Source organism: Geotrypetes seraphini, chromosome 8, assembly GCF_902459505.1.
Source record: "Geotrypetes seraphini chromosome 8, aGeoSer1.1, whole genome shotgun sequence".
In the NCBI taxonomy this organism is placed as follows: Eukaryota; Metazoa; Chordata; class Amphibia; order Gymnophiona; family Dermophiidae; genus Geotrypetes; species Geotrypetes seraphini.
In genome coordinates this window covers 125260303-125548660 of record NC_047091.1, presented here as the reverse complement: position 1 = coordinate 125548660, position 288358 = coordinate 125260303, and the positions used below count along the sequence as shown (strand labels likewise).

Here is a 288358-nt window from a genome sequence, read left to right as displayed (position 1 = left end):
TTGTTGGTTTAGATATAACAGACCGCAAATAAATATATTTTGACCAGTTTAAGTAAGTGATATATAGACATTAATAGTAGCTGTGATACTATTATTTGGTTAATAGATATAAACATTTACCTAATTTAGTGGCAATGTTTTCTACTTGTGATTTGTCCAAGGGCCTGGTATCTGCACACTTCACCTTGATCCTGCAAAAAGAACCAGAAAACCAGATCTAGCAGCTAGTTAATGCTATGAAAACATCTATTTTCAGAGTCTTCTGGTGTACTTCAGTGTTTAACAATTATTACATATGTTACACTTTTTCAAAATCTTTAAATGGATTGCTGCCCATCTTTGCTTTTACAGCCTAGCTGTCCCTGGCTCCTTCACCATGCACACAAGTAAAGAAGAACTTCCCAGACCTGTACTGAGGACCCACAGCCAACGTGATTCCAAAATATCCACATTGAACACATTTATTTTATTTATTGGGTCTTATTAACCATCTTTTCATGTAGATTCACCCAAAGCAGTTTTACAATACATTGAATAGTAAATCAGGTAATCTTAAGTATTTTCCCTATCCGTCATTGTTCATCCTTTCCCCAACCTTTTTATTTTTATTGTAATCCCCGATTTCCTCTTTCTCCATGTTCCCAATTGTTTTCCTTTACATTTTGTCTTTTTGTTCTTACCCTATTTAATTTGTGTGTTTTTCTTTTGTTTAAAATTTTTAATTGTAAACTGCTTAGATTTGCCTTCTGGCTTTATATTTGCGGTATATTAAATAAATTGAACTTGCATTTAACTGTAGTCCCTGGGGGTTAAGAGACTTGCCCAGGGTCACAAGTAGCAGTGCTAGGATTGAACTCACAACCTCAGGGTGCTAAGGCAGCAGCTCTATTCACTAGGCTACTCCTCCACTCCTACCAGTTGGTTATAGTCTTAACTATCTGAGTGAGTTTGTTGTTTTTCTTGAATCTATACAGTTGATCTGATCAATGGCCACAAAACATTTTGCATGTTCCAACAGTAAAAGTAACTAATGCTGCTGCTCCTTCTATAGTCACATTTGATGTAGAACTTGGTCCCCTCTGTCATGCAACCTCCTGGTTAATTTGGCAGCTCTTGTAAAAAAACATTGACATCAACAAACCTCACCACGCTAAGTGGCGGCACTTCTAAACACAAGTTATCTATGGATCGCAACATGCGAGATGGCTGGTAGAGATGAAGTAAAGAGCGCAAAACAGGACAATCATATTTCAACAGCTTAAAAATAATGCAAAGAACTTTAAATTCAACATGAACACCGACAGAATAGGTGTAATATGTTCAAATCTGGATGCCCGCACAATCGCACATGTGGCAGCATCTTGAACCAGTTGGAGGGCCTATACCACATAGTTAAGCTCTAGAACTCGTTGCCTGAGGATGTGGTAACAGCGGTTAATGTAGATGGGTTTAAAAAAGTTTGGACAAGTTTCTGGAAGAAAGATCCATAGTCTGCTTTTGAGACAGACATGGGGGAAGCCCCTGCTTGCACTGGGATCAGTAGCATGGAATGTTGCTATTGTTTGGGTTTCTGCCAGATGCTTGTGATCTGAATAGCCACTGTGGAAACAGGATACTGGACTAGATGGATCACTGGTCTGACCCAGTATGGCTATTCTTATGTTCACCATCTATCTTCCCTCTATCTGTCCATCTCCCCTCTGTGTATCCATCCCCTATCCTCCCCCATATTCAGCATCTTCCCTGTGTCTCTATTCCCCCCCCCTGTGATCAGCATTGCCACTTGGTATCCCTATCCCACCCCTTTCCAACACTTCTCTGTGACACCATCCCTATGTTCATTTAATGCTCAGCATCTTTCTTTGTCTCTCTCACACCCCTCTTTTCCCTTCTACCTACACTCCCCACTCTGGAGCTACTTTCCCTCTCAGTCCAGCAGCATTTCTCTTTCACGGCCTATCCTTACTTGCCCAATTGTTGTCAGTAGCAGCAACAAAACAACTGAAACAGGCAGCTTTACAACTTGCTAGTTCATGCCCCACCTCTGTAAAACAGGAAGTTGAATTCAAGGAAGCAGGATACAGCCTAGCAAAGGCCTCAAAAATGCCTGTTTCAATTGCTGCACTGCCACTACTGTCGGTGATTAAGCAAGTGAGGATGGACCATGGGGAGGGAAACAGAAAGGGATTGCAGATGGATTGGAGGGGGGGAGGAGAGGTGCATACCTCCTAAGGTCTCACATACCCCTTGGAATATGCATACCATTGTTGGAACCTCTAGTGTAGGTTAAAGTGAGGCATTTTAAAATCAACGTAGTAATGATAAATAAAGAATGTTAGACCAAAACTATGAACTATACTACAAACTGAAGACAACACTTCTGCCGTTTCTTCTTAAGATTAAACTCAAAAAACATATTTCTTCCATGAAGCATGTGGTTTGAAGTGGCACTGTGCTGTCTGGTTGCACGCAGAATTTTAGCTTATTGGCTGTGTATGCTCTTTCTTCTTCTTTGTCTCTTCCCTTTGCAACTGTAGTTCTTTTTTGGATATATGTACCTTTGAATTGTAAACCACTTTGATAAGATACTGCTTTGGAGAAAACTAAGTCTGAAATAAACTTGGAAATTCAAAAGACAAAGTCAAGATTTTAATGTAAATCTATTCCAAATATCCTTAAACATGCAGACTTTGAACACACTGTGAGGAGATAACAAGAAGTAAGACCCCACAACTCAAAGACAAAGTACCACTTGCTTCCAGAAGAAAGTTATAGAACGAGCACACATTCTTTCAATGGAAAGCACAACCCCCTAGAATTCCTTAGTCTGGATACTCCTTCCTCAATAAACAAGCCCAAGAAAAAGAAGTTTATTATTGCTGAGGGAGTCTGAGATTTAGAAAGGTTATGAATATGGAAAAGAAGGATGGAGCAAGGGAGAGAGGTCAACCGGAAGCAGACACACAAAAATCTGTGCTTAACTACTTTATGTGCCAATGCCACCTATGGTAAATAAGAAACATACTAAAATGACTTCTAGTTGAAAGAAGAAACCAATTCATCCTAATTTAGGTTGACATTCCTACCATGTCTTGAAGAATGCTAGGCAAACTCCGTATGTCTAAGAGCTGTCAAAGAAAGAAGCTATGGTTTGAGCAAAAGGCAGGCAGGAGTAGCTGTTCGATCTTCTAACATGGGTCTTCCTGTTGAAGCTTGACACAGGATGAACAAGAAGCAAGATTTGCTATTTTGATCAAGCAGCAAAGAATCCGATGAACAGAGCTCTTGGCATACAACCCAAGCTTTAGGTACAGCTGGAGAAAAATATCGCCTTCTAATACAGAATAAGTCGCCATTTTCACTTGGTACAGTACCATAAAACAACAGTATAGTCTGGTGAAAACTGGTGCAGTAAAAAGAAAAAGCCCCATTTCTTTTGAGTTTGGAACAAGAGTCAGCAGATAATAAAACTGCCATTTAAACTTTTAAGAAAGCAGCAGCGAAGACCAAGCAGAATGTAAAAGGTAGGAGAAGAACTCAGACTCCTTCAAGTATCACCCCAGCTTCAAGACAATTTTGTTGTGCAAATCTCCAAGGAAAACCTCCTGCTTTATTGATACAGTTGTCCAACTGGATCAGCAGCTGCCTCAGAAAATAGCCCATGTGCTGCACTGTTGGATTATCACCATTTACTGGAGACAGAGAAAAATACAGTATGTATATGTCTGCACAGTGCCCCTTAAGAGCCAAATCAAACTGAAAAATTTATATCTCCATTCACTGGCTAATGCACACAGCACCCACAGGTTGTAGACCGGTATGGCAAGATGTGAGGAATTATGGTTTATATACTTTTCTTCTATGAATTTGTCCAAACCTTTTAAAACTCTGCTATGCCATTAGCTTTTACCAAATTCTCTGGCTAGATAGGGGAGACAAAGTGTGTTATCTCCCAATGGCCGCGTGCCATATGCAGAAGGAATCCACTCCGGATTTTTTCTATGACTCTCCTCTACTGCATTGGGAGCTCTAGTACCACCTGCAATTAGTACCCAAGCACCAAGAGCTCTAACACAGACTGTGAAGTAGGAATACCAACAGGAACATTCCCCCAAAAAACAATTGTTCTGCTCAAAGAAGCAACAAGCAAAACTCAAATAACGAACAAGAGCATTAAAAGGAGCTCAGGAAATACCCCTGCATGCATTAGAAACAAATATACAGAATTCTTCCCAGCCCAAGGGACTGACTGGCATCCAAGAACAACTTGGAGAAGCATAAACGGAGTAAGACAGTAGGCAGGCGCAGGAAGGACATGGCGGGAATCTAGAATGTCTCATCTATCTACTGGAAAAGATATTATCGAGATAAGTACATAATCTCTTTTTCTAGTGCAATTAGAGAAAACATTCTAGACAAGTGGGAAGTACAAAAGCAGTCCCAAAAAGCAGGATTACTGTGCCAATCCTCAAGAACAAGGATCTAAAAGTAAAGTCATATCTTGCTGCCACATCACACTAAGTTTTGGCAAACGTGAGCAGAGTAGACCAAGGAGATGCTCAATAAATCTTCTCAGGGTAGATCACCTTAGCCTCAGCCCACAAGGAGGCCATACGCCTAGTAAAATGCACCTTAATAGAAACAGGAGACCGTTTACTACAAAGAATGCAGGCTGATGAAATGGCTTATGAATTCATCTGGAAATAGTGGCCTTGGAAGCGGAAACACAGCACAAAAAGATGGTCAGAGAGGTGAAACTCATTTGTGACCTCTAGATAGTGCAGAAGATCTCTGTAGACATTCAATCACTGCAAAATAGGGTCCTGTTTCTTAGAACTAGTAGACTGAAAAACAGGCAAACACACCGTCTGAGTAACATGGAATGCTGACACTACCATCGACTGAAACAAAGGAAATGTGCGGAAAGAGATCCCCCACCTCTGAAATCCTCAGGAAAGGCTCTCTACAAGACAGAGCCTGGAGTTCTGAGACACGTCTCGCTGAGGTAATAGCAATCAGAAAAACCGCCTTTAGTGACAGGTCCAAGAGAGAAGCAGCTTGCTGAGGCTCAAACGGAACCGTGAGAAGGCCAGACAAAAAAAAAATAAAAAAAATTAAGGTCCCACGAATGGAACGGTTGTTTGATTGAAGGTCTAATGCAAAGAGCATCTTTCAAAAATCTGGTCATGTCAGGGAAGACACAAGCGAAGGACTACGATCCCAGGTCTTGAAACAAGACAGCCCAGCAAAGTGGACCCAAAAGGAAGTCATGGCAAGGCCCATATAAAGGCCTGCCTGGAGAAAGGCTAGTGCCACTAAAACTGGAGCAGAAAATGGCTCCACACTTGTCTGGTCGCACCAAAGTTGAAAAGCATTCCACTCCTAAACATAGGCAGACAGAGTCATATGCCACTGCTGTTGCATTGTCAGAGAATACATGGACCGCTTGGCCTTCCAGAGACATCTGCAATTTCACCAGAGCCAAGCAAATGGCCCACAGATCCAAGAGGTTGAGTGACCATTTCCTCCGATAGGGTGTCCAATGCCCCTGAACGGAATGACGGTTGCCATGGGCTCCCCAACAATGGAGACTTCTTAGACTTCAGAAGAGTAGAAACGACTACATCAGAATATCCTTTGTGCTGCAACGCTTCGCGCACAAGAACCATGCCATAAGAGCAAAGTGATATGGATCCTCCATGCAGAGTGAATCCTGAGATAGAAGGTCTGAACAGCTCATAACCGAAGGATGCAACCTATGCGAAGACGCAGTTCTGTGTAGCACGGTCTGCAAAACCAGTCCGGAGCCACCAGAATGGCCCTTCCCTGATGAGTCGCAATCCGGTGTAGGACCCAAACTATCATGAGCCAGCGAGAAAAAAAAAAATGTACAGTAGAACTTCTTGCAACCACAGCTGTACTAGGGCATCTAGGCCCTCATTTCTAGGCTCCGAGTCATGACCAAGAACAAAGCAGCTTTCGAGGTCTCTGCCATTGACAGTAGGTTAACGTGAGGCAGACCCCAGCGCTGCACAATGGCTTGAAACGCCACCAAGGACAGCGCCCACTCGCTCGGATCCAATATTTCCTGCTGAGGAAGTCTGCTTGAACAATATCAACTCCCATCACATGAGCTGATGCTCTGCCTAGAGAAAGAGCAGGCGAGCTTCCTGAGCCAAAGAAACACTCTTTGTTCCTTCCTGGTGATTGACATATGCCACCGCTGTCAATTGTCAGAGAATACTCAGATCGCTTGGCCTTCCAGAGTCATCTACAATTTCACCAGAGCTAAGCGAATGGCCCACAGATCCAAGTGGTTGAGTGACCATTTCCTCTGATAGGGCGTCCAATACCCCTGAATGGGACGATGGTTGCAATGGGCTCCTCAACAGCAGAGACTGGTATCTCAACTGGCATCTCCCCAACAGCAGATACTGTCATCACAATCACCCAAGACGCAATCTGCAGTGGCATGCCCCTGGAGAGGACTGCGGAAGGGGCCACCAATTCATGCTGGCTCGGGCCTCCAGAGTCCAACGAAGAGCTGCCTGCAATGCTTCCATCTGCAGAGCCCAGTGTGATTGCAGTACACATACTGCAGAGGACGCATATGCACCCTTGCCCAAGGGACCACATCTATAGAAGCCAACATGGACCCCAGGACCTGGAGATAGTCCCACGGAGCTGCTTTTTCCAGAAGACAAGAGAGCCGAGAGAACAGCTGCTGTCTGTGTGCCTCTGAAAGATAAACTCAGCCAGTTGCTGTGTCGAACAAGACTCCCAGATACTCCAGGGACTGCGACAGGGTCAAAAGCTTTTCCTGTAATTCACAATCCAACCCAGGCCTTCCAGGACTTGGACCATCTGATCCACCATGTGTCGACCCTTGGCCAACGAGGAGTTCTAATCAGCCAATCATCCAAATATGGGAACACCTGCAGCCTCATCTTCCTCAAGTGAGCTGCCACAAACATCATCACCTTGGTAAAGGAACGGGGTGTCGTAGCCAGGCCAAAAAGTAGAAAACTGAGCAGAGCTGAAAACTGGTAATGATCCTCCAGAACATAAAACCTGAAGAATTTCCAGTGTGCCTGATAAATGGAAATATGTAAGGAAGCCGGTGATATCCAGAGAGGCAAGGACAAAAACACCAAATAAAATAAGAAAAAGCGGAGAGCAGAACAGAAACACTCCTTCAGAAACACTCCTTCAGAATTGCTAGGCTAAAAGATGCTGGGAACAAATATGTGGAGAGTGATGAGGAGAAAGCAAATGTGCTAAACAAATACTTCTGTTCTGTGTTTACAGAAGAAAATCCTGGAGAAGGACCGAGATTGTCTGGCAAAGTTACACGAGAAAATGGAGTAGATTCTGCGCCGTTCACGGAGGAGGGTGTTTATGAGCAACTTGAAAAACTGAAGGTGAACAAAGCGATGGGACCAGACGGGATCCATCCCAGGATACTAAGGGAGCTCAGAGAGGTTCTGGCGAGTCCTATTAAAGACTTGTTCAACAAATCTCTGGAGACGGGAGTGATTCCTGGGGATTGGAGGAGAGCGGATGTGGTCCCTATTCATAAAAGTGGTCACAGGGATGAAGCAGGAAACTACAGGCCGGTGAGCCTCACTTCAGTTGTTGGAAAAATAATGGAAGTGTTGCTGAAAGAAAGGATAGTGTACTTCCTTGAATCTAATGGGTTACAGGATCCGAGGCAACATGGCTTTACAAAAGGTAAATCGTGCCAAACGAACCTGATTGAATTTTTTGATTGGGTGACCAGAGAGCTGGATCGAGGACATATGCTAGATGTAATTTACTTGGATTTCAGCAAAGCCTTTGATACAGTTCCTCATAGGAGGCTGTTGAACAAACTGGAAGGGCTGAAGTTAGGACCCAAAGTGGTGAACTGGGTCAGAAACTGGCTGTCGGACAGACGCCAGAGGGTGGTGGTTAATGGAAGTCGCTCGAAGGAAGGAAAGGTGACTAGTGGAGTCCCTCAGGGTTCGGTGTTGGGGCCAATCCTGTTCAATATGTATGTGAGTGATATTGCTAAAGGGTTAGAAGGAAAAATGTGCCTTTTTGCAGATGATACCAAGATTTGTAACAGAGTAGACACCGAAGAGGGAGTGGAAAATATGAAAAAGGATCTGCAAAAGTTAGAGGAATGGTCTAATGCCTGGCAACTAAAATTCAATGCAAAGAAATGCAGAGTAATGCATTTGGGGATTAATAATAGGAAGGAACCGTATATGCTGGGAGGAGAGAAGCTGATATGCACGGACGGGGAGAGGGACCTTGGGGTGATAGTGTCCGAAGATCTAAAGGCAAAAAACAGTGTGACAAGGCAGTGGCTGCTGCCAGAAGGATGCTGGGCTGTATAAAGAGAGGCGTAGTCAGTAGAAGGAAGAAGGTGTTGATGCCCCTGTACAGGTCATTGGTGAGGCCCCACTTGGAGTATTGTGTTCAGTTTTGGAGACCGTATCTGGCGAAAGACGTAAGAAGACTTGAGGCGGTCCAGAGGAGGGCGACGAAAATGATAGGAGGCTTGCGCCAGAAGACGTATGAGGAGAGACTGGAAGCCCTGAATATGTATACCCTAGAGGAAAGGAGAGACAGGGGAGATATGATTCAGACGTTCAAATACTTGAAGGGTATTAACGTAGAACAAAATCTTTTCCAGAGAAAGGAAAATGGTAAAACCAGAGGACATAATTTGAGGTTGAGGGGTGGTAGATTCAGGGGCAATGTTAGGAAATTCTACTTTACGGAGAGGGTAGTGGATGACTGGAATGCGCTCCCGAGAGAGGTGGTGGAGAGTAAAACTGTGACTGAGTTCAAAGAAGCGTGGGATGAACACAGAAGATTTAGAATCAGAAAATAATATCAAATATTGAACTAGGCCAGTTACTGGGCAGACTTGCACGGTCTGTGTCTGTGTATGGCCGTTTGGTGGAGGATGGGCAGGGGAGGGCTTCAATGGCTGGGAGGGTGTAGATGGGCTGGCGTAAGTCTTAACAGAGATTTTGGCAGTTGGAACCCAAGCACAGTACTGGGCAAAGCTTTGGATTCTTGCCCAGAAATAGCTAAGAAGAAAAATTAAAAAAAATTAAATTAAAAAAAATTAAAAAAATTTTTAAATTGAATCAGGTTGGGCAGACTGGATGGACCATTCGAGTCTTTATCTACCGTCATCTACTATGTTACTATGTTAAGTGCAGAAAGGAAAAACTGCAAGTGGTGCTAGAGCTCCCAGTGAAGTAAAGTCACAGAAAAAAATCTGGATGGGCTCCTTCTGCATATGGAAACAAATAGGAGAAACTGCCTTCACACCAGTAAACAGCAAACAAAACAACAAAGGTGACCAATTGGTGCTTAGTCTCTTTTATTATGATGGACTCGACAATTGTGTTTCGGCCCACAAGGGCCTGCCTCAGGAATCTAAAATGTAACAAAAATATACAATTATATCAGCATCCTCTTTATTAGAAAAGAATCATAAAAACGTTGATAAATCATATATGATATACAACACATAACAAAATAAAAAATATCATAAATGATAATTCCTAAAACATAAAAATGAACATGAATATATCATATATAGACCATGTATATCACAATAAACATTTAAAACTTCATATTACAATTATAACCCCCCTCCAATTTTTAATAATGTCCAAAATAAATATTTATAAACACAAAGTTTATGATTAAAAACAGAGAATTATATATGGCTAAGTGAAAACCATAAATAAAATAAAATATATTGACTCACAAAACCCAGTGGGTATAAGATATCACTCATGTTATCATACCTTGTGGTAATCAGATCGTTCAAAATCCACAAAATTTTAAAAACATTCTATAAAACACCGAGATATGAGAGAAAAGAAAGAAGAAATGAAGAGGAAAAGGAAACAAATGTATAATTTACCCGTTGTAGAAAAAATAAATATACAGATTTAACATTATCTGCAATCAAATATCAAGAAACAAATTAAACATATTATGGTAGGAAAACAACTCCTCAAATTCTCATAGGGCCATCTTTTGTCACACTTTTATATAAGAGCTAACCAAATAAATAGTAAGAAAAAAAAATCAATAATAAATAGTAATAAATAGTAAAGAACATGCCTGCAGGTATCACATGATAAGAACTGGTATCATAAAATATGGAATGCGGCCATTGGGAGATAACCCACCTGTCTAGAATGTCACCTCTTGCACTGGAGATGCACTTAACTTAATTGCATGCCCGCTAGATACCTGTTCTACTTTATTGATTCTATAGACTTCTTATATATCTCCCTTCAGCCATTTTTTCTTTAAGTTCTAACCTCTTTAGGAACCTCTAACCAGGAACAGTTCCATGAGGAGTATAAAAGGAATTAAGAGCATACTCTAGGAAATACCTTATATACTTGAATATAAACCGGGATTCTGGGGCCCAAAAATGGGGGTCCCAGTTTATATTCGGGCCAATGCCCCTTCCCAGAATTATTGTAGGCCCTGCCGGGCTCTGCACCCTGCTCCCCTCCTCGCACAGCTCTGCACCCTGCTCCCCTCCTCGCACAGCTTCATCGGACGTATCAGCACAATGAGGCTCCCTGGTGGCCACTGGCTCTCCATAGCCACAGCGATATCACTCCAGGGCGGGAAACGAGCAGGAACCCCGGAAGAAAAGCCAAGGGAATGCTTCTGCCCTGCCCCACACAACCAGCTAAATATACGGCCCACCAATGGCCAAAGCCTTCGATTGGTAACCGAAGAGGAAATGTTGATCGCATCTCTCACCGTCCGCCTCTCCTATTGGTCAGCACTAATTGCATGAGGTTTCCAGAGAACAAGCCCCTCTAGCCCCTTCTTGCTTCCACCCCCCTCCATTCGCTATCAGACAAAAAACAAGCCGCACCGCCCCCAGCCCCATGCCATTGGACAGAGGCCGAGACTCTTCACCCAGGCCCCCTGCCAACTGGACAGATTAATTGGGAAAGCAAGAGGACAGTAACCCCTCCCTTCACACACAGATTCATGTAACTTTATTGATATGATGGATTTACATGCCTGAACGAGCTAACTTTTCCGGACAGATAGAAGCGCTGGATGCTGGCCTTGTCATAGTGGGGGAGCTCACGGACTCCCACTCATACATCAGAGACACACTCCTTCTTCTCCTCCCCCTCCCCCAAAAGCAGCAGTTTCATTGGATGGACCCAGTTCCAGGAGGGAGATTCCTTGGCCAGTCATCCCAAAGCATTCTGGGATTTGTAGTCCCTGCTTCTACCCATTCAGAAATCAGTGCTGAAGGTCCCATGTCAGAAAGCCATGTGTGACCTATCCTTCCATTCATAACCGTGCTCCCCACTGCTCATCATCCCAAGTGTATCCCCCACCCTGCCAGGTTGGGCAGGCAACCTGTTTGTGTCTTTGTTTAAATTGTAAGCTTTTTCAAGCAATGACTGTCTCTTTTGTGACTCTGTACAGCCTTGCGTACATCTGCTTAACGTTCTAGAAGTAAGGAAGCTGCTTAGCGGGAGGGAGGTACAGTGGGTACAGTGTCTGATAGGAAGGGAGCTGGATGCAGAGCTTAGCGTGGAGGTGGCTGGGTGCAGAGCCTGACAGGGCAAGGAACTTGAATATTAAGCCGCCTGACATTCGAGTCAACCACTTTTCCTCCTTTTTGGGGGGAAAAAGGGGGTCTCAACTTATATTCAAGTATATACGGTACATTACACAGTTTATCATGTAAAGCTTAAAAGATTATTGAACACATACTTTTTTCAGAAATATGTACAGTGCTCCCCCGGTCATTTGCAGTCGGCGATTCGCAGTCCCAGTCATTCGTGGTATTTTCCGACCGCGAATGACCGGGCAGGAGAGGGCAGCCGGAGAGGCAGGAGAGAGCAGCTGGAGCGCCGGCGAGTGAAAGAACTCATTCATGGTATGCTCCAACTGCCTCTTCCTGCACTAAAGTCGGGCCTCACTAATCAGGAGCTGCATGTCAAAGCAGTTCCTGATTGATGAGGCCTGACTTTAGTGCAGGAAGAGGCGGTCGGAACATACCGTGAGTGATTTCCTTCACTCACCGGCGCTCCGACTGCTCTCCCCCGCTAAAAACCATATTCGCGGTTTTTCAAGATTCACGTGGGTTCCTGGAACAGAATATCGGGGGAGTACTGTAATCTCCTAAATTGGAAATCATGATTTGTTAACCTAATAGATGCTGGTAGGGAATTCCGACTGATGCAGCCTGATAAAACTAAGAAGGACTGATAGAATTTAACAAAGGTTGTCCCAATCACCTCTGGAAAACTGAGTTAACATTTGATTTCTAGTGATATGTACTCTATTACTACATGCATCACTTTATACTTGTTCAAGTTAAATTAAATCTGCCATTTAAGAACATAAGAATAACCTTACTAGGTAAGACCAGTGATCCATCTAACCCAGTATTCCATCTTCACGGTGGCCAATCCAGGTCACAAGTTCCTGACAAAAAGTCAAAGAGTAGCAACATTTCATGCTACTGATCCAGGGCAAGCAGAAGCTTCCACCATGTTTGCCTCAATAGCAGACTAAGGACTTTTCCTCCAGGAACTTGTCCAAAACTGCTCTTACCACATCCTCTGGCAATGTATTCCAGAGGTTTAACTATTTTCTAAGTGAAAAAATATTATCTCCTATTGGTTTTAAAAGTACTTCCCTGTAACTTCAGAAAGTATTCCCTAGTCTTTATAATTTTTGATGGAGTAAAAAAAAAAATTGATCTACTTGTACCTCAGGATTTTCTAGACTTCAAACCTATCTCCTCTCAGCTGTCGCTTTTTCAAAGCTGAAGAGCCCTAACCTTAGTCTTTTCTCATACGAGAGGAGCTCCATCCCCTTTATCATCTTGGTTGCTCTTCTTTGAACCCTTTCTAGTCCTTTTTTGAGATAAGGCAGCCATAACTGAACACAAACTGAAAGTGAGGTTGCACCATGGAGCGATACAGAGGTACACCCAATCTCCATCTCGTAAGGTCTTCCTGCAATTTTTTACATTCTTCTTGTGATTTAAGAGCTCTGAATGTAATCAATACATTTGATCACGTCCTTCACGCATTATTCCTATTTCCTAGTCAATTATAGTTCAAGAGGCAAAAGTCCCAACATAGTTCCGTCGATAACCCAACTATTCACACTTCTCCATTGAAAATACTGACAACTGTGTGTTTACATTTACATCTGCTCTAAATCATGCAGATTTTCTGGGTTAATATACATAAATACAAACGCCATCCGTTCCTAAAATGTTTCCACTCAATTCAGATAAAATTGCACATTTATAGTAATACATATATAACATTCTGCACATACTAAATAGGCAATTTTATAAAATGTAAATGTCCATGTATAAAACATATGGCCTTTAAAATTACCCTCTCTGGGGGTAATTTAATAAGTGACAAGCATGTAGAACAGCAATTTATACAATGAGCTGCTTATAATCCTGCCTTAGCATACACATGCATAAAAGCAGAAACTAGGAAAACTGCATCTATACTGCAGAAACATACAAGTTATGGGGGAACAGGGGACAAGATCAGCACAAGTGCAAGATATATGCAGAATTGCCAATTCTTACTGGTACACACACATGCAAAGTTTCTCCTGCCTTGGAAAAGGTGTAACTTGGTTAAGGAGCTTTTGAGGAGACAATTTTATAAAAATGTATATAGGAACATATCTTTATAAAATAGGCACAATATATACTCCCTATTTAACTTCACAGCCAGGTGACCAGTTACAAAATTACTTATTGTGGATAATCTGAAAGCCTAACTGGCTCTGAAGTCCCTGGACAGGTTTGGGAAGCCCTCAGGTCAAGTTCCTCTTTCATGGTCCACAGAGCTGGCTTTTTTCAGGACCACAGCCAAGTTTCTTCCCAAATAGCCAGTAGTCTGGGTTTTTAAGTTTCCTAGCTGGTCTCACCCTGCTATCATCCTTTTCCCTTTCCTAGAGCCCCACATTCATTGGCTGGTTTCCACTTGCATTTTATTTTATTTATTTTTTTCTTTTAGCACTTTCCACTGTAGCTCTATCCTCATTTTAGTGCAGAAACTTCATGTGCTATGAAAGAAAGATTAGGTTCTTACCTTTCTTGTAGATGTGTCTAGTGGTCCTGAAACGATAGGGTGCTGTATCCCAACTCGCAAGTTATTTGCAGAAAACTGTCAATCATATTTTCAACTTTGCCTCCTTCCCAGGGAGATGCTCCTGCTCCCTCAGTTCGTACAAAAGCAATCAAGTAGCACTGTAATAAGACATATAACTGGAAGGAGAGAAATGGGGAAAAAATCCCTACAGTTCTGTTCTGCTCTGTAACAAACATAGTACTCAACATCAGGAATACTGCCTTGACTGTTAAGATCCAAAAAGAAAACCTCCCATAAGGGCTCATACAGAGCTATACAGAGACCTTGCAAGATGATGTTAAGGGTCTAGGAAGGGAAAGGGTCCAGGAAGGAAAGGGTAAAGGACAGAAGGGCACAACCGCAGAGCCCCTTTAATGAACTGGGCGATATCTGGGAAAGAGGCCAATGAGCTCCTCTCCTTCCCCCTCCCACTCAAGGGCAGAATCTTTGAGAGCCTCAAAAATTGCCCTGTCCCGAACTCTGGGCCATCCAGTCTGCTGTTTGGTAAGGCCTTGGGGTGATGGTTCTCAACACTGGCTATCAGATCATCTAGGTCCTTGCTAAAGAGCATCTGCCCCTGAAAAGGAAGCCTGCTTAATATAGCTTTAGAGGCAGAGTCACCTGCCCACTGTCTGATCCAGAGCATCCATCAGATGAAGATAGCATAGGCCGAGACCTTGCTCATGACTCCGATATCTTACATTGAATCCACTATATAATTCACCCCAGATTTGGGGGGGGATCGTCGTCAACCTAAGAGTTTGAGGTTCAAGATAAGCAGGTGTAGCAAGCACTTGCCATAAAGAGACACAGTGGCTGCTTTAATTCCTAGAGCCAAAGCTTCAAATTGCTGCTTGAGGAACAAGTCCACTTTGCAGTCCTGAGCATCTTTCAACATCACCCCTCCTTCACTAGGCATGGAAGTTTATTTAGTGTAAATCTTCAGTTGAACAAAGAGCCGCTGAAAATCTAGCACCATCGGATAAAGCTTGGCCATAGTCTTAGCCACTCACAATGACCCTTTTGGTGACTCCCAGTGGTCTATGACTAGCTTGGTGATGTCTGGATGCGAGGGACAGAGCTGCTCATAACTGAGCACTGAGATGAAGAAATTGAAGGGACTTCCAGCTTTAATTTTCACAGTGAGGTGGAAATAATGCCCGAGAGAGTAAAGGCTTTGAACAGTCTGCACCACCACTACTACTACTACTACTACTACCACCACCATCACCACCACCATGGGACTACCCCTGATCCAGGGCCACCACTGTTTCTTGACCACCGTTCTCATTCAAAGAAGTAGACTCTGCCAGAGAAACTTCATCCTGAGACAAACTGGTATGGAATTTGACTTTACAATCTATAACAGACTGAATCTCCTGATCCAGGTCTGCATCCTCATCTGGTCGGGGTGCATGTTGAGGGGAGTTCCCCTGCACTACTACCCCTGGTGCACTGCAAACAGATGCTGATAACTCTCGGCAGTTCAAACAGGTATTCCACATAAGGCCCACAAAATCTGGAGTAAAGCCTTGTACTGGGGTTCTTGAAGACCCCAGCAGGGACCTCCTGCTAGTCCTCCTGGGCTTCGAGGCACCCATGTGACTACACTTGGCCAAATCACCTTTGGAAGGGCCCGGAAAGGGTCTCTTCTCCTCGGAATGCACCTCTTGCAGATCCCCAGCCCTGGATGACTTGGAAGACTGAGCCCAAAGCTCCTGCCCTGTCCCCGTGAACTCCGTCACTTACAGGACATGGACACTCCCCAGCTGGCCATCAAGTGCAAATCTGGCATGATATAAGGGTAAGAAGGCCTGAGAAGTCCATCCCTGTTGATTTTAGGCAATGGGGTTTGAGGCAGATGGAGGCTTCAGAAAAAAAACATCATTTAAAATCCAAGATGGCTGCAACCAGTAAAATTACACCAAAACGGCCCATGGGGACATCCCTGAAAGTCAGAATATGCAGGGAAAGGTGTTTTAGAGGTGGGGCTCCCTAGGCTCTGGTTGCAGAAACCTTTAAAAATTAGTTTTGGAAACGCCCTCCTCCCTCCTCCGATTTTCCCCATAGGCTATAATAGCTTTATTCACCATGCCATACAGTACCCACCTGCCTCAGCAGAGGATTTCAGCAGGAAAAATGGAGAAGAATTCTACCTCACAAATTTGCTGGACAAACCTGGTCTTCTGGTTGCCGGTCAGACTGAGCCTCAACACCCAGAAAACTGCACCGCGAAGGGGGAGGAAGACCACACAGCTGGGCCACTGTTAGTCCCAGTCAAGCTGGGAAGGAGCCAAACAGCCTGAGTTCAAGCTCCAGAATAAATCAGGGATGCAAGCAGCTACGCAGGGACAGCCCCTGAGCTCATAAAATATAAAACAGGTTGACTAGCTAGGTGACCCCAAGGACTGTTCCTGCTAGCAGCAGATCTCCGTGGCACAGGTCTGCGTCTTCTCCAAGGTAGAAGTCCCAACAGCAGGAACCTCTGGGTACCGAGCCTCCAAACAAACACTGAGAAAAACCTCCCCAAAAATAATAAAACTGCAGAGCAGATCAGAAGCACTTCTGAGCAACTTGCTTGCAGAAAACAAACTGAGGGAGCAGGAGCAGCTCCCTGAGAAGGAGGCAGAGTTAAAAACTGTAGCCGGCAAGCTCCAGGCCGAGTGCCTGGGATCACTGGCAACAAGTAAACTCTTGTGAGTCGCTGCGGGCTTCACAAGGATATGTTATTTTAGCGTTCAATGAAAGGGACATCATCCAAAAAGTAATAGGCCCAGTGTCAAAGGACCTCTCCTCCTGCTGTTCCTCTCTCTTCTGATTTTCTAGGAGCCTAGTTTTCAGGGATAGCAGCTTGCAGCCCCGCCCCCAACCCTCAGGTGGAAAGGATTTCCGGTGATTCACTTTAGGACACAGAGGGGGATGGGAATCTACCACTGCTGCTCTCTTACTCCCTCTACAGGCCCTAGAAGGAAATTCAGTCTGAGAGACAGAAATTGGTGTATAAGGCAGATTATGGGCAGGGTCTGGATTAGCACTGGGACCTGCACTAGGGACACTCATAGCAGGCATAGTCTGCTTATCACAGAACACAACTGACAGTTTTCTGCAAGCAACTTGCAAGTTGGGATACAGAACTCTATTATTTCAGGACCACTAGACACATTGCACAAGAACTACTTTTAGCAAAAGGATAATTCAGAGATGTTTATAAGTAGGTTATACAATGAAATTTCAGAAATCATTAATTCTGAATATTTAATCATGGAAAAGTAGGATTGATCTGTTTGCTAAAATATGGATAAATTACATATATAATGGTGATGGGACAATGAAGGCAGTGCTTATCTCATTCTCAACCTTTTAAGAGGGAATTTACCAATACAGTCCTAATTTCTTACAGAACATATCCACCAAATATGTCATCACTGCCCTTTTCCAAGAATGCTAATGTGTTATTAATGGCTAAATTCTACTGTCATAAAAGCATCAGAAACACTGTTTTCTCTTTAAAAAGATTATAGTTTTAGAATGAACACAACTTACTGTTCTTCCACAACAAGAATCTCCACATTCAGGTTGTCCAATTCCAAGGTTCTCCTGGATACTCCAGTTCTGCACAAGATCTGATTTAGAAAGTATAAAATGTGCCTTGAGTGTACATCTGCTGAATAGGAAGACCTTTCAGTTGGTAAGGTGTGTTCACTAAGTGTCATAATATATATTTAATTTCTTATAAACTGCTAATCATGGTATTCAGGCAGTATGTCTATCAATTAGTCCTGTTCACACCAATTATGTACAAGTGCTTAATTTTTTTAAAAAATTTAAAGGATATGGTAAGAACATAAGAAGTTGCCTCCACTGGGTCAGACCAAAGGTCCATCGCGCCCAGCGGTCCGCTCCTGCGGCGGCCCATCAGGTCTATGACCTGTGAAGTAGTTCCTGACCATTTCTATAACCTACCTCTGCTTCTATCTGTACCCCTCAATCCCCTTATCCTTTAGGAACCTATCTAAACCTTCCTTGAACCCCTGTACTGTGCTCTGGCCTATCACAACCTCTGGAAGTGCGTTCCATGTATCCACCACTCTCTGGGTAAAAAAGAACTTCCTAGCATTTGTTCTAAACCTGTCCCCTTTCAATTTCTCCGAGTGACCCCTAGTACTTGTGGTTCCCCACAGTCTGAAGAATCTGTCCCTGTCTACTTTCTCTATGCCCTTCAGGATTTTGAAGGTTTCTATCATGTTTCCTCTAAGTCTCCTCTTCTCTAGGGAGAACAGCCCCAGCATTTTCAACCTGTCAGCGTATGAAAAGTTTTCCATACCTTTTATCAGTTTAGTTGCTCTTCTCTGGACCCCCTCAAGTACTGCCATGTCCTTCTTGAGGTATGGCGACTAGTACTGGACACAGTACTCCAGGTGCGGGCGCACCATTGCATGATATAGCGGCATGATGACTTTCTTCGTCCTGGTTGTGATACCCTTTTTAATGATACCCAACATTCTGTTCGCTTTCTTTGAGGCTATCGCACACTGTGCCAATGCTTTCAATGTTGTGTCCACCATCACCCCCAGGTCTCTTTCAATATCAGAAAACACCTTAAACCAGGGGTGTCCAACCTTTTGGCTTCATTGGGCCGCATTGGCAGAAAATAATGTTTCTGGGGCCGCACAAACTTTCAAATGCTGCAACAAGACACAGGAGGGAGCCAGCAAGATGGTAAACACCCGGGGGCAGCAGAGGAAAACACTGCATCACCCTCAACCGGGGCCGCACAAAATACTTCACGGGGCCGCAGGTTGGACACCCCTGCCTTAAACATTCTTATCCCAAACTCAGGTATCATGGGCAAACTCAGGTATCATGGGCAAACTCAGGTATCAGGTATCATGGGCAAACTCAGGTATCAGGGGCAAACATGACAATAGTTAACAATCCTGCAAATCTTGTACAGAATCTTTACACAGGAACTCCCAATATGTTCATCTTTCTTTAATCATAAATGCAATACATTTGCCATCAATTTAAATTATAGCTTCTTATCAGTGTCAATGACTTGCCATTGAACAGATCTCTGGTCAGAGTTAAGAGGCTCCAAAATCACTTAACTTGAAAGTCCAGACTTGTTTTCAACCCATATCTCTTATAGTAGCATCCATGTGAACTCTAAGGTAGAGAATGACACGAGGACAAATTTGTCCCCGTCTCTATGGGATCTATCTCCATTCCCGCTCTATCCTCATCTGCACAAGCCTCGAACACTTTAAAGTCATAAATGTCCGAGGCTTGTGCAGATGAGGACTATGCTTGCAGGAAAAAGATGAGATGAAGGGTGTCATACCTAATGTAGGAATGAGCCAGGACTTATGAAGGGATGAAGCACAAAAAAATATTACAAATAAACACATACAAAAAATAAATATTCTGTGCAAAAATCTTGACAATTGTGCATACAACTCCCATACTGTACACAACTGTATCTAGGGGCTGTGAAACAGGTCTCCTGGGCTGGCTTAAGATATCAAGATTTCTTATATGGACATTCCCAATGGAAGACAACTACAGAAATTGTATATATTGCACACCAGCAGAAAAATCATCATTGTGCAAAACCTGAGAAATATTAATGGGCCACAGTTTGAGCTCTGGCCCAAGCATTCATGCTCACCTTGGCTGGCCAAAATCGTTTCCGCCATTTGCACAGAATATACTCTGGATCAGCCATTCTCATTTCATGGAGGAACAAGACTTGGTCCTCCTGTAGAAACCTACTGAGACCAGCCGTTTCCTATAGTACAAGAAAATGATGTATATTGAGTAAAAATATGTAAAATACAAGCCCACAGGGAACTTCTGTATATTGAAACTAATCTATGGTAGAACATGTATCCAAGAAGGTGAAATACTCAAATTGCAAGCTGAACTAAGAAAGGGTATGAAGCTGAGAACTGCTGGATGTGCTTTTTCCATCCAAGACTTCACACACCTTTCCAACGACAGCAGTCAAGCACCTAGATCCCTCTGCAATAGAAACTAATATATATGCAAACCAGCCACTCCTGAGCCATAGATCATAATCTGAGCAGTACTTCCTATATCTGAAAGCAGCAACCATCACAGGAAATAAAACTCTCAACCTAGGAAACAACACATGGATGACTCGAACCCCCCACCCCCCAACATAGTCCTTACCAGAGGCACTGCCCAAGGGAGGAAGCAGAAGGGAAGAGGAAGGCCCCTCCGCACTTGCTCGACATCCGCTTCTCCAGAGCTCTTAGCCACGATGACTTGCTCACAGCAAGCAGAGGAGCCAACTGGTAGGGTACCACCAAGAATCTCCCCAAATTACAAGCGACTGTTGCCATTTTATTGGATTTATGACATCACTTAATTCATTATTAAACATACATGGTTAAAAACATCTTCCAATTAAATTACAATTGCATCATTAAGGTTCAATGATAAATTGCATACTCCAGCAATATTCTTTTGATCACATGATTTCTTCCCAATCTTATTTCATTAGTAATTTCCCCCAGCAACAATAATGACTTAGTTATCACATGCTGGGGGTGTTCTATTTCAGTGCATTGCACATTTTATAACATGCACATTTAGGTCACATTGACCTTGTTCACATGCTCTAGGATTTAGGCACTTCCTCTGTTCTGATAATGGAACAGGATGTAGCTGGGTCAAACATCTAACCAAGCAATATTCGTTTTACTGTAACTCTGAAGCATTTCTATATCCTTTAACTATATCTATATCTATATCACATATATACACACACACATATACTGGTGTCTTTTCTCAGGTTTCCCAGGCAAGGGGTGTCTCAAACATATTGGGTAATGGGCCCACCCCTTATATCCTGCTTAAGTCAATGCAGTCCTCAAGATCCCCCCGCTCAGACTTCCCTGTCATCCGGGACCTTTCGCAAGGCCCAATTGCCAAGGAAGAAACAGACCACTTTGGTTTTATAGCTTGGTTCTTGAGCACAAAGCCTTACTGCACAAAGGTTATTCAGACTGGCTGATTTATTTATTTCAATATTTATAAACCACTTATAATGTAAATAGTTTATATTCAGGTACTCAAGCATTTGTCCCAACCTGTCCTGGTAGGCTCACAATCTATCTAATATACCTGGGGCAATGGGGATTAAGTGACTTGCCCAGGATCACAAGGAGCAGCGTGGGATTTGAACCCACAACCTCGGGGTGCTGAGGCTGTAGCTCTAACCATTGCGTCACACACTTCCCACTTGATGATAACCACCCTACTAAGATCTAAAAAGCAGTCCACTTTGGCAGCCTATCTGGTAAAGCTGCAGACTTAAATAAATGAGGAACTGTGGGATAATCCTCAGGTTCCAAACCCCAGAGGGATCCGCAGATCCAGCACACAGTTCCTAATCTCCCATCCCAGGAAGCGCTGCATCTGTAAAATAAGGGGTCAGCAAGCTGGTCATCCGCATCAGGATCCCCCAGATCAGGATGCTAAGAACACTGGCAGGTTGAGCTGAGGACATGTCCAAAGGTGCAACGCTACTGAGAGATGCCTCAGAGGTGGATTGGGACTGTGCAGGGGGAGAACACCGGCTTTGGAACTTGTTCCACCAAAATTTCATAAAGTCGGAGAAAGTGTCCGGCTCCTGGGGCTTAGAGTCACCCTCAGATGACTTAACTTTGTGTTTCTTTGGCTGCGGAGAGTCTGCAGCCAGGGACTCAGAACTAGCAGCTGTGCCAAGCCCCGAAAGTAAAGAAGGCCACCCCACCAGGCTAGCTGAGCGTTTAAGTCACCTGCTTCAGCAGGGGAAGAGGCTGAGCCTGACACTGCCACCTCCCCCAGCTGCGCCACATGGCACAAGGACACTGAAAGCACTAAATTTGTGCAATCCTGGCATGAATCCAGATGAGGAGAGCCCAAGGACTCCATCCCAACAGGTTTTGAGGCAAAAATTGCAGTTTTAGAGAAGAAGGGAACTTTAGAAATAAAAAAAGGATTGCTAAAGATCCAAGATGGCCACCATCAAGAAATTTGCACCAAAATCAGGATTTTTTTTTTTTTTTTTTTTTACAGTTACCAAAGACAAAAACCAGGGATTTTATGATTTTTCAGGTGAGGGGATATAGGGGAACACACAGAAACTCTGAAATCTCCACTTTTCAAACCTTCCCCAATTCACCTCACAGGCTGAAACGCACTGTAACCTGATTGTGGATCTGTGCTGCAGCCTGCCTCAGCTCTCTAACAGCAGCCGGATGACAGAATCACTGCCTCATGCTGGGAATACCTCTGCAAAGCTGATCTTCGGTCTGCCAGTCAGACCCTAAGCCTGACTGCACCTCTACCCCTGCGGACCAACGAATGTGCACTTAGATGGGCAAAGGGGAGAAGACTCCGCCAAGTTTCCTAAGGGCACCCAATAGCCTGCACTTGACCCCTGCTTAACAGTAGGCGAGACCACTTCAGGGACGGCTCTGAGCTAACAGGTACCCAATTGGGATTGACCTGTCAGCTACAGACTGAAGTCTGTGTGTTCTCAAAGCAGGCAGAGTTGAAAAATGCTCCCAGCACCAGAAACCCCGAGAAAGGGATGAAAAATACTACGAATAAAATTATAAAATGTGGAGGCATGACAAACACTCCTGCAGAAGGGAAGAACTGCAGCTGGAACTAAGAAGCCCTGTGAAGAACAGCAGAGGCAAAACGAAAAATCTGGAATGGATTCCTTCTGCAGATGGCACGCAGCCATGGGGACCCTCCTCAACTGTCTAAAATGTCTCACCTAATGCACTGGAACTAGAATTATTGAGATGTAAGGAAACCTATGCACAGCTGTATAAAAATGGGGGGAAATGCGACATCTGGAAAGCCATGTATATTAACACCCATAGTATGGAAAATAAAGTTCCAGATCTCAAGGTGATAATGAATAAATGCCAATTTGGATTTAGTGGCAGCCTTGGAGTTGTGTTGCATAAAGTACTGTAAATGATATACAAGACTACAGTCCATTCAGGAAGAATGGGCTAGAAAGTAAGTAGCACCACATATAAAAAATATTAGACCAGAACTGCAGGGCTTATATGGTGAGGAGAAGGCCATGTGGGTTAATTTATAAAGAGTAAATGGAACATCTATTTATATTGGTTAAATGTTAGCGCCAGCAGCCTGGGATCCATCCTGGTTAAGGTGGAGTCCGTCCTTTCGGAACAAGCTCCCCCTTTCCCAGAAGGTTGCCTAGTTCCTAACAAATCTAAATCCCTCATCCCTGCACCATCATTGCTCTACCTGCCTCTTGGGTCCTGCGCATGGAACTGGGAGCATGTCTGAAAATGCAACCCTGGAGGATCTGGATTTCAGCTTTCTACCTAAGAGCTCCTTTTATCAAGCCGCGCTAGCGGGGTTAACGTGCACGACTTTTCATCACGCGCTAACCCCTGCACTGGCTAAAAACTACCGCCTGCTCAAGAGGAGGCGGTAGCGGCTAGCGGTTTAACGCACACTATTACACGCGTTAAACCGCTAGTGCGGCTTGATAAAAGGAGCCCTAAATTTGGCTTCCAGAACCTCCCTCCCGCATTTTCCTACATCATTGGTACCTACGTGTACCAGGACAGTTGGCTCCTCCCCAGCACTATCCGCCACCTTTGTGCAGGCAAGTGAACAAGTGATCCTCACGTCCACCAGCCACCCAGCTATCTACATGCTTAATAAGCAAATCTCCAACTACACTTCTCTCTCTGTATTCACTGTGATAGGGGATTAAAAGAACCGCAAATACAGAAAAAAACACAAATAACTTTTTCTTATGTTATTCACTGTTTTCCATTAAAAACCTTCGTGAATATAGTGAAACCGTGAATAATATGGTGGGAGACCTAGCCTGTTCCTGAAGGAGAGGCAAAACACAGTGACGAAAGTGCTGGGAATCAGTGATTTTCTCTGTAAACGCTTGGAATTAGCTATTTCTCTATGCAAGCTGATGTAATTTGGGGGGGAGGAGCCAGCAAGCTAAAAACCGTGAATAATCGAACCCGTGAATGCTGAAACTGCGAATACGGAGGGAGAAGTGTACAACAGCTGTCCTAACTTTTCCCTCTTAGGCAGAAGCCCCTGGAGACACATCCTCGGTGCGAGAGGATATTGCATCACCTGGTGGGCGGGTCCTAGCTACAGGATTATTTCCTACTTCACCAGGGTGATGCTCTCCTTCTAGGACAGTGTTTTTTCAACCTTTTTACACCTATGGACCGGCAGAAATAAAATAATTATTCTGTGGACCGGTGGTTGAAGAACACTGGGCTAAGTTGTGGGCCAGGCCCCGCCCATCTCTACCCAATCTCCACCCCAGACCCCGCCTCCTTAATAGTACTAATTGCACCTTGCGCGTCCTGTGCCTCATCTGGAAGCCTTCCCACTGACATTGCAACGTCAGAGAGAAGGCTTCCGGTACAGGCGCAGGACGCCCGTAGGAGCCACTGCCCGTGGCTTTGTGCACTGAATCAGTGAGGAAGAGGGAGCTGGCTCGAAGATAACGCCACATCGATCGCATCATGGACCGGCGGTTGAAGAACACTGTTTTGGGCCTGATGCATGTGCTGGCCCTGTGGACCGGCAGGAAATTTCTGTGGACCGGCACTGGTCCATGGACCGGTGGTTGAAGAACACTGTTCTAGGAGACCTCTCGCCTCCAAAGAGAAGCTCTATTTATCACAATGATGAATGTTAGCAGACTGAGATCATGCTCCACATACACTGGCTTAGGAATCTATGGTCATGGTCTATGAAAAATTTCACTTTTTTTTTTTTTTTTTAACTAATACAGTATGTTTTTTGGTGTGAAACTGACTACTACCAAGCCAGCCTTCTTTTTCTCACTATCTTCTAATGATATGTGTGCCAGTATCTTGCTGTCTTCAAGCTCTCCAACTCTACCTGTCAGTTTTTATCTTTTTCTATTAATTTACACTAAACAGCTGAATAAATTTCACAAACTAAGACAGAGAGAGAAAGCTGTTCGAGTCCAGGACCAGAAAATTCTAATACATTCCGTTTCATGCCATTCAAACAAGCTCACTAAAAATGCAGAGCATTTTTTCTGCATTATTATTTTAAAAGACTGACAATTTTATGCATAAATTGCAGACTTTAACAGACCTGCCAAAGCAATGAATTCAGAAAACTGAATGCTCCCCAAATCCCTCTAAACTCTGTAATGAAATTCTCCTTAAATCGAAGTGGCATTCTGGAAAACTTCAAAGGCAACGAAATGAGGTCAGGGCTATGCTGACAAAGAGGGAGAGAAGTCAAACAAAAGCACAAAGACATGCAGCTGTGTGACAGGTGTACCTGGTGTACTTAACATTCATCCCATGAATTTACTTAAGTTTCTGTAACAAAGCAACCTGGATTCGTCCCTCTTCCTGTACTTTTTTTCCCTTCAATACATACTTGTACAGTTAGAGGCCAGAGAGCGTCAGGATAACAAATCCTACTCCTGGCGGAATCTCAGGCAGAATTTCGGTCCTCCGCCTCTGCGGCCCGAATCGCAGCCGGGAACATCTCTCTTCAAGAGTCCCTCTACCGCGGTTTTTCGCCTGAAGAAAGAGGAAGTGACATCATCGAGGGCGGGACCGCGATAGAGGGAAGCTTGCCTAGGCAGGTTGCCTAAATCAGTGTCCCTGAGGTATACAGGACGGATTGGGGACAATGAGGAGAGATTGAGAAGTGCTGGCTGGGGAGGATAGGGTGATAGATGTTGACTCGGGGTAGTGGGCATAGGGGTGAGAGAGATGCGGTCTGGGTGGAGACAGGGGTGAGGAACATGTTAATTGGGGAGGGCAGGGGGAGGGAGATGTTGGCTAGGGGGAGGGTGAATAACATTTTGGCTAGGGGGACAGGGGTGGGGAGATGTTGGCGGTGGGGGGGGGGGGCAGGCGTAAGGGAGATGGCTATGGGAGATTTGGCTGGTGGGACAGGAGAGGTGGAGTTGTTGGCTGGTGTGGGGCAGGGGAGGGGGAGATGTTGGTTGGAGGGGACAAGCTCTTTGTTTTCTCTACTATAATGGATTGTACTGAATTTCTACACTGTGAACCAAAACTAAAACCCAAATCCCTGCAATGGTTAGTATAACATCTGCAAAACTAGTCAAATATCAATCATTTTTGGCACACAGAAATCTACCGTGTTTCCCCGAAAATAAGACTACTACTACTATTAATTTTTTCTATAGCGCTACCAGATACACACATAGCTGTGCAAAATCACAAAGAGTAAGAAAACATTGTGACAGTGTCTTATATTAATTTTAGGCCCAAAAACACTTTAGGTCTTATTTTCGGGGTATGTACATGATCATCTCTCCCTTCCTCTCCACCCCAATTCTTCCTCTTTCCTTTCTCTCCCCCACATGTGCAGTATTTTTCCTCCCCTCCCTCCCATCCCCCTGTGCAGCAGAACTCTTGTCCAACTTCTATCCTTCCTTCCCTCCCTCCCAACCCTTGTGCAGCAGAACCCTTGAGCACCCACCCCCCTGTGCATCCTTCCCTCCCATCCGAACCCTGCCGACCGCGAGTGAGCCCTACATACCTTCATCCAAAGTAGCATCAGACCAGCAGTACTCTAAACAGGCTACTTCGGCCTTGTCCGCCGGGGAATTCACTCTACCGCGTTACTGATGATGTCATGTTCGGAAGAAAAGAAGAAACAGTACGACACATCACCACGGAGTCCACAAACCACACAGGAAGGGATCCTTGCAGGAAAGAGCCTGAACTCCGAAACTCTGGGCTGAAGTGATAGCCACAAGGAAGACCTTCTTGACCGTGAGAGCCATCAAAGATGCTGCTCCAAAGGCTTATATGGTGGATGAGCCAGAGAGCACAAATCCAGATTTAGACTCCACATCGGATAGGGAAGGCGCAAAGAAGGCCTCAGCTGAATCGCGCCCCGCAGAAAGTGGACCACTTCCGTATGAACAGCTAATGAGCCTCTCAATGCAAGAAGACCCATACACAAAAGACATGCAATCTGAACCCAGAGCGAAGCCACTGCAAGGCCCTTCAGGTCATCCTGCAGAAACTCCAGGATCTGAGAAATCGCCAGAAGAGAAAGGTCCTTCTCTCGTAGTGTGCACCACCCTTGGTAGCACCGCCCAGCCTTCTCATAGGCTGCCACCGTGGACTTCCATTTACGGTGAAGTAGTGAGGCAATCCCCACCAAAGACTAGCCCCGGCCCAACAAGGCCACATGCTCAAGAGCCAGCCATAAGACCAAAGCAGTTCAGATCCTGCAGAGCTATTGGCCCCTGCATGAGGAGGCGAGAGTGACTGGGCAACTGGAGCCCCTCCCCCCGATCCCGCTGGAGACAAACCAGGTTGGCATACTACGGCCGCTTCGGCCAATCAGGAGCCATGAGGAACACTGGCCCCACGTGATCTGTTATCTGTCCCAACAGATGCCCTATCATGGGCCATGGAGGGAAGACATCAAGAAGACCCTCCCAGGGCCAGGGCTGAACCAGAATATCAATGCCTTCGCTTACGGCCTTTCAACGACAACTGAAGAACTGATTGGCCTTCTTGTTTGCTGCAGCCGCCTGAGATTGAACATGGGGTACCCCCACCAGTTCACCATGCACTCAAATGCTCTTTGAGAGAGAGGCCACTCTCCAGGATCCAGTGTTTGCTGACCGAGAAAGACTGCCTGAACATTGTCCATACCTGCCATGTGCGCCGCAGATAGCTCTACAAGGTGCCATTCTGCCTGCCAAAAGAGCAGTCGAGCAGACTCCTTTTGCCCCCCTGATGATTGACATAACCCACCACCGTGGCATTGTCCGAGAATACTCATACGGTTCAATGATATAGACAACCTTGGAAATGGAGAAGGGCCAGCCAGATTGTCTGCAGTTACAGGCGATTTATCGACCACTGGCGCTGCGAGGGCACCCACTGGCCCTGAACTGGGACAGCCATGCACACTGCTCCCCAGCCTGTGAAACTCACAGCTGTCGACAGGATCACCCCACTTCAGACTGTTGCGAGCCACCGCTGTCCATGATAGGGGTGCAAACTCCCAGGTACTCCAAATCCTGGGTAGGCTCGATGTGACTTCTGGAAGTTGATCACCCAGCCCAGACATTTCAGCAACTGTACCACATGCCATACTGCCTGATGCTCCTTGTACAGAGAGAGCGCGCTGATCAAGCAGCCATCCAGATACGGGTAAACCAGGACACCCAGGGAGCGAAGATGGGCCACCAATATCACTTTGGTGAAGGTCTGGGGTGCCATCGCCAATCCAAAGGGGAAAGCTGCAAACTGAAAATGCTGCCCCAAAACATGGAACCGCAGAAACTTCTGGTGGTCCAGGAAAATGGGAATGTGAAATTATGCTTCCAACAGATCTAGGGAGGCTAGAAGCTCCCCTAGTGCTATTGATACTGTTACTGAGCGCACTGTCTCCATTTGGAAGCGGGGCACTTTCAGAGTCACATTGACCAACTTGAGGTCCAGAATCGGTCCCCAGTCTTCAGATCCTTTCTTTGGAACGACAAAGTATATTGAGTATCTCTCAAAGCCCAAGTTTCGCTCTGGCACGGGTTCGATAGCCGCAAGATCCCACAGTCTATGGACCATGGCCTGCATTAAAACCACCTTCTCGGGGTGGTCCATAGGGGAAGCTAGAAATACTCGGTCAGAGGACAGAGAAATTCCAATTAATGGCCATAGCGGAGGACCTCCTACAGAAAGGCCAACAACCTTCCCCGATGCACATAGAAGACAGCGGCCCAGCGTTAGAACTGTTTCTTAGCGGAAGCTGCCAGCCGTCTTGTGCAAACTGACTGCTGATGGTTAGTTCTATTGAAGCATGGACTGGCAGACGAAGGAACCTGAGGAAGAACCTGAGTACAGACAGGAATGCCGAAAGGGATGAAAATTAGAACGCCCTGAACTCCTAGAAGGGTGGGACCGGCTCCCAGGCAACGCTTTGGGTTTACAATCCTGAACACTGGCCACAAGGTCATCAAGACCCTGGTCAAAAAGGAGCTGACCCTCTAAGGGCAACCTGCTCAATGGAGCCTTAGAAGAGCAATCCCCAGACCATTGCCAGATCCAGAGCATTCTGCAAGCTGAAACAGAATAGGTGCCCATCTTGGCAAAAACTTTCAAGATGTCATAAAATGCATCAGCCATGCAATCCACTTTGAGAAATCCAAATCAAGAAGCACCACGGTGTCAGGATCATGGCGCAGCTTGGAATGACACGCCCAGGCCACAAAGGAGGAGGCCGTTGCCACTTTAACACCAGTCACGGCCAAAGCAAATAGATGCTGAAGGATGAAATCCATACGTCGGTCATGGACATCCTTCAGGACCACCACCCCCATCGCTGGGAAGAGATGTGCGCCACTGAAGAATCCACTTTCAGGGAAATAAAGTGCTTGTTAAGGACAACTGCCATGGGATAAAACCGCGCCATGGCATGAGAACATTTCAAGGGACCCACTGGATTATCCCAGAAATCAGTAAGAATTCGAACAATGGCAGGATTATCCGGAACAGAGGCAGATTATGGCCTATGGACACTCATGAGGGAACATTCAGTAGTGACCAGCTGTTCCAACTGCAGCTTCAATTCCCGCAGAGATTCAGATATTAAATTCACAAGGTGCATGGGCTTAAAGAATCTGCATACTGTGGGGTTAACCCCCAAAACACGGGCTCCACACAGGTCCGGAGCCTGGATATACATCTGTTTCGCCACATCCATGGCCATCGCAGTGCTGCCTGGCGAAATCAGAGGAATGGAAAGTGTGTTTGGTGCAACTGCAAGCACAGCCAGCATATACCCTGGTACCTCTGCAGGAAGGCAAGAAGATAAACCCTGGTCCCTTGGAGCAGAGATCCCTGTGACCAGCACCGAGGCCGGTGGAAGAGAAACTGGCAGAGACTTTTAACTAAGTATAAAGCATATTCATAAATTGGGGGGAGGGGGAGAAGGAAACCATCCTCCATGGCAGGAGCCGACTTGTGTGCCTCAAATTTGGAATGCTTAGAAGATGTATGAGGTTTATCGCCAGTGCCACACTTGCAGTTTGCCGAAACGCCGCCAGCGTACTCCCCAGGGCCTCCTGATGCCAATTTTGCAGGAGTTGGGGCATAAGGCACTTGAAGATCCTCTCCAGAGGTCAAAGGCACTGCATTCAAGCAAATCTCCCCGCCCCCCCCCCCCAAGTAGGCCGCAGTGCATGTGGAACACGGCTGCGCAATCGACAGCTATTCACCGCAAATGAGGCATGAATCCATCCCATCCTGTCATGGGGAGGACATCTATGTGGGTTTCTTTTAAAAATTAAGCTGGGAAGTATAAAAAATAACTTTAAAATGAAATCTGGAAAAATCAAAAATGGCCACTGAGGCCCTGTTTTGACTAAAAATAGCCCGGGAAAACCACAGAGAACCCTCAAAAACAGAGATTTTAGGGGTGAGGAGACATAGGGCATGCAGGGAAACCACCTAAAAACCCCTCTTTAAAGACTCCCCAAATTCTAATTCAAGCTGTTAGCTAGTTCTCACATAAACATGTGCTGACAGCAAATTGCAACATTTACTCACAGATCTGAAACTGCAGGCAGAGAGCTGAACACAGTTTACAGGGAGATTATTTTTCCTCAGTGAACTGGAAATCTGGGTTTCAAGTCTTCTGACTGCCACACCGGCCTGACCACAGCCAGAGACCTCTGCCACCGTGAACACGTCACGCAAAAGCCTGGTGGAGGAACACAGTCTGGCTCCGATCCCTTTTGCGCCTCCACAGAACCGCTGCGCTACATCCAACTAGCAGACGAACCTGGGGTGAGCCAGCTCCCAAGGGAAATGTCCCGGACCCCGATCTGATGTGCAGGCTGTCCAGGGGGCTTACTGCCGAGCAGGGAACCCCCCCAGAAGCAGATGTTCTCCAATAGTCTGTGATCTCCCGCAGTCAAGGATGTCCCCGCAGGGAACCTCCATAGAACAAGGGTGAAACCACAAATGAAAATTACTGAAATGACTGTAAAATCACTAGAAGAAAACGAGCAGAAAAAAAGCTCCTACAGCCTGGCCTGAAGGAAGTTACGACCGGGAGCTGCAGGGGAGTGAGTGTTCAGTGGTAAGCTGTGAGGGGGAGGGGTGAAAGCTTCAAATGTTTGAGGCTTCCTATAGTCCCTGGTGGGAGGAGGTAAACAACCCACTGGTTCCGGAATAAAGTGGAATTGTACAAGAAGCGGTGGTAGAGGTTTCTACCACAGCCCGGAGCGCTAAGTTCTCCGACGCTCAAATAATTCCTATGAGCGTTGGAGCAGCATTGGAGCATTTAGCACCCCGGGCCACGGTAGAAGCTTAGTAAAAGAGGTCCTAAGCGAAAAATATTTGAAGGCTCTTTTTCTCTAATATAATTTAATTAAAATACTGAATTGTACTTAAATTTTGGATAATTAGCAAAAATATTGTTTAAATGTCAAATAAACTTGCAGAATCTGGACTTTTTTTTTTGCACAGAATTTTGAATTTTTTTGCACAGAATTCTGCCAGAAGTAGGCAACATCTGCAGAAGAGTAATTTCTAGGGCAGGCTTTCTTATTTCCCTATCAGCAGTCGGTGAGATATGAAAAATACCCATAATCTACAATTAGTACAAATACTGTACAGAAATCCTTTATTTTTCATGCAATGTGTAAAATAGATAAACATAATAAACCAAATAAAAATTAAATATAAACTAAAGGGAAGGGGTGACATATGGAAGCAGGTTAATTTAGGAAGTCACCCCCAAGAAAAGTTTGACAGCAGTAGGAAAGATATAATAATCCAGTCGATATTCAGCCCATTGCGGTCAGCAAATTTTTAAATGCTGAGAAGAAAATGTGATTTGACCGCTGCAGGGAGAATTAGCACTGGATATTCAGTGCTGGGACATGTTTGGGCACTAGCACTGAATATCTGGGGCCAACTACAACTCTATTGGTCTCTGGAGCTCATGCAGGTCCCAGCTGATATTCAGCTGGGACCTAGATAAGACACTTACGCTGGCCCTGGCTGAATATCAGCTAGGACCTGCATAAGTATATGCAGAAGCCTCTCTGAAAAACCTCTGGTCTTAATAAGCCCTCCCTATCCCCTCCTTGAAGATGGTCCAGATCTCCAACCTTCACAGACCCCCTGGAAAGTCTCTGGTGGTCTAGTGAAGGGCTCCTATGGGCTGGAGCAACTCACATATCAATGTCAAAGTAGAAGGGGAGACAAAGGAAAGACCTATATAGAAGATGAGACTGCCAATAAAATATAGCTGGAAAGCAATGAGCACAAATGCTTGCCATTAGAGAATGACATGGGAACAAATTTGTCCCCGTCCCTGCAGGATCTGTCTCTATCCCCATCCCATCAAGTTCTGTCCCTGTTCCTTTCCTTGCCCTGCAAGCTCTCCTCATCTGTACAAGCCTTGAACACTTTAAAATCATAAGCATTTGAGGTGGGGATGGGGATGGAGATAGATCCTGTGGGGACAGGGACAAATTTGTCCCTGTGTCATTTTCTACTTGCAGTCTAAGCAACAAAATTCATGATATGCAAGCCCTAGTGTTAGAGGGGTCTTAGATTTGTAGTTCTCAGAGATTCATGAATGGGATGCGGTTGTATCAGGCTATAATATTTTAAGGAAGGCTAGAAACAGTAAAAAAAAATATATATGAAAACCAATATGGCCATTCCTAATAGAACAGCAAACAAGTCTAAGGAGTAGCCTAGTGGTCAGTGCAATGGACTTTGAACATGGCCCAGGTGTAACTCCCATTTTAACTCTAATTTCTGTACAAATATGTGAGCCCTCTTGGAACATAGAAATACCTACTATACCTGAATTTATACGACACCTGCAAGTGTGATGGCTATAGTAGTGGTGTGCCTTTTGGTACTGTAGGTTTTTCTCGGTTCCTGGAGGGTTCTCAATAACATATGAATGAATTAAGGTGGGATTAGAACCCAAGTCCTTTTTAAAGTCCACTGCATTGATCACTAGCCTGCCCCTCTGCTCTGCAGAGACATATTTATGGCCATTTTTGTACAAATTATGCCGGACAGATATTTGGGTTTTTTTTAAAGATGCCCCCTAGCAGTAGTATCGTAAGGAGGGTCATAGCAGCCATTTTGGAGCCAGGCTTAGGTCTGGTGGGATTAGAGAGGCAGCTCTCCTTCCCAGCTACCACTGACTACCATGGATACTCTCAGGTAGATCATGGGGAGTGTCAAGCTCAGGGAAGAGGAGATTTTCTTTAGGAGTGGTGTCTTTTTGGATTGGGTAGGGTGTATGTACAGAGGTGGCATCGGAGATTCGAGGAGGCCTTCAGGTGTTTGGGGAGGGGGTTCAATTGCATGCCGAGGGGGAATCAAGGGGAAATCAGAGGTGCAAAGGGGGAGTACATCTTTGGATATTGTTTGGATATCAACTGTGCTACTGGTCTTTAGGTAGCTTGGCAGCACTTAGCTCCTCCTTTTGAAGTGATAGAAAGTGCAGCTACACTATCAGCAGTCTTGACAGCTAGCATACAGTAATGACCCATGTACTAACTCTCACTGCCAGCCACTCTCCCATCCTGCTCCTGTCAAACTGAGTTCTCACCCCATTCTGCATTAATGATATGAGAATTAATGGGTGCCAGCCTCATTAACAACACACTGAATGCGAAGAAGCCCATTCAATTCCCCTGGGCTTCTTAGCATTCAGTGGATGATAATCAGTAACGCTGCTTTGTAAAAGGAGCCCTAGGTTTGTATCTGAGGTAATGGGAGGCTAAGTAACTTGGCCAAGATCACAAGGTAAGGCAGCAGGATTAATTTTGGCTCCCTTTTACTAAAATGCAGTAGAGGTTTCTACCACGACCTGGGGTGCTAAATGCTCTGACATTGCTTTGATGCTCATAGGAATTCTATGTTGGAGCATTGAGTGTTCTGGGCTGTGGTAGAAACCTCTACCATGGCTTAGTAAAAGGGGTGGGGTGGTATTTTAGAAATATGAATAACACAACGGAACAAGCACAGATCAATATAAAAGATCAATCAAAATTGTACCAGATCCAAATAATGCACCATGTTTCTTCAGTGCACAATGAGAAATAACAGAATGCAATAAAGCTGACATCATCAAACTAAAATCCAAATTAACTAAACCAAACCCATGAGGAACTCCTGCAGAAAAAATGTGGATTTTCAAATGGAATTGTTGCTTTTACATACCAATGTGGTACAGTTTCTACAATCGGAGGTCAAATTTAGAGAATGGCACGGGGACAAATTTTTCCCTGTCCCCGCAGGATCTCATTTTTCCCATCCCTTTCCGGTGTGTTCTTTTCCTGTCCCTGCCCCATTCCTGCAAGCTCTGTCCTCAGAGAATGACACGGTGACAAAATTCATCACCGTTCCCGTCCCCGCGGATAACCGCGGGAAACCATCTTCATGTCATTCTTTAAGGAAAGAGGGAAGAATCAGAGTATGAATGGCCACAACCACTGACCCGCAAGCTTTGCTTTGAAGAATGCTGGTGTAGAAGGACAGAGGATGAAATAAGACACTAGACAATGACATGGGTTTATTTCCCGCGGTTATCCGCGGGGACGGGAACGGTGATGAATTTTGTCACCGTGTCATTCTCTAGTCCTCATCTGCACAAGTCTCAAACACTTTTAAATCATAAGGCTGAGCTTACAGGAATGGGTCAGGGACAGGGATAGCGACAAAACTTGAGGAGACGGGAAAATTGAGTTCCTGCAGGGAGGGGGAAAAATTTGTCCCCGTGCCATTCTCTACTCAAATTATTAACTAGCATTTCTGATTTAAACCATGGCTTCCCTGTTCTCAGCTCACTGCTCTGACCACTAGGGTACTCCTCCACTCCAAAGTTGTTTCCTTCGTATTTTATAAAGCATTTGTAAGGGAATCCCCTCCAGCTGAAAGCGCCCTTTGTCAGCACAAGGAATTTTCACCTATTAGTTTGTATAACATTGGAAATATCTTTATATGTCCTTGGTCAGCCTGGCGTGTTCCAGTGGCAAATGCTGTGTACAGCCATTTGGAAATCCTAGGCTTGATTTCTATGTTGAGCCTTCTGCTTTGTAAGCTGACTGAAGGTGAGGAAGCTGCAGTGACAGCATTTACTGTTTAGCCCCAGGGGGAGGGAGTCATGTTTGTTGCTTAAAGGTGACACAGAGGCCTCAGAGTCATGGTGAAATTCAGCCTTTTTTTAAAAAAAAAAAAATTATTTATTGATTTTTCAGACTACAAATGCGCAATAAATGATTCATATATTTACGCCTTACATAAGCGCAATAAACCTTACAAATATTAATGCACAATGAAATTTCCCCTACCCTCCCAATTAATAAACAAATATAATAAAACCTTCCTGAAACTATTCATAAAATCTTTGAATCAATTCCAATTCTATTCCCTTCCCACCCCCCACCCCCCTCCCAGGATGTGTATGTTTACTTATCTATCAAATTAAATTAATTATTCCTCTTTACAGTATTCAGCCATTTTAAAATATAACTTCATAGGTATAACTGCCACATAGAAATAGCAGTTATAACCTTGAACATCTGATCTGTGGCCAGGACTGGCCATTGTGACTATCGTGAAAATATCACTATAAATAAAGGCAATCAATGTTGACTAAAACTTTCAAAAATAGGATTGAACAAAACAGTCTCTGCCTGGGAAAGCTAATCCTATACTGTACAGTTCTTACCTTTCTGGTACAAGGAGGAGAGTCCCATTTCTAACTAACAAGCTCATTATAGTAGGAAAACCAAGCAGCTCAGCATGCTGGAGGGCACCCATCCTTCAAAGCCACATGTTAGCTGCTGGCAGGGAAAGAGGAATATGGAGTAGGAAAAAATAACCCCCAAAAGACGCCCAGAGGATTCACAGCTGCCATGAGGTTTAAGGCAGAAGGCATTTGAAAAAAATAAAAGAGGTCAAATGTGATGAACTCCTGATTTATTTATGTTGCACCTACATGAAGAGGACATGCACTTGTGTCAAGAGGCCTCTTGCTGACAGATGCCAGCGGCAGAGCATGTACAGTAATTAATAATCAATAAGCCCAGGCCTGGTGTACATGACTGCTTATCTAATACCATACCCTCAATAAGTCTGGAAGTGGCTGAAGGAACTGAATAATTTTAGTAAGCAGCAGCTGGTATAAAAACAGATTTTTAACTGAAAAAGAAATATTCAGCACATAGTACTGCCCAAACGACCTGCATCTCAGATATATCAACACCACTAATGTCCACAGATGCCCATACACATACACACCTTTTAATCAATTTCCAAAGCCCTCATAAATTTACATTCCCTCGTCTGAGGTTGCAATTCCTAGCCACGGAGATTCTATTGCAATCAGCTCATGTTAGTTTCTACAGTAACACTGTTCATTCTCTGGAAATATCTTTGTGCTGATAAAGTTAATGCCACAAATTACCTCAGTGTACTCTCTCTTATAACACTCCCAGAAAAAAATAACCAAAGTTAGCTTAATTTTTTTTTTTTAAATCATCTTTATTCAGTTCCATCACAAAACGTCACAGAAACAATCAAACAAAACAACAATACATCCATGTAGCGCAATAACATAGGAACTAGGTCTTCTACCAACAAACAATGAAAATAGATCTGGTATTTTAAGAAAACAGAATCCAGAAAAAACTATGCACCACATAAACCCGAACCTTTCCCCTCTGTCTGATTCCCCCCCACCCGCCCAATACTATACCTTCCCACCCTTTCCACCCGTGCCAGGGGAGCACCACATACAGAGGAAATACAAAACAATAAGCAAGCAAAATCCCACAACAGAACATCACAAATTCAAGAGACGACTATGTGCCACAGGTGTTAGTGTATTCCAGAACGGTTCCCATGTTGTAGTGAAGCGGCGTCCCTGAGGGGAGTCTATGTCTTTTATAAATCTCCACTCCATAGCAGCTTGCGTGATCATCAGGGAGCACCATTGAGCCAAAGTGGGCGAAGCTGCAGAGATCCAATGTTGCAGAATACATCGCTTACCCAGGACGGTTACACGATAAACAAACTCTTGCAGACCCCCAGGTCGAGAAGGCACTATACGGTAATGTCCAAAAAGCAAAAGAGGCGAACAACGCCAGGTATAAGTCCAGTATTGGGACATTGCAGAAATAATAGCCTGCCAAAAGGCATAGATCCGAGGGCATGCCCAAAACATATGTCCCAGGGAGGCAGCAGGCTGTGAATAGACATCAGAGGTACCAAAAGTAGCCAGAAATACTCTAGGAGGAGAGATATACAGACAGAGCAAAAACTTATAATGTTGCTCCTGTAATGAAGCATTCATAAATTTTACTCTAGTAGAGCTCAGACAAGCTTTAAACTGATCGACAGTTACATGACATGCTAAATCTCTATTCCACTGTGTCACATAATGGTCTCAGGGTATCTCAGGCAATTTCTCTATAATAATTTTGTGGTAACATTTCAGTGGGACCAGTAAGTGCGCATCTTACCAATAGGCGTCATTTAATAGATTCTGGATAGGGCACTACAGTGATGCAGCCAGAAGAGAAGCCACATAATGGGAAAGTTGATAATCGCTAAACTGGTCTCTAGCCTCCAATCCCAATTCTGACATAACATAGGAAAAGACTGAAGACAGCCCTGATCAGTCAGCACCTGAGATAAATAATAGACCCTCCCCCTTCTGTTCCCAGTGCAAAAAGGCCTGCTACGAAAAGCCAGGTAAACATTTCTTATTGCCCCATATGGACAACAGAGGGGAGGAGACTGGGGTATACCCCTCCAATTTACCCACCCTATGCCAAACCTTATAAAGGGGGATACAAAAAAAGAAAGGCAGGGTACGATTCCTAGTTAACCTAATTTTAAAGATAACAAATTTTGTGTTGAAAAATGTCAGGGTTTTTCCACTTTCTGTTGAAAAAAAGTCTTTGCATAGGAGATGACAATGGAAACACTTTAAAAATTTTTAATTTAATCCAACATTTTTATACTATTTATTGCAGGCTATACAATTTTCTCAAAGCAAATTATGTTTACCTTTATTTGGTGTTATTATACCACATTTCTTTACCAAAATGTCAAAATTGTGTGCAAATTAAAATTAAGGAAGAAAGGAAAAGAGCTGCAAACATCCAAATAGAAAATTAAAAGGTGAGAAAATAAATGAAGAGGGGTAAGAGAAGGAAAATACATAGGCAGCCTACTTCATGTCAGGGAAAGTAAGGAGAAAGAAGTGTGTTTCAAGCCCCTTGTGGGATTTCTTGTAGAAACTCTGGTAAATAATACACATTAATGCATGTTAGTGTGCAGTGAAATAGCAGCAGCTTTTATTAAATCTAAGCCTACGGGGTCTTTACAGTGGTGGTATGCTGATACGTAGGGTTTGTCCATGCCTGCTCGCAAGCCTTCTGCATAAAATGTCACTCACAGCTTTTCAACTCCTCCTCCTTCTCCCTGGTCTCTGCTGCCCCATTAAGTTCTTCCTTGTGCAGGTGAGCATGAAGGTGTCGTTCTGATATGCTCCCTTTAATTTTTAATATTTTACGGGGTTTTGGGGTTTTTTCCAGCTGTTTGTGGTTTTTACACAGCTACAGGACCTGCTGTGCCTGCTTGGAGAGGAGCAGACTTTGTCTGCAGCTAGCAGGTGAATCCTTCAGGGACCTGTACAGCCAGCCTCCTGAATATTTGTGGAGCTCAGGGTTCTGGGCTCTCAACATTTGCTTGCTTCCTTGACTTAGTCAGGAGCTTGAGCGCAGACTGTTAGGCATCAATAGTGTCCTTTGGGGCGCTCACAGTGCCGGCTACAGTTTCATCTCCCCCCCTCCTCCTTTCAGCATTTGTTGAGGCCAAAGGGAGAAGAGGTAGAAGTTCAGTCTGAGTAAGGTCCAACTGGAAGCCCGAAGATCTCAGTGTGAAAGCTGACCAGTGGATTGAGGCAGAGAATCTCATTAGATGCAGCTATTCTCTCAAGGAGCTGAAGCAGACTGCAGCACTCTTTCCCCTACACATGGTCTGTGAGTACAGGCTGTGACAGCCTATGGGGAAAATCAGAAAAGGGAGGGAGGGGGTCTGAAAAGCTGTGCTTTGACTGTTTCTGCAGCTAGGATTTTGTTCCTCCCCTCCCCCCTCCACACACACACTAATATCCTATTTTTGGTTGTTTTTGGTCAACCCTGGCACATTTTTAATCGGACCTGAGAGTACCTCGGTTTTGAATGGAGACCAATCTGTCCATCATCACAGCGGTGGAACCAGAAGAGTTTTTGGTTGCTTTAGATTTGATGGAAACTTACCTTCATATCCCCATCTTCCTGGAACATAGGAAGTTCCTCAGATTCCATGTGTTGGAATATCACTATCAATTCTCAGCACTTCCCTTTGAGCCAGATTCTGTATAGGACAACTATATTAGGTGTCTTAATCGAGGATGCTTAGCGACGCCTAACTTCAGAATCCAAGCTCAATTTTTTAAAATTGGTTTAATTGGTGTAATAATTGACCGCACCAGTTTTCAGTCAATCAAAAAAAAAAAAAATGTAAATGAGCAATTAAGAGTTCAGCACCAAATTCTTAAGGCTCTTAGGGACGCCTAAGTGGAGGCACCCTCCGATGCTTAACAATACCTACCTGAAAAGTAGGCATGGTTAGGGGCGAAGAATAGATGTGGTTGACTTAGGTGTCGCAAGTGCTGTAGTTAGGCACCGTTGGTTGTCATTTATAGAATCCGGCCCTTAGTGCCTCCAAAGTGTATCAATACAATTAGGATCTGATATTCAGCAGCTGGTGGTCAGTGTTTTGCTAAACCTGGAAATTCAAAGCTGAGCTACGTCCAGGCACTGGCATTGAATTTCCAGGTTTGTGGAGCTGGCTAACAGATTGCCGCGTAAAGATAGGACTGACTTTTATGTATTTAACTTGGCCAGTTAAATTCTGAATATCAGCCCTTAATTGGCCAAGTGCTGACTCTGCCCCCAGAACGCCCCCCAAATAGCCGGTTTTGAGTTTGTTGCTAACCAATTAAGTGCTACTGAAAATGAGTGGTTACCCCTGAACAGGTGATTTAACCAGCCAGAAGCTATTTCTGGTCAGTTAAATCGTGTTGACTATTGATCCCTTAGGACAGTGGTTCTCAACCCTGTCCTAGGAGACCCCCCCCAGTCAGTCGGGTTTTCAAGATATCCCTAATGAATATGCATGAGAGAGATTTGCATACCTGTCACTTCCATTATATTCAAATCTCTCTCATGCATATTCATTAGGGATATCTTGAAAACCCGACTGGCTGGGGGGTCCCCTAGGACAGGGTTGAGAACCACTGCCTTAGGAGGTCAATCTCTAAGTCAAGAGGTGCCTTCATAAAGGTTCCCCAGTGTCGTGCAATGAAAGCCTATTTTATAATGGTATCTGGGTGCTTGGATGCTGTTCTAGAATACTAGCATACCCAGTATCGGCACAACTTACCTTTATGTGCCCACAGTCACACCAGCCATAGGCCTCTTCTTTAAGCTATGTGCTTAAGTAGGATCCCCCCTATGTTTGCACTCCCCTTGCATTTATGCACTTTGCCACTTATGTGCATCTTTACACTACCAGCATGATTCTATAAATGGTGCCTAACTGTGCCAAACTTCTAGGTGCAGTTCTCAAGCAACCACAAGGGGGAGAGTGTGGCACAGTGGTTAAAGCTACAGCCTCAGCACCCTGAGGTTGTGGGTTCAAACCCACGCTGCTCCTTGTGACCCTGGGCAATTCACCTATTGCCTCAAGTACATTAGACAGATTGTGAGCCCACCAGGACAGACAGGGAAAAATACTTGAGTACCTGAATAAATTCATGTAAGCCATTCTGAGCTCCTCTTGAACAACAGTATAAAAAATTGAATAAATAAATAAATAGGCACTATTTACAGAATCACACCTAGCAGCACCTATCTTGATTTAGGTGTCCTAATGGTAGGGTTTTCCTGGTCTAATTTACTGGTGCTTACCACAGTCGCCTAGCAACACCAAGTCATACCACACCTATTCTCCGCCCCTAACCATGCCTACTTTTCAGGTAGGTGTCATTAGGTGCCGCTAGGCCAGGGGTGTCCAATGTCGGTCCTCGAGGGCCGCAGTCCAGTCGGGTTTTCAGGATTTCCCCAATGAATATGCATGAGATCTATGTGCATGCACTGCTTTCAATGCATATTCATTAGGGAAATCCTGAAAACCCGACTGGACTGCGGCCCTCGAGGACCGACATTGGACACCCCTGCGCTAGGCACTGCTTTGATTTCCATGTTGAACTCTTAATTGATCATTTTAAAAATTAGTTTTCAACTAATGGTCAATTACCATGGTCAATTAAACTAATTAAGAAAAATTATGTTCTGCACAAATTTCAGCTAGGTGTCACTAGGAATCCCTGATTAGGGCACATTTATAGAATGTCCCTCTCTGTGCATAAGTACACACCCACAAGTGCTAGTATTCTTTTATATTATGTATCCAAGGACCATGGAAATGTTGGTTCCCTGTTATAGAATTGCCTTTTATTGCACAGTGAAGATTTTCTGTGTAGTAAGTGGGTGACAGGTCAAATGCACGCAAGACAATAGCGCGCTGACAAAAACACGAAGACAACTCAGCGCAAAGACAATAGGGCAAGAGACAATTGAGCGCAAGTATAATTCAGCGCAAGACAATTGAGCGCAAGCATAACTCAGCGCAAGACAATTGAGCGCAACGATAACTCAGCGCAATGGCAATTCAGCGCACTTCAACATGGCGCCTGGCGAACGAAGGGCACGCGCAGGTTCAAAACGTTAACACGTCATCATGTCACCAGTTATCAGTATAACTGTATGGTAAGATGTCGAGAATATCTTCAATAGTTACTGCAGGACTTTGCACTTATTGCCTGTAAATTTGGGTATGTACCACTTTATCACACTTTAGTAAAAGGGCACTTATATTTCAGTCTGTAAAAGCACTTATCCTAACAAGCTAGGGCATCATTAATCTTCATATGCTGTTTCCCAGGGTTTCTCCTCCTCCCCATTTTTATAACCCGCCCATCAGCTCAAACATCATAGCTGAGAAGCATGGATAACAGCTCCTTTCTGGTACAAACACGCTCTGTAAATAGATGAGGACAGAAAGAGTAACCTTCTGAAAAGTTGAACTAGTAAAGTCAGTTTGGAGATAGTTTCAGTTGTGCCTCTCTTGTCACACCCATGCAATCTACTTGTTCCCAATGACTGCAGACAAAAGAATCATTATTTAATGAGATGCACATTGTTTTACAGTCTTATAAAAATTTAAGACTCAAAATAAGCATTTATATATGTAAATTGTATGCATACAATGTGGATTTTCATTAGCCTTAAAATATGCATGGGATTGCACTATCCCCTAAATTCTATATAGGTTGCCCTAAGGTGGGTGTCCAAATTTGGGCACCCAGGGCAGATGCATGTGCAAAGTAATTAGTTAATGAGGCAACAACAATCACTAATTGATATTCTAGACATGTGGGTTGTATCCCAATGGCCGCATGCCAAATGCAGAAGGAATCCACTCCGGATTTTTTCTGTGACCTTCCTCTACTTCACTGGGAGATCTAGCTCCGCCTGCACGCATGCCTGAAGGAGTGTTTCTGTTCTGCTCTCCCCTTTTTCTTTTTTAGTATTTTAGTCCCTTTTGGGGGGTTTCTTTGTGGTTAGAGCATCTCTTCAGCTCTGCCTGTGTAGAGAAGACAGATGTATATAAGTCTTATGAATATAAACTTATATATAAGGACTCTTCATACAAGAACTCTTAAGGACCTCAGCGGTACCTTCTGTATGTATCAAACTTTTAGCATACAGCTTTTTTATCCAGCTACTTTAAGAGAGCTGATGCAGGCTGCAGCACATTTCCAGCACAGGTCACAGTGAGTAAGGCTGTCACAACCTGTGAGGTGGATGGGGGAGAGGGGTCTGAATTTTGCTATTTTGTGAGTTTCTGCATGTCCCCATGTGTTCACCTACAAAATCCTAAAACTTCCATTTTTGGACTTTGCTAAAGTGTGAAAAAATAATGATTTTGCCGTGATTTTCTTAGTTGCGGCCATCTTGGATTTTTAGCAATCTTTTCTTTAAAAGCTCCCTGATCTTTCAAAACTGCAATTTTTGCCTCAGATCTTTTTGGGATGGAGTCCTTGGGCTCTCCCCATGTGAATTCTTGCCAGTATCATGCACTTTTAATGCCTCAGGAGCGTTCTTGCACCACTTGCTGCATGGTGCAGCCAGGAGAAGTAGCAGCACAAAGCTTACCCTCTCCCCTAAGTAGGTGTTAAATCGCTCGGCTAGCACTTTGGGGGCAGCTTTCTTTGTTTTCAGGGCTCAGCACAGCTGATGTTTCTGTGCACCATGCTACAGATTCTCTGCAACTCAGGAAGCGCAAGGAGAAGTCATCAAATGGTGACTCTATGCCCCAGAGTCCATAGGCCCTTGCAGAATTTATAAAATGTCTATGGAATACATTTTAGACCAGTCATTCTTTCTCTGTGCAGTCCCGCTCCGCTTCGGACGTTTCTCTCAGTGGCATTGTTTCTTTGGGTATCATCCTCTGATTTCTAGTGAAGCGCTTCTTGTAACGAGGGACCCAGGACTGTACGCTGGATCTTCATATCCTTTGGGAACTTTGGAAACAGGGTATGTTCCCTCAGTTCTGTGTTTAAGTCTGCGGTTTTACCGAATCTCCTCTTGGTGTCTTTTCAGGAGTTGAATTTGGTCACTCAACAGGCTTCGTCCACGTCCTCTTATTGGCTATGAGGTGTGCACGCTCAATCTTCCTCCTTTCCCTGGCATCCTGTTTTGGGCATTCTGATCTCAGAACAATGGGACTCCATAGGGATCCCTTAGGATAGCGAGAGCCATGTCTCATCTGTTTCCTATGGCATTAGAGTGCTAGCAGCTTCCCTTCCTAATGAGGGTGATGTGGTCCTCAAGGATGTGCAGGACTGCTGGATGGCTGTGGTCCTAAGGAGGCCTTCTGAGGCGGCAGCTTTGGGCATAAAGGTTGCTTCAGCGGCGACCTTTGTCACATGCACTTGTCTCACTTGGCTGCATACTCTGGAGAGATAGGCTGTTGTGTCTCCTCAGCTTCTTTTAGCTGGAGGAGATTATGTGGCTAATGCCTTAAATGAGATTATATGACTCTTGGGTAACGTCTCAATGTATTCAATTTCTGCATGCAGAATGCTCTGGATCAGGCAGTGGGCCCATGATTCTTCCTCTAAAGCAACTTTTGTAAGGCTCCTTTTTCAGGAGCAGTTGTTAGTTGGCAAAGGCATGGACGTCCTCATGGTTCCTGTGGTTGATTGTCACCGTAAGACCCTGCTGACAGTAGACCCTGATCCTCTAGAGCAGTGTATTTCAAATTGTGTGCCGAGGCACACTAGTGTGCATCCTGAGATTCCAAGTGTGCCATGGCACACTGAGGAGGAAGAGAGGCGCCTGCCAGCTGACTTCCTTAAGTGGTACAGCGCCAGCACTGCCCGATTCGCCGAAGGCCTGCATGTTTTCTCAATCTCTCTAGCGTGCTCCAACTTCCCCCCTGGCCTCCTGGTCTCACCTTTAAAGCTAATTACAGCAGCTTGCAGAGGATCGCTGGTAGGTAAAATGATTTTATTTTCAATATAGTGATTGAAATGGGTCAGTTTAGAGAATTTATATCTGCTGTGTATATGAAAATGAATGGAAAAATTTGCATTACAATTAGTAAAGGGAATGGGATCTTGGGCAGAGCTTGGGTGGGCCTAGGGAGGTCTGTGGTTGGGGTACTCAGTTGATATTTGTTAGACTTAGGGGGTACTTAGCTTGAAGTAGTTGAGAAACACTGCTGTAGGCAATCAGCTGGCGCCAGTACCTCTCCTTCTCTCCGGCCCTCTTCCCTGCTAGCACCCCCTACTGGTTTCTCAGGGCCCATCTGGAGGGCCTTTGCACATGTGCAGATGTCAACATGATGATGTCACGCATTTGTGTGATGTCATTACGGCAACCACCACGCACTTCTGGGTGCCTCAAGCCATGGCCACTACCTTTAATGTGCCCTGGCTCGAGAAAGTTTGAGAGACACTGCTCTAGAGGTTTGAGATGCTCTAATTTTTGTGGCTGTATTTGTTCCCACCCTTATTCGAATTCTTTGTTTCAGAGAGTTTCCCAGGGTTACAGACAGAAGTTCTCTGGCTCCAGGTGTGGTCAGCCCTTTGCCCCCCATGTGGCTCCCTCTTATCATTGGCCGCTATGCAGAGAGGAGTGGGAAGTAAAAAAAACTCCAAGTACAAGTGGGGAGAAAAACCATTCACGCCTCTAAACTCTCATGCAATTAAATATCAAAAAGATATATAATCCATACTACCTATGGAGAATTCAGGAAACGTCTGAAAACGCAACTATTCCTGAAATACTTAGGAAACCAACCTATTCAATCTTAGTCCTTAACAACCGAGCGCAAGAACCACCTGTCGCTAAATCTGTACTTTGTTCACTCAATCTGTAACATTTCTAATCATTGTAAACCGCATAGAACTTCACAGTCCTGCGGTATATAAACTGTTATTATTATTATTATATGTAATGAACCGGACAAAAAACATTAGTTGCAAGAAGAATGAATTGAAAACCAAGGTTACTTAGCTCCAAGCAGTTCCAAAAACATCCACGTCCACAATTTTCAACTCAATCGATGACTGTAATCCACAAAAGGAAGACTAAGCATAATGTCTCAAAATCTCAAATCTCAGCAAGAGATCCTGCAGGCCTTGTTTTGCGGGTTGCTGTGTCAGGAGACAACCCTCTCTGAAAAATTTTAAAAAAACTGCAGGCAGCTAAGTAACTTTGTTTTTCAATTCAACCCTCTAAATTGAGCACATGAACAATCACTGATACATTTTTGGAGCGTTGTTCCAGATTTGACATGATCGCTCACTTCTAGTCTTGTGATAGCCATTGTTGGTAATGTAACAGAAATTGTTGCTCATGTCGACTAAGCTCTTTGCTCAAGACGAAAAACTGTTTGCTCATATCAAGTCAGTCCTTAGAAGGAGCATTAGTTCTACTCTTTGGCTTACCCATATGAAGGGTCTGATCAAATAGGAAAAGCCCCCGCCCATGACCAATAGATTACAAAGAAATGTATATTGATACAAGATCCTCGATATGTGTCGCATTAGGATTTTAACTTGTATTGAAAAATCTTGCACTGTAACTATGACTAATTTAACCTGTAAACTGTTTATTTTGGATACTGGTATTAGATCCCTAGTATGTGTTGAGTTTGGATAAAAACTTGTACCTGAAGAAACTTGTACTGTAACTATGGCAATTGTAACATGTTAACCCTTTCAGGACCAAGGGACATATTTGTCCCATAACTTTAAAATCCTATAAATTTTGATTGGGATAGTCTACAGTTCTAAATTTGATATGTACGGATTCCATATGATACTGCCTTTATGTAAACAAATTGGTTCCGACATTCATTCATTAGCGTCGTTGCCAGATTGACGAGAAGATTCACTTGCCACACTGTCCATAAGCCAGAAGTTTGATTTTTTTTAAAAAAAATAATGATATTTCACAAAAAAAATCAATTTTTTGGCATCTGCAAGCCCTTTTTACCATAAAAATGTCGTCAAAACCACAAAAATTGGCCTACGATCCTTATGGTCCTGAAAGGGTTAACTGTATATTGGGTAAGAGTTGACCTGTAACCCATCAAGGCTCTTTGGGGAGGACAAGATAGAAAATGAATTAAATAAATAAAGTCATGTGCATATATCTTAGAGGGAAATAAATCTGGGATTCAAAGACAGTTTGTACATTTAGGGCTCCTGTTACGAAGCCACGGTAGCGGCTTTAACACGCGTGACGTTTAATTACGCGCTAACCCCGCACTAGCCGAAAAATTACCACCTGCTCGAGGAGGCGGTAGCGGCTAGCGCAGCCGGAGGTTTAGCGTGCGTTATTACGTGCGTTAAACTGCCACCGCGCCTTTGTAAAAGGAGCCCTTAACTCATGCTTGAAAATCAAAGGACATTTTTTTTTTGGTGCATGCTTGAAAGCACATTGTTAATCTGCATTGTCATAGAGAAAAAAAATATTCTATTAGGAAGGGTCTGAAAATTCTGAGCCATAACATCATTTCACAAAGGTTAGTTGCATGTGCTGTATAAGTTGTTATACTGCTCGCAGCTGTCAAATTTGTTAACCCCTTTCCCTAGTGGTTAAGGGCTGCAACCTCAGCACCCTGAGGTTGCAGGTTCAAACCCAGCACTGCTCCTTGTGACCCTGAGCAAGTCCCTTAGCATTCCATTGCCCCAGGAACATTAGTCAGATCGTGAGCCCTCCGGGTCAGATAGGAAGAAATGCTTGAGTTCCTGAATGTACACCAATTAGGTATACGCTGTGTATAAATACTAAAAATAAATATCATATACAGTATATGAAACCTGCTTGATACATTATACAGTACTTTTATAAGTCCTCAGATATTGTTGCCTGCATTGTATTCACAATATTTCTCATAACATGTATATACGCATTTTTAATGTTAAAATAAATGTTATTAATACAGCATGGAATAAAATGAAAAAATGTAAGCATCATATGTTATTGTGATCTCAGAAAAGGTAACATTTTTTTGCTCTTTGAAATGCACCAAAATAATGTTTCCTGAAATGGTTGAATGGCCACAAAGTACAAAGAGGGGGGGGTGTTAAAAAAAAAAAACTTGTATTGGGACCATACAGCTGGGATATAAAGCATTAAAGAAAAAAAAAAAGGGCAAGGAGAATTAACACAATAGCAGACTGCACTCATGGGGACTTCCTGAAAGGTTTTAGAAATTCAAAGTAGAACGCAGAGCCTCAAAGCTGTGTCAGTCAGAGCTCTAGGACAGGGATCACTAAGACTGTGGACAAACAATGCAGGATTGTCTAAGAAAGGTGGGAAAAGAGGATCTCTGTGTTTTTCTCACAGCAGCTGTTCCGCTAGTCAAACACACGTTCCACATGAATCATTTCTGGACAGAGCTTCCGCATAATCCCCTCCATGCTTGCTATGACAACTTGAAGGAAAATTCAGCCTTGAGTGACAGGAGGCAGAGGATTGACAGGGCAGAAAGAATTTCTGATTTTGCTTGATGTATATGACAACTGCCACAAATTAATGTGAAGAACCTGAAAGTAAAAAAAGAAAAGGGGGGAGGGAAATCCCTCTTCCTGATGACGAGTATGGGCGTCTTGCAAACATGTTTTGTTCTGTGATGTGAGATGTCTGAAATGTTGAAAGTTAGTTTTACATACTATAACTTCAGAAATGATCAACAGCTCGGCAAATAAAAAAAGGCCCTCTTTTACTAAGCCGCGGTAGAGGATTCTACCGTGGCTTGGACTGCTAAATGCTCTGATGGTCATAGAGTTCCTATGAGTGTCAGAGCAGCGTCAGAGCATTTAGCGTTCCGGGTCACAGTAGAAACCTCTATCGTGGCTTAGTAAAAGTGGGAAAGTTAGAGAAGTGTTCTTGGTCTCAATATAGATAAACATTTCCATTAATCTTAGCCTGGAATGCATTTGGGCATCGGGGATTAACGGGTATCGAGGTTGGTCTGTGGAGAATGCAGAGGGATGTGGGACCATGTACATTGTGCAAACCAAAAATAAGGAAACAAAACAGAAATAAAAAAAGTGGGGATGGAACTGCACACGTCGACCAGACATAAGTAAATAAATAAATATTTTTTTAAATCAATAAAATAGTCTCTATTATATATTAAGTCCAGTCTGTATTGTAGACTGACACGGCTCGTGTTTCGACAGTGAAGCCTTCCTCAGGGGTACAATTGACATCCAGTAGATGGCGGTCTTGTAATGTCGATGAATGAACTTATTTCAGCTGTCCAAACATAAATCAAAAATAAATATCCCTCTAGGAAATCTTACAACGATTCAAAACTCTCCATTGAAGTGTTTGAAATATATAACAGAGAATATTTATTTACTTATCTCTGGTTGACTTATACAATTCCATCCCCACTTTTTTATTTTTCTCATACCATGTTCATAGTCTCACTGCGGGACCTCATTTGCATTAGTCAGTAGAAGCTAAAAAGTGGGACCTTGTGCAATAACACAGTCACTCGGTTGAGCTGGCTCTGGTATGTATGGAGGCATAACTCCATTCTAAGAAAAGTAAATTCAGCAGTTTTAAGACAATTGCCATATTTGGGACCAGAATGGATTTTTTGTTTCACTGCTTTGAAATCAGATACAGTTCCCTGGATTGTCATAGAGAAGGCTGTTAAGCAATTGGAGACTTGATGGGCCTCAGGTCTTTTTTCAACCCAACCAAGTATATAACATGATGGATGTCAAATAGTCTTGTTTATTGGAGAGACAGGAGAAAAATACATTCACAGCATCAGGCCAGGAAAGAGAGAACTCTGCATGCTGTATTTCCTGAACTAGGTGGTGAACTGCACATTGATTACTACACTTGGAATCAAAGAACCTCTGAGACCAAGATGTGTTAAAAAGAAAAAAAAAATGCTTGGTAAAATATGAAGCACAACAGATCTTTCAAAAAGAGGTTTTTACTACTCGTTTGTAGGAAATTGTGCCTTTCTATCACGAATCGCTGCGCCAGCTTGCAGTGTCAATTGTTACGTCTCAAATAGTGAGACATGATTTTCATAAGAAGATAGTAGGCATTACCTCATCCTGCTAATAGACTCCTGAGGCAGGCCCAGTTGGGGCCGAAACACGGTCGTGTCGAGTCACGTCATATCAATAAAAGACATTTGAGCACCAGAGTCTTCTTTCGCTGTTTGTTTGGCGCTTCATATTTTACCAAGCTTTTTTTTTTTTTTTATTTATTTAACACATCTCAGTTTTTGAAAGCAATCTCCTAGATTCTATATCTGGCACCCAAAATTGTTAACATTTTTGGCCATTTTAAATGGCATTTCTCGATTAACTTAGGCACCGGTAAGGCGCCTATCGGCCCCTAAGTTTCAGCACTGTTTACAGAATAACTCCTTACTGCCTCCTACTTAGGAAGTGGTAAGCTCTGTGTTAGGCAGTTACAGCCTAAGGTCCGGATTCTATAAAAGATGATGACAGGCACATAGGTCAGCATGCCTAGAAGATCTAGGTGCCTAACTTAATTTTTTAAATTGGCTTAATCAGTGCTGATAATTGAAATTGCCTTTAAAAAACAATTAAAATCTATTAAAAAATGAATTGGCTGGTAAGCGCCTAATTCGATGTAGGTATCTACACCGAGACACCTACCGGCGTTTATTGACAAGTTGTAGGGATGGAGATCTGATAAGTTCTGATCCAGGGCATCAGAACACTGGCGGGGTCCGCACGCAGGCAGTTCTGAGCGCAGGCCAGGTCGGCACACCGACCTAGGCCCTGTGTGCAGATCTGTGCCTGTGTGTGGATCTAGGCCTGGGTTTGGTTCTGAGGCCCTGTTTCTCATTTCCTCTCCCTCTCCCTCCTGCCACGTATACATTCTAAGCAAGGACAAGGATTGCACCTTGAGCAGAAGGCTGAGGCATTCCCTCCTCCCTTGCCATATATTAACCTGACCATACATTACCCTTTTTCTCTTATCTTGTTTAAGCATCCCTTATATGGGCAACAATCAGACTTTGCCTGAGCAAGGCTAATCAAGAGAGCTTAAGAAGCATGCATTATAACCTTTGGACTGTCACATGCCATAGTAAGATTTGAGACATATCAGAAATGTACACATTGGGATTCACTTTATTGTAACTGTTATTATGTATTCATATGTCATGTGAGATAGTAGCCTTAAGACACATGATATAGATAAACAATGGTTTAATCCTCACTGTAAATGCATTATGACATCATAACCTTGTAGAGCATTAACTAAGTAATTAATGGAGATATGATTCTCAATAAAAAGAGGGAGAGACCATTCATTTGAAGCGTCTCCTCCTCACTCTAAGATTGCGTGTGTGTTTATTGTGGGGCATTCCTACAAGTAGGTTTGGGCAGATTTGGAGCAGAGATTGGGTGTGGATTGAGTTAGGTACCTACCATGGTTGCACCCATTTAGGCCAAGAAAACTCTGGCCTTAATAGAGTGCGCCTAAGGATTTGGGGCCAGATTCTATAATGGGTGCCTACAAATGATAGGTGCCTAAAGGTAGGCGCCCATTACAGAATTACATGTAACAAAACTTAGGCACCTGTAATGTAGGCCAGGGTTTTAAAGGCCTACATTATAGATGCCTAAGTTCTTTAGAGCAGTGGTTCCCAACCCTGTCCTGGAGGACCACCAGGCCAATCGGGTTTTCAGGATAGCCCTCATGAATATGCATGAGAGAGATTTGCACATAATGGAAGTGAGAGGCATGCAAATCTGCTTCATGCATATTCATTAGAGCTAGCCTGAAAACCCGATTGGCCTGGTGGTCCTCCAGGATAGGGTTGGGAACCATTGCTTTAGAGAATCGCACCTAGCAGTGCCTAAGTCTTTCTCCACCCCTAAACACACCTACTATGGTGTTAGGCACTGATAGGTGCCTATCTTTTATAGAATCATGCCTAAGATGATAGGCGCCTATCTGCCAATTAAAATATTTTTTCCAATTATGAAGCCAATTTACTAATTGTTATGCATCTATATCTATTTAGGCACCTAAACAACACCTAGTGGTTGATTGACAATTACGTTAAGCAGCGCCTAGGAGTTAGACACCGTTTGAAGAATCAGGGCTTAATTCTCTATGTGGCGCTCAAAACTGTGGCAGAAATTTGGGCACGTGCCCAATTTCTGTGTGCAATTTAATTGAATAACACTACTACTACTACTATTTATCATTTCTACACCACTGAAAGGCATATGCAGTGCTGTACATTTAACATTCAATATTTATTCATTTATTCAATTTTCTACACCGTTCTCCCAGGGGATCTCAAAGTCCCTCCTTGAAGGCTGCAATCCAGTCGGGTTTTCAGGATTTCCCCAATGAATATGCATTGAAAGCAGTGCATGCACATAGATCTCATGCATATTCACTGGGGATATCCAGAAAACCTGACTGGATTGTGGCCCTCAAGGAGGGACTTTGAGACCCCTGGTTTTACATGAATTTATTCCTGTACTCAAGCACGTTTCCCTGTCTGTCCCGGTGGGCTCATAGTCTATCTAATGTACCTGGGGCAATAGGGGGAATAAGTGACTTGTCAAGGGTCACAAGGAGCAGCTTGGATTTGAACCCACTACCTCAGGGTGCTGAGGCTGTAGCTTTAACCACTGCACCACACTCTCCTCCTGCTCAAAAGAGCTTGCAATCTAATTTGGAGAGACAGGTCATTTCAGGTTGGGGAGTTTCTGGCAGAAGGAATAATACAATAGGTATCTGACAGTGATTGGGAGTTAAGAGTTGAAAGCAGGTTCAAAAAAGTGGGCTTTTAGCTTGGATTTTAATACTGATATAGACGGGGCATGGCGTCTTGACTCTGACAGCTTGTTCCAAGCATATGGCGTGGCATGAAAGGAGTCTGGAGTAGAGGTCTGCACGGGAACGGGGATCGCGGGGATCCCGCGGGTCCCGCGGGGATCCCGCGGGTTCCCCCCCTGGCCCACGGGACTCCCACGGGGACGCCCCCTGGCCCACGGGACTCCCACGGGGATGCCCCCCTGACCCACGGGACTCCCACGGGGACGCCCCCTTGCCCACGGGACTCCCACGGGGATGAAAACAACCTACCTAAATTCTGGCGATGCAAGTCTGGCGATGCAAGTCTGGCGTCGGGTCGGGAAATAGCCATGTTGAGCAGTGAGCTCAGCACGTACACAGATGAAAGCCTTGCTTGCTGATTGGTCCGGCGGCCCCGCCCCACCGTGCCGCCGGACCAATCAGCAAGCAAGGCTTTCATCTGTGTACGTGCTGAGCTCACTGCTCAGCATGGCTATTTCCCGACGCGGGCATTAGGCTGTTTTTTTGTCATTTCGGGTGGGGGATGGCAGCGGTAGCGGCAGCAGCAGCAGCAGCCTGAAAAAGAAATCATCCTGGCCGGGTTCGGTGTCATGCTCCGGAGCTTCTACAGCCTTCCTATCTCCCTCTCCCTTCTACCTGCGGCTCTCTTCGGCAACAACGATCGACACAAGCTTCTGGCGTCGGGGCCTACCCTCTGCGAGTCCCGCTTGTTTCAACTTCCTTTTTCCACAAAGGTGGGACTCGTAGAGGGAAGGCCTCGATGTCGGCAGCTTGTCTTGATCACCGCTGCTGACGAGTTGCTTAAGAGAGCCGCGGAGCAGGGGGGTGTTGCCAGGTGCAGGTAGAAGGGAGAGGGCCAGATGCAGGACTCGTGGGTGAGGGAGGAGAAGAGAGAGGGGAGAGAAACAAAAGGAAATATTTCATACTGGGCTGGGCCGGAGTGGAGGGAGGGTGGAAAGATTCTGGCTACAGGGTGCATTAACAATGGAAAAGGGGGGAAAGCTGAAAATGGAGATAGTGACACAAAGAAGAGAAAGGGTAAGCAGGACCTTCTGAATAAGGATAGAGATACAGAGGGGACATGAAGAGGAGGTGAAATAGAGACATAGAAGTAATGCTGAAAAAGTGTGTGTGGGGGGGGGGAGATAAAGACATTGAAAGGGCAAATGGTGAATATGGGGTAAAGACAAGGACAGAGACAAATGAAGATTCTGAAAAAGTGGTGAGATACGGATATAGGTGAGATGGACACAAAGAAGGGTGATGCTGGAAAATAGGTGGAATGGTAATTCTGACAGACACAGAAGGGAAATGCTGGATCAAGGAGAGATGGGGCTCAGGCTGGATGGAATGAGGAGAAATGCCTTGTTGGCCCGGAACTTCCTCTCCTACGTCAGAATTGACGTCAGGGAGCGGAATGCTGGTCAGCGCGACGCTTCTGCAGGGAAAGCTTGGGACAGCGGTGGCTTGGGGACTATTCCCCGATGGCGGTGGCAGCAAACCGAGTGGCTTGGGGGAGGGCAAGGAGAAAGAAAGAAAGGGGGCAGACAGAGAGACAGAAAGAAGGGGGAACAGGGAGACAGAAAGAAAAAGTTGGGGGAGAGAATGAGGTCTGGAGGAGAGGAAACATACAGGAGGCTGAAAGAAAGGAAGAAAGATTGGATGCACAGTCAGAAGAAGAAAGTGCAACCAGAGACTCATGAAATCACCAAACAGCAAAGATAGGAAAAATGATTTTATTTTCAATTTAGTGATCAAAATGTGTCTGTTTTGAGAATTTATATCTGCTGTCTATATTTTGCACTATGGCTCCCTTTTACTAAACCGCAATATTGTTTTTTAGCGCAGGGAGCCTATGAGCATTGAGAGCAGCGCGAGGCATTCAGCGTAACTCCCTGTGCTAAAACCTACTATTGTGGTTTAGTAAAAAGGGAGGGGGTGTATTTGTCTATTTTTGTATTTTGTTACCGAGGTGACATTGCATAGAGTCATCTGCCTTGGGAAATGTATATGGCAGATATCTTTGTTTTGTGTTCAAAAGAAAAGGAAATGCATTTCTGGTTTTATTTCTACAGTGTTGAAGTACTTGTTGGCCCTTGCTGTGACTGGTGGGGATCCCCAAGCACCGCCAGCAGAGGACCTCCTCTAGAGATGGTCAGAACTCCCCTCCACCAAGCGCAGCAGTTGCTGGCAGCATCCATGAGCCACTGAGGTGCCAGCATCTGTGACTCAGGGACGCTACTGCTGCCTGCCAAGCTTGGCAAAAGGGACCCCAGGCCAACTGCAAAGGAAGTCCTCAGCTGACAGTTTGTGGGTTCTCATCAGCTGAGTATTTATATTTTATATTTACATTAGAGGTTCTGGTAGAAACCCATTTACAAAGTATGTATTCTTCCCAATTAATATTTCCAAATTAATAGTCTCTTTGCTTATTTGTAAATGGGTCTCTACCAGAGCCTTTAATTCAGTAGCATAATTAAATAAAATAACTATTTCTGAAGTTTATAGGGAAGGATGGTGACGGAGGGGATTCCTCGCGGGAACGGGTGGGGACGGAGGGGATTCCTCGCGGGGACGGGTGGGGACGGAGGGGATTCCTCGCGGGGACGGGTGGGGACGGAGGGATTCCTCACGGGGACGGGTGGGGACGGAGGGATTCCTCACGGGGACGGGTGGGGATGGGTGGGATTTTGGCGGGGACGGGTGGGGACGGGTGGGATTTCTGTCCCCGCGCAACTCTCTAGTCTGGAGTTAGCGGTGGAGGAGACGGGTACAGATAAAAGGGACTTATCCGATGAACCGAGTCCACGGTAGGAAGCATAGGGGGAGGTAAGCCAATTAGTGCTGATAATTGGACACTAATAATTACCAGTGCTAATTGCCATTAATTAAAATGGGCACATATAGTTTTTGTCACTGTATAAGCATGGGTCCAAAAAGGGGGCCTAGTGATGGGAGGGGGGTATTCCTAAAATTTACATTCTACTCCTTGGGTTTTGGCCAGGTATTAGTGACCTGGATTGGTCACTGTGAGAACGGACTACTGGGCTTGATGGACCATTGGTCTGACCCAGTAAGGCTCTTCTTATGTTCTTATCTGTATGAAATTTAGATGCAAGAATTTGCACCAGGTTTTATGTGGCATAAATCCTCGCGTCTAAAGTTGGACACAGATCCTGGTGCCAAATGCTATTCTAAGAAACGGTGCTCAACGCTGTTTATAAAATAGCTTAGCATGAAATTATATCAGCATTGATTTTTCAATGCCATGTATAGAGTTTGACCTTAGTGCGTTAACTGCCAAATGCCTTCCATGCCCACTTCCCACCCATGCCGCACTTTCTAACAGGGAAATTCTCAAAAATCTAGCTTGCGAATAGCATATTTTTCATCTTTATAAGGAAATAGTAAGCACCTATATAAATATTTAATTATTCAAAACCCAAACCAATCCAACCCACCCTATCAATCAATAAAAAAATTCAAAAATTAAATTCAAATAAAAATCCACCCCCCCCTCCCCCTGGATGTGCTATTTGCACTTTTTGAAGGATATGAATATATTTCATTAATAACTATATAATAATTTTTGATGGGAAAATGTGTTGATCTATTTATATATTTTAAGGATTTTAAGTGATGTATAAAGTGTAAAATGAATTTTTCTTGTATTCACTTAATGAAAGTGTTAAAAATGAATAAAGATTATAGCCTCGCCCAAACCCAGGGGAATATCAGCATTTATCTCCAGAGCCCTTTTGATGGGAAAAAAAGCCATCCTCACCAACTGGCTCTCCCCTGATCCCCCATCATATGCACAATGGAGATCCCTAATGATAGTGCACACAACACTGGAGAGACGCATGGTGGGAGACTTGACTCTTGGCCCGGGTCGCAAATTTTGTCAGGTGTGGGAGCACTTCTAGCAGGACCTCACACCGCGTGCTCGCAGTAGACTTTTGAATCTTTAAGATTTTATTCCCACTCTCAGCTGTTGGACTGGCCATGGATTCTTGGGGAGGGGAGGAGGGGAGGGGAGGGGAACTGATTATATTGTTGAAAATGTTATTTCCTGAATGGTACTACTGTTTGTATTGCTTCTTACTGCTGGAATAATAAAAATCATCATTTAAACATAAAAATGAATAAAGATATTAAAAAAAAAAAAAAAATCTAGCTTGCGGTAAGAAGCAAACTACTGCAAAACCCATTAATATGGTCATGCAGAAGCCTGTTTCCATGCTTTAACCATGGGAAGTTTAGTAGAAGAGCCCCTGTCTTTCTTAATTGGGAAATAATCCTTCTTGTTACATAAAAAGTATAAGAAGAATTTTGGGTGGTAACAAGATGGGCCTCTTTTATGACATGCTGTGATTGGATTTAGATTTTAGATGTGCATTACCCACTTTTTTTTCCCAAATCTGAGTTCAAGGCGAGTTGCAAGGAGGTCTACAAGTCATTTTCCGTCCAAGTGGATTGGAGGCTATGGGAAGGTGAAGCAACTTGTTCAAGGTCAGTGGAAGAAGCAAGAATGTAAATCTGTCTTCCATGGTTCTTAGTTTGCTGCTCTAACCACAAAGCTACCCCTCCACTCCAGAGCATAAAGCACAAGTAGAATTATAAGGCATGAAAATCAAAGTCAGGCTGTCAGAGTTCAAAGGTGCAACACCACAACTAATCTAAAGAATTTTAAGCTTCTGAAGACTCAATGTCAATTCACTCTGAACTATCCAGAAACAGATCCTGCAAATGTGAAATTAAAGTGACAGTTGAGGTAATGATGGGGCTGCTTGGCAGGATCAACTAGATATCAACACCGATCTTGTGTTCAATCCTTATTTCAGACAATAATGAAATGAATGACTTCAAGTAGAGATTGAATAATATGGCCAACAATGCCTATCCCTGTAGTATTCCCTAAGGGAGTGAATTCCAGAGTTACTTATCATTATTTGTCTGGAATCATTGTACCCTATCCAACAAAAAGGAAACAAACCATTTTAAAACACTGCCTATGCCAACTGTCTGTCTGTATTTATTTCATTTGCTTCCTACCCCATTTTTCTCCACAGAGCTCAGAATGGGTTACAGGTTGACATACATAATATACAGTTAACAGATTACAATTTGTCATAGTTACAGTATAAATTTTTTTAATACAAGTTTTTATCCTAATTCGGCATATGCTAGGGATCTGATACCAATATACGTGGAGAGGCATAATCGAAAGGGACGTCTAAGTCCATTTACGTCCATCTCGCTAGTCATCCAAAGTTAAAAAGAGCCTAAGACACATTTTCGAAAGAGATGTCCAACTTTTTCTTACTTTCGAAAATTGTCTAATTATAAGTCCTGCCAATCTGATCGTCCAAGCCACTAAATCGTCCATCTTTATACCACATTACCATCCAACTTTCCGTCCAAGTCCAAAACGCCTAGAACAAGCCTTGTTGGGCGTGGGAGGGGGCTGCAAAGTGATGAATTGAATACCCAGACATGCCACCTAAACAGTGGGGTACCTTACAGTGCACTGCTGTGAACTTCACAAAAAGGGTGCCATAGCTTCTCCTCCCTACAGCTCCCTTATAGGTTACGGTGAGCCCCCCAAACCACCTCCAGAATCCCCTAGACCCACTTCTCTATAGCCCTTATGGCTTCAGGAGCCACTTATATGCCAGTAAAAAAGGGTTTTGGGGTGTATAGGGGAGTGCACATGTTTACGTATCAATGCAGTGATTACAGGGGCTTATGGGCATGGGTCCTCCTCTCTATGGGTCCCTAACCCACCCCCAAGATGACTTAAGCTGCCTCTGGGCTGGACGACTAGGCTTTCCTATGCCAGGTGGCCAGGTGATGATGGTCTGGAGGCTGAAATTTAAAATTGTGAATAAAATTTTTATGGGGGGGGGGGTTGGTGATCACTGGGGTAGTGTGGGGGTCTGTGTTATGTGTTTGCAGTGCTTATCTGGTGAGTTTAGGTGGGATTTTGTTACTTAGACCATGTTATACATGGTCTAAGTCACAACATCCAAGTTCCGTCTAGACTCTTGTAAAACTTTCGGTTATAAATGCTGTACGACTAAGTCTAAGCCGGCCCACGTCCCGCCCAACTCCCGCCCTTGACACGCCTCCCGAAACGCCCCGTTTAGCTTTGGACGTTGAGCGGCACTATGAAGGCCTAGGTCATTTTTAAATACGTCCAAAACCGGTTTTATTCTTGGCGCTTGGACGTTTTTGAGAAATGTGTGTCCAAGTGCCGACTTAGGCCGGTTTTTGGACGTTTTTCTCTTTCGATGAGCCCCATAATATATAGTTTACAGATTACAATTTGCCATAGTTCCAGTGCAAGGTTGTTCAATACAAGTTTTATCTTACTTGACCCTTACTAGGGATTTAATACCAATATACATAAAATGTAGTTTTAAATGATTTGTTAACATTTCATCATATAACATATTGTATCCTCTATAATAAAACCCTAAGCGCGCATGCGCACTTAGGAGGCCGTGATCCCTGCCATTGTGATGTGTGCCTCTGTGCTGAATACCATTTGCGATGCGTGGGGTGGCTAACAGCGCGTGCACCGGGTTGGGGCGTGGATTGAGCGGTGATTTGTCTCTACAACGGCAGGAGGGTGTCGTGCGGGTGCTGCGAGGTGTCCTATGCTGGTAAGAAGTGTAGGGGGAGAGGGAAAGGGGGTTGCTTTGGGGGTAGGGATGTGCTGGGGGGCAGACAACATAGATGGAAGAAAAGGGCCATTGGCCCAACAAGTCTACCCACTCGAATAACCCACCCCCCTAAGCACTTCCTTGAAGTGTACCCACATGTTTATCCCATTTATTCTTAAAATCGAGCACGTTGTTGGCCTCTACTACCAGAAGTGGAAGATCATTCCATCGATCAACCACCCTTTCGGTGAAGAAATACTTCCTAGTGTCACCATGAAATCTCCCACCTCTGATTTTTAGAGGATGCCCTCTTGTCGCCGTAGGTCCTGTAAGGAAAAAGATGTCTTCTTCCACCTCAATATGGCCAGTAACATATTTGACCATATCTATCATGTCTCCCCTCTCTCTGCGTTCCTCGAGTGTGTGTAGCTGCAACTTACCTAGGCTTTCTTCATATGGGAAATCCTTGAGTCCTGAGACCATCCTAGTGGCCATTCGCTGAACCGATTCCATTCTTAGCACATCCTTTTGATAATGTGGCCTCCAAAACTGAACACAATATTTCAGATGTGGTCTCACCATGGACCTGTACAGCGGCATTACCACTTCGGGCTTTCGGCTGACGAAACTTCTCCAGATGCAACCCAGCATTTGTCTAGCCTTGGATGAAGCTTTCTCCACTTGCTTGGCCATCTTCATATCTTCACTAATGATTACTCCCAGGTCTCGTTCTGTAACAGTTCTAGTTAAGGTCTCACTGTTCAGAGTGTAAGTTCTGCATAGGTTTCCGCTACCAAGGTGTATAACTTTACACTTCTTGGCATTAAAACTCAGTTGCCAAATAGTAGACCATTGTTCCAGTAAAAGTAGGTCCTGTGTCATAGTGTCGGGCACGGTACCTCCGCCCACTGCATTGCATAATTTAGCATCATCGGCAAATAATGCACTTTTACCCTGAAGTCCCTGAGGCAGATCCCGTACGAAGATATTAAATAGGATTGGACCCAGGACCGATCCCTGCGGTACTCCACTAAACACCTCCGACGTTTCGGAGGGAGTACCATTTACCACTACCCTTTGAAGTCTGCCACTGAGCCAGTTTTTAACCCATGCAGTTAATGTTTCTCCTAGTCCCAGCGAGCTCATCTTGTTCAATAATCTACGGTGTGGGACACTATCAAAAGCCTTACTGAAGTCCAGATACACTACATCCAGGGACTCTCCCTTATCTAGTTTTTTTGTTACCCAGTCAAAGAAGCTGATTAGATTGGATTGGCAGGACTTTCCCTTTGTAAATCCATGCTAATGGGGGTCCCTCAGCCCCTCATTGTCCAAAACCGTATCTAATTTGTGTTTAATCAACGTTTCCATAAGTTTACACACTATTGATGTAAGACTTACCGGCCTGTAATTTGCAGTCTCTGACCTGCATCCCTTTTTGTGAAGCGGAATGACATTAGCTGTTTTCCGGTCTAATGGGACTTTTCCCGTGCTCAGGGAAAGATTGAAGAGCTTGGCTAACAGTTCTGCTAGGACATCTCTCAATTCCCTAAGCACTCTGGGGTGCAACTTATCCGGTCCCATGGCTTTATTCACTTTGAGCCTTGACAATTCTTGGTAGATGCTACTGGTGGAAAATTCAAAATTCCTGAACGGATCTTCTGAGCTCTCCCTTGTTTGCAGCTGTGGACTGGATCCCGGCATCTCACAGGTAAATACTGAGCAGAAGTATTTGTTCAGTAGTTCGGCTTTATCGGAATCCGATTCTGCAAAGTTGCCGTCGAGTTTCCTCAGGCGCACTATCCTGTCAGTATTCCTCTTTCTATCACTAACATACCTCTGGGGGTTGAACAGAAGGGGGCCACGGAGAGACAGGCAGGCATGGCACAACAGAGAAATACAGGCAGGCAGGGGGTCAGGGAGAGAGACAGACAGAAAGAAAGACAGACAGACAGGGGGCCAGGTTAAACGAAGGGAGAAGGGCTGCTGCTGGTCAGAGGGAGCAGGGAAGGGGTGCTGTTGGACAGGTATTGATGGACAGGGGGAGCAGGGGAAGAGGTGCTGCAGGACAGGGGGGAGGTAAAACAAAGGGAGAAGGGCTGCTGCTGGACATGGGGAGCAGGCAAGGGGTAGTGGTGGACAGCCGAGAAAAGAGAAAGAAAGAAAGACAGACAGACAGTGGTCAAGGAGCAAAAGAGAAAGAAAGAAAGACGGACACACATCTATTCTAGCACTCGTTAATGTAACGGGCTTAAAGACTAGTATAATATATAATAATATATTATACGATGATTTGTTAACATTTAAAGCAGAATGACAATTCCGCTCCGTCAAGTATGAAGGGAGCAAGATTTATTGGGCGGAATTGTAACTGTGTTGGGGGGATTAGCAGCAACCGAACGTGTTGGCATGGGCCTGAAGGAGGGTGCGATTGTAGTGGGAGGGATTTCCCCACACCCCTCCCCTTAGAGCGGAAGAGCAGAAAAGAGAAGTTTTCGCAAGGAGAGCGGGAGTTTTACTGTAGTGGGGGGAGTTCCCCCTGCACCCCCTCAATGGGAGCACAAGTATGTTGGGGGGGTTCCCCCCAAGTCCCCCTCAGAGCGCAAATGGGCAGGCCTGGAAGTGGGTATAACGGCGACGCGCATTTGACCTGCGCAGAAATGTCAGCGCATGATTGTGGGTGTGCCATTGTTCGGTAAGCTTTTGACTGGTCACCTTGATAAGGTGTTAGGCTAGTCCTGGTTCCTTGCAAACGTGTGCTTTATTTTTTTCAAGTGAATGCATTTTGTTAATATAGGCATGTGAAAGTCAACTCTATAAACTAAGTGCTAGCATTTACACACTAACCCCTAAATTCTATATATAGTGCCGTAAGTTGCATGTGCAAATTGGTGTGCACAGCCAATTTGTGTATGCAACTTAATCTCAAAGATAAGAAAAAGAAATCCCTGAAGGGTATATACCACAGAACAATACTATAATATCAGAGCAATGTACTCAAATTACAAAGTTAGAAATATTATACATAAATAGTAACACGTTTTTACAAAGTTGTACCACTACAGACATCTCATTCTATAAAACTAGAGCTGCAACTGAGAAGCAGGATTTGCCGGTATTGACATAGAATTTGATCCCATTTGTGCATATCAGTGTATAGATCACTAGTATATACACACATACATATGCACTATTGCAAGTATATACTAGTCAGCGTTATTCTGCAAATACCCTCAGAGATGCTTATTTTAGAAGCTCTATTTCAGTTTTAAATGTGTGTAAACTGACATATAGGTCTTTATGAAGGGCCGCTGAAACGTCTTTAGCCCAACCAACAAAGATGGGGCAGTCTCCATCAACGGCCATACACTTATTCCAGCAATTTTCTGCTTTTTCCATTCTGCATTTTTCCGATGGAATAAAAAAATTCTTGATGGAGACTGCCCCAGCTTTGTTGGCTGGGCTGAGAACTTCTCTGGAGCCCTTCATATATTGCACACGTGTCTAAATCCCAATTTTACAAAGCCATGATATCAATGTTTAATATTCAAAAATGTGCAAGGGACATTGTCTAGGTATGTTTTAAGTGGGTCCAGGCCCCAAAATAGATGCATTTCCCATTTCAGGAGAGGATTGCATGCCAATGTAAAAAAGATTGATTTGGGGATTTATACCTGCTACCCAGGATGCCTATAGACTGATAAGTGATTTAAGAGGACAGGAAAGGCTACTGCCTACTTAAATCACCTGGGGCTGTCCAATCACCAATATTTGGTGGCACTTAACCAGGCAGCACTGCTGAATATTGGCCCAAAGAAAAGCAGGTCAGGGTCAGTACAGGGAGGAACTGGGAATTATGTGGGTGCCAGCAATTTTCAGTGCCAGAACTCATTTAGCTAGCCTGGTCAAGATAGGTTAGCAAAAATAATACTGCAAGGCTGCCATGAGAGGTCACAGCAGCCATATTGAGGAAGCTGCCACTAGGGGCAGGAGTAAGTGAAGTTCACTTGTACCACTGTTGCCCCCACTAGACCACCAGGGATTGAAGGTAGGCCTGGGAGGGCCTACTGAGATGGGAGGTGTTTGGTGTGGGAGTGGATGGAAGGGAGGTACTTAAAGTTGTGAGCTGTGGGAAGGGGAAAAGAAGGAGGAGGTCCTGAAGGGGCTTGGAAGGTCTTATAAAGTTATGTGATCTCTGGCCGATATTCATCCAGGGCCCACATGATTGTCTTATGTGGCTTTCAACTGAATATCCAAGTTTCCAAGTTTATTTAGAATTTGTTATCCTGCACATCATGTAGCAATTTGAGTGGCTTCCAATTTTAATGGATAGCATGACGAGAGAAAAGAAGAGGGAGAGGGAGGTATGGCAGCAGAGGGGAGGTGAGAGTCTGGAACTACATAATTTAATAAGAAAGAATAGAGAAAAGAGGCTCAGCCGAGGGAAGGTGGGATGCGTCTCCAAGTTGCTTAGCAGGCCCGTTGAAGCTGGGGAAGAAAAATAAGGATCAATTAAGAAGGAAAACATCTTCAAAGAGAAATGTTTTAAAGTCGGATTTAAATTAGTCCCAGATATTCAGTGTTGGTGCCTGCACATGAACTAATTTTGCCAGTGACTGTCAAGAGTTTAAATAAACGCTAACTACTGCCTACTGAATAGCTACACCCTAGGTTTCAGAAAAGTGCTACTATTAAGTCAAGGAGGCTGTTAGCCTTGTAAAGGACTACTACACCACCATTCAGACTCTATCCTCTGAGAGCACCAACACCCCTTTTACCTCCTCCAGGAAGTCTTATCCTTTTAGCAACAGAGATCATTACAGCCAGTGGTGCTTCCAGCCCTATAATTACAATCACAGTGCACATCATTGCCTAAGACAGCAATCGCAGCATATGTGACTTAAGCCCAGGGAATGAAAGCAACAAATATCATCCAACTCATCTGCATCGAAAATTAGCTCCAGTTTTTTTATTACACCCACGCCCCCATAGGAGGCCAACTCTGTTGGGTCCATGAGGCCTAAGACAGAATCACCACTGACAACTGGATTTGCTGGGCAATCCAAGGAAGAGCAACTTAAAATGTTTCTTTTTAAAGATGCCTTTGATCTTTAACTTGGTTAGTCAGGCCACCGTCTCTACATTTGATGTTTCGTCTTCTTGCAGAGATAGTCTTCTTTCTATTCTCTTCATTCTCTTGGGTTTCTCCTTACCCTTCCTGTTGTTCTTCCCCTATTCGTCTTCTTGCAGAGGTCGTCTTCCTTCTATTTTCTCCATTCTCTTAAGTTTCTCCTTACTCTTCCTGCTGTTCTTCCCCTATTCGTCTTCTTGCAGAGGTCGTCTTCCTTCTAGTCTCTCCATTCTCTTGGGTTTCTCCTTACTCTTCCTGCTGTTCTTCCCCTATTCGTCTTCTTGCAGAGGTCGTTTTCCTTTTATTCGCTCCATTCTCTTGGGTTTCTCCTTACCCTTCCTGCTGTTCTTCTCCTTTTCATCTTCTTTCCTATCTAATATTGCATTTCTTCCCCTTCTTTTCTTTTTGGTTCTGTAAGGCCAGTGTGTCTTTTGCACATTAGATATATGGTCCTCCTGTATTGCCTTTGTTATTTTACTGCTGTATTTGCTTGTTTGGGCTGTTTGCCATTATCAATAAAGATATGTTTAAAAAAATAAATAAATAAATTTTTAAATCACTTTGAAATGTGATTAAGCAATTTATCAAATTTTAAATAAAACTTGAAACTTGATTTATTAACTTGATATACCACTTAATACAGTGAAGTTTTAAAGCACTATAGAAAAAACAAAATACAGCCTCAGCACCCTGGTGTTGTGGGTTCAAACCCACGCTGCTCCTTGTGACCCTGGGCAAGTAACTTAATCCCCCCATTGCCCCAGGTACATTAGATAGATTGTGAGCCCACTGGAACAGAGGGGGGGGGGCTGGGGCGGGGCTAGAGTAGGATTGAGGACGGGACTGGGGTATAACAGAGCGGGCCTGGGGAATTCCAGATTTTATTAAAGTAAAATCTGGTAAACCTAAGTATGGCTCATTTCAATTTCCCTGTGAGTGTTTATGTATATGTGTGTATTCTATTGTATTTATTATATTTGATATACTGCTTCTATATGAGCTTTAAGCAGTTTACAAAGCTAAATACATTTGGACTTTACTCTCTGTCCAGAACAGGCTCACAATCTAAACTAAAGCGCCTAAGACAGACATGTCAAACTCTGGCCCGTGTCCTAAAATTTGGCCCGCCAGACAATTATCAATTTGCACTGAAGCTGGCCCACTGGAACCGCTGCTGGGAGTTGTGGTCGCACACTACCGTGAGTCGATGCTGGAGTTATTTTCCCACTGGGAAAAATGCTTGAGTAGCTGAATAAATTTATGTAAACTATTCTGAGCTCCCTTGGGAGAATGGTATAGAAAATTAAATGAATGAATAAATAAATAATATAGCAAATTAGAGCATTAAATGTAAATTTTGTAATAATGTTTTACTGATATAGATGCCCAAGCTTGTCCATCCTACCATCCATCACCCTCACCATGTACACAGAACCAAGAGTTCATCCTCCATAAAGAGATTCAGTCCCTCCAAAACCATCACAACATTTTCTCCTTGTATTTTCAGACTTTTCTAAGCTCTGGAGGAACCAGTTTAAGTTGGATGTATGGATTCAGAAGTGTGTTTTATAAACTACACATGTTTACCCCCTTTTTTTAGCATATCAGATATACACTTAATATTATTCCTACCTTGGAACAAGTATAATTTTGGGTAGGCTATTTTATAATGCCATGTAGGCACACTGTTGCTTTTATAAATAGACACTTCCCTATCTAGGCATCCTGTAACTCTAGAACAAAATTACATTTATCATTCTGAAAAACGCCTGTGAGCATAAATACCAATTTTATTCCAGCTGGGAAAAAGAGGAGTCCTTGAATATAAATATTTCTTTTGGTATTCTTCTGATATACTGTATAAAGCATAGCATGTGCTATGAGAATCCTGTGAAAAAAAACCCCAACTTGTTTGTTATACAGAAAAATGTTGCTCCTGAGATATCACATCCTTCGTTTTATAATTAGAGATCCTCTATTTTTATCCTACGCTTTTTTGAATTCCATCACCATTTTCCTCTCCACCACTTCCCTCGAGAGGGCATTCCAGGCATTTACCACCCTTCTTCTGTAATGTGAGGAAAGTCAAGGCAAAGAGGCCCTTTGATGGGTCCTAGGACAAGGCTACTCAATTCCAGTCCTCAAGGTCCACAGGCAGACCAAGTTTTTCAGGATATCCACAATGAATATTCATGAAATAGATTTTCATGCACTGTCTCCTTGTTATTCAAATATCTCTCCTGCATATTCATTGTGGATATCCGGAAAACCCAGCCTACCTGTGGACCTCGACCAGAATTAAGTAGCCCTGGATTAGGAGATGGCTTGATTAAGTTTGAAGCAAAACAAAACAAAGGCAAAGCCGATGTCACAATACAACGCAAGAGATTTTATTGAAAGTTCTTATGGGAAGTCTCCACTAGGATCTTGGTTTTGGCAGAACACTGCCTTTCTCAGGGGACATACCAAACTGATAATACAACACAAGGGATTTTATTGAAAGTTCCTACGGGAAGTCCCTAAAATCCCTTGTGTTGTATTGTGACATCGGCTTTGCCTATCTTTTGTTTTGCTTCTTGTGCTGGGCAAAGGAAGACTCCTCTGTTTCTGTCAAGTTGATTAAGTTTGAAAAATAAATAGCTTTGGCTTGCTTAAGGTGGCAATTGTACAACTGAAATTCAACCTTACAGAGTTTGTGGGCATCAATTGTACAATGCTTTCACCAAAGATACTCGGCCCATTGGAGTTGATATCTACCGTATGTAACTGAAGACTATAATTGACTGACGTCAATGAACATCTCATGAATAAACATGTATGAAATAGGAGAGACAGTTAATGTGGTATATCTCAGTATTCAGAAAGCTTTCGACAAAGTTCTTCATGAAAGACTCCTGAGGAAATTAAAAATCAACGGGATAAGTGGCAATGTCATGTTCAAGTTCAATTTATTTGATATACCGCAAATATAAAACAAAAGTTAAAATCTAAGGGCTCCTTTTACGAAGCCGCGTTAGCAGCTTTATCGCACGCACATTTTTAGCGCGCGCTAACCCCCGCGCTAGCCGAAAAACTACAGCCTGCTCAAGAGGAGGTGGTAGCGGCTAGCGCGGCCGGCAAATTAGCGTGCGCTATTACGAACGTTAAACTGCTAATGCGGCTTCGTAAAAGGATCCCTACGTGGTTTACAATATAATAAAAAATATAAAAGGGGAGGGGGAGGACCAAACAAAGACAATAAACTAATAAAACCACTATAAACATCTCTGAAACATAAGGAAAATAAGTATGGATTAATTACAATAAAGTCTAGGTTGAGGGAAAGAGGAAACTATGAGCAAAATGTGGATTAGGAGCTGGTTAAAAGACAGAAAGCAGAGTGGAAGAAGATAAATAGTGAAGTGGCACAAGGATCTGTACTGGGACTGGTGCTTTTTATTTACTGACTAGTCTTTAAGCCCATTACATTAACGGGTGCTAGAGCAGATGTCTGTCTCTCTGGGGTTTTTTCTTTGTCTCTCTCTCCCTGGCCCCCTGCCTACCTTTATTTCTCTGTTGCGCCATGCCTGCCTGTCTTTCCTTGGCCCCTTCTGTCTTCCCCCCCTCCCAGAGCAAAGCATGATTGTTTTCTGCCCCCCAGAACACCCCTCCCTCCCAGCAGCCCCCTATCCCTCTCCCTCTCCCCCTGTTGTGCCATGCCTGCGTGCTCCGTGGCCCCCTTTTGTTCCCCCTGATGATTGCTGTCTGGCCCCTCCCCCCAAAGCAGCCCCCTTTCCCTCTCCCCCTGGTCCCCTGTTTTGCAATGCCTGCCTGCCCCGTGGCCCCCTTCCGTTTCCACCCCCCCTCCCATTCTTATCCTCCCTCCATCCCTCCAACTGGAGCTGGTGTCGGTCTAGGACAGGGGCCGCATCGTTCACCTCTCGGCCCAGATCGTCGAGCAGGTTCTCCTGTTTAATGGCGGTGGGCGGGGCTGCAGGAAGACTGCGAGCGTGGCGGCAGTGGCAACCCTGGCTCCTTCTTCAGCTCCATGTCGGGAAGGTGGAGAGCGGCCTGAGAGGTTCGCTACAGCGGCTGGAGAACCTCAGCAGGCCTCTTTGAAGAGGAGCGGCAGTGGGAGGTAGGAGTCACTGGCATGTTCTGCACACTCACGTGCCTCCAGCTAGCGCAGGCGCCATGAGGCTTGGCACAGAAGCACACCTCACGCCACCAGGAATCACAATCTTTCAACAGCGCTTGCGCGCTTAGCCTTTTATTATAGTTGATATTCCGCCCATTAATAGAGATTGTCTAAGCAGCTTACCATGAGTGAAATGATCAAAGCTGCAGATATTCAAAGTTAAACTGTGTGTATGCTGTGAGAAATTGCAGGAGGCCCTTGAAATACAGATCTGAAGACTGGGCATCCAAATGGCAGATGAAATTTAAAATGGACAAGTGCAAAGAGATGCACATAGGGGAGAACGACCCAAATTATAAAGCCACAATATTGCAAAAGGTGAAGTGGGAAAATATCAATAAAGTAGTGCAAAAAAACCCTCCCCTTACAGGTAGCTGAAAGTCTGCTCAAATGGAAGAAAAAGCATCAGGTTTTATTGGCAGAGCTCAAGCTCAAACCACCACCTCCACATCATTGGCTAAAATACTTCCATAGAGTGACAACTCGCTGTTGAGGTTTAAAATAATTGAGGACTGAGATATTTTGCAACTGAAACCACTGTAAGTGTTTAAAGCAGTCTGTTAAAATGCCAAGGTTTCACAGGAGTAAGCCGTTTCTTCAGGGCTAATATGACCTTGCTTGAATCTTCACAGAGTGAGTGTTGTGCTCACGATCTCACCAGTAACACTGGCATTTTAACAGAGGGTTACAAAATTTAAAATTTATAGACAGAGCTGTGTTTAAAATAAAGTTTCCACAAATTCCTGAAGCAAAAGCCCATAAGCCATTAAAGCAGATTTGTGGAAAGCCGCTTCTTATTCCTGGGGGTAAATATTAAGGAATCTTGCTACTTTTGGGATGCTGTCAGACACATTTGACCTGGATTGGCCACTGTTGCAAATCTTATGTTCTTAATCTGTAAAGAAGATCTCCGCTCAAAACATTCCAGTTTTCCTTATAAAGCCTGAAATGCTAAAACAATTTACAAGACATTACTCTCAAAATCAAAGGTTGCTTCATAGATACGAGTAGTATTCAAATCTAGGCTAGAAGTCCACTTTTTCGAGGCCGCCTTTTCCACTTACTTGTAAAGTACCCGTGTTTGTTTTATTATTCCCTGTGAGAAATTCCCTAACCTATTCTTCTCCTGTTTGTCTGTTTTAATTAGATTGCTAAATTGGCTCTATTGAGCTCTATTGAGCAGGGATTGTCTCTTACATGTTTAATGTACAGCATGGCAAACGTCTAACCCAGGGATCTCAAAGTCCCTCCTCGAGGGCCGCAATCCAGTCGGGTTTTCAGGATTTCCCCCATGAATATGCATTGAAAGCAGTGCATGCACATAGATCTCATGCATATTCACTGGGGAAATCCTGAAAACCCGACTGGATTGCGGCCCTCGAGGGACTTTGAGACCCCTGGTCTAACAGCACTATAGAAATGAAAAGTAGTAATATATGTAGACTGCAGGCGGAACAAAATGCAGTGGGAAGAATTATTTTATGAAGGCCAAGGTAGGTTTCTGCTTCCCCACAGTGGCAGGGGTGGCGAGTCAAATGCGCGCAAGACAAAAGCACACTGACAATTGCGCGAAGACAATTCAGCGCAACCACAATTGCGTGCAAACCGTGGCAGGAGTTGCATTGATTGCCAATTTAGCAATATAGAAGAGCCCGAGAGTTTCAAGTTTAATCCAGATTTGATATACTGCCTATCATATTTCTAGGTGGTTTTACATTATAAAATAATTAAACAAGAAAATCAATACAAAAAAAAAAGGTGACAAACATGAGCCTAACAGGATTAACTGGGACAAAAGGATTGAAGGTAGGAAATCCATTTTAAAATAGTAAAGTAATCCAAGAAAGGGAAAATACAAGAGGAAGGGGGATCTCATTTGAAGGCCGGAGTAAGAAGGAGTCAAGCTGATGAGACAGGAAAGATTAAAAGATTAAAGGCATCTTTAAAGAGGAATGCTTTAAGTTTTCCTTTACATTTTTCTCGAGAGTTTTCATTGCATAGTTTGGTGAGTAATGAATTCCAAAGGGTCAGTGCAGTAACTGCAAAATTCGATGTACATGTGGTGCTCAGGATGTGAAGCGATGGAATGGTAAGTAGATTTTGTGACCGGGATCCCAGTATTCTGGATGTAATATATGGAATTAATATATTATTTAGGAAATCCGGTTGATTGTTATGAATCACTTTGAAAGTTAAGAGTGTGATTTTATAGGAGCTGCGGCTATTTCACTTAAGAGAGTTGTGTAGTAAATTAGGTAACATTGAAGGTCAGTGGCGTACCAAGGGGGGGACGGGGGGGGGGACGCTTCAAGGGGGTGTACAGCCGGCTGGGTCGCAGCAGAAGGAAAGCTTCGGGACAGCGGAGACAGCAGGGCTGTGGCTAATCCACGGCAGGAAGTGGAGACAGCAGGGCAGCGGACAATCCACGGCAGGAAGCGGAGACAGCAGGGCTGCGGCTAATCAGGAGGAGAGGTGGGCGTGGGCAGCAGTCCATGCCAATTGGTGGGCTTCGGCGGGGCTCAGTGACTCCAGAAGTGAAGATCGGCAGGAAAAACCATCCTGATCTCGCCGCCAGCCACCGAGGGACAGTGCGCACGCGACAGCTGGGCTTTACACACTCACACACACAGAGCAAGGGGCAGGATGTGATGTCACTCACCCAATGAGTCCCTCATATTGGGGCGCGAGCTGCACTGGGATCGAGATGAGGAACGGCATGGTGACCACCATGGTGACCCCTACCTTGAACATGTGGAGACATCATGCCTTGCCTTTTTCACCCTTGAGTACATTCTGCGCCTGCTCTCCACACCCGACCTGCGCTGCTTTGCCTGCAGTACACTCAAATAGACCTCGTGGCCATCTTGCCTCGTGGTGGGCAGTCGTAAGTGTCTCCTTTCTCCTTGTAACCCTTCCTTGGGTTTTAGCTCTATCTACTTTCACAAAATTTTACTAATCTGTATCTCTTTTTGGCCCTTATCTCTCTCTTCCTCTGCCTCATTCTGTCTTCTTTTTCCTTATCTCTCTGTCTCTATTTTTGATCAGTTATTTATCTTATGATATTTGATGTTTTATTGCATTTTTATATGTATTCTGTTGTATTTGCTGTTTCCAATGCATGTTTTTTATGATATAATATTATAAGCCATCCTGGATACTTTAGTGGGGGAAGGGTAACATATATACAAATGAAAAATATATATTATCTCTGATTTTGCTTTTCTACATAAATTACATCTTTTTTGCCTCCCTTTGTCCTTATCTAATTTTCCCTGTCTTTATCTATTTTAGACCATTTAATGCCACTTCTGATTTTGCCAATTTATTGGGTCTTTCTCTTTGATTTTTTTAAAATCTCTATTTATGAATTTCTTTTCTGTATAGATTTTTCATCTATCTTATATTGTATTGTGTTTATTTATTTTTCACCAGACCAAGGGAAAAGGAAGGGGGAAAGGAAGGAGGAGATGTCAAAGCATGGATCGGGAGGGAGAGATGGAAGAAAAGGAAAGGAGAGAGATGCCAGGGAATCAGGGAAGGAGACAGAGATGCCAGACTGTGGAGTGGGATGGAAAGAGAGAGATGCCAGAGCATAGGGGAGGAGGTGGCGACAGAGAGAGAAAAATGAAGAAGTGGCAGAGCTGAAATGAATCATGTACAAAGGAGAGAAGGGGCACAAGATAGACAGTTTATGGAAGGAGTATAGAAAGAGGGAAGATGCCATATGGAATGGGGAGAGGGTGGGCAGTGGATGTAAGGGGCTGATGCTGCATGGAAGACAGAGAGAGGACAGATGCTGGCTAAAAAGAAGAGAGTGAAGACAAGATGATTAAAGCAGAAACAAGAAAAGGTAGAAAAATATATTTTGTTGCTTTAGAATAAAATAGTATTGTAGTTGTATTGATAAAACTTTTATAAACAAAAAATAAGGTAATCTTTTTATGAGACTAATTTTAATACATATTTTACTAACTTTTAGAGACCAAAACTCCCTTTCTCAGGTCAGGATAGTATATAATGTAGCAGCAGTATACTATATTGACCTAATGAAGGAGGCTAGGGCCTCTGAAAGTTAATTGAAAAATGGATATTAGTCCAATAAAATGGTATATTCTTATTTTCAATTTTTGTTTTATTTCTTTTTAATTTGTAAAGTGGTGATTGTGTGCAGGTTTCTTCAAATGTACATCTACTATATTTATATTTTGCAGAATATTAGGGGGTTATATGTCATTGTTTCTGTGGTTTTTCACTTGTTTGGCTTCCTTGTGGTTCCGTTTAAACTTTATCTACATATTTCTATTTTTAGTTTGTGATTACTTATTCTATACTAGGTGAGGGTGTGTCTATGTTCTGTGTGTATGAAAGACATGGTTTTCTGTTAGGATTGACAGAGTAGGATTGATCTGTACTAATCTGGCTTGTTTAGTTTTACAATGGGTGTATTGATGTACTGCTCACTGCAGTTTGTAAGATGCTGCCTTTTCCTAGGTACTCATGTGTGACGTGTAGCTTATTACTAAAAATTATGTTTTTCATACAGATGGGAGGTGTCAAAAAATGAAGGGCCCTGGGTGTCACATATGCTAGGTACGCCACTGTTGAAGGTGTGTGTAAGATGAGGTGGGGGCAATGGGTAGAACCAAACCTATCCAGATCCCACTGTTAATTATCTGGCAGGTAAATTGATATATACCAAGGAGATTACTGTAGTCTTGTTAGCAATCATTCCTGGCATTACTCTGAGTGAAACTTTTAAAACATGAAAGGTCACATTCTAGAGCAGTGTATCGCAAATTGTGTGCCATGGCTTTCTGGGTGTGCTGTGAGACGCCAAGGAGGAGGAGAGGTGCCAGTTCTCATGGCGAGAGGCACATTCTGTAGGCAGTCAGCTGGTGCCAGCGCCTCTCCTCTCCACATCTCTTCTCTTGCAGCACCCCCTGCTGGTGGCTCAGGGCCCTGTCTGGAGGGCCTTTGCGCATGCTTGAACATCAACGTGATAAGTTTCAAGTTTATTTAAAATTTCTTATACCACCCAATCAAATCTTCTAGGCGGTGTACAAAAATGTTAAAAACCACATACTGACTAAAATACAGTTAAAAAAAAACACAATAACACTAGGACAAATACTAGCTTTTAAGAAATAATAAACTAACAAAAAATTAACGAACAGAGACAAGCGGGAAAGGAGGGCTGGATCTACAATATGTAAAGAAAAAGAGAACATGTAAAGGAGAAGAACAATAGGAAGAGGAACAGGTATTAAGATTTCTTCTAAATACTGGGTAGTCCTTAAAAGGACAATTAGATGTCAAACGTGTTGAGAATGAGAGGTCTTTAGTTTTGACTTAAAGTCTGTAAGTGTGAGTTTTTCGCGTAAGTAGTTTGGAATACTGTTCCAAAGAGAAGGGGCGCTAACAGAAAAAAATTGTGGTCCTTAATGTATTTATATGTTTCAATGATGGGATTACAAGAAGGTTTTGAGCTGTAGATCGCAAAGTCTTTGTAACGTTGTAAGGGATAAGTAGGTTATTATTTTCTCTGGTTTTAAAAGTTAATAAAATAATTTTATAAGTAATTCTGTGTTGTATAGGCAGCCAGTGAGCTTTATATAAAAATGGGGTGACATGATCATATTTTTTTCTCATTAAATAAAATTTTTACTGCAGTGTTTTGTACCAGTTGGAGATTCTTATTTCTTTTTTTGTTGTGCCTTTAAAAGAGGGCATTACAATAATCGATACATGAGATCACAAGAGAGTGAATCAATATGTTCAGAGAAGCAAGTTCTAAGTTTAGAGTTTTCTTTTCTCCCTTGACATTTCGGCTGCCTTCGATACCATAGATCACGATTTACTTTTATTTAGACTTGAGGAAAAAGGAATAAATGAACAAGTACTACAATGGTTCAAATCTTATCTTACAAATCGAACTTCCACAGTCAGATTTAATAATGTAAATTCGAATTCATTTAACACATCATTTGGTATACCACAGGGTTCTATCTTGTCCCCTTTATTATTCAACATCTTCCTCTCTCCGTTATTAGAAATTAGTCAGGCCTTAGGTTTTATACCATTTTCCTATGCAGACGATATACAACTTATACATCCCTTGGATCCCGAAAACTATTCAGAAATTTCAGCTATAAATCAAAAATTGGAACAAATTCAAAACTGGTTAGATACAAATAAACTTGCATTAAATATAAACAAAACAAAATCTATTCTGTTTACTTGGAAGAAAGAAATAACACTCATTAAACCTTTTTATTTTAACAACATTCAAATTAATTTGGTCCCCTCTGTTAAAATCCTTGGTATACTGCTTGACGCGAATCTATCATACCATGACCATATCTCCCTCATAGTTAAAAACTGTTTCTATAAACTTCGCCAAATTAGGTCAATCTCTAAATTCCTTACCACATCATCTTTGAAAATATTAATCCATTCTTTCATAATATCAAAAATCGACTATTGTAACGCTTTATTTCTAAATATTACTAATAAGGAGAAAAGGAGACTACAAATCATCCAGAATACAGCCGTAAAATTAATTTATAATGCAAAAAAGTTTGACCATGTTTCCCCTCTCTTGAAAGACGCGCATTGGTTACCCATTGGTCATAGGATCATGTTTAAAATAATGTTTCTTATTTTTAAAACATTAGCATCTAATGAACCTCAATTCATATCCAAACTATTAATTCCTTATAAGCCAAAACGCTCACTGCGATCATCGGAACAAAATCTACTTTCCGTACCCTCATTAAAGATTATTGGGACTAGAAGACTGGATATTTTTACAGTTATGGGCCCTCAATGGTGGAATACTTTACCACAGTATATTCGATCTGAACTAGATATTGTAAAATTTAAAACACTTTTAAAGACTTATTTATTTAAAGATGCCTACGACTTTTCTTAAATATTTTGAAATTTTTTCTCTTATATGGTGCTCTGGTTTTATAATACCCTTCCCATTGTTCTCTCCTTTTTTTAACTATACCCAAATATTGTAACTTTTATCCCCATTCCTTAATCTCATGTGTGTGTTCTTTTAATTTTGTAATTTGAATTATTTTGTAAGTTTCTTCTATTTAAATTGTAATATGTACATCGCCTAGAATCTGTAATAGGCGATTCATCAAATACTGAATAAACTTGAAACTTGAAACTTGATAGAGATCTTATCATACGCAATCGATAGAAACAACATTGTAGATTTTTTATTTTAATTTTTTTATTTATTTATTCAATTTTCTATACTGTTCTCCCAAGAGAGCTCAGAATAGTTTACATGAATTTATTCAGCTACTCAAACATTTTTCCCTCTCTGTCCTGGTGGGCTCACAATCTATCTAATGTACCTGGGGCAATGGGGGGATTAAGTGACTTGCCCAGGGTCACAAGGAGCAACGTGGGTTTGAACCCACAACCTCAGGGTGCTGAGGTAGATGGAAGATGGTATAATAGTTTACTATCAACTGTGATTCCTAGTAACTTTAATGAAGATACTACTTTGATAGCTTGAGTTTTGAACATTCATGTGCCACCACATTAGTGTGCTGTGGCAAAGTCTGTGAGACACCGTGCTAGGGCTTTCTCTACTGGAATTCTATGGTTGTGGAATGCCTTACCTTAGGACTTTCCTTTCCTCCTTTGTCTTTTTATCCTCCTTTTACTGCCCTTACTCACCCTTAGATCCAAGAGACTTGTATTTTCTATATAGTACCCTTCGACACTGTTGCACTTATCATAAGAACATAAGAACATAAGCAGTGCCTCCGCCGGGTCAGACCATAGGTCCATCCTGCCCGGCAGTCCGCTCCCGCGGCGGCCCAAACAGGTCACGACCTGTCTGCATCACCAGAAGGGGCTCCCTTGCCACCTTGGTTTCTCATTTAAGTCCTATCTTCCCATCGTAGTCCTAACCCTCCGGTCTTGCACATGCACGACCTGTTGGCTTTCTATACCTGTGTTACATCCCAGCACCTCTCTCAGTATCCCACGATCCCTTTATCCCTCAGGAATCCGTCCAATCCCTGTTTGAATCCCTGTACCGTACTCTTCCTGATCACTTCCTCCGGTAGCGCATTCCAAGTGTCCATATGACACCAAATATTCTGAATATATATTCTTGAGTATTGTGTTTCTTGTGTATCATTTTCCCTTTTGTATATTGTATTTTACAAAATTTTCAATAAACTTTCAAGGGAAAAAAAAAAAGATGAGTTAAGGAACACTCATGGGCTCGTTAAACTGGCCGAGCACACATGAGCAGAGGTTTAAGTGGGAGGTGGGAAGGGGAGGGGGAGCCATTTGGTTACTGGGTTGGGTAGGTATAATTGGTGGATAGGGAAGGTGGGGGTGGAGATGGTAGTGTTAGAGAGAGGATTTTGGTGGGCTTTTATCGTGAGGGAGGATGGGCTGGGAGGAAGGGTGTTAGGGTTGGAGTAAAAAGTACATCAAACATGAAAAATAACTAGTAATAAAATATAGCATCTAAGACACGCCCTACAAATTAAAGCAAATGGGGGGAAAACACAAAATATATGATACTATTTTCTTTAGGTAGAGACCACCCCATTGTACTGTATATCAACATCTGTGTCTCTATTCAAAGTTGAATCCCATCTTTTTAGCATTGAAATCACTATAGAGAAAACAGAAAAATGGGAAGGGCTTTCTGCAGCATTTGGTATTTACTTATTTATTCCATTTTCTGTACTGTTCTCTCCAGGCAGCTCAGAACAGTTTACATGAATTTTTCCCTGTCTGTCCTATCTAATGTACCTGGGGCAATGGGGAGCTAAAGTGACTTGCCCAGGTCACAGGTAGCAGTGTGGATTTGAACCGACTTCCTCAGGGTGGTAGGACTGTAGCTTTAACCACTGTACCACACCACACACTTGCTCAGATATAGCAAAGACTGAGGGCTCCTTTTACGAAGACGCGGTAGCGGTTTAACGTGTGTAATAGTTTTGGGATTTCAGACCTTATATTATTTAAACAAGCAGCAACTCATTGAACTGAATTGAAGTTGAAGAAATAGCTATAGAGGAGGCTTTTTATGACTAATGATAGCTCTATAGCAGGGGTGTCCAACCTTTTGGCTTCCCTGGGCTGCATTGGCCGAAAAAAATGTTTCTGGGGCCGCGCAAAAGCTGCAGCAAGACAGAGGAGGGAGCCGGCAAGATAGTAAACACCCGGGGGCAGCAGAGGAAAACTCTGTATCGCCCTTGACTGGGGCCGCACAAAATACTTCATGGGGCCGCATGGGGCCCTCGGGCTGCAGGTTGGACGCCCCTGCTCTATAGAATGCAATAGGGTGAGAAATATTATATGCCTTATTTTTAGAGCACTTGAAGTCTTTTCCTCCTTCTATTATAAATTCATTCTATCAGCTGGAAACAGAAAAGAGAGAGTCTGAATTTGAATAGTTTAGTCACAAGTGCTGAAACTATACACATTCTTCTGAAACTTTCTGCTGCAAAAAGTTGCTGAATGAATGGCCAGGAGAATGGCCTTCTCAAAGGCACAATGGGAACATATTAAAACGGAACCATTAATGCATCAACACAGTTTCCTGAAAATGATTCTTTGAAGCAAATACGGTTTCATTTGGGGTGCACAATATTTTATTATTGATGCTTCATTCAATTGTTGCTGTTTTTTTTTCTTTTCCCGGCTCTATTCCAGTAATTTAATGTTTGTTTCTTTTTAGCCTGATGCCGTCATTAATTTGTGAAAAGATTCTGAATAAATATTGGCTGTAACTGGGTCCAGAATACAGAGTGAACTCTTTCCCCTGCTACTGTGCACAAAAAAATTATTTTTATGTGATATGGTGCATGGAATATATATTTTATTCTCTTTTGGTCTTTATAGTTAATAGGAGTAGCTTCATATATATTTAAGCTTGCTTCTTTTAATTGAAATCTGTGAATCATATGCAAGGCACTTGCAAGCATGCGCTTCTTTCTGACTTTTCCCAGAAGAGAATCCTTTACAAGATGTACATTTTGGTTCATTTAGGACATATTGTGCCTATAGGGAAAGACCGTGATCACGAATCAGGTCCCTAGAGCAGAAGCTGACAATAAGACCTGGTTTCTGATATTTGCAAAATAACAAAGCCAACCCTCCTCCATTCATATTTTTCATACCTTATTTAGAAACCACTTTAAATGTCAATCCTAATCTCTCCTTGTCATTTAAAGCCATATGGTTGCTGCTATTAGTCTACTTGAATATGTGGAGAAAAAAAAAAGATTAACAAATAAAACCAAAATAAAATACAAGGTGAGAGATCTTTTTTATTTAACTAACTAACCTAATATATTATTTGCTGCTTTTAAGGAGCTAATACCCTTTTTCTCTGCTCAAAACAGAATGAGCAAAAAAAGTGAAATGACCAGAAAGTAGGTGAACCATAAAACCTTTGTAGTTTGAATTCAACATTCCAGTGGGTTATTTTCTTTCCTTGTTAAGTTTAGGTACTCTTAATAATATTTAAAAGGACATGACTCTCATGGTTTTTTCTTTGTCATCCTTGGAAGTCCAATGTGAAAAGATAATACAAGAGCAAAGCCAGGTTAATAATCCCTTAAGAAATACCAAATCAAGAAGGTTCACTGGTTGCCAGCTCTGAGGATCTTCAGCCACATGAGAAATGGACCTTAATTTGCCAGTGGTTAAAGCCACAGCCTCAGTACCGTGAGGTGGTGGGTTCAAACCCACGCTGCTCTTTGTGACCCTGGGCAAGTCACTTAATCCCCCCATTGCCCAGGTCAGCCCACCGGGACAGACAGGAAAAAATGCTTGAGTGCCTGAATAAATTCATGTAAACCGTATAGAAAATTGAATAAATAAAAAATAAATGCTTCAACGTTGCCAGTGCTTCCTGTGAACTTTTAACGCCTGTATATGTAAATGATTCCATTTTATTCCAAGAAAACTATAATTTTGGAGAAAAGGGAATGATGGTTTGGAGTATTTTAAAATACATTATCTTTTATTGACCTTATTAATGGCAATATACAGTAAACAAGGCAACAAGAAATGTCAAATATCACATCTGCATTATTAATTTTTTGATTTATACGATTCAGTCCTGTATATTACCGATACAAAGACATTTATAGATGTAACAAAAAATGTTAACCAGAGTTGTCATTTTGGATTCATTATCACTGCCTCTAGAAAAATAAGTTGTTTTAAAAAGGGGAGAATCTATGAAGAATGATAACCAATGTTCTTTAGACCTTTTAAGAGCAAAGATCAACCAAAGATAAATGGCCAGGCATCCTATCTCCATGCCCAGTACATTTCCAAATAGACACATTTGCAGGATCTATAACCTCTTTCCATTGCTGTTATTTATTGTATAGTTGTAATGAAATCAAGTCAAAAATGTAGGTCCATTTCTGTTTCATTATCATTATTAATAAGCGACAATTCTGTCAAGACATAATTTACCAAGATTATTTCTAAACTGTTAGAGTTGCAGAAAGAGAACCCCCCCCCCCAAACCAAACTCAGTGGAAGGGATATTACATTCTCTTGTGTAGTGTTTCCAGTGGTTATAACCATTGAAGCCGATGACTAAATTTAATTCTAGTTGTTTTAAACATATGAGGGGGTGTTGAAAAGTTCTCAGCCCAACCAACTTCCTAAATTCTGAGTGTTATTTCGCCACAGTTACCCAAAAAAAGTATACTGAAGGGAATAGACTTAGTAGATAAAGACAGGTTGTCCACCCTCTCCAAGGTAGGGAGAACGAGAGGGCACTCTAAAATTGAACGGAGATAGATTCTATACGAACGTAAGGAAGTTCTTCTTCAACCAGAGAGTGGTAGAAAACTGGAACTCTATGTCACAGGGTAAAACACCTTCCAGGAATTCAAGATAAAATTAGACAAGTTCTTGCTGAACCAGAACATACACAGGTAGGGCTAGTCTCAGTTAGGGCTCTGGTCTTTGACCAGAGGGCCGCCACATGAGCAGACTGCTGGGCACGATGGACCCAGCAGCGGCAATTCTTATGTTCAATTTGAAGAAAGGAAATTCTCTGGGGGTTTTTTTTTTTCCATTGTTTCAGATCATCGACTGAACCATCCACGTCATTCTCGTCTTGGTTGGGCTGAGAACTTTTCAGCGCCCCCCCTCGTAAGAGCACCGTTTTCTGTAGACGATTCGCAAAAACGGGTTCACTTTATTTGCATGTTGATTGCTGCAGTTGAAGCACGACACGGCCATTGGTATCTGGAACGCAGCTGTTATACAAGGCGGCAGCCAAGATTATGCTATACAAATCGAGATATGACAGGGTCACCCACTTCGGAAATAAATCTTTGCACTGTTTGCCTGTTGAGGCTGGAATCTGGAATCGCTGACTTCTGCCGTACTGAAGCTGCAGGAGGAGGGGGGAAGGGTGGCACTGTATTTTTTTTGGCTGCCGGGGTTTCAGCATCACTGCCAGCAAGGGTATGTTTAGCTTGCATGTGGGGGTTGGGGGGGGGGAAGAGAAGAAAAGAGAAATGTTTTGCCCCACAGTCCACTCTGGATACTCCCAAAATTGGAGGGCTGGCTATAATCCTGTTGACCATTTACAGAAGGGGTGTCCAACCTTTTGGCTTCACTGGGCCGCATTGGTCTAAAAAAATGTTTCTGGGGCTGCACAAACATGCAAACTCTGCAGCAAGACAGAGGAGGGAGCCGGCAAGGCGGTAAACACCAGGGGGCAGCAGAGGAAAACAATGCATCATCCTCGACCGGGGCCGCACAAAATACTTCACTGGGCCGCATGCGAACATCGGGCCGCAGGTTGGACACCCCTGATTTACAGCCTTTCCAGATGGAGTAAATACTCTAAAATGAGACACTGGTTACTTATTCCCCATAGAATTACTTCTAACCTTGAAAATTCGACAGTCAAAATTATCAGTATTCTTGGATAAGCTTCTCATTCCATACGCCACTCCAAGGGACACTAAGGGCTCCTTTTACAAAGATACGTTAGGGCTTTAACGCGCAGAATAGCGCACACTATATTGCCGTGCACACTAGACCTTAAAGCCAGCATTGAGCTGGCGTTAGTTCTAGAAGCATAGCGCGCGGTAATTTCCTGCATGCGCTGAAAACGCTAACGCACCTTAGTAAAAGGAGCCCTAAGATTTACAAACCAACATCTCCTTCCAATCCCTTCACTAAAGGCCATTAATACAAGGCGAGCAGATATCTTTTCAGTTACCGCTCCCCAACTATGGAATTGCTTACCAACCCATCTTAGAGAAGAAACTATCCACCCTCCCCCCCCCCTTATAGTAAACTGCAATAGCGGTTATTAGCGCAAGGAGCCACGCTGAATGTTTCATGTTGCACCCGACACTCATAGAGTTCCTATGTAAACCGGGGGTAAAAGGGGGTATTAGAGAGATTTAAAGGCTCCCTTAAAAGCTTCCTCTACATAGACGCTTTTGATTAATAATAATATTTTTTTTTAAAACCCCAACAACCCAGTTAAACTTTGCATAGGCAGTGGAACGCTTTTTTGTTTGGGGGGCCCGCAAACTCCACCCCAGACCCGCCCAATCTCTGCCCCAGACCCCACCTCCATAATAGTACTAATTGTAATACCATTTTTTCCATTCATTTTTCATATGTATATATGAATCTTATTAACAATACATAATGGTTAACCACAAAATTAAAATACGCAAAGCACACTGTATGTTTCTCAACATTCATTCCTACCAGAACACCTGGCCTTGGTCACACATGCAGAACACAGATAACCCCTATACAAATACAGGACCACAAACTAAAAGTACTAATATACGAGTATACAAACAAAACCCTAAGATGCAAGACTCTGCATTCAGTACAACCCCTAGAGAAATACAGCTCTCCCTCTTTATTCATGGGAGTTAGGTGCAGAGCTGGCCTGCGAATAGCAAAAAATCGTGAATAAGTTTTTGGGCCAGCTCTGACTCACCCCCGCCTCCCTCCTACATCTCCAGACCTCACCTGGTGGTCCAGTGGAGATCTTCCTATGCTCCTGCCCTGTGCAGAGCAGTCATCAAAATGGCTGCCGTGAGTTCCCGTTCACTGCTAGACCACCAGGTAAGGTTCCGGGAGGTTCAGACAGCTTAAAAATAGAATAAAAATTAGATGAAAAAAAAATCACGAATAATCGAATTCGCAAATATGGAAACCGTGAATCCGGAGGGAGAGCTGTAGAAACAAATGCATTTCTTCCTGAACAGTGCAAAATATAGACAGCAGATGTAATTTCTCAGAATTGACACAATTCAATCATTAAATTGAAAACAAAATCATTTCACCTTTGTTGCCTGGTGATTTTGGTTTTCAAACCACCTTTCCCAGTCTCTGGCTGCACTTCCTTCTGTCTGTGCTCTTAACTGTGTAACCAGGGCCACGGTATTCAATTGCTGTTTTTCTCTCCTTCATTTTCTGCCATACATCCGTCTTTAGCATTAACTTTTAATATTCAACTTTCTTCCATTTTTCTGCTTATCAAAATCTACTTTCCGTGGCTTCCCTTCTCATCTATCCATGTGTACCATCTCCTCCCTCTTTCTTCTTCCCTACTCCCATCTATCCATAAGAAGAATTTCTTCTTATCTCTTCCTTGTCGCACCCATCACTGTGCACCATCTCCTCCCTCTGTCTCCCCTTTCCCTCCATCCCACCATCTCATCCCTCTCCCATGGTCAGACATATCTGTCTTCCCCCTTCCCCCTCATAAGGACTGTCATCTTTCTCCTCTCCTTCCCATAGCCTGGAATCTCTCTCCTCTCCCATGGTCTGGCATCTCTCTCTCCTTCCCTCCCTCTTCCCGAGTTCTAACATCTCTCTCCTCTCCTTTCTGTGGTCTGGCATCTCTCTCTCCCCTCCTTCCCTTCCATTTTGTGGTCTGGCATCAATCTCTCTCTCTCTCCTTCCCATTACAGTGGTCTGACATATCTCCCATCTTTGGGTCATCTCTCCTTCCTCCCAGTGCAACATTTCTCCCTCCTTACTCTCCACCACTATCATGTCTACCAATTCTCCCTCTTTCTTCCTTTCCCCATATAAATCATCTCTCTTTCCCTCTCACGCCACACACCTATGTCCAACAATTCTCCAATCCTTTTCCCTCCCCCACTGGCAGCATTTATTTCTCTCCCTTCCCACTACTCTACCTGTGTAGCATCTCTCTTTTCCTCCTTTCCTATCCCCCCAGCCCATGCATTTGTCCTTCACAACCCCATGAGCATCTGTCCTCTGCCTTCCCAACTCCATACCCTCTGCACCTAGCCTCTCTCTGCCAGGCTCTGCACCCAGCCCCCTCCCTCCCCTGTCAGGCCCTGCACTCAACCCCCTCCTTCCCCTGTCAGACTCTTCACCCAGCCCCTTTTCTTCTTTCCTTCCTTCCCTCCCTCCTTCCCCTGTCAGCCTCTGCACCCAGCCCCATTCCCTCCCAACCCCTGTCAGGCTCTTCACCCAGCCCCCTTCCTTCCTTCCTTTCCTCCCGTTAGGCTCTTCACCCAGCTTCCTTCCTTCCTTTCCTCCCTTCCCTGTCAGACTCTGCACCCAGGCCCCTTAAGAACATAAGAATTGCTGCTGCTGGGTTAGATCAGTGGTCCATTGTGCCCAGCAGTCCGCTCACGCGGCAGCCCCCAGGTCAAACACCAGTGCTGTAAATGAGTCCAGCCTCACCTGCGTATGTTCCATTTTAGCAGGAACTTGTCCAACTTTATCTTGAATCCCTGGAGGGTGTTTTCCCCTATAACAAACTCCAGAAGAGCATTCCAGTTTTCTACCACTCTCTGGGTGAAGAACTTCCTTACGTTTGTACGGAATCTATCCCCTTTCAACTTTAAAGAGTGCCCTCTTGTTCTTCCTACCTTGGAGAGGGTGAACAATCTGTCTTTATCTACTAAGTCTATTCCCTTCAGTATTTTGAATGTTTCGATCATGTCCCCTCTCAGTCTCCTCTTTTCAAGGGAGGCCCGGTTTCTCCGGTCTCTCACTGTAGGGCAACTCTTCCAGCCCCTTAACCATTTTAGTTGTTCTTCTCTGGACCCTTTCGAGTAGTACCATGTCCTTTTAACTGTATGACGACTTTCCTTCCCTCCCTTGTCAGACTCTGCACCCAGCCCCCCTCGCTCCCAGGCTCTGGAGTGCACCCTGCCCCATCCTCCTACCTCCTCCTGGTCGGTGGCAGCTGATTTCTTCTGCCGCTGAGCGGCAACCAGCAGGAGTGTGCTTTAGCACTGCCTGCTCGGCGCTCAGCGGCTTCTTTGACTGGCTCCTGTGAATTCTTGTGATTAGTGAGAATTTGCAGGAGCCAGTCAAAGAAGCCGCTGAGCGCCATGCAGGCAGTGCCAAAGCGTGCTCCGATTGGGTTAGCAGCGGGCAGGAACACGGAAAGTTCGCTCCTGCCCACTATTCCCCTGGACCACCAGGGATCAAATATTGGGGAAGGCCACGGCCCCTGTGGCTCCCCCCTGTTCCGGCACCTATGAAACTTTATACAACACAATCATTGCTCTGCTATGCTCAAATACAGCCTTATTTTAGGCAGTTCTTATCCCTTCCCTGATGTTTTTTTTTCCTATATTTGTTCTTCTTTTTTAATCAAATTATAGTTCTACTCTTTATTTTAGATTCTAGTTAGTCATGGTTTCTGTCTTTTATACTGTATGTCTTTAGATGCCTATTTTTTTTTTTAATTAATGTTTATTTTTAATAAAACTTGAAAAAACTCACGAGCATGCCCATGTAAACTCTATTCTATAACAGCAATTTGTTCACAATTCTGGTTACAGAATTGGCTCTTTGCACCCTTATTTTTCATGTCTAACTGTTGACACTTTGCTTGAATGTATCCTATGGGGCTCATAATCGAAAGAGAAATACGTCCAAAAACTGGCCTAAGTCAGCACTTGGACGAACATTTCTCAAATACGTCCAAGAGCCGATACTAAAAATGGGTTTTGGACGTATTTCTGAATGACCTAGGCCTTCATAGTGCCGCTGAACGACCAAAGCTAAATGGGGCGTTTCGGGAGGAGTGTCAAGGGTGGGAGTTGGGCGGGACATGAGCCGGCTTAGACTTATACAGCCCAAGATCGACGGGACTTGGACATTGTGACTTAGACCATGTAAAACATGACATTCTGATTAGTTGCCTCGACTCCATTGGCATTTCCGGACAAGTACTAACCTGGCTCACAGGCTTCCTAAAAAACCGAACCTACCAAGTCCATAACGACAGAACCTTCTCCCATACCTGGAGCAACCCCTGTGGAGTTCCCCAAGGCTCCCCCCTATCCCCGTCACTATTCAACGTCTATATGGCATCACTGGGACACTTGTTTATCGAACCATAACCTGAAATCCTATATCTACGCAGATGACATTACAATCATCATACCTATCACCTCACTGTCACATGAGACAGAACAATACATCTCAACCGTCCTCACCATGGTAGAAAACTGGACCACACGCTTCAAATTGAAACTAAACCCAGAAAAAACCAAGTTCTTCCTTGCAAGTCCCAACCACAAACTAACGACCACCACCCTACATCTCAATGGTTTAACTTATCCAATCAATTCCACTATAAAAATTATTGGAGTCATCTTGGACCGATGCCTCACTTTGGAAGATCACACCAATGCCCAGGTCAAAAAATGCTTTTCCACCCTTTGGAAACTCCGTTCTATCAAACATTACTTTGATTTCCCCACCTTCAGTTTGCTGGTCCAATCCCTAATCCTAAATACCCTAGACTACTGTAACATCATATACCTGGGCTCCTACAAGAAAACCATTAAACGACTAAGATTCATCCAGAACACCGCCGTCCGCCTCATCTATGGGCTTAAAAAGTCAGACCACATCAGCCCCTTCTACAGAAAACTTCATTGGCTACCGTTTGAAGCAAGGGTCATCTTCAAATTTGCCTGCCTCTGCTTCAAAACCCTATCTGGCTCAGCCCCGATATACCTGTCACACCACTTCGTCTTCCCAGGATCTAACCGAACACTCAATGTCCACCTGTTTGCCTATCCCTCCCCAAAAGGATGCATCTACAAAAGATTCTTGGATAAAACCCTCTCTTTCCAAGCAGGCAAATGGAATGACTGCTTGACCATCCTCATCTCTCTTGCCCCAACCTACCTATCCTTCAGGAAATCTCTCAAATCATACCTCTTTGATAAATTCCTCTAACTCCCGCCCTCCCAACCAAACTACTAATCTCAACCTCGCCTCCCTCCCTACCCTTCCCCCCTCTTCCACGGTTATTGTTCGCACCCCCCCGTGCAACAATTATCGGATCATTTTGTAATTGGCCACTGGTTTATACCATACACTTGATAACTAATTCTCTGTACCTTCATTGCATAATTACAGCTCTTATCTCCTGTAAACTACTCTGAACTGTTTTTCTGATACTCTGTAACTTCGCTGTATATGTATAGTCTCTTCTCCTGTAAACCGCTCTGAACTGTTTTGTGGTATTGCGATATACAAAAATAAAGTTATTATTATTATTAAGTCACAAAAACCCACCTAAAGTCACCAGATAAACACTGCAAACACATAAAAGACCCCCATACACTACCCCAGTGATCACCGACCCTCCCCACTCCCATAAAAATATTAATCCCACCTTTAAAATTCAGCCTCCAGATCATCATCACCTGGCTGCCTGGCATAGGAAAGCTTAGTCATCCAGCACAGAGGCAGCTTAAGTCTTCTTGGGGGTGGGTTAGGGACTCATGGAGAGGAGGACCCATGCCCATAAGCCCCTGTAATCACTGCATTGACACTTAAACATGTGCACTCCCCTATACACCCCCCAAACCCTTTTGTACTGGCATATAAGTGGCTCCTGCAGTCATAAGGACTATTGGGGTGGTAGATAGGTGGGTCTAGGGGATTTTAGAGGTAGTTTGGGGGGCTCACCATTATCTATAAGGGAGCTGTAGTGAGATGAAGACATGGCACCATTTTTGTGAAGTTCACAGCAGTGCCAGGTAAGGTACCCCACTATTTAGGTGGCATGTCTGGGTGTTCAGTCCATCACTTTGCAGATCCCTTCCACGTCCAACAGGGCTTGTTCTAGGCATTTTGGACTTGGATGAAAAGTTGGACGGAAATGTGGTATAAAGATGGACAATTTAGTGACTTGGACGATCAGATCGGCAGAACGTATACTTAGACGATTTTCGAAACAAAAAAAAATTTGTATGTATTTTTCGAAAATGTGTCCTAGGCTGTTTTTTACTTTGGCCGACTTGCGAGTTGGACGTAAACGGACTTAGACGACTCTTTCGATTATGCCCCTCCACGTGTCTACTTTGCATGTGACTATGCAATTTTATAAGAATCCTTTCTTGCATTAAATTCAGGCTTTTAAGATTAACACCCCCAAAGAGTCTCATACTTAGGACCTCAGTAGTGATGCTGCTGTGGTAAATGCACCAAAGGCCTTAGGGATTGAATGGGCTTTGGTGCATTAAAGGTGGCAGCATGGCTACTGAGGCTTTGTAAAAGAAGCCCTTAATGAGGGGGGGGGGGGGGGAAAAAAAGCTCAAAAGAACTAGAAAATAGAGAATGACATGGGGACAATTTTTTCCCCGTCCCCAAAGAAACTCATTTTCCCTTCCCGTCCCCGCAAGTTCTTTTCCTGTCCCTGTCCCGTTCCTGCAAGCTCTGTCCTCATCTGCACAAGTCTCAAACACTTTAAAATTGTAAGTATTCGAGGCTTGTGCGGTTAAGGCAGAGCTTAGAGAAGGGGTGCCCAATATGTCGATTGTGATTAACCGGTAGATCAGGAAGGCAACGTGAGTCGATCGCAGAGCCAATCCCGGGCTCTGTGATAGACTCATGTTGCCGTCCCAATCTACCAAGCCGATCAGCCTTCCTTGCCCTGACATCTCTCACCACCGCCCCAAGCTCTCCCTGCAGAAACGTCGAACCGACCAGCATTCCTCTCCCCGACATCAATTCTAACGTCAGAGAGGAAGTTCTGGGCCAGCCAATCGCTGCCTGGCTAGTCCGGAACTTCCTCTCCAATGTCAGAATTGATGTCAGGGAGCGGAATGCTGGTCAGTGCGATACTTCTGCAGGGAGAGCTTGGGGTGGCGGTGGCTTGGGGGGCCTGTTCCCCGATGGCAGCGGCGGCAAACCTATTGGCTAGGAGGAGGGCAGGGAGAAAGAAAGAAAGGGGCAGGCAGGGAAACAGAAAGAAGGGGGCAGGGAGACAAAGAAAGAAAGGATAAGAGAAAGAAAGGGGAAACAGGGAGACAGAAAGAAAGAGGGCATGGAGAGAGAGAGAAAGAAAGGGAGGCAGGGAGACAAAAAAAAAAAGAAGAGGCAGGGAGAAAGAAAGAAAAAGTTGGGGGAGAGAATGAGGTCTGGAGGAGAGGAAGCATACAGAAGGCTGAAAGAAGGGAAGAAATATTGGATGCACATTCAGAAGAAGAAAGTGCAACCAGAGACTCATGAAATCACCAGATAACAAAGGTAGGAAAAATGATTTTATTTTCAATTTAGTGATCAAAATGTGTCTGATGTGAGAATTTATATCTGCTGTCTATATTTTGCACTATGGCTCCCTTTTACTAAACCACAATAGAGGTTTTTAGCGCAGGGAACCTATGAGTGTCGAGAGCAGCGCGGGGCATTCAGCGCTGCTCCCTGCGCTAAAAACTGCTATTGCAGTTTAGTAAAAAGGGAGGGGGTATATTTGTCTATTTTTGTATGGTTGTTACTGAGGTGACATTGCATAGAGCAGTGGTTCCCAACCCTGTCCTGGAGGAACACCAGGCCAATCGGGTTTTCAGGCTAGCCCTAATGAATATGCATGAAGCAAATTTGCATGCCTATCACTTCCATCATATGCAAATCTCTCTCATGCATATTCATTAGGGCTAGCCTGAAAACCCGATTGGCCTGGTGTTCCTCCAGGACAGGGTTGGGAATCACTGGCATAGAGTCATCTGCCTTGACCTCTTTGAAAAAACCCCAGAATATGAATGATAATTAACATTTTCTCTGCCTTTCAGTGTGCTTTGTGTGTTTTAAAAAATTTTTATTGTTAGAAGATCATTTTGACTTGGTCATTTTAAAAGTAGCTCGCAAGCCCAAAAAGTGTGGGCACCCCTGGCTTAGAGGAATGGGACAGGGACAAAACTCACAGGGACGGGACGAGAACAAAATTGTTCCCGTGTCATTCTCTGCTAGAAAACACCAAAATTGTCTTACTTAACTAGTTCTTAAAAGAAAAAGAACTATATAAAAAGAATTCTGGATCCACATTTTCAATGCAGCTTCTAATCATCACTTCAGTATTTAATTGCACATTTATCAGTTCTAGCAGAAAATTACAGTAACAGAAAAAGAGAAGTCTAAAGATTAATTGTATTGTTTTGTTTCTTAAGAAGTCATTGCTTTTCAGAAGTCACGACAAAGAAAGAAGTAAACTAGAAACGCCCCAAACAGTTGCAGTGATCAACATTAGTATTCAGAGACGTTCTCTGGTACCCTTCCCCCCCACTGCCACTCTCCCTGTCCACACACCAGCAATCTGACCATCTCTACTACAATTAAAACATAACATAACAAAATTTCTTATATACCGCAGCTACACTGCGGTTCTGTGCGGTTAACAAAAATTGAAATGGAGGTGTACATGGTATAAACACAGTTAATTAATCAAAATATTTTCCACATAAAACAGTCTTCATAGATTTTCTAAATGCCAGGTAAGAAGTAGGGAAAGAAAAATACATACTAAAGACACGTTTATACACACATCCTTTTACAGAAGGAAAATCAAAGAGTCGAAGATCACGTAGATGCAACAGTAATACTGGTTTTCCACAGATTCTTTCAATCACGTTTCCTCTTTGACATTCTTGAGACGCAGAGAATGAAGGTGGCATCTGAGCCCAATGAATGCAGTTTTACATCTAGTTTGCTTCCATTGGGGGAAGGGGTAAAACAGAGACCTCACGGATCATAACTGCATTTCCTTAAAAATCTGAGGTCCGGGCCACTTTTAGTCTCAGCATAGGTTATGACTCTGACAGACCTCTATGACACTTTAGCTCTGATGGATCCTAATGCTTTTCCCTCCCTATGCTGAGACTAATAGTGGCACGGACCTCAGATTTTTAAGGACGTGCAGTTAAGATCCATGAGGTCCGCATTTTACCCTTTTCCCACGTCCATGTGACTGGTCGCAAATCCCTTGGGGTGGCTGGTGGGGTGGAGTGTTGGAGGAATCCTGACTGTACTAGCAAACGTCTAATTGAGCAGCCACTGACTTGTGCCATAATGGGACCCAGGACCATCTGTGCAAATAATCCCCACTTCCCTTTTCACTTCCCCCCTTTCCTACTTTAATCTATCTTCAACCCCCTAATGCCCTTCTACATTTAATTTTCTCCCTCATTTACTTATATTGTACATCACTTAGACATTGTGACAATATGCGGTATACCAAGCTATTATTAAACTTGAAACTCAAGATTATTAGTGCAAGTGGTGTCTACATCTATTTATATCAGACATGCTTTAATACAAATTGTCACCCCTAGTGACCTCTTTGAGGTCATTCAACTTATGCCAGCATCAGCGGCTTAAGGTGCTGTGCTGACTGCCACATTTTAGTTGACTCGGCGTGGGCTTTGGATTTCTTCAGCTGGCAGGTCTTGGAGTTCCCTCATCAGCTACGAGATGGTGCACCCGGATCTGCCATGGCTGGGCCCCTGATGGCTAACTTCAGTTTGAAAATCCAGCCCATTCTGCACAGTGATGACTGTGTACATACTTTTCATGCACAAAAGCAGTTATAAAATTACTTCCAGAGCGATGAAATGACATTAGCAATGCCATGAGAGAAAGGAGAAGAAATGTGATTGAATAGTGCAGTGTCTCTCAAAATGTGTGCCACGGCACAGTGGTGTGCCCCAAAGAGATGCTGGGTGTGCCACGAGAGATTACAGAATTTTACTTTATTTTTAAAAATTCCCTTCACAAGTATACACTAGAATAGATGACTTATACATCGCGTACGCAAGAGTCTGTCAAAATTATGGGCGACTACATCATTCTTTGACGTGGTTGGTCCTTGAAAACTAACAGCAAATAATTTTAGTTTTTATGTAGTAGTTATCCTAACTTGAGCAACAAAGTAATCAAGGCCTTGTTATGGTTTGGATCTTCTTATCTTTGCAAACTTGGATATTCAGCTCTGGCAGAAATTAAATCGAGAAAAAAACTGACTGCAGATGGTAAAAGGTAAAATGCGTGTTTTCTTGCCGACTATTGAGCCCCATTTTGAATTAATTTGCATTCAGAAATAAGCACATCCGTTGCATTGTTTAGCAATTCTATTCTATCTACTTTAGTTTCACCATTGTTACAATTACCCATACGTAGCTTAAAGAACTTTAAATAAATAACTGAAGTTTATATTTTGTTTCATTTTGTAATTTTATCATTTCAATTAAAATGTGCCATGAAAAACATTTGCTCCATTTAGTGTGATGGGGTGGAAAAAGTTTGAGAGGCACTGGAATAGTGCATAATGGAACATAAGAACAGCCGCTGCTGGGTCAGACCAGTGGTCCATCGCGCCCAGCAGTCCGCTCACGCGGCGGCCCCCAGGTCAAAGACCAGTGCCCTAACTGAGACCAGCCCTACCTGCATTCATTCTGATTCAGCAGGAACTTGTCCAACCTTGTCTTGAATCCCTGGAGGGTGCTGGCAGTGTTTAGCTTTGAAATATAGGAATCTGGAGAACTATATAAGGGAATATAATGATTGACAAAAGAAAGGGAGGATCCAAAAAAACATAACAGAGGAACAAGTTCAACCACTGCTTTATTGGTGGGTGAGAGTAGGAAATACTCTCAGACTGGTTTAGTCTAAAATCAGGCATCCTTCAAAGTTCACCTTTATTGACTGTATTAGCTAATATTTATCTCTGTCCGGTTTGTGAGATTTTGAAAATATACACGTGTTCCCATTCAAGATGCAACCCCCAGCACCTAAAAGAATTACTGCTCAGTTTTCAGACTGCCCAAAACACCCCCCCAGAACCTGCTTCTTTGAATTTGTGTGTCCTGTAGCAATTACATGTGTAAATACTGGTATGGTAAAATGGACATGTACACATTTATCCATCCAGACAATTAGGGAAGTAGAAAGAATAATAGCTGCCAACTTCAAAAGAGGTAACCATAAATCAGATAACAACAAAGTGGCAAAAAAGTTAATTGTAATAGAAACAGTGCTCAGAGTTGTTCTTCAATATCAGACCAAACACTGGGACAAACCCGAATGTTTAAATGGCTCTAATTTGACTTTCAATCATTGCACATATTTCATGCTTTGTAAATTTTAAACATCAGATCAGTGATTCCTAGTGAAACAGTGATTTCTGATAAGTTGTATAAAGTAGCCAGCGAAGGGCTCAGACACTAGATAAGTACACCTCTGGGTGCTGGCTGTTCATAAGCACATCCATTCCTGATTTAGCAGTCTTTTCTTGCTGCCTTTTTAAAGAAATTCATCCAAGGTGGTATACAGTACGAATAAGCTGGACCTAGTGCAGGGATGGGCAACTTCGGTCCTCGAGGGCCGGAATCCAGTCGGATTGTCAGGATTTCCCCAATGAATATGCTTGAGATCTATTTGCATGCACTGCTTTCAATGCATATTCATTGGGGAAATCCTGAAAATCCGACTGGATTCCGGCCCTCAAGGACCGGAGTTGTCCACCCATGACCCAGTGAATAGATAATTACAGTGGCGTAATGAGGGTAGGTAATTGATGCTGATAATTGAAAGCGTTAAAAACTAATTAAAAAATACATTAAAAAAATTAATTAGCTGGTAGGTGCTTAACTCAGTAGGTGCCTACCCCTTCAAGGTAGGCATCTACACTCACTGGCGTAGTAACCCCCTGGGTGCGGTCTTTGTAAAGGGCATAGGCATCCGTCCTCCTCTCCGCCCCCCTGCTGTGCATGTGCGCCCCTTCTCTTCCCTCATCCCTCTTCAATATTTCCCATGCGAGTAGCATTGTGAACTTGCTGCCCGTGTTGGTGTCGTCTCTGACATTACTTCCAGGCCCTGCACCTAGGAAGTGACGTCAGAAGGATAGCCGACATGACACGGGCAGCAAGTTTGTGCTGTTGTTCTCACCTGGAAAATTAATAAGGTATGGGGGAAGGGAAGGGGAGACAGGAGGGAGGGGCGCCACATACCCTCGCTACCCCATTGTCTACACTGAAGCTCCTACTGGCAAGTAGGCATCCTTATGGGTAGATTCGGGGCAGATTTTGGGCATGATTTCACTTAGGTATCGGTTGGCGCCTACCATAGGCACACTCAGGCCAAGAAAACCATGCGTCTACCAGCACCTAAGCATGCTTAGATCCCACTAGGCCTGATTCCATAAACGGTGCCTGTGGATGGGAAGACTAGATGGGCCATTTGGCCTTCATCTGCTGTTATGTTTCTATGTTTCTAAGTGCTCCTGTGTTAATTTTTTTTCTGTCTTGTGCATTAATACAAATATTTAAAAACTCCAGCCTATAAATGTACCGTGTTAAATCTGAGCTTAGTGGACTGGAAAGTCCTACTTTACAATGCCTTAAGCCCAGATGTCAGGGCACTTTAGTAAAAGGGACCCATACAGATGTAGGCAACGTGAGTTTACCCATATAATCAGGAAGAAAATGTCATAAAAGCCAATGTCTGTACATAAAACACTGTTTTACTCATGCAAATGCCTTTTAAAATTCTCTTCTTTGTGATGAGAATAAAATATATTTAGCATGTGAAATGAAAACGAGAGTGCTGAAGGCATCTCTTAGTCTGTCCCTGTGATCTCTTCCACGTTTCATCACTCTGAGACGATGGGAGCGATTTCCAGTGTCTGCACTGGATAAAGACCAGCACTCATTAACTACAGGCTTTACATTCATTCTTAAAGTGAAATTAATGTGTGGGTGTGAGATCCTGTAGGGTCACTTTACACCTAACTTTTCTGAGGTTGAGAGTTTACTGGAAAAATAAACATGAAGATTTTAAAAGCAAACTACGCATATATCTTTTCCTCTACTGATCTAAACACAGCTCTAAAAATATTGGCTCTCATAAAGAGGATTCTGTGAGACTATTAGATTTATTTTCTCAGTAAAATTTTTTTTTTTTTTTAAACCCCAGGATCTCAGAATACATTGATATAGAATGCAAATAACACAGAACCCCAAAATGTTCTGTAGTTTATGGATTTATCATGTTTGTCCATGCTGCTTGTCAACACACAGAATAATATCTTAAAAAAAAAATACACTGCAAGGTTCACATGCCTTTTTTATTATAAACAAAAATACAGAATCAAGTGTAGGTTGCAATTGGGTTACCATTTGCCACAATTTTCAAGCAAAATCAGCAAGCTTAAGGGTTCCAATTAAGCAGAATTTAAAACAAGAAAACAGTTTTGGCTGGTTTGATTTCTGTAAGTAGGGATAATGAAGAAGTGCAAGAAATAAAAAAGTTCATGAATCTTGCTCGACATAAAACACCTTTTGTGATACCGAGGAGACCCCGGAAAAACATCCTGTGAGTTGCTAGCACATTCTGGTGAAGTGTTGATGCCTTTGCCAAGGCAGTGGGAGTAGATGGTGTTCATGGAGCTGCTTTTGCGACTTTTCACCAAGTTCTATAAATGCATACATTTTAGGAAAGAAGGCAGAAGTATTGAATTTTTAGGAACTTTTCATAACGATGACCAGTGTATTAGTTTTTTATCCCCCTCTTCAGAAACATTATTGTTCTACATACAAAATATGCTTTATTTCAAACTTTAGACACCCAGGGGCCCTTTTATTAAGGTGCACTAAACGCTATGATGCCCAGAGGAATATAATGGATGTCTTAGCATTTAGCGCGCTTGCTAAATCGGTTAGTGCACCTTAATAAAAGGACCCCCCCAGTCTTCAAAAAATGTCTGTAAAATTAATTTTCAGCAATACATAAAAAATTACAGCATACCTATGACTATTTACATATATGTGAGGACTTACAAATATGTAGGAACATAAAATGGAGAAACATGGATGTAATACTTCATTGTAAACAGACAATTTTAAATGCCTTTATTTTGTCAAGAATGTAAAAAGAAGCACAATTTCAGTGTGCAAATGAGATGACAGTTTTTCATGCTACTGTATAAAACAGAACGAGATTAAAATGAAGGTTGTTTAAATTGGATTTCTTCTGCACAGAGTCAAAAATAAGTTATGGACACAGAGTCCCCAAAATTCCTCAGAAATATATTTCAGTGGAGGGCTGAATGCAATAGGGCAGGGCTTTCCCAACTGTGCTGCATTTGGGGTCATAACCTGGCCCGGACGTATATTGGCACATCATTATAACACGCCTCAGCGAATATTGGCGAGCACTGCAAAAGAGAGCAGTAATTACTTATTTGCTTGACATTACTAAGTCTGAACTTAAATAAATCATGTTTATTTAAAGAACCAGGTTTCAAATCCTACTTCACCCACTGACACTTCTGAACTTGGGCATGTCATCCTCCATTACCATTGACCATCCTCCATTTAGTACAGCAGTAACTATATATAACTCGCCTTGAGCCCAGATTTGAAAAAGGCGAATAATTAAATCTAAAATTCAAAATTACCCATTCCAGGGGGTAAAGAAAACCAGTTCAGATTTTTTTAAAATCTCCATTTCCCTCATAGAGGTAGAAACTGATATATGAGGGGCCGCTGAAAAGTTCCACATTTGTTACATACTTTTGCAATAACGTCTGTTTGTCTCGTTTGCACTGTCAACCTCAACGGCAGCTCAGAGCCCCATCTGGAGGAGCTTCGCGCATGCGCACAATGTCATTGCATCAAAGTTTACACACTTCCGGGTGCCCTTGAGCCGTGGCCGCCAGTTTAATGTGTCACGGCTTGCAAAGTTTGTGAGACACTGCTCTATAGTAACTCTGTTTCAGTGGAGTTCGATTGCTTTGGTACGAACTGAAGAGGGAGATACGTATGTCCATCTGCTCATTCTCTCTGCAAGAAACTCCCCAACCCCTATATGTCCTGTCTCTCTGTCCAAATTAGATTGTAAGCTCTTCTGAGCAGGGACATCTATTGAATAGCGTTGCGTACGCTATTCAGTGCTATAGAAATGATAAATAGTAGTAGCAGCCCAATCAAGAAGAGAATGATGTGGAGCCACGAAACTTCCAAGTAATTCCACACTTTTTTTGACTCTTTGTTTCATTTCATATAATTGAAATGAAAAGTGTGGAATAACTTGGAAGTTTTGTGGCACCACATCATTCTTTTCTTGGTTGGGCTGAGAACTTTTCAGCAGCTCCTCGTACAGTGCTGCATACATCTAGTATTGCTCTATAAATTTATTACTAGAAGTAGGCGTAGATATATAAGAACACATTATCTCTGCTAAAAATCTGCCTGAGACCTTAGTAGCTAGAAGGCTTCCTTCTCTTCACCACTACAAAATATCAGAAGAGGAATGGGGTCATCATTGTTTAAAAATGGAAAACAGCCACAATACCAACAGACAAATCATGATTCTATATAGTCAACAGAAGTAGAAATATGGAACAAATATTTGTAGAAGATGGCTCCCAATTGATTTTTACTCTCTACCATCTTATCACACAAACTGTTCTCTGTTTATACTGTTGTTTAGCTGTCAGTCAGTACAAAAAAGGGGTAACAGTAATAACAACATTTCTCTTTCTCACCTCTGCAGTCCACAGTGAGCTGTGCATGGTTCGTAGTTGTCACACGTTTCAATGGCAGGTCCTAAACCGGGTGAGGCTTCCAGCACCACCCCTGGCCATGGAAGGTTAAGTGGATTGCCCAAGGCAATATCATTATTACAGTATTATTATTATGTCTTTATACGGGGAATATTACAGCTAATGTTGACTGGTTTTAATTGCACTAATTCAGGTCCTGTCCAGAATAAAACGGTGTGATAGCCATGTTAGTCCTTTTAAAGGTAATACTGTATATAGAAATAAAACAAAAAATTAAATATGGTGATATCTTGTTTTTATTGGACTAACAATGCCTTTTTAGATTTGTTTTTGAAGGTAACCCTTCTTCTTCAGATAAGAAGTAGTTTTATCCAAGAACCTGTGAATCATACAGATAGCAGAATAGAATGCATGCAGTTTTGGGCATGATAGAGTTTTACAGAACTGATGGGATATTTTGGGAGTCCAAGAATTCCAATCACAGTTGATATTACCATTGATTTTTTTTTTCTCCAAAGTCTTTCCATTTTGGTTTGTAAATCCAGGTATTTTGTTACTTTGTCCAGCTGGTTTTCATCAATTCAATTATCACAATTTATTGCCACATCTATAAATCATATACAGTATTTTTCTTCTCTGTGCCCATGTTGTCAGGAGTGTCGCACTCCAAATGCCTGTCCATATGTATTTTAAAATCCCACAAGATTGTGACCTGCTTATTTTCTGTAACCTTTTCAAAGGTATGATCTGAATAGCTGCTTGCTACAGTAAAACCACTCCCTTGATGAGATTAATTTAACCAGTCAATTATGATGCTAATTATAGTCCCTTTTGGCTATTCTGCTACAGGCACTGATTATGGTCTACAGTTTCATCGTTGGTTTTGTATAATCGGCATTTGCTGTCATTTGAAATTTTTTCAAAGTTAGCGTTCCAAAGATTTGTTTGTAATGCTTGTTCTTGGGCTACGATCATTCTTTCAATTTCTTTTTTTAAGTGCTCCAATTTTCAGCTATTGCCATGATAGGTTTTTGTCACATTTTCTATCAATAGATGGATCGTTATAAATGCCAGCTTTTTCTGATTATGACTGGAATAGCCATACAGATAACTCGAAATTGGAAAAACTGTGATCATCTTAATTTTTCTTTTTGGTGGGAAGCATATGTTTAACTTATAGGTATGATAAAAATATTGCCAACATACTAAGGCATCCTAAGATATTTAATTTAGTTTAGAGTCCATTAATGTCTTTTGTACAATTGTTATAGTTCTTTTATCCTTCTTTTTGTTGGTATAATTCAGACACATCCAGGGGGGAAGGGAGGGGAGGGATATATCTTTAGTGTGATTCCTTGATGTAATTGTGGGGTGGGGGGCTTATATTGTTGCATTGCTACTGATTGAATTTAAGTGCTTATTTGTTATTGTTACTGATATGAATATTGTGTTGCACTTTTTGTTAGTAATGGAATATCAATAAAGATTTATTTAAAAAAATATATATTTTATGAATTTTGCCATACAGTGTCTTTCTTGTTGTTGAACTTGTATTCTACTTTTTGCTCTTTATATTCTATTTTTGATTGTGCTGTTCTCAGTCATGTTTCTTTGGAAACTCTGATGAACATGGGTTCTTTGCTTTTTGAAATATAGTTACTCATGCCATGCTTTTCTTCTTCCACTGTTTGCTTCACTTATGACAGGTCTCTGTTTGCGCTGATTCTTGGGGTATGTGGAGGCAGATTTTAAACATGAAGTACATATTCGAATTGAGATGTCCAGGTTGGGCCGTCCCAAGTTCTGCTAGTATTTTAGAACAGTGCCTGACAATTTAGAGTAGCGTATTGCAAACTGTGTGCCATGGCACAGTACTGTACAATGGCGAGATTCCGGGTGTGCCGCGAGAAGCATGTCGTGTAGGTGAGTCAGCCAGCACCGGTGCCTCGCCTCCTTGCTAGCACCTGTCCTCACAGGCACCTCTCCTGCTCTCTGCATCTCCCCACTGGCATAATAATTTTAGGATTAACAAGCTCAGGGCCCTGTATGGAGGGCCTACACGCATGCACGGACATCAATGTAATGACATCACACATATGCATGACATCATTGCGTCAACATCTGCGCATGTGCAGAGAATGTCCACCCGAGTTTAGTGTGCCGTGGGCTTGGCAAAGTTTGCGAGACATCTAGAGTTTATGTTCTGAATATGTGGTGAAATGGTTATGTGTGGCAGGAGCATTCATTTTAGAATAGCCACAAAACATTTATGTGCCAGAACATAAACGTTTGTTATTTATGCCCTCCCCCCCTTGGCTTAGTAAGGTGAGGCGAGGGGGTGGTACCATGTTGGTAGGGATGCTGGTACTCCTCCTCCTCTCTGCTTCTTCCCATTCCTCCCCTCCGTGCGCGTGCCCCCTTCCCTTCCCCCATATCTCTAGCTGAAGTTGTTGCTCGCGGCGTCAACAACGTGCTCATCGCAACCCCATCGGCTCTCCCACTGATGTCACTTCTGGGTGCCGCGCATAGGAAGTGATGTCAGAGGGAGAGCCGACGGGCTTGCGAGGAGCACTTTGTTGACCTCCGTGAGCAACAACTTCAAATAGAGGTACAAGAGAAGAGAAGGGAATGGGGGGAACACGCAGCAGGCGGGATTGGGAAAGGAGCAGGGGGTGGAGATGAGGGTGGGGGAGGGGTGCCACTACTCCAGGTGCCTCTCACCCTCACTACGCCACTGAAGCTCACCATTTTAGAAACATAAACATTTTGAGAGAAATTCTATAAAAGGCGCCTAAAGACAGGTACAAAATAGATGCCTAAACAAATAGGTGCCTAAGTTAGGCACCTAACTTAATTAGTATATTGGCTTTAATAAGCTCATAATTGAAAAAAAATTAATGAATTGGCTCATAGATGCCTATCTTCTTAGACATGATTCCAAAGTAGCCATATTTAGGGACAAAGTACTTAAGCGCCTATAATGTAGGCTTTTAAAACCTTGTCCTACATTGTAGGTGCTTACGTTTTAGTTAGGTGCCCCTTACAGAATCGTGCCTAAGTGTGATTGACATGAAATAGGTGCCTAACTTCAGCCGCCTATCTTTTTAGGCACCCAATTACAGAATCTGTCCCTTTGTCTTTCATGAAGCAGTCACAGAGCCTGGTATCTCCTGCTTGTTTCACTCTAAGGGGACATCAACGGCTGGGGAATTTGGCCAGTACAAGGTCCTTCACTATGGAATTCACTCCCTCTGTCTATTAGACTTCAATCATCTTTAGACAGATTCGAGGACTTTTCTCTTTAATGATGCTTATGTCTGATTGGAAGACGTGTAGTTGCTCCTTTTGTGTTTCCTTCCTCCTCTCTTTTCTATTTTAAATGCGCTGGACAATTGTTTAAATTGTAAGCCACATAGCTGGCTATAGGACTTGATTCTGTTAATTTGAACTACTGTTTTATTCTTTTATTATTTTTTATAGACTTTTTAAAGTGATTGCATTTTTAATAAGTTTTTATTATTATACACCACTTATTGTCAATAGCAGTAAATCAAATTATAAATCCAATCCAATCCTATTGTGGGATATCAAATTTTAAATAAACTTGGTAACTTGGAAGACCTCTCCTAAGTGATATTCAATAGGAGGACTTTTCTGAAACCTAAGCTTCTCAGGTAGCAGGTATAAATCCCATCTATCTTCTTGGGTGTAGATGTGCAATATTTATTTTTTAGGCCCACCCTTTTCCCGCCCAGACCACACCCCTTTGCTATACGCACACCTTAAAATTTTAGAAAGGTACAGGCTGCTGGCTTTTTAAAATCGGGATTCAGATATTTATGCAATACAGATATATAAATGCTAGTTTATCATGTCTAATATCCAAATAGCGCTTCTAAAATAAACACCATAATCTGTCAGTCACCTCATGGATGTAGGGCATAATTTATTGTTATTAATTCCCTGGTTCCTTGATCAAGCTTTTCTAAAGCATGCAACTATCCTACAATTCCAGAAGTATATTTGTTGACTGGAATTGTTCAAGTATTATTGTTATTATTAGGTTTTTATTCTGGCAAAGTAGTCTTTTTTACTTAGAAACTCACTGAAATGATTTCTTGTTTTTTTTTTTAAACAGTCAAACATTCCACCACTACAATTTTTTTTTTAAATAAATCAAAGGCTGAATTCTCCCAAAGAGAGAATAGAATCACCGAGTCTTAGATCTATGGCTCAAATCTTTGAGCCTCAGATCTGGCTTGATTGTAAGTCTAAGATCTCTAACTCCTGTAAGGTTCTGGTGGTATTCAACATTGCCATGTGCCTGAGATTTCCCTCTCTCCCTCATGGTTCACAATTTACTAACAAGCTAGATATTCTTTTAACAAAAACCTACCTCCTACAATTACTCCCCTCCCAAATGTCATATCCATAATCAGATTTAGATTATGAGGGGAGGGGGGGTGCTGAAAAGTTCTCAGCCCAACCAAGAAGAGAATGACGTGGATATGTTTCAATCAATGATCTGAAACAATGTCCAAACACAGAATTTTGGTTTTGCACATTGGCACTTAACAAAATAAGATAACACTCTTTTCAGATACAGTGGCAAAACGACGCTCAGAATTTAGGAAGTTGGTGGGTTGGGCTAAGAACTTTTCAGCATCTCCTCGTACACTTTATCTCCTCTTTCCTTAGCAACAAAAATGAATGAAAACGTTGTTTACAAGATGCAGATGCACATGAATTGAATCAATCTTCAGAGGCTTTATAGTAGCCATGTTTGTCCTGGAAAAATCTTTGTAGGAGGTGATACATTTAAAAGGACCAACAAAAAAAAGATGATGGGAAAATACTTGAGTACCTGACTGTAAAACCGCTTAGATAAACCTTGATAGGCGGTATATAAATAACTAATAAAAATATCGCACTTAACTATGCTATAGCTCAGGGGTAGGGAACTCCAGTCCTCGAGAGCCGTATTCCAGTCAGGTTTTCCCCAATGAATATGCATTGAAAGCAGTGCATACAAATAGATCTCATGCATATTCATTGGGGAAATCCTGAAAACCCGACTAGAATACGGCTCTCGAGGACCGGAGTTCCCTACCCCTGCTATAGCTAGTTCTGCAATTCCAAAAATTCAGTGCCGAAGCCTGGACATGGCCTGACATTGAGTTTCCATGCATAATGCCAGCTGCGGTCAGCAGAACACCCAGATTTTCCTTTCTCTTGCAACCCCAGACGTAAAATGGAATGCTAGTCTGAAGCCACTTTGGTAGCTGAAGTCTGTAAGCGATGGAAAATAATATCTGCGTTCCTTTGAATTCAATTTACAGTCCCCCAAATACGCCAAAGGCGAAAAAGAGGTTTAATATGGAAGGAGTATTATCTGATACTCAGTGTCTTGGGAGCTTCCCACATTTGTTACATACTTTTGCAATAACGTCTGTTTGTCTCATTTGCACTGTCAACCTCAACGGGATTTTTGAGGCGCTCCATTAGGTATGGCTGAATCATTTTATCTTTACTTTTATTTTTGAGAGCCTTTTGCGTGTGTCTAATGTTTAAAGACTGAAGTATGTATATTTAACTTCCGATAGCGTCTCTTGGAAATTCATTTACATTGTGATAGTAACAGCGGCCCTTTAAATAAGTTTGCAGCTTGTTTTTATGAATCAGTTTCTTTTTGTGTATAAATATCACTTTTAACAGCCCCTCCCCCCTTTTACTAAACCGCAAGAGCAGTTATTAGCGTAGGGAGCCACGTTGAATGCTCTGCACTGCTCCCGAAGCTCATAGGAGCTCTATGAGCATCGGAAGCAGCGCGGAGCATTCAGCGTGGCTCCCTGCACTAATAATCGCTATTGCGGTTTAGTAAAAAGGGGGGGGGGAGGGAGGTTAATTCATTCTACGTTTTTAATCTTTTGGTTCATAGACAACCCTGTGAAAGACAAAGGCGCGCGCCGACAACTGAGCACAAGACGGAGGCGCGCGCCGAAGAAAATTACAGTTTTTAGGGGCTCCGACGGGGGGTTTTGTTGGGGAGCCCCCCCACTTTACTTAATAGAGATCGCGCTGGCGTTGTGGGGGTTTTGGGGGATTGTAACCCTCCACATTTTACTGTAAACTTAACTTTTTCCCTAAAAACAGGGAAAAAGTGAAGTTTTCAGTAAAATGTGGGGGGTTACAACCCCCCGAACCCACCACAACGCGGCGAGATCTCTATTAAGTAAAGTGGGGGGGTTCCCCCCACGCCCCCCCCCGTCAGAGCCCTAAAAACAGTAATTTTCTGCAGCACGCGCCTCCGCGCTGTGCTCAATTGTCTGCGCGCGCCTTTGTCCCGGCGCGCTTTTGACCTGACACCAATCTTTTATTGGCAAAATCCCATTTTTTCTCAGAATGTTTAATCCTTAGCCATGGTTTTATCTCTCTATTTGTTTTACTATAAATTTCTATTACCCTTTCGTATGTAAGATCAAATGATACTCTTTTGCTGTTGGGCTTTCATTTCAAGTGTATTTTAATCTTTGCATGTTTTGTACTTATTATTGCATTTTTATGTATTCTTTTAATGTACAAAAATTATTTCATACAAGTGTGTCATGGTGGTTATCTATGCTTATTCTGTGTTATATAACTTGGCTTTGCTGTAATTTATTGTTTCTCCTTTTTCAGTACAATTTGTGGTCTGACATTATATCTGAATCATTGGCTAACACTTTGTTTATTCTATCTATTATGTTATGTTTTTATGTTAATGATTTCTATTAAGATTTTATTTATGATGTATGTTTTAGGACTCTTGATGAAGGCATAGTTGCCAAAACACAGCCCATGTTGAGTCCACCGCATGCTTAGATGATATTTTGCAACACAACAAAAGAAAAAAGAAGACCCAAAAATCCACAGAAGAATCAATCCAACAACAAAAACAGCATCCACAGGTTTTTGTTTTTTGTTGTTAGATGATATTTTGTTCATGCTATTTTGGTTGCCATTAAAGTGTGGTTCATTTGAAGACCTGGCTCGTTCTTTGGATTCACCTGGGACTTGTGCAGTGTATTTTCTCTGATATTTGGTCGGGTGTGAATACAGAGAACATCTGCTCTCTTCTTTTTTCTCCTTGGGCAAGTTACTTATCTCCTTCAGGTTACCCAAATGTAATTGGTAATGATTCCCTTCTTTTTAGAAATGTTCACAAGTCGAACTGCTAGAATTGTGCCATGAGTCCATCTGTGTCAGGCATAACAGGATATCTGTTTCATATGTTTTACCCTGTAAAGCACTTTAGGGCCTCGTTTGGATAAAATCATCATTATTCTGCATTTGAACTACAAATTTGCAAAGCAAATCCTCAGCACAGGATAACAAAAAAATATTCTCTGAAAGCCCGAGAAACCAATTAATCAGTTTGTCTTACCCATCCTTGGATATTTATCGTACTGAAGGTTTCCTGTACACTTGAAAACATCTTATAAAAGTCATCCTCTTTCAAAGGACGGAGACCTCAGGAAAGACAAAGGCCCATTTGATCAGGGACATCTTCAGTACATCCCCCACAGTGTACATTTTGACAAAAGCAGTTCAGAGGGCTCCTTCAAACTTTAAATGAAGTCAGCTGACTGTTGAGTCCATTTCTCTTGCATTCTCTCTCTCTCTCTCACTGTCTCTTTCTGGCTTTGTTGCTGATCCTTCTGATCACAGAGGTCTATGAACTGAAAATAGTCCAAAGGAGCAAAAGAGAGAGGCAGAGTCGAGAAGCCCTGAAGCTGCAGGGGGAGTTATTGCTGGTGAAAATTGGCTCTGGAGATTCATACAGTGACTCATCTGTGAGCAAAAGAAACTGAAGTTAAGAGCATGTTTCTTCTCACCTCTGCATACCTATAAATGTGAAGTCTACTTTTTTCATGTGCATTTATATACATGCTAGGTGGAGCAGATGGTCCTTATCGGGAATGTTTTCTTTGTGCTACTTTCTGTGTCTCTGCTTTAAATATGAGCACGTTGATGTGTATATATGGAAATGATGAAATACAATGAGGCGGATAGTCAGACTGCGGGAGGTAGGCCAGCTAACTCCTGTAGTCGGCGCTGACTGCAGATATTCAGTGCTGGGCCATTTCCAGTGACCAGCATTGAATATCTGGTTTATTTTTGATTGGCCTAAACGTAGCCAGCTAAGTCAATATTCAGTACTGGCCAATGAAGTTTTGAAAAAGACATCTAAGTCCGATTTGGGCATTTCCCGCAAGATGTCTAAATTTGGAGGCTCAGAAACGTCCATTTTCGAAAGACAAACTAGACGTCCAAAAAAGAATTTTTTTAAAAAAATTGCCTAGTTGGATGTCTTGGCCAACAGGGTGTCCAAAGGACGTCCGACTTTAGGGTGCCTAACTTTATACCCCATTTTCGACCACAGAAATGTCGAAGTCCAAAATGTCCAAATCCAGACCGTTTAGACGTGGAAGGAGCCAGCATTGTAATGGACCAGCTACATAGACATCCTAACAGAGCAGTGGGGCGTTAAAGGACACTGCTGTGAACTTCATATAAAGGGTGCCAGATGTACATTTCACCATATACCCCTTATAATTTATGCTGAGCCCTCCAAAACTTCCCCGAAACCTACTATATCTACCTGTCTACCACCCCAACAGCCCTTAAGGCAGGCACCTATATGACAGTATAGTAGGGCTCATACTTAACACCATAGATGTTGTGGTTAGAGTGCCTTATGGGTCTGGCTCCTCTTTTCTATGGTTTACTAGTCCACCCACCTGGCTACTTAAGACACCTGGGTGTTGCTCTACTAGGCTTTTCCATAGCAAGTGCTACTGTTCTAGAGACAGGTATGCCCAAATGACTCGGGTATGTGAAAACCATAATCAACAATACACTTTCACAAGAATGGATAATCAAAAGGGTACTGTAATAGTATTGGAACGTGAGCACATAGACCAATCTTAATGGAGGAAAAAAGGCCTCTGACATTGTGGAGGTGGGCAGGCCCCTGTCTGAGGCCTTTTTTCCTCCATTAAGATTGGTCTATGTGCTCACGTTCCAATACTATTACAGTACCCTTTTGATTATCCATTTTAGAGACAGGTATGTACAGTTTCAATCAGATTTTTGGGAGGTGGGAGGGGGTTAGTGACCATGGGGGGGGAGACACTGTGGGGGGTCATTACTTAATCCCTCCAGTGGTCATCCGGTAAGTTAGTATCTTTGTGGCACTTAAATGCTTCTAAAACAGATCTAGCCCAAAATGTCTGTTTCATCTAGGATGTCCTGGGAAATGTTCGATTATCGTCACAAGATGTCCAAGTCTAACCCGCCCAAAGCCCATCTATAACACACCCATAACATGCCTCCCAAGACTTCTCCTAGACCTTAAGACGCACAGTGGGCAAAACACCTTGCTAGACATCCAGAAAGTTGGCTTTGAAAATTGGCACTTGGACATCCCAGTGATTAGGATGTCTAAGTGCCAACTTACGATGGTTTTTGGACATCTTTATTTTTTGATTATAAGTTCCATAGTGTCCAAAGATGGACCTATTTGTGCAGTACAATTTGGCCACTAAACTTGGCCAGTCAGCACACAATATTGATGGCTATTGTATTCAGTGTCTAGGTCCTGAGCACCAGGACATTCGTTGTGATCTCTTTTGCATTTTTCAAAAAAGGACAATTAAAGCCCAACAACTTCAGTTTGAAAGACTTTTTGGTTCATCGACATTGAGCATGGTGAGAGATTCAGGACCTGATGCACAGCTTGCATTGACTCCGGCATCGGTATCGACACCACGTGTACCAATGCCGCATAGAGAGTGTTGAGCATTGGGTTCTCTCCAAAGACAGAACTCGATGTTGCCTTCCTCCATGCCTCACCCATTGGGGGATTCAGTATGTAAGAAACCTAAACAGAATAAACTTTCTTTCCTTTCTAGGCGTGGCACAGCATCGTCCCAGGCACCCACCTCCTTGAAGCATAAGAGCATAACAATTGAGGGAAGGAAGTGACGTCATCTTGCCGAATGGCAGTGTGAAGCAGAAGCTCCGTCGGGCTTTTGTTACTTTTGAGCTTGGCGCTTCCAAAGTGCGTCTTTTTTGCCACGAAATACGACAGCCCGGACCCCCTCTTTCATGGCGACCCGAAAGCGCCTAGACAAATTTAAATTCTTTGGCGATCCGCCAGAGAAATCGGGACCGGAGGCGGCAGGCAGCATGGGGGAGAAAAAGAAAATGGCGGCCGGACAGGCGACTCAATCGGAGTCGGAGGACGAGGGGATCCCCGATCAGCGGGGGGAGGTTGGTGATGCGCCCCAGAAGTCCATCACGGACTGGTTTAAAGAGCTGAAGGCGGAAATTGTTGGGGTGCGAGGTGACGTGCGGGCGGCGATTGCGGAGCTGCGTTCAGAGGTTGGCGAGCTGGGAGTCCGAGTATCAGCGTCGGAAGACCATGTGGCTACCCTCCACACGGTGGTGACCTCTAATTCTGAGACCTCGGCCCGCCTGTCGTCCGAACTCCGGGACCTTCAAACCCAAGTTGAGGACCTAGAGAATTGGTCTAGGCGCTGCAACCTGCGCTTTAAGGGCATCCCTGAAACAGAGGAGTACAGGGATTGCAAGGCAGTGGTACGGGACTTTTGTGAGCATTTGCTGAGAGCTGATGGAGCTGACCTGCCTGATACTATAATGCTGGTGCGTGCCCACCACAGTCTGGGAGCTGCACGAGCCCAGAGCACTCGTGATATCATTGCTTGCTTTGGGGAGTTTACATTGAAGGAGCGGATCTTATTGGCTGGTCGACGACAAGCTACACTCCGGTGGAAGGATTTGGCGGTGGGAGTATTCCAGGATCTGGCGTGGTCTACCTTGCAGAAGCGCAGAACGTTTAAAGATATCACCTCCGCCTTGCGCTCTGGGGGCCATAAATACCGTTGGCTCTTTCCCTTTGGGATGTGGCTGACCGTTAATGGGACATCTCGGAAGGTGAGCACAGTGTCGGAGGCCTGGGCGGAAATGCGAGCCCTGGGCTGTGGGACCTTGCGGGAGGAAGAACGGCCTCCAGCTGTGGCATCCACATCAGCGCAGAGTGCATCTTGGAATACGGCATTGCGCTCTGGCAAGAAACCGGCAAAACCCCAAACCTGACTGGGTTCGGATACTGTACTACTTTTAAGGAGCCGGATTTGATCTTTTGGCTGTGGTGGAGCCTCTATGAGTAGGCTTGGCTGCGCTGGGGACTCTGGTTGATACTGGCACCCCCAAAGATGTGTGACTTTCCTTAACACCCAGTTCTTTATTTCAAGATGTGATGTTGGGTTATATTGTTACTTGCTTATTTGGCTTTGAGGGGCAAGGGGAGTTTTTTGCTGGTCTGAATGGGGCTTGGGAGTTGGTGGAATGCTTGAGGGTTGAGTGCAGTTGGGGGGAGAAGGTGTGGCACGTTGAGTAAGATCTGCACTTTGGTTGTTTCAATGTTTTTGAGAGGGGTCATAAATGCCTTTGGGAGAGGATTGCACTTTCTGTAAGCTGGCGAATCCTAATGTACAGAGTTCGATGCAGCGTAGGGGTGGGGGGGAGGGGGTGGGGACTGGGGGGGGTTCAGGTGGGGGAGGGGAGGGCAAGGGTAGATGAGAAGCTTCTTACTGTAGGTTCGTGGAATGTTAATGGACTTAATAGTCCCAGTAAGCGTAGTATTGTGTATAAGGAATTGGCACGCATGCAATGGGATGTTTGTATACTTCAGGAAACACATTTGAGGCCTCGTGATGTGGCGGTTTTACGTTCCAACACTTATGACCAGATCTGGACACACCAGGGGTTGACACCAGGGAAGAAAGTGGGGGGCTTGGCCATATTGATACGAAAGGGAATAGGGCTTGTAGTTGATCAAGTTTATCGTGATGGTGCAGGGAGATGTTTGGCTCTTGTGGCTACTTTACAGGGCCGTACCATCACCCTTATCAATTTGTATGGCCCCAATATAGGACAAGCCAGTTATTTTGGGTCTATTAAAGAAGACCTGGTTGGTTTTGTGCAGGGGTCAGTGTATCTTGGTGGGGATTTTAATGTTACACCTGATGTTACTTTGGATCACTCTGTGGGTGGGACTCGGTCTCCGTCAAAGGCTGCTAGACGGGCTTTACTGTCTTTATTTTCTTCTCTGGGCTTGGTAGACTGCTGGAGGTTGTTGCACCCCACGCAGCGTACCTATACTCACTATTCACATGCACATAGATCGTATGCACGTATAGATGGGCTGTGGGTCCATCGTAATTTGTGGGGAGGGATTCGCCGGGCGGAAATTGGAGTTATTCAAGTCTCTGATCACGCGCCGGTGTGGGTAACTTGTGCGGGTTATTGGGCCGGGGAGGGACGCCGTTTTTGGAGACTTAATGAGTCTTTATTGAAGGATCCTGTTGTGGTTCGGGAGGTGAGTGAGACAGTAGATCAGTACCTCCAGATTAATGATAATGATACGGTCAATGATGCGATCTTATGGGATGCCCTGAAGGTGGTAGTTCGGGGTATTTTTATAAAATGGGGTGCTCATTATAAGCGTCGGCGGGCTCAGCGCTCATTGGCGCTTCATGAACGACTGGAGCGGTTAGGGAGGCTACATCAGAGTCACCAGGACCCCTTAGTATATGAGCAACTTGTTAAGGTACGGGCAGAGCTTTCTTTACTACAGACGGAGGAGTATGAGTTTTTGAGGACCCGCTTGAGGCAAACGGTTTATGAGTATAATAATACACCTGGATCTCGTCTGGCTAGGTTAATTAAACTGAAACAGGCGAGAGCGGCAATCACGATAATACGAGATGCGGGGGGGACGGTGCATCGTACTGACTCGGCTATTAGATCGGTTTTCCTTAAATTTTATTCTGATTTGTATGGGACTTCGCAGGGAAGAGATCCCATGGCTACTGAGGGGTACCTCTCGCAGTTGCGACTTCCTCGACTTTCCGACGAGGATAGGGAGTTGCTTAATGAGCCTATTGAGTTAGGAGAAGTCATGGGAGTCATTGCTAATTTGCAGTTGGGGAAATTGCCCGGCCTGGATGGGTATACTAATCAGTTTTATAAACTATTTCGCGAGGTTCTTGCTCCGTTGTTGGTTCGGGTTGCAAATGGGGTGCGGGAAGGTTCCCCGTTGCCCTCCACTATGGGGGAGGCCGGGATTTCGATCCTGCTTAAGCCTAACAGAGATCCGCTGGGGTGTGGGGCATATCGGCCGATTTTGTTGCTGAATACTGATGCAAAAATTCTAGCTAAAGTTTTAGCTCTTCGTCTGGGTCGGATACTGCCTTCTTTGGTGCATTTGGATCAATCTGGTTTTGTTCAAAAATGACAAGTTTGTGATAATATTAGACGCACGTTACACCTTATGTGGGCTGCACAGAGGACATCTGCTAAAGTTGCCTTATTGGCGATTGATGCCGAGAAGACTTTCGATCAGGTTGATTGGGAATTTTTATGGCAGGTGATGACGCGGATGGGGTTGGGAGCTTTCTTTTTGACCTGGGTGCAGGCCTTTTATGCGGCTCCAAGAGCCACTGTGTGTATTAATGGGGTTTATAGTGATTTTTTTTCCATAGAGAGAGGCACCCGACAGGGTTGCCCTTTGTCTCCTCTGTTGTTTGCTCTCTATATGGAACCTTTGGCCATTCGTATTCGGGAACATGGTGACTTATTGGGGGTGACGGTGGGGGATATTGAACATCGTTTGGCACTCTTTGCTGATGACGTGTTATTGTATGTCCGGGATCCGGAGGACTCGTTACCGATTTTAGTTGATCTTTTTTTGGAGTACGGGCAGGTTTCGGGATTTACGGTAAATATGGATAAATCTGAATTGTTGAGTGTTACCTTAGGGGCGGAGGATCAACGTCGGTTAGCTGTCCGGTTTCCTTTTCGCTGGGCTCCTGGGATTATTCGCTATCTGGGGATCCGTATACCTACTGATTTATCCCAATTGTATACAGCTAACTATGCGAGGATTATTCACCAAGTCCGAACTGATATTCAACGCTGGAACGGGTTTTGGTTGTCTTGGTGGGGTCGCATTGCAGTTTTAAAAATGAATGTCTTACCCCACTTGCTCTTTCTCTTTCAAACGCTGCCGGTTGCAGTCCCATATTTGGTGCTGAAACAGTTACATGCTTTGTTTTTTCGTTTTATTTGGCAGGGGAAACCTCCTCGTATTTCTAGAGCTGCTTTGTGGGCGGCCAGGGATAGAGGGGGGCGTGCGGTGCCAAATTTGTTGTGGTACTACCGGGCCGCTCAGCTGCGGCTCTTATTAGATTGGGAGATCACTGACTTTAAGTTGGCGGTGCGCCTGGAACAACATTTTGTGGGACGCCCCTGTTTGAAACATTGGCTTTGGTCCTCCTCGATGGGTATTAGGAAATTGGCGGTTCCAGGGAACCCGTTTTTGGAACATCTTTTGAAAATGTGGTGTGTTACTAGAAGGCGCTGGGGGGCTGGGGTAGTCCCATCGATTCTTGGTGCGATGCGTGAAGAGCCCATGTTCCCGGCCGGTGGGGAAAACTCTGTTTTTGTGTGGTGGGCACGATTGGGGTTATCTACCTTTCGCGATGTGCTTCAGAAGGGGGTCCTGGTGTCTTTTGAAACCTTCCGGATTAGTGCTGCCTTGCCCAGGGGAGATTTTCTGGCCTATTCTCAGATACGTCATTTTCTTAACTCTCAGAAGTGGGATAGGGGGCCCATTCAATCTCTCGATCCTTTTGCTCACATGTGGGTCACTCTTAGGAACATGCCTAAACCCATCTCTGTTCTTTACCAATATATTCGGGGCTCCTTTTCTTTTCCGGCTCTCTATCAGCGGGCTTGGGAGGTGGACTTGCAATGTAATTTTTCTGATGTAGAGTGGTCTAGAATTCACATGGAAGTGGGCAAGGCCTCTTCTTGTGCACTTATTAAGGAAAATGCCTATAAAGTAGTCCTCCACTGGTACTATATGCCTGACCGTCTCCATCGCATGTTTCCTACTGTTTCTGCCTTGTGTTGGAGATGTGGACTGGGTATGGGGACCTTTTTGCATATATGGTGGGACTGTCCAGTTTTGAAGCCCTTTTGGAGGAAAGTTGTGGAATGTTTATCACACTTGTTACAGATTTTATTGCATTTTTCTCCACAAGGATGTTTGTTAGGCCTTTACAATGTTAGTCTATATTCCTGGCAAACTAAGCTTCGGCGCTGGGGTTTGGCGGCCGCTAAATGCTTGATTGCAGCTCATTGGAAACAGGGTCTGGCACCTACTCATTTGGATTGGACTTTAAAGCTTCAGTTTATTTTTCAAATGGAACTGTCTATTGCAAAACGTCATGGGTACTTTTATACTTACACCCGGACTTGGACACGAATATTAGAAAAAAATCGAATCTTTAACTTGAGCTTCTTTCTGGGGGGGGATGGTGCTTGGGGGGGGGACTTACCTGAAGAAACAACAGGGAGTCCCTCCTGAAGGGTGCTGATGCTGGAGGGGTGGGGGGGTACTGTGGAGTTCTGGTTACTGATAAATATTGGGGGCTGTTACTAATGTTGGGAGCCATTTTTACTAATGTTGGGAGCCATTTTTGATATTTGTACTGATGGGGGAGCATTATGTGAATTGGTGTGCTTGTTATGTGCTTGCTTCACATTTGTTGTCCCTGATATTTATATTCTGGTTTGTATATTTTCACACTACAAAACTTTCAATAAACATTTATTGATAAAAAAAAAAAAGAGCATAACAATTGAATAAATTTAACTAGATAAAAACGGGGCCAGAAATCCAGTACTAACCAAACTAAGGTTTAGCTAGATAATACAGTTGCAGGCCAAAATCTACCCACTCATATTTTGAATAGGTAAGTTTAGCTGAATATTCAGTCACACAACTGACTAAGTGTGGCTGAGTGTCTGTGTAATGATTATTGTGTAAATTTTATCTGTTTATCTTAGTTGCTTGGTGGGTTTTTGAATACCTGTCTATTATTACACACCCTGCCTTATGTATGATAGCTGTGTACTAAAACTCTACAAACACAGGAAGGATGGCAGGTTATATGAATAAAACAAATGCATTACTTACTTGTTGGTCGAACATAAACTTTCAGCTTTAAGCAAGGTTTATCGACCACATTGGGCGGAGAGGAAGCTGAAAAGAAAAATATAATTGTTAGAAAATAAAAAGTACAAATTACTTTTTGAAAAGTCAACTTACCCCCCCTCTTCTATGAAACTGCACTAGCAGTTTTTAGCACGGTGAGCCATGCTGCTCCCGACACTCATAGAGTTCCTATGAGCGTCGGGAGCAGCGCGGGCCATTCAGTGCGGCTCTCTGCGCTACAAACTGCAAGTGCAGTTTCATAGAAGAGGGGGTAAGTTTGATAGTGTATGGCACAAGCTGACATTGGGGGATGGATGTGCTTATTGCAGGGTAGTGTGGCAAGGATGGACACTTTTTTATTAGGATTTTTGAAGAAATTCAATCAAGGCACTGTACAGCAAGAATAAGCTGGAGAAATCCCACCCGTCCTCGCGAGGAATCCCTCCGTCCCTATAAACTACAGAAATAGTTATTTCATTTAATTATGCTACTGAATTAAAAGCTCTGGTAGAAACCCATTTACAAATAAGCAAAAAGACTTTATTAATTTGGAAATATTAATTGGGAAGAATACATACTTTGTAAACAGGTTTCTACCAGAGCCTCTAATGTTTATAAATTTTTATCAACACAACTAATATACTACTTTATCCTAAAGCAAAAAAAAAAAAAAAAAAAAGAAATATAATTTTTTTCCTACCTTTGTTGCCTGGTTTCTGCTTTCCTCATGTTCTCATTCAATTCCTTCCATCCACTATCTCTCTTCTCTCTGCGTCTTCCATTTGCTCTGTTACTGTGCCTCTCCCTTTTTCCCCCCTTCCAAATTGGTCTGGCACCCATCTTCTTCTCTCCACTCCCCCCATAGTCTGGCATCTCTGTCTTCTTCCCTACCAGTGTCTTCTCCCCACTCTCTCTTCCCCATTTCCTTTCAGCGTCCTTCTCCCCCCCCATCTTCCCCATGTCCTGTCAGCGTCCTTCTTCCCCCTCTGTCTTCCCCATGTGCTTTCAGTGTCCTTCTCCCCCCTCTGTCTTCCCCATGTCCTTTCAGCGTCCTTCTCCCCCCCATCTTCCCCATGTCCTGTCAGCGTCCTTCTTCTCCTTCTGTCTTCCCCATGTCCTTTCAGAGTCCTTCTCCACCCCTTTGTCTTCCCCAGTGCTTTCAGCGTCCTTCTCCCCCCTCAGTTTTACCTTAAGCGTCTTTTCCTCTCCACTCCACCTTTCTTCCCTTTCACCCTCCCTGCCCCTTACCTTTGTGGCGCTTCCCCGCCCGACTAGCAACAGAACAGGCCCGGTCCGACAAACCTCCCTGCCCTGTAGCCACGAATCTAAATTACCTTTTTACAGTAGCTGGAGTATTGAAGCTGCTGTAAGAAAGTAATTTAGATTCGCGACTACAGGGCAGGGAGGTTTGTCGGACCGGGCCTGTTGTCGGTCGGTCGGAGGAGGCGCCACAAAGGTAAGGGGACCTGGCCGGCTGTGCACCCTCCCACCCTATGGCTGCACCCGGGGCAGACCGCCCTCCTTGGTACACCACTGCCGATCACAGCACACAGCCGATCGGAACGGAAGTCTTCCCGATGTCAGCGCTGACGTCGGAGGGAATTGCTTAAGCCCTCCCTCTGACGTCGCACTGACATCGTGGAAGACTTCCGTTCCGATCGGCTGTGTGCTGCGGCAGGGCAAGTAGGGAGAAGACGAGCCTCGCATCCAACCCGAAGGAACCCCGCGACCCTAGGGGGCGTCCCCACGGGATCCCCGTTCCCGTGCAGCTCTGTAGAATAAGCCAGACATAGGCAATAGACAATTATAGCAGAACAAAATATTGAACAAGAGGACACATTATGACATAGTAAGATATTAACAATGTAAACACAATAAATGCATAACATCTATATATATATATAAAATCAGAGGTATGTATGTGTGTGTGTATGTGCCGCGATCACGCAAAAACGGCTTGACCGATTTGAACGAAACTTGGTATGCAGATCCCTCACTACCTGGGATGATATGTTCTGGGGGTCTCGCGGCCCACCTGTACACGTGGGCGGAGCTACAAACATAAAATCCGATTTCACCCATTCATGTCAATGGAAAAAATGTAAAAAGCTGCCATTCTCACAGTAATTCAAAAACGGCTTGACCGATTTGAACAAAACTTGGTATGCAGATCCCTCACTACCTGGGGTGATATGTTCTGGGGGTCTCGCGGCCCACCTGCACACATGGGCGGAGCTATAAACAGAAAATCCGATTTCACCCATTCATGTCAATGGAAAATATGTAAAAAGCTGCCATTCTCACAGTAATTCAAAAACGGCTTGACCGATTTGAACGAAACTTGGTATGCAAATCCCTCACTACCTGGGGTGATATGTTCTGGGGGTCTCGCGGCCCACCTGCACACGTGGGCGGAGCTACAAACATTAAATCAGATATCACCCATTCATGTCAATGGAAAAAATGTAAAAAGCTGCCATTCTCACTGTAATTCAAAAACGGCTTGACCGATTTGAACGAAACTTGGTATGCAGATCCCTCACTACCTGGGGTGATATGTTCTGGGGGTCTCGCGTCCCATCTGCACACGTGGGCGGAGCTACAAACAGAAAATCAGATTTCACCCATTCATGTCAATGGAAAAAATGTAAAAAGCTGCCATTCTCACAGTAATTCAAAAACGGCTTGACCCATTTGAACGAAACTTGGTATGCAGATCCCTCACTACCTGGGGTGATATGTTCTGGGGGTCTCGCGGCCCACCTGCCCACGTGGGCGGAGCTACAAACAGAAAATCAGATTTCACCCATTCATGTCAATGGAAAAAATGTAAAAAGCTGCCTTTCTCCCTGTAATTCAAAAACGGCTTGACCGATTTGAATGAAACTTGGTATGCGGATCCCTCACTACCTGGGGTGATATGTTCTGGGGGTCTCGCGGCCCACCTGCACACGTGGGCGGAGCTACAAACAGAAAATCAGATTTCACCCATTCATGTCAATGGAAAAAATGTAAAAAGCTGCCATTCTCACTGTAATTCAAAAACGGCTTGACCGATTTTAACAAAACTTGGTATGCAGATCCCTCACTACCTGGGGTGATATGTTCTAGGGGCTCGCGTCCCACCTGCACACGTGGGCGGAGCTACAAACAGAACATCAGATTTCACCCATTCATGTCAATGGAAAAAATGTAAAAAGCTGCCATTCTCACAGTAATTCAAAAACGGCTTGATCGATTTGAACGAAACTTGGTATGCAGATCCCTCACTACCTGGGGTGATATGTTCTGGGGGTCTCGCGGCCCATCTGCACACGTGGGCGGAGCTACAAACAGAAAATCAGATTTCACCCATTCATATCAATGGAAAAAATGTAAAAAGCTGCCTTTCTCCCTGTAATTCAAAAACGGCTTGACCGATTTGAACGAAACTTGGTATGCGGATCCCTCACTACCTGGGGTGATATGTTCTGGGGGTCTCGCGGCCCACAACTCTATGTTGCTTGCTCAAGGGTGGGTTCACCCAAGAATTTATATGTTCTTGCTCCAGGAGGTGAAACTAAAATTGTTGTTTATAATCACGTTTTGCGTTAGTTGTATTGTATTCATTTTGTCAAATATTTAACATTATAATTTGAATATTGTACTTTTTATTAAGCTGTAAAAAAATAATTTCATTCACCACTATAAAGTATCTTTATTTGAATCCATTTACAGTGTTATTGCTATAATTAAATACCCGTGCAACGCCGAGGCATCAGCTAGTAACATTATACTTATAGACCACGTTACCAAAAAGTTCTACACGGTTTACAAAAGATTATAAACATTAAGCATAATAGTATATTTGAATGAGTCAGCTGGTCAGGTATTTGGAAAAAAGATAGGTTTTAGCTGTTTTCTAAAAGGTCTGTAAGAAACAGCTGTGAGCAACAATGATCGAAATTCTTTTTCATGAGAAGCTGCCTGAGATGCTAAAGAGTGATTTAGGAAATTCTTGCTTTTACAACCTTAGTAGACATCAGTGGTGATAAGGGTGGGGGAGGGGGGTTCGTACCAGGTGCCATGTTGGTGGGCGTGCTGACACCTCTCCTCCTCTCACCACGTGTGGCCCCCTTCCCTTTCCCTGTATTTCTAGTGAGCAACAACTTTAACACGCATCTCGCGACCGCGTCGTCTCTCCCGCCGATGTCGCTTCTGGGTGCCCCTCATAGGAAGTGACGTCAGCAGGAGAGACAATGGGGTCGCAAGGAGCACATTGAAGTTCTTGTTGCTCGCGGCGGTGACCACCTAGAGGTACGGGGAAAGGGAAGGGGGCATGCATGCAGCAAGGGGGAATCAGGGAAGGAGTGGGGGAGGGCAGAGACGAGGGCAGGGGAGGAGCGTCACTGCCCTGGGCGCCTCTCACCCTCGCTACGCCATTGGTAGACATCATAAGGTGTAAGTGGGATGGAACATATAGATAATGAGAGAGAGTAATAGGAATTAGAAAATAAGGGTGAGTTTATGTTTAGATTACAAATACGAAAAGATGAATGCTGATATGTTGGGGCATAGTCAATTATTTAATTGGTTTGGGGCCCGTTGACATCCTTTGTTACTTCAACATAGTTGTCTTTGTTTAAATTTTTTGTTTATTTTTATACATATCCAGGACAGGGTGGTTGGGTGGGTGGGGATTTCTTTCTGGTTTATTTCTTGATTAAATTGTTGGATGGGAGGGGAGGGATAGTTTTTCGGCATCGTTACTGATGGAATTTAAGTGCTTAAGTTGATTATTAATGTCTGTATAATTTTTGGCACTTTGTATTAGTTTTGAAAATTAATAAAGATTAAAAAAAAAAAATAATAAGGGTGAGTAACTTAAGCCAGTCAGAAAAGATACATGAAAATGATCTGAATAATAATAATAATAACTTTATTTTTATATATCGCCATACCACAAACAGTTCTAAGCAGTTTATGGGGGAAGAGACTGTATACAGACAGCGACATTACAGAGAACTTTTGAAATTACATTGGCATGTTAAGTTTAGTCAATTTTATCTGGAATTATTTTGGAAGTACATCAAGGTTGAAGTGGGGTCAGAGAAATTTGTCAAAGAGATAAGTTTTGATTGACATCCTAAACGTTTGGTATGAAAATGCATTTGAGATGAAGTTGGTTAAACATTTGTTCCATTTGCCTGTTTAGAATGATAATGTTCTATCAAGGTATCTCTTGTAGGTAAAGCCCTTTAGGAATGGAAAAGCAAACAAGTAGGCACTGCGTGTATTAGCTGTGCCTGGGATTTCGAATTGGCGAGACAGATAGGTTGGGGATGAACCTGTCGTGGTTTTGAAGCAAAGGCAAGCAAACGTAAAAATGACCCTTGCTTCAATAGGGAGCCAATGTAGTTTTTTGTAATACAGGCTTACATGGCCTGAATAAATGTCTGGATGAGTCTCAATGGAAACTAGTTTGGAAATCAATTACTACTTAATTACACTCAGCAAGTTTAATGCAATCTTCCTTCTTCTGAATACATAAGGTGCTAGGGACTCTGATTAAATGATCAAAAATAGATACTTCCAAAGGAAACTTCTGTTGGTTGTGTAAGGATGCAATTGGGACAATGGAACCATATGCTTTTTAAATGTCCTTATGTAGCTTCTAATTGGAGTAAAGTTTGGTCAACAATTGAACTATAATTTTTGGTGGAACTCGTTATGCCATATATATAAAATGGAAAGAGCAATATCTACACAGAAGGGGTATTTAAGGAAGTTTCAAGATGTATGGGAGCCATTAACAAAATATTGTACTAAATAGATATCATTTTTCCCTTAAATTTACAAGTTCAATACTGGGGGAGGGGGGTAAATTTTAGTTTATTATTTAACAATATAAGAATGAGAGAGGGAAATTTTATCATATGATACATATGTTTTATATTTGCTATGGAAGGGTGGGGAGGGAGGGAGATAAGTTATATGATTTGGATTATTGTTGATTATTAAGTGTTCTATTTAATGTTAAAATGTTTTAACTCACTGTCACACTTATTGTAAGTTTTAAAACGAATAAAGATTTTATAAAAAAAAAAAAATAAATTTCAACCTTGCTTTCTATATCGGAACCATTAACTTACCCGATAATTATATTGGGGGGTTTCGGGTTAAAGTCTACATTAAATTCTAATAAAACAAAATATTGAAGAACTTAATAATGATAACAATAAAAACAATTTTATCTAATTGGAAGGATTTTTCTACATTGGAATATAATATGTGGTGGAATATGTTATGTTCATACAGTAAATATGAAAAAAATTTATGCAATTAAGTGTGATAATCTGAGAAAATTTAGGAAAGTATGGGATTGCTTACTTAATTTCAAGGATTAAATGTTATTATAGTTGGTATGGATTATGGGCTCCTTTTACGAAGCCGCGTTAGCGGCTTTAGTGCACGCGACTTTTAATCACGTGCTATCCCCGTGCTAGCCGAGAAACTACCAACTTCTCAAGAAGAGGTGGTAGCAGCTATCACGTCTGGCGGTTTAGCGCACGCTATTAAGCGCATTACACTGCTAACGCGCCTTCGTAAAAGGAGCCCTATATGTAACGACACCCTATGACTTATTTTTCTCTTTCTAATAGCGGGGTCCTTTTATTAAGGTGCGCTAACCAATATAGCGTGCGCTAAATTTAGATTCCTATGGGCATTTTAGCATTTAGCGTGCGCTAAATTGGTTAGCGCACCTTAATAAAAGGACCCCATTGTGTTAGTATTTTTTGTTTGTGATGTTTTCTTTAAAATTTCAATAAAATATTTATGGAAAAAAGAAAAGAAAATGATCTCAGAGCAGGAATAGATAAACAGGTCTTGCTACAGTATGTGCAGTTGTGTGTGTGTGTGAGACTATCTAGTTAGCTGCAGCTTCCATTATAGGCTTGGGTGAAGAGCCAAGCTTTCCCCTGCTTCCTGAAGTAGAGACAGTCATGCATTAGTCTCCCGACCTCCCTTAGAGCACAAAAAGGGAAGGCCTCAAAGCGGCGGCGTGCTTTTCTCCTGTGCTCAAATGTCGGTGCAGGATTGTCAGCACATCATTGTCCTCTGCGGTTTTGACACGTTACCCCCCTCTCAGTCATCTCTTTTTCAAGCTGAAGAGCCCTAACCTATTTAAGACCATAACAAAATAGGGATAGACCAAAAGGTCTATCAAGCCCAGTATCCTGTTTCCAACAGTGGCCAATCCGGGTCCCAAGTACCTGGCAAGATCCCAAAAGATAATTTATGTGACAAAATGGTATGGGGTTTGTGCCACAAGATGTAAGAGGACAGACTTGATGACCTGAAGATGTATACCCTGGAGGAAAGGAGAGACAGGGGTGAAAAGATACAGACATTCAAATATTTGAGAAGTATTAATCTACAAACCTTTTCCAGAGATGGGAAGGTGGTAGAACTAGAGGGCATGAATTTAAGTTGCAGGGGGGCCAACTCATAAATAACATCAGGAAGTACTTTTTCACAGAGAGGGTAATAGATACCTGGAATGCTCTCTTGCGGGAGGTGATGGAGATGAAAACAGTAACGAAATTAAAAAATACGTGGGATAATCAGTATTTTATTGTAAATCGCTTAGAACTGTAATATGTTTAAGCGGTATATCAAATGTTAATAAAACAAACATAAAGGAATCCTGTATGGAAAGAATGGAACCAAACTAATTTAGTGGATAGGCTATTGATCAAATGTTAATAAAAACTTGAAACTTGGTGCTTGGATGGCAACTGCAGTCATTGGAAAGAAGGCCAGTGCCAGACAGACTTCTTTGGTCTGTGCCTGAAAATAGCAAAGACAAATCAAGATCAAGTATACATATGCAATATGCATCATACTTCATGCTATGCGTTTATCTTGTTGGGCAGACTGAATGGAACATACAGATCTTCATTTGCCGTCATTTACTATATTTCTTTTCCCAAATTCTCTTGCATCACCGCCCCTCCCCTCCTCTCCCCACCCACACATGTTCTACAGGCAGTCTCCGATTTAAGAACGCTCAACTTAAGTTAAACCGGGATACTGCCTCTCCCTTCTTGTGCCCCTTCTTCCTCCCTTCCTGTCCTCCTCCCTTCCGTGTCCCAACGCGCCCCTAGTCGTCATCCTGCCATTCCAAATCCATGCCTCCTGCAGGTGTTTACCTCCTCTGGCCGGCTCCCTCCTCCCAGTCACACTTTTCTTGGCAACCGGCGGTTCCTGCACACGGTCCAATGGCATTCGCAAAGCTGTGATCAGTGGCTCGTGCATGCGGTCCGCTGACCTGGAACCTTCCCTCTGACCCAGGCCCATATTCCACTCTAACTACTACACTTGTGGTGGAGAATGGGAGCCTACCAAAACCCACCCAAAACCTACTGATCCATTGTATAGGTGATACCTGTACATATATGGGCTATTGTTGTGGTGTACAGTTGGGTCGAGTAGATTTTGAGTGGATTTTGGAGGGCTCACCATACAATATAAGGGGGTTATAAGTGAGATGTATACCTGGGACTTTTTATGTGAAGTTCACTGCAGTGCTCCCTGAGGTGCCCCACTGCTCTGCTGGGTTGTCTGTGACCAGTCTACTACAAATGCTGGCCACTCCTACATCTCAATGGCTTGTTTTGTACATTTTCCTTTTGGATATGGGGTTTTTTTTTTTCTTCTTTTCATAAATGGTTGTAAAAGATAGATGAACATCTGAAAAATGGGCATTTTTGAAAAAAAGATAGCTGTTTTGCAGTTTTGAAAATCGGTATGTTTGGTACTGGATTTTTGTGCATCTTCCACAGAACATTTAAACTCAGATTTGTATGTCATATTAAAATGACCCTCCACATCTCTTTTGAAGTGGATTATTTACTGTTCAAGGCAGAAAAAGACTCAAATGGCCCACTTAGTTTGCTTGTGCAAACATGTGTACAATTAGCAATTAGGAAGTCCCAAATACAGCAAAATTTCCCTTTATACCAATTAATTCTCACAGAAGAGGTAGGTCACCATACATAATCTCAGCTCAGACATCACAACTAAAATAATTAGCCCCAGTAAATTAAAGCAGCAGGAGTGGCCAAATAATTAGCTAATTCAGCTACTAATTATAACAATCAAAATTATAAAGATCACTTTTTTACGCTCTAATTTTTATTTAATTCCCAAGCGGCATTAGTAAGAAAAGCAGTTACTAGAACACTAATCTTTATTGGGGTAAATGAACACAGCACAAATAAATAAATAGGACATTTGAAAGGAAGTGTTTCAAAATACAGAATTAAAGGTGCATATTTGTTGCTTCAAAAGATGTACCAATGTAAGGAAGAGGAAGTGGCATCACCACTTGATAGATTTCCAATTTTATGCAAGCCAGGATCAGCGTGAAGTGGTGACTTTGTTTGAGTAATCGTCTTAGGGAACTGAACTTTGGATACCGATAACAGCTGGAGACATTTTTTCAATCAGAAGTCACTGACAACAGATGTCACAGAAAACATGATCTCAGGGTTACCAGATCTCCAGGAAAACCTGGACATGTCCTCTTTTTTAGAGGACTGCCTGGATGGGTCACACTGATTTTCAAAACCTGGCAGTTTGTCCAGGTTTTGGAAGGACCTGAGCTTGGGGCTGAGTCTGTAGAGCCTCTGAGCATGTGCAGACACGACGCGATGGTGTGATGTCTTCACGTCGCATCTGCGCATGCTCGGAGACCTCTAGACATGGTCTGGACTTGGGGAAGATGTGATGTTTGTGTGGGGGTGGGGCTGGGGCAGAATGGGACAGGGCCACATGTCCTCTTTTTTTCATAAAGAAACCTGGTAACCCTAATCTCAGTCCTAGAAGTTTAGTTCCTTCTATAACTCATAGCAGTTAGATTAGCACTTTGGCACTACTGCACAATACTACAGGACAAGGCAATCAGAGTTTTCTCTGACAGCAGGACAACACTCATTTTCATCATCTAACAGGAGATGACCAAAAATATGGCAGTAGCCCAAGAAGTAAATGTGGCTCATTTTTTTCATTAACATGAATTGTCAGACTGAGGGCATCCAAGGGAATTTTCTCAGCAGACATTTGAAAGTTCCAGGACAGTAGACTCTTTCTCACATAACCTTGGTGCTGATAACAAAACCTTCTGTCACATCGATGCACATGCCTGACCTTCTAAAATCATTAGGTACTCCCAGAAGTACATGATTTGTGGCCTTCCTTTATTGTAAGGGGATTAGCCATTGTGTCTTTTCCAAGAAAAGACAATTCTATTCTTCAGGGTCCCTGAATCATGGAGCATTTGACTTCCTTCACTCTTCTGGCTTAATTCTTGACTGATCTGATAGGTTTTGAGTCTTGGTGGGCTGACAGAGCACTCTGTCTCTTAAACCAAGAATGGCGAACATCTCGTTCTTTCAAGATGGACTTCATAGGAAATTAGCCTTCAATCCTTGTTGCTTCCAGTGGCAGTGCTTTTCAGTTTCCAAGGACGTTTGGAGAGGTACTCATCAGCTGCCCATCTGCTTTATCAAAGCTGTCATCCATGCTTTTTCCTCTTTTAGTTATGTTTCTCCTAAATGAAATTCAATCCAGTACTTAAACATTGGGACGTCTTTTGGGGCTGTAAGAGGGAATGGGATAACTGCTGTAGGAGAGTCCTGTCTAGGGTTACCAGATTTTCCATCTGGCAAAAGAGCAAGCGTGGCCCCACTACACCCCTGGGCCCGCCCTGCTCTGTCTCCCCAACCCGGCCCCACACAAACCTCGTCTCTTTGGGCCGGGGCCCAGATTTTCAAAACCCAGACAAATTGCTGAGTTTTGAAAAGCCGTCTGGAAACCCTCTAAAAGAGGACATGTCCAGGGAAATTCAGACGTCCTACCAAATAACTCTTAACAAGTAAACAGAAAATGTTTATTGTCATACAAGCCCTGCCTGTTTCCCTCACAGGTATATATGTTTTAACTAACAGAAAATAGAACTAAGGTTTCCTTTGATTAGCAGCTGCCCCGCCCCAAACACACGGTTAGCAGTCCTACTTCATCTCTTTCAGTCAGGGCTGTTTCTAGCCAGACCCTGGGAACTAAGTTTATAATTCCACACAAAGTGGTTTACCTCAGTCTGCAGGGTGTGGGAACAATTTAGAATATCAATTCAGAACCTTCTTTTCCTATGGGTTCTCTACTCCCTCTCTTGAACCTCTCTTTCAAGAATCCAACTTGGGGCAGAAATATTCGGTTCATAGACAAAAGCGCGCGCCGACAAAGGCGCGCCGACAACTGAGTGCAAGGCGGAAGCGCGCCGAAGAAAAACAGTATTTTAAGGGGCTCCGACGGGGGGTGCTGGTGGGGAAACCCCCCCCCCCCCACTTTACTTAATAGAGATTGCGCCAGCGTTGTGGGGGGTTTGGGGGGTTGTAACCCCCCTCATTTACTGGAAACTTTACTTTTTCCCTCTTTTTTAGGGAAAAAGTGAAGTTTTCAGTATAATGTGGTGGGTTACAACCCCCCAAACCCTCCACAATGCAGGCGCGATCTCTATTAAGTAAAGTGTGTGGGGGGGTTCCCCACCAATACCCCCTGTCGGAGCCCCTTAAAATGCTGTTTTTCTTCGGTGCGCTTCCGCCTTGCACTTAGTTGTCTGCGCTGGGTTGTCGGCGTGCCTTTGTCGTCGCGCGGTTTTGGCCTGTCACCAAATATTCCTCTCTGTGAGTCCTACCCCTCTGACTCAGCACTCCAGAGCTCAGGACACTCTGGGACATGTAGTTCCCAGAGATTATGCAGCCAGACAAAGGCAGCCTTAGGTAAATCCTGAATCTTTTACAGGGGCTTATAGGAAAAGAGTTATAGGATCCATCACTATCATGGCATTTTCCTTCCCAACTGTGACATTGCCAAAGACAGGTTTTGTCTTGTATGGATCCTTTTCCCCACTCTACTGAAATTGGGATTTCCTGTTACAACATGTCCTCCTTTCTCTCAGAAGTACTATAATTCCTCATTTTAGAGAAATCAGGCCTTCTTCTTCCATCTTTTACAGAAAGAGGTGTGGAGAGGAAGTTTAAATTGTTATTTTTGCTTGATGTTCTTCTTAAACAGGAGTACCTAATAATTTTAGAAGGTTCAGCATGTAGTTCATTCTTTTCACTGTTAAAAAAAAAAATACATATAGCCCCTAAAGCTGCTTTAGTTTGTTGGCTCAAGAAGGTGACTTCATCAGCCTACTTTCTTAAGGAATACAGCCTTCTTTTTATTATTTTAGGTATTTATATACCGCCTTTCAAGGTTATCTAAGTGGTTTACAATCAGGTCCTCAAGCATTTTCCCTATCTGTTCTGGTAGGCTCACTATCTAATGTACCTGGGGCAATGGAGGATTGAGTGACTTGCTCAGGGTCACAAGGCCAGCGCGGGATATGAACCCACAGCCTCAGGGTGTTGAGGTAGTAGTTCTAACCATTAGGCCACACCTTCTCTTGATTTTCAGGTATATAAACCATGTTTTACCAGAGGAATTGCTCCTCCTGAGCAAAGTTTTATGCAGCGTCTTCAGTGGTCACTTGTAAGGCTGCTCCTAGGTTCCCTTTGCTAATCTTCATAGGTTAGATGTTTGACAGCTAGCAGAGGCTGTAGTAGCAGCTGTAGTTCTTTTTGCAGGAATTAGTTTTTCACTCACCTCAGACATCCCACAGATCCTGGACTGGTTTGGTAAAGACAGCAAGGAAGGAGAAATTATGTCTTACATGTTAATTTATTTTCCTTTAGTCCCACCAGACCAGTCCACAGTCTCACCTGATGGCTATGCAGTTATCCTTTGGTGATTTCATTGATATTTATTTAAGAATATAATTTCTTCTCTTGCTACAAGTTTCTATTTATTGGTAGGTCCTTCCTGCATGAGATTTCCTTTCAACTAAGATTGCATATATATTAACCTGCAATCTAATTGAGGAAGTAATGCACTCTTAGGGGGGAAATTCTATTAGAAGCGCCTAAAGTGTGATTGACCAAAGATAGAAACATGATGGCAGATAAAGGCCAAATGGCCAATCCAGTTTGCTCATTCGCAGTAACAATGATCTCTTCCTCCCTCTAAGAGATCCCACGTGCCTATCCCAAGCTTTCTTGAATTCAGGCACAGTTTCTGTCTCCACCACCTCTTCCAGGAGACTGTTCCATGCATCCACCAACCTTCCTGTAAAAAAGTATTTCCTTAGATTACTCCTGAGGCTATCACCTCTCGACTTCATCCTATGCTCTCTCATTCCAGAGCATCCTTTCAAATGAAAGAGACTTGACTCATTCTCATTTATATCATGTAGGTATTTAAATGTTTCTCAAGAATCAAAATTGCAATAACAAAATATAAATACAATAAACTACAAAACTGTTATTAGCCTAGTGGTGGAAATACCCCATGAAAAACCATTTATAGTCAGTGGAGAAAAAGCCTCAACTTCTCAACAATATACGGACGGGAACCCAATGAGTGGGGTATTTCCACCACTAGGCTAATAACAGTTTTGTAGTTTATTCTATTTAAATGTTTCTATCATATCTCCCTTTTCCTGCCTTTCCTCCAAAGTATACAGATTGAGACCTTTAAGTCTCTCCCCATACGTCTTATGACCAAGACCACGCATCATTTTAGTAGACTTCTTCTGGACCAACTCCATCCTTTTTATATCTTTTTGAAGGTGCGGCCTCCAGAATTGCACACAATATTCTAAATGATGTCTCACCAGAGTCTTATACAGGGGTATCAATGCTTCCTTTTTCTTACTGGCCATACCTCTTCCTATGCAGGAGCCTATCTTTTTAGACGCCACATACAGAATTTCCCCCTTACTCTCCATTACTTTGCCATTCAAAATAATGAAGACCTGAAGCTGCATGGTGTCCTTATAGGGCAGTGCTCACTAGTGCTGCCCGATTCACGATTCGAATCGATTCACCGATTCATTTCAGGTGAATCGGTTCAAATTGATTCAAAAACAGAACAAAACAAAAAAAAATTGGCCTCCCGATTCGGCACTGACCCTCCCCCCTTACCCCCTAGAGCAGGATCGGCAGCGCTGCCTCTTGCTGGCCAGCCGCTGCCGCTCCTGATTTAAAGGGTGAGTGGGAGCATCAGTGCTTCTGTCCAGCTTCCCCCCTGGCCTCCCGGCCTCAATTTACCTCAGTTCATCAGCCTGCATAAGATCACTAGTGTTAGCGATCTTTACAAGCTGCCATCGGGTCTTCGAGCTGCCTTCTCTGCCTCGGTCCCGCCCCTCCTCTGACGTCAGAGGAGGGGCGGGACCGAAGCAGAGAAGGCAACTCGAAGACCCAATGGCAGCTTGCAAAGATCGCTAACACTAGCGATCTTATGCAGGCTGATGAACTGAGGTACATTGAGGCCAGGGGGAACACACAGGCCTTCCAGGGGGGGGGGGAGGAAGGTTGTACAAGCCTTCAGTGGGGACAGGCAGGCCTTGGATGCAGGCCTTCAGGGGGATACAGGCAGGCCTTCAGGGGTGGGATGCAGGCCTTCAGGGGGGATAGGCAAGCCTTGGGTGCAGGTCTTCGGGGGGGGGGCAGGCAGGCCTTCAGGAGGGAGACAGACCTTCGGAGGGGGCAGACCTTCAGGGGAATGGGCCCTGGTGTAGAAGTACACGGAGGGAGGGAAGGTTCAAAGAGACGTGCATATGCCGGACTTGGAGGGGGGGGAAGAAATAATGGGTCTAAAAATAGAGGAGAGGGAGAGAGATGATGGGCAATGGGATTTAGGGAGGGAAGGAACAGAAAGGGAGAGAAGTTGGACACAAGGGATGGTGTGGATGGAGGATAGAGATACTGGATAGGAGGGTAGTTGGGAAAAGAAAGGGAGAGATGGTGAACCCTGGGGTGGTAGGGAAGGAGGGAGAGATGCTAGATGAAAGGGTAGTTGAGAAAAGGTGGATCTGTGGATGGAAACGAAAAAAAGGAAAGATGCCAGACCTCCGGGGGAAGGAAGGGAAACAGAAGGGGAGGACAGAGATAGAAGATGGATGGTTAGCACGAAGAAAGAAGGAGATCCTGGCAAGCAAACCAGAGCCTGGGAACAACAAGATTTGAATAAGGACCAGACAACAAAAGGTAGAAAAAATCATTTTATTTTCTGTTTTGTGATTACATTATGTCAGATTTGAAACGTGTATCCTGCCAGAGCTGGTGTTAGACTGCAAATGTGAGCTAGGATTTAACAGAGAGAGGAAAAGTCTTTTTTTTTTTGTTTTGTTTACACCAAAGTGCCAGTGTGGTTAGGAGAAGGCAAAGTGGGTGAAGAGGTTATAAAATAAACCCACCAGGACGTTTAAAAAAACAAAACAAAACACCCAATTGGGCAGGAAAATCGAATTGAATCAAAAAATCGATTCAATAGGCTGAAACGAATCAAAATTTTTTTCCTGAATCGGGCAGCTCACAAGTGCTCACAAGTCTTTGGTCTCCATTTACTTGTTAGCAGGCAAAACGCACAGGTCCTGGACTGGTAAAAGAAAATTAACAAATCAAAGACATCATTTGATGTTCTGCTGTATTTAGGTACAAAGCCTGATTTACTTAATGAATCTGTACAAGTTTCCCTTTTATTTTTATATTGGTTTATACTAATAGTAATTTTTTTATTCCATTTGTGGAGTTATACTTTATATTCAGAAAATGTCTCTTTTTATTTTACTTTTATATTCAGCTTCTCTTTAAAACTTTTGAGAACCTCATAGCAATGCCAATACTATACTGCTATGCTGCACATTATAGGGGTGTCTCATTATGAGTACATATTGGTTGCCTATTGAATACTGCATTGAGTATAAGATCTTGACAGTTATACATCATGTACTTTATGGGGAAACACTACAATACTGGTTAGCGTCGTCGTCGATGGTGTGGCAGACTCCATGGCAGATCCGGTGCCAAAAAGAATGTTCTGCTGGATCTGCCTATTCTTTAACGTACGTTTTTTAAGAGTAGCACAGCGGGTGCAGGTGTCAGCCCGATGCTCTGGACCCAGGCACTGTAAGCACCAATTGTGCGGGTCAGTGAGAGAGATCGGGCGTGCACACCGCTGGCACTTCTTAAAACCCGGCTGAGGGGGCATGAATGGAAACACGGCCTCCGCAAAATCAAACCCGGAGGCCTGTATGTTGGCAACAGGCCCCGCCGGGGCCGGCCAGAAAAATAAAGGAAAAGACAAATTAAAGAATTTTTTTTTTTTTTAGACGAAAAAGAAACCCGAAGGGAAAAAAGCAAAAAAAGGAAGAAAATTACGCGAGCGGGAAGGCAAAGTAGAAAATTTCAACAGCCGTTGAAAGCACATGCGTCTTCTTCGCTCCGCGGAAACGAAGAAACTGGGGACCACGCTCTCCTCCGTCGAGCGGGAAGGCACCCGCGCATACGCGGTGCGGTCAACTAGAACTTTCTAGTTAAAAGTGTCCGTACCGGGGCTCCATCGATGACGTCACCCATACGTTAAGAATATGCTGCCTGCTTGTCCTGGGATAATACTGGATTCAGGCCTTGAAAAAATATGTTCCAACCTGTATGTTGCGTTCACAATCGGCCATGAAACTGTCACTCTAATATGTCCGGGATGTGCATTATAAAAAGGCCTGGATGTCAGCTAATTCTTTAGCTGGCCCAAAATCGTGGAATTCTTTGAATGGGCCATTAAGATTACGTTCTAACTTTGTATCATGCAAAAAACTATTGAAAACTCACTTATTTGTAAAAGCCTTCTATGAATAAGGAATTCCTGCTTTGTTGTACTTTTCTTAGGATCATTTTATTTTTATTTTTTCTGAGTTTGTATTTTAGAATGCTTTTATTTGAATTTTTATTTTTTTGTAGGTCTCATTTTATATACGTTTATTTGTAATCCGCATAGTTGAAAGGTGGAATAGAAATTTTTAAAATAAATAAATATTACACCCATATCTGCAGAACCAAAGAGGATAATGGTGGTCTTCTTTGAAGGCAATACTCACAGATATAGTAGTATTCATGGCCTGGTCGAAATTCAAACCCCAATGAGAAGGGAGTGAAGAGCTGAAACTTCTCAGAGAACTTTAGTGGGCCACTGGGGGAGTCAGGCCGGTTGCATTCCCATCGTTTGAATCCCCTCTGTCTGTGGTCACAGGATATATGACCATCATAACTGACCATGTATAGGATGTAGCGCTCCATTATGTCCAAGGGCAGTGGATGCTCATAGTGAGGGCAGTAAATGTCCAAGTAATCATTGATACTCACATCCACCGTGTAGTCGCCTTGGTAGAACCTGAAAGAAGGAAATGGTAATGTTTAATTGGAAGTTTTGTTGTTAAAGCTAACTTTTTGTTTTAAAGTTATTTTTTTCTTTAACTATTATACAATGTACATACAAAGGCCTACATTCTATAAATGGTGCCTGAAGTTAGGTGCCTAAATTGGCCCGCCTAGCCGATTTAGGTGCCTGACTTAATTAATTAGCTTAATCGATGCTGATAACAAGCTTAATTGGCTCAATAACTAGCTTAAATTAAAATTAATTACTAGTTAGGCACCTAAATTGATAGGTGTTTACCAGAAAGTGGGCGTGGTTAAGGGTGGATAGTGGGTGAATCTTGGGTATGTTTTCCATGTAGGGCCTATCTTAGATGCTATTATTTAGGCCAGTGGTTCCCAAACCTGTCCTGGGGGACCCCCAGCCAGTCAGGTTTACAAGACATCCCTAATGAATATGCATGAGAAAGATTTGCATACATGCCACTTCCATTATATGCAAATCTCTCTCATGCATATTCATTAGGGATATCTTGAAAACCTGACTGGCTGGGGGTCCCCCAGGACAGGTTTGGGAACCACTGATTTAGGCCATGAAAACCCTGGCATAAATAGGGAGCACTTAAGATTTTGACGCCTACTGGCACCCAAGTCCAATTTAGGTGCCACTAGGCGTGATTCTTTAAGCAGCGCCTGAGGATTGACAGTCACTAGGCGTCGCATTCCTCAGCACCTATTTTTTAGGTGACATTTATAGAACCAGGGCCAAATAGCCTATTTGTATGCAAAATGCTTTATGCTTCATCTTTCTTTGGCAAAACAATCTCTTTCATTTAAAGATTGGGGTGAGCACTAGTGGCCTAAAAAAAAAATTGAAAATTGGGACCTTGGGGGTCTAGTTTCAGCTTTAACTTTAACCACGGCATGTAGAACTTCAACAAGTCATGTGCTTCAGTTCTAATCCTTCCTCCTGAAATTTTAGGTGACCCTGATCAAGTCACATTTTCCATGTTCTTCACTTCTAACTTTGGCTCTTTTACAGCTTTTCTGTACGTCTTTGAGAGACTTTATACAGCTATTAACTAGGCATGAATAAATTGGCTTCTTGTATGATTCAAAAGTAGTCTTGTAATTTACAATCGGTGCAGATATACATTTATCTCCTATTGTTTTCTAACTATAATGCCTATCAGCAGTGGCGTAGTAAGGGTAAACGGTGCACGGGGTAGTGGCCCACCCTCCCCTTTCCCTTTCTAACCTCTCCAGAATGAACAGCATGCCCACGTTGGTGTCAGCTCACCCTCTGATGTCATTTCCTAGGTGTGGATCCCGGAAGTGACATCAGAGAGAGTGCCAATGCCGATGCGAGCAGCGGCCTCGTACTAGGGAAGCCAAAAAGGTAAGGGGGAAGGCAAGGGGCGCATCTGCGCAACAAGGAGAGGAACAGGGGGGGTGGAGAGGAGTGGCCCTTAGGAATGCCAAGCCCTTAGGAAGACGGCACCCTGGGCTAACCGCCCCCTAGCCCCCTTACTATGCCACTGCCCATCAGTGCCTCAACTGATAAAAAGACTTGAAAGTTTTTGTGTGTGAATAATTATTATGATGCTAAAAAATTTGAAAAACTGGGCTACTAAAAAACAGTATTTTGGAACAACTTTTTGCAGGATGATTGAATGCCTCATAAGAACATAAGAAATGCCTTCACCGGATCAGACCTTAGGTCCATCTTGTCCGGTGACCCGCACACACGGAGGCTAAGCTAGGTGTTCCCTAAAGGACACCTTGTTCACCCGTATCCTTCAATGTGATTTGCAAGAAGGTGTGCATCCAACTTGTCCTTGAATCCCAGAATGGTGATCTCTGTCACAACCTCCTCCGGGAGATCATTCCAAGCGTCCACCACTCGCTGTGTGAAGCAGAACTTCCTGACATTAGTCCTGAGTCTGCCGCCCCTCAGTTTCAGTCCATGACCTCTTGTTCGAGTCACTTTTGACAATGTGAATAACAAGTTTCAAGTTTCAAGTTTGTTAGGATTTTATATACCGCCTATCAAGGTTATCTAAGCGGTTTTTACAATCAGGTACTCAAGCATTTTCCCTATCTGTCCCGGTGGGTTCACAATCTATCTAACGTACCTGGAGCTATGGAGGATTAAGTGACTTGCCCAGGGTCACAAGGAGCAGCGCGGGGTTTGAACCCACAACCCCAGGGTGCTGAGGCTGTAGCTCCAACCACTGCACCACACACTCCTCCGAAGTTTCTTGCTCTATTTTGTCGAAACCTTTTAGTATTTTAAAAGTCTCTATCATATCCCCTCGCAGCCTTCTCTTCTGGAATCACTAGGGCAGATCAAATTATTCCATTCAGTTGTTAGCCACCATTATCCTATGCATCTATGTATGTGTGAGGGTAAATCAAAAAGTAAAGGCAAAATTCATTTAATGATTTTAATAGAAGTAACTGTGAGCAATTGAACATATCACTTTTCTACATAGTCCCCAAGCAAGACGATGCATTTGTTGTATCGTTCAACTAGCTTCTTTATTCCTGCAGAGAAATTTTTCGGCTGCTCCCAAAGCCAGATGAGCACCGCTTCCCTTTACTTACTTCCTTTGTCTTTTGCTCTCCGGGTTGCAGTGACAATTCTCTCCAGAATACTCGGATCTTCTTCATACCATTTTCAGGAACTGGGTCACAACCTCCACATGCTGTTGCTTGTGTAGATCAGTAAGCTGTTTGGGAACCCATTGTATGCAGAATTTCCTGTATCCCAAGTCATCATGCATTATGGCAAAAGCAGATTCATAGCTGCTATCCAAATTTGAAGTCAACTGAGACACCGTTATCCGTTGGTCTTCTCTAATCAAGGCATCTGCCCTGTCAATGTGCTCCTGTGTGCGCGATGTTGATGGGTGACCAGAATGATGTCAATTACACCTGTTCTTCCCACTGTAAACCTTTTTACCCACTCATAATAAACCTTTTGTTGATTCATGGCGCTATATCCATATATCCAACGGTGAATTTCCACAGGTTTCATTCCTCTGCCCAAAGAAAGTGCACTACTGCACATTGTTCTTCGATGGTGCAATTTTGCAATGGAGCGTTGATGTTTCTGACCTCATGGCCACCACATGACTAAAGGCTAAGCGCTACACTATGCGTAAACAGGCAATGCACAAGGACATACGTTGCATTTCGCTAGTTCTGTTCCAATTATCGTGTAATGTAACAATCGCCTTTAATCTTTGTTTCGCCCTCATACCACAAAATGATATTTTTGTGAAATTTACAATGACGTACCCTGAGGAAGTCCAGCATAAACAGAATAGGTCAGTAATCTATTAGACATTCATTTGACTCACTTTACAACCCTCCTGTATCACAAAAAGATATCACAGAAAAGATAGTGAAAATTGATATTTATTTATTACAATTCAAAACATTAAATACAAAAGAACAACAAACAACAGTCGGGAAAGAAACAAAAAGAAATACAACAAAAGTTAAAAAAAAAAATCTGCAGAATTCCCAAACTAATAAGTTAAAAACAGAAGAATTAACTGGCTAGCAGCAGGAGACTAATCCAACTTCAAAAGCCTGACTTGAAAGAAAAGCTTTTAATTTTTTTTTCCAAAGAGTCAGGTAATTGGTCTCCTGCTGCAGGAATAACGGCAAAGAATTCCGCAGGGTAGGATCCACCATGAAAAATACACAAGCGCAGGCTTCTGCGAGGCAAAATGGTTTACGTGAAGCAAAACAAAGCCCAAAAAGGGACGCATTTGTTCAAGGCTGGCATGAATGGCCCTAAAAAACCAGGATGAGGACTTTAAATGTAATTCTCTGAAGGACAGGCAACCAGTGAAATGTAGCCAAAATAAGAATTATGTAGTCCTAATGAGGCGCACAAGTAATCACATTCTGAATAAGCTGAAGCGTATAACGATGAAATGCTAGCATGAAACATGACAAATGCCTGAACAACTGTGTGCAAATCTGTCTCTACTGAAGCGACAACTTTGCAGGGCCTGAAGACACACATAAAATCAAAACTAAAGACTCATTGCTTCAGTGTAGACAGGAACTTTGTTCAGACAACACTTACACCCCTATTTTACAAAACCGCGATAGTGGTTTTTAGCAGAAGCCGGCGCCCTGAATGCTCCACGCTGCTTCCGATGCTCACAGAGTTGCTACAAATGGAGTTCCAAAGTTAGATGCCATTTATAAAATAGTGCTCAGCACTGGGAACCCCACCTAACTTTATAACAACTGAAACACGCTGCAAATCCTCATGCCTAAGCCTCCCTTTTATGAAGCCGCATTAGGCTTTTTATCGTGGTGGTTAACGCTCCGACGCTCATAGAATTCCTACGGGCATCAGATCTAATACTGCCGCGGCTGGTGATAAAAAAAAAAAGCCTAATGCGGCTTCATAAATGGAGGCCTAAATTAGGTGAGGATCCCTCCCCCCTCCCTTATTCTATAACCTTTGCAGGTAAATTACAGAAGCACCTCCCGATCCACCCATGACCCTCCTATAACTGTGCCCCATTTTTGCGACTGTGCATAAAATTTATGCATGGATCCCACGTCTAAATTTGGGCCCCTTTTAAAAAGCTGCGGTAGCAATTCCCTTACGGCAAAATGCCTCGCAGCCTATTCAATTCCTATGGACTGTCGCATTTGCTGCACTGAGACTCACTACTGCGGCTTTTTAAAGGGGTCCCTTTATGCGTGTAAATTTACATTAATTCTAGTTAGCACCAATAATTGCTTGTTAAGATCCCAATTATCTGCACTAATTGGCTTGTTATTCAATTAAATTGTGCACACACAATTTTTAGCGCTTTTTATAGAATTTGGGGGTGAAAGTCATTTACTCAGAGAAAATGGTAGATAAAATTTGAGGTTGACATTCAAAAGGTTCTTTGAAAATGTATTAAAAGCCTGAATTTATACTCCTAGCTTCACTAGGGAAATTTAGAGACGAGTTAAAAATTAGAGGGTCAATATCAAAGTGATTTAAGCAGGCAGAAATGGTCAGATAACAGTTCACAAGCATGAGACACAGACCTGAAGATCACAACCTTGGAATCAGCATTACTGATGTGATGTCAAGAGAAAAAGGTTTAAAATACAATCCCTTTCACTGTCTAGGTCCGGTTGCCTGAAGGGAATCCGATACTGAAGGCAACAATGTCTCTGTGCTACGTTCTTTGTAATCCAAACTGAAACATACCAAGACGACCAGGATCTACAACGGTCTCTAGCCACTGGGTTAAAACCACTTAATCATTTTACCCAGATGCAGAAAGGCTGGATCTGATAATATCAATAGCTACCTGCATCAGGTCATTTCAAGAAGGTTTCTTTCTTTTTTTTTCCTTTTTTTAACTTAAAGGAGATGCAAATAACAAAAATGCCAGTACATCTCCCCTTTACAACAAACTTTACACAGCATCCAGTAACCTTGAAAAAATATAACCGATAAAAAGAACAAGTTTTACAGCACTCAACAAAGTGGCAACCTACTGATTAAACAATCTATATGTTTCCTTAGCCACGATAACCTCCATTGTTAACATTATTATATAAAATTTAATCCTCCCTCCCTTAAACAAACATATCAGAGACCCACAATCAAACTCTATAAAGTCCCCCTTCCCCCCTCTCCCCCCATTATCATGTCAGTTCTACAGAAAAACAACACAGGCCTCTATTTCTGTAAATTTGGAAGAGTTATTATGGGGAATGACTTAATTCTTTTCTCTTCTGCTTCTCTCCTAAACTAAACTAAACCTTAGGTTTGTATACCGCGCCATCTCCGCAAGCGCAGAGCTCGGCACGGTTTACAGAAGTTAAGAGAAAAGGAACTACAATGAAGGGATATAGGAGAGGGACTAAGAAGATAGAGAGGGACCGGGTGCTAGAGAACGGGAGGTGATTAGATTTTTGAAAAGAGCCAAGTTTTCAAGTGTTTGCGGAAGGATTGGAAGGAACTTGAATTTCTGAGCGGGGATGAGAGCTTGTTCCAGAGTTCTGTGGTTCTAAAGGGGCGGGATGTTCCAAGTTTTCCTACGCGGGATATACCTTTTATAGAGGGGAAAGATAGTTTCAGTTTTTGGGAGGGTCTAGTGGAGTGTGGGTTTGAGGAGTTCCAAAAGAGTGGGATAACGGGAGGAAGGACGCCATGTAGGATCTTGAAAGCTAAGCAGGCACATTTATAGAGGACTCTGGAGTATACTGGGAGCCAGTGAAGCTTAGAGAGGAGTGGGGAGACCTGATCGAACTTGCCTTTTGCGAAAATAAGCTTGGCCGCGGCGTTCTGAATTAGCTGAAGTCTATGGAGGTTTTTCTTAGTTAGGCTTATATAGATGGAGTTACAGTAGTCCAGTCTAGAGAGGATGGTAGATTGAACAAGGACGGCGAAGTGAGAATGGTGTTCTTCCCAAATGTCCCTGTCCCATTCGTGCAAGCTCTCTCTTCGTCTGCACAAGCCTTGAACACTTTAAAATCATAAAGTGTTTGAGGCTTGCGCAGTTAAGGCAGAGCTTGCAGGAATGGGGCAGAGATAAGGACAAAACTCTCAGGAACGGGTCAGGAATACTGAGATCCCATGGAGACGAGGACAAATTTGTCCCTGTGTCATCCTCTAGTTTGGTCCTTAGGTCTGCACTGAAGATGAGTGGCGTGAGGTGGGGAAATCTTTAATTTAGATTGTAAACAATTTTTATTGACTGAAAAAAAAGGCGGAACCATAAGAAAACAGCAAAATACAAAAGACAGCGAACAGTGGCAGGAAATCCACTAGAACAAGGCATAACAATACAAAGTCATGTGCCATTTATATCCACCCACTAACCTCAGGAATCCCAGAAATTCCCTCCAATCCCCCCCCCCAAGCATGGAGGGGGTTGTGAGGGTGTCTCTCTGGCGCATGGGAATCCGAGGACCCCCTGAGCACAGAAAGCCCAAGGAAGGACCAGGCAAGCCAGTCCTACGAAAAAGGAAAGAAACATGCTCCTCCCAGGGTCTGGACTCTGATGACCCTAGGGCATTCACCAGTTCTGGGCACTCCTTCCAAAAGACAAGCCCCTCCCCCCATCCCCCCCCACCTCTCCAGAGCAGAGATATGAAGATCCAGAACAAACTAAGGGACACCCAACAATTAAGCAAGAGTGCTGAGTATAAGACTGCACCCCCTAGGAGACAAGGAGCGCAAATATGGGTCCCAGAGAAGCAGAAAATAACAGCGGTGTTTAAGAGAGCCCCCCACCTCCCGCACCTCCCAAAGAACCAATGCATGGAGGTGGGCTTTCCGCTGCCAAAAAGAAGGGGGGCTCGGAGAGGTCCACTGTTGCAGAATACATCTGTAGGCCAGGAGACACACCTTACAACACAGCCAGCGATCCCCCTTGGGCAAGGTCCCAAAAGCACCCGGAACATCCAGCACCACTTGGTCAATGGTGCCAGCAGCAGAGCTGGGAAATCTTTCATTTAAAAGCCAACTGGCAAGAAAATAAGATAACTCATCCCCCCTTTTATCAAGCTGCGCTAGAGATTTTTAGGGCGGGCCAGTGAGGAAAGTGCTCCGACGCTCATAGGAATTCTATGAGCATCAGAGCATTTCCTTTGCCAGCTGGCACTAAAAACCTCTAATGCAGCTTGATAAAAGGGGCTCTCAACTTGTAATTTTCTATCTTTTTACATTCTTGAAAAATTGATAGTAATTTAAACCATGAACATGGAGGCACATCAAGCTCAAAAGATGATATGTATATTATATTTATCTGTGGGGGAGTCTATAGGACATTGCCACTTTCCTTTAAGGATACTCCCTCACAGTATCAGAACCACATTATGATCCACAGTCCCGCCTAAGAGGGAAGTGACAAGGGAGGGGTAGGACCAGGAGAGCAGGAAAACCATTGAAAACCTTTCTTTTCTCTAAATTCTGACCAATTAGACCTTCTGTATATTATATCATTCCTGTATTTTCTTATAGCATAATCTGTTGTTAACCGCATTGAACTTATGGCTATGCGGTCTAGAAATCTGTTATGATGTTATGTTAACTAGGAAGTATAAAAGCTCAGTGCACAGCTAGGTTAAGGAGGTCCACCAATATATTCCTGCAATCACTACAGTCAGGTAGGCCAAGTTTGACTTGGAACCTTGTACTGTACTTTAACTTGGCTGGTTGCAGGCCAGCCTCAGTGAACTGCTCACATTAGAAACATAGAAAAATGACGGCAGAAAAGGGCCATAGCCCATCTAGTCTGCCCACACTAAAGATCCCCTTCCCTAAATTTATTCTCCCAGATATCCTATATCTCATCGAGTCTGCCTATTCCGATGACTCTCCCCCCCACTATTACCCTCTTAGAGATCCCACATGCGCATCCCATTTATTCTTAAAATCTGGCACGCTGCTGGCCTGGACAACCTGCACAGGAAGTCTATTCCAATGATCAACCACTCTTTCGGTGAAGAAATACTTCCTGAGGTCGCCATGAAATTTCCCGCCTCTGATTTTTAGCGGATGCCCTCTTGTGGCCAAGGGTCCTTTAAGAAAGAAAATATCATCTTCCTCCTCGATACGACCGGTGATATACTTAAATGTCTCAATCATGTCTCCTCTCTCCCTGCGTTCCTCGAGAGAGTACAGCCGCAATTGGTGCTGGTAACTCTGGGGAGCCAGACCAGAGCCCAGACACATATGTTGCATGTTGTGGTCCTGCGGGAGCAGACTCTTGTATAGAAGGACTTGTTTTGTGTTCCTTGTGAGTTGAACACCTGACATCTTCAATAAAATATTATTTTGTTCATCTTAATCCACTGTGTGGCTTCAGTTTATGCTGGCTCCGGGCAGGGCCTACCCTCGTTCACAAGGACAAGGTGAATAAAGTTCCCAGAAATAAAAAATGATGTTTTAATGAATTCTGTTAGAACAAACAATTTGCAAAACAACGGTCCAAACCCCATCCTTTTATGTGAAAAAATAAGAGTTATAGAAGTTCAATGCGTTGCCAGAGGATGTGGTGAGAGCGGTAATGCAGCTGGTTTTAAAAAAAGGTTTGGACAAGTTCCTGGAGGAAAAGTCTATAGTCTGCTGTTGAGCCAGACCAGGGGAAAGCCACTGCTTGCCCTGGATCGGTGGCATGGAATGCTGGTATTATTTGGGTTTTTGCCAGGTACTTGTGACTTGGATTGGCCTCCGTGAAGATGGGATACTGAGCTAGCTGGACCATTGGTCTGACCCAGCAAGGCTATTCTTATGTTATTATGTAACATTTGCAGATGCTTACAGAACCATGACATGAAAATCAGCCATTCTCAACATTTTGAATCCAGTACTTTAGTCACCTTTTCCCAGAGATGGTCATATATACATAAGAAGAAAACATGGTATCAGAACAAAACTGCTGGGTTTAATAAGTGTTAATTAGTATCACTGGAGTAGTCAGACAGCCAATTTTGGGCAGGCCTGATCCCAAAGTGGGCAGACCTCTCTTTTCCCCTCCCTTGCCACCCCCAGCCCGTTCAGCCTCTTTCTTTCCCACTCTTTCCGCCCCCACTCCATGCAGCCTCTCTCTTCCTCGTCAGGCCACTGGCAGTGGGTCCTTTACAATGCCGGCAGCTGACCCAGAAGCCTTTCATTTGATGCAAACTGCAAGCACATATAAACAGTACGGCTACTAAAATAGTCTGTGGTCTTTGTAATAAAGCATATGGGAAAAGACTTACAGATCTCAATATGTATACATAAGAACATAAGAACTACCATCACCGGATCAGACCCTGGGTCCATCAAGTCCGGTGATCCGCTCACGCGGAGGCCCAGCCAGGTGCGACCTGGCGAAAACTTAGTCACCGGTATCCCTCTATTTGCCTTCCGAGGAGATGTGCATCTAACTTGCCCTTAAATCCTAGAATGGTAAGTTCCGCAGCAATCTCCACCGGGAGAAAAGAAGGAGAGGGGAGAGATGAGAGTGACATTTAGGGGGGGGGGGGGGGAAGTTATTAATGTGGGCTACTGTCTAGACAGCTTATTGTACCATAGCTTGTGCTGTTTTAGCATAGGTCTTAGTTTATGCAATGAGGCCTAATTACTAACAACCTGGCTTAACATTAAAATAGTGATTCACTACTACAAAGTAATGGTTTCAAGTCCCTAGATACAGACAGTAAGCAAACACCGGACTTGTGTGTACTTGGTTGTGGAAAGGAGCCCTCAGATACCTGTGCTGCTTAATAAGAATTAAAGCAGTTCTTTACAGGTCGGCACTTTCTCTTTCATTGGGCTACAGTCCACTTTTTTTTTTTTTTTTTTAATTTTTTAAATATTTCTACTTGCATTTAAAACTTATTGCATGTTTGTAATTTTTAAATTTCATGCAAACAAAACAAAGCGACACTTATCTTATTTTGTGGTCGCTTGTCAGTTAGGCTCGAAATATTGGCCCGACGGGACCCGTTTCGCCACTAAGGCTTCTTCTGGGGTCGGTGGGTTCGAGCTGCAACAATGATACATATAAATTATATGAGTTTATGTGATTAAACTGATTTAAAAAGTACATTTAACCAAGTTTTAAACTTAACAACGGTACTCACCGCTCACAGCGTGACCTGTACTAGCAGATCGGAAAATGGAGTCAGCGGGCACCCGGAGGTGCGCATGCTCTTTATTCAAACTGACTATGACATCATCACTCCTCTCATTTAGTCATTAAATATTTTATACCATTGAAAAAGTTTTATACCATTGGAAAAGCTTTTAAAGGAATTTTTTAAAGGAAAGCATACCAGTCTATAGAGCTGTTCAAGCCATTTGGCTTTAATGTGTTGAGAGAGAAAATCCATTCACATTCTTTTTGATGGAGTTTCTTTTGTCTGTTGCCTTCCCTGGACGTTTGTACAATGGTGTCAAAACAGAAACATTTCAGATCTTTAAAATGGTGTCCTTTGTCCAAGCAATGTTCAACTAGAGGAGCAGATATTTTGGCGTGTTTTAAATTCGATTTGTGTTCTGCAAGTCTCTGTTTAAAGGCTCGGGTTGACATGCCGATATACCACAGATTACATGGGCAAATAATTGCGTAAATAATGTGGTCAGAAGAACAGGTAAAAAAATGTCCTATAGTAAATTTTTTCCCGCTCTTTGGATTAACAAAAAACTTAGTCGGAACGGCCACTTCACAAAACGAACACTTGCCACATTTAAAAAAAACCCTCGGGAGTAAGCTAGAAGTATTCAGCCAGAGGTAATGTTCCTGCAAACATAATCAAAGAAAATTGGAAGATTATGAAAACACATCCTCTATTTCAGGAAGATCAACTTAGAATAGCCTTTTCTCGTGAAAAGGATTTAAAAGATTTACTTAGTCCAGCACAAACTCCTATGAATACTTCTAGCTTACTCCCGAGGGTTTTTTTTAAATGTGGCAAGTGTTCGTTTTGTGAAGTGGCCGTTCCGACTAAGTTTTTTGTTAATCCAAAGAGAGGGAAAAAATTTACTATAGGACATCAAAAAGAATGTGAATGGATTTTCTCTCTCAACACATTAAAGCCAAATGGCTTGAACAGCTCTATAGACTGGTATGCTTTCCTTTAAAAAATTCCTTTAAAAGCTTTTCCAATGGTATAAAACTTTTTCAATGGTATAAAATATTTAATGACTAAATGAGAGGAGTGATGATGTCATAGTCAGTTTGAATAAAGAGCATGCGCACCTCCGGGTGCCCGCTGACTCCATTTTCCGATCTGCTAGTACAGGTCACGCTGTGAGCGGTGAGTTCCGTTGTTAAGTTTAAAACTTGGTTAAATGTACTTTTTAAATCAGTTTAATCACATAAACTCATATCATTTATATGTATCATTGTTGCAGCTCGAACCCACCGACCCCAGAAGAAGCCTTAGTGGCGAAACGGGTCCCGTCGGGCCAATATTTCGAGCCTAACTGACAAGCGACCACAAAATAAGATAAGTGTCGCTTTGTTTTGTTTGCATGAAATTTAAAAATTACAAACATGCAATAAGTTTTAAATGCAAGTAGAAATATTTAAAAAAAAAAAGTGGACTGTAGCCCAATGAAAGAGAAAGTGCCGACCTGTAAAGAACTGCTTTAATTCTTATTAAGCAGCACAGGTATCTGAGGGCTCCTTTCCACAACCAAGTACACACAAGTCCGGTGTTTGCTTACTTAACATTAAAATAGCCCATCTTAACTGTAGTCCATGTTGATAACTACCCTCTTAAATACTTCTGTGGAATAAATGGTTTATGGCTTATTTATGTTTATGCTTTATTTCAGTGGTTCCCAATCCTGTCCTGGAGGACCATCAGGCCAGTCGGGTTTTTGGGATAGCCCTAATGAATATGCATGAGACAGATTTACATATAATGGAGGTGACAGGCATGCAAATCTGCCCTATGCATACTCATTAGGGCTATCCCAAAAACCAGACTGGCCTGGTGGTCCTCCAGGACAGGGTTGGGAACTACTGCTTTATTTGATATCCCGCAATTACAGAAGGTCAAAGTGGCTTATAGAATGTGAGAGACTAGCTTGGTTTGGCTGGCTAGACTGGCTTACCCAGAGAGGTCAGCACATTAACAGCTAAGACACAATTGCATATAAAGAGAATTTGTATTTGCTATCATTTGCCTCACACAAAATAGAATGAATTTGGCTTACCTCAGCCAAACTGCAGGCACCAGTCTGTTTTCCCAAAGCCTGCCTCCTGCCTATGTCTAGGGCAGTGTATCACAAACTGTGTGCCACCCAAGATTTCAGGTGTGCCATGAGACACTGAGGAGGAGGAGAGGCGCCGACACTAACATCCTGTAGGTAATCAGCCGGTGCCAGCCCCTATCCTTCTCTCTGCACGTCGTCCCTTCCAGCACCCCCTACTGGAGGCTCAGGGCCCATCTGGAGGGCCTTTGCGCAATTCGATGTGATGATGTCACCATGTGTGTGACATCATCACATCGACATTCGCACACTTCCGGATGCTCCGAGCCGCAGCCACTACTTTTAGTGTACCACGTCTTGACAAAGTTTGCAAGACACTGGTCTAGGGAAAACTTAAGAGTTCCTCTTTCTCCCTTGGGGACCACCCTAGAATGAACCCAGTCTGGGTAGAAATACCTCTCTCTTGTGAGTCCTGCCTCCGAGACTCAACACTGAGCTCCATAGCCCAGTGCACGCTGGGACAGCACAGTTACTTACCGTAACAGGTGTTATCCAGGGACAGCAGGCATATATTCTCACATGTGGGTGACGTCATCTACGGAGCCCCGGCGCGGACAGCTTTTCAAGCAAACTTGCTAGAAGTTTCAAGTTTGCACACTGCACCACGCATGTGCGTGCCTTCTGCCCACTAGAGGGCGCATCCCACCTCGTGGTCCTCAGTTCCATAACTAGCTTAGAAGCCATCCCCGGGGAGGTGGGCGGGTTGTGAGAATATATGCCTGCTGTCCCTGGATAACACCTGTTACGGTAAGTAACTGTGCTTTATCCCAGGACAAGCAGGCATGATATTCTCACATGTGGGTGACCTCCAAGCCAAACCAAAAAGGGCAGGTGGGAGGATGGCAATTTTAAGAAAACAGATTTTGTAAAACTGACTGGCCAAACCGGCCGTCACTCCTGGACAGAGTGTCCAGACAGTAGTGAGAGGTGAATGTATGAACCGAAGACCAAGTGGCAGCCTTACATATGTCTTCCATCGGGGTGGAACGGAGGAAGGCTATCGAAGCTGCCATTGCTCGGACCTTGTGCCCCGTGACTCGACCCGGGGGAGGAAGGCCAGCCTGAGTATAGCAAAGGGAGATGCACGCCGCCAACCAGTTAGACAGAGTGCGCTTGGAAACTGGGTGCCCTAATCGATTGGGATCGAAGGACAAGAATAATTGCGGGACCTTCCGATGGGACTTGGTGCGTTGAAGGTAAAATGCCAACGCCCTCTTACAGTCAAGCGTGTGAAGCGCCGTCTCGCCAGGATGGGAGTGGGGCTTAGGGAAGAACACAGGAAGGACAATGGACTGATTGAGGTGGAAATCAGAAACAACCTTCGGGACAAACTTAGGATGGGTGCGGAGGACCACCTTGTCATGATGGAATACGGTGAAGGGTGGGTCCGCAACCAAGGCTTGTAGTTCCCCAATCCGCCTAGCGGAGGTGAGGGCAATCAGAAACACCACCTTCCAAGTCAGAAATTTCAAGAGGGACTTGTTGAGTGGCTCAAAGGGTGGTTTCATCAGTTGAGCTAAAACCACATTCAAATTCCATACGACTGGGGGAGGTTTGAGCGGGGGACAAACCCTGAGTAATCCTTTCATGAAGCGTGTCACCAAGGGATGGAGAGACAGAGGGCGTCCATCCAGGTGTTGGTGGAAGGCGGAAATCGCACTAAGATGGACACGCACCGAAGTGGTTTTCAGGCCAGAGCGCGACAAATGGAATAAGTAGTCCAGAACCGAGGGTACCGGGGCCGATACCGGGTCCAGGAGGAAAGAAGAGCACCAGGTGGAAAACCTGGTCCATTTCTGCGAATAGCAAAGCCTCGTCGAGATCTTGCGGGAGGCTTCCAGCACTTCCCTCACTGATTGAGACAGGTCCGGAGGGGTCAGGGAACAAGAAACCAAGCTGTCAGGTGCAATGACTGCAGATTGGGATGTAACATGGATCCTTGATTCTGAGATAGCAGAGAAGGACCGACAGGCAGAAGAAGGGGTTCCCTGGCGCTGAGTTGGAGCAGTAGGGAGAACCAGTTCTGACGCGGCCACCGAGGAGCTATGAGAATCATCGTGGCCGTGGACGATCTGAGGTGTACCAACGTTCGCATGATCAGAGGGAAAGGAGGGAATGCATAGAGGAACTTCCCGTCCCAATCGAGAAGGAAGGCATCCGCCTCCAGACGATCCCGCGAGTACATCCGAGAACAATATAGTGGTAGTTTGTGTGCCTCCGGAGAGGCGAACAGATCTACCTGTGGCGTTCCCCAGCGAGCGAAGACCTCGTGCAGAACTGCTGAGTGTAGAGTCCACTCGTGGGGTTGCAGGAGTCGACTGAGTTTGTCCGCCAGACAATTCAGTTCCCCCTGGATGTAGACCGCCCGGAGGAAGATGTTCCGGGAGGCCGCCCACTCCCAGAGGCGAAGGGCCTCGGAGCAGAGGGGCCACGACCCCGTTCCCCCCTGTTTGTTCACATAGTACATTGCTACTTGGTTGTCCGTGCGGACGAGGACCACCTGGTCCTGTACTACGTGAACGAAGGCTCGAAGTGCTAGGAAGATGGCCCGAAGCTCTAGCACGTTGATGTGACAGCGACGGTCCTCCGCCGACCACAGGCCCTGTGTGCGAAGACCGTCGAGGTGGGCTCCCCACGCGTAGTCCGAGGAGTCCGTGGTCAGAACCTTGCGAAATGGGGGAGTGCGAAACATTAGTCCCGTGGACAGATTTGAAGAGTCTGTCCACCAACTTAGCGATTTCCGCAAAAGCGGAGTCACCGAAATGAGGCGCGACTCCGGATCGCACTCCTGGCGCCATTGTGATGCGAGTGTATACTGAGGGATCCTCAGATGCAGCCTCGCAAATGGCGTGACGTGTACCGTTGAGGCCATATGGCCGAGCAGCATCATCATGCGCTTGGCCGACACCCTTGGTAGTTGAGAGACCTGGCGGCTCATCCGTACCAAGACTTCCAACCGTTGGGTCGGAAGGTAGGAGCGCAGGCGCACCGTGTCCAGCACCGCACCTATGAATTGAAGAGACTGAGCCGGCCTCAACTGAGACTTTGGAAAGTTTATCTCGAATCCGAGGGTTTGCAGGAAGGCAATAGACTGTCGGGTCGCTGAGATAACCTCCTCCCTGGTCGGGGCTTTGATGAGCCAGTCGTCCAGGTAAGGGAACACGTGGAGCCCGCGAGACCTCAGGGCTGCCGCCACTACTACCATGCACTTCGTGAATACTCGTGGGGACGCGGCCAGGCCGAAGGGCAGGACTCTGTACTGGAGGTGTAGGTCTCCCACCTGGAATCGTAAGAATTTTCGGCAGGTGGGGTGCACCGGGACATGGGTATATGCTTCCTTCAAGTCGAGGGAGCACATCCAGTCCCCTTCCTCCAAGAGAGGATACAAGACCGGGAGAGATAGCATTCGAAATTTCTCCCTGGCCAGGCATTTGTTGAGCTTCCTGAGGTCGAGTATGGGGCGCATGTCCCCGGTCTTTTTTGGGACCAAAAAGTAACGGGAGTAAAATCCCGTCCCCCACTGGTCCTTGGGGACCGGCTCGACCGCCCGAAGCTTCAGGAGAGCTTTGGCTTCGGTCAGAAGGGTCGGTAGTTGCGACCGGTTGCACCAGGCTAAACTTGGGGGACTGTCCGGTGGTGAGGACACAAAATTGAGCGAGTAGCCTTCGGAGACGATCCGGAGCACCCAAGCGTCTGAGGTAATCGCGGTCCATGCCTTCCGGAAGGACCGAAGACGCCCCCCGATAGGAAGGGGTTCTGGTGAAGGTGCGGAGGGGAACCCGCCCCGTCCGCTCAGCCCGTCAAAAGGAAGGCGCGGGCTTAGAAGGGCCCTGCGCCGGGGCTTGGGTTTGTCCCCCTCTGCCTCGTTGAGACGAACGTCTCGGAGGCGGTCTTGAGAAGGACGGGGTCGACTTCTGGGGGTACCGGCGCGGCGGAGGCCGGAAAGGTTTCTGTGGCGGGGGCCTAGGTTTGGGGCGGACCAGGGATGCTAAAGAGCGTTCCTGTTCCGACAACCGTTTGGTCGCCGCCTCCAAAGACTCGTCAAATAACTCGGACCCCACACAGGGCAGGTCTGCAAGACGTTCCTGCAGGTTTGGGTCCATGTCGAGGGTGCGAAGCCAGGCCAAGCGGCGCATGGCCACTGCGAGGGCCGACACCCTCGAAACCAGCTCAAAGGTGTCGTACACTGAATGGAAAAGGTACAACCGCAATTGAGACAGGTTGGACATAAACTTATCGAATCCTGCTCTTTTGGAGTCCGGTAACGAGTTCCGATATTGAGGAAGGTCCTTCACCATCCCACGCAAGTAGGAGGAAAAGGTGAAGGAGTAATTTAGAACTCTGGTGGCCATCAGAGTGTTTGAATAGAGGCGACGGCCAAACTTGTCCAGGGTCCGCCCCTCCCTGCCGGGTGGAACCGCCGCAGAAACCCGTGAGGGCTGTGATTTTTTAAGGGCAGATTCCACCAGGAGGGACTGGTGGGAGAGCTGCGCCTTATCAAACCCTTTCGGGGGAATCGTCCTATACTTTGATTCCATTTTTGACGGGACAGACGTGCCTGTAAGAGGGCTCGACAAGTTCTTCAGCCAGGTCTGCAGGAGGACACTGTTGAGAGGGAGTCTAGGTACCTCTCTAGGGGGAGTGGGAAGGTCCTGTTCCTCTAGAAATTCCTTGGAATATTTGGAACCTACCATCAGGTCAATCCCCAGGGCTTGGGCCATGTCCTGGACAAAAGATGAGAAGGAGGACGGCCTAGCCTGGGGGGACGGGGTTCTCGACCGTCCCACCGAGGAGCGGGGGGAGGCCTCATGGGAATACTGAGGATTCCTAACCGATCCTGAATCCCAGGATCCTCTCTCCACGGCCCTCGAGGGGGAGGGTGAAATCATCCTCCTAGGGGAGTCCCTGGGGGAGGATCCCGGGGTCCGTGGGGTCCTCTCCCGTTTCCTCGGCGAGGCGGCGCGGGAAGACTTTCCCCGAGGTGAGCGGAGGAGCCTCGGATTATCGAGGCGCAACTCCGACACCTGCAGCGCCTCGCCCCCGAACGACGAGGAACGATCGCGCCGAGGCGAGCCCCGGGGTCGCTTAGGCTTCCTCGATCGGCGCCTCGTCCGAGGTCGCCTCGAGGGCGAGGCGTCCGGGGAAGATCCCGAAGCCGAGGAGGAAAGTCGGCGCACTCTGCGGAACTTTTCTTTTGGGCGGACACTGCGCTCAGGAGGCTCCCCCGAGGTCGAGGTCCGGGGCGGGGCCGAGACCGAGGTGGACGGGGCCGCAATACCCGAGACCGAGGTCGCCGAGGCCGGGGCTCCCGAGGTCGAGGGAGCCGAGACCGGGGCCTCCGAGGCCGAGGGCGCCCCGGCCGAGGTCGACGTCGCCGGGCCCGCAGCACGCTGCAGCACTTCCAGGGCTCCCGACAGCTCCGATGAGATCAAGGCTCGAAGGAGATCCTGGAAGGCCGGAATCCCCACGAAGGTGGGGAGTTCCGAGTCCGGGGCACACTCCCTGGAGGGCGACCTCGGTCTCGAGTATTCCCTCGGGGTGTGCGGAGTCGAGGTCCGATGCGGGGCCGGGGTCGACCCACCCGCTTTGGCCTGACTCGAGGATGGCTTCTTTGCTGAAGGGGATGGAACAGAGGACTTACCCGAAGCTGGCTTCGATGACGACGGCTTCGAAGATGAGGGCCGAGGCGACGCCGAGGCCCCCGAGGACGCCGAGGCCGAGGTCAAGGCCGGGGCCGAAGCCGGGGCCGACGTCGAGGCCTTGGGCGGCGCGTCGACGGCGAACAATTCCGCCATTCTGGCCTTACGGCGACGGAGGGCCCTGTTCTGGAAGGTAGCACAGCGATCACACGAGGCTGTTGGATGTTCGGGCCCAAGACAGACAATGCACCACCGGTGAGGGTCGGTGATGGAGAGTAGTCTCTCACACCGGCTGCATTTCTTGAATCCCGTAACAGGACGGGACATCGACGAGAAAAAGAAGAAGGCCGGGAACGACCGACGTTCCCCGGCTCAGGCTTCCGGGAGCCCCCGGAGCCCAACGAAAAACAATTATTATTTTTTTTTTTTTTTTTTTTTTTTAAGACGGACGAAAAATAAAGCAGCACCGCGATTAATCCGATCAATAAACAAACTAAACGCGGCAGCTAGAAGGCAAAAACACTGGAGCTCAGATCCACAGGGCTTTCTTGCTCCGCGGAAAAATTTGAACTGAGGACCACGAGGTGGGATGCGCCCTCTAGTGGGCAGAAGGCACGCACATGCGTGGTGCAGTGTGCAAACTTGAAACTTCTAGCAAGTTTGCTTGAAAAGCTGTCCGCGCCGGGGCTCCGTAGATGACGTCACCCACATGTGAGAATATCATGCCTGCTTGTCCTGGGATAACTGTAGTTCCACATTTGATTAGCATCTCCTGCTGCCCAGTGGCATTTTTTGCTGTATTGTTGAGGGAAAATCCCTTACTCTTTCACACAGAATAAATATAAAAACGAAGTATAGAAAGGAACACCAGTTTTAAAAGATAGGACAGGGTTTACTTCACTCACACAACAGAAACACTTATCAAAAATTCAAGCACTGTATCGCATATGATGGTCCTCTCACTGCCTCCCGGTTCAAAAAAAGTAAAAAAAATTGTTATGATAACGTAACATTAAATGCTAGCTGAGAAAAATGTGCCTTCAATGATGATTTAAACTTTGGAAAGGCTTATTCACGGATACATATATATGGTAGGAGATTATTCCATAACCATAAGGATAGAAAAAAAAAAAAAAATGCTGCAGCATAAGTAGAACATAATAGGCAGATTGGGGGAAAGGTATACTGTCTTTCTTCAAGACATAACAAGGTGGCTTACTGGAGACATTCCTCTTAATATTGAAAGAAAGCAGATAGATTCAGGAAGGAAATAAAGAAATATTTTGTCATCTTTACAGAAAGGATGATGGACGCATGGAGTAGCCATCCAATGGAGGTGGTATCTGGATTTAAGAAGCATGAGGCAACCACAAAAGACTTCTGCTGAGGAAGGGATTATAGAACTTAGTAGTTGGTGTGGATGGGCAATCTCGATAGGCCATTTATCTGCCATCTTTTTCTCTGTTTCTATGAACAATTATTTATTTTAAACAGTTGAAATATTCATCCAAAGCAGTGAATAAAAGTTATACAAAAATACAATATTAATGCAAATGTATCCTGTTCTGAGAGATCTGTGGACTGCCTTCTAACCTGAAATCTTCCATATTGAAACCTTGATCGCTCTAATATAGCACTTTCAGAAAGAGAGACCCAAGGCTTTCTCATACTGGTGACTGACATCCTCAATAGTGAAGTGTCAAGAAAGGTTTCGATGTTCTCTTTAGTTTGCTTTTTGATTTATTGTTAGGAGGTGCTTTTTCTTTAACTCCTCGGTGACAGAGGAGGGTTTTGACAGAGATTATTGGAAGGAGTGGATGTATGCTAGATGGGTTTAATGCTTTAATGGATTGTTAGCATTCTCTACACATATCCTTAATGCTGCTGCTAAACAAAAATATTTCTTATAACACCGCCAAATTCAGTCTCTTCTTGAGCCATACTGCCAGAACTCTGATCCATTCTCTTATCACCTCCTACTGCTATTATTTATCACTTATATAGCGCTGAAAGGCATACGCCGTGCTGTATATTTTGACATTTAATAGATGGTCCCTGCTCAGAAGAGTTTACAATCTCACTTGGACAGACAGACATGACACTGTTGGGGGGATGCAGAATCCAAGGTGAGAGGAGTTAGGAGTCGAAATCACTCTCAAAGAGGTGGGCTTTTAACTGGGCCTTTAACACTGCCAGAGAGGGAGCCCGCCATAGGGATTCGGGCAGCTTGTTCCAAGCATACGCCGCTGCAAGGTAGAAGGGATGGAGTCTGGAGTTGGCAGAGGAAGAGAAGGACACAGACAGGAGGGACTTACCAGCTGAGCGGAGCTCACCGATGGGGGGAGGGACAACATAAGGGAAGAGAGATAGTGAGGGGCAGCTGAGTGAGTGCATTTGTAGGTCAGTAAGAGGAGTTTGAATTGTATTTGGAAATGGATAGGAAGCCAGTGAAGTGACTTTAGGAGGGGGGTAACACGAGTATAGTGGCTCTCACGGAATATGAGTCGTGCAGCCGAATTCTGGATGGATTGGTAGTGTGCTCAGAGAAGAAGGGTTGGATTTTAGTAATATTACAGAAGAAGAAGTGGCATGTTTTAGCGATATGTTGTGCTCCTCAAAGGTCTCCCGTTAAGACATCACTCACTATTTCAACTTATGTAAATTCATTTGTGTGACTTATCTTTTGTTAGTGTCGCTACATCCACAGAATCCCTCTTTTCAAATTGCTCCTTTGGCCCTTATATTATAAGCCCTCTGAGGGACAGAGAAATACTAACTACGGTATGTCTGAGTTTAACTAACCTTGAGTTTTTACTATAAAGGTCTGAGCCAAATCCAGATAAATAAAATAAATGGTTACTTGATTATCCATAAAGACTATTCTACAATGAACTTGACTGCATGGAATCTTAATTTCCTTTGTGAAAGGGGCGATTACAGCACCAAGCAATGAAACGAATCTATGATGTGGATTCTAGAAGTGAAGATTTGGAACTAACAAATGCCAGGAATATGAAAGAGTGAAAACACAATAGCACTGTGAGAGATGCCGCTGCTGTTCACTTTTGCATTTGTCCCTTGGGGCTCAGGGAAGCAGATGTTAGCATCTTGATCAGCTGCTGTCCTGACACAAACCCTCATTTATCTCGGTCTAGTAGGATCTGATCTCTATCTTGCAGACCCTAGAGTGTCTTCTCACACAAGAGCAATCAGTTGATTTGACCACTGTGTATGTGTCTGTCTCAGAGCGCACGGCTAGGAAGTATTATCATAGAAGCACCAAATGGCATCCAAGCAGCCTTCAATTGATTAATTGAGGCTTTAAATGTCCCCCCCCAAATCAGGTGCAACATGAGGTGAAGTAATGAGCTAAGGCTCTTGTAATCTTAGTCAAAGTAGCTCATTAATAAGTAAAAAGGTGAGTGCAACTTGCATCTGGGGTATTTATGTAAGCAAGAAAACTTTCAAGGGTAGAAACTGCCTTGAAGAAGTTCCTTAGCAGATAGCAAGTCATTCCTTAATAAAAGCTTTGGGTTTCCGAAAAAGGAGTTCCCTTCCTCTTCCCCATATTTCTGTCTTGGTAGACAGATATCTTCCGTCTCCTTTCAGCCAGCAGCTTTGCAGCCATCTCTGCTACTCTCATCTCTGCACAGATTCAAAATAGAACTGGATCTCCGTTCTGGGCACACACAGACAACCAGGAAGAGGGAGGGGGAGGTCTTTCACTCTCCCTACCCAATTACCTCTGCATAGATCCTGTCCCAGCATGTCATTATCCTCTCACCTTCTACTGTGCAGTTCATAGGTCAATTAAATTCTTATATCTAAGCAGTTAACAATCAAAAAGGAGAGGGAAGGTTTTAAGGAGGGACTTAAGTTACATAAAGTATCTCAATAAAACAAAATAAGAAGGAGACAGAGGTTGCTTAACAAAAGATTCTACAAACTGCACACAACTTGGACCGCTGTTTATAGAGCTGCGCTTAGCACTTATTTATTTTGGTGCCCAAACATCACTGACTGAATTTAGCCCTCAATGTAGGTACAATTGCTGCAGACTTTGTGCTAGTATTTTATCAGGATACATAAGTGCCTTGTTATAAAATTACCGTCAAGCACTATTCATTCCAAGCAGAGCAGGAGTCCTCCACCTACAGTCCTGCCATTTGGGGGTGCTGTTTCACTATCATATTTTCAATAATGTGGGCAAGCTCTGCAGGACTCTAGGGATCCTGACTGTCTCTAGTGATTGAAAACACGAAGCACCACCCCCTCCTGGCAGCAGTGCAGTTGGAGGACTTCCGCTCAGTTTAGAGCAGTGGTCTCAAATTCAAACCCTTTGCAGGTCCACATTTGGATTTGTAGGTACTTGGGAGGGCCTCAGAAAAAATAGTTAATGTCTTATTAAAGAAATGACAATTTTACATGAGGTACAACTCTTTATAGTTTATAAATCTTTCCTTTTGGCTAAGTCTTAATAATAATATTGTAATTTATAGCTAAAGAGACATGTGATCAAGAAACTGTTTTATTTTACTTTTGTGATTATGATAAACATACCGAGGGCCTCAAAATAGTACCTGGCGGGTCGCATGTGGCCCCCGGGCCACATGTTTGAGACCACTGGTTTAGAGGGAACTGATTTCTCTCATAGCGCACATTATCCTTTGGAACAGGTATACATTAGTGCATTACCGGAGGTCACTGTAGAAGCCTATTTTATAAAACCACATAGGCAGCTATATTGTATTTTTAAAATAATAAATAAAAAGGATCTAATATAGCAATGAGCAGTGCCAAACATCAATCAATAATCGAAAACAGCTCAATAAACATAACTAAAATAGCAGCTGACACCTCGTTTCAATACTGTTTTTTTTAACATAAATATGCATAAGTGCAACAGGCAGTTATAATCGCTAAGACTAACTCTACTGTTTAATCTATTCATTGGTTCAAAACTTTTGTGTGGTTATGTAATTTATCTCATTTAGACAATAAATCATTACAAAACCATGGATATAAATCAATTTCAAATAATTACCAAAGTTTATCTAGTCAGTCATTACTGATGAATGACTTCAGTCATTTGTAATTGCTTCAAAATTATTCCATTGACAATAGACATTTATTTGCAGCTCCTGAAGGCAATATGGACATGTCACTTGACTCCTAGAGGTGCCATTTTGAACCCTGTGCCAGCAAGGGCAGGATCAACTAGAATAACCTGAATCACAGTTACCAAATGCTAGGGTCCACCTTGGGGGTTAGCACCCAAGAAAAGGATCTGGGTGTCATTGTAGACAATACGATGAAACCTTCCATCCAATGTGCGGTGGCGGCCAAAAAAGCAAACAGGATGCTAGGAATTATTTTTAAAAAGGGATGGTTAACAAGACTAAGAATGTTATAATGTCCAGTATTGCTCCATGGTGTGTCCTTATCTGGAGCATTGCATTCAATTCTGGTCTCCTTATCTCAAGAAAGATATAGTGGTGCTAGAAAAGGTTCAAAGAAGAGCGACCAAGATGATAAAGGGGATGGAACTCCTTTTGTATGAGGAAAGACTAAAAAGGTTAGGGCTCTTCAGCTTGGAAAAGAGACGGCTGAGGGGAGATATGATTGAAGTCTACAAAATCTTGAGCGGGGTAGAACAGGTACAAGTGGATCGATTTTTCACTCCATCAAAAATTACAAAGACTAGGGACACTCAATGAAGTTACATGGAAATACTTTTAAAACCAATAGGAGGAAATATTTTTTCACTCAGAGAATAGTTAAGCTCTGGAACTTGTTGCCAGAGGATGTGGTAAGAGTGGATAGCGTAGCTGGTTTTAAGTAAGGTTTGGACAATTTCCTGGAGGAAAAGTCCATATGTTATTGAGAAAGACATGGGGGAAGCCACTGCTTGCCCTGGATCAGTAGCATGGAATGTTGCTACTCCTTGGGTTTTGGCCAGGTACCAGTGACCTGGATTGGCCACCGTGAGAACGGGCTACTGGGCTTGAAGGACCATTGGTCTGACCCAGTAAGGCTACTTTTGTGTTCTTTTGCGATCACTCCTGCCTGACTGCACTAAATTCCAGGGATATTTTAAGGTTGTCTTGGGGGGGGGGGGGGGCGGGGGTGGTATAGGAAATGGTGGAACTAGCTAATTTGTGGAGGGCTTCCAGAGGGGATTGGCTTCTGCTTTTCAACTTGATGATCCCACATTGGAAAAATAACTCCTATAGAAAATGTGGCTTGCAGTGAAAAACTACAATGCAAGTTATATTACCGTAATGCTTGATACAGTATTTTCAGTTACTGCATTTTACATACTAATGAGCTGCAAAGCAGCTTATTAGTATATAAATTCAGAAACACGGATTAGTGCTCTTTAACTTGCCTTATGAAGGAAATAATGCATTCTATAGCCATAATGCAGCTTAATAACTATCCCCCCTTAGGAATACAAACATTTATTTTGTCTGAAGCGATCACAGAGCCTAGTATCCCTTGCCAGTTTTGCTTTCAGGGGACGATATCCGCCATAGGGAGATTAAGAGGAAGAGCTTTCCCAATCCCTCCAGTGAAGCGCTTTTCTGAAAATGTCCTAGATTGTGGTTGCAAATCTGAAGTGATCTGTTAGGGATGTAGGTGTTCATTCCTCTTCTGAAACGGGAAATGCACATTTATTTTAGGCCTGCCCTAGTTCACCCAAAACATCCCCAGACCACGCCCCCTTGTCATTTGCAGGTTCTTCAGTTTTAGATGAAATTAATGAAGAAAGCTCCAACAAAACACTGCAGCAAAACTCATACTACAAATCAAGATTTGACCGTCACACCACTGCTTATAGAACTACACTAGTTACCAATAGAAAACAGAATAGAATTCCAACTATATACTATGTAGAATTTAAAACGCTATACGGTGATGTCCCTAATAGCTTCCCCATATTTACTGAACTATTAGGTAGATCTGCGAAGCAACTAGGGTTACCATATGGCTCCAGAGAAAGGAGGACGGAATTGAGACATCCAGGTTTTACTTCTGTTGAAAGCAATGGAAATAAAACCTGGATGTCTCAGTCCGTCCTTTCTCTGGAGCTATATGGTAACCCTAGGAATGCAATTAACAACCTGACCCTATCATGCCCCACTCTGAAAGATATAAAATACAAGACATCGCACAGCAAATCATTCAACTGCCTAATAGCACAAGTGTGGAACTCACTTCCCATTGAAATTCGCACAAGCACAAACAATACACACACAGTTTCGCAAAAATCTAAATACATTAGAAATCCCTACCAGGTCACCTGAAACAAATACAGTGTTAATGATCAGCTGCTATTTCAGACTGTATGTATAATTTGATAACAATTTGCTAACTTTATGTAGAATGTATAATTCTTTGTAACATATCTATACAAAATTCTATGTAACAATATGTTGCCTGTAACCTGCCTAGAACTCTAATTAATGAGGATTCAGTGGGATATAAGATTGCACATAATATAATAATAATAATTTATTTTTATATACCGCTATACCTAAGAGTACATCCAATCTCAAAAAATATAACAATGTTATTAGCCTAGTGGTGAAGATACCCTCAACTGCATTCTGCCATCTGATATTGAAAGCATTTTTTAATGCAGTTGAGGCTTTTTCTCCACTATTAGTAAATGTGCTTCAGTTGGTAACTTCACCACTAGGCTAATAACATTGATATTTTTTTGAGATTGGATTTTTTGTTATTATATTATTTTTCTTGTGTGACATAATATAACATATCATATCCCAGATTTATATAATTGGAACTTGCTGTTTAAGTGATATAAACATCTGAGTGTCAATTTGTGCAAGTGGAGCTTCTCAGATAAGCACTAGAATTACATAGGTTGATTGATGTCCATATATACATATAGTACTAACTGGATTTCTAGCAATTGCTCTCTGTGGTAGAACCTCTGTGGTAGAAAGACTGTAGTATACAGGCTGTGGATACTGAAGACTACTTATGGATTAAAAATACTATGGGCTCCTTTTATCAAGGTGCACTACGGGGGTTAGCGAGTCGGACATTTCATCACGCGCTAACCCCCGTGCCAGCCTAAAATCCTAACGCCTCGTCAATGGAGGCATTAGGTACTAGCGCGGCAGGCGGTTTAACGCATGGTATTCCGCGCGTTAAACCGCTACCGCACCTTTGTAAAAAGACCCCCTATATCACATGGATTATTGTTTTATGATTTTGATTTTTTGATTTTGAGTTTGAACTTGATTTTGGACCAACACACACAATTGGGGAGCAGGTTAAGCATGTTGAGGATTTGGAGTATTGTGAGTGACGGACGGAGTAGACTCAGCTGTTAAAGATAAGTAACCCTTCACTATAGATACTTTTTTGCTTATGTTTAAAAAAAAAAAATATCAGGCTAATGGCAGACAGGAAGGGTGCTGTGATGTTATAAAACAGGGGTGTCAAAGTCCCTCCTCGAGGGCCGCAATCCAATTGGGTTTTCAGGATTTCCCCAATGAATATGCACGAGATCTATTAGCATACAATGAAAGCAGAGCATGCAAATAGATCTCATGCATATTCATTGGGGAAATCCTGAAAACCTGACTGGATTGCAACCCTCGAGGAGGGACTTTGACACCCCTGTTTTAAAGCCTGAGCTGGTAGAGTCCATGGTTCTTATATCAGAAGCTTTTTGGCTTACACTGAGCACTTTCATTTATTTAGATATATTTTTAATGCTATATTTAATAATGCATACGTTACTATTAATTCTCTACAGTGAAGAAAATAGAACCTACTTATTACACATTTCTATTGGAAGATGACAAATCCTCGTATTTCACTGCTCTTAAAATGTGTCCTTCTCATCCCTAATCTTTCTTCCTAGCACTCCCAAAACAAAGGTCTGATGGTAGGAACAAGGTTAAGATTTCAGTCTCTTTTCCTGACAGAGATGAATGGAGCAGCTGCAGCGTTTCACCCAAAGGAATGTTGAACTTGACAAGTGACTATGCAGAGCTTTCAGCCCCATCAGCTGCTATTTAGTCTCCACATCTGGTTAATTGGGTCCTTCATTACCAGCATGTGTTGCTCTAAGCTCTATCCCTCTCATTCTATTTAGTGCCTAAATGTAAGTGACATTTGCACACTAAGAATACTAGCACTTATGTGTGTAAGCGCTGTGTATGTGTTCAGCAATATTTAATAAATCAGGGGTAGGGAACTCCGGTCCTCGAGAGCCGTATTCCAGTCGGGTTTTCAGGATTTCCCCAATGAATATGCATTGAAAGCAGTGCATACAAATAGATCTCATGCATATTCATTGGGGAAATCCTAAAAACCCGACTGGAATACGTCTCTCAAGGATTGGAGTTCCCTACCCCTGCTATAAATAATCTGGCTGATTTTCAAAGCCCGCTTAAATTGCCTACGGTCACCTACACCTCCCTATTCAGCGGCACCAAACCAGCCAGTGCTGCTGAATTTCACCTCAGGGCACATTTGGGAGGAGCTGACAGTTATGTGGGTGTTGGCGATATTTATTGTTGGCTTCTACATAGTTAAGCTGGTGGGTAACCTGGCCACCCTGTTACTTTGATTTATGAAACTCTTTTTCCAAATAGAGAATGACACAGGGACACAGGATCTAAATGTCACCATCCTGTCCCTATGAGTTATGTTGCTGTCCTTGTCCCTCTCCCATTCCTATCAGCTCTGCTTTAACGGTGTCAGGTCAAGAGCACGCCAGGACAAAGGCCGCGCGCAGACAACTGAGCACAGTGCGGAGGCACGTGCCGAACAAAATTAATATTTTTAAGGTCTCCGATGGGGGTGTTGAGGGGGGAAAACCCCCCACTTTACTTTATACAGATTGCGCCACGTTGTGGGGGCATTGTGGGGGGTTTGGGAGAATGTAACTCTACACATTTTACTGAAAACTTCACTTTTTCCCTAAAAAAAAGAGAAACAGTTAAGTTTCCAATATAATGAGGGAGGTTACAACCCTCCAACACCCCACAAAGCCGCTGCGATCTGTATTAAGTAAACTATGGGGGTTCCCCAACAAAAACCCCTTTTTCTTTGGCGCGTGCTTCCGCCTTGCGCTCAGTTGCTGGCGCTGAGTTGTCTTGCGCTGAGTTGCTGGCTCTGAGTTGTCTTGCGCTCAGTTGCTGGCGCTGAGTTGTCTTGCGCTCAGTTGCTGGCGCTGAGTTGTCTTGCGCTCAGTTGTCCCACTCATGCACATTTCGGAAAATAATTTGCGCTCAATTGTCTTGCGCTCAAATGTCTTACGCTCGGTTGTCTTTGCGCTCACTTGTCTTAACGCTCAATTGTCTTCCCCTCATTTGTCTCGCGCTAAGTTGTCTGCGCGATTTTGTCCGCGCGCAATTGTCTATGAACCATATAGGACAGCTCACAAGCTGTGGTTCTAGTGGGAATGTTGGAACAGGGGTGGATTTATAGAGGCCAGATGCCTCCGCCAGGGACCTCTTAGACTTGGAGGGGGGCACTGTGGATGGGGGGGATTCGTTCTGGGGGGGAGGGTTTTGATTCTCACAGGCCGGGGGGAGAAAGTAGGAAGGAAGGGGCTTTGAAGGCCAGAAGGGGGATCAGGGCTTCTTTACAATTAAAATATAGATTATCAGCCAGGACTTGCATAGGCTCCAATGGCCATCCCCACCAAATTTAACCCCCAAATCTAGCTGACGAATAGTAAAAGTTTAAAAAACACTGACAGCTGGCTGAATATCAGCCAGAATGAGCATAATTTGCTTAGCACAGAAATGCAAGGGGTATACATGTAAGCAGGGTATGGGTAGAGTATAGGCGGGGCCCCAACTCAGGGCTGGTGTTAGACATGCTAGGGTCCAGGGCAGAAATTAAGGAGGGGGCCCCTGATTTCCCCATCAGCCATCACTACCACGCATGACTTCTTCACACATAAAACACAAACAGACTTTCAATAAATATGACACAAAGGATCACAAATTAGAAATATGAACACCAAAACTGACATGAGAAGTAAAAACAGAAATGCACTTCATTTTGTACTGAACACTATCAGTGGCATAATTATTTCATTTTAGGCATTTATATAATGCATATATGCCCTAAAGGGATCCTAAGAGGTTTACATTATATAGTGGTCAGGTACTCTAAGGGGGAAATTCTAAACCCCTAAAGACGCCTATATTAATTGGAAAATGCCATTAGAAATGGCAAGGTTGGAGAAGAGAAGAGTGGCATACGATCCAAGATGGCGACTGAGAGCAGGACGCGCTGAGTTGCTCGTCCCAGAACAGTGTCGGTTTTGAATAATTCTAGCGGTACTTTGCTTACCGCGATGCCTAAGAGACGGGGCCGGAGTGCCGCTTCTGCCTCGCGGCGTCCTGGAGCCCCCGGTCTTAGTAATATCCAAGATCTTCTGCGGCGTATGCAGGAGGTCACTGCAACATCGGACAGCGGCCTGCTGAGGACACAGGGAGGCGAACCCACGGTGAACACTCCTGGGCCCGACACTACTCTAAGCCCCGATGTTAGGGCACCGCCCCCGCAGCCTCAGATTACCAGCTCTCCCAGGGGTGGAGAAACCCCGGATTCTGAGGTTTTCTCCTCTCCAGAGGCAAGGAAGGATCTTCAGGAGAGCTAGGAGGCTAGGGCTCACACTGCAAGGGTCCCCATGGAGATATCTGGGGCAGTAACATCTCAATATGAGGGGGAAGGACAGAAGACAAGCCCCGAAGGAAATCTTCAGAACGGTGAGCACTTCACATTCACACAAACTCCAATTGTATTGATTAAACCTGCTGAAGTGACTTTAGATTCCATTTGGGACTTAATGGCTGGTTTTGTTAAAATTATAACTCCTACTTTTCAACAAATCGAAGGGAAAATTAAGGAACATAATAAAGAATTGAAGGACTTAAGAAAAGAAATGAATACCTCTAACTCATCCATTCAGAAAATAGAAAAGGAAATTATAACATCAAAACAATTGCAAGAGACTCTAGTTAAAGATAATATTAACCTAAGGAAGAAGATTGAAATGCTTGAGAACAATTCACGTAGTAACAATTTAAGGTTAATTAATTTTCCAAGACTTGATCTGGTAACACCCAGAGATATGCTTAAAGAGTTTTCTTTTTAAAGAAGCCTTTAACTAAAAGTTTATTTTCCGGTTGATTCCTAATTTCATCGTCTTGTATTAAATTTAGATTATCTACCCCCTCTCTTTAGATTTTCCTGTTTTCAAATTCTTTTCCTCACACCATCCCTATGTTCTAACCTAATCTGATTAACACTTTTTTTTTATTTTTTTTTTTATTGTATTTTTTCTTTTTTCCCTCCTTTCCTACTGTTTCATGTGTTTGTTACCCCAGTTCTTTTTTTTTAATTTTAAAGTAATTATTTTTATTTACGATGTATTTGTGATTTAAGAAATCCAATTTTATTTCTTTGTAAAACGCTTTGTATCCTGAAAAGCGTTTAATCAAATAATATAATAAACTTGAAACTTGAATATCTAGTGGAAACTTTGGAGATACCTAAAGAATCATTATCACCATTCTCACGGGTTTATTATTTGCCTGATAAAGAACAAAACCAACAACAAAAAGTAAAATCTTCAGACCGAGAACCCTTAAATATCTCACAAATCTTAGAGACATTTGAGAAGGACTTAACATCATCAGCCACTATGATTATTACCTTAGGTTTGCCAATTGATAAAACATGGTTGTTAAAACTTTACTTTAAAAATAGACAGAAAAGTTTCCTTGGTCACAAAATACAAATGTTTGCAGACTTGGCACGGGAGACGCAAAGGCGCCGCCGTGAATTTCTTCTTTTGAAACCTGGGGTTTTATCTTTGGGGGCGACTTTTTATTTGAGACATCCGTGTAAATGTATTGTGTGTTACCGTACTCTCAAATATGTGTTTTTTGAACCATCCCAATTGACAAACTTTGTGGCAATGTCTCGTCTGAATGCAAACAACCTTTGAGCCCTATAATTTGATTATTGATGACCTCATTTCAGTGCTATAGCTTTCAGTTTCTTATGTATTATTATTAATTTCTTCTATTTTTCGCCAATTTTCTTTGACTCTTGGATCCTAAGTTGAGGACTTGAGCATAAATAGTAAAATTTGTTAATTTGTGAGTTATATTTACTGTGTAATTGATATCTATTCTATTATTGCTTTCTGTACAAGTGTAATACTTGAAATTTAAATTGAAAAATCAATAAAAGATTTAAGCATAGAAATGGCAAGGTTGAGGCGTCTATCTGTGCCTAAAATGAAAGATGCTGGATTCGCACCTATGTAGGCTCTTTAGGTCACTGTAAACCAAAGTAGGTATGGACAACGCCAGAAGTGGTGTTAGACGGCCTAAAGTGCCTATGTAGGCATGATTTACACAAAGATAGGTGCCAGAAATGTAGGTCTGGAAAACCCTAACATAAATTTTTGGTGCCTATCTTTGTTGGGGGATCGCAACAATAGTCTACAGCCTACCATCAGCTAATCGCAGCAGAGGAATCCCCGCCCAACTGAGCAGGCAGGACTCTTCGAAACCCCAGCTTTGTGGAGTCCTGCCGGCTCAGCTGATTGGGGATTCCCCTACTGCAATCAACTGAACCGGCAGGAGATCCCCGATTCTTCTCTCTCTCCCTCCCACCCACTGATCGACCGATTTTGGATGAGGGGAATCTAAGGGATCCTAGTCAACATGGATTCACTAGGGGTAGGTCATGCCAATCCAATCTTATCAGCTTCTTTGATTGGGTAACAGGAAAGCTGGACTCGGGAGAGTCTCTGGACATAGTGTACTTGGACTTCAGTAAAGCTTTCGACAGCGTCCCACACCGTAGACTATTAAACAAGATGAAATCAATGGGGTTAGGTGAGATACTAATTGCATGGGTCAAGGATTGGCTGAGTGGAAGACATCAGAGGGTGGTGGTCAACGGCACCCTCTCTGAGACATCGGAGGTGACCAGCGGAGTGCCACAGGGCTCGGTCCTGGGTCCACTCCTTTTTAACATATTCATAAGAGACTTGACCCAAGGGCTTCAGGGTAAAGTAACTCTGTTCGCTGATGACGCCAAACTATGTAATATAGTAAGTGAAAGCAATCTGCAGGATAGTATGACGCAGGATCTGCTTACGTTGGAAAACTGGTCCTCGACATGGCAGCTGGGCTTCAACGCTAAGAAATGTAAGGTTATGCATCTCGGTAGCAGAAATCCATGTAAACCTTACACCTTAAATGGAGAAACACTAGCTAGGACTTCAGAAGAAAGAGACTTGGGAATAATCATCAGTGCAGACATGAAGGCCGCCAAACAAGTGGAGAAGGCCTCATCCAAAGCAAGGCAACTTATGGGATGTATCAATAGAAGCTTCGTTAGCCGCAAATCTGAAGTCATAATGCCACTGTACAGAACCATGGTGAGACCTCATCTGGAGTACTGTGTGCAATTCTGGAGGCCACATTACCGTAAAGACGTGCTTAGAGTTGAGTCGGTTCAGCGGATGGCCACCAGGATGATCTCGGGGCTCAAGGGTCTCTCGTACGAAGAAAGACTGAACAAATTGCAGCTCTACACTCTAGAGGAGCGCAGGGAGAGGGGGGACATGATTGAGACATTTAAATACATCACGGGACGTGTCGAGATGGAAGAAGACATCTTCTTTCTCAGGGGACCCTCGGTCACAAGGGGGCATGCATTCAAACTCAGAGGAGGGAAATTCGATAGTGACATAAGGAAGTATTTCTTCACAGAAAGGGTGGTAGATCACTGGAACAAGCTTCCAGAGCAGGTGATCAAGGCCACCAGCGTTATTGACTTTAAGAATAAATGGGATGCCCTAGTAGGATCCTTACGAGGGTCAAGTTAAGGAACTAGGTCATTAGTACTCAGACTTAATGGGGTGGGTCAGTAGAGTGGGCAGACTTGATGGGCTATAGCCCTTTTCTGCCGTCATCTTTCTATGTTTCTATGATCTCCCTTACCACTTCAAGGAGAGGCCCCTTTCCCTTTCCTCCTCCCCAACATCCCCACCCCCCTTGTACCTTTGCCGAAACATTGGCAGGAGGGATGCCCACTCCCTCCTGCCTGAGGACACCCCTGATACCCCTCCACAGCCAAAAATGGCAGAAGGGATGTTCACTCCCTCTTGCCTGAACAACCCTCCCCTCCACCGACAAGTCTTCTCTACAGAGACAGGGGAACATGGAGGAGCATGTACTACACATTAACCTTTCCTGTGTCTGTAATACACACACTGCCATTTTGACATGCTAAACTCCCAAACCTGCTGGCTATTGCCCGTTTTATCTTTTTTCACAGAGCAGACCAAGCTTCAAACCATTAAGGGGGACGTTATCAACATGATCTACTGTTAAAATTAACCCCAGTTGTTGCTAACTAGGTCTAAAATAGGCTGGGTTAGTCATAAAATAACAGGTCTACATTTATAACTACACCCTTTAACCATGGTGTTTCTCCTTCCTTCCTTTATTTCCTGTTCTTGTGATCAAAAGTCTCCAGAACAGTCTTGCAGTTTGTCTTTTCTTTTGCTAAGCTCAGCCTCAAGAATTTATCAATACCAATGTTGTCTTGGATGTTTTTAAGTTTGGCTTTCGTCTTAACATGGTACAGAAACCCTTTTACTTATAGTTCTCAATGTCATTCATCAGGAATTTGAACTGGGTACCAGTGGCGTACCAAGAAGGGGCAGTTCACCCTGGATGCAAGCACTAAGGGGGTACACAGCTGGCACATGGAGACCTCCCACCTTACTCTACTACTGCCACTTTCCCGAACTATCAGCAGTGGCAGTAAACTTTAAATGCAGACATCGTGGGACCTTTGTGCATCTCCCTGCAGCTGCTGGTCCACCCTTTGCAACATCACTTCCTTGTTCTGGAGCACAGCCAGTAGCCACAGAAAAGTGCAAAAAGGTCCCGCAATGGTTGCATTTAAGTTTACAGCCACTGCTGCTGATTCAGGAAAGCAGCAGCAGCAATAGGGAGTTGAGGGGACAGGATTCTGGATGGAACTGCAGTGGAGGGAGAGAGTGAAAGAAGGGGGAAGGATACTGGATGGAACTGGGGTGGAGGGAGAGAGAGGAGCAGATACTGGATGGAAGTGAGGAAGAGAGGGGTGCAGACGCTGGATGGAAGTGGGGAAGGGAGAGAGATGGGAGCAGAAGCTGGATGAAAGTGGGGAGGGGAGAGAGAGGGGAAGATGCCAGATGGAAGGGGTAGAGAAAGAGGGCACATACTGGATGGAAGGAGGGGATACAGAAAAAAGAGCACATGCTGGATGGGGAAAGAGAACAGAGCTAGTGACCTTCTGGAGGAGGTGAGGGAAAGAGGTGGCAAGCTGTAGGTAGACACAGTGAAAAGAGGGAAATTGAGGACTGGATAGTAAAAAAGAATTTAATCTACAAAGAGGCAGAAAATAAATTAAGAAGGAAGACCAGGGAAGAAAATGAAAGGGAAGGGAGAGGAGAGAGAGATGCCAGACCACAGGGAGGGGGAAGGAGGGAAGGGAAAGAGAGGTGAGAGATGCCAGAGCATGGGGGAGGGGGAGGAGACAGATACCAGATCTGGAGGGAGGAAAGGGGGAAGTAGACAGAGATACCAGATCTGAGGGGAGGAAAGGTGAAGAGAGAGATGCTACAAACCATGAGGGGAGGGGGAAGAGATAGAAGGGAAGGAGACAGAGATGTCATAACATGGGGAGGAAGGGAAGAAGATGGATTCCAGACCAATAGGGGGAGAAAGATGGAAGGGGCATAGAAAGAGGGCAGATGCCATAAGGAAGGGCAGAGAGAGAAGGCAGATAGTGGATGGAAGGAAGAGAGTGACAAGAAGATGAGGAAAACAGAAACCAGACACGACAAAAGTAGAAACAAATTATATTTATTTTATGTATTTATTTATTTCTTTGTTTGCTTTAGGATAAAGCAGTATTGTAGCTGTGTTGATAAACGTTTATAAATAGAAAATGAAAATAAGGTGATCCTTTTATTGGACTAATTTTAATACATTTTTTACTAACTTTCAGAGACCAAAACCCCCTTCCTCTGACACTTAGGTCAGGACAGGATATCATAACAGCAATATATTTTACTGGCCTGAGGAAAAAGGTTTTGGCCTCTGAAAGTTAATTGGAAAATGTATTAGTCCAATAAAATGATATTATCTTATTTTCCATTTTTGTTTTATTTTTATTTGTTAATCTGTAAAGTGATGATTGTTATTTCTCAGAGGTTTTTTTTCAACTGCTGTCTTCATATTTTGCAGAATATTAGGGGACAAGTATCATTGTTTCTATTTCTGTGGTGTTGCATTGTATGCAGAATCTGGCTTCTTGGTGGTTCAGTTTAAATTTTGTCAACATATTTCTAGTTTTAATTTGTGATTGCTTATTCCATATTGTGCAGGATCGATCTGTACTGACCTGGCTTGTTTAGTTTTAAAATGGGTAAATTAATGTTCTAGTGCTCAGTGCAATGTGTAAGATACTACCTTATCCTAGGTACACTCTTGTGCGACTTGTGGATTATTCCTAAAAATCGTGTTTTACATAGAGAGGAGGGAGGTGTTCAAAAATGATGGACCCCGGGTTTCACTCATGCTAGGTATGCCACTGCTGGGTACATTTTTGATTTAGTTCTTCTGGATATTTTAGCAGCTTTTGATACAGTCAATCACAATATTATGATGCAGTGTCTGGTTGAAAGAACAATTAAAATCAGATAGCTTGATATTAAATCATGAAACAGAACAAATAAAACAGGTAATGAAAGCCAAACAGTTACCTCCAGTTGCTGTAATGGGAATGCCTGGCTCACCCAAAAGCAGCCTTGAAGAAAAATGTTTTAGCTCCTGCTTAAATTTGTGACAGAATATTTCACAGAGGAAAGAGATTTCCATAATGATGTAGCCAAAAAGAAAAAGCATGTGAGCATCTAGTGGATTAAAGCTTAGGCTGAAAAACTGACGGAATAACCAGAAAATTGGCATTCAATGAATGAGGAGCATGAGAGGACATGTGTAGAATTAATAAGGAGGATAAATACTGGGGCAAACCAATATCAAAAGCTTTGTAAGCCAAAATCAAAATTTTAAATCTAATCCTGTAGGAGATTGGAAGCCAATGTTTATCCCCGAGGAGTAGTGTGACGTAATCGTATTTCCTAGCACTATATAGGAGTTTAATTACAGAGTTTTGTGTATTCTGAGACCTTTTCATAAGTAAGTCCATAGGCCATGTGGACTGAATTGCAATAATCTTATCATGATATGACTAAAGAACAAATTAATATTTAAGGCTGATGAACGGAAATAATTCCTAACAGAATAAGCGTGTTTGAGTGCAAAAAAGTGGATTGTACAGTAGATGAAATCTGAATCAAAGGTAATGTGTTGGTCTATAATGCATCCTAGGCTCTTAATAGATTCAGCTAGTGCAATGAATTTGGAAGAACAACCTGTTACTCACATCACTACTGACTTTATTGGATTCAGGGCCGGTGCAAGGTGTAAGGTTTAACCCCCTCCCCCCCAAATGTAAGGTTTGGAGGGGTAATGTTGAGGCAGCCTTACAATCTGCCAGGTCCCGGGTTCAATACCCTCGCAGAAGATTCAGTAGGAAGTAAAATTACTGACAAAGACCACTAAGAGTGCTTGCATAAAGAATATATATATTGTGCAGAAATATGCTTAATATTACAGAAAAGCAAGATTCATAAAGATTACAATTAAGCATTACACATAATGAGAGAGAAAGCGAAATTACTTACCTGTAACGGGAGTTCTCCGTGGACAGCAGGATAAGTCAGCCACACTTTTGGTGACGTCATCTATGTTCCCAATTCGGATTTGCTCTCCCAGAGCTCAGGTGAGGCTTTAGGAGCCTCATCTGAGCATGTGCAGGTAGCCCTATATATACCTGTGCTGTCCCTCACTAATCCAGTGATTCCCCTAGCTTGAGTCTTATTGCAGTGTCACCCAAGGGGAGGAGGGAGGATCAGTGTGGCTGACTTATCCTGCTGTCCACGGAGAACTCCCGTTACAGGTAAGTAACTTCGCTTTCTCCATGGACAAGCAGTATAAGTCAGCCCCACTTTTGGTGACTCTCCAGCTGCGGGGTGCGGAGGGTGTAAGAGGACGGGGTCCCCATCGGGGATGGTCCCCTCTGCGTCCCCGCTACCTCGCTGTGGTAGGGTGAGGCTGCATAAATGTCAGGTGAGGGACAGAGACAAAGCCCCAGTTACTGAGACCAGTCAGAGGTTATGCGTTGTAAACAATAGGAACTTTATGTTGGTCCTTAGAACTGGACCAACACTCCCTTTCTTTTCATTTTTTTTTTTTTTTTTTTTTAATCTACCAACATGGTAGAGTATGTATCTCAATAACAGATAGCGATTATAACAAATATATATCACCAACGTGGTGTTTGAGTAACACTTTTTTTTTTTTTTTTTTTTTGATTGTGCAAATTGTGCCAACATAGCAGAATATAAGCTGTCTAACAATCTCTTCTGTCTGATTCAGACAGATCAGATAGTCCTGTTCATCTAGTCCAGGTATTGGTGTCTTTTGCTGTGTCTGTTTTGGTCACCATTCGAAGTATGTTGAGACCAAAGTCATTGGAGGTCTGTTTTCAGGCGATCCAGGCAATAGTGTCTGGTGAGGGTGTGTGGGGTAGACCATGTGGTTGCTCTGCAAATGTTCTGAAGTGGCGTGTTGCTGAGGTTTGCCAATGTTGCGGCCATGGCTCTTAGTTGGTGTGCTGTGGTCTTTCTCTCAAGGGACACTCCCTCTTGCTCGTAGCAGGAGGCAATGCAGTTTGAGATCCAGTTGGATATAGTGCGTTTCCCCACTGGTGTTCCTGGCTTGTTGAGGTCAAAGGAGACAAATAGTTGTACTGCCTTTCGCCAGTGTTGTGTTCGTTAAATGTATAGGCGAAGTGCATGGGTGCAGTCCAAGATGTGTAGGAGTTGTTCCGTGCTGTTGATATGTGGTTCCGGGCAGAAGGAGGGGAGCACTATCAATTTGGTTTACATGGAAAGATGAGACTACCTTAGATAGGAACTTTGGATGAGTTCTCAGCACTGCGTGATCATGAAGGATCTGTGTGTCTGGTGGGTATGTCACCAGGGCCTGTAGCTCGCTGATACGCCTTGCTGATGTGATGGCAATGAGCAAGACTACTTTCCAGGTGATGAATTTGATTGGCGCATCCTCCAATGGCTCGAAGGGGTGCGCTGTTATCCTGCGGAGGATGATGCCCAGGTCCCACGCTGGCAGTGGGTGCAGGTTTATAAGCCCTTTCATGAATTTGGACACTAGTGGGTGTGTGGCTAGGGTCCTGTCCTCAATGCTGTTGCAGAACGCTGATATAGCGCTCAAGTGGACTCTTATGGAGGATGTTTTCAGGCCTGTTGTGGCCTGTCAAGTAAGTATGTGGATAAGTCAAGTAAGTATTGGAATACTACTGGGACCTGGCAGGTGAGTGAATCTTCACCTTTCGAGACACACCATATGTGGAATCTTTTCCACTTGAGCCTGTATGATTTCCTGGTTGCCGAGCGTCTGGCTGCTCGCAGTACCTCGGTCACCCTGGTTGACATGTGGAAAGGGTCCAGGATTAGCTTTTCAACATCCATGCTGTCAGTGTTAGTGCTTTCAATCTGGGATGCAGAGTTTGTCCCTGGTCCTGGGTGATGAGGTCCGGTTGCAGCGGTAGACTGATTGGCGGCTGTGCCGACATCTGGTATAGGCAGGGGAACCACACCTGTCTCGGCCAGTGGGGCGCAATGAAGATCAGTGTGGCTGCCTCCTGCCTGATCTTCTGTAGCACTCTGTGGATGAGTGGTATGGGGGGAAAAGCATAGAGCAGGCGTTCCCCCCAATGTATGGAGAAAAGCGTCCCTGGTTTGACTGTATTGTGCCGGTCTTTTGGAGCAGAATTGAGGGCACTTCTTGTTGTCCTCTGCGGCGAGGAGGTCCCTTGTTGGGAGGCCCCATTTGTGGAAGAGATCCTGGGCTACCTCCGGATGGAGGGACCATTCGTGGGGGTCCAGCTTTCTGCTGAGGCTGTCCGCCAGGGCGTTGTTCAGGCTCGGGAGGTAGGTGGCATGGATGAGAATATCGATTGATAAAGCAAATATCCAGATTTTTTGGGGCTTCCCTGCAGAGGGTGAGTGAGCCCGTGCCTCCCTGCTTGTTGATATAGAACATTGCCACCTGATTGTCTGTCTGGATCAGTAAGATCTTGTTGGAGATCCAGGGAGCAAAGGCTTGTAGGGCATTCCCAATTGCCCTGAGTTCTAGCGGGTTGATGTGTTGTTTGGCCTCGGAAGGTGACCAGGGGTTCTCAGATGGAGGAGGTGGGCTCCCCACCCCTGTTTTGAGGCATCTGTGGTGAGTGTCAGTTGGTGTTGTGGCTGCTGGAAAAGCTTGAACGTGTACAAATTCTGTTGTTGTGCCCACCACTTGAGGTTGTTGCAAATTTTCTGATCCATTGGGCTCTGAGACAGAGGCTGTGTGTGTTGGTTCCAATTCTTTCTGAGGAACCACTGAAGGGGTCGCATGTGGAGTTTGGTGCTTGGGACAACATGCATGGAGGCTGCTTGATGGCCCAGGAGGCGTAGTATTGTTCTTGCTGTGAATGTGTGTGTCTCTGATATTTGCTGAACCAGTTTTTTGTATTGCTTGTCCCCTTGAGTGGGGCAGAAAAGCTGCATTCAGGGGCGTGCAGATCCTTGCCCCAATGAATTCTATTGATTATGCTGGTTGTAGCACGGATTTTTTGGTGTTTGCCCCTGGGATTGCAGGAATGACATCGTTGTATTGACTGCTGTTGTCGTTTTCCAGGCTGATGGACCCCCCAGCAGCCAGTGGTCCAGGTAAGGGAACACGCATATGGCGCTCTTGCGGAGGTGTGCCGCTGCTACCATGACATACTTTGTGAAGACTCTCGGTGCAGAGGAGAGTCCAAAGGGGCAGGACCCTGTATTGGAAGTACTGGGTTTGGGTCCTGAACTGCAGAAACATTCCTTGGGAGGAGTGCATAGGGATGTGTGAATACGCATCTTGGAGGACCAGTGAAGCCAGCCAGTCGTCCTTTTGAATTAGTGGTAGGATTGTTCTTAAGGAGTGCATACGAAATTTCTCCTTGGTTACATACTTGTTTAGGCCTCGTAGGTCTAGGATGGGTCTGAACCCTCCTGTCTTTTTGGGGATGAGAAAATAGTGGGAGTAGAACCCTTGGTTGTGCTGTGACTTGGATACTGGTTCTATTGCTCTTGCTTGAACGAGAGTTTTGATTTCTCTGAGGATGAGTTCTTTGGTGGGTTGGCTGGCGGGTGTGTAGCACCCATTTTTCTGTTGTTATCTTCTCCCAGGCTTTGTTGAATGCAGAGAGGCGGCCCCCAACAGGGGTGGAGGGCCTTGTTGATGAGTCAAAAGCTAGGCCCGGCTTTTGCGGTGGTGGAAGTAGCTGGCTTCTGCTGTTTTCCCTCCCTCTGGCGCTGCCTTTGCTAGTAAGGGGCGCTGCAGGGTTGTGCTTTCTGTCTGTGGAACGGCCCTCTTGTCAGGTTGTTGAAACGCCTTACGGTGTTATTTTGTCGGCAATAGTGGTTGGTGTTATGCCGCCTTGGTGCCGGGGTTTTTACGAAGCCATCTGAGGAGAGGGTTTGGAGAGTTGTGCAATTGGCTTTCATTATGTCCACTGTTTCCGTGACTTTGTCTCCGAATAAGTTCTCCCCTGAGCAGGGTGCATCTGCGATACGCTCATGGGTGTCCTCGCATAGGCCCAATGCCTGCAGCCATGCCAGGCGTCTGGATGCTATGGCCACTCCGGCCGTGCGGGCAGATGTTTCAAATGCATCAAAAGTCGCTTTTATCATGTGTTTTTCGCATTCCTCCATATCCTGTAATATGGGGACTATGCAGGCTTTTCCCTCGGGGTGTAGCGTGTCTAGGGTTTCCTCTATTTTCCTCCGGAGGGCATCATTGTACAGGGTAAGGTGGAACAGGTGAGAGTCAATTTTGGCATTCAGTATGGAGCCATGGTGGACCTTTTTGGCGGTAGCGTCCAGGGTTCTGTGTTCTTTGCCCGGAAGGTCATTGGCCTGCAGGTGGTTGCTCTTAGCTTTCTTAAGGGCACTTTCTACTATGATGGACTGGTGAGGGAGCTGTGGTTTGTAAAGCCCAGTGCCTCGCTGATCTGGTATTTTTTGGTCTAGCCTCCTGGACACGGCCGGGCCTGACCGTGGGGTTTTCCGGATCTGGTCCTGGCAATCTAGTAGCATTCTGTGAGCTGGTAGTGCGGCTATGGCCTTTTGCAACTTTAGGTATTTCAGCAGTCCCGGTGCTTCTTCTGTCGCCTCTAGCTCCTGTACTGGGGTGAGTGCCAGCTTGGAAACTACCTTCTGGAGGAACTTTGGATAAGTGAGGTCCTCCGCCGGCATGTCGGACTGTGTTGTCCCAGACGTGTGCTCTGTGTCTGGGGTGTCTTGAGTTGTTGATGTGTGTGGGCTGCCCCGTGTTGAAGCCTAGCTTTGCTGGTAGCGCCCACTGCGTTCGGAGGCATAGCCGTCTGTGGCTGGAGAGTGTGATGCGGCTGTCTCTGCTCCCTGCCTCCATGTTGCCGGTGGTTGCAGTGTCTGCTCTGCATTCGGTGCTGAGCTCTTGCTCTGCGCCCTTTGCCCGGAGAGTCGCTGTGCGATGAATCTGTTGAAAAAGTCAAACAATTGTCTGTAAGCGGTAGGAGTGGTCACTTGGCGTGGCTGGATGTTGGGATCTGCGGCCGATGCACGTGGGTGGTCAGCCGGCTGATGGGGTCTGCCCCTGCTCCTGCGATCTTTCAACCTTCTGCGCCTCTGCCGTCTTGGTGAGGCTGCTGCTGATGATGATGAAGAGGAGGGGGAGGAAGATGTTCTGTCTCCTTCATGTTCCCTCCTTGCAGGTTCTGGTGTGTTGGCTCCTGTGAGGCACATTGTCCTGTCCCTTTAGGTGTGCAGAGTTCTTTTCCATGCTTGCAAAGGCACTGTCTGTATCCAGGCTTGCCTTTTTGCTGTGTCTGTGCCTTTAAGGGGGCGGGGCCCAGTGCACTGATATCATCCTGGAATGAGATCGAGGCAGTTTGAATCTCGGGGCTGCAAAGCTGCAGCATGGATTCAATGGCCGCATGGCTTCTATTTTGAAATCGGAGCAGTCCCGAGTTGGTGTAGCTGGAATGGCCGGCGGAGGGGATAGGAGACCCTCGGCCGTTTTTGCCACTGTCTGCACTTCTATGCTCTACCCTAGGCCATGGAGCAGCCTTCGGGGAGCTATCCTATAGTTGGAAAGTTTCAGGAGCAGTCTACTCTGTTTTGCTGGGCTTCCTGAGGCAGCAGGTAAGCAGGGGCTGCCTTTTGGCTGCATTTTTTTTTTTTTTCTCTTCCTTCGCTGGTCTTCCCCCATGGTGTGCAGCTTTTGGAGCCAATTTCTTCTAGCCCTCTGAGACATTTTTAGGCACTGAGGGCAGGCTGCCATGAGGTGTGCTTCTCCTAGGCAATGGACACACACCTCATGGGGGTCCAAGGAGCTCCTTTTTCGTTTGCAGTCCAGGCACTTCTTGAAACCTGGTTTTCCTGCAGGCTTTTCGTTGTTTGTTTGTTTTTTTGCCATTCTTCTTCTTTTCTTTCTTTCTGGGTTTTTTGTTGTTGGTTTTTTTTGTTTTTTTTTTTAATGGAGAGCTGTGATCCATCCGTTTGGGAAGGGCGGATTAACTAAACTGGATTAGTGAGGGACAACACAGGTATATATAGGGCTACCTGCACATGCTCAGATGAGGCTCCTAAAGCCTCACCTCAGCTTTGGGAGAGCAAATCCGAATTGGGAACGTAGATGACGTCACCAAAAGTGGGGCTGACTTATACTGCTTGTCCATGGAGAAAAGACAGTTTCCCTGCCTTACAGAGCCCAGAGGAAAGACAGAGAAGGCGGTGGTGATGTTCCAGACAGAGAGAGATGTTGCAGAGAAAGAGAGAGCGATATTCCAGGGAAATCCCCCGGGGGGGGGGGGGTGATGCAGAGAGGGGGCTTTTATAGATTGGAGTCTTATTCTAAAAACAGAATCTATTGAACTTCAATAGAATCTATTGAACTTAAGTACCCCTATCTTTTGTAAACTGTTTGAAACAATGGTTAGTTTCATTGATAAGGAAGGTGAGTGAGGTGTGAGACTGGAGAAGAAGAGGACAGACCTGTCCCTTACAGACTGGAGTCAAATGTAATTTCCAGTATGCCTTCGAGAATGGTTTCTGATTAATCTCAGCTATCTGTGTCTAAGTACCAGACATTAACATGTCTTAACACCTCTTCGCACCTCTTAGCTGTCTTTTGTTACCTAACCCTAATTTGTTAATCTGTTAGGCTATTTGCAATGACATGCCCTAAGATCAGACATGAATGATATGAAACAGCCTTATATGGCAAACCATGATTGTGTCGGCAACAATATTCCCTCCCTTTGCTAACATTGGTTAGGCCAACCGATAATGCTGAGGCTGACACAAGGGTTTCTGGTGTTCCACTACAACCTAGAAATCTGCATCCTCTTCCTTTATAGGATACTAGTCTTTAAGCCCGTTACATTAACGGGTGCTAGAATATATGTCTGTCTGTCTTTCTTTCTTTCTGTCTCTCTCTCTCTCCCGCTGTCTCTCTCTCTCTCCTTGGCTCCCTTTTTCTGTCTGTCTTTCTGTCCCTCTCCCTGCCCCTGTGTCTTTCTTCCTTATTTCCACCCCACTTCCCTGCAACAGCATTTCCCTCCCCCCCACTGACTTCCCTGTGCAGCAGCAGCGGTATTTGTCTTCCCCTCCAGGTCCCTGTGCAGCAATTGCAGCATTTCCCCCACCCCTTCCCTTCTCTTACCGTGATCTTGTCTGCTCCGTTCGGCCCCTCCCCCGCGTTCTGGCCTGTTGCAATCTGGCTGCTCTGTTCGGCTCCTCGCGGCTGGAGTCCTCTTCTTTGTCGGCTCCCCCTTCCCTTCCCGCGGTCTTGAGTTTCGGTCTGGTCTGGCCTGCTCGCCTTACCGTATTTTTTTTTTTTGTTGAAAGACGCGGCGGTGGCTCCTCTCATGATCCCCACCTGCGTTGGAAGTCTGACGCAGGCGGGGATCGTGAGAGGAGCCACCGCTGCGTCTTTCAACTAAAAAATGCAATATGGCAGGGAGCAGGCCAGACCAAAAAACAGAACCGTAAGCCGCGCATGCGCACTTCCTATGGGTCGCTACAGCTCACAGAAAACCGGCACACGCATAGGAAGTGCGCATGCGCGGCTTACTGTTTTATTATATTCGATTGAGAGCAGTTGTTTTAGAATTATAAACAAAATATTTTGTTTGCAGAACTATATTTTAACTGTTTTTAGTGTTCGTTAAAATGATATTATGTCATATACCCCCTTCCCTTTAACAAATCCGCAAAAGCGGTTTTTAGCACCACCTGGCGCGCTGAATGCGCTTTGCTGCTCCCAGCGCTTATAGGAACTTTATGAGCAGTGAAGCAGCGCAGAGCATTCAACGCGCCGGTCAGCACTAAAAACCGCTTTTGCAGTTTTGTAAAAGGAGGAGATACTGTATTATCTATGTAAGTAAATATAGCTTTTGACATGCAGTCTACTTGAATGGGGGGCACACACCTTGAAACAGCCTTATATGGCAAACCATGATTGTGTCGGCAACAATATTCCCTCCCCTACGCGAATACAGATAACCCTGAGGGTTCATAGTCTAAAGCGCGTGAGGACAAAGGCGCACAGACAACTGAGCGCAGGACTTAATCGCGGTGAAGAAAACCCGTATTTTAAAGGGCTCCGACGGTGAGTGTTGGTGGGGAATCCCCCCCACTTTACTTAATAGAGATCGCGCTGGCGTTGTGGGGGGTTGTAACCCCCCTCATTATACTGGAAACTTAACTTTTTCCCTGTTTTTTAGGGAAAAAGTTAAGTTTTCAGTATAATGTGGGGGGTTACACCCCCCACACCCCCGTCAGAGCCCTTTAAAATAGGGGTTTTCTTCGGTGCGATCAAACTCTGCACTCAGTTGTCTGCGCGCCTTTGTCCTCGCTCGCTTTTGACCCGTCACCCTGAGATATATTGCTACATTGTTACACTGTTTAAGCTATATAGCTAGAAAGAATTGTACAACCATTCAGCACTTTAAGCACTCTAATAGAGAATGACACGGTGACAAAATTCATCACCGTTCCCGTCCCCGCGGATAACCGCGGGAAATAATCCCATGTCATTTTATAGTGTCTATTTCAACCTCAGTCCTTCTACACCAGCATTCTTCAAAGCAAAGCTTGCGGGTCAGTGGTTGTGCCCAATTGTACTCTGATTCTTCCCTCTCTCCTTAAAGAATGACATGAAGATGGTTTCCTGCGGTTATCCGCGGGGACAGGAATGGTGATGAATTTTGTCACCGTGTCATTAATTATTTATGAAAATATATAAAAAATATTTGGACTAGTGAAAAGATATGGTGAATGTTCACTCTAATGACATAGTCCTGTGAGTGTCTCTTCTGAAATCCTTAAGAAGTAAAAAAAACTTTTTCTCTCGACAATTAGAGATGGTGTCCTAATTTTATTGAACAAGTTTCCCAATACATTTGAGAGAAACAGGAGACTGGAAATCAGACAATAATGGTCTAAAGTAAACAGTGGAATTTAATGCTGGTTTTGGGGGGCGTGGGTTGTCTTAGAAGAATAAGAACTTACCTCAGATAATCTGGAAAATCATCCCTAGCTAAACAAGAGTTGATTATAGTTATAATATATACGGCTAGATCTGTACAGATGGTATTGATGTATTGGGCAGCATTAGCCTAGGCCCTGGAGCAGTGAGTTTGGATACTAAAGAAAAAAGTTTCTGAAGAGGAATCCAAGATGGCGGCCTATGACTCGTGCTCCTGAGTCGACCTAACAGCGTTCCTTTTTTCTTACCTCTTTTGCAATGCCACATACCAAGCGCAAGGGGATAGTTCGGGTTGATCCCTCAACGCCATGAACTTCCTCCCCGATGCAGCATGGTTGATTCGGGAGTACGCGTCAGTTCTGAATCCCGCGGAGTTCCCTGGGGGGTGATGATGGCGCTTTCCCCTGCTCGAGGAGAAGTGGAGGACTCTGCTTGTGAAACATCTCTGTCTCCCCCCCTTTGCTGTTCCACCACCGCGCCCTGCTTCACACGCAGCGATGTCTGAGGAGCCCTGCCGAATGGAGAGTGCAGGGGGAACCCCAGTTCGAGGGGCGGAAGCCACGAGAGCAACAAAGGAGCAGGGAGAGTCAGGAGCTGACAAGGAAGTCAGCACTCTTCTGGTTAAACCTCCGGTGGTCACAATGGAGAGTATTTGGGACGCTCTCTCCGTTTTGAACGCCACTGTAGCCAAGTCATCATGAGAAGTAGCAGCTTTAGTAAGTACAGTTGATTCTTTGGGACATAAATTAGAAGGGACTAAGGAAGATTTCTCCAGTAATTTAAAACAAGTTAATGAAAAGGTGGAAAAGCTTCAAGACTTAACTGTTGGATTAATTAAGGACAAAAATCAATTAAATAGCAAGGTTGAACAATTAGAAAATTTCAATCTTCGTTTAAATATACGCCTTTTGAACTTTCCCAAATCCCTGGGGGTTTCTCCAATCGAGATGTTTAAAAAATATCTATTTGAATGTTTAAAATTCTCCCCTGAATGTATGCCACCTGTTAACAAGATATACTATTTACCATCAAAGAAAGAGGCGGGGGTAAACCCAGAGGCTGAACAGATCTTAAATGCTGAAGATATATTAAATGTTACAGATCTTTTAGAGTCAACTGTATCTGAAACTTCTGAAAGAATGACAATGTTAGCTGCGTTGGTTTTTGAACAAGACGTAAATGCAATTTTTCGTTCATATTTTCGATTTCCACAAGTATTGTTCTATGGGCCCTCAATGGTGGAATTCTTTGCCACAATACATTAGAAATGAAAAAGATCTTACATCTTTCAAAAAATCCTTAAAATCTTATTTTTTTAAAGATGCTTTTAACATTTAAACTTTTAAATATAAATTTCTAAATACATCAAAGTTTTATTTACCCCCACTCCCTTTTGTTTTTTTTCTTCTCGTTCTTTTCTTATAAGATAAAAATTGTAACTTTTCCTCTTTCCCCCCCTACTCATGTTTGCATTATATGAAAGAATTTTGTTAATTTGTTTGTCTTTAAGTATTATACTTTATTTTTGATTCTGTTCATCGCTTAGTGTTTCTAATAAGCGATTCATCAAATGTTAATAAAACTTGAAACTTGGAAAAAAGTTTTCTTGTACCCTGATGCTGCTAGACAGACACAGGAACGTAGGAAATTGTTTCTTGTAATGAGGCCTGAAATAGTCTCTTTGGGAGCTACATTTTTATTAGCCTACCCCTGTAAATGTCAAGTTAAATATTTAGGGGTTAAATATGTGTTTTATTCTCCTGAACAACTGCAAGCCTTCTTAGATGTGAAGAAATTGGCTATAGGGATTGTTTAATTGTGAACAGCATTTAGTTAAAATGGGATTCATTGCTGTTAAGCCTATTCCTTGATTGATTACTTGTAATTATAAGTTTCTCTTCACTTATTCAGAATTCCTCCTCTAATGTTTTGTGGTCTAAGGAGCTTTAAATAATTTTTCTTTCAATATTGTGTTGATATTATATGACACTTTCTTGTACACTTCAAGCTGTATTACTGTAACAAGAGTTTGTTCTTGTAAATATAATTTGAAATTTGAGAAATAAAAAAAAAAAGTTTCTTAGGATGAGTCCAAGCATTGTCAATTAAATTGGAATAGTATAGTTTCTTGGCAGAGTTTACATTGCCCCTTTAGAACTTTTGAAGTTCTTTATTGTGCAGCTTTTGACTACCAAGTTGTCTTGTCTCCATTTCCTGTCTGCCTTCCATAATTGTCTCCCAAGTAGTGGAAGATCCTAATGGTGTTAAGGCAGTCCTACTTAAATGAACAGTGCTGAATATAGGTGCTTCCCAGTTAAATTTTGGCCCTGCCCACCTTTTTCTCCCTCTCTCCTACGCATGATGATGCCTCCTGGCTCTCTTGAACGGTAATATTTATTAATTTATTTATACCCCCAGCAAAGTCTAGGCTGTTCACAGTCCATTTCATCTAAATGCATATAATAAAAACACTTCTCAGATATCCCACATGCAACAAAAACAGAAGTATTGACAGTCAAAAGTACACAATAACATGTATCTGCTTCTCCACCCTACCCCATTAGATAATGCACCATCAAAAAACCTGCTTTCTATAGACAATTACAGATCTCACAAAAAGGGTTTCAACCCCAGAGGGCACTCCATAAGCCCTTACTAACAAATGTTTTCAAAACAACTTCCTAAGGAAGTGGTATATTCCATCAGTCTCAACTATATTGGGCACTCATGACTTGGCCCCAGGGTTGACCTTAAAACAGAAGCAAAAGGGGCAGTTGCACAGGGCCCTACGCTCCTAGGGGTTCCGCACTTAACTGAGTCAACTTTGCAATTGGCAGGTGACCAACAGTTCAAGCTTCTTGTCCCTGCATCTTGGTAATAGTGGTCCTCAGCACTGACACTGCTAGCCAGTCGTTACATCTCTTCCCTCTTACTCACCCCTCACCCTTTGGTTTTGTATTTCTCAGAAGGATAACACTGTTTTATTGCCTTTTCAGCTTTACCTCCTCATATGTGTTATGTGGGTGGACCCTACAATAATGCCATCTTAAATAAATCTCTGATACCTCATTTGAAATCATAAATCCTAGCAAGGCACAAAACTGGTCCACACAGAGTCCCACAATGCTAAGGCTGGCCCTGCTTGTCCCTGCTACATTTTAGCCAGATGTTTAGATGTCTGGCCAAACATTTTGTGGAAGGCTACCTCAGATTTTTAATATTAATGATGTATGCAACTAACTCAGTGTGACAAGATGTACATCCCATCAACAGAAACTACGAACTTGAGAAGAAACGCCTCACTGAGAAAGCACTACCAGAAGACAACATAGGTCTACGGAAAAGGGAAGCAGTGTGTGGTGCAGTGGTTAAAACTACAACCTCAGCACCCTGGGGTTGTGAGTTCAAATCCACGCTGCCCCTTGTGACCCTGGGCAAGTCACTTAATCCCCCCATTGCCCCAGGTACATTAGATAGATTGTGAGCCCACTGGGACAGACAAGGAAAAATGCTTGAGTACCTGAATAAATTAATGTAAACCGTTCTGAACTTCCTTGGTAGAACGGTATAGAAAATTGAATAAAGAAAGAAAGAGATGACAACTCATTTGTATATAGATTTAACTACTAGTGAATTGCCTGTAGTTTCACCCTGATATTAAAAGGAACCCAGAGGGGGAGCTTGTCAGGAGCTCTCAGGTGATCCTTGAGGCGATGAATGCTGGAACCTTGGTTTATAAGCATAATTCGTTCCAGAAGCATGCTCGTAAATCAAGTTACTCGTATATCAAAGCGAGTTTCCCCATAGGAATGAATAGAAACTCGCTTTGATTTGTTCCACCAACCCCCCCCCACCCGAGGCTACCGGTGCTGCTCCATCACTCCCTCCCCCGCTCTAACTGGCATCGCAATCCCCCCCCCCGCAAACCCCCTCCCCGTGAGAACTGCATCGCCCCCCCCCCCCCCGTGAGAACCGCATCGCACCCCCATGCTGAAAGCGTCATCCGCCCGCCCTTCCTCTCAAACACGCTCCTTACCCCTTCTGCTGGTATGAGAGTGAAAGAGACTTGCGCGACCCCCCTGGCCGACCCCCACAACACCCCCCACCCCGTACCTTTCTGTAGTTGGCCGGACAGACGGGAGCCAAACCCGCCTGTCCGGCAGGCAGCCAACGCCGGAATGAGGCCGGATTGGCCCATCCGTCCCAAAGCTCCGCCTACTGGTGGGGCCTAAGGCGCCAATCAGAATAGGCCCGGGAGCCTTAGGTCCCTCCTGGGGGCGGGGCCTGAGGCACATGGTCGGGTTGGGCCTGGGATCCCTCCTGCCCGTAATGTAGTGTGGGGTGGGGGTAGGGGGTCGCCGTGGCCAGGAGGATTTGGGCTCCCTCCTGGCCCGAACAACTAGGGGGGGGTCGCCAGGGCCAGGAGGACTTGGGCTCCCTCCTGGCCCGATATTGTCGGGGAGTTGGGGAGTCGGCGGGGCAAGAGGGCTTGGGCTCCCTTTTGCCCCGATCGTGTCGGGGAGTCGGGGGAGGGCAAGAGGGCTTGAGCTCCCTCTTGCCCCGATCGTGTCGGGGGTGCCACGGTTGGCTGGGGCAAGAGGGCTTGAGCTCCCTCTTGCCCCGATTGTGTCGGGGAGTCGGCGGGGCAAGAGGGGAAGCAGCAGGACACCGGTAGGAGCTTCTACATGATGGGGAGGGATCGGGAGGCTGTGGGGGTGCGAGCGGTCCTTCAGGGTGGGGGTGCGTGCGAGCGGTCCTTCGGGGTGGGGGTGCGAGCGGTCCTGCGGGGGAGGATGAATCGGACATCGGGGGGGGGGGGGCATCAGGCTTTCAGGGTGGGGACAGGACTTCAAGGGGGAGAGGAGAGTCGGGGCAGGCGAAAGAAGAGTCGGGGTGGCCAGAGGAGAGTCGGGGCGGGCGACTGGAGAGTCGGGCAGCTTGCGCGGTATACGGGTGTGTGCGGTATACAAAAATTTCTGTACATAAATTTGTGTTTCCGCGCGCTATACCCGTGTGCGCGTTTTACACGGGTGCGCGTTATCTACGTGAAAATACGGTAACCCTATGACTCCAGAAAAAGGAGAATGGATTGAGACATCCGGGTTTTATTTCTATTGCTTCCAGTGGGAGTAAAACCTGGATGTCTTGATCCGTCCTTCTTTTTCTGGAGCCAAAGGGTAACCCTACTTTTTACTATCTTCAGGAAAATAAGCATGTCACAGAGTAAGTACGGCTGCTGCCATCTTGGTTCCCCCCACCCCAGGCCAGTTCTCAACACAGGGATAATTCAATCCTTTTTCTAGTTTATCAGCCATGTGAAGCAAGAGATGAGAGGTAGAAGACAGTGACCAAGGGAATTACCAAAGTGGATTTACTGAGAAAATGAGATTATTTAATGACTTGAAACACTGAGGGAACAGTTGCTCTACTAATTGAGACCCCATGAGCAGAAAATACAGCAGAAGGAAGGAAACAGAAGAATGCAAAAGAGACCTATGCCTGAATTTTGAAGTAGGCCCGTAATCGGATCCCTCAGGACCACATATATTATTTAGCTTCACCAAAATACTGTTTTCCTCCATCCGTAATATCCCTTTTTGATCTCTACAAATGTGTTTCTGGAGTGAAGGAGTTAGATTGTGAACTTGCTAATCATCTACCAAGACAAATAAAGAATGAAAAGGAACGATAAATGAGCTTTCCTAATGAAAAAGTAGAATCTGTATTAAAAAGAAATCAAAATGTAAGTAATGCATTTTGGAGGTAATATTAGAAAAGGTATCTATAACATTTATTTCACCTCAAAACTTGTTTTCTAGTCCCAGTTCTGCAAAGAGAGTTTTCCCAGTGATCTGTAATGACTAACATGACCATTTATTTTTTTCCTCAAAACGGGACAGGACCCCCCACTAGACACACACACCCCTGACCCCAGACACACACCCCCACCCCGAGACCCTCCTCCTCCCGGTTCCTTATTTTAATCCTGGCGGCTGCCTCTTGTCCTGATGTCTTCCGGCAGCAGCAGAGCGGCGCACAAGGCAGGCATGAGCTTTTCGCGTGCCTGCCTGGTCCCGCGCTGCTCACTGAACGGCTGCCGTCAGTTCTCACGGGACTCATGAGAACTGATGGCAGCCATTCAGTGAGCGGCGTGGGACCAGGCAGGTGTGCCGCTCTGCCGCTGCCGGAAGACATCAGGTCAGGAGGCAGCCGCCGGGATTAAAAAAAAAAGGTACTGGGGCGAGGGGCTATATTCACTATGGTACTTGTTTCTTCAGCGGGCCCCTGAAAACGGGATGTTTCGGCATCACGAGCTTTGCTTGGGGACAACGGGACAGGCTACCTAAAAATGAGATGGTCTCATTCAAAACGGGATGTATGGTCACATTAGGAATGATTGACTTGCAGCTCCAGTACTGTTTGATATGAGATCTCCTATTTTGGCAGGAGCATGCCCAGAAAGAAATGTAGGCAGGCATAAAAATTCATTACAATATCGCATATTAATATGAGCCTATATGTCCCAAGCTCAATTATTTCATATAGGAGGGATTCCTTCAGCCACAAGAAATTAAGTGACACTTCTTTGTTAACACACTAGCTCATGCATTATGGCACTGTCCGGTAATAGCAGGTTTCTGGGGCTACATCTATGATTTTTTTAAATAGGATACTAAAGATTCAGTTAAGCCATACACCTTTGGAAGTTATCTTTGGCCAGCTTTCAGATGTGGGTAAACGTGCTAAAGCAAGAGGTCCCCTCATCTTAAAAGCCTGCTCAATAGGTAAGAAATGTATCATGTAGTATTGGGTGCAATCTGCTCCTCCCACGTTTTGGCAATGGAAAACACAGAAGCACCAACTATTGGTTTGTGAGGCCAAAGCTGCGGGGCTCACTTATAAATGGAAAAAGAGATTCTGGGCCATTTGGGAACCGTATATTATGGCTCAGGTTAGGAATTATGTCCTTACTCAAGCTAATATGTAGATGCAGTTTTTTTCAGACCTTTTTTTATGGACTTAGGACTTCACCACACTTATCTGACACTTTGTGATAGCAACTGGGAGGGGACATCTGGGATGACTGTGGGTCTCTAGTTAATGATGGATATGACATTCAATGTTTTTATTGTCTCTGTCTCGTTGTTATTAGGTTTAGGGGTTTGTAGGGCGGGGTTAATAGGTTTTTTATTCTTCCCAGGGCTCATCAGAATCCAGGGCCCTGGCATGTTTTCTTCATTGCTCTGTGTGGTTTCTGGTTTTGAGGGTGGGGATGGGGGATAGGTTGATGTTTTTGTGTATTTCTATTTCTCAAATGATAATACTGATATTGTGTGGACCGGACTGTTATATTTGGCATTCTTTTTTCAATTTTGTCATAGTCATTGGTATTGGTCCTATGTTTTATTTGCATTTTCATCAATAAAATTGTTTGAAAGTAAAAATTCATTACAAGAAAGACAACTATCTGCCCATTTAGTTATGCAGTCATCAGGACTGAACATTGTTGGCACACACAAACTGCTGGCACCTCCTCAGCTCCACCCCTCTAGAGTTACCAAATTTTACTTTTGTAAAATCCGGAACCCCCCCAGACCTGCCCCCAGGCCTGCCTAGTTCCACCAATTCCCTTCCCAATCCTGCCTTAGCCCCGCCACCTGCTGCCTGCTCTCATCGGGCAGGAGGGTATCTGCATATGCCATCCTGCCCAACGCAATTTCAAGGAAGCTTTTCAAAACCTGGACAAAATGCTGGGTTTAGAAAAACCAACCGGACACTAGAGAGTTGCGCGGGGACAGAAATCCCACCCATCCCTGCCAGGATCCTCTCCGTCCCCACCCGTCCTCGCCAGGATCCTCTCTGTCCCCACCCGTCCCCATCAGGATCCTCTCCGTCCCCACCCATCCCCGCAAGTAATTACCTCCATCCCTGCCCGTCCCAATATAAAGCAGCAATTACTTCTGACAGGATCATTAATTCCACAGTTTCTTTTGCTGTTTTCCTTGTGGAATCTCTTTGGTGTAACTCTTTTTTTTGTTTTCTGTTCAGGTAATTAACTTATAAACCCCCTCTTTTACTAAGGCTGATGTGTCCATTATATTATATGGACGAACCCTGCTTCCAAAGCCTTCCATCCCCTTGGGAGTCCCGTGGGCCAGAGGGGGTTCCCCGTGGGAGTCCCTGTGGGCCAGAGGGGGGTCCCCGTGGGACCCCCGTAATCTCCGTTCCCGTGCAGACCTCTACCGGACACTTGGACCTGTCCTCAAAACAGAGGACATGTCCAGGGAAATCCGGACATCTGGTAACCCTACACCCCTCTAATGATTCTCTCCTGCTCAGTTTCAAGATGGCTGGTTACTGCTGATATTCAGTGGCACTGCTTGTTTAGGTGATGCTGAATATCCGCAGCCCACTCAGTGAAATTTAAGTGGTCAGGAGTAGGGTTACCAGATTTGTTCAAGAAAAAAAATGAGGTCACATGGCCCCGCCCCATTCTGCCCCCAGCCCCACCACCACACAAACCTTGTTTCTTCTTCTAGGGTTACCAGATGTCTGGATTTCTCCAGACATGTCCTCCCTCTCAAGGGCAAGTCCGGGGGTTCGGACGGCATTTCAAAACCCAGCACTTTGTCCAGGTTTTGAAAAGCTTCCTGTCAAAATTGCGTCAGGAAGGGGCATCCTCCGGGACTTGTGAGAACTGATGGCAGCCATTCAGGGAGCAGTGCAGGGCCAGACTGAAGCCCGAAAAGCTCGCACCTGCCTTGTGCGCCACTGGCCACAAGATATGAGGAGGCAACCATCCAGTGAGGGAGGGGCAGGAGCGTGGAAAGCTTGCTCCTGCCAATACACCGCTGGACCACCAGAATTTAAAAAGGTACCGGGGGGCTGGGACTGCCTACCACTAGACTGCCCTGTACCACTAGACCTGCCCTGTACCCTGGCTCAGCCTACCACTAGACCACCAGAGGGGGGACAGGGTGCAGAGCCTGGCAAGTAGAGGGGCTGGCTGCATAGCCTGGTAGGGCAGGGAGGGAAGGGGGCTGGGTGCAGAGCTTGGTAGGGAGGGGGGATGGGTACAGAGCCTTGTAGGGAGGAGGGGACAGGGTACAGAGCCTGGTAGGGAGTGTGGGGTTGGGTACAGAGCCTGGTATATTTTATTAAATATATTAGTACACAATTTGGCTCAGAATATTTTTTTTCTTGTTTTCCTCCTCTAAACCTAGGTGCATCTTATGGTCAGTTGTGTCTTATAGTGTGAAAAATATCTCTTTCTATGAAATACTAAGGAGATCTTTTTTAGAAGCATTTACATATGCAGATTGAATACATACATGTGCAAATGGTGACTTCCCCCCCAAATTTGCTATTTACATGTGTAGTTCGCTGGGACATAGAGATTTCAAGTGGGCTGTTTTGGGTGTGGCTACAGTGGTCCAAAAATGTGTATTTATATTTCACATTTTATGATGGGCATACACATTTTTTTTATAAGTTTAATACATTTATAATATCAAATGATATCAAAGAAAAAAAAGGTTACAATAAAAAATTTGAACAATCAATACAAAAGAAACAATCCTTTACAAGCCCACTAAATGGGGAGACACATTTGAATTTTAACTAACTTAATCTTAAGGAAAACAAAGAAATGGGCTGAATTCTAAAAGAACCCAAATCATTCTCTACTAAATTAGGACTCTGACAGCCAACCAAATTTCTCATCAAATGAATAAAGAAAACAAGGTAAAAAATAAAATAAGATCTCACTTCTGTTCACGAGCTAATAAAAACTGCTGCAATTGAATGGGGTCCCAGAAAACAAATTCGGTGTAAATTTAAGGTAAAATGAAGCCCCCACTGCCAAAACAGAGGGCTTAATTTGAAGAAATTTTTTCCTCCTGTATTGCGTCTATTTACAGACATCTGGAAAAACATTTTATTGTTGTCCACAAAAGAAAGCATTTTTATTTGCGAAATATAGGGCTCCTTTTACGAAGCTGCGATAGCGGTTTAACACGCGTAATAGCGCGCGCTAGCCGCTATCGCCTCCTCTTGAGCAGACGGTAGTTTTTCGGCTAGCGCAGGGGTTAGCGCGTGATTAGAAGTCGCACGTGTTAAAACCGCTACCGCGGCTTCGTAAAAGGAGCCCATAGTTTAAGAATATCTTATTTTTCCAATATAGTTCTAAAGGTTACCAACAATGTTGCTCTCTTGGATATATAATCTTTAGAAGATTCAAGAAATTAGGATATGTTTAAACTATCTGGCGACGCTACTTGATCTATTCCCCCCTCTTCAGATAGAACTTTAGATCCAGCTGGAATATGTCATCTGATATTCTTATTGATATCTTTGTAAAGCATATTTGAACATCATGCTTGCCATTTTACAACCTTTGATAGAAGCTGCACAGGAAGGTTTGAATTGGCTCCAAAGCGGCAGTTCTTGTCCCGCAAAGAAAGCCTTACCTCAGAGGATGTGGATATTTGTGGGGAGAAGTGCTGAGATATCGCAAATGTCATCTTGTTGTGGCAGGGCAAAGGCTCAGAGCCTACAGCACACATGAGGCATGGGATGGGATCTGCCATGGAGATGGAGGACTTTTCTAGTGCCTCAGACAGTACAAGGGACTGAGGGCAGAATGATGAACATTTTGAGAACCAGACAGGATCACAGAAAGGACCTGCTACACCCTGGAAGGGGACAGGCAGTGGCGTAGCGAGGCTAGGAGGCACCTGGGGTGGTGGCACCCCCTGCACCCTCCTCTCCACTCCCCTACTTTTTCCATGCCCCTCACAGCGCACTTGCACCCCCCCTCTTTAAATCTTTGCCAGCAGGAGCAGCTTCTCTGGCCTGCTGCTCGTGCCGGTATTGGCTTTCCCTCTGACATCACTTCCTGGTCCTGCGACCCGGAAGTGATTTCAGAGAGGAGGCAGGCCGGCGCGAGCGGCAGACCGGAGAAATTGCTCACGCTGGTGAAGATTTAAAGAGGTACGGGGAGGGAGAGCGTGGCATGGTGGTGGAGAGGTGCCAGCACCCAGGGCGGTCCACCCTCCCCCTTTACTATGCCACTGGGGACAGGTGAGGAGCAAGAGGTATTTGGCATGGTATTGGAAGGGTGAGGAATGTAGCAGGTGTGGAGAGGAGCGTTTCAGATAACAGACCTGAGTAGACAGAAACATCAATCAGGCTCATAAACTCTCTCTTGGCTCTCTCAGAGTTAGCACCAATTCAAACAGTCACAAGGACATGGTGCGGTAGAACTTATTCATGATTTATAGGTGGCCTAAGTCCGAACAAAGACCTCGCATTTGCTAAGTATGTCAATATGCTATCTGGAATTGGGGATGGATATAGGAAATACCGCACCACTCATGACACACCCTGTATTGCCCCCGATGTGCCTCCGCCAGCCCTAGATGTTATAGTAGTTCATACATTTTCTCCTGTCCTTTGCTAAAATACCGGCTTACATGTTTTAGCCACAAAAATGTACTAGATCTGGGATGTTTAAAGCGTGAATGGTACTTGTAAAATGACCGCCAATGTGTTGCGAGATAAGGCCACTATACAAATAAGTGCTGGTACTTATACATTGACGGCTTGCTTCTCCTGGTGTTAGTTTTTTCAAGAACCAGGACTGCTAAAAAAGATAAGTTTATTCTAAGCTGAAATATTTATTACTATTTATTGATGAAACAAGACAAAAAAGTATAAAATTACTAAAGGCTCCTTTTATCAAGCCAAGCTAGCGGAGTTAGCACGCATGACGTTTCATCATGTGCTAACCACCGCACAGGCCAAAATCTACCGCCTGCTCAAGAAGGAGGCGGAAGTGGCTAGCGCGGCCGGCGGTTTAACGCACTCTATTACGCACGTTAAACCACTAGCGCAGCTTGATAAAAGGAGCCCTAAATTATAAAAACTTTATATCTATATAATAAAACCGTAGGCGGCGCATGCGCACTCTAATCCGCGTGCTTCCGTGATCCGTATGTCCGTGGCCGGCAAGAGTGCACATGCAAACTTACAACAGCTCGCACTCACGGTCTGGCTGGCTCTTTAAAGTTTTTTTCGGTGCCGGCTCACCTGCTCCGCCTTCCTCTTCCTGCCAGTCTCAGCCGGACTCACTCCTCCCCCCCTGGCAGCCCTGAACCTGTTCCTCCGTTCCCCGCCCGACGGGCCGGTGAGTGCCAGGGGCAATGCAGGTGGAGACTATCGGCGGCGGAGCCGGAGGGAAGGGGGGGTGGGAGGCACGCGAAGCTGCAAGTCGCCGACTCCACCCCCCCCCTCTCTCGAACCGCACAAGGACTGCCGTTGACGAAATTTGCCCCACCGTTCCTTCCCTTCCTCCATCAGGTACAGTTCAGCTACGCCTATGTTAAAAGCAGCTGCTTTGAAATTGGAGTCCTGCCGCCACCGTAACACGTTCCCTCTGCCGCGGTCCCATATGTCAGAGAAGGGGCGGGACCAAGGCAGAGGGGAACGTGCTACGGCAGTGGCAGGCCTCTGATTTCGATGCGGCTGCTTTTAACATTGGTGGAGCTGCACTGCACCTGATGGAGGGAGGGAAGGAAAGGTGGTTGTGCGCTGTTGAGCCCCTCTGCACGCGCCCAAACCAAAAAAGGAGCCAGGACTCTTCCCCACCCGGCGCCGGCAGACCCGAAAAAACGGCCCTACCGAACAGACCCGCGAGCAGGGTTGCCATGGAAACCTAACCGGAATTACATGCAGTCGGCAAGGGTCAGTGAGAGGGGATCAGGAGCTAAAGAGAGATTGAAAAAAACAAACAAACAGTGCACAAGTAGAGAGAGACACACAGACAGTCACAGAAGGACAGGGGGCTAGAGCAGAGATGCTTGCAGGGAGAAAAAGCTAAGCAGTAATGTTACAGCTTGAGAGTGCAGACTGAGGAAGAAAGCAGAGACAGCGCTACACAGGGAAATGGAGGGAGGAAAGAGACAGAAAGAAAAATACAGACAGACATAAATTCTAGCACCCGTTAATGTAACGGGCTTAACGACTAGTAATACTATAATAGTACAGGAGCTGATGAGGAAGCACTAGCGGCATTTCAGCCCCTTGAATGAATACTTGATGTATTTGGGGTGCCACTTCTGATGGCTCACGATCTACCACTTTAAAAACGCTTCTGAAAAACCTTTATAACATATTGGGGAAAATTTGCATTTTAGATGATTCTTGGTTTGATTGCAAATCTATAATAAAAAAATCTCAGCTAGTGTAATTGATTGGTACTTCTGTGTGGACATTGCAAAATCACCCTTTCTCTGTGCAAGTGCCAGGCCAGCACTTCTATATGAAAGCTGTGGAGCGTTTACATATACTTTTGCAAAGTTGATGCTTTCCCTATACGTGGTGGATGCCTGGAATGCGCTTCCAGAGGAGGTGGTAGGACAGAATACGATTTTGGGTTTCAAAAAGGGATTGGATGATTTCCTGAAGGAAAAGGGGATTGAAGGGTATAGTTAGATGGTTACTATACAGGATATTAAATGAATAGGGAATAAAATGTTTTAGGTAAAAGATCACTTACAGGTCATGGACCTGGGGGGCCGCCGCGGGTGCGGACTGCTGGGCGAGATGGACCCATGGCCTGACGCAGCAGAGGCAACGCTTATGTTCTTATGATAAACACTCCTCTATCAATAGGACATATTTTTTTCACTCAAAAAATAGATAAGCTCTGGAACTCGAGATGTCTAAAATATCTGTTTCGAAAATCGTCGCTTGGACATTTTGCCGAGGTAAACATCCAAGTGCCGATTTAGACTTTTTTAAAAAAAGAACGTTTTTCTATTTTGAAAATGCCCCTAATCCTTTTACTAAGGTGTACTAACAGATTTAGCACACACTCAGGGCTCCTTTTACAAAGGTGCGTTACGCATTTTAGCGCATGCTAAACATTAGCATGCGCTAAACGCTAACACGTGCATGTTAGTCTATGTTAGCGGTTAGCGCACGCAAATATTTAGCGCACACTAAAACGCATAGCGCACCTTAGTAAAACAGTGGTCTTCTTAGCATTTAGCATGCAGTAGAACTATTAAGAAGCAAATGCAAAATAATAATAATTCTTCCCATCATCAAGCTGCTGTGAGATTTTTTTTTCTTGAGGATTTATTATCTTAGATTTCAAGAAAGAAAAAAGATGACAAGGAAACCTGTGTCCCAGCATTATCCAAAAAGCTCCCTGCAATTGCATCAGCTGCTGTTTACTTCTAATTAGCAAGAATGCTCATTAGCTGGGCTCAACGTTGCCATTAATGAGCTATCCCAAATTAATGGATTTTAATCTATCAAACCTGTTGTCTTTTCTGCTTTTTTATTTTGGTTTGTTTGGGGTTTTGCCTAGACAGAAAGAATGGGAATATTTTTATCCGTGTTTATTACTGATAATATGGTAAATATATTAGATAAAAAAATTTTATAAACTGAGTTTTGTTTCTTTCTTTCTTTGAAACAATCCCACTTTCATCTTCTACAACTCAGGTACAGCCCTGTTCACCCCACCCCTTACACATATACTGTAATACCTCCTCTGTTGAAGTTGATGCTAATTAATTCCCCTACCTAGTTGACCCCACTGCAATCGTTGATTCTTACACCCCGATTCTTCATTTCTCAAAGCCTTCAAGACCAAGCATAAGGACCCTTTTACTAAGCTGCGTCAGGCTCTAACACGTTTCCTAACACAACAAAAATGCCCTAACGCAGGACGCGCTACAGCATCCTATATCACTTTTGGCATTTACATACCTTAAGCACATAGGGCCTGATATACAGACTGTGGGCGGTAGCTTGGGTATTTCCCACAGTCATGAGTGAACCCAGAAATTCAATGCTGAGCCATATCCAGCACAGAATTCCCAGGGTCTTTCTTTTTTAGCCATTTATGATGTAGCCAGTTAAGCTGATGCTCATTGGCTGTTCAGCTAAGTTCTAACAGCCAAAGACAGACCTGCTTTTTATGCAGGTCTATCTAGCTGCTTAACTTAGCCGGTCAGCCAATGAATACTGGAGTTAATCAGCTATGTTGCGTGACACAGCCAGTGTCTGGGTTAGAATCTAAGGCTCGGATTCTCTAACCGGCACCAATTTTTTTAGGCACCAGTAGGCATCCAAGCTCAGTAAATAACACCCGTTCAGATGATGTTTTTAACTGAGTTTCAAGGCACCTAAAATATTGGCACCGGAATTGCACCTCCGTAAGCGCTTTAGACCACCTAACGCCATTATGGGTGTTGCCAATGATGGTGTTGTTAGGCGGTCTAAAGAGCCCACATAGGCGTGATTTAAGACAAAGATAGGCGCCAGAAATGTAGGCCTGGAAACCCTGGCCTACATTTCCGGTGCCTATCTTTTGTGGAGGCATGATTCTCTTTACGGTGCCGTCACACGATTGACACATGATCAGCGGCCACCAATATTGGCACCCTACAGAGAATCCAGGCCGAAGTGCTAATATTCAGCAGCCATCACACGCTGGCTAAGTGCTATTTAACCAGCCAGAAGCCATTCCTGGCTAGTTAAATAGTGCTGAATATCGGGCGGAGGATTCGGTCACCTTGGAGCGCCAGATTACAGCTGAAGAAGTTGAATGGGCCATCCGCAGTAGCCCCCTGGGCAGGGCGCCAGGCCCTGACGGGTATCGTGGGGTATCGTGGGGAATTCTACAAATTGTTAGTAACTGAGATCTCCCCCTTGTTGGCAGAAGTCTTTTCCTTGGGGGTGGCTAAGGGGTTTCATCCCTTGACATTTGAATATGGCTACTGTTGTTCTGCTTCCGAAGCCAGGGAGGGACTCGATGCTGCTGGAGTCCTAGAGACCCATTTCTCTTTTAAATTATGAGACTAAGCTTTTTGCAAAAATCTTGGCAAATCGTTTGGCTCGCGTGTTGCCCTCCCTGGTTTCGGAGCAGCAGGTGGACTTTATTCAGATGAGTCTGGTTTCCAAGAATATCCGTCATATTTTGCTGGCCTTGGAAAAGGGGCAGGCGGACGGTACCCCCTCCATGCTCTTCAGCTTTGATGCTGAAAAAGCTTTTGATCGGATGTGGTGGGGGTACCTGTTTGCGGTCTTGTGGGCTTATGGGTTGGGACCCTTCTTTTTGAGACTGGAAGCCCTGAAAGCACAGTTACTTACCGTAACAGGTGTTATCCAGGGACAGCAGGCAGATATTCTTTACGCATGGGTGACGTCACCGACGGAGCCCCCGGTACGGACCTTTTTACTAGAAAGTTCTAGTTGGCCGCACCGCGCGTGCGCGAGTGCCTTCCCGCCCGACGGAGGAGTGCGTGGTCCCCAGTTAGTATAAGCCAGCTAAGAAGCCAACCCGGGGAGGTGGGTGGGACGTAAGAATATCTGCCTGCTGTCCCTGGATAACACCTGTTACGGTAAGTAACTGTGCTTTATCCCAGGACAAGCAGGCAGCATATTCTTTACGCATGGGTGACCTCCAAGCTAACAAAGAGGGAGGAGGGATGGTTGGCCATTAGGAAAATAAATTCTGAAGTACAGATTGGCCGAAGTGCCCATCCCGTCTGGAGAAAGCATCCAGACAGTAGTGAGTAGTGAATGTGTGAACTGAGGACCAGGTGGCCGCCTTGCAGATTTCCTCTATGGGTGTGGAACGGAGGAAAGCAACAGAAGCGGCCATAGCTCTCACCCTGTGGGCCGTGACAGCACCGTCCAGTGACAGACCGGCCCGAGCATAACAGAACGCGATGCAAGCTGCAAGCCAGTTGGATAGCGTCCGTTTAGAGACCGGTCGACCCAAACGATTCGGGTCGAAGGTCAGGAAGAGCTGAGGGGACAAGCGGTGAGCCCTTGTACGATCAAGATAGTAAGCCAGGGCACGCTTGCAATCAAGACTGTGCAATGCCTGTTCCCCGGGATGTGAATGAGGTTTAGGGAAGAAAACAGGCAACACAATGGACTGGTTGAGGTGAAAAGCTGAGACCACCTTGGGGAGGAACTTTGGATGGGTGCGCAGAACCACCTTGTCATGATGAAAAATAGTGAACGGTGGATCGGCAACTAGTGCATGAAGCTCACTAACCCTCCTGGCAGAGGTGATGGCAATGAGGAAAAGCACCTTCCATGTCAGAAATTTGAGTGAAGTTGTGGCAAGTGGCTCAAAAGGAGGTTTCATGAGGGCAGACAACACCACATTCAGGTCCCAGACGACCGGAGGAGGCTTCAGAGGTGGTTTGATGTTGAAGAGGCCCCTCATGAATCGGGAAACCAGAGGGTGAGCCGTGAGAGGTTTTCCGAGGACAGGCTCATGAAATGCCGTGATGGCACTGAGATGGACTCTGATTGAGGTAGACTTGAGGCCTGCGTTGGACAGGGAGAGCAAGTAGTCCAGAACAGTTTCCACCGCTAAAGAGGTGGGATTGTGATGATGACGGAGGCACCAAGAGGAGAACCTGGTCCACTTCTGATGGTAACATTGGAGAGTGGCCGGTTTCCTGGAGGCGTCCAAAATGAGACGGACAGGCTGAGATAGATTTCCTGGAGAGGTCAGCCCGAGAGAAACCAAGCTGTCAGGTGGAGCGAAGACAGATTGGGATGTAGTAGAGACTGATGCTGCTGTGTAAGTAGAGTAGGAAACACAGGTAGAGGAATGGGCTCCCTGGAGCTGAGTTGAAGCAGGAGGGAGAACCAGTGTTGACGAGGCCACCGGGGAGCTATGAGGATCATGGTGGCTCCGTCCCTGCGGAGTTTGGATAAAGTCCGCAACATCAGAGGTAGAGGAGGAAAGGCATAGAGGAACCGATCCGTCCAATCGAGAAGGAATGCATCCGGGGCCAGACGGTGAGGAGAGAAGAGTCTGGAGCAGAACTGGGGCAACTGATGGTTGTGAGGGGCTGCAAATAGGTCCACTTGCGGAGTGCCCCAGCGAGCAAAAATGGAGAGGAGCGTGGGAGGATCCAAAGTCCACTCGTGAGGTTGCAGGATGCGACTGAGATTGTCGGCCAGGGAGTTCTGTTCGCCCTGGATATAGACAGCCTTGAGGAAGAGACTGCGGGCCGTGGCCCAGGTCCAAATGCGAAGAGCCTCCTGACAAAGGAGGCGAGATCCGGTGCCGCCCTGTTTGTTTATGTAGTACATGGCGACTTGGTTGTCCGTGCACAGGAGCAGAACCTGAGGACAAAGAAGGTGCTGGAAGGCCTTGAGAGCGTAGAACATGGCTCGTAGTTCTAGGAAATTGATGTGATGTAGACGCTCCTGTGGGGTCCAAAGACCTTGGGTGCGTAGGTCTCCCAGGTGAGCTCCCCATGCATAAGGGGAGGCATCCGTGGTGATGATCATGGAATGCGGGGGCAGATGAAAAAGAAGGCCCCTGGAAAGATTTGAGGAGTTCAACCACCATTGTAGAGATCGCTGAAGAGACGATGTCACAGAGATGGGATGAGAAAGAAGGTTCGAGGTCTGTGACCACTGGTTGGCCAGAGTCCATTGAGGTGTCCTGAGGTGGAGTCGTGCCAGGGGAAGCACATGCACCGTCGAGGCCATGTGGCCCAGGAGGACCATCATCTGTCTGGCAGAAATGGAGTAATGAAGGAGCACCTGACGACACAGGCGGAGCAGATTCCGCTGACGGTCGGAGGGGAGAAACGCCCTCATTAGTGTGGTGTCGAGAACTGCTCCAATGAATTGAAGGCGCTGTGTGGGAAACAGGTGCGACTTGGGGTAGTTGATCTCGAACCCCAGAAGATGGAGGAGAGAGATGGTATGATGAGTGGCTTGTAGCACAAGCGGAGACGTAGGTGCTTTCACCAACCAATCGTCCAAGTAGGGAAACACCTGAAGGTTGTGAGACCTGAGGAAGGCCGCCGCCACAATGAGGCATTTGGTGAACACCCTGGGTGATGAAGCGAGGCCAAAAGGTAGCACTTTGTACTGATAATGGCGATGGTGCACCTGGAATCGGAGGTAGCGCCGTGAAGTTGGATTGATTGGGATGTGAGTGTAGGCCTCTTTGAGGTCCAGGGAACATAGCCAGTCGTTCTGAGAGAGATGAGGGTAAAGCGTGGCAAGGGAGAGCATTCTGAACTTCTCCTTGACTAGACACTTGTTGAGGTCCCTGAGATCGAGAATGGGACGTAGGTCTCCTGTCTTCTTTGGAACTAGAAAGTAACGGGAGTAGAATCCCCGGCCTCTTTGTTCCGGAGGTACTTCTTCGATGGCATTGAGAAGAAGGAGGGATTGGACCTCCCTCAGAAGGAGGGGGGTTTGAGTTGAAAGAGAAGCAGACTCTACGGGAGGATTGTCTGGTGGAAGAGTCTGGAAGTTGAGAGAGTAGCCGTGGCGGATGATGTTGAGGACCCACTGGTCCGATGTGATGACCTCCCAACGGCTGATGAAAATGTGTAGCCTGCCTCCGATTGGCTGAGGAAGAGGCAATGAGGGTGGAAGACTGGCTAAGCCCTGGAGAGAGAAGTCAAAAGGGCTGAGAAGGTTTGGCAGGAGGAAGAGGCTTGGCAGGTTGATTAGACTGTGCACGAGCCTGGGTGTGTTGGTGTTGGCGGGCCCGCCTAGGTTGCTGCGAAGGTGGGTTGAGCGGCCTAGCGGAGAACCTGCGCTGATAAGAAGTCTGCGGTCGGTAAGGACGAGCAGGAGGCGCCTTCTTTTTTGGTTTAATGAGAGTATCCCATCTGGTCTCATGGGCGGAGAGTTTCTGTGTGGTGGTATCCAGGGACTCTCCGAATAATTCGTCTCCCAGACATGGGGCGTTGGCTAGTCTGTCCTGATGGTTGACGTCCAGATCAGAGACCCTGAGCCAGGCCAAGCGGCGCATAGCCACAGCGATGGCAGATGCACGGGAGGTGAGCTCAAAAGAGTCATAGATAGAGCGCACCATAAATTTTCTCAGTTGAAGCAGGCTGGAGATGTGCTGCTGGAATAGTGGAACCTTGTGCTCCGGCATGTACTTTTGCATGGCGGAGAGTTGCATTACCAGATGTTTCAGGTAGAAAGAAAAATGGAAAGAGTAGTTGTTTGCCCTGTTGGCAAGCATGGCATTCTGGTAGAGCCGCTTGCCAAACTTGTCCATAGTTTTGCCCTCTCTGCCAGGAGGGGTGGAGGCATAAACACTAGAGCCCTGAGTCTTTTTTAAAGTGGACTCTACCAGGAGAGACTCATGGGGCAGCTGGGGTTTATCAAATCCCGGGATTGGAATAACCCTGTAAAGGCTATCCAGTTTACGGGGCGCCCCAGGGACAGTCAGTGGATTCTCCCAATTTTTATAAAAAGTTTCCCGTAGGATGTCATGCACGGGCAACTTTAGGAACTCTTTAGGGGGTTGATCGAAATCTAATGCCTCCAGGAAAGCCTGTGACTTCTTAGAGTCAGATTCCAGAGGCAAGGATAAGGCCCCCGATAACTCCCTGAGAAATTTAGAAAAGGAAGATTGCTCAGGTTTAGATGTGGTATCGGGGGCCGAAGGCTCTTCGTCCGACGACGATGCATCCTCCTCGGTACCGAAGGGGGATTCTTCCCAGAGGTCCGGGTCTCTGACATCGGTGTGCGTGTGTCGAGAGACTGGAGTGGAAGGCTCGGTATGGTGAGTTTTAGACCGAGACTTGCCTGAGCGTACCGAGACGGTACCGGGGGATGAAGACCTGTGTCTGTCTCGGTCCCGGGAAGAACGGTGCCGGTCAGGTTCGTGGGAAGACCGGTGTTCCGTTCGGTCCCGAGGAGGATCGGTCGTCGTCAAGGCGACAGCCTCGGCATGGGCCTGGAGATGTGGCGCCGAGAGAATGGGCATGGAGGAGTCCATAGGTACCGATGGCGTGGATACCGGTTGGACGGTGCGGGGCTCGGGCCGGTCTGGTACCGAAAGTAGCGGTGCCAGGATAGAGGGCAAGAGCTGTTTAAGTTGCTGTTGGAGTTGTTCCTGCAACTTATCCTGGAGGATGGCCGCAATGCGGTCATCCAGGGGTGGCACCGGAACCACTTTTTTCTGCTTTGGTTCCATGGGTGCCGCTCTACGCTCCGGCGATGAGGAGGCCGATGACGAGGCACTCACCGATATCGGAGCGGAGCGCTTTTTGGTTCGGCGTGGAGCCGAAAGAGCTGGTGTCGCCACCGAGGTGGGAGGGCGCTCAAGGGTGGAAGGCTTCTTAGCCGGCTTACCTGGCGCCGGTGGCGCCGATGTAGTTTCAGGCGGTGTCGAAGTGGTCGGTGCCGATTTCGACGGTGCCGCAGTTGAAGAAGTCGAGTCCATAGTCGGGCCGGTGCCGAACAGTAGACTTTGCTGGATTTGACGATTCTTCAAAGTGCGTTTTTTAAGAGTGGCACCACGGGTGCAGGAGTCCGCCCGATGCTCAGGTCCCAAGCACTGTAAACACCAATTGTGTGGGTCAGTGAGGGAGATCGGGCATGCACACCGCTGGCACTTCTTAAAACCGGGCTGCGGGGGCATGAATGGAAACACGGCCTCCGCAAAATCAAACCCCGAGGCCTGGATCGTGACAACAGGCCCCGCCGGGGCAAGAACGAAAAACGAAGTCAAAAGAAATATTTTTTTTTTTTTTTTTAAATGAAAGAAAAAAGCACCCGAAGGTGAATAAAAATGAAAAAGAACGCGAGCGGGAAGGCAAAAAGAGGATTTCAATCGGAGTTGAAAAACGCACGTCTTCTTTGCTCCGCGGAAACGAAGAAACTGGGGACCACGCACTCCTCCGTCGGGCGGGAAGGCACTCGCGCACGCGCGGTGCGGCCAACTAGAACTTTCTAGTAAAAAGGTCCGTACCGGGGGCTCCGTCGGTGACGTCACCCATGCGTAAAGAATATGCTGCCTGCTTGTCCTGGGATAATATGTATACCTAGAGGAAAGGAGAGAGAGAGAGGAGAGATACGATTCAGACGTTCAAATACTTGAAGGGTATTAACGTAGAACAAAATCTTTTCCAGAGAAAGGAAAAATGGTAAAACCAGAGGACATACTTTGAGGTTGAGGGGTGGTAGATTCAGGGGCAATGTTAGGAAATTCTACTTTACAGAGAGGGTATTGGATGCCTGGAATGCGCTCCCGAGAGCGGTGGTGGAGAGTAAAACTGTGACTGAGTTCAAAGAAGCGTGGGATGAACACAGAGGATTTAGAATCAGAAAATAATATTAAATATTGAACTAAGGCCAGTACTGGGCAGACTTGCACGGTCTGTGTCTGTATATGGCCGTTTGGTGGAGGATGGGCTGGGGAGGGCTTCAATGGCTGGGAGGCTGTAGATGGGCTGGAGTAAGTCTTAACAGAGATTTCGGCAGTTGGAACCCAAGCACAGTACCGGGTAAAGCTTTGGATTCTTGCTCAGAAATAGCTAAGAAGAAAAAATTAAAAAATTTAAATTGAATCAGGTTGGGCAGACTGGATGGACCATTCGGGTCTTTATCTGCCGTCATCTTCTATGTTACTATGTTTATATTGTGACCCAGGGACACGGCTTTTGATGAATGGAGATCTTTCAGAGCCCTTTCAGATTGTGCTTTCTCTGGACCCCTTGATTCGTGAGATACAAGCTAACATAGATATCAGTGGGATGGTTCTGGGAGCGGCCCACTTTAAGATCACTGCATTTGCTGACGACCTGTTGGTCTATCTTACTAATCCCCTCCGCTCTTTGCCGTTTTTATTGGAAAGTATTAGAGAATATGGGGATTTCTCGGGGTTCCAGTTGAACTTGGGTAAATCTGAGGCTTTGGCCTCTTCGGCTACCCTGAGGGCTGCTTGGGGGTGGCTTTCCCTCTTAAATGGGCGGACACTTCTTTTCGGTATCTGGGCATCTGCCTGTCTATGGATGTTAGACAGCTTTATCGTTTGAATGTGGATGGTCTGCTCTCAGATACCCACTCTATCTTGGCCTGTTGGCAGGGTCTACCGTTGTCTTTGATGGGGAGAATCAGTCTCTTTCGTATGGTACTTTTCCCCCGATGGCTGTATGCCCTTCAAATGCTTCCGTTCTGTTTACTGAAAAAGGATGTTCAGCTCCTCTATTCTCAGTTGTCGCATTTTTGTTGGAATGGGTGCAGACTGAAGTTGCATTGGGGTTATCTTTTAGGTCTTTGGGAACGGGGGGGGGGAGGGGTGTCTCGGGGTGCAGGATGTCCTTTTGTACAATCAGGCTAGCCTCCTGCGTCACTTGAGGGATTGGGTGCTGGATTCTACTCATTTTACCGAAGTTGCTTTAGAACGGGACTATTTTTTCCTACGAGTCTGCTTTCCCTCTTACATGCCTGGGTAGCGGACCTGCCTCGACCCTTTTGACAGTGTCTTACTTTCACCCCTGTGGAAGCTGTGGCGTGCAGTCCTGCCACTGTGGCATCAGGATCCCATGGTCAGTGTATTATTGCCTCTGGTGGGGAATGGGTCTTTTTTGCTGGGGATGATACCTTCTATTTTTCATCGGTGGCGGACCGGAGGAGTGCGCCAGTTGCAATGTGTTTTGAATGAAGAGGGCACTCTTCTTCCAGCGGCCGAGTTGTTGCGGCAGGGGGTTCCCACCTTTGGGACTTTTTTTGTGCGCTGTCAGCTGGGTCACTACGTAGGGGTCTCTCCCTTTGATGACCTTTGGGAACCGGTTTCTTTCCTTTTTGGAGGCGGAGTTGGAAGGGGAGCCCTCGGTGTCTTATTTTTACAAACAGTTAACCGCTTTGCGGGCTCCTCATGATTTTGCTTCTATTTTGCTGTTGTGGCAGAGAGATCTAGGACGGGCGGTGTCGGCCGACTTGTTTTATTTGAGCACAGGGGGGTGCCTGGTTTGGTGTACAACGCAGAGCTTCGGGAATGTCACTATCGCACCATGTTGAGAGCCAACGCTTCCCAAAGTCAAGCTTATTAGATGGGCTGTATGCTACCCAGTTATGTCACAAATGCTCCACGATTGGAAATTCCTATTTTCATGGGCTCTTAGAGAGCTTTGGCCACCTTTTTTGGGCGGATTTTGCAGTCACCGCTTTCGGTGACTGCCATTTCTATGTTATTTTCTCAATTCTCTGTGTGGTCTATGTTTGGTTCTTCTTAGCAGAAGTTCATGGGTAAATGTTTTATATTGAGGAAGAGGGGAAGCACCTACAGTTTGGTATTGGCGGAACAAATTACATGAGTTGATGGGCTGGGAGGTTCATATGGCATCCTATTCCCGTCGGAAGAGCCATACTTTTGTACAGATTTGGACTCCCTATTTGCAGATTTTGCCTCCGTAAGCCCAGAGCCGCATTTTGAACAAACTTTTACTGAGCGCACATCCACCTGGGGTGGGTTAATTTTGGGGTGGGGGAGGGTGGAGGGCTTCTGTGTGTGGGGGGGCTTGGTTTTACCATGGGGCACTAAGAATGAACGTGCCTTATGGCTTCTCTTTCTTTTTCTTGGGATTGGGTTGTTGTTGGTTTTGGGATTGCTGAGGGAAAACTGGGTAGAAAACTTGATGACTGCCTGTTTGATCTTCTTCTTCTTTTGGTTTTATGCTTTGTACTGCGATGTTCCTCTGTTCTGGTTGTTTCCAATGTTTTGTCATCAATAAAAATTGTTTCAACCTAAATGGCCACTTGCTAATGGAACAAATTTTTAAAAAGCTTTTTCATATATGTGCAAGAAATAGGCTTAGCGCATGGGAAAGACGTGAGGGCATGCTAAGCCCATTTCCTACTATCTTAAATGAATTTGGTATTCTATTAGCTTATGTGTACATATTTTTATTCTCCGAGGACATTATTCAATGGAGCCTGGTGCGGAAAAAAAAAGAGACACATGAGAATACTTGGCCTGCTGTCCTTGGAGAAAGCAAAGTTACTCACCTGTAGCAGGTGTTCTCCGAGGACAGCAGGCCAAGCATTCTCACATATATCTATAGCTGATGTCATCCCATGGAGCCTGGTGCAGTAAAGAGATACACATGTGAGAAAACTTGGCCTTCTATCCTCGGAGAACACCTGCTACAGGTGAGTAACTTTAATTTCTCTTTAGACAAGTAGGCCAAAGGTATTCTCACATGTCTTTTCCACACCAGACCTCATCAGTTGACATCACCCACAGACATATGTGAGAATACTTGGCTTGCTGTCCTTGGAGAACATCTGCTACAGGTGAGTAATTTCACTTTATGTGCACACTCTGCACACATTTTTAAAAAAAAGGCAAAATTGGCTTATACATATAACATCATTTTAAAAATTTATGCGACAAATTTTTTGAAATGGTAAAGTTGCACATCCATATTTGTCATGTCTAATCTAGTCTGTAAAGCCAGCTTGAGCATTTATCTGAGCTTGAAAAATCGAGTGGTTTTTTCTATGTGTTTGAGAATATGGATATGACATAGCAGTTACCCCGGCACTGAAAATATTGGTCTAACATTGGACTAAAATGGACTAAATTTGGTCTAAAGCTTCCATGTAATTTTGAATACCACATTTCCATTGCTTCTGAAGGTTCAAACTGTGTTCCCTCAAAGTGCTGTTGATTAATCATATATCTGACAATATATAACTTTGCCTTTCCCATTCCTCTGCTGTCTCTAGCTGCCTCTAGCTAAACAAAGATCAGAAATGTTAGATCCTTCTTAGTATCTCCTGCCAGCACTGTCAATTCCTCTCTCCAGAGAACCAACATACTCTCTTCTGTAAACATGGCACACACTATCTAAGATTTAAACAGGCTAATTTCCACATAAAATCATGTTGAGAATTTTTAAACTAAACTTAGCTAGAAAAGCAGAATAAGAAGAGAGAAATATCTTTTAATAATCCCCAATGTTCAGCCTTCAAACAATTATGAACCCCTGCCCCCCACCACCTATTTTTAAACAAAAACCTTAACGTTTAAAAGTTTTTCATAGGTTCATTCATGCTCTCATAATAAACAATAATTCACAAATATCCATTCAGCACTCTATTCATCATGCTTTTCATGGGTTGAAATTCACCACACATAGAGAAATTTTTAAGGGCCTAGAAAAAAAAAAATCTAAAATCTCCAGCATCTTTCCCATCAATAAATAACAAAGAAGCTGTAAAAATTCTATAAGGGAATCTTCTGGAAAAGAGAACAACTATCCATTTGCAGTTGCCAGAGAAAAACAGCAGATCAAATGAAGAATATAGACAGAAAGAACATAGAAACAGAAATACACAAGCAAATAAGTACCGAAAACAAGGGCAAAAATCATAGGGGGAAGTAGAGAGATGCCGGTACCCCCCCCCCCCCCCAAGACAATTCCCAGGGTGGTCCACCCCCCCTTACTATGTCACTGATCAGAGCTAATATTTAGCAGCTCTACTCAGCTAAGTGCAGCTGAATATCAATGATTGGGTGGTTCCAAGTGATTTAAGTGGGCAGGAGCAAATTATTGTCCCCTGTATGAAATTTCCAGCATATAGGTGTATCTATTCTCTCTGCTTTATAAGCTTGCATTTCCCAGAGGTCTGTACTCTGTACTTATGAGATCTCTTGTACATGCCATTCATATTTTCTAGCATTGATAACCACCAAAGGGGACCACAGGTCTTTCATCAATGATCCTGTAACTTAGTATAATCTTTATTTGTCCCTCCAGTTTGTAATGTTCAGAGATGGATTCTGCCACAAAAAATATCTTGCAATTTATCCCCAGAGAATAATTGCAGACTTTCCATATTCAAAGATTTAATATACCGTATTTTCCCATATATAGGCCGGGGCTGGTTTTATTGAATGTTAGTAGCTAGTTTAAAATGACTCCTAAAAATATGGTTCTTGAAAAGAAATTTGGCTCTCAAAAGAAATCTTAATCGTTGTACTGCTGATCTTTGGCTCTTTTGACTAATGAGTTTGCCTACCACTGTCCTATGGAATGCTCTCTGCAAATTCTGTCCCTGTCCCATTTCTGTAAGCTCTGCTTCGAACACTTATGATTTGAAAGTGTTTGAAGCTTGTGCATATAAGGACAGAGGTTGCAGGAATGGGGCAGAGACAGGGACGGAGATATTGAGATCCCGTGGGGATGGGGACAAATTTGTCCCTGTGTCATACTCTACGTGAACCCATACAGGCATGCAATAATCAGACAGGCCAATTTATCCAGGGACACGAGGAACTGTTTACCCATGTAAACGGCTAAAAATTTGCCCTGCATATGTCTATGCTTTTCATAGGGTATTGAATTAAAAGTTCAGCAGTAATAGAATCCTATTAGACATTTTCCATTATTCTAAATACATTTTTTATTTAATTTGATCAAGCACAAATGCAGAAAGAGATAAAAATGAATAATGTGTTGCAAAGACTAGAAAACACTAACTTCAAGGCATATCACTATCAACTTTCCACCAATATCTGCCCTAAATTTGTTAATACTTAAGATATATTTAATTTGTGTTGATAGCAATCTGAGCATGTCAGCAGTCTTGTTGGGGAAAAGTGTCACTAGGTAAGATACAGCTTCCCAAATTTGTTCTGGGGTCCTTACAGCCAGTCTGGTTTAGAAAACATCCACAATGAATACGCATGATATAAATCTCCATGCACTGCCTCCACTGTATGTAAATTTATCTCATGCATATTTAATTGTGGATATCTTGAAAACCTGTTTGGTTGCCCCCAGGACAGATTTGGGAGGCTCAAGACTAAGAGATACAGGCGTTGTAATGTTAGCTACTTGATATGCATCCAGAAAAAGCCAGTATCACTTCTTAAACATCAGAATTCAACCAAAGGCAAGAAATTCTTCCACATACACACACACACATATCTTGTCTTTCTGTTTACTTCTGCAAATTGGTGGTAAAGTCTGGTTAAGCCTTAATAACATTTCACAAGTTATAAGAACTAACCTATTACTTTCCATATTGATGTGTTTTCCCCTGCTTGCTGTTGCCTTAGCCCAGCCCTGCTCCAAAGCAACCCATTAAGCTCATCCCATCAATAGCGGTTCTATTTTTCATTACTCCCTGGAAATGTGGCTGCTGGAGGCTCATCCGTCATTCAATTATGCCTGATTCAGTCTTATCATATACGTGTCAGAAAGTTCCTCAGATCTGAACTGCTGTTAATTTTCTGCCATCCCTGGGGGCCCCTACGTGTCTAGAAAAATATTAGAGCAAGCAGAGAGTACGCTGGGTACAGAGAATTTCATCAGACAGTTAAAAAAAAATGCTGGATCTGGTGGGATTGGTAGGATTATCCCATGCAAACCAGAGTACTTGAAACGGCATCTTTCAGTGCAAATGAAGAGCTGTGCAAACCGATTTGAGGCAGGGAACTGGATAGGGCGGTAAGAGATCTTTCAGTTTAGATCACCAAGTCATATCTGACTCCGATTAGTAATAATCTCAAAACTTGTCACATCCCAAAAGGAGTTTGGCCCCCTACGTCATGAGACAGTAGGCTTGGCACAATTTGCGCCTCACTACAGCAAAGCAAATTTCCCAGATGTTCTCGGAGACTTTTTGGATTATCTTCTTTGTCTCCTCTTCTCCCCGTTTCCCTGTTGGGTCTTTCAGCTCAGATTCTTGGCAGCTGAGGCACCAACACATTAAGGACTAAATTGCTTTTCCAATTTTTAGTTTTTGGCTGACAGCAAGACCGAACACAGTTTTTGCATTATTTTTACATTTTTACACTTGTGGCCCATAGTCAGACCGGACCCCGGAAGAAGGTTGTTTGTTATGACCGAAACAAGGCCTGTGTTGGGTCTATGCCACTATTATACTGTGTATTTTGTGTCATTGTATATTTTATTGTATTTTCTCTGCTCCATTTTTGAAATAAATCATATAACGGGACACTAGTTCCACTTTCTTCTTTCCATTTTTGCTCTGCTGCTGGGTTTTGTGGAACTACTAAGGTGGACCTTTTTGTGCCGCCCATGCCCTTCCCATGACCATGCCCCCTGTTCAGTTGCATGCCAAAGGATTTACACATGCATATTTATAGAATAGGGCTTATCAAGATGCTAATTGTTGATTGTTAGCTTCCAATTATTGGTGCTAACAGGCTTGTTTATAGGCAATGGAACGCTTTTTTCATTTGGGGGGGCCGAAAGGCCTTTTGTCCTAGCCCCAGCAGGATCCTGTGGTGTAACCTCTCTCTTCAGCTTCCGACTCCCCTGCCTACCTTCCCTGGTCGCTGCAATTTTAAATCTTCCAGCAGGCGCTGCGCAGCGTCAACGAGCAGGCCTGCCTCAGACATTTCCATTCTGCGGCAACGCCGCATGGCAGCTGCCAGATTTAAAATTACAGCGGCTGGGAGGAGGTGGGTGGAGGAGTAGAGCCATAACTGACTCTGACCGCCAATTTTGGGGGAGGCCATGGCCCCTGAGGCCTCCCCCATTCCGACGCCTATGGGCTTATTGCTTAAATTACGCATGCAATTTTTAGTGTCATTTATAAAATTCCACTGTAAAAGCTGATTGTAGAATTTGTGTCTTGATGTGCTCTAAGTCAATGTTCTTCAACCACCGGTCCATGGACCAGTGACGGTCCACAGAAATTTCCTGCCAGTCCACAGGGCCAGCATGTGCATCAGGCCTAAAACAGTGTTCTTCAACCGCCGGTCCACGGTGCGATCGATGCGGCGTTATCTTCGAGCATGCTCCCTCTTCCTAACTGATTAAGTGCACAAAGCCACGGGCAGTGGCTCCTACGGGCATCCTGCGCCTGAACCGGAAGCCTTCTCTCTGACGTTGCAACATCAGAGGGAAGGCTTCCAGATGAGGCACGGGACGTGCAAGGTGCAATTAGTACTATAATGGGGGCGGGGTCTAGCCTACAACTTAGCCCAGTGTTCTTCAACTGCTGGTCCATGGACCGAGGCCAATCCACAGAAAGCACAGTTACTTACCGTAACAGGTGTTATCCAGGGATAGCAGGCAGATATTCTTGACTGATGGGTGACGGCACCGACGGAGCCCCGGTACAGACAATTTTAGAGTGATTGCACTCTAAGAACTTAGAAAGTTCTGGTAGGCCGCACCGCGCACGCGCGAGTGCCTTCCCGCCCGACAGAGGCGCGCGGTCCCCAGTTAGGATAAGCCAGCTAAGAAGCCAACCCGGGGAGGAGGGAGGGACGCAAGAATATCTGCCTGCTGTCCCTGGATAACACCTGTTACGGTAAGTAACTGTGCTTTATCCCAGGACAAGCAGGCAGCATATTCTTGACTGATGGGTGACCTCCAAGCTAACAAAAAGAGGGATGGTGGGAAGGTTGGCCATTAGGAAAACAAATTTTGCAAAACAGATTGGCCGAAGTGTCCATCCCGTCTGGAGAAAGTGTCCAAACAATAATGAGATGTAAAAGTATGAACTGAGGACCAAGTAGCAGCCTTGCAGATTTCCTCAATAGGAGTGGAACGGAGGAAAGCTACAGATGCTGCCATGGCTCGGACTCTATGGGCCGTGACAGAACCATCCAGTGTCAGTCCGGTCTGAGCATAACAGAAAGAAATGCACGCTGCCAGCCAATTAGACAACGTACGTTTAGAGACAGGATGCCCCAATTTATTCGGATCAAAGGACAGAAAGAGTTGGGGAGATGATCTGTGGGGCTTAGTACGGTCTAAATAGTAAGCCAGAGCCCTCTTACAGTCCAAAGTATGTAGAGCCTGTTCTCCAGAATGAGAGTGAGGTTTCGGAAAGAAGACAGGCAGAACAATGGATTGGTTGAGATGGAATTCAGAGACAACCTTAGGGAGAAACTTTGGATGTGTACGCAGAACCACCTTATCATGATGAAAGACCGTAAAAGGTGGATCCGACACTAGTGCATGAAGCTCACTGACCCTCCTGGCAGAGGTAAGAGCAATAAGGAAAAGTACCTTCCAAGTGAGGAACTTGAAAGAAGCAGTAGCCAAGGGTTCAAATGGAGGCTTCATTAAAGCGGAAAGAACTACATTGAGATCCCAGATAACAGGAGGGGCTTTAAGAGGTGGTTTCAGATTAAAAAGACCCCGCATGAACCTGGATACCAAGGGGTGAGCTGAGAGGAGTTTTCCATGGACTGGCTCATGAAAAGCCGCTATAGCACTGAGATGGACTCTGATTGAAGTGGACTTGAGGCCAGAGTCTGACAAAGAAAGGAGATAATCCAACAAGGTCTCCACTGCAAGGGAAGTGGGATCATAATGATGAAGAAGACACCATGAAGAAAACCGTGTCCACTTCTGATGGTAACATTGAAGAGTGGCCGGTTTCCTGGAGGCATCCAGAATTGAACGAACAGGCTGAGACAAGAGCGTATCATGAGAAGTCAGCCCGAGAGATACCAAGCTGTCAGGTGCAGAGACTGTAGGTTGGGATGTAGAAGGGTTTCCTGATGTTGAGTAAGCAGAGAAGGATACAGAGGCAGAAGAAAAGGTTCCCTGGAACTGAGTTGAAGTAGAAGGGAGAACCAATGTTGCCTGGGCCACCTCGGAGCAATCAGAATCATGGTTGCTTGATCCCTCTTGAGCTTGAACAAGGTTCTCAACATGAGAGGCAGAGGAGGGAAAGCGTACAGAAACAGATTGGACCAATCGAGGAGAAATGCATCCGCTGCCAGACGGTGAGGAGAGGAGAGTCTGGAGCAGAATAGGGGCAGCTGATGATTGTGAGGAGCTGCAAAGAGGTCTATCTGAGGAGTGCCCCATTGTGCGAAGATGGATTGTAGAGTTACAGGATCGAGTGTCCACTCGTGAGGCTGGAGAATTCTGCTGAGCTTGTCCGCTAAGGAATTCTCCTCTCCCTGAATGTAAATAGCTTTCAGGAATAGATGGTGATTTATGGCCCAAGTCCAGATCTTCTGGGCTTCCTGGCATAAGAGGCGGGAGCCTGTCCCACCCTGTTTGTTGATGTAGTACATCGCAACTTGATTGTCTGTGCACAACAGGACAACTTGAGGAAAGAGAAGATGCTGGAAGGCCTTGAGGGCATAAAACATCGCTCTGAGTTCCAGGAAATTGATGTGATGCTTCTTTTCCTGGGCTGTCCAAAGGCCTTGAGTTTGGAACTCGTTCAAATGAGCTCCCCATGCATAAGGGGAGGCATCGGTGGTGATGACTAGTTGATGAGGAGGTTGATGGAACAGAAGACCTCTGGATAGATTTGAGGATACCAACCACCATTGTAGAGACTGACGAAGAGATGACGTCACAGATATGTGACGTGAGCAAGGATCCATCGCTTGGGACCATTGAGTAGCAAGAATCCATTGAGGAGTGCGCAGGTGAAGACGTGCGAGGGGTGTGGCATGAACTGTGGACGCCATGTGACCCAAGAGAATCATCATTCGCTTTGCTGAGATGGAACGCTGTGGAAGCACCTGCTGACATAGAGATTGAAGCGTTTGAAGATGGTTGGACGGCAGGAACGCTCTCATGAGGACTGTGTCCAAGACAGCTCCTATGAATTGAAGCCTCTGAGTGGGGATGAGATGAGATTTGGGTAGATTGATCTCGAACCCCAGAAGTTGAAGAAACCTGATGGTTTGGTTGGTGGCCAGGAGAACAGTCTGAGATGTATTGGCCTTGATTAACCAGTCATCCAGGTAAGGAAAGACCTGAAGGTGGTGAGATCGTAGAAAGGCAGCCACTACAATCAGACATTTGGTGAATACTCTCGGAGAGGAGGCAAGACCGAAGGGCAGCACCTTGTATTGGTAATGACAACGATTGATCATGAAGCGTAGGTATTGTCTGGAGGCCAGATTGACCGGTATATGAGTGTATGCTTCTTTGAGATCGAGGGAACATAGCCAGTCGCCTTGATTTAGAAGAGGATAAAGAGTGGCCAGAGAAAGCATTTTGAACTTTTCTTTGACCAAACATTTGTTGAGATCGCGGAGATCTAGAATGGGTCTGAGATCTCCTGTTTTTTTGGGGACTAAAAAGTAACGGGAGTAGAATCCCTGTCCCTTTTGATCTAGAGGAACCTCCTCTATGGCGTTCAGAAGGAGGAGGGATTGAACCTCCTGGAGAAGAAAGAAAGACTGAGGAGTGTGCGAAGCAGACTCTTTTGGTTGACTTGGAGGAGGTAGAGTCTGAAAGTTGAGAGAGTAGCCATGGTGGATGATGTTCAGGACCCACTGATCTGACGTGATAAGTTCCCAACGGCTTATGAAATAAGAAAGGCGTCCTCCTATAGGCTGTGGAAGTGGGGTAGAAGGAACAAGACTGGCTATGTTCTGGAGAACCAAGTCAAAAGGGTTGGGTAGACTTTTGTGCAGGTGTAGGTTTTACCTGCTGCTGTTGCTGAGGTTGTCTAGCAGCTGGTCGCTGTTGCCTCTGACGTCTAGGCTGTTGTGCAGTTTGGGGCAGAGGACGAGCCACAAATCTACGTTGGTAGGTTGATTGTGGACGAAAGGGCCTGGTTGGTGGAGGCTTCTTAGTTTTAAGAAGCGTGTCCCATCTGGTCTCATGAGCCGATAGCTTTTGAGTAGTGGAGTCCATGGAATCTCCAAACAGCTCATCCCCTAAGCAAGGTGCATTGGCTAGCCGATCCTGGTGATTAACGTCCAGTTCTGAAACACGAAGCCAGGCTAGCCGTCGCATGGCCACTGACATGGCTGTGGCTCTGGAGGTCAGCTCGAAAGTATCATAAATGGATCTTACCATGAATTTTCGGAGCTGTAAAAGAGATGAACAAGTGTGGTGAAAAGCAGACTTTTTCCGATCAGGAAGATATTTCTCAAAAGCAGTGAGATTTTGAATCAGCTGCTTAAGGTAGAAAGAGAAATGGAATGCATAATTTCCTGATCGATTGGCTAACATAGCATTTTGGTATAGCCTTTAACCAAACTTGTCCATAGATTTGCCCTCTCTGCCAGGAGGGACTGAGGCATATACACTAGCCCCTTTGGACTTTTTTAAAGTGGACTCAACTAAAAGGGACTCATGAGGTAGTTGGGGCTTGTCAAACCCAGGGATAGGAATGACCTTATACAAGGAATCCAATTTTCTGGGAGCTCCAGGAATAGTTAAAGGAGATTCCAGATTCTTATAAAACGTCTCTCTCAAAATATCATGGAGAGGTAACTTAAGGTATTCCTTTGGAGGCTGGTCAAAGTCCAAGGCATCTAGAAAAGCTTTGGATTTCTTTGACTCAGCCTCCAAAGGAATGGAGAGAGAGTCACACATTTCCTTTAAAAATGAGGAAAAAGAAGACACTTCTGGTCTAGAGGAGGCTCCTAAAGCAGACGGGTCCTCATCACCAGAAGAGCATTCTCCCTCCGAAAGAATAGGATCCTCTGAGTCACCCCATAAGTCAGGGTCCCGAACCTGAAAACTCCGGTCCCGAGACTCTGGAGTGGAAGGCTCTAAATGGCGGGATTTGCGAAGAGACTTCCTTGATCTGCCTGATTCGGTACCGGGAGATGTCACTGTACGCACCGGAGCCGAAGTCTGTACAGCTTGATGGTGAGCTCTCGGCTCCGGTGCCAGAATCGGCATGGAGACAGAGGAAACCGACTGTACCGGTACCGACAAAGTGGACGTCGATAAAATAGGACGGTCCACTATCGGTACCGGTGGCTCAGACTGGACTGGTACCGGTAAATTCGATGCCAGGACTGAAGGCAGGAGGTGCTGTAACTGTTCTTTAAGTTGCGCCTTCAGAACAGCAGCTATACGCTCCTCAAGGGAAGGCACCGGTACCGTCTTTTTCTTTAATGGTACCTGCGGTGCCGCTCTACGCTCCGAGGATGAGGACCCCGATGTAGAGGGGCTCACCTCTATTGGAGCGGAGCGCTTCCGTGGGCGCCTCGAGGTCGGCAGGATTGGGCTCGCTGTCATCGAGACCGGAGGACGCTCCAACGGGGAAGGCTTCTTAGCCGGCTTACCTGGAGTCGACACCGCCGCGGTATCGCGTGGTGTCGATGATGTGGGTGCCGACTGCGTCGGTGCCGATGTCGGTGCCGGTGTAGAATCAGACATTTCGGCACCAAACAATAATTTCTGTTGAATTTCTCGATTTTTAAGAGTTCTCTTTTTTAAAGTTGCACAGCGGGTGCAGGTTGACGCTCGATGGTCGGGACCAAGACACTGGAGACACCAATTATGAGGATCAGTTAGTGAAATTGGTCGTGCACACAGCTGGCACTTTTTGAAGCCGGGTTGGGGGGGCATGAATGTAAAAACGGCTTCAGCCAAATCGAAGGCCGAGGCCTCGATGGTGGCTAAAGGCCCCGCCGGGGCAAAACCGAAAAGAAGGAAAAAACAAAAATGTTTTTTGGTTTTTTTTTTTTAAAGAAAGAAAATAAAGAAAAAAGGAAAGGAAATAATATTTCCTCAACAAGTTTTCGCGAGCGGGAAGTTTCACAAAAATTCTCTCACAACGGCCGTTGAGAGAGACGCGTCTTCTTAGCTCCGCGGAAACTAAGAAACTGGGGACCGCGCGCCTCTGTCGGGCGGGAAGGCACTCGCGCGTGCGCGGTGCGGCCTACCAGAACTTTCTAAGTTCTTAGAGTGCAATCACTCTAAAATTGTCCGTACCGGGGCTCCGTCGGTGCCGTCACCCATCAGTCAAGAATATGCTGCCTGCTTGTCCTGGGATAATAATTCTTTTATTTCTGCCGGTCCATAGGTGTAAAAAGGTTGAAAAACACTGCTCTAAGTCATCATATAATTTAGTCTTCCTCTAACTGTTTGATAAAGGTTCAAAGCAAATGGCAACAGGCAGTTAATGATCCTAAAACAAATCTATTTAGCAAAATATAATGAAATAAAATATGTTTTTCTATGATTTAACGCTGGCTTTTACAAAGCTGTGGTAGAGGTTTCTACTGCGGGCCAGTGAGGTAAACGCTCCCACGCTGATACAATTCCTATGAGCGTCGGAGCAATTATCTCGCCAGCCTGCGGTAGAAACCTCTATTGTAGCAATGTAAAAGAAACCCTAAATGTATTTGCTGGTGACGAAGGACCAGGACCCTGGAGAAGACCTATAAAGGATTGAGCTCTACTTATCAGTCTCTGAGATGCACTAGACCAGTGTTTCTCAACTCGGTCCTGGAGAACCCCCTTGCCAGTCAGGTTTTCAAGATATCCACAATGAATATGCATGAAAGTCATTTGCATATAATGGAGGCAGTATATGCAAATCGAGTTTATGCAAATTCAATGTGGATATCCTGAAAATTTGACTGGCAAGGGGGTATTCCAGGACCAAGTTGAGAAATACTGCACTGGACACTGTTTTAAATCACAGAGTCAGAAGAACCCACAAGAGTGACTGTAACACACCTATATTAATTGTGTTACACCGAGATCTAAAACTCTGCCCACACTGAAAGATCATGAAAATTACATTACAAAGCTTTTTATATTCCACCATATTTTTCTCAGTTAGTTTCGCATAAATTAGAAAATGTGGATTCCAATTTAAATTGTTTGGATAAACGATTAAATGTTATGAAAACTCAATGTAATACACTTCAAGCTGTCTCGGTATCTGCTGTTAAAGATTCTACAGTGATACATTCTAAAATAGAATCTATGGAAAATTTGAATAGAGCGAAAAATCTCCGCTTAGTCAATTTCCCAGTAACTCATTTATTATCACCTGAAATTTTATTAAGAAAATTTTTTAAAGAAGTACTGGGATTGGCTAACGTGGAGAATTTTCCAATAAATAATTACTTATTACATTCCTCAAAAAAAAAATAAAAAATAGAATCTGCCCAGGAGGTGGACCATTTGGTCACGACTGAAGTAAATTTGATTGAATTTTTGGAAGATACTCAGGATGTGATCCAGAGTCGGTCCACCCTGATGATAACATGCATGAGTGAGATAGATAAGATGTTAATAATGAGATTTTATTTTAAAAACAGGTTAATGAAATTTTGTGGGGATCTGGTTAGGATTTTTCCGGATGTCTCTAGAGCCACTCAATTAAGAAGGAAAGAGTTTCTGAAGTTAAAGGTTATAGAGTTTTGGCTCTAGAGGCATCTTTTTACCTGAAATTTCCTTGTAAATGTTTGGTAAAGTTGCAGGATATTGAGTATGTTTTTTGGGACCCCATTCAATTACAACAATTTTTAGTTGCGAGAGAACAGAAATGGGTTGTTTCATTTGCGGAGAAAAAAGAGGAGAAATTTATATCCCAATTAAGTAAGGAATGATTCAAGGTTCTTTAGGATGAACTGAGAATTATTGTCCTTTATCTTTTCCTGAAAATTTTTCTGTTTAGAATTTGTAACATGTCTTCCCATAAATGTGGGCTTAAAAAGGAATTATGTATGTATGATTATGTATTGTTTATGAGATTTTCTTTTTTTCCTTTGAATTATTGGATATTGTAAGTATTCAAAATTATAATTAAAAAAAAAAAAAATTCCACCATAGCTCTTATGAGTTCCAGGTGGATTACAATAAAGCAGATGACCGGAAACAAACTCGGTTAAACAGGCAATATTTTAAAAATCATAAAAACAATCAGTTCAAAAATGTCTTGAATAAAAGGGAAGAAACATGTTTCTTCAGTATGTACTATATATGCTGTTCAACTAAACCTGAGCTAGTTCAGGGTAAGAGAGCAAGGTCTCTACAGAGTACTGAGTTGTCTGGATCAGCTTAATGAAAGGTCCCGAGCTTTACAAGTGAGAAAGGGTTTGTCCTTTCCTCTTCCCTAGGAGGTTTGGATGCTAGTCACATACAGACACCAAATTGGGAACATTCTCCCCCACCCCACCCCACCCCACCCCTATACACTGCCTGTGATCTTGTCCCCTCCCCCCTCCCCCCCCACACACACACTGCTTTTTATGCTGTCTGGGATTTGAACTTTTATCTTTCAGAAGCAGCCTAATATTAAAGCATTACTGAGCAATCCAGACTGCCAGAGCATGCACATAGACCAGTGGTCTCAAACTCAAACCCTTTGCAGGGCCACATTTTGGATTTGTAGTTATTTGGAGAGCCAGAAAAAAAGAGTTAATGTCTTATTAAAGAAACTAATCTTATAGCCCGTTACATTAACGGATGCTAGAATATATGTGTCTGTCTTTATTTCTTTCTCTCTCTCTCCTTAGCCGCTTTCTTTCTTTCTGTCTTCCTTTTTCCTTGGCTGTCCATCACCACCCCTTGCCTGCTCCCCCTGGCCATTCTCCCTTCCTTTTACCTCCCCTGTGTCCACCACCACCCCTTCACTGCTCTCCTTATGCAGAAGCAGCCCTTCTCCCTTTGTTTTACCTCCCCCCTGTCCAGCAGCACCTCTTTCCTTCTCCCCCTGTCCAACATTAGGCCTCCGTTCCTTTTTTTTCAGCCCCCCCTGTCCATCAGCACCTCTTTCCTTCTCCCCCTGTCCAGCAGTAGGCGACCCTTCCTTTTTCTCCCCCCCCTCCTTCTTATCCCTATGATACACTTACCTTGCTCTGCCCCTGATCAGAGGTTCCCGACAGCCGCCCAGTTGCACCCATTGGAAAAGTTCCCTCTGCCGCATCCCGCACCCTTCCTGACGTGACTCCCGCTGTCTTTCTTTCTGTCTGTCTCTGTCCCTGGTCCCCTTTGTCTTTCTGTGTATCTCCCTGCCCCTGTGTCTTTCTTCTTTTCTTTCTATCTCCCTTCCTCCCTCTGTCTGTCTGTCCGAAGCAGCATTCCCTCCCCCCACACCAGTTCCCTGTGCACCTGCCCCTGTGTCTTTCTTCTTTTCTTTCTGTCTCCCTTCATCCCTCTGTCTGTCTGTCCGAACCAGCATTCCCTCCCCCCACACCAGTTCCCTGTACAGCAGCATTAGCATTTCCTCTACACCCATTTCCCTTCCCGCGGGCCCGACTACACATGGCGATTCAAGCAGTGTGTGCAGCAATCTTCACACACTGCTTCGGGTCCTTCTATTGCCCTGATTTACTCTGGCGGAAAGTTGCTGGGCTCCTCGGTGGGGGCGCTGAGCGGCGGCGATCCCTCTCCTCCGAGACACCCCCCCCCCGCCCGCCCGCTCGCTCGCCCACCCGCTAGAGGAACAGAGATCGGCGGCTGGCTGCGGTCCCGGCTTGTGGAGGCATCAGCGGCTGCTGACGTAAGCGCATATGCGCACTCCTACCTGCGGGTCGCTACATCTCACGGAAAACGGACGCACGCAGATGGGAGTGCTCATGCGCGGCCAAGCATTTTATTATATTAGATGACAATTTTGCATGAGGTAAAACTCTTTATAGTTTATAAATCTTTCTTTTTGGCTAAGTCTTAATAATAATATTGTCATTTATAGCTAAAGAGACATATGATCAAGAAACTGTTTTTATTTTACTTTTGTGATTATGATAAACATACTGAGGGCCTCAAAATAGTACCTGGCGGGCCGCATGTGGCCCCCGGGCTGCGTGTTTGAGACCACTGACATAGACATTCAAACACAAATCTTAAAATATGAGGGAGTGCAGAAAAGTTCTCAGCTCAACCAAGAAGAGAATGACGTGGATATCATTCAATCAATGATCTGAAACAATGTCAATACAGAGAATTTTGTTTCTGAAAATTGTTACCTAACAAAATAACACTTTTCAGCTACAGTGGCAAAATAATACTCAGATTTAGGAAGGGCTGAGAACTTTTCAGCACCTCCTCTTAAGGTCCTGTCTTTCCCCAAACATAGCACTCTCCTTTCACACTCCTCAGCAAGTTGCAAGAAAAGAATCATGGCATTTACAAAACTTTCCCATCTAATTTAAATATTGTGAATACATCTTAACCAAATCTTTCAACAGAGAAATTAATAGCACAACTGCAGTCAGCCAAATAAGAAAGGTGACACATACCCAAATGAAATAAAAAATTCAGGTGACGGTGGAAGTCTAGATGTTTGGGAATACTGCTCACAAGTTTCAAACGCCTTCCTGGGAAGAGGAAGTGATGTAGGATGGTGCGTGTGGCAGGTAAGAGATGTTGCTCACTAACGGAGATCATTTGAAGAGGTACACTGGAAGAGCTTGCGTGGTGGGGGAGAGGCAGCTGTGGCAAGGAAAGAGTGTAGGAGCATACAGCATGGTGATTCTAGATGCCACCACCACGGGCGCCTCCTTTCCTTGCTATGCTGCTGCATGCACTAACCAGTTAGCCTGTAATAATGTAGATGTGTTAACTGGTTAGCACAAGAATGACAGGAATGGCAATGCAGATGATTGCATGCAATTGGAAGAGTTATGATAAACTTAATTATACTTTTTGGTGGGCGAACTTATGTTGCAGTTACAAATATGAAAGAATGAATGCTGAATTTTTGGGATATAGTAATGCACTTAGAAGGGTGTGGAGCCCGTTGACATCATTTGTTGAATCACATTAGTTGTCATGTACCTTTTCTTTTTAGTTAATTTCCTTACACATCCAGGATGGGAAGGCATCATTATTGTATTTAGTTTATTGAAATTCTATATGTGGTTATACTTTTAAGAACATAACGTAAGAATATAAGAACTGCCATCTCCGGATCAGACCTTCGGTCCATCAAGTCCGGCGATCCGCACACATGGAGGCTCAGCCAGGTGTACACCTGGCATAATTTTAGTCACCCATATCCCTCTATGCCTCTCGTAAGGAGATGTGCATCTAGTTTGCTTTTAAATCCTAGAACGGTGGATTCCACAATAACCTCCTCTGGGAGGGCATTCCAGGTGTCCACCACTCGTTGCGTGAAGCAGAACTTCCTGATATTTGTCCTGGACTTGTCCTCCCTTAGCTTCAATCCATGTCTTCTTGTCCGTGTCACATTGGACATTGTAAATAATTTTTTTTCCTGCTCTATTTTGTCGATTCCTTTCAGTATTTTGAAAGTCTCGATCATATCCCCTCGCGGTCTCCTTTTCTCAAGGGAGAACAATCCCAGTTTCTTAAGTCGTTCCTTGTATTCCAAGTTCTCCATACCTTTTATTAGCTTTGTTGCTCGTTTCTGCACCCTCTCCAGCAGTTTTATATCCTTCTTTAGGTTGGGAGATCAATGTTGGACACAGTATTCCAAGTGTGGTCTGATCATTGCTCTATAAAGCGGCATTATAACTTTCTCCGATCTACTCATGATTCCTTTCTCTATCATGCCTAACATTCTATTTGCTTTCTTTGCTGCTGCCGCACATTGTGCCGACGGTTTCAGGGTCCTATCTATCAGTACACTCAGGTCCTTTTCTTGTTCGCTCTTACCCAGAATTGCACCTGACATTCTATACTCGTGTTCCTTGTTCTTTCTGCCTAAATGCATTACTTTTCCACATTAAACTTCATCTGCCATTTCTCCGCCCATTTCTCTAAGTGACACAAGTCATTTTAGAGTTCCTCGCTATCCTCCTGCGATCTGATTGCCCGGCATAGCTTTGTGTCTTCTGCAAACTTGATGATTTCACTGGATGTTCCTTCTTCTAGGTCACTGATGAAAATATTAAATAAGATGAGCCCAAGTACCGAGCCCTGGGACACACCGCTAATCACTTTCTCCCAGTCTGAGAACTTACCGGGACACACCGCTAGTCACTTTCTCCCAGTCTGAGAACTTACCATTTATGCCCACTCTCTTCTTTCTGTTCTCCAGCCATTTGCCTATCCATCTTAGTATATCTCCCTCTATTCCTTGACTTTGTAGTTTCCTGAGAAGTCTTTCATGCGGAACCTTGTCAAACACTTTCTGGAAGTCCAAGTATATTATGTCCACTGGTTCTCCACTATCAATTTGTTTGTTCACGGTCTCAAAAAATTGAAGTAAATTTGTCAAACATGATTTCCCTTTCCTGAAGCCATGTTGACTGGCTCTCATCAGGTCGTGTATATCCAAATGCTGGACTATGCTATCTTTAATCAGTGCTTCAACCATCTTTCCAGAGACAGATGTAAGACTCACAGGTCTGTAGTTGCCTGGTTCTCCTCTTGATCCTTTTTTGAAAATTGGTGTGATGTTCGCTATCTTCCAATCGTCCGGTATCATAGAAACATAGAAATAGACGGCAGATAAGGGCCACGACCCATCTAGTCTGCCCACCACAATGACCCTCCCCCACCTAACTCAGTGAATAGATCCCACGTCTATCCCATTTGGCCTTAAAATCAGGCACGCTGCTGGCCTCAGTGACCTGAAGTGGAAGACTATTCCAGCGGTCAACCACTCTTTCAGTGAAAAAGAATTTCCTGGTGTCACTGTGCAGTTTCCCTCCCCTGATTTTCCACAGGTGCCCCCTGGTTGCCGTGGGACCCTTGAAAAGGAAGATATCTTAGAAACATAGAAAGACGACGGCAGAAAAGGGCCACAGCCCATCAAGTCTGCCCACTCTATTGACCCACCCCATTGAGTCTGAGTGCTAGTGATCTAGTTCCTTAACTTGACCCTCGTAGGGATCCCACGTGGATGTCCCATTTATTCTTAAAATCGAGCACGCTGGTGGCCTTGATCACCTGCACCGGAAGTTTGTTCCAGTGATCTACCACCCTTTCCGTGAAGAAATACTTCCTGGTGTCATCACTAAATTTCCCCCCTCTGAGTTTGAGCGGGTGCCCCCTTGTGACCGAGGGTCCCTTGGGAAAGAATATATCGTTTTCCACCTCGACACGACCAGTGAAGTATTTAAATGTCTCAATCATGTCACCCCTTTCTCTGCGCTCCTCCAGGGTATAGAGCTGCAGTTTGCCCAGTTTTTCTTCGTATGAGAGACCCTTGAGTCCGGCGACCATCCTAGTGGCCATCCGCTGGACCGATTCAGCTTGAAGCACATCTTTCCGGTAATGTGGCCTCCAGAATTACACACAGTATTCCAGATGAGGTCTCACCATGGTTCTGTAGAGTGGCATTATGACTTCAGGTTTGCGGCTGACGAAGCTTCTATTGATACATCCCATCTTTTGCCTTGCCTTAGATGAGGCCTTCTCTACTTGTTTGGCAGCCTTCATGTCTGCACTGATGATTACCCCCAAGTCCCGTTCCTCTGAAGTCCTAGCTAGCGTTTCTCCATTCAAGGAGTATGTTCTGCATGGATTTCTGCTCTGACCCAACCGGAAACAGGAAGTTGCAGCAGAGCAGAAGATTGAACTTTGAGCAGCTGCGCATGCGTGGCTCTTTGAAAGCGTGCCGGTCGCCGAAAAAGAAAGCCAGCAAACTAAGGTGAGGTGGAGAGAGGAAGCTGGTTAAACGATCGAGCCAGCGTGCGGGTGGGGGCTGCAGGGACCGCGTGTTCCCGGCTCACACAAGGAAGGAGGGAGTGAAAGGGGAAAAGTTTCTCTTCCTTGGAAATAGATTCTGAAGTGACCTCATCAAAGAAGACCAGCACCAAATGTACAAGAAATCCCTTAAACAATGTCAAAAGAGCCCAAAAGAGAAAACTGCTACTGCCGTGAGACTCCATTATTGAAGGAATCAACTTGAAATCACAGTTCAAGAGACAGGAAAAGGTTAAATGCCTCATGGAATCCTCAGCAACAACACAAACCAAATTGTGAATGAAATCAGAGCAGACAATAAGAATTATAAAATTGATGTCTAATGCTGAAGCATTAGAAATAATGCCTCAGCAATACAATTTTCAGAAGTTCTATTTGCTCATGGTAAGGGAGAAGAGAGACTGCTAATGATGGTGGGGGGACTGATAGAAGATATGAAAGAAGGGTGGTAGAAAGGAACAGATGGTAAAGGAGGGAGGGAAGGGTGGTGGTGGAAAGGAATAGAACAGACATTGAAAGAGGGTAGAGAGGAACAGACCCTGAAGGGAAATGTGGAAGGCAGAGTGGGGAGAAGATGCTGGAAGGGAAGAAGACAGATGCCAGACTATGGGGGAGCGGAGGGAAGAAGATGAGTGCTAGACCAATTGTGGGAGGGGGGTGAAAGGAGAGGCACAGTAACAGCAAATGGAAGACGCAGAGAGAAGACACACAGTGGATTTATTTTTTTTTATTTATTTATTTATTTAGATTTATATCCCGTTCTCCCAGTAGCTCAGAACGGTCTACAAGTAAACATACACAGTAGAAGTAATTAGGCAAATAAGATGTACAATAGGTTTAGGTGCTTGGACATACAAAATTGTGCAATATTTATCAGGGTACAAACAATTTTTCAGAGTACAGACAATTTATCAGAGTACAGACTAAGAGAGGACTATACTGAAATTTAGGAGAAGTTAAAGGGGAGAGAAGAGAGAGGTGGGGTTTAAGGGGGGGTGTAGACTGAGGGAGATCTTTAGTTGAAGAGGAGGGTCTTTACCATTTTACGGAATGTCAATAAAGAGTTCTGTTGCCTGAGTTGGGGGGGGAGTTTATTCCAGAGATGTGGGATGAAGTGGCTGTAGGATCGTTTGCGGGCAGTTTCTGAGAGGAGGGACCTTCCAGGGGGAATGCATAGGCGTATTTCTGATTTTGAGCGGAGGGAGCGAGTGGGGGTGTAGATGGGAAGCTTAGATTGAAGGAATTGAATGAGAAGATGTGGAAAGCAGAAACCAGACAACAAAGGTAGAAAAAAAAAATTATATTTATTTATTTATTTTTTGCTTTAGGATAAAGTAGTATATTAGTTGTGTTGATAAAAATTTATAAACAAAGCCCTGCCAGCTGAACATCTCTTTCTCTAGTTCAGCAGCCAGAACTTTGATTTATAAGAAAGGAATAAGCTAAATATTGCAGTACTAAGGCTTATATGGATGCTGCGGGGACGGTGATGGGGCGGTGAATGGGATGGCAGTGGCGGTGACTGGGCGGTGAAAGGGATGGCGGCGACAGTGACGGGGCGGTGAAGAGGATGGTGGGCTGGGGACGGTGCAGTGACGGGGACAGATTTTTTCCTCGTGCCATTCTCTACTTTCAATTGAAAGGAAACTCCAGAGAGGACATGGGATTTAGTATTTAGAATATTTATAGTCCACATTATCCCACTGTTCTAAGTGGGGTAGAAATTACTAATACATGAACAATAAAACAGCACAGAAGACAAACCATACAGAGGTGATATGCTCAGGAGTAATCTAAGAAAATACATTTTTACAGAAAGGGTGGTAGATGCATGGAATAATCTCCTGGTAGATGTGATAGAGACAAAGACTGTCTAAATTCAAAAACATGTGGGATAGGCACAAGGGATCTCTTAGGGAGAGGAGGAGATAGTGGATACTGCAAATAGGCAGACCAAATGAGCCATTTGGCCTTTATCTGCCATCAAGTCAATGAAGCCGTCCGCGCAATGCGCGACAGTGGAAAAGGGGCAAACAGAATGCTAGGAATGATTAAGAAGGGGATCACAAATATATTGGAGAAGGTTCTCATGCTGCTGTACAGTGCCATGGTACAGCCTCACCTGGAATACTGCATCCAGCACTGGTCACTGTACTTGAAGAAGGACATGGTACTACTCGAAAGGTCCAGAGGTTAAAGGGCTGGAGGAGTTGCCGTACAGTGAGAGATTAGAGAAACTGGGCCTCTTCTCCCTTGAAAGAGGAGACTGGGAGGGGACATGATCGAAACATTCAAGATAATGAAGGGAATAGACTTAGTAGATAAAGACAGGTTGTTCACCCTCTTCAAGGTAGGGAGAACGAGAGGGCACTCTCTAAAGTTAAAATGGGGTAGATTCCGTACAAACGTAAGGCAGTTCTTCACCCAGAGAGTGGTGGCAAACTGGAACGCTCTTCCGGAATTTGTCATAGGGGAAAACACCCTCCATGGATTCAAGACAAAGTTAGACAAGTTCCTGCTGAACCAGAACGTACGCAGGTAAGGCTAGACTCAGTTAGGGCACTGGTCTTTGGCCTAAAGGCCGCCATAGGAGCGGACTGCTGGGCATGATGGACCTCTGGTCTGACCCGGCAGTGGCAATTCTTATGTTTCTAACTAGGGAGGGCCTGAATTCCAAATGTCCAACAGCGATTAACGAAGGGTTAAACAACCATGTCTAAAAAGAATGAGGTTTTTATTTAGATCTGTTTCAGGCATGTACAGGGTACAGAAAGGTGCTCTGACTGAGCAGCTGCCCACTGGAGGGATTAAAATATGACACCTCCTTAATCTCACAGTGGTTGCTCTCCGCCTCCCTCTTCTCTGAAAGTGAAATCAGAAGAGGGTACACCAGGCTTCATTCCAGCTTCAGGTAATATGGGCATTCTCAGCAGAGCAGGAGTCTCTAGTCTAGTGCAGCGGACTGTAAACTAAGGAGCCAGATTCAGATCCCAATTCAACTTATTTTTTTGTTTGTTTTAAATTGTGAACCCTCCAGAAACATAAAAATACCTACTGCACCTAAATATATAAGCTGCAAGCCTGAAGGTTTTGAAGTACTGTACAATGAGGTAGGGTTACTAGACGTCTAGGAAAACCTGGACATGTCCTCTATTTAAAGGACTGTCTAGGCTCCAGGATGGTCTTTTCAAAACCTGACATTTGTCCGGGTTTTGGAAAGCCCCAATGAAGTCCAGCCACATATGGAGGGCCTCCGAGCATGCACGGATGACATCACGCACATCTGCACATGCTCCAGGCCCTCCAGATGCGACTGGAGGTCGGGGGCCGGAGGCAGAACTGGGCAGGGCTGGAGATGGAATCGAGTACAACTGAGGTGGAATGGGGCAAGGTTATGTGTCCTGGGTTTTCCTTTGTAAAATATGGTAACCCTACATAGATATTTTTCTGTTCCTGGAGGGCTTAAATTTTTTTTTTAAGAACATCTTTATATATCTTTATTGATTTTTAATCTAAAACAGTGCCAAACAAATAAAAGAACAACAGATCCTACACACAATGCACTATTATCTGTACAGGTAACATATATATCATTCAAGATTTCTTACAATTAATAGTAACATAATATATAATAAAGTTACCTAAATGTCACCATAAAGATTTATTTCTCTCCCTCCAACCCCCCTCCCCCATGGATGTGTAAAGGTAAATGAACAGAAGGAAAGTTAAAATAAATAGACATTATTATAAATCCACACATTTTTTTATTTTTTTTTAAAGAAGAGTTAAAGTGGGACTTGAACCTGGGTTCCCTGGTTTTCAGTCCACTCTACTATCAACTAGACTGAGCCTCTGCTCTGCATGGATATCTAAGTGGCCATTTTCTAAGAATTCTGGGTTTACAGACCTCCATGTCTCTTGTTTACTCTCAAGTTTCAGTTCATAAAATGGACGTTTCCAGCACATGAATATCCATATACATGAGAGATGAACATTTGTTTGGACATTCTGAATGTCCTTTCGAAAATGCCCCTCCACATTTCTAATACAATTTTACTTTCCTGTATTTAAAAATGTTTTTTTAATTTATTCAATTCTATACCGTTCTCCCAGGAGAGCTCAGAACGGTTTACATGCATTTATTCAGGTACTCAAGCATTTTCCCTGTCTGTCCTGGTGGGCTCACAATCTACCTAATGTACCTGGGGCAATGGGGGGATTAAGTGATTTGCCCAGGGTCACAAGGAGCAGCGTGGGTTTGAACCTACAACCCCAGGGTGCTGAGGCTGGAGCTTTAACCACTGCGCCACACTCCCCTTCTTCTTGCTGACTTCCAGTAAACCTCGAGCAACAGCACTTAGACAATGCAAAAACCACAGCACTTCATTTAACAACACCCAAAACAGCTTAGTCAATATTCTTTCTAATTATTCCTGAAGCATGCACAGGTGTGCTCTATTGTTGGGTACACAATCCTTGCAATTGAGTAGTGGTGGGAAAGAGGGGGAAGCACTCCCACCCCATGAGCTGCTTCCAGCACTACAATTTACCTGTCTCCAGCTCATAATAGGATCTCCAGCTGTATCTTTTTCCTTGGTTCTGAAAATCTTCCTCTTTCCTTTCTCGTGTTTTTCATCTCTCACCTACTCTGCCGTTCATTTTCCTCTCACCTTCCCTTTCATTTAGTTTATGCATTTCCCCATCCCCCTATCGTTTCTTTTTTGCCATTCTTACCTCTTATGTCCAAGTCTTCCCTTTTCTCTTTCATGTTACCATCTGTCTTCCTACCTCCACCCCACACACTTTCCCTGCATCCACCATCCTGCCTCCCCTTTCTCCTGTCTCCATCTAACCTCCTATCTCCTCTCTCTCTACATCCACCCATTTGTCTTCTTTTTCTCTTTCTCTAAATCCACTCTTTGATTCTTCCCCCTTTTCCTGCATCTGCCCTCTTGCCTCCTGTCCCCTTTCCCTATAGCTGCCTTCCACTCTCGATCCCTCAACATCCTCTCCTTGCTCAACCCCTTCCTTCCTGCTTTGATCCCCATGAGTGCAATATAGCACTTGTTATTCTGACCTGCACCAATCTAAGGTAGCACTACAAGCTTATTCAAAAACGTCTGCGCAGATACTTATATGCTGATCTTGTGCATATGCTTAGCACAGGGAAAATTAAATAGATACGAGGGAAGGGAAGGGGCACGCACACTAGAAAAAAAACTAATTTTTCCGTTGTAGCTCCAAATTTATGGAATGCCGTGCCACCTCAACTCCGCCTCGAAAATTCACTCGACAAATTCAAGATTAAACTAAAAACTTTCTTATTCCAAGACGCATACCATAGCATCTAAATATTTCCTTCCAACAGTTAGCAAAATAAATATGAACCGCTTTTAAGATCTCCTTTCCTGATGTTACATCCTCCCCCCTTCCCTTTTTTGTTTTTAATGATGTAGTTATTAACTTTCCCCTCCCCCTTTACCCTCAAGCTCATGTTCGTATCTGTAATTTGTCCACTTAATGTTCACATTTCTCCTCCCCCTATAATAATTTATTTTAACCTTTCATTTTTAGCATTGTAAACCGGCCAGGTGCAAGTCGATGGTCAGTATATTAAAATTAATTAAACTTGAAACTTGAGGGTGGAGAGAAGGACGGGTGCTGGCACCCCCACCAAGATGGCGCCCTGGGCGGACCGCCCCCCACCCCCCATCTCCTCCCTTACTACACCACTGATTAGCACACAGGACATGCCTCACATGAGTTCTGAACAAGCTTATGGTGCTGACAAAGAGCTGCAGGCCTTTCCCACTGACCTAGCCCACTCTTCTGAAAACAGGAAGTTGCATCAGAAGGGGCGGGCCAGGTCCAAGGAAGAGGCCTGGTGTAGGTCTGGCCACAGGCAGCCAATGAGTAAAGCTGCCACTGGCACTCCAGGGTAGAAAATTTGCCTGCATTTGAAAATGTACACTAGGTGTGGGCCTGAGAGGGCTGTGGTTAGGGAGAGATGCTAGACTGTGCACAAGGGAGTAGGGGGGCAGGAGAAAGGTAGAATCAGGCAGCACTGAATTATTAATCATGATTAAATTTTTTAATCATGATTAATAATTAGCAAATTAATCACAGAGTTAATTGCAATTAACATGCAGTTCTAGCAAAACACATCAATTAACAGTATGGACATTAACACAACAAACTTAGGCCCCCTTTTATGAAGCCACGTCAGGCTTTTTTATTGCTGTCCGTGGTGATAAAAGCTCCAACGTTCATAGAATTCCTATGAGTGTTGGAGCTAATACCGCTGCAGCCGGCGATAAAAAAGCCGCACTTTCAAAAAGATATATAAAGGATGGAATCAGTCAAGAGGAAGGCTACTAAAATGGTGTGTGGTCTTCGTGATAATGTGTATGGGAACAGACTTAAAGATCTCAATCTGTATACTTTGGAGGAAAGGCGGGAGAGGGGAGAAATGATAGAGATGTTTACCTGCGTAATATAAATGTACATGAGTCAAGTCTCTTTCATTTGAAAGGAAACTCTGCAATGCGAGGGCACAGGATGAAGTTAAGAGGTGATAGGTTCCGGCGTAATCTGAGGAAATACTTTTTTACAGAAAGGGTGGCAGATGCATGGAACAGTCTCCTGGAAGAGGTGGTGGAAACAGAGACGGTGTCTGAATTCAAGAGGGCCTGGGATAGGCACGTGGGATCTCTCAGAGAGAGAAAGAGATAATGGTTACTGTGGATGGGCAGACTAGATGGGCCATTTGGCCTTTATCTGCAGTCATGTTTCTATGTTTTTAATTCGGCTTCATAAAAGGGGTGTTAACTTTTCCCTTTAAGAATACAGTAATACCTTTTATGCACATATCTGAAAATGTTTTGTAATGATGCAGATATTCATAGTAAGAAAACAGATGTCAGCACTTGGTGCGTGAGGACCTCTCGGTGCATCTGGTTTGCTCAGTTGCTTTCTGCCTGCTGACTCTTCATTTCCCTTTTCCACTGCTTACTATTATCTCTGCTGGTGGATTATTGTAAGAATTGACTACCCTCTGCGGAAAGTAGCATTACTTTTCACATTGCTTCAGAGCTGCCCACTGCCCTGAATTCTCTCATCACTGCTTACTATTATCTCTGCTGGTGGATTATGGTAGGAATTGACTACCCTCTGCGGAAAGTAGCATTACTTTTCACATTTCTTCAGAGCTGCTCTCCTCCTTGTCCTTGAGATTAGATTCTTATGAAAAGCAACCTTATCATCTACATACAAGCAGTTAAGTAAAATGCAAGAAATTGATCTGTTGATAAGAGGATTTATTGGCAGGGAGAAAAAAACCCCCAAATCTTGATATGGGATGTGAAAAGAAGATAAACGGACATTTTTGAGAATCACAGTAGGGACACCTCAGAATTCTGTAAGTCCTAATACCAAACTTCCAAAAAGCAGCACGTTCATCTAGGTTCATTTATTGTCTTCTGTCTCTTGTTTCTCCTACCAACTTCCTTTAAGGAGAATCTCGCATGCTGTTAACGAGCAGTGTGGGGGAAAGACAAAGACTAGAGCTGACAGGGGAAGCAAAGACATTCAAATTTGGTTATTTAAAAAAAGATAAAAATAAAACAAGATGTGAAAAGCTGGAGAAGTCCCAGTGGAGAGACCCTTTCCATCTTCAAAGTCTGTCTCGGCTTTCTTCTATCTGTTGGCAGCGCACAGAGCTACAAGAGTGCTTTGTCTGTGCCAAAAGACCTTTTTAATTGGTTCAATGCAGAAGGTCAAAAAATCTACCCTTTCTGAAAATAAAAACAGTGAGTGCCACTGTTGCTTTGAAGCCACAGTCCCTCCAGTGCTGCTCTTGTATATTTGATTCAGTGCTGCAGGCCTTCTAGCCGTCAAATCCATTGTACAAGTTGTGCATATATATTGCCATATAATACACAGTCTACCTCAAAGACGATAACTCCATATCTAGATGAATTTCAAAAATGTATTCCCCTTTCTAAAAAAAAATATATTCCTGGCATGACACATGTGACACTTTTATACGAAAAAACAATCATTTCTTTATACTTTTATGGTGCTGTGTTTTCCCCCTTAAAATAAAAATATATACCATATATATATAAAAAGTAATCCAGGTCCTATAAGGAGAAATGAACTAAAACTAGGCTTAAGCAAGAGCACCGGCTAATGCAGAAACAGAGATGGCTCTGGCTAGTGATGGGTCAGAACTTCATTGTGCCCATTGTGTACTGAGGGACAGAGCATAAAAAACATTCAGAGCAAGAATTAAATGGCAAATTCATTCAGCCATTTGCTCTTCCATATTCAAGACCCCGATACATTAATGATTTTTTTTTTTTCTATTTTTTTGCCTTTGGGTAGGTTAGAACTCATGGCTGTGGGGAGGGCACCGTCTACAAAAGTGTAGTTGGGAAGCGCATCTGCAAGTACCTGAGAGACTGTGAGTGTAGGGTTACCATATGGCTCCAGAAAAAAAAGAAGACGGATTGAGATATCCGGATTTTACTTCCACTGAAAGCAATGGAAGTAAGGAGGATGGATTAAGATATTTGGGTTTTATTTCCATTGAAAGCAATGGAAGTAAAATCTGGATGTCTCAATCCATCCTCCTTTTTCTGGAGCCATATGGTAACCTTATGCGAGTGCAACGCAAGGGAGATTGAAAATTCTAAAGTCAGTCTATAACAGGGTTCTCAAAGTCCCTCCTTGAGGGGCGCAATCCATATGGGTTTTCAGGATTTCCCCAATGAATATGCATTGAAAGCAGTGCATGCACATAGATCTCATGCATATTCATTGGGGAAATCCTGAAAACCCGACTGGATTGCGGCCCTCAAAGAAGGACTTTGAGACCCCTGGTCTATAAGTTACTATCCTGCAGACCCTTCTCCCTAATCAGCTCTGATGGCCTAGACCAATGTGTCGAAAACTGGGTGCCATGGCACACCAGTGTGCCATCTAAGATTCCAGGTGTGTCGCGAGATGCCAGGGAAGAGGAGAGACGCTGGTGCCGGCTGACTGCCTACAGGACGTGCCTCTCATGGCAAGTCAGCTGACGCCAGCGCCTCTCCTTCTCTCCGCATGACTTCCCTCCCACTGGTGGCTCAGGGCCCCGTCTGGAGGGCCTTCACGCACGAGCGGACGTCTAAGTCTGCGCACTTCCCGATGCCTTGAGCTGCGGCCACCTTGTTTAGTGTGCCGCAGCTTGGCAAAGTTTGCGAGACGCTGCCCTAGACCCTCTCCCACTATGCTGTAGTTGCTGCTTATGGACCCTAATGCTACTGCTGCAGCCCTCCTCCTCCTCTTCCCCTCTTGAGCAGCAGGTAATTGATATACCATCACTATAGCACAGTGGTCTCAAACTCACAGCCCGGGGGCCACATGCGGCCCGCCAGGTACTATTGTGTGGCCCGCGGTTTGTACTAGTATTGTCTGTACTAGTGCTGCCCGCTCTTTACGCCATCCTTCGGCTTCCCCCCTAGCCTCCCGCTCTTACCTTCAGATAATTACCACAACCTGCAGAGAGGATCTCAGTGCTGTAGCATTCCTTTCAGGCTGCCATTGTCCTCAGCAGCATGTTCCCTCTGCTGCGATCCTGCCCCTGATGTCAGAGGAGGGGGCAGGACCGCAGCAGAGGGAACATGCTACGGAGGCCGATAGCAGCCTGCAAGGAATGCTACAGCACTGCGATCCTCTCTGCAGGCTGCGGTAATTAGCTGAAACTAAGACTTGGAGGCCAGGGGAGAAGCTGGAGGACGCTGCAAAGAAGGGGGAAACATGCAGTCCTTCAGGGGGGGAAGATTTATAAACTATAAAGAGTTTTACCTCATGTAAAATTGTCATTTCTTTAATAAGACATTAACTATTTTTTCTGCGGCCCCCCAAGTACCTACAAATCCAAAATGTGGACCTGCAAAGGATTTGAGTTTGAGACCACTGCTATAGCATTTCCAGTATCCCAGGTATTTTGGTTCTGGTAGCTCGTAGTGGCAGCGGTAGTAATGAGAAGTACTCAGGCAGGGGCCTCATTTAGAGCTGTTGCCGCACAAACAGGAGGAAGTGGCAAAGAAGAAAGAGATGTTGCCAAGATTATCCAGTGGCATAGTAGGAGGGGGCGGAGGACCACCCCAGGTGCCATCTTGGGGGAGGGACCGCAGCTCTCCGCCCCCACTCCATCCTCAAACCCTCCTTTTCCCACCCCCTCCACCCCAAACCTCTTTAAATCTTTGCCAGTGCGAGCAGCTACTCTGGCCTGCTGCTCGCACCAGCCTAGTTCCCCTTTGAAATCACTTCCGGTGCAAGCAGCAGGCTGGAGAAGCTGCTCACACTGACAAAGATTTAAAGAGGTACAGGGGTGGGAAGGGAGGGCAGAAGTGTGGTATGGGGGACCCAACCGCCCTGGCTACGCCACTGTCTGTACCTGAGGCAATAGAGGGTGAAGTGACTGCTCACCAATACAAGGTGTGCCAGTGGGATTTGAACCTTAGCTTCCCCAATTCTTAGCTTATAGCTCTAATCATTTGGTTACACCTCCACCCCTCCATTTTGCTGCTGCCTCTTCTATTCTTCAGTAGATGAAGTGTTAGCTGCAGAAGCTTATGTTTTTCTGAAATTAAAATTCAATGCACACAAATGGAAGGATCCTCAGCCCAAGGGGACCACTTGCGGCACACCAGGTACTATTATGAGGCCCTCGGTATGTTTATCATAATCACAAAAGTAAAATAAAACAGTTTCTTGATCATATGTCTCCTTAACTATAAAATTACAATATTCTTATTACGACTTAGCCAAAAGGAAAGATTTATAAACTATAAAGAGTTTTTACCTCATGCAAAATTGTAATTTCTTTAATAAGACATTAACTAATTTTTTTCTGAGGCCCTCCAAGTACCTACAAATCTAAAATGTGGCCCTGCAAAGGGTTTGAGTTTGAGACCACTGCACTAGGGTGAAGCATGCCTGATAGAGACAGACAAATTTAGAACAACAAATATCATTTCCCCTTTACAGACATCTCTCACGGGTTCCACACAGGAGAAACAAGAGTTACAGGTTGATGGATTTGTGCCCTGCAAGAACTCTAGCTTGGCTGAAAGGAATTCCAACACCCTTACGGCCCCTTTTACAAAGAAGTGCTAGCGGCTGCGCTGCGCTAACGGCCCCGAAGCCCAAAGAGATTTAAAGGGCTTCAGGGCTGTTGCTGCGCAGCTTTGTAAAAGAGGCCGTTAGTATACAAGCACATAGCTGGAAGGATGATTTTAATGTGCTTTAACAAGAAGACCTATGAGAAGTTCTCTTCTCTGTCCATCTCTTTCACTTCCTTTGTTTTATCCTGGTAGATATTCAGCCCGCGGTAGTCAGTAATTTTTTTTTTTCCAAGACTGACTGCCGAGGACAGAATTAGCAAGGCCATGACCAGGCACGAGCACTGAATATCCAGGGCTAAATGTAGTTGTGTGGTTGCCGGAGCATATGCGGATCCAAGCCAAAATTCAGCCAGGGCTTGCATGAGACAGTTATAATATTGAAGAGGAGCCGAACCCTCCAACCCCTTTCTCTTAGTAAGTAAGACTCACACACACACATCGTGATTTGATTGACAAGAGCCCCCCTCCCACTCCTAGCTCCACCACCCTCAATGAAAATACCCCAGTGAGCTAAAACTTCCTCTCCCAGCCCCCCTCCCCCCAGTTTCATATCCCCTCTCAAAACAGCCATCTATTCAGATTGGGACCCGCAAGGCTGCTGCTAAAGGTAATGGCAGCAATTTTATACAGGCAGCTATTAGAGGCAGGCGTGATGGGCTTTGCCCCTGCCCCTACCACCCCTGCTGGACCAACAGGGACTTTAGGTAGCCCCAGGGTCCCTAATCTTCATGGAGGAGAGATGGGAGGAGTGGGGGGTTATCTTGGTCACAGGAAGGGGTTGAGAGGGAGCTTGGTGTCACTGGGGAGGGAGGAGGGAGATTGGAGTGGCTGAGGAAAGGCTACTAACTGGATCCGGATTCACAGGACAGATCTAGTCTTGGATTCACCCCATTGCATACAAGGACTTGTAGTTCTGATTTCCCCATTGTATTCCCAGCATGGACTGGGGTAAACCCAGGATTAGATAAACTCTGTCCTGTGAATCTGGATCCAGTTGGCAGCCTTAGGCTGAGACTTCTTTTGTTATGCAGGCACCAGCCCATATTCAGCCTGCAACCACATAACTAAGTAGTTAGCCTGCTTAAAAGAGGTACTGGGAGGTTCGGGGGATGTGGGGGAATCTGGTATACTATGCGATTAAATAACTTTGCTGTATCAGCACCATCCCTTTGGAACCCCATACCCAATTATCTGCGTGAAGAAAAAAGTCTACCTTATTTTAAGGCAAAATTAAAAACATTTCTATTCCAGGATGCCTTCAAAACATAACTGCCCTTATAAGGGCTAACTTTTTAATTCCTTCATTGCTCAATTTTATCATGTAAATTTACTTCACCTCCTACTGTTTGTCCCTTACTTGTTCTTCTTTCCTATCAAATATTGTAGTTCTCCCCATCTTACCCTTTGTTCCTGTTTGTCATAGATTGAAGTCTTTTGGCTACTAACTTCCCCTTTTGTTATATGTCGTTTAATTTTTAACCCCGATTCTTGTAAATGTACGATGTTTGATGTTTTTATTATTGTACACCACTCAGAAGTCCGATTGAGCAGTATAAGAAATTTTTAATAAACTGAAACTTGGTGGCAGGAGGGAGTGGACATGGTAAAGTAGGGAAGGGGAGGGGTCAGTTTGGGGGGGGTCCTGGCCGTGGGGGGTTACAGCAGCAGGAGGGAGTGGACATTCCTCCTGCTGACTTTTATTGAAGGGTGGGGACGGGGGTCTTGTGAAGGGGCAGTTCGGCTGGTGAGGGCGGGGGATTCGCAGCGGCAGGAGGGAGTGGCATCCCTTCCTGCCTCTATTTTGGTACGGGGGGGGGGTCATCAAGGGGAGGGGTCTGCTCAACTTTTCTTTTTATGGGCCAGATACTGTGTGTTATACCCACAACACAACATCTGTGCCCATAGAAAGAAATGAAAAAAAAAAGCAAGCAGACATGTCATTTTTGGGGGATCGGTATTACTGATCCGATTATGGCATACAAAGTTAGGACATCAATCAGATGGCTGATTTTAATATTAATGACCTCTAGTCCCTTGTCTCTTCAGGGCCACATCCGGAGGGCAACTCCGTATGTGTAGATGCCCTCCTGACATGGCCCCATGCTCAACAGTTTTCAAAACTGAAAAGAGGAAATATCCGGGTAAATCCAGAAATCTGGTAACCCTAGACTTGGGAAAGGCACTCAACTCTCCATTGTCCCAGATACATTAACTAGATTGTGAGCCCACCAGGGACGGATAAAGTACCTGCATATAATAAACATAAATTGCCTTGATTACTGCCACTTTCAGAATTCAAAGATTACCTTCCTTTGTGTTAAAAATGTACTGTTTATAAGTTTATTCCCTGCCCATTGTCCCAAGCATATCTCATGCAAACTGATACCATATATACTCAAATATAAACAGATTTTGGGGCCAAAAATGGCCTAAAAATGGGGGTCTTTATATTAGAATCTTCCCCATCTGCCACCACCAACACCCCTCTGAACCAGCAGACTTCAACCCGTACCCGCATCCTCGCCCTACCCCTATTCCCACCAGCAGGCAGCTAGCGTTCCCTCCCTCCCAAATAACCCTTCCCAGGCCTACCAGGACTTCCTGGTGGTCTAGTGACATGTTGGGGTAGGAGCAGTGCCCACTCGCTTCTGCCTATTCTTTCTTGGCAGCAAAAAAAGCTGCCAAGACGTCCAGCAGCAGTCTCGTGCGACTGGAAGTCTTGGTGGCCATTTTTGCTGCAGAGAAAGAGAACAGGATATTCTCTTTCTGAGAGGAGAAGAGTAGAAGACATATCTTTGGTTAAGTATACATTATTTTGTCCTGAGCTATGATAGGTTTGGGGAGAAAAGCTAAATTGTAGGTTCCCTTCTATAGACAGTTTAGATCTTAAAAGAGCAAACTTTTCTTAGCTAGTCTCCATAGAATAATAGCCTTTTATAGTTCTACAGTTTTGTAAGCTTGAACCTTCTGATAGAGATAGTCTCTGAGAGGCAGAGCCAGGTCTGGCTTAGTCTCCATTCTCTCCTACCCTCCACTCTCCCACCCACCCTAGCTCATTTAAGAACATAAGAAATTGCCTCCACTGGGTCAAACCAGAGGTCCATCGCGCCCAGCGGTCCGCTCCCGCGGCGGCCCATCAGGTCCATGACCTGTGAAGTGGTTTCTGTCTAATCCTATAACCTACCTCTACTTCTATCTGTACCCCTCAATCCCCTTTTCTTTTAGGAACCTATCTAGACCCTCCTTGAACCCCTGTAGCGTGCTCTTTACTTATAGTCTTAATTTATAGTCAATTATTCTATTTAGGACAACAGGAGAACTCTTTATTACATATTCTTATTACATTTAATTACCTGCTAAGAATCAAACATTAAATAAGCATACAATATAACCCTAAGACTCTCTAAGAAATAAACACTAAATAGAGCATATAATGTAATCCTAAGGCTCTCTATACTAGTCTAATATATTCCTAGTAGCTTAATAAGGTTTAATTAATTAATCAGCTCAATAATAAGATGCAGACAGTAGTCCAGTAGCAAGAGGGGTGCTATCCTGTCTTTTGCACTGAGTGTCACATGTATGATTTTCTCCCAGTTGAGGCTAGAGTAGCAGACTTGGAGAAGCTGAGGGAGACAAAGAAGAATATAGAGGAGACCTACAGGGATATTGTAGAGAAGACCCACCTCCAGTCTGGTAGTCCCTGTGCTACCTTGTAGGAGAGAGATCTCCTAGAAGGACAACATCACCCTGATGAAGTAGGAAATAATCCTGTAGCTAGAACTTGCCCACCAGGGGATGCAATATCATCTTGCACTGAGGATGTGACTCCAGAAGCTTCTGCTCAGGAAGGGTTAGGACAGCTGTTGTAGCTGGTGATTCGATCATTAGGCATATGGATAGCTGGGTGGTTAGTGGGCATGCAGATTGCCTGGTCACTTGCCTGCCTGGTGCAAAGGTGGCAGACCTCACATGTCACTTAAATAAGATTTTAGATAGTACTGAGGAGGAGCCAGCAGTCTTGGTACATGTAGATACCAATCACAAAGGAAAATGTGGGAGGGAGATTCTGGAAGCCAAATTCAGGCTCTTAGGTAGAAAGCTGAAATCCAGATCCACCATGGTAGCATTTTCAGATGGTGCAGGGATGAGGAATTTAGATTTGTTAGGAACTGGGCAACCTTCTAGGAAAGGGAGAGCTTGTTCCAAAAGGATGGACTCCACCTTAACTGGGATGGAACCGGGCTTCTGGTGCTAACATTTAAAAATGAGATAGAGCAGCTTTTAAACAGATGTGGGGAAAAGCGAAGGTCGCCCAGGAGCAGATGGTTCAGTTTGAGGTATTCTTGAAGGATACTATTGAAACAGGATATTTAGGGAGTTCCAGTAGAGAGGTTTCAATAATGGAGAAAGAAAGCCAGGGTGTTTAAGAGGAAAGCAGAGTAAAAGACTCAAATTTTCCGTTTTCTCAGCAACCTGTAGTTACAAGGAAAAATACAATTTGAAGTGGCTGTTTACAAATGCTAGAAGCCTCAAAAAATAAAATAGGAGAGTCAAAGTATATAGCACTGAATGATGAGGTAGATATAATAGGCATCTCAGAGACCTGCTGGAAGGAGGACAATCAATGGAACACTGTATTATCTGGGTACAAATTATATCGCAAGGATAGAGTAGATCAAATTGGAGGGGGGGTTGTCTATATGTTAAAGAGGAAATTGAATCAAATGAAATAAACATTCTGCATGACATAGATAGCAGTGTGGAATCCACATGGATAGAAATTCCATGTATGAAGGGAAGGGATATAAAGGTAGGGTTATACTACCATCCCCAGGATAGAATGAGCAGACAGATGAAGAAATGTTTTCAGAGATTAGGAAAGCTGGAGAAATGGACAACAGTATAACAATGGGTGATTTCAATTACAATATCTAATTTGGGTGAAGTAGAATAATCAATATCACACAAAACCTGCTCCAAACTAAGCAATGAGCAGGAGGGTTCTCGGCAGTCACAAATAATTCACTAAACTAGCCAATATAACCAGACAAACAAAAAGAAGTGGAGAAAAAACCTCAGTTAGTCTTCATCTGGTTAAAAAAAAAACTCCACTTCTAGATATACAACAGCCCCTCTAATAATAGGGATATCAATATGAAAAACAAAGGAAAAAAAACATACCTTCAATGAATTCAAAGCTTAAGTGACTCAAGGCATAGGAAACAACTCCATTCATGGCAAATGTCCAGGACTTATCTGATTCTCTGCTGGGTTAGTCACCAACGCAATCTTCATAGCTCCCGATATGCAAAGACTGTTGTCCACAATGAACCCAACAGGGAAATTCTCGTTTCGCTATCTGTTGCGTCAGGGGTATGCCAAAATGATCCAAATCAGTACAGCAGCAATTGTAAAAAGATTCCAAGTAATGCCATGGGTAATGTCGAGTTCATTGTTGACAGCAGTCTCTATAGGACGCCCATGTGCGATTCTCAAAAGCCACTTAGGCGGCTTCTGAGACTGGGCGTTCTATACAGAATCCGGCCCTCAGTGTCCACCACAAATCTATGACTCAACACAGGGCTGTGTTTCCGGCACTTAAAAGCCTGCATCAGGAATTGTAATCTTATGGTAAATGCACAATCGGATAAATATTAAGTTAAAGCATACAACCTTGGAAGCGCAAACGTTTGTGGCTGTAATATCAAACACTGTTGTTACAATTCAACAGCATTCTGCACAATTACCATAAGATTTCGACTCTTGATGCAGGCTTCTAAGTGTTGAGTTGTACCTTTGTGGTAGACACTGAAAGCTCTTCTAACCTGTTAGTTAATAAAATTGTTGTTTGGACCTCTTCAGATCTCTTCCCATGTTTTTTTTTGGAAGACCATTTATCTGACCCTACTCTTTCCAACTGATTTACTACTGTGGGGTCTGCTCTTTTTCTTTATTAGTTTAAGTATTTGGACAGGCAGAATTTCTTCCCTACACTTACAAGCAGACAAGTCTATTACCTCTGATTAGCTTTTAAAGCATGTTGGCATAGCACAGTTTTTAAAATGTAAATGTGTTCATCTATTTATGAGTCTTATGCACAACACATTTAAAATATTGCAGATTCTTTCTTTTCTGGAGGGTAGTTTGCTCTACTGATGTGTGCCTGTGGTTTCTTTGATTCTGATCTATGTTCCTGCTGGGATACAAGTTGACACAAAGGGCATCCTGGGCTCAGCGGACATACCAGTCCTTGCTTCTCTGCAGTGTTTCAAGATTGGTCTTCTCCATAGTTAAATTTTGTCATTTCATTCCATTTCAATTTTAATATCATTGCCTTTCTTGCCTCTCTGTCTAGCGTCTTTTCTTCAGCTTTACCCAGATGTTTTCATCTCATTCTGAGCCTTACTTCCCCTTTATTGTCTTTGAGCAGTAATAATGACAAAGAGCCCACAGTCTAACACAGCTGTAAAATCAGTGTCTGCCCTCTTTAATAATTGCATGGTAAATTTAGAACAAGATTCTTTCACTAAAATTGTTCCCTTATTTATGATGTTTTTGGGATTTCCACTAGATTCTTTACAAAGAGGTGGATTTACTAAAAGATGCTATTGTGCATTTATTGCAGAGGTCTTAATATACCATAAGAACATAAAAATTGCCATACTGGAACAGACCGAAGGTCTATCGAGCCCAGTATCCTGTTTCCAATAGTGGCCAACCCAGGTACTAAGTACCTAACTAGATCCCAAGTAGTAAAACAGATTTTATGCTGCTTATCCTAGGAATAAGCTGTGGATTCCCCCAACCCATCTCAACAATGGCCTAAGGACTTCTCTTTTAGGAAATTATTCAAACCTTTTATAAACCATGCTAAGCTAACTGATTTCACCACATTCTCCGGCAATGAACATGTTGTGTGAAGAAATATTTTCTCTGGTTTGTTAGTGAACAAGCAATTTACATCTATCCGTTCCACTCCACTCAGTATTCTATAAACCTCTATCATATCACCCCTTCTCAAAGCTGAAGAGCTCTAGCCGCTTTAGCATTTCCTCATAGGGAAGTCGTCCCAGTCCTTTTTATCATTTTTATTGCCCTTCTCTGTACCTTTTATAATTCCACTATATATTTTTTGAGATACGACAACCAGAACTGCACATAGTACTTGAGGTGCGGTCACACCATAGAGCGATACAAGGGCATTATAAAATTTTCATCTTGGTTTTCTATTCCTTTCCTGATAATTCCTAACATTCTATTTGCATTCTTAGCCGCCACTGCCGCACATTGAGCTAAAGGTTTCAATGTATCCTCAGCAATGACACCTTGATCCTAAGCAGTGACTCCTAACATGGAACCCTGCATCACGTAGCTATAGTTTAGGTTCCTCTTTCCCACATGTATCACTTTGCACTTGCGCACATTAAATGTCATCTGCCATTTTGATGCCCAGTCTTCCAAGGTCTTTTTGCAATTTTTCACAATCCTCTTGCAATTTAACAACTTTGAACAACTTTGTGCTATCAGCAAATTTAATTATCTCACTAGTTATTCCCATCTCTAGATCATTGATAAATATATTAAAAAGCAGCGGTCCCAGCACAGATCCCTGGGGATCCCCACTATTTATCTCTTGTACTAAAACTGCTGTATGCTTGACATTAGAAAAGAGACTAAGAGTAATGCTCCTAGTGGAGACTAGCCTACCATCTCCTCTTTGTTGAATTATTGGCTATAGCATTCTTCATGCCTTTCTTGAACTTTCCGGTGTCCTTTTCCAGTTTTAGTTCCTTAGGAAGGGTGTTCCACCATCTTGGAACCAACACTGAGATCATTCTTTTCCTGATGCTTTTGCATTTGATTTCTCTGAAGGAGGGTATTTCCAGCAGGAGGTTTAGGCCCGAGCATAGTGTGCGTGCTAGTGTGTGGTGATGTAGTCTGTCTGCTAGATATTATGGTTTCCAGTTTATTTAGTCTTGATAAACCGCTTTAATTACCAAAGCAGTTTTACATTGTACAAAATTTAAAATATAAGTTACAAGATATTACTGACGAGACATGCTACAAAAGGGAAATGGGTGGGATACATTGCATAAAAATAAAAAGAAAGCGGAATGGGGAGAACGAAAGGGAGAAGGGGAATGTCTGATATGTGGCCTTTGTCTGATTCTCATAAGCATTTAATCCTAGGTATAGATTAGAGAATGACACGGTGACAAAATTCATCACTGTTCCCGTCCCTGCGGATAACAATCTTCATGTCATTCTTTAAGGAGAGAGGAAAGAATCAGAGTATAATTGGGCACAACCACTGACCCACAAGCTTTGCTTTGAAGAATGCTGGTGTAGAAGGACCGAGGTTGAAATAGACACTAGAAAATGACATGGGATTATTTCCCGCGGTTATACGCGGGGACAGGGACGGTGATGAATTTTATCATCGTGTCATTCTCTAGTATAGATCTCATAGACGTCTTTAAAGAGAAAGGTTTTGAGGCTAGATTTAAAGTTAGTTTCCTGTCTCAGGGCTAAAGGGAGAGAATTCCACAATATGGGTGCAAGATAGTTTTGCATATTGTATCGCAGAACAACTGTCAAACAGAAGGAACCATTGGAAAATGTTGTGAGGAATGGAGAGATCACAGCGATTCATACTGGATCAGCAGTCTGTCAATAAATGAAGGGGTGTGAACTTTGAAGGCAAGGAGAAGAATTTTAAATGTGACTCTGTGGGTAATAGGTAACCAATGGCTCTGAGAGATGAATGGTTCACCTTTATCCACATGTTCATTCACCCTTTTAAAGAAATGCAGTAGATTGAGGAGGCAAGACTTGCCTTGACTAAATCCATGTTGGCTTTCTCTCATTAATCCATGCTTACGTATATGTTCTCAGTCCAAACAAACACTGGGGTAACCAAAATTCTTTGTAAGTTATCACTGAGGGTGATCAAAGATAGGTAATCAAAAAAAAAAAAAAATCACAAAACTCACTCTCCTAAGAACTATTCAAATAGCTTTTAACTATAAAGTTGTCTTCATAGGTAGTCAATAACCCTAGACATGAAAGCAAAACCAAAGGGCGAACCCCAAGAATATCGCCTCACCACCCAATCATTGCATATAATTGAACATACTTCAAAAATTCTTCCTATGCTGCACAAGCAGTCAAACTTAAAGATATGCTCATTTCAATGGTCCAAACAACTTATCTTAGTTGAGGGTTCCGAAGTGGCCTGTTTCGTTGCTGCATCATGGAACCGATATGCAAGTTTGAACAAAGAATGTTAAGGTGGTGCTGTCTCAAAAAAATCAGAAAAGCTTTTTCAAAAATGCAGGCTGCTTCCACTGCACTCTAACGGCATTTTTGAAAGAGCTTTTCTAACTTTTTTGAGACAGCACCACCTTTAGAGATTTTTTTTTCCCCATCACTATATTACTATAATTTAAGTGTGTTTTTCTAAAAAAAAAAACCACACTTAAATTCTAGTAATATAGTGATGGGAAAAAAATATTACCATAATTTAAGTTTTCAAAATTTTTTTTTATCATGAGCCACAGCCAGAAGCACGCACCTAAGATGCACTTTTCACAGTATTGGCACCCACGGACCAGATGGTAATTTTCGGATTCTAAAAACCGATACTTCATTTATAGCAGTGTCTCACAAACTTTCCGACTAGCAGCACACTAAATTCAGTGCCCCGGCCGGAAGGCATCTGGAAGTATACGGCCTTCGACACGATGACATCACGTGCATGCGTGACATCATCGTGTCGACAGCTGTGCATGCACAGAGGCCCATCTGGCCGAAACCCACCGGTGGAGGGATCCAGGAGGTGCGGGCAGAGGAGAGATGCTGGCCAGGAGGAAAGTCATATGTGCCGGCTGACTTCCTGCAGGAGGTGTCTCTCACTGCAAGAGGCATGTCCTGGAGGCAGTCAGCGAACGTGGATGACTCTCCTCCTCGCCAGTGTGTTACGGCACACCAGAAATCTCAAGAGGCACACTGGTGTGCCGGGGCACACAGTTTGCGATACACTGATTTAGAGAATCACCACCTGGCGATGACAGAGAATTGCCCATTGTACTACCATTTTAATAGTAATGGCCTCATTGTACTATTTTTGAATTGCAGAGTCAGAGGCTGCTAGGAAGCTCAGACAAGACCACAGTGAGCTGTTCTGATAATTGGGCGGTAAAATACTGGCACGCTAAACCGGCTGGAACCGGTTTAGCGGCCGTTGTTAGAGGCACAGTAAGTTTTGAGAGTCTTCTCAAATTTACATCCTACTATACCTTGTTTCACTGCTTCAAACTACACCCCCAAATGTACTCGTAGTCTCGTAGATCTTCCCAGGTTGCTTTACTTACCCTTTCCCCCTCCTAGCTATATTCATCATGACATAACTCAGTTTTTCTTATTTGGGATCCCAGCTCTGGAACTCTCTCCCAATACACCTACATTTCAAAACTCTGAATTTCAAAAAAAGCCATCAAAGCATGCCTTTTTCAGTTAGCATTTACCTCTGATTACAAAATTTTTCTTCTCCTATACTTGTCCCACCCTTCCTTCCCTTGTGGAATTCTACTCCCTCCCTTGTTCTCCCTTTTTCTTCTTTCATTCTTTTTTTCTCTCTTCCTTTCTATGATTTATTTTTTAATAATTTAATTTTCAAATTGTTACCCACTTTGGTTTGCCTTTTGTGCCTTAAAGGTGATGTATCAATACTAGTAAACAAATAATACCAGAGGCTTCCAGATAAACTATTTTACATTTCTTTCACAGTGTAAAATTATTTGGGGGTTCCAAAAAGTCTTCTAATCAGAAAACTTGGCATGAAAGTGCTCTGCTGAGTATTAGTCACATGCCCATTCAGTGACTGCTCTCCATTAATGAGGTCCACAATCAGTCTCTGCACATGGCCCCATAGCCCCCTCCGGCCACCCCTCGTCACATGAAAGACAAAGTTTAATATATCGCACAAAGCAGATTAAGGTTGCATTGGTTTTGATTTTAAGAGGTCTGACATATGTGTAGGATTTGGGCAAACAACGAAAAGATCCAGCACTAAGCAGCCGAAACTAAGAATCTTTAAAAAGAAATCCATTTGGAGATAAGGGTTGAGTCAAGAACTCTAAGGCTAGCGAAATGACTGTCCCAAAAATAGAAAGCTGTTTTCTTGCAGCACTGGTATGGGACAGATGGGAAAATGCAAGTAGCATAAACTCCTCTATTCATTTCATGCTGTGTGTTTCAATTGCTCTGTTGGGTACCAGATACAGAAAATACCAGATGTACTATCCTATACTATATTATATCTTCAATTTCAATAAAGATTCAAAGCGGATCACAAAACAGTTATCCCTCTTTCTAGGAGAGTACAATTAAAAAACACTTAACAAATATAGGGCCCCTTTAATCAAGCTGCGCTAGAGGTTTTTAGCGTGAGCTGGCATGGTAAGTGCTCCGATGCTCATAGAATTCCTATGAGCATCGGAGCATTTACTTCGCCGGTCTGCGCTAAAAGCCTCTAGCGCAGCTTGATTAAAGGGAGATAACAAGTCAAAAGCACTATCAATAAGATCAGTTTTCAATGCTTTACAAAAAAGTAGTATTAATTCAGTTCTCTTAAATGAAATGGCAGCTTTTTCCAAATTTTAACCCCCTTGAAATGCGAAAGAAAATTCAAAGAGATGGATGTGAAGAAACAAATGCTTTCGAAACATTCACAGCATGAACAAGTCCTTGTGAATTAAGACCATAAATAGCCTTATAAACCAAACATGCCACCATAAACTATACTCTCTGCCTTACTGGAAACCAGTGCAACGCAATCAATAATGGAGTCGCTTTCTCAATCTTATCTAACTAAAAAATTAACCTGGCTGCTGTATTTTGTAATAGCTGTAGTCTCCTATATAATTTTTCCATTATATCACAATAAAGAGAGCTGCAGTAGTCCAGATGGGGGGGGGGGAGGGAGCCAAGTTAGCTTGAGCAATACCCCTAAAGCTATGAGGACTTAAAACTGAGCATTCGACGGGGTAACCTGAATTTTATTTATTTATTTATTTTCTTTTACCAAAGCATTAGTCTGATATTCAAAAGTAAAGTTAGAATCTACAATAACCCCCCAAAATTTTGGCAGCATTTTCTATTTGCAATTTTTCATCAGAAGGTAATGTTCTTTCTTTACTTCGTAACGTATCTTAAGCTCCAAATTACAATACCTTTGTTTTTGACTTATTCAATTTCAAAAAGTTAGCATGGGCCATAAACTCAATTATTCAGCTATACACTTTAAAAAGTCTAATGTATCTTCAAAACTAACCTTTGTTGAATATAGTTAAAAAATATATATATATATTATCAGCATAAGAATAAGTGAATATATCTGGGTAGATGGATCTGTTAGCTAAAGTCCTCATTGAATAAAGAGGGAGATACTCTGAAATACAAATCACTGTGATAGCAGTTTTTAGCGCAGGCCGGTGCACTGAATGCTCTGCTCCCGACATTCATAGGAATTCTATGAGTGTTGACAGCAGCATGGAACATTCAGCGTGCCGGACTACACTAAAAACCGCTATGGCAATTTTGTAAAAGAGGGGAGTTTATGCAGTAAATATCACATATATTAGGCCAACCTTGTGGCTCAGGATTGAATTCCCATTTTGCTGGGGACAGGGGCTTGGCTCTTCCATAGAGCTGATTTATCCAGACCTGAGAGGGTCAGTAGGCAACTGCCAAAACCATGGCAGTTAAAAAAGCAGCACTTTGATGAGACACCCATCCAGCCCTTGGGCCAGCACAGGTTCCCCAGAATCACCTGGTCATGCAATTTGGGGAGGGAGATTCAAAGAGAACACATTTTATCTGCTGAGTGAAGTATTAGAAAATCTTTATAATGTTTCTAGTTAGAGAAAGTTATTTTGATAACAGCCATCAAAAAATTTAAGTTTTACCATATGCTTTCACACTAAACAGTATTTCCCCCCATGTTTTAAAAAAACAAAATCACCATTCCTATATATTTCCACAACTTTTCTGGATTAGAAACACCCATGCCTTCAGTTGCTGCTCTATGACACTTCCAGGATGAAATATACAGACTATGAGTGAATTAAGGGACCCTTTCACTAAGCTGTTTTAGACACCAATGTGAACCTAACATGGCTTAAAATGGCATTGCATGGAATGCTATAACTATCAAAAATAGGATGAGGAAATCTCACTTTAAGTCATAACCCAGCAGGAAATATGATCTCACAAACAGTCCAAGATTAACTTAATTCAGAGAGAAAAAGATCTCAGCAACCCTACAGACAATCCAAATGGATAATCAAGTCTATATAACATGGATTCCGTTGTCTTTCATCGATCAAAAACCTCTCTATTTTTAACAAACTATTGTTGCGATGATTAAACTTCAAATTCTTCAAATATTTTTTTCTTTTTCTTTATATGATTTCAACATTAATAATGCACACACAACTCTAGATTCAAAATATCACTTATCTTAATTGTGATGTGTAGAATTACCCAACTACTTGGTGAATCCGATTTCAGTTTGCCATATCCCTGACGGGACCCGTTATGCCATTAACGATGGCTTTCTCAACTTTGCAGGGATATACAGCATGGGTGCACGAGATGTTTGAGATCTCTAAGGAAGTGCAGAAAGGCCTGGGGACCCAGAAGAGCTTCAGATGAAAGGAGCTCCGACATGGAATCCGCATTGAGGGCCCCCTGGAATTTAAAGGTCAAGTGGTGGACAAAACTCAGGTTTTTGCAACTGCCTTTATGCTCCCTAATTAGTTACCGGTAAACTGGAATTTTATGTAGATTGTGAGGGTTTCGCAGTGACATTTACCCCCTGTTTTACTAAGGTATGCTAAATATATGCGGGCGCTAGCCGCTAATCCGTTCATAGACTAACATGCACGCATTAGCGTTTAGCATGTGGTTAGCACATGTTAATATTTAGCACGCATTAAAACGCATTTAGCACGCATTAAAATGGAGGGGCATAATTTAAAAAAACGTCTAAGTCCCCTTTTGGCATAGGCCCTAAATACTACAAGTAGAAGCAGGGAAAATGTCCATTCTCAAAGGTTTTTTTGATAATGGCCTGCCTCTACGTTCAGCTGTTTAAACGCCCAGACCACCACTACGTCTACACTAACAACATATAATCAACCAAAAAAAAGCCGAAGTCCCAAACGCCCAACACAAGAGCTTTTAGGCAAAGGAGGAGCCAGTCCTTCGCCTAAAAGCTGGATTCTGTAACCGGTGTCTGTCAAAAAGAACACCGTTTACAGAATCCACCTCCCCCCCAGCAACGATCGTGGCAGGAGAGATAGCCAATCTCTCCTGTCACAATCCCCCCCCCCCCCGATCGAATCGGGCAGGAGGATGCCCAGGCCCTCCTGCCCGGCAACTCCCCACCCCTCCCGACACAATCAGAGCAGGAGGAAGCCCAAGCCCAACTGCCCGAACAAACCCCACCCTCCCCGACACGACCGGGGGAAGGAGGGAGCCCAAGACCTCCTGTCTGAAAAACCCCCACCCTCTCCAACACGATCAGGGCAGGAGGGAGCCCAAGCCCTCCTGCCCCGGCGACCCCCATTACCCACACCCCCACTAAAATTCAGGAGGGATCCCAGGCCCTCCTGCCCCAACGCAGACACCCCTAATCTGGCCCCCCCGCAAAACCTGATCAGCACCCCCGAATAACCCCCACCCGCCAACCCGCAAGATCTCACCCCGGTACCTGAGGAATGTTGGACGGACGGACAGGTCCCAAACCCGGCCGGCCGGCAGGCCTGCCATCTTCAGAATGGTGGGCCTTAGGGCTTGATTGACCCAGGTGCCTCAATCCCCGCCCACAGCCAAGAAGTCCAAGTAGGTCCAGGAAGGGTGGGTGGGTGGATGGAGGGGTATTATATTTTGATGTCATTAATGATTAATAAGTTCAATATAATTTTCACTATACGTCTGAAATACTGCATTTTAGTTTTAATCTTATATTGGGGTGGGAAGGGGGAAATGTCTTTGAAGTATTTCTATGATTGATGTAAATGCAATTTTGAAGTTAATTATATGTATATTTCAATGCATTGTTTTTTAATGAAAAATTGATAAAGATTTACAAAAAAAAAAGAAAAAAATTATTTGGACATCCTATTTGACATTGGAAGTTTCTCCACTTCCAACTTTGGACGGCTTGCGAAAAACATCCAAAGTTGGACTTAGATGTCCTACCAGTGGCATAGTGAGGGTAAAAGGCACCCAGAACGGTGGTGCCCTTCTTCTCCGCTCCCCCGCTCCTTTTCTCGCCTCCCCGGCTGTGTGCACGCCTTCTCTTCTCCATACCTTTTTAACTCTTCACCAGTATGAGCAGCATCTCCAACCTGCCACCTGTGCTGTCCCCAGTTTTCCATCTGACGTTACTTCCTGGTCCCACAACAAGGAAGTGGCTTCAGAGAGAGCCGAGGCAGTCTGAGCAGCAGGTTGGAGATGCTGCTCGCACCAGCAAAGAGCCAAAGAGTTACAAGGGGAGCAGAGAGGATGAGAGGTGCTGGCGCCCCCCACTAAGATGGCACCCAGGGTGATCTCCCCCCCCCCGGTCACCTCTCTATGCCACTGCTATGCCAGTTTTCAAAGGACAAGTGCATGTATATTTCCCTTTTAAAATTATCCCACTGAAAATACCCAGGCACGGATACACTTGCTATTTGGTATGAATAACAAGCCTGATATTCAGCCATGGTGGTCAGCAGTTTTTTTAGCTTCCGATAGCCAAGGGCTTAATTAAGCCCATATATTCCATGCTGGGCCATATCTGGACTCTGGCATTGAATATCCAGGTCAGAGCAGTTACCCAGAAGTTTACCAGACACCTGATAACATTCCAACCAGTATCTTTGTGGGCAAAGTTTGCTGTCCTAACTTTATTAGCTTACTCAACTGGTTAGCAGACTAAATCTTAAAGGTAACCAGTTATAGTCAGTGGTGACAGCACTCAAGCTTCACTCCTAGACTGCCCTAGCACTAACTGAACAGTGCCACCATGGCCGTCAGAGCTGATGTTCAGCAGCACTACCCAGATAAATGCCACAAAATATCAGCGGCCAGCCTTTCCTTGGAGTTTAAGTGGGCAGGAACCTCTCCTGCTGCTTATATCATGTTGAATATTGATCCCAATATTTTCTCAAAGGTCTGAGCTCAACTCCCAGACTCTGTTCACCTTGGGTAAAAGCATGCCTGAAACTATAGCTGTTTGATGCAAGGTCATCACCCAGGAAAAGGATCTAGGTATCATCAATGATAATACATTGAAACCCTCTGGTCAGTGCACAGTGGCAGCTAAGAAAGCAAATAGAATGTTAGGAGTTATCAGGAAAGGAATGGAAAACAAAGATGAGAATGTTATACCTCAAATACTGTATGCAATTCTGATCTCCATGTCTCAAAAAAGATACAGTGGAATTAGAAAAGGTACAGAGAAGAACGACAAAAATGATAAAGGAGATAGGACAACTTCCTATGAGGAAAGGCTAAAGCAGCTAATGCTCTTCAGCTTGGAGAAGAAGAGAGGGGATATGATAGAAGTCTATAAAATACTGAGTGGCGTGGAACGGGTAGATGTGAATCACTAGATTTCCAAAAATACTGGGGGCATAAAATTAAGTTACTAAGTAATAGATTTAATATAGAAAGAGAAAATATTTCTTCACTCATCATGTAATTAAACTCTGGAATTTGTTCCTAGAGAATGTGGTGAAAGCAGTTAGCTTAATATGGCTTAAAAAAAGGTTTGGATAATTTCCTAAAAGAAAAATCATACGCCATTATTAAGAAAGACTTGGAGAAAATCCACTGCTTATTTCTAGGATAAGCAGCATAAAATCTGTTTTACTTTTTCAGGATCTTGCCAGGTACTTGTGACCTGGATTGGCCACAGGATAGTAGGCTTGATGGACTATCTGTTTTTCCTAGTATGGAGATATGTATGTTCTTATAAATGGCATTATGTCCACAATTTCACCTACATCTCTTCTGGGCAATTTTATAATAAGTCTTTAGCATGCATCAACCTGTTTTATGCATGTACATCATTGCTTTTAAAATTATCTCCACAGCTATGGATAAAGTAGTGTGATTTCTGTAATAGTTCAAATAAATGCAGAAATATTTAAAAAAATGAATGAACAGAAACAAAAATATAAACATTTTTTATTTGCCTAAATATATTTCAAGGATAATTTTATAACAGGACACACATGCACACATACAGATAGATAGAGGCATAAAAAGGTAACCCCTCCTAGAGTTTTATGCTGTTTTCTCAGCAACAATTTGGAATTTCAACATGAAATTTTACAGCTTGACTACCCAATGATTTTTGTACTTTCAAAAATGTTTGCAGTGTAAAGCTACCATTATTTCAGGAAAAAAGTTTAGTACCAGCTTACTGTTAATGATGTCATTGTGACATAGACTTTTGCAAATAATAATTTGCATTTGATAACATAATTTATAGGTAATTTTTTTAAAAAAGCATTTCGAATTGAAACAGAAATCATGGGCAAGGTGTTGGTAGTGGATAAATAAGAATCCAGACACTGCATGAAAAAGGTTTCAGAGCAAAGGCGATAGTGGCTCCGTTATCATCTCAAGAGCTGGAAGCTCCACACTTGCCAGACCTAAACCCCTTGGATTACTATGTCTGGGGATCAGTGTTTAAGACCTAACACAAGCTCCACCAAAAGCCACAATTGAAAGATTCGAGGAAGCGCTACAGATGATCTGGGACACCCTGTCACTAGGACCGATCGACAAGACTGTTAAGAACTTCCCAAAGCAACTGAAGGCCTGTGTTAAAGCTGGGGATGGACACTGTGAACATTCACGGTGACTGCAAAATTCTGACACATTAATTGTATTGTTTGAATGTTCTTATTTTACTTTATTTTAGCGCGAACATTTTTAATTTGCAAAAATCACTAGGCAGTAACGCTAAAATGTCAGTAATATCAACATAGCTTAAGATAATTAACTGTTTATTACCAGTAGGTGACTAAATAAGTATGTGAAATTTCTCACTGAAATTCAAAGCAGTTGCTGAGAAAACTGTAGGGGGAGTTAAGATGGTTTTTTTTTGGGGGGGGGTTGCCTTAGGGCTCCTTTTATCAAGATGCGGTAGGCGGTTAACGCGCGGAATACCGCGCGTTCAACTGCCTGCTGCGCTAGTCGCTAACGCCTCCATTGACGAGGTGTTAGGTTTTTGGCTTGCTGCGGGGGTTAGCGCGTGATGAAATGTCCGACACGCTAACCCCCGTATCGCACCTTGATAAAAGGAGCCCTTAGTATATATGTATACACACACACAATATATGACTATTTTATTTCTGTTTTATAAAGGCAAACAAACACCCCACCCCCTTTTACAAAACTGCAAAAGCAATTTTTAGCACATGCCGGCACACTGAATACTCTGCGCTGCTCCCGACATTCAGAGTTCCAATGAGCGTTGAGAGCAGCGCAGAGCATTCAGTGTGCTGGCCTGTGCTAAAAAAATAAACCCTCTTCTGCGGTTTTGTAAAAGAGGGGAAAAGAGTTATAGGGCTCCTTTTATCAAGCCACGCTAGCGTAATAGCGCGCGTTAAACCGCCGGACGCGCTAGCCCCTACCGCCTCCTCTTGAGCAGGCGGTAGTTTTTGGCCAGCGCAGGGGTTAACGCGTGATGAAAAGTCACGCGCGTTAACCCCGCTAGCGCGGCTTGATAAAAGGAGCCCATAATGTTCGTTTAGAGCCACAGTTATTAGTGTGACCTACCGTAAGACATTTTATTTTACCACTAATTTGTGCTATCTTAGCACAGGTCCTATTTTATGCAATAAGACCTAATTACTAATAACTGGGATAACAGTAGCCCATATTGATAACTATCCCCTCCTTTTATGAAGCCATGTTAGGCTTTTTTATCACCGGCCACAGTAGTATTAGCTCTGACGCTCATAGAATTCCTATGAGTGTTGACGCTAATGCCTTCATGGCCGGCGATTAAAAAAGCCTAATGCGTCTTTGTAAAAAAATAAAAATAAAAATAAAAATAGGGAGGGTGGTATATCCTTAAATAAAACCAGATTCCTCCAAACACCAGAACAGCCCCCCCCAAAAAAACTTAATGAAAACCGTTAATTAACTTTTTTGATGTACACAATTTTAATTTTTTTTTTCAAAATGTTTAATTTAAGCAGGAAATTATTTAGGCCTTTGTACTAAGCCATGGTAGAGTTTTCTACCGCAGCCCAGAGCACTAAATGCTCCGACACTCAGCAGCATCAGAGCATTTAGCGCTCCGGGCCATGTTAGAAACCTCTACCACAGCTTAGTAAAAGGGGAGGGGGTAATATATTTTAGAGACATCAACAAGCAATGTGGCTTTCAACGCCATTTGGGCTCACTACACATCACAAACACTGTGGACTATGAATGGCTACAGGAGATGAGAAATTGAGGTGTGATGAGCTCAAGCGGTGTTGGAGCCACATTGCTCATTGATGCTTCCAAAATATATTAAATAACTTTATCTGCTAACATTAAGCATTTTGAACAAATTAAGGGTGCCTTTTACAAAGCCGTGAGCCAGTGAGGTAAATGCTCCAGCGCTCATAGGAATTCTATGAGTGTTGCAAAGTTTATCTCACCGAACCTGCGGTAGAAACCTCGACAGCAGCTTTATAAAAGCCAGTGTAAAGTGTATTCATAAAAAAATCAGCAAACATAGCTCTTATGAAGAGTTTCGTAAAGAGGTCTGGTGCTTAGAAGCATCTATGTTTTTAGTTTATAAGGTTAACATATGTGTTTATTTGGTTTCTACAATACTCTGGTAAAGTTGTATCTGATCTGAAAAAGTATGCATATATGAGGGGCCACTGAACGTTCTCAGTCCAACCAAGAAGAGAATGATGTGCAGCCATGAAACTTAAAAGTTATTCCACACTTTTTGTTTCAACGATATGAAGTGAAATAAAAAGTATCAAGAAAAGTGTGGAATAAGCTCCGCATCATTCTTCTCTTGATTGGGCTGAGAACTTTTTCAGCAGCCCCTTGTACTCTATGCAGGTCCGCAAATATCCCCCCCCCCCTTTTTACAAACCCACGCAAGAGGTTTATAGCACTGGCCGGCACGCTGAATATTCTGCGCTGCTCTGACGGTCATAGAGTTCCTCTTGCGTGGTTTTGTAAAAAAAAAAGGGGGGGATGTATTAGGTATGTGTGTACTGTACCTTGAAATTGTGCCCAAACACCATAGACAAGGTACTCTTGTTGGTCCATGTACTTGTACATGTGTGTACGCCTACAGAATATTAAGAGTCATCTTCCATATGTAAAACCCGCTTTACATGCAGAAAAAGCTTTATAAAATACACACACTATAGTTTATTCATTTATAGCCTTCCATTTACAAAGCAGGTCACAAAATCATACACATAATATAAATAAAAACCACCTACATAAAATCAGACAGTTACAAAAGTACACTCTCTCTTAACCACAACATCCAACGTTTTACCCAAAGTTAAGGTGTTCAACACCCATACTTCATTTTACAAAATAAATATTGTTTTAATAATCTTTTAAAAAGTATTCAAATCTCTCTGCTGTCTTATATGTAACGGAGTCTTATTCCAGTCATGAGGGCCTATATAGAAAAAGGCCACTCTGGTTGCTTGAAATCTCATCTGCTTTCTTGTTGGTATATAAAGGTCAGCTGAACGTAACTTTTGAAGCGGTATATACGGTGAGATACTATCAACCAAATATTTTGGTGCCAACTGGTGTATACACAAGTATATTAATAACAACAATTTGTATTGTACCCTATATTCTATCTTCAACCAATATAATTTAACATAATATTCTGACACATGATCACACTTTGCCACTCCAAAAAGAACTTGAATAACTGAATTTTGGGTAACCTGTAATGCATGTATCGCAGTTGAAGAGACTCCTAAAAGGACAAGATTGCAATAATCTAGACTAGACAGAACGACTGTCTGAAGGACATATTTAAAATTAGCTCCAGAAAGGTATGATCTAAGATTTCTTAATACAGTAACCGTAATTTAAAATATATCTTCTTTACCATTACCTGTAAGTGTGTGCCTTAAAGGATAAGCGTGAATCAATAATTACACCTAAGTATCGAATATCAGGTGAAAACTGCATAGTTGTTGTGCCCAGTACTTTAACAGAATCTGGAATATTCATTACCGTATTCATTGACAAATACATCACCCTTGGCTTTATAATGCTCAACATTAGTTTATTCGCGTCCATCCAAATCTTTTATCTTAGCTATAACTGTTTACAGCCTTCCAATAGACTATGTAAAAGATCCCTCAAGTTTCCGCAGCAGCTTGCACAATGGAAGGAGATATAAGTTAAACAAAGCAGCAGAAAGGGCTGACCCCTGAGGAACTCCGGTTTTCTCTACCCTCAGACCTGACAACTGCCCATTCATAATCATTTCTTGCTTTCTATTATGCACAAATGAACTGAACCATTTATAGACAACCGCGTTAAGTCCACAGTCACGAAGCCTCTCAAGTTGGATTTCATGATCTAAAGTATCAATGGCAGCAGAGACGTTGAGAAATACTGCCAAATCCGCATTGCAACTCATCAAGCATCGATACCAGTAATGTCTTAGTGCTATGATGCTTGCAAAACGCGTTATCGATGATCGTCGAGAATCTAATTTTCTTGTTTGTACTTATCCAATTGTAAGTATACTAACTTCTCCAAAATCTTAGATAGTAAAGAGGCAACTGGTCGAAAGTTTTGATCTCCTCCACCCCCAAGTTCTTATCTTTAACTGTTGGCTGAATAGTCGTAATTTTTAGCCTATCCGGTACTGTTCCCCCTTCTAATATTAGATTCATCAACTGTGTGATTACAGGACATATTCTGCTACTTCAATACAACTGGTGAACATAAATCACCTGGTCTACATACATACAATAATTTTCTTACTAATATCTCCTCCACATTCTCAAAGTGATTCCAGCATCCTCTTACTTGGTTACCTCTCGACTGGTTACTTTTGGGATTGCTTTAACAATTAGATTCACCTTAGATTCAAAGTATATATTAAACTCCTCCGCTGAAAATGTAACTATGGGCCAATCTAGAGTTTCAGTACCACTCAATGTTTTTACTACCTTAAACAATTCTCGCGACTTATTCAACACCCCCTTTAGTTTCCCTTTACATTTATTAATTTGGTCCAGTAAAAAGGTGTCTGCTTAATGTTTGTTTCTGTTTATTAATCTTTATTATATAACTATGAATTTTTATATGTAAGATGTCTATTTCTATTACAATTGAGTTATTTATCTAATGATATTTTCTTGCATTCCTGTATCTTGTCTTCTAAAATATTTCACATTCCAGTGACGGCTTTTTAATGGCTATATGCACATTTTCAACACCTTGCTGTTTAAGGTAATTTAATTAGGGTTACCATAAAGGAGCGGTTTCCATGGAATTTAGCTGCAGAAATAGGTATGTTAATCATATCCATTCATAAATGGATTAAACTGAAAAGTGTCTGCATGCAACCCATCAGGTAACATTACATTTCTGGAGAAGAACCATACTCATCTCTATGCAACCTGGCACAAAATTATTTTAAGTGTAGATCAGTGAAAAAAAAGGGAAGCCTTGCACCACATCTGATTTCTAGACTTCTTGGGGAAAAAATAGGAAATTATGCATCGGTACAAGCTCTATATTTTTGAGCCCAGGTCATTGTCCTCTTATGAGCAGCTGGAAGCAGGTGAGCCCATATCTGTGCTCAAAACAGACATGAAGCACTGCAGCTGATCCAAGATGGTCCCCTGAGACCATCCTGAGGTGAGATACCACTAATATAAAAGACATCGTGAAGCGAGTTAATGGTTATATAAAATAAAGTAGAAAAAAAATCCACTAAGGCTTAGTGTGGTTTAATTTGGAATGTTATTCTGATGCAGGAAACCAAAGGCAATACAAGAAAAAACCAGCAAAATTTCTGTACCCTGTACATTTCCCTGCAGTTGTTTTTTTTTGTTTGCTTATTCTGATGCAGGAGCTATAAATGTGTCTCTGTACACATTTGTTCAGAATCTTTATGAAGCGGAGTGAATTAAAAACAACAACCGATCCTAAAGAAGTTGAGATTATTTGCCGATTGTGATACCTTTCATTGAATCAATATACAAGGGGCCACTGAAAAGTTCTCAGTCAGACCAACAGAGTTGGGACAGTCTCCATCAAGGGCTATACACTTAGTCCAGTGATCTTCCACTTTTTTTCATTCTGTCGGAAAAATACAACTTTGTTGGTTGGGCTGAGAACTTTTCAGCAGCCCCTAATAAGAGCTAGATAAAAATGTTGCCACATACTTTTATTTATTTTTTTTTTTTTTAAGACATCCAGTGAGGGGACATGTATGATCCTGTAAGTTCATGAATAAAAGTCCAATAAAGGACTCACAATCTGCAAGGAATCCTAAAAAAAAAAAAAAGACATTTCTTCCTAACTACTTTGCCCGTTTAAACCAACGTTCAAGCTTCTGAAATGCTACACTTAAGAGCGGGTGCTGAAAAGTTCTCAGCTCAACCAACCAACTTCCTGTTATTTTTGCCACCGTAGCTGAAAAAAGTATTATCTTATTTCGTTAAGTGCCAATTTGCAGAAACGAAATTCTACGTTGGACATTGTTTCAGATCACTGATTGAACCATATCGACGCCATTCTCTTCCTGGTTGGGCTGAGAACTTTTTTTTTTTTTTTGCATCCCCTCTATAGCTCTAACTAGTAAGAACTTCCCATGCCTGCAGGTGAACTGATGACAAAGTTCAGGATAACTTCGTTTCCCAGAAGGTTTACAGTCTAAGAGCGCCTCTGGCAACGGAGGGTGAAGTGATGGTCACAAGAGTGTCGGTGAAAGGCTGGATTTGAACCCTGACTTTATGGTTCCTTCTCAGCCCCATTGATCCAGCCAGTGGCGCTACTTTAAGCAGACCTTTGTAGTGTTAGGGGTGTGTTTTAGGTTAGAAACGTTGGCTCATTTCACCTCCACAGTGATTTCTACGAAAATCGTTGCTCGTGTAGGCATGCAATTTCGGCTTCCAGTCCGCGCAAAGTTTCCTAAGTAGCCAGAACTTACAAGGGGAAGTGCCCTATAAAGGCGGTTCAAGCTTGCCTAGCCGACTTTTCGCCTGCGCTTCCTACCTGGGGTTGCTCTTGTTCCAGTACACGGCGTGGCGGTCGGACACCACTTGGCTCCAGCCGGGACGGCAGGGCAGGGCCGCGAGCAGCAGCAGCAGCAGCAGCGCCTCGCCGGGCTCCATCCTGCCGCTTCCCAAGTGCCACGAGTCCCGGGGCTGGTGTGGGCAGGACCTCGCATACCCCTTGCCATGCTGCTGCCCTGGGGAGAGAGCCCCGCGCACGGCGGTCGCGCGGAGAGAGCGCCCCTGCAGCCGCGCGGCGGCTCCTCCCGCACGGAGAGGGGAGGGGTGGGCCAAGCCCTCCCTTCCTCAGCCCTGCACGCCTTCAGCTGGCCACGGCTTCACACCAGCGCGAGCTCATTCTTCCAGCGCAGGAAAAAGAAACCTTTTCTTTCCTTTGTCCGCTTTCCCTCCAAGCGGCTCTCCTTTTTTTTTTTTTTTTTTTTTTGTCATTCGAGCCTGAGCCTTCTGTAACTGATCCGGGACAGCGAGCGTTCAGAACGTATATACAGAGCGTGCGCGCGCACACACACACCGAAGCCACAATGGATTTTAGTAGAGGGATGGAAGCGCGCTCTAGCTCTGACCAAATGTAACGGTCGCTGTAGTTCAACAGTTCACGGGATTGGCAACTAATCACAGCTTTGGATCTGCGACAAAATGTTGAATTCGCAAAGTGATTCAAGCTAGTCACCCCCTCCCCCATCCTTAGCAAAAGGGCAACCCTTTGAAAAGCCTTCCAGTCCGATTTACCAAAGAACATCATCGCCTATTAAAATCAAGAGTAATCATCTAGCTGCGTTTTATTAAATGCACACCCGGCTTCTGCTTCACCGATAAATCAGAGCTTCCCCCCCCCCCCCCCGAACAGTGTCCTGTCCTCTGCATACAGAACTAGAAGGCTGGAAGGAGTAAAGGGAGAAGTAACTTAAGGACATATTTCTTCTCTAAAAGGGTACCAGATATCCCGAGCAACCTCTCGCTGGAGACAGCAGAACAGTAATGGAGTTCAACGGAATAAGCAGAAGATCCTTAGGGGTGTAATAGATATCTGGTAAATGCCAATTTAAATTACAATTAAAAACGAAAGGTAAGTGGGATTCAAATAGAAGACTAATGCTATTTGGCATCATAGTCTATGGTTCTATGTAAATTCTACATATGAATGAGATGTTTCTGTAATTTTAAGGTTTTTATGAAAATGTGCTAAAATTTGCAGTTATTGCGGTTTAACGCAGGATTTTATCACACAGTAGCTGCAAATTTTACATGCCACCTTTTGGACCACTATTTTTACTGTAGGTCATGATACTCACTAAACTCCCCTTTTATTAAGCCGCGGTAGAGGTTTCTACTGCAGCCTGGAGCGCTAAATGCTTCCACGGTAATCTGACGCTCATAGAATTCCTTGATCTCGGTGGAAACGACCCTTAATTCCTACATACATGAGCGCACGGTGAAAATGCTTTTGTACCAAAAATATCGCTATCATCGCTATGGTAAATCGCGCAGGGAGTTATTAGCCCGGATTGACCTCCCAATGCTAGAGAGGGTCATTCGCTATGTGTTGGGGTTGCGGATAGCCTGGGTTGTCTTAACAATTCTACAGGCCTAAATTGCACAGTCTTTTCAATGTCCCACTTTCGGGGGGGATATTAACGGTTGCCAGGACTCGGGGGCAGAACCCCTTATTCGGGATCTATTTAGTGGATTTCTGGATTACCAGCCGCTTTCTGATTTTGGATGTCGAGTTTCTTAATGCACCTCATCACCCTAAGAGTAATTGCATAAAGCTATTCCAGAACCCAACGAAACTTTTCGGCCCCAGGGCGCCGGATGGTTTCACGGCAGAAGAATTCTATAAATTATTATCAGGGCGCAAGCTAAGTCCCTATTTTACGGGACTATTATTAGCATGGTTAATTCATGATGACCACATTTCCTGTATTTCCCAATGAGGCACTAATTTCCCCCATGTTGATTTTGAAACCCGGCCAAGACAGTACTGCTCCCTAGAGTCCTATCGCCCAATTTCTCTGCTAAATGTGGATATTAATAATACTATCTAAAATATTAGCTGATAGACTTAGCGACCCTTCTCCCCAACATCATAGCATCACCAACAGGTGGGATTTGTTATAGGGTCGGTTCAAGCGGTACACAATGTACGTAAAGCCACTGTTGTCCTTAGCTCACACCCAAGTTCATAACATTCTGATGCTCTTGTTAGTTTAGGCGGCCAGGCATTTGACCATGTCAATATTTCTTGTTATACTGTCTATCCCACGTATCTAGACGGTTTACAATAGGTTAAAAGAAAAAAAAAAAAAAGAATAAAATATTATCTAAAACATTATTGAGGGAAGACAGACAGACAAACATAACTGACTGAAGTCCAAGAGGGAGGTAAAGTTACAATAAAATTAGCTTTGGAAAAGGGTATTGGGTAGGAATAGAACAGTAGGTGAGGGAAATATTTTTGTCAGAAGGGTATGAGATGGTTAACCTGTATCAAAAGCGTCTCAAAATAAGAAAGTTTTTAATTTAGATTTGAATACCGGTAAGGAAGATTCAAGTCCGAGTTCGTTGGGCATTGCATTCCATAGTGTCAATGCCATAACGGAAAAGATAGATTTGCATGTATGATCATAAAAATTTTTGCAAAAAGAGGGTATTGCAAGAAGATTTTGAGTGTTGGATCCAAGTATTCTTTGAAAGGAGTGGGGAGTAATAAGTTTGTTGATGAATGTGGGAGAGTTTGGGAATGCTTTTGGCAAGGAACCTTACACCCCGAGCTCGTAGCAGACTTTTGAACACTTAAGGTTACTCTCAACTTTTGGCATGGCTTTGGACTCCCGGGATGGGGGGGGGGTGGGGGGGGGAGGGGGGGGGGGGGGAGGGGGGACATGTTTGTACTGTTACTTTTGATTGATGCTCTTTCTTGTTCTTGCCTGTTATACTTGAAATAATAAAAAAAAGCATTTGAACATAAAAAAGATGAGAAAGAAGCAGTTTATAGGTGATCCGATGGGAAATAGGTAGCCAGTTTGCTTTTCGGAGCAAGGGGGTAACATGATCATATTTCGTTGCCTTATGGATAAGTTTTATTGCTGTGTTTTGTAAGATCTGTAGCATGTGGATTTATTTTTGTGTTGAACCTTGATTTAAGAAATTGCAATAGTCAATTTGGGAAATAACAAGAGAGTGACTAATGATATTGAGAGAGGAAGAATCTAGAAGCGAAGAAATAGAGCAGATCATTTTTAATTTAAAGAAGGATTTTTTGACAACAGTACTAATTTGATCATGGTAAGAAAGTTTATTGTCAAGAGTAACTCCCAGTAATTTTTATTCTAGAGTCCATTTTGATTGGGGTGTTTTGATACAGATGGGGGTCGTAAGATCTTCCTTGTCAGAGCAAGGGAACAGAATACCTTTGGGGTTTTTTTCGATGTTCAGGGTAAGCATGTTTTGGCTCAACCAAAGGCTGATTTCATTTGGTCAAGTTTTCAATTTAAATCAAGAATATCTCTGGGTTGTCAGGGTTCAGAGAGTGTAAGAGCTGACTATCATTGACGTAAGCGAAAGTGGTAAAACCGATGGATTGGGTTAGAGTCAGCAGCAGTGTCAGAAAAAGGTTAAAAGGTTAAAAAGAGTCAGTGAGAGAATAGAACCCTGCATCCTCTCCAACTCACGAAAAGGGGTATACACTAGACATCATCAGTTTCCTCGACCTTACCGAGCACATAACTTCTGCTTTCCTCGACCTTACCGAGCACAAAACTTCTGCTGAAGATGCTTGTTGGGAACATGTCCTTTGGTCCGATCACTTTTTAGGCTCTTTCTGTCTCCCCATTTTCATGTCCCACCTTGGATCTCCATCCCATGCCACAAATTCTATTATCTTCCGCAAAAAAATTGCGAGCGATCTGTTCTGGACCCAATTGCTCAACCAGCTTCCCTCCTGTTTTAAGCCTGTTGACCCAGAAACCAACTGGCACAACTGGGTAAACCTCTCCAAGACTACCTATTGTGCTCTTGCCCCTTTATCTACCAAATCTATCTCCTACTCCCGTAAAGCCCCTTGGTATCTTCCGTACCACAGAGAACTGAAGCAGAAATGTTGAGCACTGGAGCGTAAATGGAAAAAATCTAAATCCCCTGCAGACAGACAGTCCCGGAGGGACAATATCAAATTCTACAACACAGTACTAAAAAAAGCAAGGAAGAACTTCTATGGTGATAAAATCTCCAGATCCAACAACCAGAGTAGTACATTGTTTAACATCTGGTGCTCCTTAACCTCTAAAAATGAGTCCACCATTCCCCTCTCCTCCCCATCAGCAGACGACCTAGCAAAATTCTTCAACGAAAAGATCACTACCATAAGAAGCTCCTTCCCACCAGCAGTCTCTTACAATTCTTTGGTTCCCAGCGACTCTAACCCTTTCCCAGCCGACTCTAACCCTATCCCAGTAGACAGATCCTGGACTGTGTTTCACCATGTATCCAAATCCCAGATCTCTAAACTCTGCCTCAAACTGAAATCCTGCAAATGTGCCCTGGATCCATTCCCTTCCTACCTATTCAAGGAAATTCCCGCGCAGGCCATCTCATCCCTCACCAAACTTAAACTCTGCTTTACTATCAGGCCTATTTTCCACAGAAATGGGACATATTGCCTTGACCCCATTACTGAAAAAAGCTGACCTTGACCCTTCCTCTCCATCTAACTATCGTCCCATAGCAAATATCCCTCTCCTCACCAAAATGCTAGAGGCCATCATATCTACTTAACTCTCATCTTACCTAGAGAGATTCTCCATTCTCTTACCTTACCAACATGGCTTCAGACCCAACTTCAGCATCGAATCCCTACTGGCCTCATTAATTTCAAAGGTGCAACAACTACATTCTCGTAATAAGTTTGCTATCCTATTACAATTCATCTTTCTGTAGCTTTTGATGTTGTCCACCACGATATTCTAATTTATCAACTCTCCAAGATAGGCATTGACTCCACAGTTTTAGAGTGGTTCTTGAAATTCTTACGATCCCGCTCCTACACTGTTAACACAAATAGCCTCACGTCCTCTCCTTGGAAACCGACTTGTGGAGTCCCGCAGGGATCACCTCTGTCCCCTATTCTCTTCAACATCTAGATTATGGAAGGCCTTGTAAACCAGGACCTCATGTCTTACCTCGAAAAATTTAACATCCTTCATGACTCCCAGTCTGGATTCTGCACTAACTACAGCACGGAAACCGTTCTAGCATCTCTAACTGATTACCTCCTCCAACAATTCTCATAGGGAAACAGTGCCCTAATACTCCAGTTCGACCTCAGTAGTGCCTTTGACCTGGTAGATCATGACATCCTGCTCAGCTACCTCAATACCTTAGGCATTTCAGGACAGGTACTAACCTGGCTCACAGGCTTCTTAAAAAACCACACATACCAAGTACACCATGAAGGAACCTACTCCCACACCTGGTCCAACCCCTGTGGAGTTCCACAAGGCTCCCCCCTATCACCTTCCCTATTCAATATCTACATGACTTCACTGGGACACATGTTATCTGACCGAAAGCTGAAATCCTACATCTACGCAGATGACATCACAATTGTCATCCCCATCTACTCATTCTCACAAGAAACAGAGCAACACATCGCATCAGTACTTACCATGGTCGAACACTGGACCACTCAGTCCAAACTGAAACTAAACCCAGAAAAGACCAAACTCTTCCTAGCTAGTCCCAACCACAAACTAACGAACACCACCTTACAACTCAACGGCCGAACTTACCCTATTAACCCCACCATCAAAATCCTTGAAGTCATCCTAGACCGCTGCTTGACCTTCGAAGACCACACCAACGCCCAGGTCAAAAAATGCTTTTATACCCTCTGGAAACTCCGTACCATCAAACATTACTTTGACTTCCCCTCCTTCAGACTGCTGGTCCAGTCCCTAATCCTAAACACACTGGATTACTGTAATATAATTTATATGGGCTCCTACAAGAAAACCATCAAACGACTGAGACTTATCCAAAACACCGCAGTCCGCCTAATCTATGGCCTCAAAAAGTCAGACCATATCACCCCTTACTATAGAAATCTGAACTGGTTGCCAATAGAAGCGAGATTCATCTTCAAATTCGCCTGCCTCTGCTTCAAAACCCTAACTGGCTTGTCCCCGATATATCTGTCTCACCACTTCGTGTTCCCTGGAACCACTCGCACGCGCAATGCCAACCTGTTTACCTACCCTTCCACAAAGGGATGCACCCACAAAAGATTCCTCAATAGAACTCTCTCATATCAAGCTGGCAGATGGACAAACTGCCTGACCACCCTCATCTCATCTGCCCCATCCTACTCATCCTTCAGGAAATCTCTCAAATCTTTCCTCTACGACAAATTTCTTGAACTCCCCTCATCACCAAATAATCAAATACCTCTATCCTGTAATTGATACTGGTTGTCTTCTTGACATTCACCACCCTGTATTGGTTTGGTACACTGCTTTGTTCTTTATAAGCCTCTCGCACTGCCTCTCTATTATATATATATATCTCTCTGTTGTATATGTACAATCTCCTGCATGGTAAATCTACATTGTTCTTCGCTGTTTAAACACCTTTACTGAATATGTACAGTTCTCATTGTATCTTCGCTGTAAATGTACAGTCTCTTACATTGTAAACCGCTCTGAACTGTTTGTGGTACTGCGGTATATAAAATAAAGTTGTTATTATTATTATTATTATTATATGTCTTCCTTGAAACTCTTCCATCTATCTTCCCTTGAAATACTCTATACATTTGCTGATGACATCCTTGTCCTTCTGGAGACAGACTCAAACCTTACCAACCTCTCTGAGAACATAATAGCGTGCATAATGAAACTCCAATCTGGTCCCTCACAGTACAAATGAAACTGAACGAGTCCAAAATGAAACTACTCTGGCTCGGCCCAAAATTAGAACAGCTACGTACCCTCATCTCACTGCCTTCTGGCGCCACACTGCAGCTTGAGCTGTCAAGCAAAGTTCTAGGCATCATTATTGATTCTTCTCTTTCCTTCAATGACCATTTCAACTCCTTGGTAAAGTCATGCTTTTTTAGCCTCCACATACTGAGGAAAGTGAGATCCTGCTTCCACCAACAACATTTTGACATCTTTGTACAATCTATCATCCTCTCCAGACTAGACTACTGTAACTCCATCTATTTAAGTCTAACCAAAAAAAGTCTCCAAAGACTTAAGCGAATTCAGAACACTGCGGCCAAGCTGATCTTCGCAAAAAGCAAATTTGATCATGTTTCCCCACTTCTGTCCAAACTTCACTGGCTTCCAGTAATTCCCAGAGTTTATTTTAAATGCGCTTGCCTAGCTTTTAAGATACTACACGGCATCCTCCCTCCCCTAATTCCACTATATTGGAACTCCTTGAGTCCCGATACCACCAGGTCCACCCCAAAATTTAAACTATCTTTCCCCTCGCTAAAAGGTATCCTCTATGCGGGAAGATTAGGGAAATCTCTCTTCTTCAGAATCACAGGGCTTTGGAATAATCTTTCTGCCCCACTACGGAATCTGGGCTCCTTCCAACTATTCCGAAAGCATCTAAAAACTAGATTATTCACAAAAATATAAGGCTCTCTTCCCCCCTATACTCAACCTCCAATCCCATTATGCAGTTCCTTTCTTATATTAAGCTTTTGTAAACCGTGCCGAGCTCTATAATTATGGAGAGGATGCGGTATATAAACTTAAGGTTTAGTTTAGTTTAACCCTGCGAAATTCCATAGTTTTGAGGAAATGTATTTGACTTGGAATTTTCAACTTGCACTTGGTAAGATCTGTTTTCAAAGTATGAGGAAAACCAGTTTAAGGTATTTCCAGGGATGCCAAAAGATTGGAGTCTTTGAAGTAGAGAGTGGTCGATTGTATTGAAGGCAGCAATAAGATCGAGAGATATCAAAAGGACGGATTTGCAGTGGACTAGAAAGTAGAAAATGGTGGTTGTTAGCCCTATCAGAGAAAGTTGAGTTGAGTGGTATGGTCAGAAATCTGTTTGATAAGGGTGAAGAGCATTAGTTTTTTCAAGAAAAGAAGAAAGTTGGTTGAAGATAATTTTTTCACTCAATTTAGCAATGAAAGGGAGGATAGTGATCTGTTGATAGTTAGAGCAGTCGGTTGTTGAGTAATTAAGTTGTTTGATCTTGGGGAATATTGTGGCAAGTTCCAAAAATTGGGTAGAGAACCAGAGGTGTTGGGTTATCATCTGATATATGAAAGGACTGAAGATGTCAAAATGTTTTTAAGGATGACAAGTGGGAGAGCTTCCAGTGGATTAATAGTTGTTTTCAGACTTTGTAAGATCCTGTAGGTCTCAGAGAGTGATGGAATTGGAAATTCTGTTAAAGTACTAAAGGTCAGAAGATTAAACCTTGTCATTGAACTTGAGACAATTGAACTAGAAGAATGGGTAAGTTTGGTATGAACCACTTCTATCTTATTAAGAAAGTGGTTAGTTAGGTCTTGTGCAGATAGATAGGTAAGATTATTTATCCCAGGACAAGCAGGTAGCATATTCTCACGTATGGGTGACGTCACCGACGGAACCCCGATACGGACCACTTTACAAGTGCATCGCCACTTTAAGAGTTTAGAAAGTTTGTGATAGCCCGAACCGCACATGCGCGAGTTCCTTTCTGCCCGATGCAGGGCCCGTGGTCCCTCAGTTTCTTAGTTTCCACGGCGCTAAGAAGTCGCATTTTCAACAGCTGTTGAAAATTTTTTTGCTGCTTTCCTGCTCTCGCAGTTTCTGACTTTTCAGTCAGTTTTTTCTTATTTCAATTTTAGTAAAAAAACCAAACAATATATTAAACCAAATTTTTTTCTTTTGCCGTCATCGGTTTAGCCTCGGTGGGGCCTTATGGGTCGCCATACTGTTATTTCTCCACCTTTCAGATGCTTTACCATTCAGAACACTCCTGATAATTTTCCATCTGGGCGGTTGCTTTGCCGGGGTAGTTGTCTCTGCCAACAGACACAAGAGGAGCTCTCATTCCTACTTCGTTTCCCCCCCAGTTAGAGGTTGTAAACTAAAAAAACACCATGAACACCTTCTTTCACATCAAGAAGCATTATGGGGTAAAGACCTAGATCAACTGCTTTCGCCCACTACTTATGAGGAATTCAGAAAACGTCTAAAAACTCAACTGTTCCTAAAGTATCTAGACAACTGACCCACTCATCTTCTTTCTCCTCCATAGTGATTCCTCTGTCCTATTAATCTCTTTCTCTTCAACAATGCATTTCCGGTCCTATTAACTCTCCTCTTCCCCCCTCTTAAATTCAATCAATTTGTACCTCGCTTAATCTATTGTAAACTGCATAGAACTTAACGGTATAATATAAACTATTATTATTGTCTTCACCAACGGTTCTCACAGTGTCGGGACCTCGGCCTTGCCACTTTCTACTTCCCCTGCTCTTGTCCTCGCCAGTGCATTCTTATGCGGGTTCTTCAGAGGCAGTTTCCCTTCAGTGCCGTCAGGAATCCAGCACCTGCCGACATCAGTAAACCGGTGCCCAGCGCACTTTTGGCATCACTAATACAGCCGCCACTGAGATTGACATTGCTGCCTTGGGCCCGTTCCTACCTAGGTAAGTTGGCTCACAAGTTTCTCCTTTGGGCTTCAGGTCATTGTAGCAGTGAGTCCAATCCTGCCAACCTCGGTCATTGTAGCAGTGAGTCAAGTCCTGCTGACCTCGATCAGCCCCATCTCTGGCTTTGATATTGATGAGTGCCTCGATACCGGTATACTCATCTTCGGAGCATGGAGTGGCACCGATGGTACAGGTTAACAGGCCAATGGTAGAGGTGTTTTTTCTTTCCTGCAGTAACATTTCCACTCCGCTCCTGATGTGTGCCTTGATACCGACATTTTCATCTCTGGAGCGTAGAACCGCACCAATGGTACCGGCGACGCAGCCAGTGGTACTGGTGTTTTCCTCTTCTACAGTAGATTTCATTCAATAATTTGAGTACATGTTCAACTGTATTTTCAGTTGTTCGTGCCGATGCCTTTGTTGACACCAACTCCTCCGGTGCCTGTCAGGTTTCGGTTCTTGACACTGGTAGCACTTGCACAGGAGTCTCCAACGGTTCCAACAACTCATATGAAGCGACGCCAATCCTCTGTAACGTTGCTGGCATCGGTGTTGGTCCGGTCTGGTAAGGCCCTGCAGATATTAAACTGTCTCCAGCCTTCGACACCGAATCCCTGACATAGATTCTGTATAGTTTGGGATTTGAATCTCTGGGGGAAGGGGGGTTGAGCAAGCCCTCAATCTCTCTGTAGTGGTGGGTTTTTCAACACATGCTTCTCTTTTCCACTTCAGTAATGTCTGAGGAATTATTTTTTTCAAGATTTCTTAGGGGACTGTCTGCACCTTGTGCCATTCCCTTGGAAGTTGACTTTGAAAAGTCATTCCCTTGGCAGTTGACTCTGCAAAGTCTAAAGAATTTTAGATACCTTGACCTATAGTCAACTACCCAAGGCTCTTTGGATTCCCTTCCATGATATCTTACGGAGACTTTTTATATGCCTTTAGAAACTCTGAGGATGTTTCAATGAATCCCTACTGATGAAGTCAACTCTACAGACTAGTATGTAGGCCTCTGTATTTCTGGACAGAGTGGGCATGGCGATGGACCGGTTGGCCAATTGGCTTACCAGAATCCTATGCTGACTAACTGGTCCAGTAACCATTTTACTTGGCACAAACCAGTTGCCATGTTCCACTTTTCTCTGCTTGTGCATAGGGTGCCTGTTTTTTTCAGCACCTCTTTTCTATTCCAACCAGACCTGGTCTGACTTTGAGAGCCTGACCTCATCATCATCCACCAGGACAGGCTAGCAATTACGCCTTGTTTTGGGGGACAACCTTTTTCTTGCTTCCATGGACATGCCTACTCAGTAGTTGTCTGTTCACGAAACCAGGTGGGACACTCTGGTCAAGCCCAAAAAGCTGCCTTCACTGCACTCTTCTTCTCACCGAAAATTTGCTCCTCAACCTTTTCTTCCATTCAGGGCATAGTCAACGTCAACGTTCTACAGTCTAGACCTCGTCCCTTCGGAGGCCGTCTTCAGTTCCTCATACATCGCTGAGAGCTCATCACCTCAGCTTTCTGGTTTCTCACCTTCATAGGGCAGGGTTCTACACTCAATGTTTTCACCCTGCTCTCAGACCTTTTTTCCCAAGAGAGTCTGTTTTGGACCCTGCACAGTCCTCCCTTCTTCTCCTTCTGATTGCCATCGAAGAGTCCTCCTCGATTAGCAGAGTCAGGGATTCTAATCCCGTTTCTACTTGATTCCCAAGAACACCGGAGAATTGAGATTTTTCCTGGATCTGAGCTCTCATCATTTTTCTAGTCAAGAGGTACTTCAGGACTCATCTCTCCTCATTCAGAACTACTGGCTATGCTCCCTGGATCTGGAGTATTGCGCCCAATATTGGTCGCCGTACCTAAAGAAGGATATGGCGATACTCGAGAGGGTTCACAAGAGAGCGACACGTTTGATTAAAGGTATGGAAAACCTTTCATACGCTGAAAGACTGGAGAAACTGGGGCTCTTTTCCCTGGAGAAGCAGAGACTTAGAGGGGAAATGATTGAGACTTATAAGATCATGAAGGGCATAGAGAAAGTGGAGAGGGACAGATTCTTCAAACTTTCGAAAACTATAAGAACGAGAGGGCGTTCAGAAAAATTAAAAGGGGACAGATTCAGAACCAATGCTAGGAAGTTCTTCTTCACCCAACGGGTGGTGGACACCTGGAATGCGCTTCCAGAGGGTGTGATAGGACAGGGTACGGTATTGGAGTTCAAGAAGGGATTGGAAAACTTTCTGAAGGAAAAGGGGATAGAAGGGTATAGATAGAGGGTTATGTACAGGTCTGGACCTGATGGGCCGCCACATGAGTGGACTGCTGGGCATGATGGACCTCTGGTCTGACCCAGCAGAGGCACTGGTAATGGCAGCGATTTATTTGAAATCTGAGCTATTTTCTGGAAGCTGGATGACTTGGGATATGTGTGCAGGCTTCTTTGAGATAACATAAGAACATAATCTCAAAGAAGCCTGCACACATATCCCAAGTCATCCAGCTTCCAGAAAATAGCTCAGATTTCAAATAAATCGCTGCCATTACCAGTACACAGTCCTTCCTTTCGATCTGGCATCTTCTCCCAGAGTCTTCACGAAGTGTCCGATTGTGGTGGCCGCATATCTCCGCTCACATGGCCTTCAAGTTTTTCCTTTTCCGGACGACTGGTTGATCACAACTGTTTCTCCTCAGGAAGTGGTCCAAGCAACATTTCAGACCTTCTCCTTTCTTCAGGTTCTAGGATTCGAAGTCAAATTCCCCATAATCACATCTCATTCCGACTCAATGTCTACAATTCATTGGGGTAATCCTAGACACCACTCTCATGGGGAGCGTTTCTTCCTCCAGATCACCTTCAGTCTCATCCGTCTGTGTCAGCAGTTGCTTCCTCTTCAAACCATCGCTGCCACACAAAATGGTTTTTCTAGGCCACAGGGCTTCAACTGTTCATGTCACACCACTGCAAGACTACATATTCGTACCCCTCAGTGGACCCTTGCTTCCCTGTGGTCTGTGACGGATCATCTCTCACAACATACATCTGTGACATCATCTGTTCTGCAGTCGCTTCGATGGTGGATGACCTCCTCTAATCTATCCAGAGGTCTCCTTTTTCATTTGTCCCCTCATCACAAGGTCATCATGACAGACGCATCTTCTTATGCATGGGGGGCTCATATGGACAATCTGCAGACTCAGGGTCTTTGGACCACCAGGGAACAGAAATTTAATATCAATTTCCTAGCACTCAGTGCGATGTTTTATGCCCTCAAGGCTTTTCATTATCTGCTTTGTCCTCAAGTCCTCCTTTGCACAGACAATCAAGTAGCAATGTACTACATCACCAAGCAAGGAGGAACAGGCTCTAGCCTGTTGTGTCAGGAGGCCCAGAACATCTGAACTTAGGCGACAGCTCGCAATCTGATCTTGAAAGCTGTCTACATTCATGGGGAGAAGAATTCCCTAGCACACAACCTCAGCAGAATTCTTCAACCTCACGAATGGACTCTCAACTCTAGAACTCTCCAGTCCATCTTTGCTTAATGGGGCACTCCACAAGTGGACTTGTTTGTGACTCCTCACAATCACCAGTTGCCCCAGTCTTTACTCCCCTCTCTGTCTGGCAACAGATACTTTTCTCCTGGATTGGACGGGCTTGTTTCTATATGCATTCTCTCCACTTACTCTCATGTTGAGAACTTTATTCAAGCTCAAGAGAGAAGCTCAAGATGATTCTCTTTACTCCATGGTGGCCCAGGCAACATTGGTTCTCTCTTCTCCTTCAACTCAGCTTCAGGGAGTCCATACCTCTTCTAAGATTTCTTAATCTGTTCCTTCAGACTCAGAAATCACAGATTCATACCAATCTGCAATGCTTTCCCCTGACAGTTTGGTTTATCTCGAGCTGTGTCCATCTCACTTACATCTTTCTCAGCCTGTTCGTTAACTTCTGGATGTCTCCAGAAAACCAACCACTCAACAATGTTACCATCAAAAGTGGCCTAGGTTTTTTTTCCTGGTGTCTTCTTTATCTTCATGTTCCACCTTCCTTGACAGTGGAATTGATCTTGGATTATTTTCTTCTTTTGTTTGACTCTAGTCTCAAGTCTTTATCTCTCAGACTTCTTTTAAGTGCTATTGCAGCTTTTCCTCTGTCAGTTGAGGGTCAACCTCTTACTGTTTATCCTCTGGTTTCCAAATTTATTACAGGGGTTTTTAATGTGTAACCACACCTCATGCTTTCTCCTGTTGTTTGGGCCCTACTGTAGTCCTTTCCACTTGGTTTCCAGGTTTATGAAAGGACTTTCTTCTCTGTGAAACCACCTCTACAGTCTCCACATGTCGTCTGGGACCTTAATATAGTTCTTTTCAGTTTGTTGAAGCCACCATTTGAACCAATGGCCACAGCTCATCTTAAGTTTCTTGCCTGGAAAGTGGTCTTCCTTATTGCTCTCACCTCTGCCAGGAGGGTCGGTGAGCTACAAGCATTAGTAGCAGATAAACCCGTCACAGTTTTTCATCACGACAAGGTGGTTCTGTGTACACGTCCAAAGTTTCTTCCAAAAGTTGTCATTTTTCATTTCAATCAGTCAATTGTTCTGCCTGTGGTTTTTCCTAAACCTCATTCTCCTGCTGGAAATATTGCTTTGTATACTTTGGACTGTAAGCAGGCTTTCTACATTGACCGGACAAAGCCACAGCGAACTTCTCCCCAACTTTTCATTTCTTTTGATCCAAACAAGTTAGGGCACCCTTTATTCAAGCAAATGATTTCCAACTGGCTGGCTGCCTGCATCTCGTTCTGCTATACTCAGACTAGACTGGCACTGGAAAGTCGTGTCACAGCCCACAAAGTTAGAGCTATGGCAGCTTTTGTTGCTTTCCTTAGATCTACACCCTTGAGGAAATCTGTACAGCTGCCATCTGGTCCTCAGTTCATACCTTACTTCTCACTACTGCCTGGATTCTTTCTCCAGACGGGAAGGGCACTTTGGCCAATCTGTATTTCAAAATTTATTTTCTTAGGCCAACACTCCCACCATCCCATCTCTGTTAGCTTGGAGGTCACCTATACGTGAGAATATGCTGCCTGCTTGTCCTGGGATAAAGCACAGTTACTTACCATAACAAGTGTTATCCAGGGACAGCAGGCAGATATTCTCACAACCCATCCACCTTCCCGGGTTGGCTTCTTAGCTGGCTTATCTTAACTGAGGGACCACGCACCCTGCATCGGGCGGGAAGGCACTCGCACATGCGCGGTTCAGGCTATCACGAACTTTCTAAACGCTTAAAGTGGCGATGCACTTTTAAAGTGGTCCGTACCAGGGCTCCATCGGTGATGTCCCCATATGTGAGAATATCTGCCTGCTGTCTCTGGATCACACCTGTTACGGTAAGTGTGCTTTTTGGTGTGGTTATTTTGAGAGGTTAACATCAACAAGAACTTCTTCACATTAAATTTCCAAAAGGAAGATAAATTGATTACCAATTAGTCAGTTAACATGCATTTTAAGTGTAATGCACTAGCTGGCTAATGTTTTCATGCCCACTATCTATCCATATCCAAGTCTTGTGAGAGAAAAACAAATTTGAAAATTGCAGTTTAATGCTTAGAAACATGCAAACTACCACAAACTCCCTTAACTTAATCATGTGATAGACTGTTTCCTTGTGTTAGGCCGGTCAGGGATTTGATATGCTGCCTTTCTGTGAGTACAACAAAAGCAGCTGCATTGTAAGCACCCTGGGTGCTGTCTTCACGGGGAGCGCCGGAGCTGGTGCCTCTCCTTCTCTCCGTCCCCTTGCAAATGTCTTTAAATGCTCATCGGCGTGAGCAGCATCTTCTGCTTGCACTGGCCTTGGCTCCCTTCTAATGTCACATCCTGGTCGGGGGACCAGGATGGGACATCAGAAGGGAGCTGAGGCCGGTGCATGCAGCAGGCGGAAAATGCTGCTCACGCCAGCCAATGTGTAAGAGGTATGCGGGGGCAGGAGAGGGGCAACCAAGCAGCAGGGAAGAGGGGAGCATAGTAGAGAAGAGCGAGGGCACACGGCTCAGCAATGCCGGGTGTCACCACCTCAGGTGCCAACCTCCCTCGATACACCACTGAATCAAAATGGTTTACATATAAGCAGGGAGGAAATACTCTGCAGAATAGCACTTAGTCGCTCTTCAATGAAAGCTCTTAACAAAGTATTCAAAGGCAAGGAAATAACACTCCAAACAAAGATCAGATTTGTCCACACACTCATTTCTCTGTGGTCAATTACGGATGCAAAAGCTGAACACTACGGAAACAAGACAGAAAGGACATTGACTCATTTGAGCTTAGGTGCTGAAGAAGGATTTTAAGTGTGCCGTGGACCACCAGAAGAACTAACAAATCGATTCTGGAAGAGCTCAAACCAGTTATGTCACTCAAAGCCCAAATGATGAAGTTATGACTGTCACACCATCAGGAGAGAGAGATCACTGGAGGACATCATGTTTGGAAAGATCAAAGGAGCCAGATGAAGAGGGCGACCTTCAATCAGATGGTTGGACACATTGAAAACAACCATGGGGATGACGCTGGAGGACCTTTCTGGACTAGCACAAAACCGATTTCTTTTTAGATCTGTAATTCATCAAGTCGCTAGGACTGTAGCACGAGTCGATGGCACCTAACAGTGGGCTCACAATCTTGTACCTAGGACAATGGAAGGTTAGGTGACTTACCCAGGGTCACAAGGGGCAGCATTAGGAATTGAATCCAGTTCCCCTGGTTCTCCACCCACTGCACTACTCTGTTAAGGGTGTAGGACTCAATTCTCAAATGATGCCCAGATTTGGGCATCAATAAAAATTAACACTAAGCCCTATTCTATAAAAGGCACTCAGAGTTGGATGTCATTTATAGAATAGCATTTTGAACTGGGATCTGTACTCAATTTTGAATGTGAAGATTTACACCAAATAAAGTGTGGTGCAAATTCTTGTGCCTAACTATGCACCAATCTCCCTTATTCTATAACACTGTGCATAATTTTATTTAATTAAAAAATTTATATACCACCTATAAACAAAGCGGTTTCCATACAATAAACAAACATAATTATGAACACAAAACAAAAAATTACAAAATTCCATTCCTTCCTGTCTCAAATGACAAAATTCCACCCACTCCCAGCAATCAACCAATGCACAGCACAGCACAGAATATCCTCCAAACAATTTAAAACAGAGGCAATTAGTAATCAGTCCACATTGTAGACTCAAACAGCCAAAAACCAAAACAGAAACTGCACTATAGGCTGGTATGGCTCTACAAATAAGCATCCACAAACAACTTAGTTTTCAACAGTTTCTTAAAACTAAAGCAGTCAGTGCATAATCTTAGATGTCCCGCCAACTTATTCCAAAGGGACACTCCAGCTAATAAAAACATCTTAGATTTCGTAGCTCCATATCTCACATTTTCCTCAGTATTCACTGAAACCAGAAAAGGGCAGATCAATACAGAATCTGATATACCAGAGATAAAACTTTATAGTGAACCCATTGTTCGATAGGTAGCTAGTGAAGTCATTTCAAAATCTGGACCGACTCCATCTTTAAGAAGGCTACTAAAATGGTGCGTGGTCATCGTCATAAGGCATATGGGGACAGAGTTAAAGATCTCAATATGTATACTTTAGAGGAAAGGTGGGAGAGGGGCGATATGATAGAGACATTTATGGCATTAATGCGCATGAGTCGAGTCTCATATTTAAGCACACAAATTTGAAGCCATATATAGAATTAGGCCGTTAATGCCTTGTAGTGAATTACAGAAACCCATGTACAATATCCTCCTCATTCTCTAACAGGTCACTTAAATTTAAGTGCATTTTGCACACTTATATTTATAGAATACTGCCATCCATGCCGGTCAGTAAACATTTATGTGTGTAAATGGCAGTAGCACACCTAAGGGTTATTTTATAATAACATGCTAAAAAGGCATACCTCCAGATTCTATACATGGTGCTCAAAATTCCATGTACCCAATTTGTGTATGGAATTTAATTGAGCAATGAGCAATTAGCCTTTCATTCCTATTTGTGTCTGTCTTCTGTGGTCATTCTTCCAGTCCTTTATTTTATTTCTTCCATTTGTGCGTCGCACATACCTATACAAGCTCTAGGCGACATTACAGAGGAAGGGGTTAGAAAAGGGTAGGGAGGACAATGAAGGGCAGGAAGGAGTGGAGAGGGGAGAAGTATGTAGAATATTTCATAGAAATTCTTAACTTTACAGATAGGAGCACCATCTATGTAAATGATATCTAAATGAATTAAAGTAATATGTAAAAAGGAATAGAAGGGAGGAACCATTAAAACAATAAAATTCAGTTAATAAAAAAAAAAATAGGGGTAAAAACAATGGAATAAAATTTAAAATAATTCATAAACTGGAAAAAAAAGTGAAAAACAACATCAAATAAGTCTGGCAGAAGTCCAGTTTCCTGAAGCAGCTCTGTTGCCTCAGCATATTTTAAATAATCCCAATGGCAAAAGTCCAGATGGGACAGGTATCAGCTCGGGTTTTCCAGCTGCTGCAGCCCTGACTCATCGCTTCCAGGCAGAAGATGCACAGAGATAGAACAATCCAGTGCCGGGCCGCACTGCTCTCGGTGGGCGGCAGATGCTCATGGGCAGCTCCTCAAGAATACAGCACTCTGCCTCCATCGGACAACTGGGAGGAGGAGTTCACGGCACGGTCCCACTCCACGGATCTGAAGATACCACCAGCTCTTCACCAATGAGAGAGCAGATGCCGCCCCATCCTAGGCAACAACCAGGATGTTTATAAACTGATGTTTATCTGTGAACACAGAACAGGAAATCTGATAAGCAAATTCTGCTTTATCTTTATCGGCTTCTACATATTCCTCCCCTTCTTCCTTGAGCTTCACAATGCCAATTTTACACTTCCTCCTATCACTACATACCAAAAAAAAATCTTGTCCTCTCATTTTTTACCATATTAGAAATTTTCTCTTCCATTTTTGTATTGTTGTTTCCTGACCACCTTACCAGCTTCTCTTAGCCTTTACAGATATTGTTGCCCGTTTTCCTCTTTCTGTGATCTCCTGTAGTCTATAAAGGCTAACCACTTTTTCCTTACCTTTTCACCTACTGCTTTCAGATTTATAATGGCTTTCTTTTCCTCTTACTTTTATTTACTTTCCTAACAAACACATTTATTGCCATTAAAATAGCTCCTTTCAGTTTTGCCCAGTGTTCTTCTATGTCCCCAGATGCTCCCATCCAACTAACAACTCCTTGAGATATTCCCCCTTCTTAACAAAATTAGTTTGTTTTTTGTCTAGAATCTTCCATCTTGGAATAAACCCTGCTCTTTTGGTAAATGTCTCCTCCCCCCAACTAGCTCTACATACCATGTTGTAGAGTTCTTCCATTTGCTCTGAGCTCTTTTTCTCAGCTTCCAGCAGACCTCTCACACTTTCCCTCATTCCTTCTCAATAAAACCATCTCTACCCCAGGATATTCATTTGTTCTAGTAATTCTCTCCAAGACCCTATATAGAGCTATATCTCCCCCACGACACTTGGCCTGCCTAGTATATATAAGATCTCTAAGATCAGCCCCCTCCTTCCTGTGACTAGAGCAGCCTCCCCACTGGCTGGATCCTACCACAATGTCTGCATTAGAAGGGGGCAGAATTGGATTGCTATAAAGGGCTAAGCCATGAAAAATATCCACCCTTCTGGCTTTAGACAGTTAATGTGGAGGGGCATTTTCAACACAACACCTAAATCTGATTTTGGACATTTTGGGGAAAACATTTAAAAATCCAGTAGATAAAATGACCATTTTGAAAACTGAAAAGCATCTCTTTTGTTTGAAAATGGCTATTTATTAGATGTATTTGCCTCAGTGCATATTTCTTTTTGAACCATTTTCAAGAAAAAAAATCCAAGTGAAAATCATACAAAAACCAACTATTGGGACATAGAAAGGGCCACATTCTTATCAAACTGGCCACACAGACATCCAACAGAGCAGTGGGGCACTTCAGTGAATTTCACATAAAAGGTCCCAGGTACATATCTTGCCATAACCGCCTTACATTTATATGGTGAGCCTTCCAAAACTCACCCACAACCTACTGTACCCAACTATATACAGTCAAACCTCCGTTTACGAGTGCACCAGTTTGCGAGTGTTTTGCAAGACGAGCAAAACATTCGCAAAATCAGTGCCTTGGAAACAGAGCTTGACTCGATTTACGAGCGCCCCCTCGATACGGCATCCCCCACGCACCCATTGCATCCCCCACGCACCCATCCATCCACCCACGCAAACACATTGTCTTACCCCCATCTGGCACCGGCACCAACGCACAGAACATGCCGGTGCCCGAAGATCTGCTCTTCCTTGTGCTCGGCTTTGAGATTCTCTGAGAGAACGAGAACTAGAAGTCCTTGATAGAGAGTTGCGCGGGAACAGAAATCCCACCCGTCCCCGTGAGGAATCCCTCCGTCCCCACCCATCCCCGCGAGGAATCCCTCCGTCCCCACCCATCCCTATAAACTTCAGAAATAGTTATTTCATTTAATTATGCTACTGAATTAAAGGCTCTTGTAGAAACCCATTTACAAATAAGCAGACTATTAATTTGGAAATATTAATTGGGAAGAATACATACTTTATAAACAGTTTTCTACCAAAGCCTCTAATGTAAATATAAAATAAAAATACTCAGCTGATGAGAACCCCCAAGCTGTCAGCTGAGGACTTCCTTTACAGTTGGCCGGGGGTCCCTTTTGCCAAGCTTGAGAGGCAGCAGTAGCGTCCCTGAGTCACAGATGCTGGCACTTCAGTGGCTCATGGATGCTGCCAGCGACTGCAGTGCTTGGTGGAGGGGAGTTCTGGCCGTCTCTAGAGGAGGTCCTCTGCTGGCGGTCTTGGGGATCCCCACCAGTCACAGCAAGGGTCAGCAAGTACTTCAACACTGTAGAAATAAAACCAGAAATGCATTTCCTTTTTTTTTTAACACAATACAAAGACATCTGCTATATACATTTCCCAAAGCTAACATATTTTAGTCAATAAATTCCGTTTTTTACCTTTGTTGTCTGGAGACTTATTTTTCCATAAAGTTGGTCCAGACTTCATTCCCTCCCCCAACTTTTTCTTTCTTTCACCCTGCCCCTTTCTTTCTCTCTCCCTGCCCCCATTTCTTTCTTTCTCCCTGCCCTCCTCCAAGCTACTGCCATTGGGGAACAGGCCGCCACCGCCGGGGAACAGGCTGCCACTGCTGCTGTAATCGGGGAACAGGTCGCTGCCAAGTTCTGAGCTCTCCCTGCTTCCCTTCCCCGTAAAGAGGATGCTGAAGCGCCGGGCTGACCAACCTTCCCATCTCCACCCCAGATCCCACCCCCATAATAGTACTAATTGTAACGCCATTTTTTCCATCCATTTTTCATATATGTACACATACAATATAATCGTATTAACAACACATAATGATTAACCATAAAATTAAAATACAGAAAGCACACTGTATGCTTTTCAACATTCATTTCTACCAGAAAACAGATAACCCCATGCAAATACTGGACCAAAAACTAAAAGTACTAATATTCAAACAAACTCTAAGATGCAAGACTCTTCAAGCAGTACAACCCCCAGAGAAAACCAAACAAATGCATTTCTTCTTGAACAGACAGCAGATGCAAAATCACTAAATAAAAGCATTTCCTCTACTGTTGTTGTCTCTCTCCCTCCGTGTGTCTTGCTTTTTGGCCTGCCCCCCGGTGTTAGCTTCAGGCTGGTCCATGGTGCGATCAACGCAGGATCTTCGGGCTGGCTCCCTGAGTGCTGCCTTGCACAAAGCTGTGGGAAGTGGCTCCTCGCGCGCATCCTACACCTCATCTGGAAGCCTTCCCTCTGACTTTGCGATATCAGAGAGAAGGCTTCCAGGTCAGGCGCAGGCCACGGATAGAAGCCTTTTCCCATGGCTTTGTGCACTGCAGCATTCAGGGAGCCAGCACAAAGATGCTGCATTGATCGCACCGAAGACCGGCAGCTACTGAACAATCTCTTGGGCCCAATGGAGGTGCTGGCCCTGTGGCCCAGCAGAAAATTCTGCGGACCGGCGGTTGAAGCTGAGCCGCGAGCCGCACTCATGTGGATAAAGAGCCGCGTGCGGTTCACGAGCCGTGGTTTGCCGACCACTGATGTAGAGTAAATAGCAACCTCTTATGCATTAAGATGGCAACATCCCTTTGCCTCCCACTGAAGGTAGAAGAGTAGACTTCCCCCACCCCTCAGCAGCTTGGCATGCTCGATCTGAGAAAGGTGAGTCTCTTACAAATATGCTATATCAGTACCCAGCTTCCTGAGATGAGTCAATATCCGTGAACGCTTAATGGGAGACTTGACTCCATCCATATTAAGCATAATCACTTTCAAATTAGCCATGGATGCCCAGCTAAACTCCGCTGCAGATTGAGTATGTGCTACAAACCACAATGCCCTTGGTACATCATCCCACTCCCACACCCACCCTCCCCACACACCCCACAAACATACACAGGCATACCCCCCCCCCCCCCCCACACACACACCAGACATACCATAGCCATCCAGAATACCCTTTTCAGAAACAACTATTTCTCATAACCAGTCCGCAGATGCTATAATAACTGTCTATTTAGAATTAACTACCTTAGTTTCTTATTTATTTATTTTTTAAAATTTTTACTTTGAGTTTGGAGCATTGGTTTCTTATTTTAAAGCATGCACACTATATATTTCCAGCCACAGTAAACCAGTTTAACTCTAAAAATACTCTGCACGCATCTGCTTCCCTGGCTGCAAACAGTTCCAAGTAAGAGAACTCTGTCCCCTTCTTCTACCTTGCCTTTGGTTCCCTCGAAGGTGGATTAATTTTTGCGATCACCTCTCCCCTGGCTCCCCTTTTCCTATTGCTAATAAGGAAGAATCAAAGAGAGAGAGAGAGAGAAAAAGAAAAAAAAAAAAGTCAAGCAGCCCCTGTTTTTTGGAAAGCTCGGTTGGTCTTATTTTCCCTACCTGCCCTGCCGCAGCACACAGCCGACCCGGAAGTCTTCCCGATGTCAGCGCTGACGTCGGAGGGAGGGAGGGCTTTGCTTAAGCCCTCCCTCCGACGTCAGCACTAACATGGTGGAAGACTTCCAGGTCGGCTGTGTGCTGCGGCAGATCAGGTAGGGAAAGAAGACGAGCCTCGCGACTCGAGTGCTTCGGAACCCCGCAGGATCCCCGCGACCCTAGGGGACGTCCCCACGGGATACCCGCAACCCTAGGGGGCATCCCCACGGGATCCCCGCGACCCGAAGGGGGAACCCGCAGGATCGCCATCGTCCCCGTTCCCGTGCAGCTCTTTAGTCCTTGAGCATGCACAGATGCTCAAGGCTCAGCACAAGGAAGAGAGCAGATCTTCGGGTACTAGCATGTCCTGTGCATTGGTGCCGGTGCCAGATGGGGGTAAGCGAATGTGTTTGGGTGGGTGGGTGGGTGCATGGGGGATGCCAGATCACGGTGGGGGGGGTGCGACGCAAGCAGGGGGGGGATACTGAATCGCAGCCGGGAGGGGGATGTGGAGCAGCGCCGGTGGCCTCGGGGTGGGGGGAGTAAGCTACAGCAGCGCCACTGGCCTCGGGGGGGGGGGGGGGAGGAGAACGTATCAAGCAAATTTCCCTTAGTTCCTGTCAGGAAACTCGCTTTGATATACGAGTGCTTCCGGAATGAATTATGCTCGTAAACCAAGGTTCGACTGTACATTCCAAATAGCCCTTAAGCCTGCAAGTGTCACTTATATGTCAGTACAGCAAGAGTACTAGTTAGAGTGGGATAGGGACGTGGGTCCCCTTCTCTGCAATCTATTGCACCAGCTACCAAGCTACTCCAGAGACCTGCTTGCTACTCTAATAGGACTGGCAACAACATCTGAAGCTGACATATAGACTGGTATGTACTGTTTCTTTCATATCTTTGGGGAGTGGGAGGGGGCCAGTAACCACTGGGGAAGAAAGGGGGTGCCATACCTTCATGCCTTCAGTGGTCATCTGGTCAGTTTGGCCACCTTCTTGGCACTTGTTACTGAAACAGGTTTAGCCTCAAACATCCAAGTTCCATTATTGCAGAAAAATGTCCAAATCATAAGCATGCCCTAATCCTGCCCAAAACCTGCCCCCTACATGCCCCCTTGAGATTTAGACGCCCTTCAGAGAACAGTGTAGAAAACTGTCTAAAAATTGTGTTTAAAAAATGGCAATTTGAACGTTTTAGCAAATGTCCAAATGCCACTTTATGCCATATTTTGGACAGTTTTCTTTTTTGAAAATGAGCCCCTTACACATTTGTAAAATGTTGAAAAAATTTAGACACAGCAATCTTAGCATCCTGATTCCTGACCACATCTGACTGGCCCCTCTAAACTTTTGGGTCAGAGAATGTAGTGAAATCAGTTGGCTTATTGAGATTTTCAAAAGGTTTAGATAATTTCCTAAAAGAGAAGTCCATAGGCCATTATTGGGATGGCTTGAGGAAATTCACTGCTTATTCCTAGGATAAGCAGCATAAAATCTGTCTTACTACTTGGGACCTAGGTAGCCACTGTTGGAAACAAGATACTGGGCATGATGGACCTTCAGTCTGTCCCAGTATGGCACTTCTTATTGTCTTATACTCTTAGATATACATGCCTAGTTTGCCTATGTCTTAATCTGATCTTTAGGATGGGAAAGCAGGATTTCTCTGTTAGGGAAGAATTGTGTGTATGGTGGAGCAGAGTTTAGCCATACTCCTTCTGGGGACATCATTGATGCCTGGCATCCAACTGTGTATTTCAGTGCATCTATTCTGAGGCACCCCACCAAAGGAGCATGTCTTGCCCCTTAGTGTGCCCCTTTGGGGGCAACCTGAAGGAAAATAATTGGGAGGGGATCTCCTTTTTCAGGTAAGTATGTAGTTGTATCTTTTATATTTGGAATGTCTGAATGTCATACCTGGTAAATCACTTTCAATTTCTGTTACCGCATACTCCTCTCGGAGCTTCCAAGGTTCTCATTATTCTAGATTAGATTATCAAAAATCCAGTCTCTTCCGGGGAATGGCAGGCAATAATCACACACAATACAAACAGATATGCAGAACAGGTGGAGAAAAAGGCCTCAGTTAAAGCCAAAAATGACTGGAGAGTGCTACTATTCTCATAAAAGCTAAGTAGACAATCCCCATAACGGTCATAGGCCATAAAAAAAACTCCACCCGCTATATTCATAAATTATTATATTATATTGTGTAGAATTCCTCCTCACCAACCCCAGGAGTTGCAGAGTCTATTTCAAGCCGAAACAAGTCCCACACAGAAAATGTTTCAAAAAATCCTGCCACTTATCTTGTGTTTTCTTCCATCCAGCTGCATGTTGCGACAACCACACTTCAAATCCCTACGGGAGAACCCCGTTTCGCAAAGCGCATCCTCAGGGGAAAAACCTTCTCTTACCCAAATCTCAGTTGCTCTGTATATGACAAAAAAAAAATTAAAAGTGGCAAAAGGGAAACTCACCACATGCGTTTTTAAAGCAGCAGGGCTAGAGCACATACAAACGCAATGACGCAAATAATGACGTCATCCCGCAAAACGGTATTCATTCACAAAAATACTTGCCATTCTAAAGCAGAGTTTAATACTTTGGAGGCTGTTGTTCTCTTTGATGCAATTTCTTCTTCATATTGCCCCTCCGAAGATCAGCATGAAGTTGTTCAATAACAAAACATTTACATTCTGAAAAAGAATGCCCAATGGACTCACAGTGCTCCACCAAAAGAGCATACCTTGGTCATTTCTGCTCCTTTTCTATATTATTATATACTTCCTCACTAAAATAATATGGTCCTGAAATCGTGAGCATACTGAACCAGTGAAGGTTCCAAAGGGATCCTTACAATGTACACGGAGGTCAATAACCCAACCAATTTCCCTGTGCAGTGACATTATTTGCATTCATGTGCTAGGATTACTAAGCTCTTTTTGCTTTTCCATAGTCAGAACAGACAGTCATTTGTATTAAAGCACAAAAAAAAACTTCCAATGCTAATTTACAATGTGTAAGATTTTCAGCAAGTTAGCAGACACGGTGTTCTAAAAAGGCTGTAACAAGAACAGCAATAAAATACCATGCATTAAATGAAGCAAGTTTCGACATTATTTCTCAACCATATCCCTCCCCCCTTTTACAAAACTGCGAAGGGGGGGGTTATTCTTTATTCATTTTTAAAACTTTCAATAAGTGCAACATAAGATACAATCATTTTACACTTCAACTTCACTTAATATACCATCAAAATCTAATTCATATTAAATATCCCTCCCCCCTTATACCCAACAATTGTTCTTAAGCATATGAAAACATAAAGTATCCCCACCCTCCCTCCCCACCCTGGACGTATATGAACAAAGGGAAAAATGATATTCATTCTGTACAATATTTTGTTAATGGCTCCCAAGCATCCCTAAATTTCTTAAAATGCCCCTGCTGTATGGCTATTACCCGTTTCATTTTAAAGATTTGGCATAACGAATTCCACCAAAAATTATAATTCAGTCGATCCCAATTTTTCCAGTTTTTCCAATTAAAATAAGGAAAGTAACCCCCCCCCCAAACCTTTTACAAAGCAGCACTAGCGGCTGCTGTGTGGCAAAACCCCCCAAAGCCCTTTAAATCTCTGTGGGCTTCAGGGCAGTTACTGCAGTGGCAGCCACTAGCTCGGCTTTGTCAAAGGGGGGTAAATAAGATAAACAGAGAATAAATGTTATTTGGGGTGGGGGGCTTGTCTATTCCACATGCTCACTATCACCAGTCAACTCAAATAAATAGAATAGATGCCATCTCTGGGGTTGAAGTGGATGGTACTGAAAGCACCTCCAAAACTGTGCAAACTCCTTCAGTTCCCAGGAGGAGAGTAATAAGTGCTGGATTTAACACATCTAATAAATGTGATATTTTTCATGCCAGTTAGCAAACCTTTGAAAGGGGGGGGGGGGGATAAGACAGTGAGCAGGAGCCTTTTTCTGCCTGCCTAAATCATTTTGAATATTTACCGGATTAGTTTATAATTATTCAATCAGTTCAAAACCTAAGCAGAACCTGTCCTTGACTTAGCTGAATGTTCACTTTAAAAAAAAAAAAAAATAGATATATAACAGTTCTTAAAGTTTAGGTCTCTCAAAACCTTGACCAACAATGTGGTAATCCTGACCCACAAAGGTTTATAAGAATTGCCGTTGCTGGGTCAGACCAGTGGTCCATCGTGCCCAGCAGTCAGCTCCCGCGGCGGCCCTTAAGTCAAAGACCAGTGCCCTGAGTCTAGCCTTACCTGCGTACGTTCTGGTTCAGCAGGAACTTGTTTAACTTTGTCTTGAATCCATGGATGGTGTTTTCCCCTATAACAGCCTCCGGAAGAGCGTTCCAGATTTCTACCACTCTCTGGGTGAAGAAGAACTTCCTTACGTTTGTACAGAATCTATCCCCTTTTAACTTTAAAGAGTGCCCTCTCGTTCTCTCTACCTTGGAGGTTTTCCTGGGATTTCCCATCACTCTCCCCACTACATACACATGTACATAGACAACTACGGAGACACACTCCCTATCCCTAGGGTTACCAAATGGCTCCAGAAAACCCAGACGTCTCAATCTATCCTCCTTTTTCTGGAGCCATATGTAGTGTTACCAGACATTTGGCAGATTGGGGGGGGGAGGGAAGAAGAAATTAGGGGAAGTGAAAAGAAACGGGGAAAAATGTGGTGTAGATGGGCTGAGGGGACTGGATTGGAGAAAAGTACTATGACTGGAGGGAGAGAGAAAGTATGATGCTGACAAGCTGCAATGGGAAGGAGAGTGTGGCAGGACCCTAACTTTTGATATGTCCACATTAACTAGATAGGCCATTTGGCCTTTAACTGCCGTCATGTTTCTATCTAGATGCAGGCTGGTCACTCACAAGCAGATGTACTTTGTTTTTTATTTTCTAGATGAAGGAAAATTTGTTATGATTTATGAGTCAAGCACCCCCAATCATTTTCAAAAGTTGGCACCTATGCACATCCCTATATATCTTCATTTGTCACCTGAATTGCTGAGCATGCACAGAAACTTGTCAAGTATATAAATTCTCTCTCACACACACTCTCTCTCTCTCACTGTTTGTTTTATTTTGAACAATCCCATCTCCAACACCCCCTGGTCTTGTGTAACAAATTTATGAAAGCCATAAACATGTTCCTGCATCAGATAGCTGTCGGCATTGACTGCTGAGCTCTCATTAGTAAGTTCAGCTCCCTGAGGTCTTCATTACACCGTGCAGGTGCCTTACCTCATAGACTTATTACTGACGTCCGTGCCTGTATGTCTGCAGGCACACTGTACTACCTTATATAAATAGAATATTATTTTACTGATCTGTTGCTGCTATCTCCCTAGACCTCGTCATCTTTCATAGCCAATACTACATATTTCTATTGTGTCCTTGGCTATGAGAGAAGAGACACAGGAGATATATTCATTCAGGAGCTTAAGGCAAATACACACCAGAGCAGGGGCTCTTAACCTCTTTTGGTTCCCACACTCCTTTAATTGATCAGTGAAACCTTTGCAACCTCTCCCTAAACTACCTGTCCACTAGTGATTACTGACTTACATATGTTGCTATTTACCACTAACAGTGCTAACAGCTAACATGTTGCTAAGTTACAGTACTACATAAGTCACACTTAAAGATACATACGTAGCATTTGGGGGCCATTGGAAAAGTATTGTAATGAACGGGCATCATTTTTTTTCCTTTTTTAGATTTATTATATGTACACTCAGGGGGAAGGGAGGATTTAGGGAGGAAATTTTATAATTATGTTTATAATAATAGTATAATATATTTTATATAGAATAACTGATGAAAGGTGGGTGGGTAGGGTTTATATCATTAATGATGTGTTAGATTTGAAAGTGCTATATTGGAATCAATTTACGATATATTTATGTGCACTTGTTGTTTGATTTTAAAATTAATAAAGAATTGGAAAAAAAAAAAAAGATACATACGTAGCACATGTATGCTACCTAAATTGTACACAATGTTGTTGAATAAAGGCAAATTAGATCTTAACTGCTAATTTTCTTTCCTTGAGACTTTCCAGACCAGTATAGATGCATGTATTCTGCCCCTCTGCCATCAGGTGGAGACAGCACAGTTACTTACCGTAACAGGTGTTATCCAGGGTCAGCAGGCAGCTATTCTCACATGTTGGTGACGTCATCCACGGAGCCCGGATGCGGACAGCCTCGCATGCAGACTTTCTTGAAGAAACTCAGAAGTTTCGAGTCTGCCGCACCGCACATGCGCGAGTGCCTTCCCACCCAGCATAGGATGTGTCTCCTCAGTTCAGATAGCTAGCATAGAAACCAACCAGGGGAGGTGGGTGGGTTGTGAGAATAGCTGCCTGCTGTCCCTGGATAACACCTGTTATGGTAAGTAACTGCTTTATCCCAGGACATAGTTGTTCACTCTTTTCACCACAACAATTTCAACCACATAACAACACTGGGTATGTTATCAATGTTTTCTAATTTTTCATTTTGAATATGTCTTAGGAATTCAGATATCCACCTTTGAAATGGCTGACAGCTATGAGGAGAAGCTATGCTGTAATGTTCAGGTAAAATACAAGTTATTTTTAACAATTCTGGGTTTATAACGATTATAGATTAACTTATTCACTGTTGGTTTTTGTATTTTTGCTTTTTAGTTCCCCCGACCTTGAGAAAGTCAGACGAAATGCGTTGGGAAGGGGAATGAACTTTGAATAAAGTTAAGTCCATTTTATAATAGATACTAAACATATGAAATAATAAATAATTGATAAGTAGTGGAAAATGACACTAGGAATTATGAAGAATCCGACCACCTGTGTCTGTTGATAAAGGTGGATATCTGAATTCCTAAGACGTATTCAAAATGAAAAATTAGAAAACATTGATAACATACCCAGTGTTGTTATGTGGTTGACATTATCTCAGGACAAGCAGGCAGCCTATTCTCACATGTGGGTGACTCCAAGCTAACCAGAATGGGATGGTGGGAGTGTTGGCAATTCAGGAGAATAAATTTTGTAATACTGCCAGACCAAAATTGCCATCCCGTCTGCAGAAAACATCCAGACAATAATAAGGGTGAAAGTATGAACCGAGGACCAAGTGGCAGCTTTGCAAATTTCATCAATAGGAGTGGATCTGGGGAAAGCTACTAAAGCCGCCATGGCTCTGATTTTGTGGGCTGTGACTTGACTCTGTAGATGCAGTCCAGCCTGAGCATAGCAGAAAGAGATACAAGCAGCTATCCCGTTGGAGATGGTTCGCTTAGAAATAGGATGTCCCAACTTGTTTGGATCGAAGGAGACAAAAAGTTGAGGAGCAGATCTGTGTGGTTTGGTGCATGCTAAGTAGAAGGCCAAAGCACGCTTACAGTCCAGGGTATGAAGAGCTGATTCTCCAGAATGAGAATGAGGCCTTGGAAAAAAACACTGGAAGTACAATGGATTGATTAAGATGAAATTCTGAAACTACTTTAGGTAAGAATTTAGGATGGGTATGGAGGACCACCTTGTCACGATGAAAAACTGTGAAAGGTGGATCAGCAACTAAAGCTTGCAGCTCACTGGCTCTTCAAGCAGATGTGAGAGCAATGAGAAACACCACTTTCCAAGTGATATATTTCAGATGAGCCATAGACATTGGTTCAAATGGAGGCTTCATCAACTGAGCAAGAACAACATTGAGATCCCGAACCACTGGAGGAGGTTTGAGAGGAGGTTTGACATTGGTAAGTCCTTTCATATAGTAACATAGTAACATAGTAGATGACGGCAGATAAAGACCCGAATGGTCCATCCAGTCTGCCCAACCTGATTCAATTTAAATTTTTTAAATTTTTTCTTCTTAGCTATTTCTGGGCAAGAATCCAAAGCTCTACCCAGTACTGTGCTTGGGTTCCAATTGCCGAAATCTCCGTTAAAACCTACTCCATCTCATCTAAACCCTCCCAGCCATTGAAGCCCTCTTCAGCCCATCCTCCCCCAAACGGCCATATACAGACACAGACCGTGCAAGTCTGCCCAGTACTGGCCTTGGTTCAATTTTTAATATTATTTTCTGATTCTAGATCGTCTGTGTTCATCCCACGCTTCTTTGAACTCAGTCACAGTTTTACTCTCCACCACCTCTCTCAGGAGCACATTCCAGGCATCCACCACCCTCTCCGTAAAGTAGAATTTCCTAACATTGCCTTTGAATCTACCACCCCTCAACCTCAAATTATGTCCTCTGGTTTTACCATTTTCCTTTCTCTGGAAAAGATTATGTTCTACGTTAATACCCTTCAAGTATTTGAACGTCTGAATCATATTTCCCCTGTCTCTTCTTTCCATCTTCAAGAAAGGCTCAAGGGGAGACCCGGGGAACTACAGGCCGGTGAGCTTGACCTCGGTCCCGGGAAAAATGATGGAAGCGCTGATTAAAGACAGCATCTGGGAACACATCGAAAACAATGGGCAGCTAAAGTCGAGCCAGCATGGTTTCTGCAAGGGCAGGTCATGCCTCAAGAACTTATTATACTTCTTTGAGGGGGTAAACAACCAGGTGGATAAAGGGGAATCCATAGACATCATTTACCTTGACTTCCAAAAAGCCTTCGACAAGGTGCCACACGAAAGACTGCTAAGGAAGCTATGGAACCACGGGGTGCAAGGGGAAGTCCACCGATGGATCAAAAACTGGCTGGCGGACAGGAAACAGAGGGTTGGAGTAAAGGGCCATTACTCAGACTGGCAATGGGTCACGAGCGGAGTTCCGCAGGGGTCGGTGCTGGGACCGCTTCTGTTCAATATATTTATTAACGACCTGGAGGCGGGAACAAAATGTGAGGTTATTAAATTTGCGGATGACACTAAATTGTACAGCAGGGTCAAAACCATGGAGGACTGCGAAGACCTCCAAAAAGATCTGACAACGCTGGAAGAGTGGGCCAAAAAGTGGCAAATGAGCTTCAACATAGGGAAATGCAAGGTCATGCATGTTGGGAAAAAGAACCCGATGTTCACTTACAAGATGGGGGGATCACCACTAGGGGTGAGCACCCGTGAAAAAGACCTGGGAGTGATGGTAGACACAACATTGAAGGCGTCGGCGCAGTGCGCCACAGCCTCAAGGAAAGCGAACAAAATGTTGGGTATCATTAAGAAAGGTATCACGACCAGGACGAAGGAAGTCATCCTGCCACTGTATCGTGCAAAGGTGCGCCCGCACCTGGAGTACTGTGTCCAGTACTGGTCGCCGTACCTCAAGAAGGACATGGCGGTACTTGAGAGAGTCCAGAGAAGAGCAACTAAGCTAATAAAGGGTATGGGGGACCTCTCATATACTGACAGACTGAAAAAGCTGGGGCTTTTCTCGCTGGAAAAGCGACGACTTAGAGGAGACATGATAGAAACCTTCAAGATCATGAAGGGCATAGAAAAAGTGGACAGGGACAGATTTTTCAAACTATGGGGAACCACAAGTACAAGGGGACACTCAGAGAAATTGAAAGGGGAGAGGTTTAGAACAAACTTCAGGAAATTCTTTTTCACCCAGAGAGTGGTGGATACATGGAACGCGCTACCGGAGGATGTGATAAGCAGAAGCACGCTACAGGGCCTCAAAGAAGGTCTGGACAGGTACCTGGAGGACAAAGGGATAGAGGGGTACAGATAAGAGTAGAGGTAAGGTTATA

The 288358-nt window shown here is 44.0% G+C and overlaps 2 protein-coding genes across 4 annotated transcripts in view; both read right to left on the bottom strand.

The window, feature by feature from the left end:
- The window catches only part of PWWP3A (PWWP domain containing 3A, DNA repair factor), a 95358-nt gene extending 69537 nt beyond the window's left edge, over positions 1–25821 (bottom strand). The window contains exons 1-4 of one of the 2 annotated variants that reach the window (XM_033953825.1): positions 25644–25821; positions 19849–19968; positions 17724–17803; positions 121–191 (exon numbers count right to left, since the gene is read on the bottom strand). In XM_033953825.1, the coding sequence (XP_033809716.1) occupies positions 121–191; positions 17724–17803; positions 19849–19911 (214 nt within the window). In that variant the 5' untranslated portion in view covers positions 19912–19968; positions 25644–25821. The remainder of the gene's footprint in view (positions 1–120; positions 192–17723; positions 17804–19848; positions 19969–25643) is intronic. The other variant, XM_033953824.1, reaches the window with a different exon arrangement.
- Positions 25822–95160: 69339 nt separating this feature from the next.
- EFNA2 (ephrin A2) lies at positions 95161–256261 on the bottom strand. 2 transcript variants are annotated; one of them, XM_033955269.1, is made up of 5 exons: positions 255810–256261; positions 130778–131070; positions 113737–113802; positions 105049–105455; positions 95161–96275 (listed from the first exon to the last, which is right to left on the bottom strand). In XM_033955269.1, exons 1-4 carry the CDS (start codon positions 255926–255928, stop codon positions 105337–105339), a joined length of 597 nt encoding a protein of 198 aa, XP_033811160.1. In that variant the 5' UTR covers positions 255929–256261; the 3' UTR covers positions 95161–96275; positions 105049–105336. The 2 variants fall into 2 exon arrangements, with proteins under 2 accessions (XP_033811160.1, XP_033811161.1); XM_033955270.1 differs by having other exon boundaries at positions 95161–95534.
- Positions 256262–288358: the final 32097 nt, after the last annotated feature.

Excerpts from the sequence above, each read along its gene's own strand:
- EFNA2 (XM_033955269.1), bottom strand. The coding sequence starts at position 255,928 with ATGGAGCCCGGCGAGGCGCTGCTGCTGCTGCTGCTGCTCGCGGCCCTG. Across the intron at positions 113,803-130,777 it reads CCATGAATACTACTATATCT|CTTCCTCTCCGCCCAATGTG; the intron begins GTGAGTATTGCC and ends TTTTCTTTTCAG. Across the intron at positions 105,456-113,736 it reads AGTTTATGTTCGACCAACAA|ATGAGTCACTGTATGAATCT; the intron begins GTAAGTAATGCA and ends TTTTGCTCACAG.